The 278,877-nt window shown below is 49.5% G+C and overlaps 12 protein-coding genes across 19 annotated transcripts in view; 9 read left to right on the top strand and 3 right to left on the bottom strand.

The window, feature by feature from the left end:
• The first annotated feature begins 3,163 nt into the window (after window positions 1-3,163).
• Atp2a3 (ATPase sarcoplasmic/endoplasmic reticulum Ca2+ transporting 3) lies at window positions 3,164-33,761 on the top strand. Its single transcript, XM_021654611.2, has 21 exons — window positions 3,164-3,431; window positions 12,226-12,243; window positions 12,445-12,527; window positions 13,997-14,101; window positions 14,290-14,428; window positions 14,805-14,885; window positions 14,964-15,049; window positions 16,681-17,145; window positions 18,749-18,837; window positions 18,986-19,088; window positions 19,806-19,937; window positions 20,257-20,382; window positions 21,650-21,868; window positions 21,959-22,294; window positions 23,422-23,642; window positions 24,346-24,548; window positions 25,169-25,254; window positions 28,872-29,005; window positions 29,385-29,502; window positions 29,808-29,925; window positions 32,457-33,761. The coding sequence occupies exons 1-21, from the start codon at window positions 3,314-3,316 to the stop codon at window positions 32,474-32,476; spliced, it is 3,000 nt and encodes a 999-aa protein (XP_021510286.1). The 5' UTR covers window positions 3,164-3,313; the 3' UTR covers window positions 32,477-33,761.
• A 5,666-nt stretch (window positions 33,762-39,427) lies between these two features.
• Window positions 39,428-54,077, top strand: P2rx1 (purinergic receptor P2X 1). Of its 2 annotated transcripts, XM_021654629.2 has the most exons (12): window positions 39,428-39,808; window positions 47,247-47,394; window positions 47,622-47,693; window positions 48,066-48,135; window positions 48,309-48,405; window positions 48,693-48,773; window positions 49,012-49,153; window positions 51,364-51,491; window positions 51,816-51,906; window positions 52,269-52,334; window positions 52,707-52,808; window positions 52,952-54,077. In XM_021654629.2, exons 1-12 carry the CDS (start codon window positions 39,672-39,674, stop codon window positions 53,015-53,017), a joined length of 1,200 nt encoding a protein of 399 aa, XP_021510304.1. In that variant the 5' UTR covers window positions 39,428-39,671; the 3' UTR covers window positions 53,018-54,077. The 2 variants fall into 2 exon arrangements, with proteins under 2 accessions (XP_021510304.1, XP_060243322.1); XM_060387339.1 differs by lacking the exon at window positions 47,622-47,693 and having other exon boundaries at window positions 52,952-54,076.
• Window positions 54,078-57,741: 3,664 nt separating this feature from the next.
• Camkk1 (calcium/calmodulin dependent protein kinase kinase 1) lies at window positions 57,742-80,967 on the top strand. Of its 6 annotated transcripts, XM_021654626.2 has the most exons (18): window positions 58,101-58,237; window positions 60,602-60,771; window positions 63,840-63,946; window positions 64,036-64,436; window positions 65,054-65,101; window positions 65,513-65,566; window positions 65,927-65,978; window positions 66,178-66,311; window positions 66,637-66,673; window positions 67,525-67,546; window positions 69,596-69,684; window positions 72,628-72,827; window positions 75,123-75,176; window positions 75,806-75,879; window positions 76,146-76,233; window positions 76,432-76,560; window positions 76,979-77,082; window positions 78,672-80,967. In XM_021654626.2, the coding sequence occupies exons 4-18, from the start codon at window positions 64,077-64,079 to the stop codon at window positions 78,742-78,744; spliced, it is 1,518 nt and encodes a 505-aa protein (XP_021510301.2). In that variant the 5' UTR covers window positions 58,101-58,237; window positions 60,602-60,771; window positions 63,840-63,946; window positions 64,036-64,076; the 3' UTR covers window positions 78,745-80,967. The 6 variants fall into 6 exon arrangements, with proteins under 6 accessions (XP_021510302.2, XP_060243321.1, XP_060243318.1 ...); XM_021654627.2 differs by lacking the exons at window positions 58,101-58,237; window positions 60,602-60,771 and adding an exon at window positions 57,742-57,855; XM_060387335.1 differs by lacking the exon at window positions 60,602-60,771 and having other exon boundaries at window positions 58,099-58,237.
• Window positions 80,968-86,095: 5,128 nt separating this feature from the next.
• On the top strand, window positions 86,096-119,165 carry Ncbp3 (nuclear cap binding subunit 3). Of its 2 annotated transcripts, XM_060387334.1 has the most exons (14): window positions 86,096-86,330; window positions 88,140-88,205; window positions 91,292-91,397; window positions 95,603-95,728; window positions 96,232-96,360; window positions 96,575-96,651; window positions 97,599-97,707; window positions 99,394-99,493; window positions 100,516-100,619; window positions 102,837-103,128; window positions 105,726-105,880; window positions 108,182-108,343; window positions 109,596-109,766; window positions 110,219-110,456. In XM_060387334.1, exons 1-14 carry the CDS (start codon window positions 86,148-86,150, stop codon window positions 110,314-110,316), a joined length of 1,878 nt encoding a protein of 625 aa, XP_060243317.1. In that variant the 5' UTR covers window positions 86,096-86,147; the 3' UTR covers window positions 110,317-110,456. The 2 variants fall into 2 exon arrangements, with proteins under 2 accessions (XP_060243317.1, XP_021510297.1); XM_021654622.2 differs by having other exon boundaries at window positions 86,097-86,330; window positions 109,596-119,165.
• A 1,009-nt stretch (window positions 119,166-120,174) lies between these two features.
• On the top strand, window positions 120,175-175,959 carry Itgae (integrin subunit alpha E). The gene is made up of 31 exons (XM_060387333.1): window positions 120,175-120,287; window positions 132,475-132,598; window positions 138,014-138,111; window positions 138,778-138,845; window positions 139,158-139,275; window positions 139,489-139,635; window positions 140,297-140,412; window positions 140,903-141,057; window positions 141,922-142,075; window positions 142,536-142,686; window positions 143,069-143,136; window positions 144,015-144,150; window positions 144,787-144,926; window positions 145,220-145,360; window positions 145,827-146,051; window positions 146,829-146,959; window positions 148,564-148,694; window positions 149,606-149,763; window positions 151,650-151,778; window positions 156,055-156,128; window positions 158,621-158,753; window positions 160,067-160,165; window positions 160,875-160,954; window positions 162,192-162,266; window positions 163,207-163,270; window positions 163,342-163,449; window positions 167,437-167,493; window positions 167,740-167,835; window positions 169,291-169,386; window positions 174,637-174,747; window positions 175,682-175,959. The coding sequence occupies exons 1-31, from the start codon at window positions 120,251-120,253 to the stop codon at window positions 175,772-175,774; spliced, it is 3,513 nt and encodes a 1,170-aa protein (XP_060243316.1). The 5' UTR covers window positions 120,175-120,250; the 3' UTR covers window positions 175,775-175,959.
• Haspin (histone H3 associated protein kinase) lies at window positions 163,446-167,258 on the bottom strand. The gene has a single exon (XM_021654621.2). It carries the CDS (start codon window positions 167,246-167,248, stop codon window positions 164,978-164,980), a length of 2,271 nt encoding a protein of 756 aa, XP_021510296.1. The 5' UTR covers window positions 167,249-167,258; the 3' UTR covers window positions 163,446-164,977.
• A 12,454-nt stretch (window positions 175,960-188,413) lies between the features above and the next one.
• P2rx5 (purinergic receptor P2X 5) lies at window positions 188,414-199,653 on the top strand. The gene is made up of 13 exons (XM_021654628.2): window positions 188,414-188,846; window positions 192,115-192,265; window positions 192,763-192,834; window positions 193,521-193,596; window positions 193,682-193,778; window positions 193,910-193,990; window positions 194,235-194,373; window positions 194,746-194,879; window positions 195,039-195,132; window positions 195,242-195,307; window positions 197,350-197,432; window positions 198,123-198,290; window positions 198,823-199,653. The coding sequence occupies exons 1-13, from the start codon at window positions 188,710-188,712 to the stop codon at window positions 198,890-198,892; spliced, it is 1,368 nt and encodes a 455-aa protein (XP_021510303.1). The 5' UTR covers window positions 188,414-188,709; the 3' UTR covers window positions 198,893-199,653.
• Window positions 199,654-204,389: 4,736 nt separating this feature from the next.
• Emc6 (ER membrane protein complex subunit 6) lies at window positions 204,390-205,281 on the bottom strand. The gene is made up of 2 exons (XM_021654633.2): window positions 205,130-205,281; window positions 204,390-204,945 (listed from the first exon to the last, which is right to left on the bottom strand). The coding sequence occupies exon 2, from the start codon at window positions 204,895-204,897 to the stop codon at window positions 204,565-204,567; it is 333 nt and encodes a 110-aa protein (XP_021510308.1). The 5' UTR covers window positions 204,898-204,945; window positions 205,130-205,281; the 3' UTR covers window positions 204,390-204,564.
• A 59-nt stretch (window positions 205,282-205,340) lies between these two features.
• Window positions 205,341-210,244, top strand: Tax1bp3 (Tax1 binding protein 3). Its single transcript, XM_021654632.2, has 4 exons — window positions 205,341-205,522; window positions 208,406-208,525; window positions 208,876-208,953; window positions 209,254-210,244. The coding sequence occupies exons 1-4, from the start codon at window positions 205,484-205,486 to the stop codon at window positions 209,389-209,391; spliced, it is 375 nt and encodes a 124-aa protein (XP_021510307.1). The 5' UTR covers window positions 205,341-205,483; the 3' UTR covers window positions 209,392-210,244.
• Window positions 210,245-211,419: 1,175 nt separating this feature from the next.
• Ctns (cystinosin, lysosomal cystine transporter) lies at window positions 211,420-228,226 on the bottom strand. Its single transcript, XM_021654631.2, has 12 exons — window positions 228,026-228,226; window positions 226,388-226,467; window positions 221,732-221,810; window positions 220,307-220,391; window positions 217,064-217,167; window positions 216,806-216,937; window positions 216,135-216,234; window positions 215,925-216,044; window positions 214,709-214,879; window positions 212,990-213,107; window positions 212,673-212,787; window positions 211,420-212,324 (listed from the first exon to the last, which is right to left on the bottom strand). The coding sequence occupies exons 2-12, from the start codon at window positions 226,446-226,448 to the stop codon at window positions 212,276-212,278; spliced, it is 1,134 nt and encodes a 377-aa protein (XP_021510306.1). The 5' UTR covers window positions 226,449-226,467; window positions 228,026-228,226; the 3' UTR covers window positions 211,420-212,275.
• Window positions 228,227-228,418: 192 nt separating this feature from the next.
• Shpk (sedoheptulokinase) lies at window positions 228,419-255,019 on the top strand. Its single transcript, XM_021654623.2, has 7 exons — window positions 228,419-228,769; window positions 235,910-236,051; window positions 243,754-243,937; window positions 244,472-244,624; window positions 245,336-245,511; window positions 247,931-248,131; window positions 253,454-255,019. The coding sequence occupies exons 1-7, from the start codon at window positions 228,419-228,421 to the stop codon at window positions 253,864-253,866; spliced, it is 1,620 nt and encodes a 539-aa protein (XP_021510298.2). The 3' UTR covers window positions 253,867-255,019.
• A 10,820-nt stretch (window positions 255,020-265,839) lies between these two features.
• The window catches only part of Trpv1 (transient receptor potential cation channel subfamily V member 1), a 19,424-nt gene continuing 6,386 nt past the window's right edge, over window positions 265,840-278,877 (top strand). The window contains exons 1-11 of the mRNA XM_021654614.2: window positions 265,840-266,123; window positions 266,833-266,999; window positions 267,080-267,232; window positions 267,691-267,831; window positions 267,962-268,260; window positions 269,118-269,297; window positions 271,589-271,747; window positions 273,234-273,329; window positions 274,993-275,063; window positions 277,564-277,729; window positions 278,105-278,171. Of these exons, the coding sequence (XP_021510289.1) occupies window positions 265,840-266,123; window positions 266,833-266,999; window positions 267,080-267,232; window positions 267,691-267,831; window positions 267,962-268,260; window positions 269,118-269,297; window positions 271,589-271,747; window positions 273,234-273,329; window positions 274,993-275,063; window positions 277,564-277,729; window positions 278,105-278,171 (1,783 nt within the window). The remainder of the gene's footprint in view (window positions 266,124-266,832; window positions 267,000-267,079; window positions 267,233-267,690; window positions 267,832-267,961; window positions 268,261-269,117; window positions 269,298-271,588; window positions 271,748-273,233; window positions 273,330-274,992; window positions 275,064-277,563; window positions 277,730-278,104; window positions 278,172-278,877) is intronic.

The raw sequence follows: 278,877 nt of genomic DNA, 5'->3' as shown, positions 1-278,877 counted from the left end.
GTCTTGGGCAAGGTACCTCTGGCCTCACTTTGTTTGTTCAGAGGGTAAGCCAACTGCCAACAAAGACAACTGAAATAAACATGGCAGGGCTACAGTCTACAAACGTTTACTTCTGATGGTGTAGAGCATGCGGCCTCCTGAACACTCGGCAGTGTGTCTCAAAAACCAAACCAAACCCACCAACCAACCAACCTACCAACCAACCAACAAACCAACCAACCAACCTACCAACCAACCAACAAACCAACCAACCAACCTACCAACCAAACAACCTACCAACCAAACAACAAACCAACCAACCAACCTACCAACCAAACAACCTACCAACCAAACAACAAACCAACCAGAAAAGGACTAAAATCGCCAGAAATTTGCTCAAATAAAGGCATGTCTATGCAGGAACATTACCTCAGGCCCCACGAAAAGGGTGGAAACTCTCACCCCCACTCTCTCTCTTCTCCCCACTCTCTGTATCTGGCTCAGTTCACTACTTCTCCTGCAACTGACTTTCCCTTGATCTCCTGCTGTTCCGCCAGACACAACCCTGAGAACACTGAGTCATGCCCTGATGAACAGGGGTTTCCCTCCTGGTAGGACCTCTGGCCCAAGGTGTAAACTGTCAGGAGAGAATCTGCGTGGCTCAGTTGCCTGTTTGTACTGTTAGGTCTGGACTTCTCTGGTTCTTGGGGGGGTGGGGCATGCAGATGGCTTCTGCTGCCTCCCAGGAAGCCCTCTTCATTCCCAAATAGAGGAGTGTTCTTTAACACCTCCCCTGGAGGACAGCAGGCCCCTGGCACCCACTCGGCCTTCCAGGAATCCTTGCTCTATCACAACCTGTTGCCCTTCTCCTAGACCTGACCCCAGCCCAGCAAACTGAAGCCAGAAACTCTGGGTCAGGTATGACTCCACTTTTATTTGACTCTGTCCATCACTTCCCCATATAAGCTCAATGGAAGATTTTTCTAGAAGGCAAATCTGATTGTATCTCACACTGCTTAAATGCCTTGAGGCTAACGACCAGGGTAATCAAGGCTTGGTACCCAAGCCCAGGCCTCCGATCTATCTTCCAGACCGCCATCTCCTGCTCCCACAATGCAGCTGTGCAGGGACTGGGTCTCTGTCCCCCACAGAAGGCTTATGTTTCTCAAATTTAATTCAAACAGCTTGTGACTGCTTTCGACCAACATCTTCTTCATGTGTCCAAACCCTCCCAGGGAACACCTGTCTCCTCCTGACTGTCCTGGCTCCTCACGTGAGGCAGCCAGGCGAGATTCTGCTGGCAAATTGCCATCTGGGCCATGGGAGGGTTAGAAAGATCTGGTACTAGCTAGGCCTGGAGCTGTGAGGCCACGACAGCTGCTGGGAAGTAGGGAGAAGAGACCTCTGAACAGCCTGCTTGTCACAGTCACCCTAGCCTCGAGCTGTCTGCCCAGGTGCAGACAGGTGACACAACTGGGAACACAGGGCCCCAGGGAGTTGGAGTGTGAAACGACTGCGGAGGGCCTGGGGAAAATTTGGAGGGGTGCTCAGAAGTCCTGCTGAGGACAGCTGAGCAGGGGCATGCGACAGGTGTGCTCACCTGCCAGGTAGGAAGCACCTCTCACTCTGCCCAGGGTGAAGACAGGGTGGGGTGGGCTGGAGAATGGGTAGGGCTGTGAGAGCAAACAGTCAGGCCTCCAGGCCCTGCCTCCTAGCAAATGCCAGCTCACAGCTGTGGCTGGTGGAAGTGGGAGAGGCTAGGAGCTAATGTCCCTGAGGCTGGCAGAGGACCTATAAGCAAGGATGTGTGCTGAGTGCCTGCAGCTCCATGTCTCAGGGTCAAGGTCTCCAGGGGGGACTCTCCCCGGTGGCTCCCTCTCCAGCACAGTTCTACCAAGTTTCCTAGCGACTTACAAATGCAGAGATTGTCTTTGTATTGTACTGGTCAGAGGGATGCGGAAAGATACCTTGGGGATGCTGGAGCTGAAACTTAAAAGTGTCAGAATAGGAGGTCAAGCATAGTGGCATATGCTTGTGATCCTAACACTTGGGAAGTTGAGGCACGAGGATTGCCAAGAATTCAAAGACAGCCTGTACTACACAGCATGACCCTGCCTCAAAAAAAAAAAAAAAAAAAAAAAATCAGTCGGAAGGAGCCGCGGCCATAAAAGCAGCATCCCTTTATCTATACGCCGTCTGAGACGGTGTAGGTCACAGTCTGGACGGCCCTTCCAAAGCCACTAAAAGTCCGACCTGACCCTGTCTTCACCATTCAGTACTCGGTAAGCACAGAGAGGTGGTTGGGGAAGACGAAAAACCCTGACTCTAGTGCCCTGGTCAGGCAGGCCAGAAGGTCCGGGGTGCATGGGGGCTGTGGGCCCTAGACGCGAAGAGGCATGGGCTATCCTGGAAGCCTTGGCAATCCAGAGACCATACTGAGCTCAACAGCGCGGGAAGCTGAGGGGAGGGGAGAGCGGTTGTTCTCTTGGCCCCGCTCGTGGAAGGTGAATGGTCTCTGTCTTCCCCCACCTGCTCAGGCCTGCAAGTGCTGATATAGGGGTTCCTCTGTCCCTGTTCCTCCCTTATTCAGGGTCACTCCCGCCGAGCACCCTAAGCACCCTCTGCCTCGCTCCTCCGCCCTGGGGGGTGTCTGTGAAGCACTTGAGAGCGGTATGTAACAGCCGGGTGCTCTTCACCTTTCTTGCCCACCGGCCGTTCTTCGGGTCTTAGAGACGCGAGTGCGAGAGGAATGAGCACGCCTTGCTGGATCTTTGGGGAAGTGCGAGGCACACGAGGAGAGAAAGCGTCGGGCGGCTTCCTCAGAGAGCGGCGGGTGCTCGGCGGGGGCTCCCGCCACGCCGGGCCCGCGGCGCAGAGGTAGAGCTGGAGAGCGAGAAGCCGCCCCACCGACAGCCGCACCTCGCTCAGCTCCACAGCCGGGCGCCCAGAGGCGGCGCCGTGGCAGCGGCACGTCCTCCCCTCTGCAGCCCGGGTTCGAGGCTCTGTGGCCTCCGCTCCGGACGGGCTCGCCGGGACCGGAGGGCGGCGGACTCGGCCCCCCTCCCCAGCCCCCCGCCGCAGGCCGGGGCGGGGCGGCGAGGGCGGCCGGAAGGGGTGTGGGTGCCGGGCGGGTCCCGCGCCGCCCCGCCCAGGGGACGGAGCCCGCGGCGCAGCATCCTGGCGCGGAACCGGTCGCCGCGGCCACTGCCGTCCGGGAAGGTCCCAGGGCGGTCATGGCCTCGCGAGGCGCCCGCCCCGGCCTGCACTCGCAGCGCCCCGCGCAGTAGCCCCGAGGAGAGGCGGCCTGGACGTCGCGGACGGCCGGGCGGGCAGCATGGAGGAGGCGCACCTGCTTTCGGCTGCGGACGTTCTGCGTCGCTTCTCGGTGACAGCCGACGGCGGCTTGAGCCCGGAGCAGGTGACAGAAACGCGGGAGCGCTACGGCCCTAACGGTGAGCGCAGTCCCCCGCCCTGCGGTGGGGAGTTGCCCCCCTCCTGGCTCTCGGCCGGAAGCCGGGGCCCCGTAAGTCTCCGCAGCGGCGCGTGGGGCACCTGGCGGGGCCGCGCGGCCTCCTTCGCGGGAAGGGGCCAGGATCCGGCTCCCCACTCCCCGTCACGATGCACCCCTGCAAGCCTTAGCCCGTTCGATCCGAGGGCCTCACGGGATGCCCGCGCCCGCGCTGCTGGGCGATCGCCGGCACCCTGCAGGTGCAGGCTGAGGCCGGCTAGCCGGGGACTCCGAGGCACGGCCTATCAGCTGGCTCCCATGTCTCCCCGGAAGGTTCAACGAGAAAGTGCGGCTTGTCAGCTGTCAGCTTTGGCTCTCTTAACCCCAGTCCCAGGTCTTCCTCTTTCTGCAACCCCAAGCGGATGTGGCTGGCGGGAGTTGATGTGGGTTTGAACTACTGGGGCAAAGACCCACCTTCCTGGAGGGGCAGGTCGGAGGTCTGGGGGAGCTCCATGGGAGTTTTTCCTCGGCTGGTGCTCTAGAGTGGCTCCTGCCCCATCTCTGGGCAAGGAGGGAGGACACGCACCCTTGCAGTTTACTGAGATGTGGCTTCCTCACCTCCCTTAAAGGAGCATGGGATTCTCCTTCCTGCCAAAAGCCTTGCCAGTGCCAATAGACTGCATCCAGATGTGGCCCACACATTGCTAGGAGCCTGGAGGTGGGCACACAGAGGTTCTCTGCAGTGTCCTCGTGAGCAGGACCTGTCACTCCTGGCTCAGAGCCACAGCACCTGTAAGCCTGAGTGCTTCAGAGGGAGAGAGACAGACAGACAGACAGACAGACAGACAGACACACACACACACACACACACACACACACCACAGAGCGAGCGAGAGCGATCAAACCCACCCCAAACTTGTATCTTTTTGGAGAGCCTCACCCTTTTAGAGTTGCCAGGCACTAGAGGGAACCTTGTTCTGGCCTGGGTGTCCGACTGCTCAGGGCAGCCTGGGAAACTAGGAAGAGCTGTCAGAAAAGGTGTTTTGGGTTTGTATTGGTTTATGAAAAACCACCTCTTATGTAAATATTATCTTTCTGGAGCAGAAATCCTTTTTCAAAAAAATTAGTTGTTATATTTAGTTGAGCTGTGGGAGGAACTAGGAGATAAATATTATTTAATACCCCCATTAATGACTTGGCAGTGAGGGTGTCCTTTGCTGAAGGAAGACAGGAGTAGCGGGGTCTGCCCCGACCTTGAGGGGGTAGAAGACAGGTCTGGGGTCTGCAGCCTGTTTGGTGTTATTGTGATCCTTGGTTCTCATATGAAGATGGAGGCTCAGTCAGCCTTGGGTTCTGTCCCAGGACACACAGAGTCTGTCCCTGGAGGGCTCTGGCCTAGTTTACTCTCTTTGGCTCACGCCTTCATTGGTCCAGAAGAGATGACCAGGAGAGGGGGAGCCCTAGCCCCTTACATCATGTAATTGTGTCTGGTGAGGGAATGCCAGGATGTGCTGGTGTCTGTGATTCTGGAAGAGGACATGGTAGGAAAGGTTGGCAGAGTGTTTCAGGAGCCTCTGTGTTGGTGGTGCTAATAATAAAAGCTCCGACCTCATTGAGTTCAGTTCAAGCCAGGCACAGCTCTCAGCACTTTTAATCAATTAACTCATTTTTACCTCCAAACAACTCTGAAGTAAGGACTTTGTCGCCCCATTTCACCGAGGAGATGAATGAGACACTAGAAGCTTAAGTAACTTGCTAGGGTCACAGTTGGTGGTGGGGTTGGCACTGGGGCCTCTCTTTAGGGCTCAGTTTTGCCTGTCTGCATCAGGCGGGTACTGGTTCTGTACCCTATGCCTCCTCTGCACCCCCTGGCCGGCACCTGTGCTAGGTGTGGGGTTGTCTGAGCAGCGACTATTCCTGCTGCATTCCTCTGTCCTCTGGGTCCCTCCCAGCACTGCTTGTTCCTCAGGAAGCTGTCTGTGGCTCTGGAAGTTGTCAGGTGAGCAGAGGGGAACCAGCTGCCTCTCCCTGCCTCCTGATCTCTGCCTGGGGGTGGGGGAGGCGACCTCCAGTGTGAGTTCAGCCTCTGAGTGGAGCACGTAGGGGTGAGCACCCGACCTGTGCGCGCACTCTTCCTTGGTTTCTTTATCATGAGGCTACAGCGCAACCCATGTCAGGGTTGTTTGTGCATGCTTAGTGAGGTCACTTACATGGAGTCCTGTAGCTCAGAGGTGGGGCTGGGCTCTGGGCCGGAAGCTGGGTGCTAGGATGGGCAGGGTGTGCAGGCAAAAGGGACACCCCAGAGGCCTAGTGTTCCCCTACCCTAGGCAGCTACACACCTGCAAGGTCGTTACTGCTGGAAACCACAAGGAAGTCATTTGCTTAAGTCCTCCAAGTTTGCAAATTCTGCCTGGGGTGGAGAAATGGTGGGGCCACTGGGGAATCTCGCCCTCCCAGCTCCTCCCTCCTTCCCTGACAGAAAACCTCAGGGCTGCCTAGAAGACCGCACAGCAAATGAACAGATCAGCCGGGAGGTCCAACATGCATGAAAACACACTAGCCTCGGTCGCCTTGCTAGCCTGGCACTTGTGAGTTTCCTGCTTCAGCCTCCTTACGTGCTGGGGTATAGGCCTGTGCCACCGTGACTGATGTTTTGCTTTTGTGTTTTGGTTTTTCTAGACAGGGTTCTCTCTGTGTAGCCTTAGATGTCCTGGAACTCCCTTTGTAGACCAGGCTGGCCTCTGCCTCCCAAGTGCTGGGGTTGAAGGTGTGAGCCACGACCTCTCGGCTGTTTTGGTTTAAGTGTGCTCAGGATTGGCCCAGGGCCTTGCACATGCCAGGCAAGCTTTCTAACCACTGAGATACACTTCTAATCCTAATTTTACTTTTTTAAATGAAAAGTTATACAAAGTATAATTTTCTTTTTTAATTTATTATTTATACAACTTTCTGCCTGCATGTGCCTGTGCTAGAAGAGGACACCAGATCTCAGTATAGATGTCGTGAGCCACCGTGTGGGTGCTGGGAATTGAACTCAGGGCCTTTGGAAGAACAGCCAGTGCTCTTAACCACTGAGCCATCCCTTCAGCCCCACAAAGTATAATTTTCAAAGAGTTCAAAAAGTATACAGTGAGGTGTCCCCAGCCCCATTCCCAGCCACCACCTCCTTCACACACAGGAGTGGGGCTGGGGTTGCTTTGATCCAGTGTTCGTTTCTTACAGAGAAGGAGGCAGCCTAGAAGTTCGGGTCCTCTTGGTTAGAGCTCTCGGAGACATCCCCTAGGCAGCCTGTGAGCATCCTCATGCTTCACAGGGCCTCACCATGGTGGGCTGCATTTCTTCATCCCACTTCCCGTGGCTGTTGGGTGGTTTGTGGCGTTTGCTGTTTCACATAAGAAGCTCTCCTTCCCTACTTCATGTCACCACTGTGAGTGACATTGCAGAACAAGCTCCTAGTGGAACTGGTGAGCAAAACAGGAGTGTTTTCACTTTTGGGCACTGTGGCCCATGCCCCTGGAGTGTGCGCCGATGCCCGTGGGAGTATGGCAGTCAGCCTACCCACTTCCACCGTCTAGCCAGTGGCGTCACATCTCGTCTGACCTGGGCCAATCTGATGGGAAAGTTCCTGTTAGAGCCTTCCTTCCTTCCTTCCTTCCTTCCTTCCTTCCTTCCTTCCTTCCTTTATTTCCTTCCTTCCTTTTTTTGTTTTTCTTGTTTCCAAGTCAGATTTGACATCTTTGGATGCTAAGAAGCCATCTGAAGTCTATATGTCCCTAAACAGCATAGGCCAAGGCTGGAGGCTAGACAGTGCTAGGCCCATCCTGATACACCCACCCCTGAGGACCCTGGAGGACCAAGGATATTGGGTTGTGTGAAATCCCAGGAGGGCAAAACAGTACCTGGCTGTGACCTTGTTTCCTGTCTCCAGCTGGCACCAGAATAGGGGAAACCCATTTGCATGACCCCCAGAAACAAGACCACAAGGACAGCGCAGGCATGGCCTCATGCTCTGGCTGACCTCTGGCATACTTGCCCCTTTTGGGTCCCAGTGTTTTCAGCATAGCAGAGCTTGGACCCCACCCCCACCTCCTATGTGCTTTTAGGATCTGAAAGTGCCTCTGCTGGGTGCTGTTACCTGCAGCCATTTTGGGCTTTGCCCTAGTTGTCACAGCTCCTGGCCCCTTGCTGAGGACTGCCAAGGAACAGTGTCAGTCCTGCCCCAGTGGCACCTCTCCCGCCTGTGTGTCCTGAACAGGGTGGGGCCTGCCCTGTGATGTGGGAGGATACGTGGTGTTGACAAGCCCTTCACCGCCAACTCGGGTAGGCTGGTGTGGCCTCCATGGCACAGAAACCATCTCCCCCTGGGTCTCCCTCAGAGCCAGGCTAAGCTATCCACTCTAGGCGGACCCTGGAGACAGGGCAGAGCCAGGTGGGCTGGGCGGGCCCTGCCTGGTTAAAGCCTCTCCCTGCGTTTACAAGTGACAATTTAATTGCTCTGTAAATTTGCCTTGGAGGAAGACCTTGCTGAGCGCCCGCCTCTCCCAGCTGGAACTGACACTCAGAAGCAGAAATTCCAGTTTTCAATGTTGAGAGAAGGAAGGAGTTGGAGGGGGAAATTAGGGGAGCAGGTGGAGCCCGGGGTGGAGGTACAGCCCAGGGGTACAGTACCTGACTGGACCCTCTGGTCCACAGCGCCTGGGTTTGGGCAGTAGGCCAGTCTCTGGCCTGAGCAACTGAATAAACAGTGGCCCTGGGGGCAGGGGCTGGGTGCAGGATGACACAGCATGGTTCCAGGGACGGCTCAGGCTGCCACGGTGCTACTGTCTAGTGGCAAGGGAGCCGCACTAATTCAGAGTCGCGATGACAAGGTTGGGTGAAGGCCCGGCTTCCTGGAGTCTCCGTGAGCTGATGGGAAAGGTATATGGAGGAAAATGGAAAGTGGTGGCCCTCATGAGCCCTCCTGCTTGGCTGCAGAGAAATAAACACATAAGCTAGGGGTGACTTTGGAAGAGCAGGCTGGGAGGGCCAGGGACAGCCTCAGAGGCTGCTCTGGGCCTCTGAAGCTCTGGCAAAGGCAGGGTTCCATGTTGTGTGTCAGGCGCTGTTCCAGGTGCTAGAGACGTCGAATTGGCCAAGTCTTGCTTCGGAACTGACAGTTGGATTAGGTCAGCGTGTCGTTGCCTGGTGACTGGGCTGTGTCTGTTTCAAGAGTTTTCTGCCAACCACTCAGCCTTCATCAAGAGGCACTCCTGTCACCACAGCCTTTGTGCAGATGGGGCCTTCTGGATTTGAACTTGTGCCCTCAGGACCAGATTCCATGTCCTGAGTCTCATTTGAGACTCAGGGGTCCCATGCCTGAGTGGGGATAGAGTGCTATCAGGTCAGTGCCTTTGCCCTATGTAGCTGTCAGCACTGTGGGAGACAGGACAGGTACCCCTCAGTCCTTAGGATCAGCTGGGGACAGGTAGAGAGAGCCAGCATCTTTTTCCTCACTGGGGACTCTCCCAGAGCTCTGTTTCCTCTGTGACCCTGGGACTTATGCATGTGAAAGAGGGAATCTGGTCCTTCAGGGTCTTAGTGGAATTCGACATTTGAAGCAGACCAGGCTTGAGTAGGTAGTGGACCCCAACCCCTATCTATGAGAACAGCAGGCCCTCTAGGACCACATGGATTTGGGCTCACTACAAAGGAATGGGCATCCTGGTGAATGTGCAGGACCCCAGGGTCTTTCAGGTGGTCTTGATGGGCAGTTAAGGGACTAGGGAGAGAAAGGCAGGACTGCCTAGGAGTTAGCACAGGAGGCCCAGAGCAGAGGCTGAGGGTCAGAGGTATAGAAATGTCCCCTGATACTTTCCAGCTGTGTGGTCGTGGAGTTGTGACTTGGCCTCTCTGCGCTCAGGTGCTGTGAAGTAGGAATACCACTGCATCTCTTCAGGCGGAGACAGAGTCCTAGAGGATAGCGTGTGCAAAGGGGAAGCAGGGCAGCTTGCAGGGAGCACACCAGTCTTCCTGTTTACCCTCTGGGAAAAGTGGTAAGGCCACCTGCCTGGTCCTAGTAGGTGTGGGCTCTGCTCTTCACGATAATTGTCACAGTCGCCCCTTGAGGCACCTGTAGTCACCCCATCTTTCCAGCCCGACTCAGTTGCTTGCCAGATTAAAATCTGCCACAGGCAGGGATTGGCGTGGCCTTCCCCCTGACCACTGAGCTGGCTGAGCCTTCCTTGGCGTGGTTGGCGGGAACCTAGTTGTAAAAGTTGGGCCGAGAAGAGACCAGGCGTTGCATTAACAACTTCAAAATTTCAGTAGCTAGTCAGCCTGGAACACACAGCTGGGATCCCAGCACGGGAGACTGGTGTTGCTGGCTCCTGAGCTCCAGGTAGTCTGGGCTATACAGAAGGAGACCCTATCTCATAAACCAACCCAAACACTTCCCACTGCGGGGTGGCAGGTTGGTTATCTGAGACACAGGGTGACACAGCACACCCTGACTGATGGCCAGCCACTATAGTGAGGGTCAGTAGTGCACCCATGCTGCTCAAGGTGAAAGCCAGCTAGCTGCCTCATGTGGCTACCTTCGTTTAAATGAATTGAAGTCAATACAATTAAAAATGTCACCCTCAGCCACATTCCCATGTTCCCAGGGCTCAGTGTCCACACGTGGCTAGTGATTGCTGTGCCAGATGGACAGAGACTCTGTCCATCTTCACCGAACAGTCTGTGGGACAGTGACCCTCCAGAGAGCCTTGCACCAAAAACCTACTCAGCCATCTGGGAACTGACACACATCCTTTTTTTGGAACCTCTCATGGACTGAGAAGTGCATAGTTACAGTGTGGCCTGAAGGTGGGAGTGGGAGAAACAGATTGGGCCACTGTGGGTCAGGTAGACAAGGAGAAAGGGGGAGCTGGGGAGACACCCCAAGCGCAGACAGGATGCAGTCTGAAGACTAGAAATGGTGTGTGCGCCTGTGCCGGGTGGGGTGTCCTGCGCATGTCACAAGGAGCAAAGCATGGTGGTGGGTGGAAGGGCATACCTCACAGAGAAAGCATGAGGAACAGCAGGAGGAGGTCAGGTGAGACGGACAGCCCTTCTCTGGGCCATGAGCCTTAGCAAGGTGAGAGACTGCTGCTTGTGTGTGCTGTGGGGGTGGGCACTGCATTGTTTGATGCAGGAGCATGGCTAGGATGACCTCTGAGGAACTCTGCTCCATTGGAGAACTGGCCCAGAAACCGGGCCAGGACCTCCCCCTATCTTTCCTGTTCGCTTCAGTTAAATAGATCAGAAGGGAAAGTCTGTTTGATTTTAATCTCAATGCAGGACACTGGAGATTACATTTTCCGTGGAAAATGTCAGCCATTGCCTAAAATAGGACTTTAGAGAAAATGCTAGAAAGTGTATTTTTAGGTTATGTTTTCCTCTTGGAGCCCTGAGGGCCACTGGCTGCTTGCTGCTGTCCATGGTTCAGCTGACAGGCGTAGACCTTAAGCTTCCCTGGTGCGTGGTCTGGGGAAAGAGTTCCTATAGGAAAAACAAATGTCTGTGGGCCGAGAACATGTGGACAGATGTGAGGAACTGGACCACCTTCAGAAGTAGAGAGGGAAGGATGAGAGGCTCAAAATCTGTTTTGCAAATGGATCCAGGGTTCTGCTGAGGCATCTAGCCTTTGAGTTGCCAAGGACAGGAGGCACAATTCTGAAAGACTGGCCACATGGGGGCTTCAGTCAGCTTCAGCCGGAGAAGGGCTTTGCAAAAGAGGAGATTCTATTGGAGCCCCAACCCTGGGGTCCAGCTCCTGCCAGCTGCACAGCTCCGCACAGACACTGACCTGCTGTGGAACTTTGCTCCAGCTGTGGTCCACTCTGACCCTCTGTCCGAAATGGCTGGGAAAAGATTCAAATTCCACCAGCCAGAATTAATTCAAGAATTGTAGGTAGTAGAGAGTTTGACAGAAGGGCTGGAGAGATGGCTCAGCAGTTAAAAGCACTGGCTGCTCTTGCAGAGGGTCCAGGGTCAGCTCCCAGCACACAGCCATCTAGAACTCTAGTTTCAGAGAATCTGACGCCCTCTTCTGGCCTCCTTGGGCACTGGGCATGGATGTGGCACCCATGCAACACTCTTTCATACAGAAAATAAAAATTAAAGGTAAACTCTTTAAAGACATTTGGAAGGTAAACTGAGTCAGGTGCTTCTGGTGCTTAGAGACAGCATCCTTCGAAGTATTGTATGGGACTGGACACATGAGGGCCATCTTCCTTTGAGTTTGTTTTGGGACCCCCAAGAAGGGCCTGAACATGGCTGGTTCCTTGGTGTTTAGAAATAACTAGGAGTGTCCAGGGGAACTGAGTGGGTGGGACTCCGAGGTGGCCTGGGCATTGCAGGGGCATGTAGGTTAGAGGCGGGTAAGCGCTGAGGGCCTGTTAGGCTGCAGGAGGCTGCGGCCAGGAGTGGCAGCCACGTAAGGGAGATCCATGCTATTACAAAAACTGCAGACTCTGGCTTCAGATTCTCTCTTCTCCAGGTCTCAGTCTCACTTGTATGAACGGGGGTGGGCTGGAAGCCCCGCTCCCCCTCTAGTCTCATCCTAAGGGGAGCCAGCCCACACTGACTACTTAACAGAGTGGGGTGGGGTAAAAGGCAGCCCTTGAGCTTGAACATCAGTTCTGTGACCTCAGAGCTGGGAGGACACATGAGACTATGTGGCCTCGGTGTGCTCCAAGCGAGGATCCGGACTCCAGAAAGTCCAAATATTAACCAGTCTCTTCTCTCTTCCTGTTCCTGGGGCCACCTGGATCCTGCAGAACTGCCTACTGAGGAAGGTGAGGTGGGGTTAGGGAGGGTCTATAATGCCCCTGAGCTAGAGACCTTTAGGCTGTAACACCCCATCCCAGCTGAGCCCTTCAGGACTTTGGGCTTTCCCTCTGACTAACAGAGAGAGGCCTCTAAAAATCCCTAGTTCTGAGTGGGGAAGGTGATGGGGGGGGTGACTAGGACCTGGGCCTCACACTCTCCTGTTCCAGGGAAGTCCCTGTGGGAGCTGGTGCTGGAGCAGTTCGAGGACCTCTTGGTGCGCATCCTGCTGCTGGCAGCCCTGGTCTCCTTTGTAAGTAAGCCCTCTGCCTCCCGTGATCAGGTCCTGCCAGCTCTCAGAGCGCTAGGCTGCTCTGTTCTCCGTCATGGACACCCCTCAGGCTTCTGCTGTCCCACACTCCACCCCTGGCTCCTACCTGAATCCCTCCAATCTGTGTATGCCCTAGTGCCGATGTGTTCTCAAGCCCCAAGCCTGCCTGTCCTGTCCCTGCCCTGGCCAGGGTCTGTCGGACTCAGCACCTTTGACATCTGAGCCAGGTGGTTCTGGGTGGGGGTGGGGTGGCCTAATGCAGTGAACATCACTGGCCTCCCTGCTATGTCCCAGCCGCACCTCCCAGTGACAATCAAATGGGTCTTCAGACATTGCCAGATGTCTGTTTAGGGGCCAGACTCCCTTCAGGCCCTTGATCCCTTCTTGGATTCCTCAAACAGGCTTTAGTCTCTATCTTGGCTTTTCTTTCTCTCTGCCTTTCTCATTCTTGCTGTCTAGGCCCCTTCTGGACCGTAGTTTCTGGGTTCTGAGTGGGAGGTGGGGAGGGAGACAATGACTGTCCTTCCTGGCTGAGCAGCAGACGCAAGGTTAATGCAGGTACAATTCTTGTTCCTGGGGAGGAGACCTCATCTTGGTGACCCAGAGTGTGGAGTCCATGGGACTGGCTGGGACTGGCTGGGACTGGCTGGGACTGGCTCTTCCTGTTCAGTGGTGGTTGGTTCTTCTGGTAACTGTCCTGTGAAAATGGGAACTCTTGTTTGTTTGTTTTTGTTTTTTGAGACGGGGTTTCTCTGTGTAGCCTTGGCTGTCCTGGACTCATTCTGTAGACCAGGCTGGCCTCACAGAGCTCACAGAGATCTGCCTGCCTTTGCCTCTGAGATTAAAGGCATGCACCACTACCGCCCTGCTGAAAACTGGAACTCTTACAAAAGGAAAAAAAAAAAACCAAACCAAAACACCACATGCATGCAGAGGTCTAATGGCAAAGCTGAAGGGATGCCTCTATCCTTCAAAGAACAGATGGAAACGTTGAGGGCTTTGGAGGGAGGTGACAAAGCCTCAGTGGGGCTAAGAGGTGGATGAGGGACTTGACCTGTTAAGGCTGATACTCTGGAGTGGGATTGGTGTTCCTCTGACTGGAGGCCCTGAACACGAGCATTCACCAGAATCATGAAGGCTTGTTAACAGTTTCTGCTCAGGATGTCTGGGCTGGCCCAAGAACTTTGGGTCTAACAAGTTCCCAGGAGTGTCTGGGTTGAGGACCACAAAGAAAAGCAGGGAAGACAGGGAGGGGTCTCCAGCTGCATCTGCTCCCTCGGAGGCTGGTTTAGGTGGGATGAGGGCTGTGGCCGCCACATCCTTGGTGGGCAGCCTTTCTCCAAGGCCTCCTCCCTGAGCCCAGGAGAGCGGACAAGATTCAGAGTACAAAAGTCAAGGGGCTCATCTCAGGGGTCCCCAGGACAGTCACGCTGACCGCTCTGTCCCTGCAGGTCTTGGCCTGTTTCGAGGAGGGTGAGGAGACTACGACCGCCTTTGTGGAGCCCCTAGTCATCATGCTGATCCTCGTGGCCAATGCGATTGTGGGAGTGTGGCAGGTGGGCGGTGCCGGGGGTGGGCTGGCCAATGCGATTGTGGGAGTGTGGCAGGGGGGAGGGTCCCTGGGCTCTCCCATCTGTGAGGTGTGGTTTCTACTTTCAGGCCCGTGTTAGGCCCCCAAAGTTTTATTCTCAGGGGAGGCCTTCGGGGCAGCAGAGGGAGACCACCTGCCCCGTCTGCTTCGCAGGAACGCAATGCTGAGAGTGCCATTGAGGCCTTGAAGGAGTACGAGCCCGAGATGGGTAAGGTGATCCGCTCTGATCGCAAGGGTGTGCAGAGAATCCGAGCCCGGGACATCGTCCCTGGGGACATTGTGGAAGTGGCAGGTGGGTATGTCCAGGTCCTTTTCTTTCCACGACGGGACAACAGGGAACCTAGTTTCTCCCTTTGCTTCCATCTTGCACTATGGAGAAGTGACTGTTAGAGCCTCCCTGTTGGACAGATCCAGTCCACAGATTCTGGCCAGAGTGGCTGGGAGCTGCTTGCAGATCATATCATATCATATCATATCATATCATATCATATCATATCATATCATATCATATCATATACCATACCATACCATACCATACCATACCATACCATACCATACCATATCATCAGGCCCCACCTCTGGCCTTAGCCTTGCCTCTGGGAGCCTTTCTGGCTTTGCTGGGTCCGGGGCCCTGAACTCCTCTCAGCCATGCCGTTCTCCCTGTGCAGTGGGAGACAAGGTGCCTGCCGACCTCCGCCTTATCGAGATCAAGTCCACCACACTTCGAGTGGACCAGTCCATCCTGACAGGTGAGGCCCATGGGGAGGAGGCCAGGTGATGGGCTTGTCTCCAGGTGTGGCTTCTCAAACATCTCATCCTGTAACCAGGGGAATCCGTGTCTGTGACCAAGCACACGGATGCCATTCCAGACCCCCGAGCCGTGAACCAGGACAAGAAGAACATGCTATTTTCTGTAAGTTTTGGAATGCTCGGGGCTCAGCCTAGACGGTAATAGTAGTCCTGATGCGATGGCTCAGCCCGAGTTTGATCCCCAAGGCTCACAGGTTAAAAGAAGATAACTGATTCTCACAGGTTGTCCTCCAGCTCCACACTCACTTGATGGCATGTGCATGCTCACCCCATCCCAAACACACACACACATGCATGCACACACACACACACACACACACACACAAAGTGATACATTTTCATTCAGTGTTTTTGAGAAGGGTCTTGCTGTGTAGCTCCTTCTAGCCTGGAATTTTCTATGGAGACCAGGATGGGCTCTAACTCAGAGATCCATCTGCTTCTGCCTCCCGAGTGCTGGGATTAAAGGCGTTCACCACCATGGCTGGCACATAATTGTTTTTTCTTTTTTACATTTTCAAAGTCCTATAGGAATGGACCTCTTGGTAATCAACAATACATGCGAATGTATAGTAATCATAAGAGCTTGTGTTTACTGAGACCTGCTTGCTTGGCATTGCTCTAAGCCCTTTAAACTTGATAGCTTATTTAACCCATACAACTAGCCATTGAGATAAGGTTGTCTCTGTCTTTTATCTATATTTCCCAGCAAGGACACAGGGTGAGAGAGGGTAAGTCCAGGTTCACACTGAACAAGCAACAGCGCTGAGATGTGAGCTCAGGTACCTGGGTCTTAGGATTTCTCTTTCCGGCAAGGATGCTGTGCCTCCAGCTGTAGAGGGGCAGGATGCGCCTTAAGTCACTCAGATGTTCCAGGCAGGAGAGAGTAACAGAAGTGACAGAGCAGCTGCAAGTCAGCGGCACCATGCCCCAGCACGCCCAGGCATAGCCGCTAAAGAGCCTCCTTGGAAGAAATGGAGAGCACCATGCCTCAGAGCGCTGAGAGCCCTGCCTGAGTTCACGGGCCAGTGAGCTGCTTTGAATGGGGAGGTTGCCATGACACACATGGAGAGTGTCTCGCTGTGGGCCTTTGCTTTGGTTGTGGGCAGCTAGCAGGATAAAGCTGCATTGCTCTGCGTGAGGGAAAGGCAGGGCTGCCCGCCACTAGTACCTGTGTCCCAACATCTGCCGTTCACATCCATCCAAGGGGCACCAGGCAGCTAGCCTCTAAGGAGACTGCCCCTTGGACCTGTGTGTGGGCACCATGAAGAACAGGACACTGAGTACAAGGCTACCTGTCTTCTACACTAGGAGTTGGGGTGTTTTGTGTTTTTGTTTTGTTTTGTTTGTTTGTTGTTTTGTCCAGGGCCTTGGGGAATGGGAGTGCCAAGTCTCAGGTTTTGTGGATTCTTCAGTAAATATTTGCCAACCACTTGCCTGAGATCATTGCCAGCCCAACTCCTTCCTGTGTGGCTTGTTTCTGAGTCCTAGTTTGATAGGTTTTATGGGTTGGGCTTGAGACATGTAGCTGATGTCAGTTCTGAAGCCTTCTTTGGCCAGGCACTGTGCTGGCCACGGGACACGTGGAGACCCTCTATATCCTCGTCTTTATTATCCAATAAATACCAAACTGAAAATCTCAAAACACTGACCACACAGAGGAGCAGGCTTGGGCTTGAAGTCAGGGGTCCAGGCCCTGGCCAGAGGCTGAGCAGCACTTCCTTGTCCTCTGGTCAGGGCACCAATATTGCATCAGGGAAAGCCCTGGGTGTGGCTGTGGCCACAGGCCTGCACACAGAGCTGGGCAAGATTCGGAGCCAGATGGCAGCTGTGGAGCCTGAGCGAACGCCACTGCAGCGCAAGCTGGATGAATTTGGGAGGCAGCTGTCCCACGCCATCTCTGTGATCTGCGTGGCTGTGTGGGTCATCAACATTGGCCACTTTGCTGACCCAGCCCATGGTGGATCCTGGCTTCGTGGTGCCGTCTACTACTTCAAGATTGCCGTCGCCCTCGCTGTGGCTGCCATCCCTGAGGGCCTCCCGGCAGTCATCACGACGTGCCTGGCACTCGGCACAAGGCGTATGGCACGTAAGAATGCCATTGTACGGAGCCTGCCCTCTGTGGAGACCCTGGGCTGCACCTCCATCATCTGCTCTGACAAGACAGGGACACTCACCACCAACCAGATGTCTGTCTGCAGGGTGAGTGCCAGCTGGGACGGGAGCCACTGGTGTTAGGTGATACTGTGCGACTGGGTTGGCTCCCTGACCTTCTTGGTAAGGGATGGAAAACCTGTGCGCTGTCTCCCTGCTGGTGGTGGGGAGCAGCAGATGGGGCCTTTCACGTGTAAAACACATCCGTGTTTTTGTCTAGCTACATCCCTGGGGCCCAGGGTCACTGCAGTGTCCTCAGTAGGTTGTTTCCAGTCTATGGGCTTTAGTCTCCTCATCTGAAACCAACATAGGAGCCCAGAGAGAGTCAAGTGCAGGCCCCATGTCACTGGACCCAGGTTCTATCCTGCTCTGTGTTGCCTATTCACCTGACGCCTGTCACCAGATAGGCTGGCTCCGGTGACCTGGGAAGGGCTGGGGCAGCAATTATTCATTCCTGGCCATTTGATCCTACATCCCAAGTCCACTGTCCATGTGTTCCAGGGATTCTGGCTGGAATTCCCAGGGATAGAGGCCCCTTCTGGCTCAGCAGAGAGTGAGAGCTGGGGAGATGGTGACAGCTATGGGTTTCACAGCTTCCCAGGCACCCAGCATGCCCCTGAGGTCTCTGCCTAGTAAGCCTTAGGAACTGGTTCAGGACTCTTGAGATTGTACAGCCCCATGGAAGTTCATCGGAGAGTGATGTAAGGGAGAGGCCTGGGCAAGCTCTGCTGTCCTGAATCCACTGACTTGATGAAATCCCTCGTGGGGTTTTATCTGTTCACTGTTCCTTGACTAATATAAAGACTTGAGAAGCATGGTGTGGGCAAATGGATGTGGCTGAGCATGCTGGGTACTGGACCATGTTTGTCAGAAGACTGCCCCAAAACAGAGGACAAGAAGGACGGGGTAGGGCTGGAGACGTGGCTCAGTGGTTAGGGGCACTGGCTGCTCTTCCAGAGGATCCAGGTTCAAATCCCACACCCACCTGGCAGCTCACATCTGTCTGTAACTCCAAGATCCCACATAGACATACATGCAGGCAAAACACCAATGCACATAAAATAAAGGTAAATTAAAAAGGAAGGAATAGTGCAGAGCGCCGTTAGGGTGGTAGGCTGGCCACTGGCTTGAGAGTGAGCTCCAAGAAGTCTCTCTCAGCTGGCTCATGGACCAGGAAATGGACTGCCCTGATAGGGGAGAGTGCAGATAAGGGCTGGATGACCCAGCATGCCCAAAGACCAGAGGCTCCTTCTCTGGGGTCACCTTCGGATTGGAGGAAACTGTACCTCAGAGCAAGATACGGGTTTCCTCCTTGAAGGTAGAGAATTGATCCCTCGAAGGGAAGGTACAGCTGGCCTCTCGGCCCACTTTCTCCCTACGGGTAGAGAAAAGAGATGGACGAGGGCCAGACACCTTGCTGGACTCAGGGCGCTCCTATTGGCAGCTGTCTCAGGCACTGAAAAATGGGCCACAAAACCCTTAGGAGTCGCGAGCAAATGGCCAGTGAGAGCAGGCTGCCGCTAGGCAGGGCAGTCTCAGGTGCCCAGCCCAGACCTCCGACTCCCCTTGGTGATTCTTGGGCCAGACGATATTTAAGATGATGGCAGGGAGAGAGCCACGCGGTAGCCTGAGCCCACCTTTGTGCTCGCAGATGTTCGTGGTAGCTGAAGCAGAGGCAGGCACCTGTCGTTTGCACGAATTCACCATCTCGGGCACCACGTACACCCCAGAGGGCGAAGTGTGAGTGTGCGGGAGAAGGCCATGGTGGGATCAAGCGGGCGGAGCTACCAGAGGGGTCCTTGGAAGTGGTTTCCTAGGGGGCGGGGCCAATGTGAGACACCTCCCAGGGGTGGGGCCAGGCCCTGTGCTGACCACTCCCTCTTTGCAGGCGCCAAGGCGAGCAGCCTGTGCGCTGTGGGCAGTTTGATGGACTTGTGGAGCTGGCGACCATCTGCGCCCTTTGCAATGATTCCGCACTGCATTACAATGAGGTGGGCCCCAACTCCTTTTCATGATCTCCCTAGGTTCTGTTTTTCGGGACAGACCTTTTTCCCTTGTCCAGCGTCTCATTGTTTGGGTTGATGGCCCTTGCTGCTTCCGAGGAGCATGGCCACCCTGTACACCTTCACTTCCAACCCTCCTCCTCATTCCGCTTAGATCGTTTCTGTAACCTTGTCCACGTGGCTCTTCAGCTAGGAGCAAGAGGCTGCCCGTAAGAGGCTGGAAGGCCAGAGGTGCTTTGAGCGGAAACAGGACAAGAGCAGACATTTAAAGCATGGCACGGGAAAGGCCCTTCTGCAAAAGCTACACGGGACGCACCCTGACTGTCACCTGTGTGGCTGGAACAGGGGAATGGAGCATACAGGAGGCCACTCCTGCCTTCCAGGGACATGTAGGCAGCCAGGCCAGCTCCGTGCCAAGCCAAGGGCAAGCAGAGAGCCATACATTTTTTGGGCAGGGGACTGTTTGTAGCCACATTGCCTCTCCCAAAGATGCCCTGTATAGACAGTAGCATAGACAGATAACAACACAGGATCAAGGGAGCTCTGTGTGGTGAGGGAGCAGCGTTGAGGCTCAGCAAGGAGAATCTGGACTCCCTGTGTGCCAATGTACTCACATACGCTCAGTACTCGGGAGGCTGAGGCACGAGAGTCCATCCTGAGCAGACAGCAGGAGGCCCTCACTCCCTGTGCTCTGTGACCCTCTAGGCCAAGGGCGTGTATGAGAAGGTAGGAGAGGCCACGGAGACAGCGCTGACTTGCCTAGTAGAAAAGATGAACGTGTTTGACACGGACCTGAAAGCACTGTCCCCGGTGGAGCGTGCTGGAGCCTGCAACTCGGTGGGTAGAATTGGGCTCAGCCTGGGCTGTGTAGCCAGGGGTTCTGGGTAACTGGAGATGTGAAAGAACATAGGCCTGGGGGTCTTCAAGAAATAATGGAGGACCTTAGGCACCTTGCCTGAATCTGTGGAGCAGAGAGGGGAAAAGGCTGAATGTGGGCACAGGCTCCCAGCTGGGAAATGCACACATTTTGGGAGAGGAAGGTCAGGGGAGTCTAGATATCAGGCCACAGGGAACAAGAGTCTTCTCTTGAGTGGCAAGTGAGAAGCAAGAGTTGCCAGCTCTGTCCTTCCTGCCCTGACTTGCCTGGACCCTGCAGATCATCAAGCAACTCATGCGGAAGGAGTTCACCCTTGAGTTCTCCCGGGACCGGAAGTCCATGTCTGTGTACTGCACACCTGCCTGTCCTGACCCCAAGGCCCAGGGCAGCATGATGTTTGTGAAGGTAGGGGCCTGCCTGTGTGACCTGGGGTTGCTCCTGGGATTGGGGGGGGGTTGTAATCTGGTCTCCAGTCTCTAAAGTAGCAGAGGGAGTGTAGCTCAGTTGGTAGAGTGTTTGCCTAGAGTGCAAGAGGTCATGAGCTTGTTCCCAGAACAACACAAACCAGCTGTAGTAGCATATGCTTATAAGCTCAGCACTTGAAGTGGGTGGGTTTGAGTTCATGAGGCCTGGGCTGCATGAGACCCTGTCTCAAAAAAGAAAAGAAAGAGAGAAAAGAAGCCAAACAAATAAAGCCTCACAGACGGCTGCTGTGGGGAGGCCCAGGGAGCTGGGAGACCCATTGTCAAAGGAGTGGCTCTGGGGTTAGGGTGGTCAGCAAGCCATGGGAACTGAGAACAGCGTCCAGCGCTAAGGGACCACGCTCCTAGTTCTGGCCTGAGGGTTCCTGCTTTGCCACAGGCCTCCGGGGTCCTCAGTGTTCCTCAGGCACTCCACGGGAATGACAAAGTTGTACCAGACGCTCTCAGAAGCCCCTTTGCCTCTGATGGGTAGCGATATGGTTGGTACTCCTATTTTTGGAAGCTGATACCTGGGAAGGGAAAGGAGAACCCCTAGCCTCCTTTAACCCTGATAGAGGAGCCCATCTGTAGCTTCATCCTGAAGTGGAGGTCTTGGCACCTGGGAAATGACAGGGCTTCCACCCTGCGAACCTAGCCACCTAGAGAAGGTAACTGCTGGGCATTTAGGCTAAGGGAGAGGAAGATGCTACTGATGGGCTAGCCTCAAATCAGGCGAGGTCCAAGCTGAGACCCTGATGAAAGTGAAGAGTCAGTCACCCCACCACCAAAAGCCACCTTGCCAGGGCCACACCTGAAACACAGAATGTTTCTCTTCCTAGTGCTCGGTAGGGCTTAGCATGCCTCCCTACTGCTGTGGGGAATTCCAGTGGTACTGGGCAAGCAGGGAGAGACACCAGTTCCCATGGGAGATGCTGATCCCACCCAAACCTCCAAATGTTGCAGCATGCCTTCTTAGTTGTGGCCTGGTAGAGGCAGGGGCTACCCACTGGGTGGCTGTGACCTCATCTGACCTATCTCCTTAGGCTTTCTTGTAGCAATCCCCCTTTGAGCTTACAAAGAATGGTTCTTCCCTTCTGTGTGATCTCCTGGTTGGCCTTTTCCCATGGCGGCTTACAGTTCCCTGTATTGAGCAGCAAGAAGGGCCGGAATCCTGGCTGGTGGAATTGACTCTTCTCCCTTGCTCTCTGCAGGGAGCTCCTGAGAGCGTAATTGAGCGCTGTAGTTCAGTTAGAGTGGGGAGCAAAACAGCCCCTCTGACCACCGTCTCCAGAGAACATATCCTGGCCAAGATCCGGGATTGGGGCTCAGGCTGTGACACACTGCGATGCTTGGCACTGGCCACCAGGGACACACCCCCAAGGAAGGAGGACATGCAACTGGACGACTGTAGCCGGTTTGTGCAGTATGAGGTAGGTGCTGGGAGCCAGGCTCTTGTAGTGGCTGGGCACATGCCAAGTAAAGGATAGACTTAGGCTGTGCTTGTCTGCCCCTCCCCACAGACAGACCTGACCTTCGTGGGCTGTGTGGGCATGTTAGACCCTCCAAGACCAGAGGTTGCTGCATGTATCAAACGCTGCTCCCGGGCAGGCATTCGGGTGGTCATGATCACAGGGGACAACAAAGGCACAGCTGTGGCCATCTGCCGCCGACTTGGCATCTTTGGGGACACAGAGGATGTGCTGGGCAAGGCCTACACAGGCCGTGAATTTGATGACCTCAGCCCAGAGCAGCAGCGCCAGGCTTGCCGTACCGCCCGCTGCTTTGCCCGTGTGGAGCCCGCACACAAGTCTCGAATCGTGGAGAACCTGCAGTCCTTTAATGAGATCACTGCCATGGTGAGGCTATGGGGTAGAGCCTGGGGGCTGCTTGACTTGATTACAGCTGTAACGTAATCTTGCTGTCAACTCTGACTTCTACACTGACCTTCATCTCCAACTGTTTTTGTTAATCACGTGCTTTACCATTGAGTGAACCCCAGCCCCTTGAGCCTCTTATTGTTTACATTTAGCTTAATCCTGATATGTGTTTGAGTCTTGACCTGGTCCAGAACTGATCACAGATATTGACAATAATTCCTCTGCACTGTTCAATACTTTATACTGACTTCAGTTTTGACCTGGTATTCAATTCTGATTTCCAAATTTGACTATGATATCACATATCACAAGGACAATGACATTAGAGGACTGACCTCTAATTTGTGTTTTTTATCTTCAGCCTGAGTCCTGTCTAGATCCTGTCTTTCACCTTGACTCTAGTATGTATCTAACCCTTGGCTGGGCCACAACTGTGACCTCATCCCTGAATTGATTCAGCTTTGCCCCTAATCTCAGTTTGATGGTCTACTCTATATCCAACCTGAATTTCACGCCTGTCCTCAGTTTGATCCACCTCATCCCTATCCCTACCTTGTCATCTTTTTCTGGACCTACGCTTGATCTTGTCCAATTTTACCCTAACCCACATCCCTTGTCTTTTCTAATTTTATCTTCAAACCAATTTATAAGATCATGCTTATTTTTCCTCCCTCCCTCCCTCCCTCCCTCCCTCCCTCCCTCCCTCCCTCCCTCCCTCCCTCCTTTCTTTCTTTCTTTCTTTCTTTCTTTCTTTCTTTCTTTCTTTCTTTCTTTCTTTCTTTCTTTCTTTCTTTCTGTGCAGGAGCAGAGATGGAGCTGTTGAAGGGATAGTTCTCAGGACCCTCGCTCTATCACTCAGCCACATCCTCTGCTCTTTTTTCACTTTTATTTCATTATATGTCTCCATAAGTTACCAAGGTTGGTCTTGAACTTGTGATGCTTCTGCCTCTGTTTTATGAGTGGCTGGGACTATAGGTTCTCTAAGCTCACTCTTGAATCCACCCTTTCATCTGTCAGTCCTTGGGGACAACCCCTAACACTAGAATTGCTTGAGAAAAGAGAAGGAGGCAATGTCTCAGGTGTGTCCTACCTGACCCGGCCCACAGACAGGTGATGGGGTGAATGACGCCCCAGCCCTGAAGAAGGCAGAGATCGGCATCGCCATGGGGTCAGGCACTGCTGTGGCCAAATCAGCAGCAGAGATGGTACTGTCAGATGACAACTTTGCCTCCATTGTGGCTGCAGTAGAGGAAGGCCGGGCCATCTACAACAACATGAAGCAATTCATCCGCTACCTCATCTCCTCCAATGTTGGCGAGGTTGTCTGGTATGGCTCCATGCTCCTTCCTCCCAAGCCCCTGTTCCACTAACTCTGTGTCCCTGAGAAGGCCACCCCTGGATTGTGTGCACCCCAGCACCCTCTATGGTCTTCCCTCTTCATCACTTCTCACCTTGGGGCCCATAAGACTGGACAAGCAGCTTTGCCACAGGGCAGCAGGGTGTCTACATGTATGCATGCATTGATCTGTCTGTGTGTGTCTGTGTGTGTCTGTGTGTGCAGTGTGTTTGGGTGAGAGGTCCATGCTTAAGAATGCATGTGCACTCATAGTCTTCACTGAGTATAAATGCACACTGAGTATAAAAACAGAATGTATAACAGGGTGCTTATGTTCACATTTCTCTGTGCATGGGAGAGATGCCTGTTGGATGCTGTGAGCTTGTGTGTACTCAGTGCATGTGGATCTTGTACCTTTGCACTTTGGGGCTGCACATGGATGATTGCTGTGTTTATGTTATTGTATGACAGGTGTCAGGTGTTTGCACATGTCTGATATTTGGACAAGCGGTATGTGCACATACCCAACTGTCCTTTGTTAGGCCTAAAGGGCAAGTGTACCCAGTATTTCTCATTCATTGGGCTGCAGAGGAAGCTGTGGAAGGCCCGTCCTCCAGCCCGGGGCGGGAGCTGGCGCTGGACCCTCTGGTGCTGGCTGGCCTGCTCAGGCTAGAGCCCATGACTCTGGTTTTAGCATCTTCCTCACAGCAATTCTGGGCCTGCCCGAAGCCCTGATCCCTGTGCAGCTGCTCTGGGTGAACCTAGTGACAGATGGCCTACCTGCCACGGCACTTGGCTTCAACCCGCCAGATCTGGACATCATGGAGAAGCTGCCCCGGAACCCCCGAGAGGCTCTCATCAGTGGCTGGCTTTTTTTCCGATATTTGGCTATTGGAGGTGAGGAAGGGCGCCAGCCTGCAGGAGCATCCTAGGTTTACAGTCTGTAGACAGTGCAGCTCAAGCAGTGTTGAGGGCAGACCCTGTGGGTTCGTGTGACTGAGAGACTAGGCACAGGGCACGGCTGGATCCAGTCCGTGGCCTGCCTTATTCCCTTCGACAGCCCTCTCACTGATAGGAAGCTTGCCCTTCGGCGGCGGGTAGGCTGACTGGCCAGCGAGCTCCAGTGATCCTCCTGTCTGTGTCCCTACAAACCCATAGTCCTGGGGTTACAGGCACACGTGCCCACATCCAGCCTTTTACATGGGAACCCAAACTCGTATTTTCAGCCATGTACACTGAGTCATCTCCCCAACCCAGGGAGATTTTTTTCTTTTTATAAATGGGTTTGTTTTTTATAAATAATGGAGACCTGTTTTTATTAGTGCAAACTGGATCAGTCACTGTGCCTGAGGGTGTGGCAGATCAGGTTCATATGCAGGCCCACCGTTGGCGCGGGTGGATGTTAACTGACCATGGCCTAGGGAGGGGGAGGAAAATTCAAGGGATAGTTGAGAAGGGAGCATGGATGGCAAAGAACCTTAACCGCCAACCACAGCGTCCCCTCTTCCTGCCCACAGTGTATGTAGGCCTGGCTACTGTGGCTGCTGCCACCTGGTGGTTCCTGTATGACTCCGAGGGACCTCGAGTCACCTTCTATCAGCTGGTGAGCGGGCCAGAGAGGTGGGCCAACAGACTCTGTGGTTGAGGCAGTTCCAGAGAGAGCAACTCCATGGCTGGCCTGCAGCCGTCCTTTCCCATCCCCAGGTTGTAAATACCACCCTCCAAGGAGTCGTTGTGACTGGCCCTGGAGGCCACAGGGCCAGCACAGCCCCCAACTCAAGGAAACATTACTTAGGGGGACGCAGAACCATAGTGCCTCGAAGTATCTCACCTTTACCACTGAGCCCCTGAAACATTGAGGGCCCAACGTGTGAACCCTGAATGGTGCGACTTCAGGATGAGGGTCAAACTGAGGCGATCAAAGGGAGAGAGCAGCAGCATCCACATAGCATTTCTCAGGTGGGACCCACTGATCTCTAGAATCACGTCATTGGCAGGTACCTACAACCACACAGCACAGTGTGGAACAGCTGAGTTCAGCTCTGGAAACAAGGCACACCCCTCTATCTACCCTCTGGCCCTTCGCTTGAAGCAGACACCACAGAGCGGGGTACAGGGAGAGCGGAGGGAGGCGGGCCCTTCCTTGGAGCATGCCACCTGCATTACTGGAGAGAAGTCGGCCCTAGGGCCATGTTCTGGCACCTAGAAGTCCTCAAGCCCGGGAGACCATCCCTTCCGGTTCACCACAGCGCAGAGCCCAGCCCAGCCTTCTCTGGAAGTTGCCATCTCTCTCCTGTGGTCCTCAGCAGGGATCAGGCCATCCTTGGTCACCCCAGCACCTCTGGCCCCCATGGTAGCTTTGGACTTTGCTCCCATCTATTGCTCTGTGAATTAGACATCTTAAACCTACCAGCCACCAGTCCCCAGTCCGCCTGATGGGATGTTTTTCCTAGCAGTCCTTGGTCATTCCTCTTCTCATCCAGCCACGTGGTCATGAAGTGTCCATCAAACACTCACTGTGGCCTGGGCACAAAGTTCTGAGGCTACAGAAGTGCTGGTCAGGGGATCTCTGCAATGAGCTGTCTGGGGGTCAGGTGTTATGGAAATGGGGAGTCCTGTTCACGGTAGGAATCGCTAGAACTTTAGGTTGTAGTCATTGGTGCTCTCTGTCTCTGAGTCTGTCTCTGTCCGTGTGTCCCTCTCTATCTCTGTCTCTGTGTGTGTGTGGTATTTATTTGTTTGTACATGTGTGCAGAGGCCAGAGGCTGACATTGGGTATCTTCTTTGATTACTCTCAACCTAACTTTTTTTGAGACAAAGTCTCCCATTGAACCTGGAACTCATAGATTCATAAATCGAGCTAGTTAGCTTGCCAGTGAGCCCCAGAGATCCGCTGGTCTCTGCCATCTCTCCACCCTCAAGTTGTCAGATTTCAAGAAAGGGATCTTAGGGGACACCCGCAAAAGAGAACACTCTGATTCATGGCTTTAAAAAAAATTGTTTGTTTTAATTTCGTGTGTTGGGATGATTTGCTTGTTTGTATGTCTGAGCACCACATGTGTTCCTGATGCCTTCAAAGGTCAGAAGAGGGAGTCAGATTCCTAGAACTGTAGTTATGCTTGTGAGCTGCCGTGTGGGCGCTACCTACAGTTCTAGGGCTTCTGGGAAGGCAGCCAGTGCTCCCAAGCACTACACTCTCTTTTTAGCCTCCAGGTTCATGGCTTACTAAATTTTTTTCTATTTCAAACCTCTTCTTACCCAAGAAATTTTCTAGGACCTCAAGTATATAGATATTAAAATATATACATACAAATCAATTCTTTATTAATAGTAAACCATAAGGAAGTATATTTTAAAACAATTCTGCCCGCTGCATCCTTACTCCTAGCACCCAGAAGGCAGAAGCAAGCAGTGGATTCTGTGAGTTTGAGGCTAGTCTGGTCAACATAGCAAGTTGCCTGCCACCCTGAGATACAGAGTGATACCTTGTCTCAAATACAAACAAAAACGGGTTGGAGAGATGGCTCGGTAGTTAAGAACACTGGCTTCTCTTGCAGAGGACCTGGGTTAGATTCTCAGCACACACATAACAGCTCACAACTGTCTGTAACTCCAGTTCCAGAGGATCTAATGAGGGTATCAGGCACTCACATGGTGCACAGATATTCATGCAGGCAAAACACCCATTCACATACAACACACACACACACACACGTATCAATATCAAAACCAGAAAAAAGATGGCTCAGTGGTTAAGAGCACTGGCTGCCCTTACAGAGAACCTGGTTCAATTCCCAGCACCCACATGGCAGCTCACCATTACCTGTACCTCCAATGGTAGGAGATCTCACACCTTTCACACAGTCATGCATGTACTAATGCATATAAAAATTTAAAAACCGAATCATTAAAAAAACAACAAAATTCAGTTCTTTGGTATAGGTATAATTTCACACATTAAAGTGGAAAGTTAGATGTATACAAATGAGCTGGGCGAATGCATTCTTTCTGCTTTCATATGGTCTAGGACCCAGACTCGGGGAATGCTGCTGCCTGGCTGCAGGCTGGGGCTCTCACACTGATAAACATAATCAAGACAGTCCCCCACAAACATACCAACCTGGTCTACACATTCCCTCACGCAGACGCTCCCCAGGTGATTCGAAATTGTGTCCAGTCAACACTGAGAGGTAGCCACCACGCCCATCCTGAGACACACTCCTTAAAGGATCCAACCCCTTTTGGGAGGCTGGGCTTGGGCTGAGGGTGCAGCTCAGTTGGTAGTGTTTGCCTGACGTGCATGGCAGTCTGGGCGTGGTTCACAGCCTCTGTAAGCTGGGTGTGAGGAAGCACAGGCACGCAGTCTCAGCGTATAGGAGGGTCTCCTGCACAGAGCCAGCGGTGCTGGACTGACTGCTGCCTCAGACCAGCTGTGCCTGGACTGGTCTCTCTCGGAGGATTTGTCTCTGCAGCACAATGCCTGTTGCTAAGTCCTGGCCTTAAAGATCTTCAGGTTCAGACTTGTAAGAATGGAATATGTGCAGGAGACCCAAGAGGACTAACAGTTATGAATGGTCGCTCTCATCTCCATGGTGGGAGAGAGAACTAGTCAGATGTTCTCCCAGACAACCTTAGTTTGGCATCTTACCGCAGGAGACTGATTGAAGCCAGTGGGCAGAGAGAAAGGTCCCCGGAAATGGAGGGGCACTTCCTTTGTGGCACTGACGGCTCTTTAGTTACAGATGAAGTGTGTTAAGGCTGAGCCCTGGAAATCCATTGTCTGTGTCATAAGCAGAAAGCTGGGAGCAGAGAGTGAGGTAGGAGTGGAGCCTTGTGTAATGACACCGAAGAGGGCACACGTAGGTTTGTCCACTCCGGAGGCCCATTCTATTTAAGCACAGTTGTGTTGCTTGAAATGCTCAATTGCTTTTTGTTTTTACGAGGTATCTTGATCACCTCCCTGTCTCCTGCACTTCAGAGTCCCAGAGGTCCCAGCTTGGACCCTTCCCCAACCCCATGACCTCCGAGCGCCTTTCCTAGCCTAACAACAACTGCTCCCATGATCCGCAAATTCCCACCTAGGATAGTTACTCTTGACCTGTTCCTTGTAGTGCCCACTAGTCATCCTCAGTTGCTTCCAAAGTTGGAGGAGGCTTCCCTCTCCTCTGTGCAGCTCCTCAGTAACAGCTGTTCTCCTGGGCACTGTCACCTTGTCCTCAGAGGAACTTCCTGAAGTGCTCCGAAGAAAACCCGCTCTTCGCCGGTATTGACTGCGAGGTGTTTGAGTCCCGCTTCCCCACAACCATGGCCCTTTCTGTGCTTGTGACCATTGAAATGTGCAACGCCCTCAACAGGTAGGCTGGACAGAGGGACCCTGAGTTGGGATTAAGGGTCAGAGAAGTCCAAGAGGGATGGTGGTCTAAGGTCAAAAAGGACCAGGGTTGGGATCTGAGCAGATTGAAGATTGAGGTCTCTGGTAATGAATTCTGAGAGTCTTCAGGGCTTGAATTGAGATTCAGGAAGGAAAGGTCTGGGGTCTGATGAAGTGGAGGTCTAGGACTGAATCCTAGGGACAGAAACTGGGCCCATACCCTAAGATGGGCCTCCAGGACAAACGAGGTGTGCAGAGAAATACCCACTCTGCCTCTACAACATAGAGAGGGGTTTGCTGAGGTGGGTGTGCCCACTGTGACCTGACATGCCGTCCTGAGGGAGCCCCTTTGCCTTTGGCAGTGTCTCAGAGAACCAGTCACTGCTGCGCATGCCGCCCTGGCTGAATCCTTGGCTGCTGGGGGCTGTGGTCATGTCCATGGCCCTGCACTTTCTCATCCTCCTGGTGCCGCCTCTGCCTGTGAGTTACCCCTGTGCAGTCAGTCACCAAGCAGTCCTTGGACAGGACGGGTCCCAGCTGGGTGCTCTTAGCCTCTCTGAGAGACAGTAGGGAGGGGTGTGACTGGCCATCATCCCCAGACAGGTTCTACCTTCAGGGGACAGAAAAGGCAGAGCCATCGTGCTGAGGGGGCTGCCTGGGCCTGAGTGGAAGGGTGGGCAGGGCTAGCACTTCCTCGGGGAAACCCAGTGGGCAAGGAAAGCCCACGAAGAGCCCCACTGGAGCACATAGCCCAGTCTGTGACTGGGCCTCTCTGCCCCCACCAGCTTATTTTCCAGGTGACCCCACTGAGCGGCCGGCAGTGGGGGGTGGTGCTCCAGATGTCTCTGCCTGTCATTCTGCTCGATGAGGCCCTCAAATATCTGTCCAGGAATCACATGGATGGTAAGTGGGAGGCCCAGCCCCTTCCTCAGCTGCTGACCCCAGTCTGCTCTGCCCTCTCCACCCCCCCCCCACTGCATTGAATGCAAGGTGCCTGGTAGGAGAGCTATTTTTAGATCACAGGAGGACGTAAAGGTGTCTGCACTGTAGGAGCTTTAACTGGGCCTATTGGAAACATTGCTCAGGGCCACACTGTCTCACTCTCCTCACTTGCCATACCCTCTCCCCTACCCCCTGTGCTCCCCAGCCCCCCAGCCTGCCTTACATACTCATATGTAAATAAGATGCTGCAGTGGTCCTGGCCTTGGCCCCTGACTTCCCTGTACTGGCCTGTCTTTATCCAGGTATTCTCGGACAGTTATGCAGGCCTGGAGTAGGCAACTACTGACCATGTCCAGGACCCCATACCACACCGAGTTGGCTTCTTGGGTGTCTTCTTAATGGGTGGGAACAATGGGAAGAGCTGTCTTCACCCAGGAGCAATGGAGAGTAGCAGGGTTAGGTGCAGACAGGAAAGCTAGACTGTATGGAGAGACCTGGGTTGGGCCCAGCACCCAGGCTAGGACCTGCTTTGGGCAGCTGGGACTGGGGGGCCACTTCTAGCTGGAATGTGACCTCTGGTGCAGGAAATAGTGGAGGCTATAAATAAATCCCATGCCTGTCATTCCATAAAGGCCCCCGCACCCCCATGCTGACCAAATCTTCTGGATACTGAAAAAATTTTTCTTTTAAACAAAGGCCTCAATGAGCTTTTTCCTCTTCTCTGGAGAAGCCATCTCTCAGAGGTCTATACAGGGAATGGCTAGACCCACAGAGCCCAGGAATGGGGATGAGGGCAGCTGAACTAGGCCGTTCTGCTCCCTCCATATATGGTTCTTTTGGGCTCACTCTTGGTGGACCCTGGGAGAAGCCTGGAAGCAATGGGTATGACCCTTGAGCTTCAGAATTCCGGCACTGGCCAGACAGCACAGGGGGTCTCTGGGAAACCTCTCCCTCACACTCAGTCCACAGACAAACTCACTTGCCAAGCCTGCCCTCCAGAAGCTTCTTCCTTGAGAGATGGTTCTCATCCCTGGTATCCACAGCAGCCAATGAGTTCAGCACATTTTGTTGAGGAAGCTTAAAAACGAAAAATTTCTCCCCGTGACTAGATTTTCTCATTGCCTTGGGGAACCTCCGTGTTTTGGGATACATATCCACACTGGATTCCTGGGTCCAGCAGGCGGGGCATTCCTACATGGGGGAGATCAGAGGGCTCCCCAATTGGAGCTAAAGTAGATGGTGTGGATAGAACTGGGCAGGGTAGAGGCTGAAATGGCTGTAATGAAGCTGGTACCGAGAGTGTGCGAGGGAAGCCCAGGGGACAGTGAAAGCCCAAAATGCCAAGATAAGGTCCTGGTTATTCTTAGGGGGTGGAGACCACAAAGGGTGTGTAAGCTTTGGGGGGGGGAGGGGGTGCTATAATAACAACTGGAAAGACACTCAAGTGATACCAGAGTAGAAGCTGAAGAGATTGTGAGGCCTGAGGAAGAAACCAAATCCCAGCTCAAGGTGAATTGGCCCAAGCCACACCTTTACCAACCTGCTTGACCTGAAATGGTGACCACCATGGCCTCAGAGAAGTTTGATTTGAAAGGGAGTGGCCACAGGGACCTAGGCTGGGCACCTGGGGCTTTCCCTGGGGAGTGGTGTGCTTGCTGGAAGTCCAGACAGCTCTGCCTTGGGCCGGCAGGCGGCCGAAATCCCTTGGGCCTCCTAAAGCTGGACAGGGCGGGGGTGAGCGAGGGGACCCTTCACGTTCCCAAGCCAGCAGAGTGGCCTTTTAGGGAAGTTTTACTGAGGCTTGACGCTGTGGCTTCTCTGTGATTTATGAGGATGTGCCCTGTGGGGAATGGTGGATGTAGGGTCAGCCTTGGGACTGGGGGTCCTCTCTCCACCCTTGGCACTCTTCAGGTGTGACTGAGTGGCTGTCAGGAGGCCTGTAGGCTGGGATGGAGAAGCAGAGAGGGGCTGGGGCTGGGAGAATACAGATCCAGAATTCATCTAAGGACACTGGAACCACAGAAAGGATAATGGGGCCAGATTTGGGCAGGGGTGCCAGCAGCAGAAGGGAGGTGGTTAGGTATGATGGGCTGGAGTAAGGCCTTAGTCCTTGTATGGACTGCAAGGGACTTGCAGGAAATCCCTTTACATCAAGCTAATGTAAAGGTCAGCTTGAGTGTGTTCGGTTGAAGTCAGACCATATGTGGGATGGGGAGGAGGCAAGGAGGATTCCCTGCTTGAGGACCTAACGGGGATGTGGGTATTTCCCACTCAAAGACAAGTGAGCGTTTTCTCTGGGAGTTTTGAGGGGACGCTGAGAGAGTAGCTGGATTCTGGGGCTGTGGCTCGGGAGTGCTGTTGAGGTAGACCAGGTACGGAAGGTTCCGGGCCCTGGAAAGTGCGGGTGGGTAAGAAGCTGAAAGGAGCTGAAAGCGCAGTCTAGACTATCTCACTCTGTGTCTTAATATGAGTTCTCATTTTCCCCTCCTCAGAAAAAAAGGACCTGCAGTAACCCTGGGAGCAGAGCGGAGCCTCCAGTGTGCGCCTCAGACTGATAGTGTCCGAGCATTCATCCTCATTCCCGCCTGCCACCACACCCAGCCACCAGGCTCCTGGACCCTGCTGAACAGAGCAGCCCTGAAACAAGACCGCCACCTCCATGCCCAGTCCCAGGTTCCTGTCTCCACTCCCTTCTGCTCTGACCCAGAAGCTGAGCCCAGGATGGGCAGCTAAGAAGCCAGAGCTGACTGCAGGGCCACCCCACTTTCCCCCACAGCTCTGCAACCTTTCCCCTGCTCACTCGGCGTGCTTGGTAACTAGTACCTCTGCCCTGACGGAGGACTCCCGGGCCTTCTCACAGACTCTGACCTCTTACTTAGTTTGGATCTGCAGCCTGGTCAGCTGTGGGAAGGAGGAGGCAGGGGGGCCCAGCTGGGCCCAGCTGTGAGCATGAGGAGGGACAGCCTTCCGCTTGGCTCTGCCTCCACCAAGTCCACTCCTGAGAGCCGGAGCCTGTGTCTGTTTATACATGTGCCGGCCCCAGGGGGTTGAGGGATCACAGACAGATAGGAACATAAGAAGCAGGCGGAGGGCCTGGATGAGGACTCCCTTTCCAAGGAGGCAGCTGGTTTCCACAGCTCAGGTTGATCCGGGTGCCCTGGTGCCTGAGACTGAGGACATCCCTGGGTCCATGGCAGCTCGTTCTGCCACTAGTCTGGCATTAGGCCATGCCACTTGCTGCAGGGCTGGGGGATTGAGTCTCCTGGATCCCTGCCATTACTTCTTGCCCCGCTCTTTCCATCATACATCTTTGAGTCAAATATATGTCCCTAGGAAATGACTCCGAAAGGGACTTCCTCCCATACCTCCCCACTGAAAGAAAGTATCTCATGGGAGATTTATCAGATAAACTTGTTTTGGTGTTATTTGGGATTTTTTTTTTCCTCTTAACTCTGCTGTTGCTCCTTTGACAAAAACTAGCTAAGTAAGTAAGGATCACAGAAAACGGATCTGGGTGACCTAGCTCTTCCTTGAGTGTGTACAATGCGATTGTTTTATATGTAAATCAAGATTCACATCACTGTCCTGACCCCCAGTAAAAGCCTGCCTTGCCGACAGACAAACTCCACGGGTGACGGCCCGCTCTCCTGCACATCCTCCCTCCCCTCTGGTGGGATCTGGAGGGGCCTCAGAGAGAAACAGAGTTGGAGGGATGGTTTGGCAGGAGCAAAGCGCGAGGCCCACCTGCTGACGTGCTTTCTGGTAGAGAAATAAAGGCGTGTGTCTGGGCTATTGGAGCTGGCAGTATTTTGTCTGAACTGTGGTCTCCTATCTCTGTGGCTACCAGGGGCCCAGCCACCTGGAACCAGCAAAGCCAAAGTCTGGAATCCCACCCCAAAGTCAGAAGCCATCTCTTTCTCAAAGATGGAGCTTTGAGAGACACTAAGTTGGAATCACAAGACCAGAACCACCTCCCAATATTAGAAGTGGGGTGAGCCTGAGCCTTACCAATTTACTGCTCTCCTTCCTGGTTGGCAGTTTAAGAACTGTGCTCAACATTGTTTAATCACATATTTTATGATTACCTCAAAGAAAAAGAAGCTAGAGGTGGAGTGAGTGACCTGGGCCTGGAGCCTGCACCTCAGAAGCCCCTTGTGCCTCAGAGGGCCTGGCAAATGCCGCCCTAGCACTTCTGTAGTCCCTGTGACTCTCTGGAGTTTCTTTCATGCTGTGTTTTTACCCCCGTGGCCCCCGAAATCTATCCCATCTCTAGTCCTAAGCACACCTCAAAGGCTTCTACGTCTCCCCCAACTTCCTCAGCCCCTGCCGCCCAGGGGTGTCGCTATTTACTATGAACCAGCCAACTCAGGTGGTCCTGGGAGGAAGAGGTAAGGAGGGCCTAGCCACATCGCTGAAGAGAAGGCTCATTATGAAGGTTTTGCATCTAATCCTCTACCTAGTTGTCCTCCATAGAGGCCTGGATTCCCAGGCCTTGCAACACAGGGAAAGAGGCAGGACTGACTGTATCATTTGCAGAACTCATTGCAAAGTGAAAATCTGGAACCCCCAGATTAGTCATTGAATTGGGTGGTGCTCCAGCCAGTAAGAATAAAACAAAATAGCCCAAGGTATTACTGGGCTGGGAATAGAAATCAGTGGTAGGGTAGTTTGAAGTCCTGGGGTTGGTGGAAGGAAGAAAACCAGAATTCCAGTAGCAAGTGCAGGGCTTTTCTATGTGTGGGCCCGGTCCATTATCTAAGTTACACGTCCATGAACCTAGCTGTGACAGAGGCGATAGCTTACACCCCAAGGAATTCCCAAGGATTTATTTTTCCAGTAGAGTGGTCAGAAGTATTCTTGGCCACACAGATAGCTGTAAGGCCAACAAATATGAAACCTTGCACTCCTAGGGACTCATATGAGCCCCATGACATGGGCAGGACAAGGGCCAACAAATGCGGAACCGCTGGGCCTATCTTTCTGGCTTTCATCATGGTGACAGGGTGTGGAGATGAGATAGCCTAGGCCTAAGGGAACTTGCAGAAAAAGTTGTGTGGCTTCCAAGTCCCCAGCAATCTGGGGCTTGGTGGCCTGGTCCATTTTGCCTCCACCCCCACCAGGGCCTGCCCAAATCCATCTCTGTCCAGCACACAGCATGGAGTCTACAGCCCAAGGCAAGGCGGCCAAGGTAAACAAAGAGGTTCCCTCACCTCACCCAGGAGGGAATTCCCAGGGAAGCCCAGCATGCCTCTCTCTCTGGCTCCAAGGTAGCAGCTGCCAAGATGCCCCAGGGTCCCCTTGCTTCTCTGGAAACCAAACTTTTGTGCTCTCCAAGCCCCCTATGCAGGGGGTGGGGGCAAGTTGGGGCTGTGTTATGAAACATGGAAGAGAAAAATGAACAGCAGAACAGAGCAAGGAACACAGGCATCCAGAGACCTGAGCCCAAAGGCCAGGCACTTTGCCATTCTAGGTCTACAGTTGATGAATCACCCATGGTATGTTTCTACAATAGAAAACCTTCAGCCACAAAGAGGCACGAAGGACCAACACAAACAGCTACATAGATAGCTTGAAATCATTGTGATATGTCAGCCATGGTGGTGCACATCTAAATCCTTAGCACTGGGGTGGCTAGCTCAGGAGAATTGTACCAAAGGTCTGGGCAAGCCTGGGCTACATATGAAATCCTATCTCAAGTAAATAATCATTGTGTTGAATGAAAGAGGCCAGATACAAATAGAGCTCATCCTATATGCTTCCATCTCCATGGAGTTCTACAAAAGGCAGGACAAATATAAATGACAGCAGATCAGTGCTTGCTAGACCTAGGTGCTGGGGAAAGAGTGAATACAAAGGGGCAGGAGGCGCCGGCTGTATGGTACACATCTTTAATCCCAGCGCTGAGGAGGCAGAGGCAGGAGAATCTCTGAGTCTGAGACTAGCCAGATCTACAGAGTGAGCTCCAGGACAACCAGTGCTACACAGAGACACTGTCTTGAAAAGCTAAAGTGGGAGGGGTTAGAAGAGGTCCTCCAAGAATGATGATTCAGGGAGAGTAGCTACATGTATTTGCCAGCAGTCATCCAACTGTCAAAAGTGGAAACTTAAAAAAAAAAAGTGAACTCCACCTCAAGTTGGTTTGATTGGGGGAAAAAAGTCAGAGGTGCAGCTTACCTGGTGGGGTGCCCCCCAGCATGCATAACACCTGGGGCTTGATTTCCATCTGTGCATTAACCGCACTTGGTGCTACAAGTCCATAATCCCAGCACTTGGAAAGTGGAGGCAGGAGGATTTAAAACTCAAGGCCGCTCCCCACTACATGGCAAGTGCAAGGTCAGCCTGGAATACGTGAGAGGAGAGGCAAGTGGCCCTGTGCTGCCTACGGCTGCAGAGGACCACAGCCGTGAGAACTGATGAAGAGATGAGCCTCTTGAGCGAGTGCTTAGTGTTGGGTAGAGGGGCCTATGACAGCCAGAAGCCCCTTTACTACTTGACAGAAGGGGTCTGTGGAGAATGATCCAGAAAGAATGGAGATGGACTATAGACCATGATGCCTTGGGCACTGAGGGACAGGCGCCAGCCCAGTCATGGTTGACAGCAGGAGGGAAGAGGTCTGGAAAATCCAGACAATGGAAGAAGCCAGGCCTGGGGCCATGGCTGGTACCCAGCCTTCTCCATAGACCTCCCTTGACTGTTAGATCAAGAGCTCTGTTCTAACAATCATAGGGGGCTGTTGGGTGTTGGGGTGACCCCCCGAAGACAGCAGGATAGGCCCATATGGTATGGGAGTTAGACTGCCAGGGATAAGCTTTTGGGACCCTGAGTAGGTAAGGAGACAAATTGGAGTAAATGCTACCCACCCCTTTATGGGCTCAGGCTGCCCTCCAGGCCTGGGCAGTGGCTCCAGGATGGGCACTGACCCCCTCCATACTCACACAGCAGCTAAATTTAGCCAAGCAGGGGAGGCTGTCCTGGGACCCAGTCCTTGGCAGCAAGGCCATGTCTCCCTACAAGGCCCGGCCCAGAACTGGAGCTGGCCACCCAGCCTTTGGGCTTATAAGGCAGGCCTGGCAGATCTCAAGTGCTGGAGTCTTTGGGTGGGACCTGGGCCAAACCCTTAGACTTTGGGGAGCCTCTCTTCCAGCCACAAGCAAACTCGAGAACTACTTGTTCCATGACCTTTGACCATGTGTTCAACTTCCAGAGCCTTGGTTTCTGCATCTGTCTAATGGGCATTCTAATACCTACTTTAGAGAGCCAAAGTAAAGAAAAGGCTGATGAGCACCATTGTGTGGAATCTGACGTCTGTTCTATCCACCTGTGCTAATAAAGCCTGCAGCACAAAGATGTCTGTCCCTAAGAGTGAACCATGTGTGCGTGTGTGTGCGCGTGTGCAGGCCGCAGGTCAACATGAAATGTCTTCTTCAATGGCTCTCCACCTTATGTTTTGAAACAGGGCTTTTCATTGAACCTAGAGCTCACAGATTGGCCAATGGTAGGAATCTGCCTATCTCCACCAGTCCAGTGTTGGGGTACAGATGCATGCCGCTGAGCCTCATAAATGCTGGGGCTCCAAACTTGGGTCCTCATGCACCCACCAAGCCATCCTATAGTCTTTTGTGATTGGCTTACTTTTGCAGGGTTACTATCAAGAAGAGAAAGTTGTCTTTGGTCCCACCTTGGGTCTTCTAGTACATTCAAATGGTCCTCTCTGCCATGTTTCCTGAGTGCTAGGGCTGACGCCAGGCTGCAGAGGCAGGTCTGATGGTCTACCTAACAAGCTATAAACCTTGCTTCTTGTGGATGGGATGATAAGGAAGAGGAAGAAGGAGAATGGGAGGTGGAAGAGAGAAAGTAAGAGGGAAGAGGATGGAGAGAAAGAAGAGAAGGAGGAAGAAAGAGAAGGAAAGGGGAGGAGGTAGGGGGCCCTGGGGAAGGAAGATGAGGAGGGTGGGAGAAGGTGGCTGTGGAATGAGGCGGCATGATGGACAATGACGCCTTCTCTTCCTGTCTTCTCTCCATCCTTTCTCTTCTCTTTTATCTGGATGACTCTCAGCACCCACCTACCCCTATCACAAGCTCGCCTTCTCTGGGGCCCCTTGTTCCAACAGCTGGATATGAAATTAGTTGGGAGAGGGACAGGCCCTTTTATTTGGAGTCAAGACAAGGTGAAGGAGCAGCTCTGTCTCCTTTGGAAGAAAGTGAAGGATGTGGTTCTCACCACCCCAATATGGCATCAGGCAGTTGAATTTCTACTATAATGTCAGTGACGGTGAGTGAGTGAGTGTGTGTATGTGAATGTGTATGAGTGCGTGTGGATGCATATGTGTGAGTGTATGAAGGTGTGTGTGCATGTGTGTGAGTGTGTGTGAGTGTATGTTTTCCATCCAAGAGGGAGGGACTGGTCCTAAGTGCTGGGAGGGGACATGAGAAAGCAGATCTGCTTGCAAAGCGGTTGGTGCCCTGTCCAGGGCCCAGGGCCGTTTGCTCCTTGCTAGAAGCTCATGAGGAAGAAGACTCCTTATCAGCACTCAGGCTAGGTCAGCTTGTTCTGGGGTGCAGGGCAGTGAAGGCTACCAAGGCCTGTGCTTCAGGATGGTTCTTCCAGTAGACTCAGAGTGAGATTGCTCCCCTCTGAGCCTTGGGGTACAGTGTAAACCAACCTCAGATCTGATTCTTGGGATCCATGTGCTCAGTGTCTGGGTTACTACTGAGGAAGGCATTGAACCTGAACCCCTAACTCAACCGTGGTTTCAAGTTCTCTGTCCCTGGGGTTTCTGGCACCCATCCTCCAAGGACTTCACTCTGTCCCACTTTGCAGGAAGCAGACTTAGAGAGGCCAGGCAATGTCCCAAAGCCCTCAGCAAGTGGCAAAACTGCATAATCTTAAGCTTTCCCAGCTGGGTCTTGGGACTCCCTAGGGATATGCGACCCTAGTCTTGTCTGGGTATTTATCTCCTTGCTCCTTCCGGTGTCAGGGATGGGATGGGATGGTGTCAGGAGGTTCTGTCAAGCAGGTCAGATGGAGGGAGAGCAAGGCTGTGGATGGAGAAGCCAGCCTGACGCTTGGATTTGAAGGGACTGGTGGGCAGGAGGTGTCCGAGGGCAGCTCTAGGCTACGACTCTTGGCATCTGCTTCTGTCCATTTCCCTACAGGTCCCCAGAGTTGCCTCCTCTGAAACTGAGACTGTGAGGGTGGGATGGAGGTAGGGCTCTGAGGGGTTTCATCTCAAGCCCCGGCTAGACACCCCAGTTCTGTCCTGTCAGGTTCCTGGAAAGGGGGTAGCCAGTAGCTTTATCTCTGCCCCTGTGACTGGAGGCCATGGTGGTTTCCGGCCAGCAGCTCCTGTTTCCGGAGGCCCAGCAGAGCCCAGACGGAGCCGAGAGGAGCAGTGGGCTGGGCCTGGGTGGCCCCACTGGCTCCGCCTCTGTCTATCTTTGGGAATTTATTTCACGGGCACCACTGGCTGGGTACTCCACTGCCTGCCAGCAGCCAAAAGCTGTTCTGATCACCCAGGTTTCCCTCCCAACCCAGAGCCTCCAACTAACCCGGCCTCCTGGCCTCCAGCCCCACCTGGCCTGCTCTGCTCTTACGGGGCTTGGAAGCCTCCAGTTACTGCACTGCTACAGTTGTAGAGGTAGATGCTGGCCCACCCTTGGCCACAGAGGCCTTGCGGGGCTCATTTCTGAGCCCCTCCTGGCCCACCATGGCTCGGCGGCTGCAGGACGAGCTGTCAGCCTTCTTCTTTGAATATGATACTCCCCGGATGGTGCTGGTGCGGAACAAGAAGGTGGGAGTCATTTTCCGTCTGATCCAGTTGGTGGTTCTGGTCTACGTCATTGGGTGAGTGGAAGTCCCCTCCTCACCACCTTTGGGCTCCAATTTTCTACTTGGGTCAGTCCTCTGAGTTCTGGGGTACTGAGGAGCCCCTTGTCCCTCTGTGCTCTGGAGAGCCCTCCTAGTGAGCCTTCGTGTTATTAAGAAGGAAGAGGCCCCGTTAACCTACACTGTCAAGATGGAGACACCAAGGCAGCATGGGACACAGTGCTATGGGTGAACAAGAAAGAACACTATTGTAGGTCCTAAGGAAGTGACTTTGTGAGTCAGTGGTGCTCGCTCAAAAGTGCCTTCACCTCTGGCTTCCCACATGCAGCTACTGAGACAAAGCAACACCCCACTTTACTAGCCATAGGACAGGCTCTACTCCAGCCTCTCCAGTCTGAATGAAGGACAGCCTGGGGTATCTGGACCCTGGCAGCTGAAAGCCCTTGGGTTCTGAACACTCAGCATCTAGATGGAGGCATGAAGCAGGAAATAGTCTCCATTCCCAAGGGTGACATCTCCTTTCTCTGCACAGGTCTCCTTCAGCCAACTGGCTAGCCTGGGAACCATGCAAAGGCCATATCTTAAAGTTCAGTCTGGTTTTCCTGGAAGCTAATAGGCCAGGCAGGATCTTGCATGTGCATGTGTGTTGTGTGGGCTAACATGGTGTCATGTGAATTTACCTGTGTCCTTCCCGTGTCCTATATATGTATCTATTGCCAGATGTCCGTCTATTTGTTTGCTGGACACACAGCATATGGCTGTGTGTCTGTCTGCCCTGGGTCTGGGGTAGCTGGGTGCCTGGAGTGTCACAAGTAAGGAGCATGTTTCCTCACAGTCATGCTGAAAACAGCTCCTAGGTGCCCTGGAGTCACCAGAAGAGATGGGTTCTGATGGGAGCCAGCACTCTGGCCCAACTGTGCTGTGTGGTTCTGAAGGTACATTCTCGTTTGGGGGACTGGTCCCCTGAGATTTGGAGCTGATCAGATGCAGCCAAGGCCAGGCCCCTTGTGCAGCCTTTCAAGCTCTGTCTCCATTACTCAGAAATCAATTTGAGCTTAGGAGGAAAACTAAGACCCAGAGGGGAGCCCTGGAATTTCCGGATCACAAGGCAAATCAGCCCTATGCCTTCGCTCTGCTTCCCACCCCCAAAAGGTTTCTTCATGGGCAGCGATGGCTACATGTTGAGCACGAGGGGACCTTAAGAGCCCACTGAGGAACTACAACACAACTGAGTTGTAGTTCCTTCAGGAAAGGAGAAGTCACTACTCAGACCTAGGCTGTTTTTCACACAGGGAGGCCAAAAAGATGGTGCCTACTGTGTCTTCAGAACGATGGTTGTGAGCAGTTCCCTGTTATCACACAGTCTACCCACCCCGGCCCTACTGCAGAATGAGTCTCAACTGCCCCAGCCCTAATACATACCTCCCCTGACAGGAACCTCACCTCTTCCCGCTTTCCTTTCTTCTGGCCCAGAATAGTACATCAGTTTCAAATGCTGGTGTGAGGGTGAGGGCATCAGAGGTGAGGGATGGAACTAGTCTCACCAAAATGCCCAAATAATACAACAGAGCCAAAGGCAAGGTCTTCAGCCTTTCCTGCTCACTGGGGGCTCTCACTAGCTCAAGCTGTGGCTCCTACTGTCTCTGTCGCCCCCATCTGGTCACTGCTAAGGCTCCCAGAGCCTTGGCAAAGTTTTGCCATTGTCACACAGGACAGAGGTGGAAGAGGACTGTGAAGGGAAGGGCTTTGCTCTAAGGATCCTTCTCTTTCCTAGATAATTGTCCAGGTGTCTGGTCCTGTGGGTGCTGCAGAGAAGATGGGTGCAGGGACAAAGAAGTCAGTCTCTGGGCACCAGACACAGTGAAGCCACGTTGGAGATGGGCAACATGGAGAGGGAAATTGACAGAAAGACAAGCATCAGAATACAGTTCTGATGGAAGAGGCCTGAGATTTAGGAAGACAGACAGACAGACAGACAGACAGACAGACAGATGGACAGGAACATAAAGAAAGACAGACAGTCTTGGCTGAGATGCCAAGACCTGGAACAGCCTCAGAGGAGAGACGCTTAGGCTATGGTCTCTCTTGGTCATGTTCTTCCTGTCCGTCCAAGGCAAGTGAGGGAAGAAACTCTGAAAGGTGGAGCCTCTGCGGGCCCAGATTAAAGCGAGGCCACAGGTGGAATGCTCTTGTTGGTGGGCTGGGCCCTGAGACAGACTTGTCTAGGCCCTCCTGCTGGAAAGCAGACAGGACGTAGGGAACAAACCCTGTTGGATGAGTTTAAGTGGGCCAGACGGGCCCAGTATGGAGGTGCACGTTTAACTCCAGCACTCTGGAGGCAGAGGCAGAGGCAAGTGGATCTCTGTGAGTGTGAGGCCAGCTTGCTTTACATAATGAGTTCTAAGACTCTAAGGCAGCCAAAGCTACATGGTGGGACCCAGTCAGAAAAATAAATAAATATATATATATATATATATGATCCAGTTGAATGTTTGTTTGTTTTCGAGAAAGGGTTTCTCTGTGTACTCTTGACTGTCCTGGACTTGCTTTGTAGACCAGGCTGGCCTCGAACTCACAGAGATCCACCTGCCAGAGTGTGGAATTACAGGCGCGTTTTTTTTTTGAGATAGAATCTCACTGTGCAGCCCTGATTCTTGTAGAACTCACTCTGTAGACCAGGCTAGCCTCAGTCTCACAGACACCACCTGCCTCTGCCTCCCAAAGGCTGGGACTAAGGGTGTGTGCCATCATGCCTTGCTCCAGTCACATGTTTTGTTTGGTGCCTGGAACTTGCATGATACTGACTTCAAATACTACAATATCCTCTCTTCTAATTAACTTGTCTTTCACTTATTTGAGGATAGAGATCAGATACAGGGCCTTGAGCTTACTAAGCACACGCTCTACCACTGAGCTATTCCTTAGTCTTAGTTATTTAAAAAAAAAACAACAAATTACACACACACACACACACACACACACACACACACACACACCACAATTTACCTGTAATCCCAGCACTCAAAACCTTGAGGCAACCATATCAGGATTTCAAGGTTAGCCTGGACTACATGGTGAAATCCAAGCCAGTTTGGAGTATAGGATGATACTGTCTCAAAACAAACAAAACCTTGCAAGTCCTTTGTCCTTATTATTTACAAAATTGTATAATCGTCACTTCTAGTTACATTTCCATCACTCTTAAAAAGAAACATTGTACTGTGAGAAACATTGTCCTCACAGCTTGCTTTGCCTATTCTGGGCCTTTCCTATAAATAGAAGCACGCACCATGTGCCTTTTCCTATCTGGCTTCTTTTACTTGCCATATTGGTTGTAAAGTGTACCAGTAACCCAGTGCTTTTTATAGCTAAATAATATTCCATGTGTTGATTTATCATGTTTTGTTTATTAAGTATTAGTGGTTAGACATCTTACGTTGTTTCTTTTGGCTTCCATAAGCAACGCTGCCTTGAGTATTTGTGAAATTTGTGGTAGATTTTTTTTCTCTAAGGCATATAACTAGTACTAGGGTTGCATCAGGTGAAATGCTGTATTTAAATTTTTGAGGAACTATGGAGCTGTTTTCCAAACTGTCCTGTCACATCGGAGATACCTTCCCCAAGCATGTTACTAACCTCTCTTGTAGCTGTGACAAATTGACTGACAAAGGCAGCTGAAGGTGGAAGGGTTTGTTTTGGCTCATGCTTTGAAGATACAGTCTGCCATGATGGTGACAGCAGCTCTGGCAGCAGGAGCGTGGGGTGGCCATCTTCCTGAGACCATCAGGAAGCAGAGAGAGTGCTGACTTCCATTTGCTTTCTCCTTTGTATTCAGTTCAGCGCCCGGTGCTGTCACATTCAGGACCCGCGTCTGCGTCTCCTGCCCAGCTAAACCGTCCTTGCTGGGCAGTAGCTCAGCTGCAACAGTACTTGCATAGCATTCACAAAGCCCCAGTGCACACACGGAGCTCACCCCTGCAGTCCTAGCACTCTGCAGGTGGAGGCGGGAGTTCAAGGTCACCCTCAGCTACACAATGAGTTTGAAGTGAGCTAGGGATGTTTGAAACTTTGTCTCAAATGGATCAAACAATAGAGGCAACTTCCTCTAAAAAAAAATTAGCTTGTTGCTTTTGATTCAGCCTCATTCAAGTTCTCAGGACAGAGGCAGAACGAGGTCAGGTTCTTTGCTAGTATATAGCATGAATGACCCGGATGGCCCAGTTCTCAAAGGAGCTTTTGTTCCCTGTGAGACCTCACGATCTGAGCCTCCACTGGCTGCATTTCTCTTAGCATTCTTATTGTCTAACTTCCCACCAGAATGGCCTATTAAGCTCTGCTTGCAGCATGCAAGGACTTCTCCAGTCCACAGTTACAAACACTTCCAGAGACCAGTTTCAAAGGTCTGAGTGTATATGATCAGGCCCATCAAAGCAATGGCTCCCACCCCTCAGCACCCGGATCTGTACTAGGAGGGTCCTTCGCAGGAACTGCGCTGACAGAATGTATGTGTGGCACAGAAGAGGAGTCACTAGATTGACCATACAAAAGACATGGGCCAGGTGTCTTAACAATGGCTGCCCGAGAGGCTGCGAGCCTGGGAGCTGATAGCCCATGAAGCTGGAGGCCCCCGTATGGCACTGGAGGCCTGGAAGATTCCTGGAGAGTCATTAATTCTTGCTGCACAGTGGAAGACCAAAGAAGCTGGGCTCTGCAGTCAGTGGAGGATGCCACTGCAGCAGACACACACTCCAGGAGGAGCTGAGGGCAGGACAGCCACACTGTTTTGTTTCTGACACCAAAGGCGCTGCTCACTCTCAGTTACCTTTCCCTCTCGGTTAACCCTCTGTGGACATGTCCTGAGATGAGCCTCCTAGTGACTCTGGGTACAATTGAGCTGACAATATTAACCAGCACACAAGCAACCAGAGATGCAGACATCTGTACAGGCTCCACGAGGGCAGGCTCTTGGATTTTGCTCACTTCTGTGGTTTTAGTGTCAAGAACTATGCTCTCCCAGAACATGGGCTTGATACTTACATGTTTGTCGAACAGCTAACTCAATGTTGTAGGAGTGGGCCACAAATGTGCAGGCAGACCCCGAGACACTACTACGTGTGACAGCTCTCAGAGCCCTGCCCTGCTGACAATGGAGGCCAAGGGAGTGGAAATTTGATGATTTTCATGTGTCCACTCACAGCAGGCACTTTGCTAATTTACTAAGAGAGAGCTCATGGAGCTATCTCCAGGTGATTACCAAGATGCTGTTGTCTGTGTGCCCAGCCTGAGTGCACAGCCTCATTAAGGATTTGCTGGGCGAGCAGTTCCTTTGGGGCAGGAGCAGCCTCTGTTTTCCTGAGAGTCAGGACTCACAGACTTTAGCCTCTAGCCTGAAGCCATACATCTGGCAAAAGGCAGGTCTAGTACTTAAACATGGGCCACTTCATTGTGTGTCCTCCTCCCAGGGATTATTAGAGAAGGGAACCCCAGCGGGGGTAGAGAGACCAGCAAGGGTCATTCCTGGAAGGGAGAGAGGGGAAGATACATCAGTGTCTTTGACCTCGGACCTCTTTGATGGCATTCCCAGGGTGGTAACCATAAGGCCAGGCCAAGGCATGGCTTTGGGAAAGATGGCTGAGCAGTCAAGAGTGTGTACCACTCTTGCAGAGAATCTGAGTTCCTTTCCCAGCTCCTACACCAGGCAGGCAGCTCACACTCACCTCTAATTCTGGCTCCACAGGATTCAGTGCCTTCTCTTGGTCTTCATGGTTATCATAGTTACTGTTCAAACACACACACACAAAGAGAGAGAGAGAGAGAGAGAGACAGAGACAGAGACAGAGACAGAGACAGAGATAGAGACAGAGACGTAAAAATGAAAAAATTTAAAAAGGCATAGCTTTGGAATAGCAGAACCCAGACCTTTGTTAGGACTCACCTGTTGCTATTTTCAGCCTGCAGGGGGCAGCAGTGACCACATGTAGGCTTGGAAGAGGGCTAAATTCCAATGTAAGGTTCTAGTGCAGGCTTCTGAAGGGAGAGGATTAAAATAGCGACAAGACAGTGGTCCAGCTGCTTCCCTGAAGGCCAGGACAGGGGAATGACAATGATTCTGTAACTGAGGCTTGGAGAATCCTGTCCCCAGAGCAGATGACTCTGAGCTCTTTGTCTAGGTAAGGTAAAGGATGGAGGGAGCACAGTGCACACCTAGTCTTCTTCCTGCAGAGGGTCATGTACAATGAGCAACACACCCTGAATCTACAGTCTCTTCTAAAGGAAGTGGCTGTCCGTGGAGAGAAGTGAGATACAACACTCCCAGTGTAAGCAACAGAAACGAAATCTAAGTTAGTTCACACAACAGAAGAGACTTCATTAGCTCATATCCGGAAAGTTGTATTTTTCCAGCAACATGGTCAGGAGTCTGGTCATCTTCATTTCCTGGTTCCATCCTTGGGCTGGTGCTTGGGGATGGCAAAAATGGCTAATGGCAGTGCTGGTGTCCCAGCTGTCCTGGTTAGCCACCCAGCACAGAGAAACTTTCTTTCCTAGTATATCCCAGGGGGAGAAGAGGGGTGGGGTGGGGATCTGGCTTTGCTACTCATAACTTTTGCCAGAAGGGCGGGACATTGCTCGGCAAGGCTTTGCCGTGCTGCCATCCCTGGGAGTGAGGTCAGTCCATCTGAACCTCCTGGGTGAACCGTAAGCCACTCACACAACAGCTTGGGGGAGAAGGCTGGATGCCGCAGGCACGGTGGGGGGGGGGCAGGCAGCTTCAGAAGAACCCAGACCTTTGCTGGGTTTCACCTGCTTCTATTTGAGTCTTACAGGGGCAGCCCCATGTGCTGGCTTCCTTTCTCTTTTCCACTGTTGCCTCCCCGCTTTCTAGGGAGTAATGACAAATGATTTACAGTTTGCTAGGTGCCAGCCAGCATCCTAAGCAACTTCTCTGCATTAACTCGCTTAACATAAACAAGTACTAATGTTCTTCCTGTTTTATAGAGGAAGAATCCAGTTCAAACCTCATGGCACTGGGGAGTAGGGTGGGGTGGCAAAGCCAGTCTCCTGGGCAGTCCTCATACTTTGCTGTCGTGTGGAAAGAAACAGGATGTTGGGAGGGAGGAGTGGGGTCAGAGCTTGCTAGCTGGCCCTGGCAAGCAGCTCTTGGAGAAGGACTAGGAGGGATGACAGTCAGTAGGGGCATGGATTGTTTTCCTTCTTGGCATAGCTGGAGTGGTGGGAAATTAGGCACATGCCAGCAGGGGCAGCAGGCAAGGCTGTCATGACTCCAGCCTGGGAAACTGCTTGAGAACCAAAGAGGCTCAGAAAGTATTTGAGATGGACAAGCGGAGGTCCAGAGGATGCCAGAAAAGACAGAAGCCCTCACAGTTTGCATCATTGGATGTCCTGCCCAATGTTGCACAAGAACCCTAACTCACCCATCTCCCCTGGCCCTTGGCAGGTGGGTGTTCGTCTATGAGAAGGGATACCAGACCTCAAGCGGCCTCATCAGCAGCGTGTCAGTGAAGCTCAAGGGCCTGGCTGTGACCCAGCTTCAGGGCATGGGCCCCCAGGTCTGGGACGTGGCTGACTATGTCTTCCCAGCACAGGTGAGCTGGCTCAGGGCTTTGCCATCCTTCCTCCCATAAGCCCTGGCTCAAAGCTCCCTGGGGAAGCAGCCCAGCTTCCTGCTCTCCGGGCCCCAGTCTCCCTTACTAGTCTTCATGGGATGTAGTGTCTGCTGGGTGTCAGGTGGGTTCCAGAGCCCTGCTGGGGCAGTTTAGGTTCTTAGAGCTGCTCTACCAACTCTTGTCATCTCCCTGCCCTTCATTTCCAGGGGGACAGTTCCTTTGTAGTTATGACCAATTTCATCATGACCCCTCAGCAGGCTCAAGGCCATTGTGCAGAGGTGAGGATTCCGCCCTTCTTCTGGACCACAGGGGAGATAACATAATAGAATCCCCTTGCGCCTTGGTGGGGATGTGAAATGTTTTTATGAAGTTTTTATGCAACGTTGGACAGAGTCATACAAAATAACCTCAGCCATTGTAGTGTTATTGTTGGGTACCTCTTCAACCCAATATCCAGTCCCCTGCCAGGGGACACTGGCACTCAGCAGCTGAGCAGAAACCTAGGATAACTGTGAGAGGAGGGTGTGAACAGGACTCTCCCACAGAATATGAGGTTTTGCTCCATGTCTACACTGAGGCCCTGGGGGCAGGAAAGGGTCCTCTTAGAGCCACATCACAGGGCCTGGACCAGCAGCTCTCCTCTCCCCCAGAACCCAGAAGGTGGCATATGCCAGAATGACAATGGCTGCACTCCAGGAAAAGCAGAAAGGAAAGCCCAAGGTAAGACCAGCCCCTTCCTGTCAACTCCACAGCCACCTTGCCTGTGTCTGCCTCTCTGTACCCCACATCCCACCAAGCTGTTCTCCACCAAGACAGTTTGTTCTGGCTTTCTGTTACCATGCTACAAAAGTCCAGAGTGAGGTGGGAACGCAGAGGTCCCTCCCTTGCCACAGGTATCCGCACGGGCAACTGTGTGCCCTTCAATGGCACTGTGAAGACGTGTGAGATCTTTGGCTGGTGCCCAGTGGAGGTGGATGACAAGATCCCAAGGTAACTGATGTCCTTCCCTTCCAGGGGACTAGAGACAGGGTTCTGACCCACAGACACCCGGATCTGCCAAGATTGGGTCCTATCCCACCCCTCACCCTAGCCACATGGCCTAGGCCATAGAGTCTCCCTGGCCTAGTGCCTAGAAGCCCTGCCCCATGTGCAGCGTGGCTGCTGCAGCTCCACCACACGTCGGTGCCCTCTGTAGAAGCCCTGCGCCCCACGCCCTAACAAGCGGGGCATGGACGCACTCTCGGGGAGAGTCGCTGAGTGACTGCTGTTTCTCCCAGCCCTGCTCTGCTCCAAGAGGCTGAGAACTTCACCCTCTTCATCAAAAACAGCATCAGCTTTCCACGCTTCAAGGTCAACAGGTTCGTGGGAAAGGAGGGCAGAGGTGCAGGTGGCTTGAAGCAGCTGCCACTGTTCTCAACACATTGTCTCCCTCCAACTCCGCTGCTGCCTTCTGAGACAGCAGCCCCAGCCGACCTCCTGGAGGGCGGACTTCTCTGGAGGAGTGATATCCTAGAGTTCCTGAGGGTTGCAAGTGCTGGGAGTGGAGTGAACACCCTCCCAGCTGGCACATGGCTGCTACCCATGCCCTCCTCACAGGCGCAACCTGGTGGAGGAGGTGAACGGCACCTATATGAAGAAGTGCCTCTATGACAAGACTCTACACCCACTGTGCCCAGTCTTCAACCTTGGCTATGTGGTGCGGGAGTCAGGCCAGGACTTCCGCAGCCTGGCCGAGAAGGTATGGATGGGATGGGGTGGCGCCAGCAAGGAGGGTACAGTTGCCCCATTCTGCCTCTCAAACCTCCCTGGCGCAGGCCAAGTGTGTGTCCCCTAGTACCAGAGTCCCTGAGAGTCCTCTGCAGAGATGTGGGCAAACAGCGTCACTTGGGTGTTCAATGGTTCCTCCCCCTCCCTCCCTCCCTTCCTCCCTCCCCCCTCCTTCTCTTTACCATCTCCCTCCATCACTCTCTTGCACTTTTTTTTGTTGTTTGGAGTCAGGTCTCCCTACGTAGCTTACATTGGCCTCAAACTCCTAAGCCTCCTGTATCCATCTACATAATGAAGAGTATAGGTGTGTGTCACTACACTCCGTTTATTTTGTAATTTTTTTTTTTCTGCTAACACTGAGCTGTACTATGGCCTAAAACCAGTGTGCTGCTTTGTTTTTTCCCATGGTGAGGATGGAACCCAGGGTTTCACATGTCCCCTGGGTTCCAAGACCACAGTCCCTTTGTAAGGCAGTAAGGAGATGCAGCCTCCGTTCAGATCCCAGCCAGAGTGTGCCCCGATGGGTCTCAAGTTCAGCGTGTCTGAGAATCACCACTGAGTCACTGCTCACTATTCCTTCCCATGGGGTGCTGTGAGGACCCCGCGAGCACGCACCTGCTGGTTAGCACTTCAGCTCTGCCTGGCGAGGGTGACCCTACACCCTCCTCTTCCTGGCCTCCCTGGGCTTGCTCCTTCAGCTGCCTATGTGGGGTTGGCCAACGAGGCCCACTCATGACACCCAGGGTATGACAGAGGCCTGCAGGTATTTGCTGTCAAGAGCCACATGGAGGTAGACGCAGCCAGTGGAGAACTGTAGGTGTTCAAGCCTTGGTTTGCTTGACCCTGTAGGGCCGGCCACGACTTACAACCCACCTGTTTCTAGAACCCATGCCTGCCCTCATCCACTGAAAGTGTCTGGATCTCTGTTCCCGGCTCCCTGCTGAGCGCTCAGCCTCCCTGCCCACTTCTCGGATCACCTCTCCACTCTCAGCCTGAGCCACCCACCTACCCTGTTCCATGCCTCGCTTCACTTTCGGAGGTGTTTTCTTCCCGGACTTAACAGGCCACTCTGGCGCAAAGGCTGCTTGCTGTCTCCCTGTGACTTGAACCAGGAGCTGAGAAACAGTGATGAGAGCCAGATGGCTCTGTCAGTCTTAGAGGAAAGACGTCAATAACAATACACAGAATACACATATGAGAAGCCAGGGGTGTTCGCAGCACACAGGAGGCAGAAGCGGGAGGATCAGGAGTTCCAGGCCACCCTAGGCTACACAGTAATATCTAGTCTCACAAAACTAAGAAACTGGAGTGGTGGCTCAGCAGCTAAAAGCACTTGCTGTCCTTCCAGAGGACCCAGCTTTAGATCCCACCACCTGTATCAAGTGGTCCACAGCCACCTGTACCTCCAGCTCCAGAGGACCCAATGACTTCTTCTGAGCTTTGCAAGCACTCCTACACACGGCAGACATTCACACAGATACACGCACATGTAAACTTAAACAACACACACACAACAAAGAACAGTCAACAACCAAGCGAGTAAAACCAAAAAGTGGCAAATGGCCAAAAAGCAACCCTGGGCTTTGTTTAGAAGAGAATAATAACAAAGGACATATTTTAGACTGGGTCGGTGGTCAGGGAAGCCTTCAGGGCAAATGGCGAGTTAATGAGGAAGAGCCAGGTTTGTGAAAGAAGAGCGTGTGCCAAAGGCCTGGGGTAGGAAGAGTTTGGTATATTCTAGAAATGATCACTCAGGATTGGGAGGTGAGAGCAGAGCGGGTGACGGACCTTCAACAGGCTCCCAGCGCCCCTTCTCAAATAAAGACCATCTCCTCTCCTCGGTGGTCATGTGGGAACGAGGTAGCCAAGTTGGTGGAGGTGCTTGGTTGAAGGGCTCATAATTTGAACTTAGTTCCTGGTCCCACATGGTAGAAGGAGGGAGCCCGCTCTTGCAAATTGTCCTCTGACCTCCCCAGTTCTACTGCACACAGTATGGATCTACACAGAGAATAACGTAAAACAATTTTCAAAGTAGAGCAGCCACATCTATAAGATGGTTTTTGCTGTTGGTTGATTGTTGTTTGTTTTTTTCTCATGAAAACTCACGAAGGCATTTTGCCAGTCTAGACAGGAGTTTTAGAATCCTGAAGCCCAGATCTTATGTGCCTGTGTCTCTGGCAGGGCGGGGTGGTTGGTATCACCATCGACTGGGAGTGTGACCTGGATTGGCACGTGCGGCACTGCAAACCCATCTACCAGTTCCATGGACTGTATGGGGAGAAAAATCTGTCTCCAGGCTTCAACTTCAGGTACCTGACAGGCCCCTGCCTAGTTCTGAAATGCCATGGTTGACAAATGTTCCCAGTGGGGACCAGAGGACCTTGGATGGCCTCTATCTTGTGTGAGTTGTCAAACAGGAAGCCAGCAAGAAACAAGACTTTAAATGCCTAAGTCCCCAGCCCTGGGTCTCCTCCCCTTGGAGGTCTGCCTGGCAGGAGTCAAGAAAGGGTTAAGTTCAGCTCTCCTGGAAGGAGGCCAGCGTTCTCCCTGAGTAATGATGGAGGGCTTCTTCCTCATGCTCTGACAAACAACAAGTTTTTGTCCCCATCTCCTGCTGTCTGCCCATCCCCCAGGTTTGCCAGGCACTTTGTGCAGAACGGAACCAACCGCCGGCACCTCTTCAAGGTGTTTGGGATTCGCTTTGACATCCTTGTGGATGGCAAGGCAAGTGTCCCATGTGAAGAATGCTGCCAAGGCACCTTCCTGCTTTGCATGTCCATAGTTATGGGCGATATGAGGTGGGAAGGGATGGGTGTGTTCAGATATCTGCTTCTAATAACCATGGACATGGGTAATGACCCTGGCTAGGCTTTAAGCCACTACCATGGCTCTTCTACCATGTCCTTGGGTCTCGGGATGCAGGACTAGTGACAAGGCCCAGGTTTACTGACCAGGAGCTGGCTCTCAGGAGAGCCAGAGCCCCTGGGCCACGGGCCAGAGCCCATGGCAATAGTTTGGAGTTGAGGTAGGAGAGCTTGACCTTTTCTAACTGGCCCCCTTCTGTTGACCTTGGGCCCTGCCACCAGGCCAGGAAGTTTGACATCATCCCTACTATGACCACCATTGGCTCTGGGATTGGCATCTTCGGAGTGGTAAGTGCTGCAGACACAGGTTTGCTGTCCCGGGTTTGGCTGCTTCTCTTCTGTGTTCAGTAGCAGAACCCCCCAACATGACCACTGCTGCCTATCATGACTGAGGCAGGGCAGCAGCTGCTTTCCTCACCAGCCCAGACCCACAGTATATCTAGGAAAACGGAGGCTTAGAGCTAAGGCAGGAGAGAGGTAGGATGGGGCTAGCTTGGTCCCAGGCAGGGCTTGCAGCACCGTATTTTGTCCTCAGGAAACTGGGGTCTGGAATGGCAGGAGTCAGCGAAGATCACAGTCAGCAGGGACCACGGCGGGACATGGAAGGCCTGTATCTGGCCCACATTCCCACCCTCCATCCTCGCCTCTTTCTGTCCTCAGGCCACGGTTCTCTGTGACCTCTTATTGCTCCACATACTGCCTAAGAGGCACTACTACAAACAGAAGAAGTTCAAGTATGCGGAGGACATGGGGCCTGGGGAGGTAAGTGAACCTCTGAACTTGAACAGGACCCTTCAAAGACCTCAAGCTTGCATGTCTGTGTTGGCAGGTGCTGTCCTGCAGGGCTTGGCACAGCAGGGCAGGGTTCCTGGGGTCTGACTTGCACTCTCATGTTGTACACACAGAGAGAACATGACCCAGCGGCCACCAGCTCTACTCTGGTCCTGCAGGAGAACATGAGGACCTCCTGACCTCAGCCTTGAGCTCTGGACTTGACTCAGTGTGTGGCTTCCAGCGAGGGTTGGTGGCTTTGAGCCAGGGCCCAGGCCACTCCCAGGGCTCCCCTGCCAGGCAGACATCAAGCTGCCCCTCATTCAGAGTGGAGACAGGCAAGGCATTGCAGTTCAGAGGTCGGGGTCCAGCTCCACACTCCCCTCCTGAGGGACGGCCCCTCCAGTTTCAACCACTCTGAGTCCATGTGGCTGCGCTCCTCACACACCTATGCCCTAGCTTTGTGCTTATGGCTCAGGCTCTCACTGTCCACCCCACAGCCTCACTTGCCTAGATGTGTGCTCTTCCACACAGTAGCCACTAGCCAGATGTGACAATTTGAACTTCAACTAATTAAAATATAATGAAAAGAGGACTTGGTTGAGCTGGTTAAGGGGACACTTTGGGCCTGAAGCTGCCGTACTGGACAGCACAGGGTGCTTTCATTGTAGAAAGTTCTGAAGGAGTTCCCTGGGAAGCTCAGCAACAGTGTGGGTGCCTGGCACACACCCCACCTCCTAAACCAGAAATACAGGCCACCTTGTGCCTGAGGCTTACGAATTGCTATCCTAGAGCACCCTGACTCTTAAGCTTCAGATCAGCCTTGGGCCAGCACCAACTGGCAGGTGTAGGTACTGAACCGGGTCTCAAAACACCCACAGCAAGTGTGTAGTGTGCTCATGTGCCACATAGGGATCCATGAACCCCCATGTGCACAGCCCGTACACATGCAGGCTTCCACCCCCACTGTGGGTTGGAACAGCTTGGGTATTGCAAGCTCAGCCATCTGAACATACCTACACCCCCAGACAGGGACATGGTCTCCACAGTGTCACCCCGGGGCGATGCTCCTTCCTGAGGGAGTCAGGCCAGACCAGCCCTTCTAGCCATGGAACCTTACTCAGCTACCTCAGGTGGGGTGTAACCTGTGAATCCTGGCACTTTGCCTGTGGCCCAGTCCCAGCTTCCACAGCCTGCCCAGGTTGGTTGGAACATGAGGGCTGAGAAGGCGAGGGATGGGACACAATAAAAGAAATGAGGCCAAATGTCTGTCTTCTTTGCTTTTTTTTCAAGTCTGTCTGAAGTTCAGTGTGCTCAGCTGCCAGGGACACAGCTGAGCTGTGAAGCTGAGGTCCTGTGGGAAGGCTGGTGAGGAGCGCCCGGGCCCAGGTGGGTCAGTGAGCTCCCAGCAGTCCCTGAGCCTTGTCTCTGAATAGGATAGGAACCAGCACTCTTTCCAATGCTGAGCAAACTCTTCTCCTGGCTGTGGGGGCAGTTAAGCACACCGGAAACAGCCTTGGAAAACAGGTTTGAGGGCTTGTTGTCCCGGGGATTTAGGGGCCCTGACACAGAAGTGAGGCTTGTGGCTGGAGAGTGGAGAAGGCTCCACGTGGGCACATTCTCCACCCTGGGCTCACAAGCCAGCCAGGGGTTCTGAGGACCGCAGTCCTGCTCTGTCTAGACCAGTCTGTCCACACAGCTTCTCATAGGGATGGATCAGTACTGTCCAATGTGGTGGCCACTTGCCAAGGGTAGCCAGTGAGCACCTAGAGTCGTATCACTTTTTAATTTTAAAACAGTGCCTTACTATGTGTCCTGGTTTGAAGCTTATGATTCTTTTGCCTCAGCCTCTCAAATGCTAGGATCACAGATATTCAGCACCACACCCAGTTCTTATTTACTTTTAATTCACAGAAGTGGCTAGCAAAGTGGACAGCACGGGCCAGTTGTTCTCTCAGACCTTGGCCTTCTGCCATCTTCCCCAGCTAAGAACCTCTGACCCTCCTTTTTTCCAGCCCTAAAGCTGGAGCCTCCTGTCTTTTCCTCCTGCGGGAAAGAAAAAAGTATCCAACCAATCCGGATACCTCCAGCCAAGGCAGCTTCCTCTCGCTCGCTCGCCCTGTGTTTTCCTCTCCTGCCTTCTTCCCTGCTCATGTTCTCCTGCACAGCAGCCTACTCCCTCTTCATTGCCACTGTTCCAGAAAGACCAGTTTGCCCTTGTCTGAAACTTGCCTCCTCCACCCCAACCACTTCCAGATGCCCTTGCCAAGGTCACTAGCAGAGTCCTTGATGCAAATCCGCAGGGATACTTGGGCCTGCATCTTGCTTGGCTCCCAGTACTTAGCAGTTGTTCAGAGATTCCCCATGGCAGCATCCCAGTGCAGCCTCCCCTGACTTCCTGGCAAGCATGGAGTGGAGGGGAAGACCTCCTGCAGCTCCCACAGAGCTCACTGTGTCCCTTGGCAAGCGGCTTCTCTCCAAGGCTCCCCTGTGCGTCAGGGTTACTGGCAACCTTTGCTGGGGTTGAGTTAAGAGGATGCGGGAAGTGCCCAGGGCAATGCCTAGTCCACACTGCCACTCACTGTCTTTGGATATAATATTCTTCTTGGTGCTACAGCCCCTGCTCCTTGGCTGGGCACGTGACTGCTTACAACAGAGGCTGCATTTCCTTGTGTGCTTTGTTGTTGCTGTTGTTTTATTGAGCTTTTTTGCTTTGTTTTGTTTTGTTTTGTTTTGAGATCGGGCTTTTCTGTGTAGCCCTGGTTGTTCTGTAGACCAGGCTGGACTTGATCTTGGAGACCTGCCTGCCTCTGCCTCCTGAGCGTTGGGATTAAAGTTGTGCACCACCACTGCCCAGAGCCTTTCCACATTCCATTTCTCGTGACTGGGTCTGGTTAGTGGAATGTACAGGGAACATTCGTGTCAATCTCTGGGCACGTTCTTTAAAAGAGTTAGTGCTGGGCTGGAGAGAAGGCTCAGTGATCAAAAGCACGTGTTCTTGCAGAGGGCCCCGGCTCAGCTCCCAGTACCCACGTAACGGCTCACAACCACCCACAGGCACACACAGATGCACATACACACATGCAGGCAAAACATTCATCCAGATCAAATAAATAGCTTTTAAAAGAAAGAGTTAGTGTTGATCCTTTGTAGTTTTTCTCCATCCAAAGCCTGGAATGAATGTGAGCTAACTGGAGCTCCTCTATTCCGAACCGTGAGCACCAAGGCCACCTCCAGGGTTTCTGGTGCAGGGTGTGGAGGGAACCACTTCTGGAAGGTCTCTGTGGAGCAGAGCTACCGTGTCTGCCTGGAGCTGCTCCTCACGGCACTCGCGCACATGAGATTTCGCCGTTGCCTACAGCAGAATTCTGATCTACCTGGGCAAGGACTTTGTTCCTGGTATTGTCTCAGGTGATCTGTTTGACCCTTCCCACAGCTCTACTTACGACTGTGAGTCCTGGAGGGCTCCTGAGACTGTCTCCTTGATATTGGAGTGTATCTCAATGGTAGCACACTTGCTTAGAACGCTGGAAGCCCTGGATTCATTCTTCAAAATTGGGAAAAAAAATAAAAAAAGGCCCTTTGGCCCAGTTCTTTCCTGAACTCCTGCTCAATAGATCCAATCCTCCAATTTGCTGGATCCAATTAGTTATTCATTCAGCAAACATATGCTGGACATCCATCAGGAGTCAAGCTGTGCTGGGTGAAGCTCTTAAGAGTTCCTAGTCCAGATGGGAAAGACTCAGGTGAAGAGGTACTGAGATCTGGAAAGCGCTGAGGAAGGCCAGCTGGTCATTCTGGTATCCAGGAGGTCACAGGGAAGGCTTCCTGGAAGCAGAGGCCTTCTTGAACTGATCTCCAAATGGGTGTTAGGCAGGCTAGTGGTAAGGAGTGAGCTAAGAAGGGTTTGAGGGGACCTATTCTTAAGGTATTCGGGGAGCAGTGGAAGATCCTAGGACGTAGCTGTCTGGTGTTTCTGAAACCTGCCCTGGCTGCCCCTGAAAGGCCAGTGGGCAGTGAGACCGGATGGGGGTGAACGGCCTGGAGGCGGAGGCATGACTGTGCTGGCCGAGCTCAGGGTGTGGGGTGAGGTAAGCAGACTTTGGGGACCCTTAAGAGGCAGCATGGCAGAGCCTTGTGCTTCACTGGTTGGTCAGAAAACCTATCACACAGCTAATTCCTGGCTTTTGACTCCAGTTTGGGACAGGGACACAGGAGGAGATCAGGTTTGACTCTTCAATTTGGGTCTGGGTTTGAGGTAAGCAGTGGTGTGGGGGATCTCCAAGACGCTAGCAGGATTGAATCAAGAGTCTGTGAAGGCCAGAGTCCCCAGCACAACCACAGCCAAGGCCACTTGGTCTTGCCTGCCGGGCTCTTTTCCATTCCCTCAGCCCCAGTCGGGGGCTTGTTGCCTCCTGCGCCTCCCCAGGCCTGAGTGCCGCCCCACCCCAGCACTCTGACGAATCTCCCTCCTCCTGGCTTCCCCCCACTCCCCACCCCAAGAGAACACTCAACTGCAGGCCCTTCTCCCTCCCTCGGCCTCCGCCTAACCTCTCCTCTGCCGAGCGAGGGATGCTCCTGCCTCGACAGGCTAGGACACCGGATTGAGGACTCGGGGGTGAGGGGCGAACCGGGGGAGTACCGTACGCTTCAGGCCAGGCTGAGGGGCCCATGACGTGGCCCGAGGGATTTAGGGTTCCCCTAGCCTGCCTGTCTGCGGGCGCCGGGGGCGTGACGCGTCGGGGCCCAGCCACAGGGCCTCTCTTGAGCCGCCTCCTCCCGATCTCGCCGAGACCCGCCCCCCTCCGCCCGTGGGCGAGAGGACCGGGCTCTGATTGGACGGCGCCGCGGGGCGCTGCGCGGTGCAGCCAATGATCGCGGGCCGGCGCCGCGGCGGGCGGGGGAGCGAGCGCAGCCGGGAGCTGCGGCGCCGGCGGATTGAGCCGGGCGATCCTGGCCCGGCGAGGCGGGCAGGGCGGGGCGCGCGCGGCGGGAGCGAGCCTGGCGCCCACCACGGAGACTGTCGCCAGGTGCCGAGGTAGGGGTCGGCGGCCGGGACGCGGGCTCGGGGAACTGGCATGCGGACGGCTGAGCCGCCCTGTGCAGCGAGCGTGCAGTAGAGGGGTGGTCTGCGAGGCCACGTCTACGTGGGCAGCCGAGACCTGGCGTGCAGCGGTCCCCGCGGTGTCTGCAGGGTCGGGTACGAGGGGCTCCCCGAGCCTATACCTTTCTAAGCCAGCTATGCGGGTGCCTGGCCACCTGCGTCTCTTCCGCAGCTGCTGTCTGCGGAACTGCATAGGAGCCCCACGCGCGGCGCCTCGGGGCCCGGCTCTTGGTGGAGGCCGTATCTATTCGGAGTGGGCCTGGACGGGTGCACCCACGTGTAGATCTCCGTGGAGCGCTGTTCCCATGCCCCTCCTGTGAGTCTTCCGTGGAGAGCTGGGGGGCGGGGTGATGAATGGGACGGATGCGGTGAACGACTTCGGCTGCTGCGCAGTCGTCCCCTGGCTGAGGGTGGCGGAGGCGGCGCTGCGGTTTCTGAGGCTGGTGGGCACAGGATTGGTGCTCCGAGGGTGCACACGTGCGCGGGGAGCCGAGTGTGGTGTTTGGAGGCGGTGTGCGTGCGTCACGTGGACACGAGAGTGTGCCTGTGTATGTAGGGGGTGAGTTTCAGGATGGAGCGGTGTGTGAGCATGGGTCACGAGGACATACATCTGTCAGGGAAGGGGTGCGTGCAGAGTGAGCAGAGTTCGCTGTCACATGCCCCGGGGGTCCCAGTGAATGCCCTCTTTGCCTTGGCCAGGTTCAGGGTGTGAGAGGAGCACACAGCTTGTGTCCTTGAAAATCCCAGAAGGCTGGGCCTTCTGCACATCTCTACCTCCTCCATTGAACACTGTGGGTCAGGCTGTTCTAGACCCTACTATCTGCTCTTTGTCCTCACAGCAGGAATGGGGCTTATTTTAAACCTCATCCAATTGAATTACTTCCCTACTTAAGAGTCCTCTGGCGTTGGAGGCCTTCTGGTTTCTTCACAGAGCCCTGCCCACCCCTAAACCGAGCCGAAGTCCGTTTTGGGAGGGGATCTCTCTTAGAGTCACGGGTGAACTTCCATCTCCCTCTCTGGAATCCTGTTCAGTGGTCAGAAAAGAGCTTCAGTGTCACCTCCTCCAGGAAAACACTCCTGAGGCCAGTGTGAATGGACCTGGGCTCTCTCCAGATGTAGCCCTTCACCAAGGACCTGTCTCCTGGCGCCACATCTGCTTTCTGCTGGTCTTCACACAGAGCAAGCACCCTCCCACCTCACGGCACTTGCACCTGTAGGCCAGTCCCTCAGACTAGAGATTCTCCTCCCCAGATGTCCACCCTGCTTGCCGCTTTACTCCTTTCATAACTGCTCCGACCTCGCATTGAAAACAAGCGCTTCCTGCGCTCTATGAATAGCATCTCCAGCATTTTATTCCTGCTCTGTCTTCCCAGAGCATCCCACAGAACCTATCACATGGTCATTACTAGCATTCTTATTTGTCGCTTCCTGCCTCTACCAGAAAGCAAATGGTGAGAGCCCATTGGGACTTGCCTTTTGGGTTCCCTGGTTTATCTCCTAGTACCTGTATAGCAGATACCTGATGAATAGTTGTGGCAGGAATGATTGACTGTGGATTTGTATGCCAGGAGTCAGAGTGCCTGTATGAGGCCCCTGAAGAACTAGGGGCAGACTCCAAACATACTTATATTTTAGAAATCCTCCCACTAGCAACTGGCGTTGAGGGGGCAGTGGGCTATGAATCTGGAAGTAGGGGGACCCCAGGAAGTAGTGAAAGGACAGTGGAGATCAGAACCTATTTTAAGGGTTCAACTTAGTGAGCTCATCCAGCCAGCAGTGGGGAGATCAAAGATGCATCTCAAAGGCGGTACTGTCTGAACTGGTCTTCAGGCAGTAAAGCCAAGGGAGGTGTGTTCCTGGCAGAAGGCGCAGCTTGTGCAAAGGCCTGGTGACACAGCCTTCAAGTTTGGGAAGCTTGAAGTAGTGGGATGCAGCCAGAGTGGAGAGCGGGTGCTGCAGGAGCTGTGGGGGGTTGAGAGAGAGGGAGAAAGGGGAAACAGTCTCTCTGGCTGTTGCCCTTCTGGTCCAGGCTCTATGGGAACTGAAGAAATGGAGTTCCCAGTTTGTGATGGGGCAGAGAAGGATAAACAGTACAGAGAGGCTGCTGAGTTGGATGGGTCCCTGATGGAGCTGAGCTGCCCAGGAACAGGGAGGGAAGACGGTGGAGGCTCAGAGCCGCTGTAGGAACAGAGGCCGGTAGATGTCCGTAGGTGGGCTGAGGGACACCTTGAGGAGAGCTGCAAAGGGGGACACATGGGACCACCTGGGTGTTGGGGGATCCCCAGAGGTAGTGGGAGGGCCATTCACAGCAGGCATCCTCCAGCATGACTTGGCACCAGACTCCTGGGTCTCCCTTTAGGGGACTGAGTCATCCCAGGCAGGGGCGGGAGCTGCAGCAGGCACCACTGCCAGAGCCATTAGACCCTTGTTAGAAGTATAAACAGGCTGCAGTGAAGTGGCCCTGAGATGTCACGGCTGCCACCCCCGCCACCTCCTTGCATTTGCTCCGTGGCCAGTCACTGGCTGATCAGGGCCGCTCAGCCTTTGCCTGGGTGTAATTGGTCTTTGGCACAGCCTGGCTCTGGAACATTCTGAAGTCATTGGTCCCTGAAGTTCCCACAGATAGCACTGCTTGAGCCCGTGTGGTAACAGCAGGGTCTTCTTGCTCTTTCCTCTTCAGGCCTCTGTGGAAGGACCTAGCTGGGCAGGGCATGTCCTCGGAAGGAGGTCAGATGAAGTGGGCTTCTGAATCCAAGAGCTTGTGTATTTGGGAGTGGCAGACACTCGGAGGGTGCGGTGCAGCTTGGAGGAGAAGCCTGAGTCAGGCCAGTCTGGAGCCAGGCATCTAAAGTAGGTTGTGTTTGGTAGAATGGGGTTCACTCTGGGTTGCTTTCTGACACACACAGACCAGCCATACCACTACTTAGGCACAGACCGCGTCTGTGTCCGTAGCTTCACCCACTTCCTTGAGGGTTCCTAGAAGGAGGGGCAGTAGCTTTCTGTCTCATTCACCTATGAGAAAACTGATGTTTCAGGCTTGGTGTCCTAGTCCAGCAAAGTGTTGCATGCCTTTGTCCCAGCACTCAGCAGAGGCAGGTGGATCTCTGTGAGTTTGAGGCCAGCCTAGTCTACAGAGAGAGACAGTCAGGGCTACACAGAGAAAGCTTGTCTCCCAAACCTCCCAAAATAATAAAAATTAAACCAAAACCCTTAGTGTCCTAACCCAGGCAGCACCACTCCCATCTAAGAGGACAGGATTTGAGCTTTGCTGACGATGGAGACTGTGTGGCCAGGACTGCTCTCTAGGCCAGTGGAGGAACCCTGTGCCTGCAAGAGTCTTTGCTATGCCCTGGGACTGAGCCTGGATTTCAGCCTGTCTGTCCATCTTTCTATTTGTCCACTTCTTCTGTGTTCATCTGCTGAGTTGGCTTCTACAAAGCAATTCTCAAGGCTTTAGTTTGGGCAGGACTTTGAGAAGACCCATTGAGTGAGCTGCCAAGGAGGAGTGGACCCCCAGGCTATCCTTACAAACCACCACCAGTCAAAGGCTTGTGATCAGATCACCCTGTAGGGAAAGGCAATTTAACCTCTGGAATCTGGCTTCCCTTTCCTGGCCCATGTATATGCAGACCTAAAGAGACAGAAGTACACAAGATCAGCTGGTAAAAGGAGGGGGGTCTTGTCTGCACAGATATGCTCCTAGGTACGATACACAGCACAGGCAGGGCAGCCCCAGCCTCCTCCAGGTCTCTCCCGGGCAGACACGGGCCCTCATGCCTATAGTGCAGCCGCAGGCCAGGCACAAGGCCCTGTCTCCTGGACACTTTGGGTCTCCCCTACTGCGTCCCTCCAGCCAAGCCCTGCTTAGTCACCTGAATTTGATCCAGGCGAGAGGGAGGGATGGATGGAGAGCCTGACGTCAGCTCTCACAGCCTCCTCCCACAGCCACCCTCGCATCCATCTGGGCCCCAGCTCCTTCCATGCGGTCACAACTCACTTCTTTGGAGCTTGTTAGTAGCAAGCACTGTTCTGTGTTCCTAACAAGCATCAGCTTCTTGACACCCCAGCACCACATGGGTGTGAGACCCGCCCCATTTCACCAGTGAGGAATAGGCAGGGAGTGGGCAGCCTGCCCCCAGCCTGGGTACAAGCCAGGCAACAGTCTTTAGAACAGGGAGGCTCCAGTATTCACTTGCTGTGTGGCCCCAGACCCATTCTTACCCCCATCTGAGGAAAGAAGGAAAGGGAGCCAAAGGAAGGTGGCCTTTTAGAAGTTGTAGTCTTAGGAAAATTATATGCAAATGTTATGGGCCAGTGAAGCCTGTGGCTGCTGTCTGCTGGGGGCTCTCAGGCCCTCGGTCTCTGCCTGAGAGCAGAGAGCAGGAACTTCTGACTCTGTCCTCCATCCCCTAATGTGGTCTGCAGCCTAAGGCTGCTCGGGGTTCCTTCACTGAGGCTGCCTTCCCATCCATGTAATGGGACCAGAGCCGTAGAGATCACCATGGAGACCATTTGTATTCAGCAAATATTTACTGAGCTCTTCCGTGCCGGGCAGTGCTGAAAGACACAAGTGATTGTATGGAGACAAAGCAGACTGAAGAACTAATCTCAGCACTTTGGACCTCTGGGAAGGGCCGCCTGATGGGGAATGCAGGAGAGGTGGCAGAGGAGTCAGGCTCGGGAAGGCTCTTCTCAGTCTTGCAGCCCTCTTCACCCTTCTCACCTCTTCCAGGGTGTCCTCTCAGAGCTCTAGCCTCACAAGTCCCCAAACTCTCTTCCTTTCTCCATGCCAGCAGCAGCTCCTCTCTCTCGGCTGCCTCCTGGCTCCCAGTCATTCAGCACATGTGGTCCCAGGCAGAAGCTCTGACCTTTGCCCTATCACCTCCAAGGCTGGAGGTAGCCGGAGCAGCTAGGGACAGCACAGAGGGGGAGCCTGGCTTGCTTCAGAAGTGTGGTAGAGCGGCAGCGAGGTGGCTTCCCAACTAGTGGTGAAGGCATCTCAGGCAGCCCTACCACCCTGACGATGTTCACAGGAAAGGGTGGAGAGCCAAAGGTACGATGAGCATGGCACTCATGGGGCCTGTTTTCTCTGAGTTGCAGTCAGGATAGAGGAAGTCAGCAACAGACCGGAAGGGCAGAGGTTCAAGAGTCCACTTACTTCCTTTTCTGAGAAGATACAGAGTGAGGCTCCAGAAGGGAGGGAGCACTGGGTAGGGGTGGAGCCAGAATTTGGGCAATGGAGAAGATAGCGAGTAAGTCAGGGCTCATCTGGGGCCAGTGCATAACTATGGGTCATGGCTGAGATGAGGATTGGGCATGAGGCTGGGCACTGACTTGAGGATCAGCCAGGGCTACTGCTGGGGACCTTAGAAGGCAATAGGTGGAAGGTGTGTGCGTGAAGTCAGACCCAGGAGCACCTCAGCCTCAGCAGAGCAGCTGTAAGGGACATTTGGCCCCGTGGGCAGGCTGGAAGGAAAAACTGCACTAGTGTCTTGTGTGGCAGGCCCAGGTGGCACCCTCCCCTAGTGCACTCTCCTGGCTGGCCGCTCTACTGGGGAGGAGGTCAAGACCGGGTCTTGCAGATAGTGAGAGGAGGTGACAGAGGCCAGAGGCCTCAGGAAATGTTCTTGCAACAGTGAGAGAGAGCGGAGTGAAGGTCTGGGCCATCCGGGAGGCACTCCTGGAGGAGGAGTCTGGCTCTGCAGTTCCAATGCCCAGGCTGCTTCTATGGGGCTGTACTGGAAGGTTCTGTCAGCTAGGGTGGTGACTGCGGAGCCACTGAGTTGCCTTCATGGTTGGGGCTGGACTGAACTGGGACTGCAGGCTTGCCCGCATCTCTCTGTCCTGACTGCAGAATCAGTTTTGATGCACTTCTCTATGTAGGCATCAGAACAGAAGTGACACTACCTGTTTTACAGGCAGGAACACGGAGGGCTAGAGGACTGGCATGCAGCAGAGCCAAGTGAGCTACTGGGAATCCCTAGGTTTGGGTGCTAGCAAGCCAGGCCAAGGGAACAGCCGTGAGGTAGGTCTATAGCACCGTGGCTATAGTGGGGGAAGGACCTCGGCCCAATCCACTTGCCTAGCCAGGAGTGACACTTTGTCCTCTCTTAGGTTCCCAAAAAGGTTACTCAGGGGATCCACTGACTGAAGTGATGGAGAGCGGCCCTGCTGTCTACTGCCAGGACCCTCGGGCAGAACTGGTAGATCGGGTAGCAGCCATCAATGTGGCTCACTTGGAAGAGGCCGATGAGAGCATAGCGCCTGCCAGGAATGGTGTGGACCCTCCGCCCCGGGCCAGAGCTGCCTCTGTGATTGCTGGCAGTGCTTCAAGACCCACACCAGTGCGGCCCAGCCTCTCAGCTAGAAAGTTCTCCCTGCAGGAGCGGCCAGCTGGAAGCTGTCTGGAGGCCCAGGGTGGGCCCTACTCTACAGGACCTGGCAGTCACATCTCTCCTCGGGCCTGGCGGAGACCCACCATCGAGTCCCACCACGTGGCCATCTCAGACACGGAGGTTGGTGGGGTGGAGTGAGGGGTTGTTCGCGGACCCGTCAGGAAAGCCTGGGGTCTGCCCACAGTGCCACATACTTAGCTTTCTGGGTTTACATACCTTTGCAGCCGAGAAGCTTGCCACCTGATAGCAGGGCTTCTTCCTACCCAGGGGAGGGCTACCTGCCCTCCTCTTCCCACCCTCAGCCCAGCCGTAGGACCCTCTCTTGCTCCTAAGAAGCCTTCTTAGAGCTTTGAAGACAGATTGTGTCCGTCCCTACACCTCCATCACGCCAAGCTTGAGCCGTAATCCTGCCTCCGAGAGACTGCTCTGACTTAGAAACAGCTGTGTGCTTCCAGGTTCTGGTCTTCTGTGGGCTTGGATCTGAATGCAAGGTGGAGTGACTGAAGGGAGCACATCATGGCTAGGGCTTCACCCTTAGTATCTGCACATATTACCCCAGGATTCTTGTATCTTATTCATGGTGGCGATGGCTACCCTCCGGTCTTCCCAATCCAACCTTGAAAGGCTGCTGAGAGCCTGGGATCTGGGAAGTAGGAGCCTAAGCCCTGAGCATTCTCCCAAGACGGGAGCACTGTTGCATCTGAGTGAGCCGTCCTTGACGCTGCCCTCTCCCCCAGGACTGTGTGCAGCTGAACCAGTACAGGCTGCAGAGTGAGATCGGCAAGGTAGGACCCTGGCAGGGGCGGGGTGGAGTTCTGCAAAGCATCTTTGAGTATCTTTCTTCCTCTCTGATGGAAATGGAGGGGGAGAGGGACCAGAGCCAAGAACACCTCAGCCTGACTGGGAGACCACCAGAGGAGGGCAGAGATAATGTCTGACTTCTGACTACCAGGGTTCTTGATGGAGACTAGGGGAGACAAGAGGCTGTATGGAGCTGTGAGGTGGGCGTACGTGGGAGGGGGAGGTGGTTCCCAGGGCACAGGAGTTCTTTCCTTGTCTGTTGGAGGTGTGAGGCCAAGAAGGTAGGCGATAGGCTAAGGGTGGGATGCAGAGGACGGGCCTGTCATTTCCTGAGCCAGACCCAGAGAGAGGGAGGCTGGCTGTGTCTTGTGGGGCTGACCAGTGGCTGTCTGCAGGGTGCCTACGGTGTGGTGAGGCTGGCCTACAACGAAAGTGAAGATAGACACTATGTGAGTCTGGGGCTGGGAAGGGATGTTGCCCAGGTCAGGCCCCAGAAGCCTGGGTAGCAGGCAGAAGTGCTGGGGAAAGGGGTAAGGGCTGCCTCTTATGGGGGTGGGGGGTTCCTGTTCCTGGGTGTGCTGAGGGAATGAGCTTCCTGTTCTTTGGGGTAGTGAGCAGGGCCTGGTGTCCTCTGGTGGGAGAACGGAGGGAAGGCCTGGACTCAGCTGCTGCATAGACACACACCTGGCCACATGCTCAGTGCTGGGGGCAGCTGCCAGTATGCCTATGTACCACAGTCCCCATGTAACCGGCCTTTTCTAGCTCCTGGTGGCTGCACATACGTGATATTAATGCTCCTTTCCCCATAGGCGATGAAAGTTCTTTCCAAAAAGAAGTTGCTGAAGCAGTATGGCTTTCCTCGTATGTATACGTTGACCTTGGGAGTTCCTAGGCTGGGGGCAGAGGAGGAGGGAATAGTCCTTAACTATTTTTGTGTAGGAGTGGGCATGGAGGGGAGGGAACAGGAGCAGTGACCTGGGGATGGACTGGAGGGAGATCTCAGCCTTGTGAGGGAGGTCTTTCTCCAGTACCAGCGCCTTGACTTGCTTTTTGGTCATAGGCCGTCCTCCCCCTAGAGGGTCCCAAGCTGCCCAGGAAGGGCCAGCCAAGCAGCTGCTGCCTCTGGAGCGTGTGTACCAGGAAATTGCCATCCTAAAGAAGCTGGACCACGCGAATGTCGTCAAGCTGATTGAGGTAAGGAGTGCTGAGGCTCTGCGCTTGGTGGGTGGGAGGCTGAGTGGGTGCTCAGCCTGCCAGGGCCTAGGGATCAGCTGGGTGAGACGCTGGAGACAGAGTATCCTCCGATGGGGCTGTGGAGGTGCTGAGGCAGTCCAGTGGGGGGCTGAGGGAGAGGTCAGTGATACTGAGGCCCCTCTGTGGGTACCTGCACAGTTCCTGCTGTGTCCAGGGTGGCTGCCAGGCACAGCAGGGGTCTTGGGTTAGGAAATGATGGGCAGTCTGGGTTCCCTAACCCCATTCCTCCTCAAGCCTTGTGCCTGTGTCTGCTCCCCCTTACCAGGTCCTGGATGACCCTGCTGAGGACAATCTCTATTTGGGTGAGTCCCCCAGCTCATTCCCACAGCAGCTTGTCTAGGGAGGGTTCCAGGGTTCCCTAGACACACAGGATGTTAAGTGGCCATGATCACTTGTACTCTCACTCCTGGATTCCCTTGGGCAGCACTGAAGAGCGAGACTTAGCTTAGTCAGATTAGTCAGTAGTCAGTGACTACTCCTGGGCCGCATTCCCTGCCTCGCCATCACTCCCAGGCAGTGTGGTTCTGTGCTCAGTAAGTTCAGGAAGCTGGCTAAAACAATGAGTTTGGAGATCCTGTCTTAGTTTTTCTCTCCTATGAAAGGGATAATAGGGCTGGGAGAGTAACTCAGCGGTAGAGCACTTGCCCAGCATGCTTGGGGAACTGGGCTCAGCACCCAGCCCTTCAAAAAAGGATAGTTATAATAATAAAATAATAAAATGAGATAATGGTAGTATGTATCTCAGAGGGTTGATGTCAGGAAATGTGCACATTTGTAGTTATCCTTATTAATATGGATGTTACTATTTAACTCCTTATCCTGATTGATGCTTAGGCTTTTTCGGGAAGAAGTTTGGAGAAATGGAGGTGAAGCTCTAAAGACTGCCCAGAATGTGCAAGACCCTGGGTTTCCACTCCATCACAGGAAGTAGGCAGTGCAAAAGAGCTGGGCTAGGCATCAAAAGGCAAGGGTTTAGTCAGGAGCGTTAGTGGCCAGGAGCTCTCACTGAGCTCCTGAAGTTGGGCCAGGTGGGCTCACAGTGAGTGTACTCCCACCTGGCCCATGCCCCGGCTCCTCAGCAGAACAGGGCGGGACCTTGGCCCTGGCCTTCCTACAGCTTCACAACACCTTCCCTTCTCTTCTTTTCTTTCAGTGTTTGACCTCCTGAGAAAGGGGTGAGTTCCCCGTCCCAGTCAGGCAGGTCGTTTCTAATCCAGGCCTCCCTATCCTCCCCTTTGTCTCCCTGCCCAGGGGTCAGCTAGTGTAAGAGAAAGCAGAGCTGTGCACCTGCCCGTGAGAACTCTTGCCTCAGGGGTAAATAAGAGCCCTGGGGGTCTAGGCGAGAAGGGATGGGCTTTGAGCCAGACCTTGAGAAACTAGGAAGGTATTTGGATGGAAGTGGGTGAAGGAATGTTTTCAGGTAAAAGTGTAGACATGGGATACAGCTCACACTGTATTTATGTCACCAGTGGTTCTCTGAGCTCTACTAACAACTGGTGGTGATGGGAGGGAAAAGCCAAGGATCAGAGTAGATAAATTGCCGGCCCAAGGTGCACAGCAAGTTGTGGATGAAGCCTGCTCTTCTAGCACCGCCTGCCTTATTTGCTCTATCAGAACATTTGCAGAGCAGCTGGCATGGACTAATGGGCACAGGGGTAGTGGTGACTCGAACCTCTCACTGCCACGCCTCAAATGGAGGCTGTGAACTATCCCTCTGCTGGTGTTTTCCTGAAAGACTGTTAGACAAACAAACAAATAAAACCCTGCATTCAAAGCCAGAGGTTTTTAGAGGCTGAGCCTGTAGCGCTGTAGAGTGCTGACCTAGCACCACACCAGGAGCTCAGTCTCTAGTGCTTCGTAGGACCAAGATTGGAGCTAATACCTGAAATCAGGAGGTGGAGGCAGGAGAATTAGAACTTCAGAATTTCGGGTCATCCCAGCTGCACATTGAATTCTAGGCCAGCCTGGTCTATATGAGACCCTGTTTCAAAACAACAAAAGAAGTATGTAGTTATTTTTGTTTGTTTGTTTGGAAACAAGATCTCACTATGTAGACTTAACTGAACTTGAGCTCAAGGGTGACCCTCCCGCATCTGCCTCTGAAGTGCTGGGATTACAGGCACTTGCTGTTTTGTTGTTGTTTTGTGTTGAGATAGGGGCTCACGATATAGCCCTGGCTGTTTTGAACTTGTATAAACTAGGCTGGCCTCCAAATTGCAGAGATCCTCCTGCCTCTGCCTCCTGAATACTGGAGTTAAAAGTGTGCACCATCATACTAGGTTTAAAAAATTTGCTGTCCAGATCTGTAACTGATAAGCTGGAAATATATCTGCACATATATACATATATGTCTTTATCACATGCTACACATTCTGAAACATTTTATTTCATTAGAAAAAGAGAAACGGGCTGGAGAGATGGCTCAGTGGTTAAGAGCACTGGTACTCTTCCAGATGGGCCTGAGTTCAATTCCCAGCAACCACGTGGTGGTTCACAATCATCTACAGTGAGATCTGACTCCTTCTTCTGGCATGCAGGCAGAACAGTGTATACATATTAAGTAAATATCTTAAAAAAAGAAAAGAAAACAAGAAACAGGCCCACTTGATTGATTTCATGACTTGTGGGTGATTGATTAAATATCGGAATGAGCTAATTTGCTATCTTATATAAATGCAGATTTATTGGGAGCAGTGGGAGGGGACGTGAGAGAGAGGAAAAGTGTGCGTAGAGAAAAAGAAGGGAGAGACAGAAAAAGAGAGGGGGGGAGCAGACAGAGACAGAGGAGGGGGGGAAGGCATAGAGGAGGAGGAAAGGACAAAAAAGGCGGGAGGAACCAAAAGGTCTGTATTAGGTAGTGAAGGGCCTCTGGGAGAGGGGACGCCCCGCCCCTACCTGGAGGGTTAGAGTATGCCAGCCACACCCTGTCTCAGGCAGGGACCTAACAGGGTCTGGGCCCACAGTTTTATCGTCACTAGTTCAAAAGGTTAAACTTAATTCTGCAAGAACTGCAAGCTAGTGGAGACGGAGACAAAGCTGGCTTGAAATTATGATTGAAAGGGTATGTAGATAGGTCACAACTTTTTGGCATGTGCGAGAAGCTAGTAGCTTGAGTTCTGTGAGCCAGTGAGCACCAGACTCCCCCCAGGGTGCTTGTTCCCCAGTTGCTGCAGACAGCGGTACTCCTGATCGCACTCACGGACCCCCTCCCTCCCTCCTCACAGGCCGGTCATGGAAGTGCCCTGCGACAAGCCCTTCCCGGAGGAGCAAGCTCGCCTCTACCTGCGGGATGTCATCCTGGGCCTGGAGTACTGTGAGTTAGACTGCTGGCCCACGCTGAACAGCCTGGAGTCCTCCTGTCAGTCACCGCTGGTCTACCAATCAGCTCTAGTGGAGATGGGGGCGGGGAGGTGCGAGTGTGAGCCAGAGTGGACCTCACTGGGCATGCGTTGATTTCGCCACTTTGTGGCTCTGGGTGTTCTGTCCCGGTCTTTTCTGCTGTCAGGAGGTGTGGAATGGAAGAGATCTGTGTCCAGCTGCTTGGGGAAGAGTGTGTCCTGGCACGGAGCGCATGGCAGGGGTGGTGGCAGGGGTGGGTTTACCTGTGAGAAGCCCTAAGGCAAGAGCTCGGGGCTGCTTAGCTTCTGTGTCAGGAGTACGTTCGCTTACATTTCTCTCGCTTAAGCGCACCTACTTGGGGCACACAGATGATGACCAAGGGAGCTCTGCCCAGGAGTGGCAGATGATGCCTGCCAAGGCTGGGGAGGGAGGCGCAGGGGCCAGGTCTGCTTTCCGGAAGAGGCTGGGATCAGGTCCTGAAGCAAGAGTGGGAGTTCCCCAGCTACTTTTGAGGGCTGATGGTAGGAAGCCTGTCAGGCTGAGGCAACGCTGTAGTGTTGAAGACTGGAGTTCAGTCTGTGTGGTGAATCCAAGTAGCGTGGCCTGGTGGCCAGTGAACAGTGGTGCTGGAACACTGTCCAGGCCGCACTGTGAGGACGGGAAACGTCTGTGAGGAAGACGCTCTGACTGAATCCTGTCAGTGTTATGAGAGCTCTGAGCAGGGGCAGACCTGACAGGATTTGCTTCTTAGAAAGCTCTGCCTGGCAGCTGTGTAGTGGCTGGACAGGGTGTGAGAGGCGGCCAGCTGGCCAAGGGCAAGCTATTTCCACAGCTCAAGTGACAGATGGTGGGGTCAGGATTAGGGCAGTGGCAATGAGATGTGAAGGAGGTGGGGTGGCCAGCATGGGGTGACTGACTGTCTGGTCTAGGAAGAGGAGGGCCCTCAGAGGCCTCGGGCTCCGGCCTGGGTGGTGGAATGGGGTGCCGCCCACCTCTCTAACATCTTATCTGGGTTTGTTGTGAGTGTAGTGTCCCCTCCCTAGCTGAGGTGTGACATGGGGCATCTTTATGCTGCTGAGCCTCTATAGTGTCTTCAGATTAATGTCGTCAGTTAATCGTTGTACATGAGGGAAACTGAGGCACTTAGAGGAGAGTGTTTAATACTTAGACTCCACTAAAGGCCCATAGTGTAGAGGGGTGGGTGCGTTTGATCCTGGGTCTATTGGTCTAGTCAGCGAAGGGCAGGAGCAGCTCTTCCAGAGCTTGGCTCCACCCCTTCCTTTTCTGGCTCCTTCTCCTTTGCTGAGGGCCTGCCATCTCCTAACCCCACTTCAGAAGCATGCTAATCTACAACCTCTCAGGGTCCAGCTGATCCTAGTGAAGGGCATCTCTGGGGCGAGTGTTAGCACCAGGGAGAGGTGGATGAGGGAGTTACTTGGGCCCCAAAGACTTGTGATTCTGGTCTTGTAGAGGGACAGTAAGGGCTGGTCAGAAAGGCCCAGATGATGGAGGCCAGTGCATTAAGCTAGACATTGAGATGCACCACACACACACACACACACACACACACACACACACACGAACACACGAACACACACACACACACACGAACACACACACACACACGAACACACACACACACACACATGAACACACACACACACACACACGAACACACACACACACGAACACACACACACACACACACGAACACACAGGAGAGAGAGAGCGCGCACACACGCACGCACATACACGTGCACACACACACTCGCATGCTCTTAACTTTGGTGTTACTGTGTAGCCTAAGCTCCTCAGACCCCTTACCTGCTGCAGTCTGTTAAGTGCCCACTGAAGACAGTGTGTGACACTCTACCCAGCTTGGACTATTTTCACCTCAGGCCTCCATGGCTACTTGCTCTGAGGTGGAGTGGAGGAGGAGCTGAGGTGGTCTTGAGAATTTTTTTAAACCAGTTTTTAGGATCAGAGAACAGTAGGGAGAATTCTGGAGATTGTTTTTCCTTTTCTTTTTTCGAGACGGTATTGTTAGATAGCCGAGGCTAGTCTAAAATTTGCAATCCTCCTGTGTCATCTGAGATTACAGGCATGTATCACCCTGCCTGGCTAGCACGGGGGGGGGGGTGTTCTCTTTTGCTGGTGATGGGGGTTGTAGACAGATGTCAAATTCTGATGTTGAGATGTATATTGATACTGTTATCTTTTGGACATTTGCATGTGTACAAGGGCAAGCCTAGGGCTGAGAAAAGAATTTAAGACCATATTCCACAGTCAAGGGTGCATCATTTGGGACTTCAGGGTTCGATCTGGAGACAAAACAGGCTCTCAGTGTTCTGCGCTATTTCTGACTTTGGCTTCGTTAGACTGAAGATGTCTGGTTTTCACCCCAACCCTCTTCATGCTGGTGGTACCGAGGCCCAGTACCTTCTCTAAAACCCTGTTACTCCAGATCCTTGGAGCTGAGGCAGTTGTGTCTGTAGCACAGTGTATTCCCCACATGCAAAGCCTCAGTCTTAGGAGTGGGGATTCCCTTGACGAGGCTGGGTGTGGGGAAGAACTGGGAATAGGTTTGGATGGGGTTGGGCCTGCAGGCAGCACTGATGTGGGAAGGGCCTATGAAGAAATTCTCCCCCATATTTTCCTCTACTTCCCTCCTCAGCAAGAAATGCCCTGTTTGTTGTGAAAAGAGCACTGGACTTGGAGTCCAAATACTCCCAGGATTCCACTCACTGCCTTCACTTGCATAATGGAGCAGGTGACCCTGATGTCATCTTCTGAAGTTCTCTCATAACAAGAGTGGACATGGGCTGGGAGGCAACAGCCTGCTTCCTAAGCTTGGTGAAGGCAGGAGAGGTACCCTGGGCAGCGATCAGGCTTGCCCATCACCGGCTTCTCTCTGCAGTACACTGCCAGAAGATCGTCCACAGGGACATCAAGCCATCCAATCTACTCCTCGGGGATGATGGGCATGTGAAGATCGCCGACTTCGGGGTCAGCAACCAGTTCGAAGGGAATGATGCCCAGCTGTCTACCACTGCAGGGACACCAGCATTCATGGCCCCAGAGGCCATTTCTGTTTCTGGCCAGAGCTTCAGTGGGAAGGTGACTCCCAGGGCCTGGGCTAGGCTGAGGTTCGGGTGGAGGGGCAGAACAGCTTGCAGCGGGGGCCACTTGGGAAACTGAGGACATTTTGTAGGCTTCTTGTAGCTAGATAATGCCATGCCTGCCTCTTCTCTGGAGCCCAACATGTACTCTGTTTCCTAGCAAATGGTTGCAGTCTCACTTGAATCTGTTACTGCTGCTTGTTCTGTGTGGGGCTCTGTGCTGGGTTTTGGAATAGGAATTGTCCCATTCATATCCTTCTGCATGGTGGTGAGGGCTGAGAGTCACAGTCAGAGGAAGGTGGAGGACCCTCCTTGGGTCCTGGACATGGCAGGGTCTACATTAGGCCATGAAAAATGAAAATTTGAGCTGGAAACAGAAATGTGCAAGAGGATTGAGAGGCATAGGACTCGGTGGAGTTTAGACTATCGTGTGGCAAAAGATGAATGCAGCCCAACACCAAATTGTAAGCTTCCTTACAACACATAGGGAAAGAGGGAGCGAAGTGGTAGGGGGAGAGGGGAGAGAGTTTGTTGCTTGGTTGCACGGTTCTCCAGTGTCACCAGTGCAGAGATGCCCGGTTTAGAGGGCTAGCCATCGGCTTTGCTGAAGTGACAGGCAGGTTTCCTGAGGGTACTGCAGCAGGGTGCATGGCTTCCCTCCTGGCCTGGAGCACACTGCAGCATTATGTGCTGCCGTGCAGGGAAGGAGAGCAGTCGGGCCGCGTGGGGCTCGGAGCTCAAGCAGCGGCATAAATTATTTCAATTCCTATTCAAGGCTGGGCACACGGATTAGTAGTAGGACATTTGCTTAGCCTGTGTGTGCTGGTTCATTCACCAACGCATTCACCAACGCTGCAAAACAAAAACCACAAAGGATTTTTTTATTTTGCTGTAATTCTAATTTTATTGGAAAGTTACAAGCACAGTATAAAGGAGTACTGTGTAACATTAAAAAATCAGTATTTTATTTTATGTTGCGAGTGTTTGGCTTGCATGTATGTCAGGGCACGGACTGTGTGTCTGGGGCCAGCAGAAGCCAGAAAGGGTGTTCAGTCCCCTGGGATTGGAGTAACAGAAAGCTGTGAGCCACCATGTGGGTGCCGGGAACTGAACCTACATCCTCTGGAAGAGCAACCAGTGCTCTTAGCCCCTGAGCCATGTAACTCTTTCCCCAGGTTCACCAGCTTTGCCACATTAGCTTTTTCATTGTCTTTATGTTTCTGCGTAGCCCTGTTACAGTTTTCTGAGCCATTCAAAAGTTCACTTTGGAACAACGTGTCTGTTTGTCACATGTACTTTAGAGGCTTTGCTAAGAGCAAGGCATTCTCTTAGATAACCTCAGTACAGTGACTAAGGTCAGGAGTTTATCACTGATGAGACTGTTCTATAATGTATTACACTCATTTAAATTGTGAAATGGAATTGAAATGTCATCTTGCCTAGCGTTATTTATTTATTTGTCTGGAGATCCATAAAGGCTCCTTAGAGCCCTCTATTCTGGGGGAGTTTCTCTCTCCACCCTTCTTCTGGGGTGGTGAGGACAGGGTGTCACACATCCCATGCTGCCCTAGGACCTGCTGTGTAGCTGAGAGTGACCTTGAACTTGATTCTCCGACAGCTACCTCCCAAGTGTCGGTTTACAGACATGCTGTCCTGTGTTCTCCATGCTGTTCAGCTTCTTGACCTCTCTCTGTCATTCTGACCTTCATGTTTTGAAAAGCAACTGTGTACTGATGTCCTGCAGTACACACTAGTTTGCCCTTGTCTGGCGCTCCCTGGATAGGTGGTGATGATGGTGATGTGATGATGATTATGGTAGTGATGGGTGTTTGTGTCAGGGGCCGCACACATGAGGGCCCTACCTGGGCCCGAGAGGCATTGTAGGAGGGCATGGGGATAGGGTGGGCAGGAACAGCTGCACAGTAGCTGAAGTGAGGCTCTCTTGAGCCCAGAGCAAAGTTCAATACATAGTGCTATTTTGGGAATAGATCTGTGTCATGGAGGCAACAGATGACCCATGGATGAAATGAGGTTTGGAACCTACTGAGTTAGAAACAGTGTCTTTCAGGACCTGTCCCTAGAAATTCTACAATCCCAGGAGTGTTGCAGCCCTGTTCTGGTCCACCTTAGCACAGGGCCCAGCATAGAGCAAGCCCCAAAGAGTGCTTGCTGGTTGATGCCTGCCTGGGGAAGGAGGGTTCCTACAGAGCTCTTCCACAACCTGGTAAAGCTGGGCAGCGGGAGGGGTGGCGGTGGTGGTCATATTTACTGACATGGGCTTGTTTCTTTCCAGGCCTTGGATGTATGGGCCACTGGGGTTACACTGTATTGCTTTGTCTATGGGAAGGTGAGTCCTGAGAGCCCTGCCAAATGACTGTGTGACTGGATCCAAGGAATCAGGAGCAGGTGACAGATGCAGGACCCTCTTTTGTGTCCCTGGACAAAATGGCTTTGGAAAAAGCCCAGGAATTCCAAGGGAGGAGAGGACCCTTGTTTATCTTTCTCTGCTTGGGAGGGGTTCATGTGCAGTCCTGGGACGGCACACGTCCAAGAGGAGGTGACGGTGCTGCCTCCCCCCAGCCAGGGTGAGCTCTGCCCTTCGCTCTCCTGATGCCATTTGTTCCTTCATCCACTCAATCGTTGATTCAAATTGTTGGGGCCTTGGGACCTCTAGCACTGATGTGGTCAAGATTCCCGCCCATGGGTGCTTTGGTCCTGGTGACCACACTTAAGGAGACCAGGGGCGGGGGCGGCACTCAGTGGACACGTCCCCAAACACCAAACCCTGGGAGAGTGAAAGCTTTGCTGCAGGCTGTCCTGCTGGTGGCCCACTCACTCAGTTACATCGCTGTTCCCTTGCTATGCGCCCTGAACAAGTTAGATGGGGCCCTTCCCATCTGCTGGGATGGAGTTGGGGCATAAGCTGCCGCCCACTGCAGTGTGGATCAAGGCCTGCTTCCTGTCTGTCTTCCACAGTGCCCCTTCATTGATGAGTACATCCTGGCCCTGCACAGGAAGATCAAGAATGAAGCTGTGGTGTTCCCTGAGGAGTGAGTTGTCCGTGGAAGGGGCCGTGGAGGCTCTCGCCTACTCCTGGGGAGGGATTCTGAACCCTAGCAGAACATTTGCCTCTGAGGGTCCCATCTCAGCCTTCAGAGTTGCGGTGGGCGTACTGACCCCTGGGAGGGCCAGGGCAGATGGGTAGTTTTCTGTCCCTCTGTCTGAGGAAAGTGGTTGGGGTTACTCCTGATCCCAAGGAGGGGAGAGAGGGGCCCTCAGTGGTGGCATCCTCATTCCTTTCCTCCCCTCTGCCTAGGCCAGAGATCAGTGAGGACCTCAAAGACCTAATCCTGAAGATGCTAGACAAGAACCCTGAGACAAGAATCGGAGTGTCGGATATTAAGGTGGGAGAAGAAGAGGCCATGGCCTGAGCAGGGTCTGTGCCCTCTTCTGGAGGGACCTACACTGGGACATGTGCTTTGGTTTGAGGCTTTGGGGTTGAGGACTCCTTCAAGGTCAATGGTAGCGGCGCCTGCCACCATTGCTGGTTCATGTCTGTATGCCTGTGTCCCTGAGCCCTCCCCATCTCCTGGGCTCTGCAGTTACACCCTTGGGTGACCAAGCATGGAGAGGAACCCCTCCCTTCAGAGGAAGAGCACTGCAGTGTGGTGGAGGTGACGGAGGAGGAGGTGAAAAACTCAGTCAAGCTCATCCCCAGCTGGACCACTGTGGTAAGAGGGTGACGAGTGGGGCCTCTCCTCTTAGAAGGGTCTGGCCACTGCCTGAGACCTGCTCTGCTCTTGTTTTTTGAGGGAACAGTAGGGCATCAGGTCATTCAGCCAGGGTACAGGGGCCATGGAAGCTGCTGATCCCTTGGAGTCAATGGGGAAAGGTCGCCTTATTCAGCCGGGAGGGGAGTGGAGGGACCTGGGGTTTGGTGAGGGCCATGCAGGAAGCAGCAGGTCTTTGCTTGCATGATTTGGTGAACTGCTGCTCTTCCCGAAGCGCTACACTGGTGCCTTGGGCATGACAGTGAAAAGCTGGGAGGCGGGGCTCAAGCACCCCACACCGTGCCCCAGAAACCACCTGCTTGCCTAGGCTGGGACTGGCTGACCAGACCTGTTCCCCGTACTGGTCTGTGTTCCCTAGATCCTGGTCAAGTCCATGTTGAGAAAGCGCTCCTTTGGGAACCCATTCGAGCCCCAAGCACGCAGGGAAGAAAGGTCCATGTCTGCGCCAGGAAACTTGCTGATGTAAGTACGGTGGGCTGAGGCCTGTGGGCTGCTCCCTGGGCTCAGGTGTGGCGCTGAGGCATGTTCCCGGCTTGTACTAGTGTGGAGCTGGCCTGCGAGCCTGGGGATATAGCCGGGTCTCAGAGAAAGGCTCCATTTGTACCCTGTTCAGACCCAGGGTCCTGCACCGCCCTCCCTGGGACAGATCTTCTCTCTGGGAACCTGCTGGGTCCAGCGCAGCCCTCTGGCTTCCAATCGGCCCTTGGCAGTCGAAAGTCTGTGGACAGGCTCAGGTCTGCTCCTTTCTGAAGACTGGTGTCCCTATAGATGGGCACTCTGACCACTCCCTGGCCCCAGGCTGGGCCTCTAATGCCCTCCTGAGGGGCCCTTGTTTTCCATGGCCACCAGCAAGTCCATGTGGACAGGCTGGCTGACAGGCTGGAAGAGAGGAACCCCTGTTTGCTACTTCGAACCATACGTATAGACTCACCGCTCTGTGGGAGAGGTCAAAAATCAGTTCTCTGAACATCGATTCTGACTTCCAGTTTTTCTGCTGTAGCAAAGTTCACCTACCAATTACAGAGTTTGTGAATATACCTTCAGAGAGAACCAGAATACCATGGCCCCAGGGCATTTGGGCACCTCTCTGGGCTGTGAAGGGAGCTCTGGGGAGGACTGTACTTGCCATGTGATAAAGGGGCTTTTCCAAGAAAGTGAGCATGGACACTGTGCAGGTGCCCTTACAAGGAGAGGCCACACAGTAGAGGTGGACCTGGGAGAGCTCGTGTCTACACATTTTCTGACTTCTCTTTGAGGTAGCTGCTGGGGTTGCGCCTGATGGAGGGGAGCATATAGAATTTGACAAACTGGGACAGATCTGAGGGTGGAAGGGGAGTCTGTCAACGAGGATGTAGTAACAGTCTGAATCACAGTTGTTCAGAAAACTGGACCTGGAGAGCCCAGTGTTTGTGTCTGGTGCCCCCTGGTGGTACAGTGAAGCAGCCACCGGTTAACGACTGGTCTAACATCTAGGTTGTTTCCTGGAATTAGACAACAAAAATAAGGATAAAGTACACTTTAACCTCATCAGGAACCTTGGAGCCCTTGGTAGACCCAATTTTTTAAACATTTATTCGTGATAATTTTAGTCCAGTTCAGTAAGACTGATCCTTTGATTGGATATTTTTAAAACAAAATTTGGGTATGATCAGATTCAGGAATCTGTTGAATAATGGAATTCCAAGATAACGCTGTCCTGTGAACAAGGCAACGAAAATGGAATGGAAGCCTTTATGCCCATTGGGGGCCAGTGAAGGTCAATGTAGAAGACCTTTGACCTGGCCAGTACTCATGGGATACCAGAAAGTCATCTGGGTCAGATGGTGAGAGGCTCTTGAGAGGTTTAGGTTTCATCCAGAGCAGAGGGTAGCCACGGGAGGGTTTTGGGTTGAGGCTGTGGCCAGAGGAACTAGCAAAAAGGACTGCCCTGATGGAAGAGGTCCTAGAGAGGCCTGTGGGGTGTGGGAAGTTGTAGAATAGTCGTCCGTATGTGAATGGGAATCCCCTGCGCACACATTTTGACTCCTGGGATCCCTGATGTTTCCTAACAGGAAAGAAGGATGTGGAGAAGGGGGCAAAAGCCCAGAGCTTCCCGGAGTCCAGGAAGATGAGGCTGCATCCTGAGTCCCCGCATGTGCCCAGGGCCATCGGCAGCATGCTCATCCTGCGCCTCCAGAGGCCCACCGCCCTCATGCAGTAGTCACCCCTGCAGGCTGCGGCCCCTCTCCTGGCCCCTCACCCATTGTGCTGCATGACCTGCGCACAGACACATCCAGGAATAGGATTGGAATGTGTACATTTGGGGTCGGGGGTCCTGGTTGGTTCTCTCTATTCTGATCCATCTGTGGGGAAGCGTGGGGCCCACGGAATATTAGAGACCCTACCCAGCTGGCTGGTGAGGCCCAGGGCAGAAGGCAAGAGACCAAAATGGCAGAAGGAGGCCTGTGGGCTGCACCTCAGAGAACTCCCATAGGGCTAGGTAGCCCTTGGCTGCTGCACACAAGGAGGGGCAATCACTTGACTCTGTGGAAGGCGCTGAGTGCTGGTCTACTCAGATCTCTAGCGTGGATGCTGCAAATAATGATGTGTACTTGGGAGAGGACTGATGTTGGAGCTTTCGGGTTCCTCTCTTGTTGTCTTTAACCTGAGGGCTGAAGTGGGAGCAGCTGTTGTGGGGAACATTTCCCTCCAGCTTTGGGTAGCTCCTGGCATGGTCTGGCAGTCACATGGACCTGACATTCATGGACTATGTTTTATACTTGGCACTAGCCAGAAAAAGGGCTGAACTGAAGCCAGCTCAGAGCATAGGCCTGAGCCTAGAACAGCGTGCCTCCCTGCCTCCCTCTTTCTCTCTCTTATGGAGCTCCAGAGTGAAGGTTGCAGAAGAGACACAAGGAGAGGCACTGAGGGCTACAGACCCTCGGAACTGGGATCCAGGCTCTGGCCTTATGCTGGCTTACCCATCCCATGCCTATGATGAAGGATAAACTGCCCCGGTGGGAGGCTCCCCCAGATGAGGGACCCTACAGGACACACACCCTGTCAGGACAGTGGCCCTGCTGCCAGTTGCTTCAGTGCAGAACATCAGACACCCCACACAGGGCAGAGCTGCGCGACTGGGACGCGCATGGACAATGCCCGTGCGGGACAGATGCCAGCTCTCCAGGTTCTGTGGTCATCTGGCTATTCTAATGTTTACTGACAATGCGCATAGGGATTGGTCCCCAAAGGGAGGTCAGCAGGACTCAGGTACCCCTCTGAAAGCATTCCACAGGACACCCCAGCTGCCCACATGGGTTTTAGAATGCAGGAGTGCTAGATTAGAAAAGAGAGGCTGGGCGGGAGCACGGAGCCCCACTGCACCTCTGGGCCCACGGGTGTACATTGCTCCTTCACGCGCACATGTGTGTGCGTGCCCATCTGCTGTACACAGCACACTTGCATGTCTCGTACTGGCACATGCATCTGTAATATAGTTTCTACGTCTACTTAGGCCTAGGAGCAGAAGGTAGCCCGTTGTCAATGGGCTCCCATTTCAACCCAGCTCCTTTGCACTAAGGCAGCCAGTGTAACCCAGGGCTTGAAAACAAATCACCCAACCCTATCTCTGATAATACTTTTATAGAGTGAATGTGAAGCAAGTTCAATGCCAGTCATTAAGCAGCAAGGAGTCAGGGAGCTTTATGGATGGGGCCCACATGGGGAAAGCTTGGAGTTGGGTGGCTGGCCTCACTGTCCCCAGCAGAGCCAGGAAGGCATGCTCACTGTCACCTGTTGCTGAGAGCTTTGGTTGGCATTGGTTTTGAATGTAGCACAAGTGAACAAACTCCATAAGAGTGTTTTTAAAAATTTAACTTCTAAGGAAGTGAATTAAAAACAATAAAGCCCTTTGTTGAGTTAAAAAAAAAAAAAAAGTTTGTATGTCTTCTGTATCCAGACTTTTTTTTCCTTGTCACAGTTGACTTGGATCAAGTTTCTGGAAGGCTCTGAGGCACTGTAGGCTCCTGTAGGGAGAATTGGGGCTTAAGAACCAGAGGGGTGGCCATAGGGTACACTTCCTGTTTCACAGGGATTCGGGAAGCAAAGTTGGGGAGCCAGTATGCCCACCTCCCCATGACTTCCTATTCTCCACACTAGTACTCTAGTTGTAGGGTTCTGCAGGGTAGTACTATCACGTGTCAACCTTGAGGTTAGGATGCGTTGAGCTTCAACACAAATCTGGCCACCTACCTGATAACACATTTGGGAGGTCATTGCAGGAAACTCGGTTTCTTCATTGGGACACTGCAAATAGCAGCAGCACTTTCATGGAGTTCTGTGACAGTAAATTAAGTCCTTGTTACCAGAGCCTGGCTTGTGATTAGTGTTCAGGAAATGAACGCCTAATGGGGAATTCTGGGGGCTATTGCCCAGCAGGCCTGTGTGGCTGCTGTTTGTCCAGCTGTGATCTTGCAGCTGGATGAAGCTGGAGACTAATGAGCACTGAAGACCAAGAAGATGACCAAGGTAGAGGCTGCCACTTGGTGATTGGTTTCTCTACCTGAGCTGACCCTTAATGTTCCTGGCTGCTTCTTGGTCACCTTCTGCACCTGAAGGGACAATGGTAGCCAAACAAGAGTGTCCTGAAGGGACAATGGTAGCCAAACAAGAGTGTGTCAGTAAGTGTGTTTTGTTCCCATTCTCTCCTTATCCTCACAGCCCCTCAGTTTCAGTCCCTGCCTCTGCCCATGTCCTCACTAACCGCCCAGTAAGAACACCACTGCGGTGTCCAAGGCCTGCTGCTGGCCTCTCTGGGTGCTCTGCTGCCTTAGGCTCTACCTCCCCCACCTCATTTATTCCCTCCCTACTGTGCTGGCCCACCTATCCCTCTGGGGTGCTGCCCTCCCCATACCCCCACCTCTGTCTGTTAAAGTCCATTACCCTCTCAGTCAGGGCCTATTGGGTCCCGAGAATCACCTGAGAATTACAGGTGTTTGATGTGATTTTCCTATGAATCCAGCATGTTTAGCATGAACGTTGGTAGGACAACTGAGGCTCAGAGAAAAGTGACTTAGAAAAGTCCCAGAGCAAAGCCTACATCTTTTGCCCACTAACCCCCCACCTGGGCCTTTCCACACAAGCTCCCAAAAGAACTGTACATGCAAAGACATCTGGGAAACCCAGAGAGAGAAACTACTATACCACAGAGGAAAACTGAGCCCCAGAAACAGTGGGTCTGGTTAAGTTTGGAGGCAGTTAAGTGTCCTTTGGGGAGCCCTGGTGCCTCAGGAGATGGGGCTGTCTACAGTCTTTGAGACCCTTTCCTGGTCTCTGTTTCCTCTTCACTCTGTCCACATGGTGGCTCAGCTGGGGGCAGGGGATGGGAGCTACTGAGAGTTCCAGCTTTCCCAGGGGAGGCCTACCTCAGGCTACAGAGTGACCTTCACTATTTACAGATGAGCACACCCAAACAGCCTTTGCCTCGTCAAGTTAAATAGACACAATCTTCTATGGGAAGCCAGGGGTGGGTGGTGTCAAGTCCTGGGTGTCTACTGAAGACTGGGTCAGTACAGCAAGTAGCAGTCTGGCTGGACTAAGCCTCTGAGCTGTCACTGCTACTAAGTTCCAGGCTTAAATGGCCATCCCCTCCTCCCTACACACGCACTCGACTCTACCTGGTGGCCAAGGACATTCATTTCTCCAGCAGACATGAAAACAGGTCAAGTCTTGGGTCTCCACTGTTCTAAAAACCCAGTGTCCATCTGTTCATTCCTCCCCTGCCATGGGTAGTTTTAATGAACAGTAAGATTCGACATGGGAGGGGTGAGGCTCTTCTGTGTGCTAAACTGATCTTAAGCTTGCTGTGATCCTCTTGCCTCCACTTTTTGAGTGCTGGGATTATAGCTGTGAGCTCTTGTGCTTAGTTTATTCTGTGCTGGAGATTGAGCCAGGACTTTGTGGGTGTTGAGTAAGAGCTTGGTTAATGTGTTATACACACAGCCCATGTCTTTATTTCATATATATGACTTTATATATATATATTATATATATATATATTAACTTTAAGGATTTTTTTCTCTTACATGTTTTGTGGGGAGGGTATTGTTCTATAGCTCAGGAGTTGTAGGTGGTTGTGAACTGCCTGATGTGGGTTCTGGAAACTGAACTTGGGTCCTTTGGAAGAGCATTATGCACTCTTAGCCACTGAGCCATCTCTCCAGCCCCCTCCACTTTATTAGTTTTCTTTTTAGACACTTGGGCTTCCTGTCAAAGCGTTACACACTTTTAACCACTGAACTATCTTCCCTTTAGTTTTTGAGTCTCGGTGAACCTGGATTTCCAGATGCCCAGGCTAGGATGGCTGGCCAGTGAGCTCTGAGATCTGTCTGTCTCTGCCCTCCAGCACTGGGGTTTTACATATTCATCACTTTGCCAGGCTTTTAGATGAGTGCTGAAGAATTAGGATCAGGTCCTTGCACTGGAAGAACTTTACTATAAAACTGCAACTTTTTGAAGATTATTTTTACCACCTCCTAAATTCTCTGTGGTTTCACCTCATTGAACTGCACTGAGGCTGAAGAGGTGAGCTGGGTGATCAGGTAGAAAATGGCACAGGACTTTCCAGGGAGCAGCCTGGGAGCTTAAAGTTTACTGCCTGATGTCCTCTGCTAGCTGTGGCTGACCCACGGCTTCTTTGAACTGCAATTCTAAATCCCTCTGAATTGGATCGTCAAGCTGCAAGTCTCTTTTAGGAAGGAGAGAGGCCTGTGTAGCTGAGTAATTAACTGCCTCTGCCTCTCCTACCTCCCACTCTATAGACCTAGAGAGATAGCATAATGGTGGGGTTCATGATTGTCATCCACAGCTGGCCACCCCACACACATTTCTTTAAAATATACACTGGGGAACCAGGAATGGTGGTACATGCCTGTAATCCCATCTCGAAGGAGGTGGAGGTAGGAGGATTAGGAGGTCAAGGTCATTCTCTGCTACAAAGTGAGCAGCAGGCCAGACAGTGCTTCATAGCAAGGGCTACTTGGCAAGATCCTGTCTCAAAGCAAGAGTTGGGGTACTGCTCACTGGTAAAGGGTTTTCTTTTTTTTTTTTTTTAATTATTTCTTTTTATTTCATGTGGATTGCATGTATGTCTGTGTAAAGTTGTCAGTTCCCCTGAAACTGGAGTAACAGAGTGTTGAGCTGTCATGTGGGTGCTGGGCCCTCTGGAAATGCAGCTAATGCTCTTAACCGTTGAGCCATCTCTCCAGCCCAAGGGTTTTCTTAACACCCTCAAGTCTTTGGGTTCTATTGTCAGTACAACAAAAGAGAAAAAAGAGAAGGAATGGAAGACAAAAGGAGAAAAGAAAATACATTTCATTCTTTCAACCCAATTTTGTACTTATATTTGCATTACATTCAGTCAGTGGTACCCTTCTAAGGAATTCCATCCTGTTTATCCCATTGTGTAGGCCCATTTTAAGAAGATCTTTGATGTACTACATGAATTCTGTCAGATCTTACGACCACACATAATTAGCTCATTTAGTCCTTGTATTCTTCTCTGGAGGTAGGTGTCATTGTTCTATTTTCTGATGAAGGAACTGAGTCTTGAAGGTTAAATAGCATTCCCAAGGTCAATAAGTTAAATAGCATTCCCAAAGTAAATAAGTCTTGGAGGCTTACTGCCTCCATCTGCTAACCTAGGCCTCGTCCTGGAAACTTCCAGCTTCTATACAATTTAATTTAGGCCTAGAATGTTTTCAGCCTCTAAGACCCTTTCTAGTTCTTTCTGAACTCTGACTGGCTGATTCTATTCTGCTCTTCCGGCTCAAACTCCTCTCCAGGCTGACTGATTCAATCTGGCTTCTCTTAGCCTCTGACTGAATTGCTCTGCTTGGCCTCAAACTAATTTTGGCAATATGTTCTAATCTTCTGGGTCCTCTCATTCTCTGTCTTATTCTGTCTTCACCTGTGTCTAGCTTGTTCTCTTCAACCTCTCTCTGTAAAACTCTCTCTGTAAAAACTACCTCTGAATTCCACAAACTGAACCTCCATGAACTTAACTCCACTGCACGGCCTCTCAACTCACTGACTCAACAAAACTGACTGAATAGAACTGACTAGAACTCAGAGGTCTTCATGTCTCTGTCTTCTAAAGTAAAGGTGTGTACCACCACACCTGGACCTAAGCTTTTTTTACCTGAAAGTTGTTCTATACCAAGCTGGCCTCCAACTCAGAAATCTGCTTGCTTCTGTTTCCTAGGATTAAAGGTGTGTCTGTATGCAGCCAGATCACACAGACTTAGAAAGTCTTTAGATGTGATCTCTTGCCAGAACAGCCATGTTCTGAATTAAAATTCCTCTAGATGATTCTTGTGTTTTTCAATTTTAGAATTGTTTGTCTCTCTATGAAAAGATTTTTAGGGGCTCAGATATACTATGGTCTTGTCTATTCCTGCTTCATTGGGAGACAGGTCTAGAAAGAACCCAGAGCTAGGTAGCTCTGTGTGACGTAGACACAAAATCAGTACTCACAACAGCGAAGAGGTGCCTTCTGGAAGTGTGGATAAGCCTTTCCTCTTTCCTAGCCAGACTCTTACTAGAAACATTTTTAAGAAATCATGCTTATGCGTCTTTGATGGGTAGAGCCCCCAGAAGTGAGAATATGGGGTTAAAACTCTCCAGCTCTGCCCTTTGGGTAGGTTACTACCATCTTGGAGCCCCCCCCCCCTTAAGATAGGGTCTTCTGTCGCTTAGGCTGGCTTCAAGCTAGCAATGTATTGTAGAATAATCCTCCTGCCTCTATCTCCGAAGTGCTGGGAATACAATCGCGCACCACCTTGCCTAGTTTAAATTTAGGCAGGATCTCACCTTGGGGCCCTAGATGTAGACCAGGATGGCCCGGAACTCACAGAGATGCGCCTGCCTTTCGTTCCTGAGTGCTGGGATATAACCCTACACTGGACCCCAGGTTAAAGTTTTGACTACACAAAATGGCTCAATTACTGGGAAACTTGACAGAGACAAGGTTTACCATGCGTACAACTTTGTAAACGTTGAGCTTGCTAAGCGGTGATAGATTATAGTTCGTTTCTGGGCTCTGAAGCCTGATCGCCCAGGCTTAGATCCAGGTAATAATTTAAACAGCCTACCTTGAGAAAACTATGCCTCAGTTCTCCTATACGAAATGAAAGTAATAATAACATTTTATTCAGAAAGTTGGGCTGGTTCAAGCCTTGGAAGTATTCAGCATATAGCAACTGCTCAGTGTTTCTTAGGGTTGGTATAGCCCTCCAAGTGTAGGTATTGGAACTTCAGACGAGGCCCCACCCCGAAGCCTGTTTGGTCCCGCCCCCTCCCCCGCGAAGTCCCGCCCCAAGCCGACCCCAAGTTCCCGGGCCTCCAAGGGGGCGCCAGAGATAAGGCGGGCCCTGCGCGGGGAGCGGACGACGCTTTAGCTCACAGCGGCGCTCCTCTATGGTCAGCGGCGGCGGCGCTCTAGGCGGCAGGTGTGCGGGGCGGGCTTTCTGTGGTGCGGCCGGCTGGCAGCTATGGCGGCCGTTCGCGGCCTGCGAGTGTCTGTGAAGGCGGAGGCCCCGGCTGGGCCGGCCTTGGGGCTTCCGTCGCCCGAAGTGGACTCTGGCCTGGAGCGTGGCGAGCCGGAGCCCATGGAGGTGGAGGAAGGCGAGCTGGAGATCGTGCCGGTGCGGCGCTCGCTGAAGGAACTGCTCCCGGTAGGGGCGAGGGGCGGGGGCTGAGGGAGGTCGCCGGCCGGTGCCCCCTGCGAGGCGGGCAGGCGGCGGACCGCGGCGCCAGCGTCGGCCCCGGGGCCCGGAGGGGCGCGAGCGCCGCTCGGGGACCGCGCCTGAGCCGGGGAGAGGGGAGCGAGAGAAAGGACGCCGGGGCGCCCGGAAATGGGTGCAGAGAGCGCTGGAGGAGGCGGGAGAGCTGGGACAGAGTTGGGGACACCCCTCTCGCCGCCCCTCGGTACCGACCGGCGGCCCGGACAGAACGACTGTGTCAGGCTGGAGATAAACGGGATCCGCAGGCGGGAGCAGAGTCCGGAACGGCACTGAAAGGGAAGGTTAGGCGGTGCTGGCGTCCAGGTCTCCCGGTGGGTCCTGCCCCGACGGAGTTGGTGTCTCTTAAACATGGCATTCGCCCTTCGCTTGGGAGGGCTAGACCTGTCAAACAGCAGCCACACTCGCGTGTCGGTGTTGTGGATGAGGGGCGTCACGTCCCCGCGCACCTTCACTGCACCTACTTAGTGGTCCCAGCTTTTGACACTCAGTGATACTTGATGTTTCTGTTGCCACAGTGGGTATGAGGAGAGTTTTGCTTGTGGGTTTGCTAGTCACATGCCCCGTTCTTAAAGCTGGGCTGAGGCCTGGAGCTCGATCTTCACAACACGAACTTTTTTCTTCTTTAATTACTTGATAGCAGGTCTTGCTTTTACATTTGAAGTTAGGAGTAAAGGCTAAAGTAGTGATGGCAAATGACAGATGACTTTGGTAACCACGTAATGTCAACTTGGCCATTTTGTACATTATATCATCTAGTGCAGTGCAGTTGTGACCTAGGCGTTATCCATTCATTCACTTTAACATGTATGTAGCACACCCCCCACAACGTGCTGGCATAATCCTAGGTGCTTGATTAACATCAAACACCTTCTTGGAATTTGCCCTAGTATGGGACACAAGTAAATAATTTCTTTTTGTGTTAAGTGCTACGAAGAAAACATACCTTGTTAATAGGATAGAAAGTACAGTGACCAGGAGGGACGTGAAGCAGTCGGATGTCAGAATGCATAGGGAAGTGCACCGAGATACAGTCAGCCTTAGTCCTAAACAACAAAAAGGGGCTAACCATGGCATTTGGAAGGGAGCAGTTCCTAGCCGGGACGATAGCAAACACAAAAGTCTCAGAGATGGAAACAAGATTGTTTTGTTGGAGAAAAGTTGGGTTGTATTAAGCACAAAGGAGAGAGCAGAAGACAGAAAGACAGATAGCATAGAGGAAAGCAGGGCCCAGAGATTGATTGCAGGGGCCAGGGTATGGAATGCAGACCTGAGACTCAAGTCCTCATTCCATCCTTTTCCCTCCTTCATTGTATTAGGCTGTGTTTTTCCCAGGAATCTAGGACTTCATGCATTTTTGTGGAGGCATTTGCTCCACCTAGTGGCCTCTCATGGAAATTTATCTTGTTTGGGTTGGAGAGCTAAGTGACTATCTCATTTTTGACATTTTTCATTAAGCTTTTAGTTGTACATTTGTGTAGATACCCTCAATTGACAGAAGTAGTTAATATTTTGAAAAGGCTTTTGTCTGGGGCCTGGAAAAGACTTCTTCTTCTTTTTTTTTTTTTTTTTGGAAGAGACTTCTTGCTACTGTGGAGTCACAAGGCTAGACCTCCTAATAACAAGGATTGTTAGAATGGAGAAGGATTGCTGAAAAAGAATGACTTCAAAAAGAACCAGTTGTCAGGCTGCCTTTTATCATGTATTTTTCAGTCAGGATTTCTCATCTTTCCTCTTCTTTAGGACACAAGTAGAAGATATGAAAACAAGGCTGGAAGCTTCATCACTGGGATTGATGTTACCTCCAAGGTAAGACAGACTGATTATTTATTCAATTTGATAAGCAGGTAAAATTATTGAACTTGATCTTTAGGACTTACAGAATAGTAAATATTTTGCCTCATCTTTTTCTTTTGTTGCATATATATATCATATTATCAAATACCTATATCTATGTTGTCAAGGATGTCCTTATATGTCCTGAAGACATTCAGGCAGCATTTCTGTGTGCTTATGTCCATGAAAAGATAATCACTATATGTAAATACCTGTGCTTAACCATTTCCAAGAAGAGTTTGCACTGTGAATGCTTATTTTAATATTTATTTATCTGGGTGCAGTGGTGTATGCTTGTAATCCCTGCGCTCAGGGAGACAGAGGCTGGGGAATCCTGTGAGTTCGAGGCCAGCCTGGCCATAAGCAAGTCCAGGACAGCCAGCGTAGAGAAACCCTGTGTCAAAAAAACCTAAATATTTATTTATTACGTGTGATGTGTGTGTTTTTGTGTAAGTGTGTGCATGTTATAGCACACATGTGGAAGTCAGAAAACAGTCTCAGGTGTTGGTTCTCACCTCCTATTATATATATATATATATTTTTTTTTTTTGAGGCAAGATCTCTTCACATGGCCCTGGCTGTACTGGAACTCACTATGAAACCAGTCTGATCTTGACCTGACAGAGGTCCGCCTGCCTCTGCCTTCTAAGTCATGCGATCAAAGGCGTGTGCCACTGCACCTGGCTATTTTTTTAGTATTACCAGTAGTATTCATGTTATTTTTAGATTTATGTGTTTGAGTGATTTGCCTGCGTGTGTGCAAGTGTACCACATGCTGACCGAGTGTCTAAGGAGGTCAGGAGTGGGCTTCAGTATGTTAGAACTGGAGTTTCAGAGAGTTGTGAGCTGCCCTGTGGGAACCAAACCTGGATCTCTACAAGAAAAGCCAGTACTCTTACCTGCTGAGCTGTCTCTCCATTCCCTTTTCCCTTCTGTTTGAGGTAGCATCTCTGTCTCTGGTTATTTGACACTGTACTACATATTTTAGGCTAGCTGGCCTGCAAGATTCTGGGGATTCTCTCGTCTCTGCCTCCTGTCTCCCATTCTGCTATAAGAGTGCGGAAGTTGCAGACATGTGCCTCTGGGAATTCAAATTCAGGTTGTCAGGCTTACATGACAAACACCTTTACCCACAGTGCTGACTTGGATGTTATTTACACTCTTAGAAAAAATGTGCTTTGTTTCTACTTTTGATAAAAATGTTAAAAAGCACCTACATGTAAATAAGCCCTTAGTGTATGTCCATTTCTTATTGATTGCCAACTTAGAAAAATAGGGTTTTCTATTGTATGTATGTCTAAACTTTGAAGCCATACCAACTGAATTATTCTCAGCATCTGACAATATTGTCTTTTGTGAAGTGATTGCTGTTACCATTATATCACTTTCATTATAATACCTCAGAGTCAGGCCTCTTATTTTCCATGTGATAGTGAGTGCATTGCTTTAATTCAGTTCAGATCTTTTTTTTCCTTCCTGATTTAAATGAGTACTGTTCAGTTTGAAACAGAATTTTCAATTTCAATTATATTTTTTATTCTGTATGTGTATCAGTGTATTCTGTGCACTATGTGCATGCCCGGTGCCTGTGGAGGTCAGAAGAAGGCATCAGATCCCCTGGAACTGGACTTAACAGACTGTTGTGAGCTATACTTTGTGGGTCCTGGGAACTGAACCCAGGTCCTCTGTAAGAGCGTCTAGTGCTTTTAACTGCAGAGCCATCTCTCCAGGCCCAATTTAAAATTTAAAGTATATATCTGTATATTAGACCTTTAAAAACAAGAATAAAAATAAATATGCCATACTTCACTTTTTATAGTGTCTCTATCTCAGTTCATGTCATTACTTAAAGGTGAAAAGAAAGAACTGAGCATCTTCCAGTCGAGAAAATAGTACAAAGGGAAATAAATGTTCTTATTGTAATTAAAAAGAATGTAGCTCTTAACCTTGTATAATTTTCCAGTACATGAAACAGGTACCTGGGAAAAGGATTTGGCACCAAATTGTTACTGAAAGTTTTGGCTAGGCGATGGGTCAGTCAGTAAAGTGCTCGCCCTGGAAGCGTGAAGACTGGGTTCAGATCCCTAGCACCTATGTAAAACTATGTGTTTGCATCTGTAATTGCAGCGCTAAGGGAGACCTGCTACCCTACCCTCAATGCACACATATTCCCACCTACAAGGACACATGCTGAAGGCAGTAGACTGTTGTCTGTGCTAGGAAAACTTGAGTAAAGAAATTAGCATAACTATAGGACATAACCGGGAGCCGCTTCCTCATGCCCACAGCTTTCTTTAGTCAGACCTGCAGTCAATATATAGTTATTGTAGGGTTCTTGAGAGCCATCAGAAAATTATAGTTGGACCTGAATTTATTTTCACTCTTGGAAAAAATTTACAAAGCCAAATGTCTTTTCAGCAAAGTGCCAATGCCCTTTGTCACTTAAAAGTGAAAACAGGCAATTCCTTGCACATAAGGCTGGAATAGAGAAGACTATTTTCTGCTCTGGTGTTATTTTTGAATGGGGGTGTGGATTTTAGGGAGTAGACCATTCAGGCAGACATAATGTGGAAGAGCATAATAGGTGTGATTACCATGCCCACAGACAATGTAAAGTGATAATGGTAGTTGTTTGTTTCTTAGAAATAGCACTGGATCAGCTCTACCCTTAGCTAGTGGAGGTATTTTCTGCACACCCTCTTCTGTTTTTTGTATCTCCATTTCTGCACTAGAAAAATTGAGAAGGTGAGGTTATTTTTTTAACTTCTTGGCATGATTGCTGGTGATATATGAAGTATCAGGAAACTTTATAAGCAAGTGTTCACTGATTTCCTACTGTGTTCTTACTGTAGTCAAATGTGATAGAATGGAAATGATTCCAGCAGGGTTCCTGTAGGCTGTGCATGTCCAGTTCCCTGTAAAACACGTTCATGGCAAAGACAGGCTTCTTATTTATTTTGATTAATGTTGCATCATGCTGTTTGTGATTTAACCTTCCTCCTCCCTTTTTTTTTTTTTTTTTTTTTTTTTTTACCTCTTTGACTTTTTGTACTTTCTAGGAAGCAATTGAAAAGAAGGAACAGCGAGCCAAGCGCTTCCACTTCCGAGCAGAAGTGAATCTTGCCCAGAGAAATGTAGCCTTGGACAGAGACATGATGAAGAAAGGTACAGTGTATTGGGGGAATGTTTGCACACTGTTCCAAGAGTAAATTTTCTGACTGAATCACTTCATGTTTCTGTCCAATCCTCATCCAAATGCCTAAGAGGAAGGGATTCTGGTATCACCCATGTGAAGGTGACATGCTGTCAGGGGTTTCTCAGTTGGACCTAGAACAGTGGAACAAAAGGGATTGTCAGGGGAGGCTGTGTCAGAGATGAAACATGCATCCTCTGCCTCTGTGGACCTGTTCATCATCTGCTTTCATCACAGTGGTGTTAATTAGCTCTTCTTTGCCTTTAAGAAGAGTGGGAGTGTCCCTCTGTGAAGCAGTTGGAGCACTCTTGGAGCATGGGATTTTTATTGATGATAATACACAGGCTTCCCACTAATCATTTTCAAGGAGACACAAACCAACTGTAGCCTGTTTTATTAAGAAACTTTGCTCCCTAGAACTCATAGCAAAGCAGTTGATAGTAGGTTTTTGTTTGTTTGTGGTGCTAGGTATAACCCTGAGACTTACTCACGCTGACGAAGCAAATCACCACATTCCCAGCCTTTTTCATTTGCTTGCTTGAGGCAGCATTTCATGTAGACCAGACTGGTTTCAAACTGAAGATGATTTTGAACTCATGGTCTTCCTGCTTCTACCTCCCAAGTTCTAGAATTTCAGGGATGTACTTAGTAGTAAAGCATTTTTAAAAGGAGCCTGCATCCTTATTGTTACCCTCTCATCTAAATTCATGAATACAAAAGGCCTCTCTGTGGTGTATTATACATGTCGGTATTTCTAAGGGGTTCAGGAAGGAGCACTCTTACTGCATGTTGAAGCTCTGTAGTGCTGTGTGAATCTTTAGTCCTGCTTGGTTATGAGCGGAAGCTCATAAACTTCTGAGTGAGGGAAAGAGTGGCTACTGTTTGTTGGGACCTTGTTTTCCTTTTTTTTTTTTTTTAAAAAAAAAAGATTTATTCATTATTTATACAGCATTCTGCCTGCATGTGTGCCTACACACCAGAAGAGTACACCAGATCTCATTATAGATGGTTATGAGCCCCCATGTGGTTACTGGGAATTGAACTCAGGACCTGTGAAAGAGCAGCTCTTAACCTCTGAGCCACCTCTCCAGCCCTGGGGACCTTGTTTTCTGTGGAAGTGGGTTAAGCACATTATGTATTTGTTGCTCACAGCAACAAATGTATTACTATTTTACAAAGAAAGAAACAGGTTGTAGAAGTTGAATGAATTGCCCAGAGCTAATGAAGGAATGAGGTTTCTAACCTAGGTCTATCTAACTTTAAAGACTTATGCCTTACTTTAAAAAAAAAATCATTGTTTTATTGTGTGTCTGTGTTTGTGTCTGTGTACATACCACAGCCTCTGTGTGGAGGTCTGAGGATAACTTGAGGGAGATAGGTCTTTCCTATTCTGTGGATCCTGGGACTCAAATGCAGGTAGTCAGACTTAGCTGCATGGCTTTACTCTCTAAAGCCATCTCGCCAGCCCTGTGCCTTACTTTGAAACACTTGGGCTCTTGGCATAAAATGTGGGTGGGAACGTAAATGGCAATGGCTGTACAGAGGAAACTGCTGTGCATGTTTCTTAAAAATTGAAAAAGTAAAACTACCATAGGGCCTACTACACCACTTCTGAACATATATCCAAAGAAAATCCTTATGTGAAGAGACATCTGCACACCTGTGCATTTTGTGATTTATTATAGCACCATTCACATAGCCAAGACAGGGATCAGGTTAAATGTCCATTTGTGCTGCTAGGGATTAAAGCTGAGGCCTTACACATGCTAAGTAAGCCCTGTCTCTGAGCTCCATCTCTCCAGAAGCTGATGAATAGATTAAGAAAATGTGGTTCATACTCCCATGGAATACTTAAAAGCAAAACCTTGTCATTTGTAACATGATAGAAGTAGAGATCTTTATGATAAATGAAATAAGCCAGCCACAGATAAACAGTAGCACGTGATTCCATTTATGAATTCTGAAATAAATGAGTTCAGTAGGAGTAGAGTCAAATGTTGGTTGCCGAACTGGGAGACTAGGAAGGATGAGGAGTTGGGAAAGGTTAATCAATGGGTTGTAGTTGTAGTTTGGAGTAAGACCATCTGGTTGTGGGAATGCTGGGAGGGTGATTACAGAGAATGATTATACAATGTATATTTCAAACATCTAAAGGAAAAGACCTTGAATATTTATACCAGAAATTAGTAATAGATGTTTGCTTTACTTTTTGTTTTTGAGATAGGGTTTTACCCTGTAGGCCAGTCTTCTCTAAAACTCACTATATAGTCCAGGTTAGCTTGAATTCTTGGTGATCTTCCTGCTTCAGCCTTTTAAGTGCTAAGATTACAGGCATGAGCTAGCATGCCCTATTTTCATGTATCAGCTAAAAGAAGAATATACTTGGGAGTAATGGGAGCTGATTTCTTGTCAGACTTACTTGAGAAGAAGTGGGGAAAGGAAGTTGCAAGGCTCTAGTTTTGTGTGGGATGTTTTACTTGCAGAAGATCTTAAACATAAATTGGACTTGTCCAGATTGGTAGGGTTCTGTCATGTCTGTGTTGAGCTTTGTTCAGATGCATGCTCCAGTCCTTTCCTGCTCTACTTCTTCCCCCACTACTCCTGGTCCACAGCCCTTTTCCCTATTAGTTTCTGCTTGAGGTCTTGAGGAATCAAACAAAATCAAGTAGAAGATAAACAAGGATTTACAAATTCTTAATGGCATTTACATATTCACAATTAAAAAGGTTAGGTAAGATAATCTACTTGAAGTATTTCATGGAAACACTAAGATGAAGGTTCTTTTTGACTATGGCTGTCAACTTTTTTTTCCTCTCACCCAATGTAACAACTTTTTTCAGTGTGTTATGAATGGGACCAGGCTTTTTCCTGTAGCTATTAAGGTGTTTAATGTTACATAATGATGTATTTATTGTGGGTGTGTGCATGCTGTAGCATGCATATAGAGGTGAGAGGACAACTTTGGTGATGGTTTCTTAACCTTCCACCTTGTTGAGGCAGGGTCTCTCTTTCTGCTGTGCTGTTTTCTCCAGGCCAGCTAACCCATGAGCTCTGTCTCTGCTTCCTATTTGTAGAGGCTGGGGTTACAGTTACCACTGCCTCTGGCTTCTTAATGTGGCATCTGGGGTTGGAACTCAGCTCCTCAGACTTACGTTGCAGCCAGCACTTTAACTGTTGAGCCATCTTTCCAGCCCCAGGAATTTTTGATAACTTTTTTTTTTCATTCATTATGTTTCAGAATCTCTGGTATATAATTCTCTCTCTCTTTCTGTGTGCATGTGTGTTCTATACTATAAACCTATGAGTATAAGTTACTTAATATGGGTAAGCCGTAGCTCATTACCCTCATGGCTGCTGGATTATTGTGTAAGCTACTTTGTGAACCCACATGTGTGTTAGGGTTGAGGCTGAGGATTAATAGACTTTTAAGGTATGTGCTAGAGTACATTCTGATATCCTTTGGAGCATCCTTGTCCATGCTTCCTCTAGTATGAGGAGCAGCTCTTCCCATGTTTTGTGTTTCATGCAAAAGACAAAGTCTGCTCAGTCAAAACTGGCGTCTTTTTGGTTGGTTTTAGACAGGGTATCACTGTGTGGCCCTGGCTTGTCAGGGTCTCACATGACTGCTGGCCTACATGTCTCCTGAATGCTGGGGTTGAAGGTGTGCACCACCACACCCAGCTTGATAGTTTCTTAATATGGACTTTCCAGATTAGTAGGAAGGTCAGCCCGTTTCTTCATATTTCTAACTTGCTATTTATATTTCTGTCTGTGTAAATTGTTTTACAACTTTTGCTCATTTTGATTTTGAGTTGTTTTTTTACTGGTTTATAGGATGGCTTTTCCTTTTGTTGTGTATGTTGGGAGATTGGATGGGACAGTAGGGTTTGAGACAGGCTCTAATACTGTGAACAATCCCATGGGGCAATGTGTTTGGTCAGTGCTGTCCATTTCCTCAATCTGAGCCCTGGTTGGCTATTCTGAATCACATCATTTACTTAATGTGGTTCAGTGTAAACATTAATGCAGTTGACCTTATCCTCTTTTTGTAGTGTTCTTTCGAAATAATTATTGTTTCAGTGTTTTCCTCTTTTAGAATCATTGTCTAAACCATTATAAAGAATTGCTAGCAAGTTGTACATAGCAGGTAGAAAAATTCTATGTCCTGTTTTTCTAGCAATCCCCAAGGTGAGACTGGAGACAATCTACATTTGTGGAGTAGATGAGATGAGTACTCAGGATATCTTCTCCTATTTTAAAGAATATCCTCCAGCTCACATTGAGTGGTTGGATGATACCTCCTGTAAGTATACCCAATTTTCCGTCTTGTATGCTTTTGTTTGTGATTTTCGGGGAGTTTTTGGTATCTTTGATAGTGAATAATTATAGCCCAAACTGTCTAGGAGAAAAAGGTTAACCTAATAATACTTACATAACAGTCACTGTGTTCCAGGAGGGTTTTCTTGGGGCAGGTCTTACTCTAGCCCAGTCTGTCCTGTCCTCCTACTGGGAATTCTCTCGTCTGTGTCTGCCAGCTGCTGGGATTTTAAGTGTGTGCTGCCACATTTGGCTCCAGGCAGTTCATATGCCTAGAATAGTTATTTTGTGGAATTGGGCTTCAGGGTGTAGCTCTCTCTATAGAACATTCATCAGACATTTTACCACCACTTTTATACTTTTTTTTTTATGAGCTGGTTTTTATAATGACTATAGTCTGTAGCCAGTGAGGCTGTGGTAATGAATCTGATGCCAAATCTGCTCTCAAAAACTTACGCTTGGATGTGGGTGACACTTTGTTTATTTTAGGTAATGTGGTTTGGCTGGATGAGATGACAGCCACTCGAGCTCTCATCAATATGAGCTCTCTGCCAGCCCAGGATAAGATAAGAAACAGAGACACCAGTGAAGACAAGCCATCTGAGAAAAACAAGAAAGGTAACTACACACAGAGAGGGCTCTCGCCCGTTCTGTACACTGTTATTCTAGGCCTTTGAGTAGAACATTATGAACAATGCATCACCAGATGCTTCTGAGGTAAATTATGATGCTTGGGTTTTTCAGCCAATAGGAACAGGAAACACTGGGCTTTTTAAATTTTATGAGATGGGGTTACATTAAGGTTCCTCTTATCCCTCACACTCCATTTTAGACAAGCAGGAAGACAGTTCAGATGACGACGAGACTGAAGAAGGAGAAGTTGAAGATGAGAATTCAAGTGATGTAGAGGTTAGTAATAGGGCAAAGATATCTGTAAGGTTTTATTGAAAAAAGGTGCTTACTGTCTTTTTAAATAAGACTTAAAGACTTAGTAAGCTGTGTTCTTTGTCTAGCTTTTACCATAGAATCTTCTGAAGGTGTACCAGAATCTTAGCCTTTTCGTTTGTATGGCTGTAGCAGTTCATCTTGGAATCTTAGACTAGTGTTTATACTTATGCAGAAGAAAAAAATGGGTTTATTAAGAAATACTTTGAAGAATTACCTAACCAATAAAATATGAAAAAGCAAGTAGGGATTGTTGGAAGAAATGTTGGAATGTGTTCATTTGGAATATTTTGTGTGTGTGGTGCTGTGACAACCTAGGACCTTGGATATGCTAGGCAAGTGCTGCGCCTCTGGTTTGTGCCCTCAACTGAGTATATTCATTTCAAGTTTAAATATTTAAATGATAAGTGTTTACTATATACAAAATTCTGGAAACATACTAAAAAATTCAAAGTTTTTAAAAAAGCCTTTACCTCACTGGAGGTTACATTTTAGAGGGGAAGGCAGATACACTGTTGCCTGTTGTCAGGAGAGGAAGTTAAAGGGTATAGGGAGAGAGAATGAGGGCTGCAGGGATGGTACACATACTGTGCTTGCAGAAGACCTGAGTTGGATTTCCAGTACCAATGTGGGATGACTCACAACTGCTTGTAATACCCATACTCATGTGCACATAACCCCACACAGACACATATGTGTGCATGTAATTTTAAAAAAATATTTATAATAAAATAGATAGAAAATGATGTTAATCAGAGAAGACCTGGCTTCAGATGTCTCCTGAGGAATGAGTGTAGCAACACTGATGGGTATAAAAGGTAGAATGGGTCTTAATGGTTTACTCTACAGAAAATAAGAAAAAAAAAATGCCTGAATTTTAATATTGAAAATGTTTTCTTTTTCCTCTTAAGTTGGATACGTTGTCTCAGGTAGAAGAAGAGTCTCTGTTAAGAAATGATCTTCGTCCAGCTAACAAACTTGCTAAAGGAAATAGACTATTCATGAGATTCGCTACAAAAGGTAAATTTGGTATTGATTTTTGGTCATAATGATGAATTACTGAGTGAAACTTTCCTGTTGACTAGAAGTTAGCTCCAATAGTCCCAAAGCTCCTTTTAAACAAATACTTTTTTTAAAAAGTAGTTTACTAACTGAGAAGTAATATTCTTTTACGTACCCATTTGTTAATACATGTTTTTTTCATTGTTCCATTTGCACACATACTTGTGATGTGCTTGGGTCCCATTTTATCCTCTTTACTTCCTGTTCATACTTTCCCTCACTTTCCCTTTTTACCTTTACTGTTACTTAACTTGAAATTCCACATAGAAAAATGGACAGAGTACTTTGTGAGTCTTTTATTTGTTTGCTTATTTGTTTTTCAAAACAGAGTTTCTCTGTGTATCCCTGGCTGTCCTGGAATAGGCTTTGTAAGCCAGGCTGTCCTGGAACTCAGGACCTGTCTCTGCCTACCAAGTGTTGGGATTAAATGTGTGAGCTACTACAACTGGCTTGAGACTTGTCTTTAAGAAGGAAGTTTTATTAAAGTAGGAGATTTGTAGGAGCTATAGGTGGCTGGGCCAGAATGGCGTTGACAGTGCTCAGGTGTCCTCTAACATGCAGAACCTACCACTGAAGTGCTGCTGTGGATGAAGCAGGGGTGCAGTGATCTGAGCAGGACTTCACCCCCAAAATACCACCATGTCTGTGGCAATATTGCTGGCTTTGAGATGCATAAGATTCCTTGGGCACACACTGAGTCTGCCACTGTGTCCATCCTGGTCAGCGTAGGCAACAGAGTCATGGACAGCAGTAAAGGTGTTCTTTCAGTTCCACTGTCATCCCACTTGAACGAACCTGGAATCAATCACCGGACCAGGGATTCTCACCAAGGCCAGCATCTAGCAGGGCTGGTATAAGTCTGGTCTTGCAGAAACTCCTCCTGAGCCAAACCTATATGTGTGTCACCTTTGGCTTGGTACCTTTGGGTTGGTTTCAGGTGAGATGAAGCTGAACATCCGAGACACCTCGGTGTAATAGCCAGTGAATGCCAAGGCTCCCCTTTGTCCCACTGGGAGAGCCCATTATCTACCATGTCTCATAGTTCTTGTCATAGAGGATACTCAGCCTTCACTAGTGTAGTAATTACTAGTAAGCCAGTAATTTGTGCCTAATAACAGATGAGCCCTGCGGTGCTGTGCTTGGACTGCCACAGCTTCTAGGGAACAGGAGCACATGGTGGGAGCCCATTGGTGATAGTCGTATCAGTGTTGCCACCGTGGGTCTACCATAGTGTCTCCTGAAGGTAGCTTTGGTGTCCTGTCTCCACATGCTTTCCGTGCCCCTATATTCCAGCAGAAGAAATATGCTTGCCAGTATCTTGTCTCAGTAGAAGATGCCACTATATGTCCCAATTTGGGACAGTGCCATGAGGTTACTGCAGGGTCTTTTGGGGGTTGTTGGAATGGGTTATTGCAAGTAATGTTTTGATAACCACAGATGTGCAGATATCTCTATAGTAACTAATATTGATTCCTTGTGGTCCATATGGTCTTTTCCATATGGTCTTTTTATTGCTACATTGCAATAAGGTCAACCCTGGGCTACTTGAGAACCTGCCTCAAAAAGCAAACATCCAAAATTAAGCAGTCAATATTATCTTTACACTCACATGAAACCCTAAGTAACTGTTCTATTAACTTTCAGATGACAAAAAGGAACTTGGAGCAGCCAGAAGAAGTCAGTATTACATGAAATATGGAAATCCAAATTATGGAGGCATGAAAGGAATTCTTAGCAATTCATGGTGAGTCCAAAACCTTCAAATATGATGGCTGTTTGTCTATATTAATGTTTTTATTAGCATATAATTATTGAATGTAGTAGATTTCATTATGGCATCAGTGTATATGAATATAATGCATTTTGATAGTTTGATCTTGGCCTCTGCTATCCCCATCCACTCTTCTTCCAACTAACTCCCTTCTACTTTGATGTCTATCTTATGTGAGTGAGTGACCTATTGAGTTTCATTAGAGCTTTTTACAGCAGCATGGGTACCTTACCAGTAGTCACTGAAGAAAATATCTCTCTCTCCGCACTCAAGTACAAATTGCATTTAAATGATGGGGCCCCGTGAGTCCCTCCCCATTCCATAGCAGGAGTTGATGAGCTCAACCTTGCCTATATTTGATACCGGTAATAACCACAGCTGAGTTCAAGAGTGCTGCAATTGTGTCCTATCCAGGAAGTTGGTATTCTATCCCACTTCACCCTTCTCCAGCTTGACTTCTTTCTGGCCCTTCTTCTGCAGTATTTCTTGAGGTCTGGAAGGGGCAACACCGATGTCCCCCTTATGGTCAGGCATGTAAGAGTCTTTTATTCTCAGCACTTTGTCAGTTTCAAGTCTCTGTCTTCACTGGTGATCACTGCAAAATGTTTTGTTTTGGTTTTAGTTTTTTGAATCAGTGTCTCATGTAAACCAGGCAAGTCTCAAACTCTTACGTAGGCAGGCAGGACCTTGGATTCCTGATCCTCTTGCCTCCACCTCCCAAATGCTGGGATTACAGACATGTGCCACCAAGCATAGCTTAAAAATGCAATAATTTAAACACTATTTTAGTTGCTTTTCATCCTTCAGTTGATATTCTATGGTGGAATGTCAGAACCTCCTGTGGACTAGAGAACAGTGAGGGCAGAACTCTGGCAAATGGTAGGAAAACACTGCTTTGGCATCTACCACTATGCCATTGTGGAGCTGGAATGAAGTGAATTTCAGCATCCTTTCTATTGGTTTCTGATGGTGTGCTTATTTTGGCAATATTGCAGGAAGCGAAGATATCATTCCCGTCGCATTCAGCGGGATGTGATCAAGAAGAGAGCCCTGATTGGGGATGACGTTGGCTTGACGTCGTATAAACACCGACATTCCGGTAGTTGCCTGCTCAGCTCTTGGGTAGACAAACATGTGTTTGGCTCTCAAAATTGTAATTTTATTCTTAACACAGTCTTTTAAGGTTCCAAACTTTATTATCCTCTCTTCCTTGCTCCCACCCTCTGCAAACATAAAGGAAAGTAAGTCAAGTCATGGTTAATTTTAAATAGCCCATGCAAGAGATCACATGATTATAAAACTGTTCTAACAAAAAAGACCATATGTTACAGAAAGAAAACTAAAATAAAAATTTCTTAGGAACTTAATTTTTCTACTATTAATATCAACAACTGCACAAAAACAACTTTATCAAGTGGATTGACTTTGTTTTCCATTTTCTGATAATGTAACTAGGCTGCTGTGTTGAGTGTTTTTACACATTGGTTTTTGCATATGAATGTTGCCAAAACATGGGACATTATGACTTGAGGCTTTTTTCTTTCTCTCTTTCTTCTGTGTTTAATATAAAGGAACCATTTCATTATACTGTCTAAAAAATTGAATTTTATTTTGATATGTACAGTCTTCAACTTCATAGAACTAAGTAAGTCAGCATACAGATAAAATAGGCATGCACAGTTGTCGGTGTCATTGGGATGAGACAGGAAGAGGTGGAGTGTATACGTTTTTAGGTAATGGATGTGTATCATCTTTGAAATCTGCATATTAGTAATACACATTTTCTGTTATACTTTACCAGTTTCAGTTACTTTAAGTATATTGTCAGCTGGTTGTGTGCTGCACACCTTTAGTCCTAGCACTTGGGAGACAGAGGCCAGTGGATCTCTGAGTTCCAGGACAGCCTGGCCTACAGAGGCTACATAGAGAAACCCTCTCTTGAATAACAAACAAACAAAAGAAAAGTAAATTGCCCCTAATTCAACTATCCTAATACAGTAACTGATTTCATTTTACATATATCTCATTTGTCTACTTCATAAATTTATAATTATTGTAAATGTATACTATATATATTTTTCCCACTTACTGAAAGCATTCTTTCATATTAATAAAAATATTTCATGTTCATAAAAATATTTCATGTTCATAAAAATATTTAAAATATTTTTAAATTAGATGTGGGTGGGGGAGGTGTTGGTTTGTGTAGTGCCTGTGGAGGCCAGAAGAGGGTGTCAGATTCTTTTGGAGCTAGAGTTATAGGCCATTTTGATTCTGGTTCTCTGCAAGTGGAGTATGTACTCTTAACCACTGAGCCAACTCTCTAGCCCTGTAGCCCATAGTTTAGAATTAATGTTGATTTTCGTTATTCAGAACTATCATATGGTGTGAAATTACGCTGAACATTGAATTAGTGAATTCTGAACCATACAAAACATTTGGTTACACTATTTTCATCAAGTGATCAGTATGTAACCTTGTTGTACCCATTTTTCTGTTTAAAAGATAGCTGATTTAATATGTACTGTTAATTGATTGATCTTGAATTTCTAGCTGACAGCCTGTAACTCATGCCTGAATAAGGCTTACACTTATTTTGTATAGGTATAAAAGGATGAGGACACCACCACCTTTTCATGTCACACACTGCATTTAATGGGACCTTTTCTTTTTTTTTCTTTTTGAGACAGAGTCTTTCTCTGTAAGGCTGGTGTCCTGGAACACACCATTAGACCAGGCTTTCCTGGAACTCTCAGAGATCCACCAGCCTCTCCTTCTCAGTTTTGGGATCAAAGGCATACACCAGCACACCTAACTTAGGGACCATTTTTAAACAGTAAAATTAGCAAATGAAAGCACACACACACACACTCACACTCTCACACTCACACACACGCAAATGTGAAAACACAGCAGTTAACAGATTGAAAAGGACCTTGCTTACAGTATAAGTAAAGAGTAAGAAGGTGGGATTGCTGTGACCTTAGCCACTCAGTTTTCTGTTGTCTGTGTCTTCAAATGTTTGTGACAGTGCCTTAAGTGTTGGTTTAGGAGTTACAAGTAAATCTGACAGCTCTATAAATATAAAACTTATGAGTACGTTGTGAATAATAAAGAGCTTCTGCTGGACATGAGTTTATACTTCCGTGTTCATGCTTTGTCTAGTCTGAGAATAGGAACAGCACCCACGTGGACACTTTATAGACAGTGCAGGCTCAGAGATGGCGTTCTTTCCTTCTGTCATAAGAAGTAGAAAATTATACTTGTTAGTCTAGCTTTAAGTTTAGTACTAACCTTCGGGGTTAAATTTCTTCAGGATTAGTGAACGTTCCTGAGGAGCCCATTGAGGAAGAGGAAGAAGAGGAGGAGGAAGAGGACCAGGCCATGGATGCAGATGACAGGGTCGTGCTGGAGTACCATGAGGAGCTCCCCACTCTCAAGCAGTCCCGTGAGCGCAGCACGTCTAGGCGGTCCAGTGCAAGCAGCTCAGACTCAGATGACATGGACTATGATCTGGAATTGAAAATGATTTCCACTCCCTCCCCAAAGAAAAGCATGAAAATGACTATGTATGCAGATGAAGTGGAATCTCAGTTGAAAAGTATTAGGTAAAATACTTTTACTCTTTTTAATCAATGTTAACTTTTTTTTTTTTTTTTGGTTTTTCAAGACAGGGTTTTTCAGTGTAGCCTTGGCTATCCTGAACTTGCTTTTTAGGCTGGCCTCAAATTCACGATACACTTGCCTGCCTCTGCTTTCCTGAGAGCTGGGATTACAGGTGTGCACCACTGCATCTGGCTAAAATATCTTTCCCTCCCTTCCTGTGTATATGAGGGAGTAGGATCCCCTGGAACTGGAGTCAAGTTACAGACAGTTGTGACCCACTGAGTGGGATGCTGGGAATTGAACCCAGGTCCTCTGGTAAAGGAACCAGTGTCCTAGTGGCTGAGCCATCTGTCGAGCTGCAAAATTTATTTATTTATTATTTATACAGTATTCTAACTGCATATGTGTCTGCAGGCCAGAAGAGGGCATTATAGATGGTTATGAGCCATCATGTAGTTGCTGGGAATTGAACTCAGGACCTTTGGAAGAACAGCCAATACTCTTAACCTCTCAGCCATGCCTCTAGACCTCAGTATTAACTTTAAATTTACTTCTTTATTTATTTTGTAAATACTGAGGATTCAACTCAAGAGGACCTCTTGTGTACATACTAGGCAAGCGAGCACTCTCCCACTGAGATATATTCGTACTCTGTAATTTGATTTTCTTTTTTAAGACAGTATTTTTTTTTTGTGTAGCACTAGCTGTCCTGGAACTTGTTCTGTAGACCAGACTGGCCTCGAACTCACAGAGATCGGCCTGCCTCTGCCTCCCAGATGCTGGGATGAAAGTTCTGTACCACCGTTGCTGGCTTTGATTTTCTTTTTTTTTTCTTTCCTTTTTTTTTTTTTAATATTTCTTTTTACTTTATATGTATGAGTGTTTTGCCTGAATGAATGTCTTTGTACCATATTCATGTAGTGCCCTTAAAGGTCAGGAAAGGCCATCAGATTCCCTGGACCTGGAGTTACAGATAGTTGTAAGTTGCTGTGTGGATGCTGAGATTCAAGCTCTGGTCCTCTGGAAGAGCAGCCAGTGCTCTTAACTCCTGAGCCTGTATTCAGCCCCTGTGCTTCCATTTTTAAGTGGTAATTTCAAGTGTAATTCCTCTTCTTGTTGCAATTTTTACCCTAATTTTCATTCCTCTGTGGGTGTTTGATAGAAGTATCCAGTTTTTCTCTATATAAGCAATAGTTGTTGGATAGACAGTATAGAAAGTGAAAACTACTTGTATTTCCAGACATTTGTTATTTTTCCACCATACGTAGTGCATTGTTTGATACTGTCATCATTTACTTAACTACTTATAAAAATTCTTTAAAAATGTCACACTCAAATATGTGCCTATGTGCTCATCTGTGTGTGCCTCTGCCACAGTGCATGTGTGGAAGTCGGGATAATTTGTGGAGTTGGTTCTCTTCTTCTGCATGTTGGTTCTGAGTATTGAAAACAAGTGGTCAGGCTTGGAAGCAGGTATTCTTACCTGAAGAGCTGTCTTCCTGGCTCGTTTTTAAATTTTTATTATTATTATTTTTAATTGGGTTTCACTGCCTAGCCCAGGCTGGCTTTGTGTTTTCCTTCTTCCCCAGCCTCCCGAGTGCTGGGATGGGAGTACTCCACCACACCTAATCCCTTTTGATAGTTTCTGACATTTCTATTAGTATTGCCCTAGCTAAATAGATTTTTTTGAAGTCTGCCTTGCTATAGAAAATAATCTACGTGTTTAAAATTCTGTATGTGTTACTAGATTCTTTCGTAGGTCTTTACCCACATGAGCCTGTGACTCATACCCTCTCCAGGCTTAGATGCTACTGTTCATCTTTGTGAACAAAGAACATAGTTAATGAGCAATTTCAATAAGAATAGACTTTATTTAAAATTTTTGAAAATTGGAGACAAGGTCTCACTAAACCAGGTTAGCTAGATTTAAATGTGCTGTGTTGCATATGCAGGATGTGAGTGTCCTGCATCCTGCCTTAGTCTCCTAGGTAGCTGCAGGCCTGCTCCACCAGGCCTGGTGTCTTTCTGAAGTACTCTCCCAATAGCAAGGAAAGAGGCTTTTAGTGTCGGTCTGTGTAGCCTTGTTCACATCTTTGTGTTTAGTTTTCATAGAACTGATAGAGAATTCAGGCGGATTAATACTGTCTACTGTGGTAGGAGGGTGTGGTCTGTGTAGCCTTGTTCACATCTTTGTGTTTAGTTTTCATAGAACTGATAGAGAATTCAGGCGGATTAATACTGTCTACTGTGGTAGGAGGGTGTGGGCTGTAGCAGCGGTATCAGCTTTAAAGAAAGGGACTGTAGACGTACTGTGTCTAGGCCACATACAGGCGGCACCTAGTAAGCAGGCGTTTAGCCTCTTCACAAGTGTCTGCTTAATGTTTGTTTGCCCTTGGAGAAGGGATCACTAGTTATGTGTTCTGTGGTAAAGTGTACAGGCATCAGGTGGAAACCACCTGTGAAAGTCAGCAGCCTGTCGCCATCACCATCTCTTCCAGCGGGCTGAGCCTCTTTAAACTGAGTTTCTCTGAGGTATGTGACTTGTCTTATAGTTGAAGTTGGCTACTTGTACTCTCCCTACTTTTTGTTTCCCTTAAAGGAATTCCATGAGGGCAGATAGTATATCCACAAGCAATATAAAAAACCGAATTGGTAACAAATTGCCTCCTGAGAAATTCTCAGATGTCCGTCACCTCTTAGATGAAAAGCGGCAGCACTCCTGTTCACGGCCAGCAGTGGGCAGTACTAAACCAGGTAGGTACTGTTTTCCTTTGTGCACCTGGCTTCCTTCTTGTAAGCCCCTGGAGTGGTCAGGCCCCATCCCCAGTCTACTCTAAGGTTTCCAGACCTTGGAGATGCAAGTGGCAAGCGCTCTATACTAGAGGGGGGGAAAAAGCCTAAAATCCCTGGCCACCCTAGAAATCCCCTTCCCTGCCCACCAGCCCGTGAAAAGCTACCTAGAAACCCTGCCTTCTGCTCAGTTCTTTGCTGCTTCAAGCTCTCCCAAGCAGAGGCAGCCACCCTCCTGTGCCTTTCCCAGTGAATCTCTTGGGTAAGTTTGCCGTGCAGTGTGGCTTTTTGATACTCATTGGCTCCGGACTGCCAGGATACTCTTCCCCTCAGAGTTCTAACACTCAGACTTCTGAGGCAGGCCTTTAATCCCAGCACTCAGAGAAGCAGAGGCAGGTGAATCGCTGTGAATTCAAAGCCATCCTGGCCTACAAATTGAGCCCAGAACAGCCAGCCAAAGCTACTCTATAGAGAAAAAAACAACAAAAAACAAAAACAAACCCACTTACACTTCTGAACACCTCAGAGCTGGTAGGCTCAGGGTAGGCTCGACTGAACTGATTTAATTGTTGTTGTTGTATCTAAATTTTTAGTTAGGCATTGGAGTTCATGAGAAAATAAATAAAATCAGACTTTGGCAAAACTAGCTTTCAGTATTTTTGTTGAAATAATAATATCAAATATTAAATAATAATAAATGAATAATATTATTTCCCTAGGATATTTTATACCCCAAACCAAAAAAGTTAAGTTGGGTGGTTAGAGACATGGCTGAGTGTGAGCTAGATTGTGTGTGAGCAAACCCTGATAGAGCAGTGAGGGTGTGCTTGTGGCTAGGCCTGCATGTGCCAGTCTGTGGGAAGACTGCAGTAGCTGCCACAGATCTGCTGAGAGAATTGGGGAAGCCTTTTGGAGAAAGTAGCTTAGAGCTTAGTCTTGGGAGCACATAGAACATAGTTGGCAAACTATCTTTTGAGGTGGGAAGTAATCTGATTCTTATTTTTAAAAGATGATTTTGAAGGATTGGAATGTAGTGGGCAGAGAAAACAAAGTAACAAGTGATGAGCTTGGACAGCAAAGACAGAAGGTGAGAATGGAACCTTGGGAGGAGGAAGGACGGAAGAGCAGCCATCCTGATGGAGGCTCAGCCTGAGCTGAATGTCTACGGGCTCAAGGCTCAAGGCTGATGAACATGTGGCTCTTGCTACTGCTGTTTGTGAGTGGAGACCTCAGGCCTGGGAGCTTTGTGACAGGCTTGGAAGAGAGAAACACTTAGTTTAGGACATGGGTCCTTTATTCTTGGCCTGTTGCCAATCTCATTATTGCTTATTGGTTAAATGTAGTATGTTTATTGAAAACTATTTGTATATTTAAAAAAATGTGGCTTCTACCCTCAGCGAGCTTGTAGTAGTGTTAACTGAAAATTTTGGTATGTTATTTAGTTTTGCTTTGTTATGCCAAAAAAAGAAAATAAGGAAGAAAGAAAACTTTTGCTCAAGCAATCAGCTGAGAGTCTCTGCATCCAAATTTTCGTGTTTTTCTAAGAGAAGCAAAACCAATTATGAACAAAACAGTGTTTTAGAAGCCATCTCGTACCAGGTCCTCTTCCTTCACTATGGAGGATTTGGAATTAGAGTTCTCTAAAGGTGCTGGGGTTTGTTTGTTTTGAGACAGGGTTTCTCTGTGTAGCCCCAGCTGTCCTAGAACTCGTTCTGTAGACCAGGCTGGGCTCAAGCCCACAGAGTGCGCCTACTCTGCCTCCCAAATGCTGGGATTAGAGTCGTGTACCACCACCTTTCGATGCCTGACTGCTGTTGAGCTTTTTATCATTGTGAAACAAGCTAGAGGCATTTTGGAAGAGGGAGTCTCAACTGAGAAAATGCCCCTGCTGCATTAGCTTGTGGACAAGCCTCTGGTGCATTTTCTTGATTGATAGTTGATGTGGGAGGGCCCAGTTCACTGTGGGCAGTGCTATTACTGGGCTGGTAGTCTTGGGTGCAGTAAGAAAGCAGGCTGAGCAAGCCAATAAGCAGCATTCCTCCAGGGCCTCTGCATCAGCTCCTGTCTCCAGGTTCCTGTCCTCAATGCTTTTGATGATGAACTGTTATATAGAAGGTGAGTGAAATAAACCCTTCCTCCCCAAGTTGCTTTTGGTCATGGTATTTATCACAGCAATAGAAACTATAGCTAAGACAAAAGCTTGGGTTGTTGGTACCGATGGTAAAACATATGCTTGGTAACAGGTATACTGTTTCTTTTTTTCAGATATTCGCCAGCGGTTAGGAAAAAGACCGTATTCTCCAGAAAAGGCTTTCAGTAGTAACCAGGTGGTTCGGAGAGAGCCCTCTTCGGATGTACATAGTAGGCTAGGTGTTCCCAGGCAAGATGTCAAAGGCCTCTACTCTGATACTCGGGAAAGGAAATCAGGTGGGCAGCACTTCACATTGGTGGATGGAAAGGAGTGGTGAACAGTGGTGTAGCGTAAGAAGGAGAGTCAGAGCTTGCTCTTCAGTGGTCATAACTGCCTTCATTGGCATCACACATCACCATGCCTGCCAGAAAGGTCAGAAAGGGCTACACAGCCTTGCTTTAATTGCCACATAGTGTGTCTATGCTACCACTTTCTAAACACAGCTTCCTTTATTATTAGATTTTAATAAAAAATTCATTTTTTGAGATTTATTTTCTATTTCCTTTTGTGAGATTTATCTTATGTGTTTTGCCTGTATGTTTGTCTGGTGCCATTAGAGGCTTGGAAGAGGGCATTGGATCCCCTGGAACTGGAGTTATGGGCTGTTGTAAGGTGCCATGTGGATATTGGAAAGCTAACCAGGTTCTCTGCAAGAGCAGTGCTTTTAACCGCCAAGCCATCTCTTCAGCCCAACAAAACACTCTTTAAAAATTAATAGTCAGCTATTCCAACCAAGGACTATGCATGGAGATAACCTAAGACCCCTGCACAGATGTAGCCCATGGCAGTTCAGTATCCAAGTGGGTTCCATTGTGATAGGAACAGGGACTGTCTCTGACATGAACTGATTGGCCTGCTCTTTAGTTACCTCCCCCTGAGGGGGAAGCAGCATTACCAGGCCACAGAAGAGGACAAGGCAGCCACTCCTGATGAGACCTAATTGACTAGGATCAGAAGGAAGGAAAAGGGGTCCTCTACTATCAGTGGACTTGGGGAGGGGCATGCATGCAGAGGGTGGAGGAAGGGAGGGATTGGGACAGGAGGAGGGAGGGAACCACGGGGGTGGGGGAGGATACAAAGTGAGTAAAGTATAATTAATAAAGAAAAATAAAATTAAAAAAAATTAATAGTCAGCTGAAACACTAAGATCATTCATAGTAAAATAAACCTTTCAGCTTGAAGAATGTTAGAGCTGGCAGTTTCTTGGCAGATTGAGGTGGTACACACATTGGGCATGATGCCTCTTACCTGGGAGAGAAGCAGGTGTGGCAGGAGAATCTCCAGGTGATTACCCTATGCCAGGTGTGGGGACACCTGCTTTGAGCTGTGAGCCTCTCCATTGAGTCTCATGCTGTCTACTCAAAGACTAGTGGCAAGTGCCTCTGCTGATATTCCCTGCATGGCAGGTATTGGCCATGCAGCTCTCTCCTCAGAACTACCTGGTACTCAGCATTGACTGCCAGACTGAAGTGTCTTCTCACCCCACAGGTGGTTTATGGACTCGCTTAGGATCTACAACCAAGACCAAAGAAAAGAATACAAAGAAAGTGGATCACAGGGCATCTGGCACTGAGGAAGATGACTCGGAGCTTCAGAGGGCATGGGGTGCTCTGATTAAGGAAAAAGAACAGTCTCGCCAGAAGAAGAGCCGGCTAGATAGCTTGCCATCGCTCCAGATTGAAGTCAGCCGGGAAAGTAGCTCTGGTTCCGAGGCAGAGTCCTGATGCCCCTGGCTTTGGCAGCTGCCCTCATATCTGACATTCTTATGTAGGGTAGGGTGGACAGTAGGGGCCTCCCTCGCCGGAGCTGGTGCCCTTCCCTTGTACCTGCGCCCTGAACATTTGCTGTCCCAATAGACAGCTTCAGAGTGTGATGAGTGTTGAAGGGTGTCTCTGTCTTGTGCTGCAGAGTTTTAGTTCTGGACCCCCAAGTCTTTCTCCCACACCCTGCAAGCTTTACCCTTGGAGAAAAAGGCAACCCTCCAGATTTTGTAGACATTTTCTTAATATTTTTAACATTGTCTTTTAAAAAAAAAATGTTTTACACAGTTCATCCAAAGAGCAGAGAACTGAACTTCTCACTGTTGCCTTGGCCCTGACAGCTCTTGCCAGCACCCATTCCCAAGAAAAGTCAGTTCCCAGGTGCTTATTGGACAGTCTTTGAGGGGGAAGATGAGGGAAGCTGCCAGCTCGGCCTTCCAGGACTTTAGTGTTGGGGCTGAGTTTCACAGGCCTGGCCTGAGATGTGTCCGTCCTCTCAGGTAGATAGAACGGAGCAATCAGCAGTGGCTTCCAGTCCTCCCTAGAGGATTTCTGTTAGGTCCTCTTATTGGCTGTCAGCCTCATGTGAAGATCAAGTTCAGTGCTGTGGGACTTCTAGGGACGAACAACTGTGACTTGGATTTGGAATTGATTTCTGTGCTTAGGGGTGGGGTCTTGGGTTGATGTTGAACAATTTTTAAGTCTGTATTATGTTTAAAAACTATTAATGACTTAAAAGTTTAAATTTTTAATTTTTATATGTGGATATTCCTCCTGTTGGCTACAGGGAAAGCTCAAGTGGTGTCTTTTGTGTTGTTAAATATACATTATATACTTTGGAAGAAGGCAAAGAGAGGAGTCTGATTATTTTGAGTGATACTAATTGTATGGACTGTTGTATTTGAATTCAATTGCTTTGTGGCCAGGAAAAAAACTGCTGTCCATCTGTCATGGGCTCTTGTTCATTACTACTTTTCTAGAAGTAATACCTTGATAATTCATTCTTTCTGTCAATGACTTCTCAATGGAGACTTACTCAAAAGTAGCAAATAAGATAATAGTTTCAGAAATTTTAGTTTATTTTTAATCTCCTTTCAAATTATTTTACCATGGGAAGGCAGTAGGTTATTTGGCTTCTCATCTGACTTTTACTTTGCAATATTTAATACTGTATTTCTCTACAGGCTTAAAAGTGGTGATTCATTTGAGCACATTAGAGTCTTGGAGATAGTGCTGAGCCTCTATCCCTTTTGGAAGTCAAATTCTTCACCTGCCCTGGATTGTTCTGTACCCAGTGGATCACAGAGGACTTGACTTGTGGGGGAGTGCGTGTCTCTTGATGGCTGACTACACTGTGAATGAGCCGTGTTGCAAGTAAAGAAGCAGAAGACTTAAGAGCTGAGTTGTAGTAAAACTGTATTATATGTAGTATTTGGTTACCTGCTCCTCCAAAACGGGAGCATATAACCAAAGTGGTTTGGCTTCCAAGGCTCCTAGAAAGAGGTAGTTCTTATTTCTCTGTTAGTTCAGACCTAAGGCCTTCAAGGTTTTTAAGTTTCTCTTGCCCTGTGTAACTCACAGTCAGGTTCTTACAGGTTCAGGCTTTGGTAAAGGGCCTGAGAGCAGACCTGGATGCCAGCCAGGGCTCTGGGCAGTGCATGAGCCTTCGAGTAAATAGTCTTGTGCCGTGTCTGGCCTTTTTGGTATCTCTCGGTGGTGTTTTATTCTTGAAGCTGTGGCTGCATGTTTTCTGTTGAGGTGGCCAAAGTGTCAGGAGAGAGGGTAGCATGACTTAACCCATCCTTTTCAGGCTCTGGTTCTGCCAGTGCGTTGAAGATGAGTGTGTGGGTCCCATGTGACATGGCTTCCTCATGGTTTAGACACTCCCCTGCTTTCTTTTTGTTTTTTAGTTGCGACACTTCCCATACAGCAATTCAGGCCCATTTGCCTAGGGGCCTTTGCATATGTGTCCATCTCCTGCTAGAAATGAGAGGAGGGCTTTATGGAAGATAGGCAGTATGATTTCAAAACTAGCTCCTTGAGCTGACCGTGAAAGATGCCCACTTCAACAGCCTTGCTGTCCTTAGAGCACGGCGAGCCCAGAAAGGTATGTACTGCATAAACTGATGGTCTTCCCAGCATCTTTCTCCAGCATTCGGAGCTGCTCAGGTCTCCAATACCTTGAGCCCTGTGACAGTGACAGTGGATAGTGAGAATAGACCAGCAGGTACTGGGGCATATTTTATCCAGGGCACTTTCCATACATGTGGGGTTAGTCTTCACACGCTGCTTATAATAATGGCAGAGATTTCATCTTTGTTTCTGACTCTCCCTCTGTAGAGGGGCCAGACAGCCTCTGGCCTAACTCCATGAATCCTACCCTGCTTCTATCCCTGCTCTGTGAAGCAGACTCTTTTGAGTCTCCCTCTCGCTTACGAGATTATTTATATAGTGTGCATATCACCTGTTTAAAGTGCACACACATTTCAGTGCATTGTTGGCTGTTTACAGAGTTGTGCAGTCATTATCATATATAATCAGTTTTAGACCGTTCTTGTCACCAAAAACATCCTGTTCCCACAAGCAATCATCCTTCATTCTTACCTCTCCTAGTACCTGGCAACAACTAATATTTCTGTCCTTATGGATTTGCCTATAGTGGAAATTTCATAAATGCCGTATGCTATGTGTCTGTTTATATAAGGTTCATCCATGATATGGTAAATATCATTTCAAGTCTCGTGTGTTTGTGTGTGTGTGTGTGTTTAATCAGGTTTTCAATCTGTAGCCCTGGCTACCCTTGAGCTCCCTGTCTAGACCAGGATGGCCTTGAATTCACAGATTGTCTTTCTCTGCTTCCCAAGTGCTAGGATTAAAGATGTGTGACACTGTGTCTGCCAGTGATTTTTGTTTTGTTTCAGTTTTTTAAATTGTCTATGTATTTACTGTTCATTTCATGGGCATTCTGTGATTTCTAGTGTGAGACTATAAATATTTGTGTGCAGCTCCCCTTCCTGGACATGTATTTTCATTCTTAAATGTAAGAATGGAATATGTAGGTCGTGTGGTAGCTCTGATCTTTATTTAGTCCTTAGAGGAATTGCCAAGTTGTGTTCCCATGGAATGTATCAGGATTCTGGCTTACCACACTGTCTTCACCAATACTTATTTTCCAGTGTGAAGTGGTGTTTCATTGTGTATGTGCTGTGTTTTATTTTGTTGCAGTGCAGGGGACCAAATCCAGGACCTTGTACATGTAGGCAAGCTCTGTGCCATGGAGCTATATCCCCAGTCCCTGACTTATTCTGAGTTACAGTTTCCTAATGACTGTTGGCCATTATTTCTTCCTCCTTTGTCTTTGTCTTTATGTGTGTGTGTGTATGTGTGTGTGTGTGTGTATGTGTGTGTGTGTGTGTATGTGTGTGTGTGTGTGTGTGTGTGTGTGTGTGTGTGTGTGTGGTTTTGAGACAGGCACATAAGTGTTGGGCATTTTTTTTAAACATAGGATTTCTCTGTGTAGCCCTGGCTGTCCTGGAACTCACTCTGTAGATCAGGCTAGCTTCAGAGATCTGCCTGCCTCTGCCTCCTCAGTGCTGGTATTAAAGGCATACACTATTATGCCTGGCTATGTTGGCTATATTTTCATGTGGTTTGCTTTTTTGTTTCAAGACAGGTTTCCTCTGTTGTAGCCTTGGCTGTCCTGGATTCGCTTTATAGACAGACTGGCCTCAAACTCAGAGATCCTCCTGCCCCTTGACTCCCTGAGTGCTGGGATTATAGGTGTATGACACCACGCTGGCTATATTTTCATGTGTAACAATATCAGTCTGATCTTATTACTATGCTTAAAACCTTTGCAGAACTTTATCATCACTTTGGGAATAAAATTCCAAACTACTTTGATAGCCTATGGAGCTGGTCAGGACATAGGCTCTGGCAGTTTCTGCAGACTGTTCTCTTTTCTCCCTTGCTCTTTATCTACTAGTTCCTGTATCCCTCCTGATCTCACTGTCTTTCCAGACTTCACAGTGCATGCCTTCAGGCCCATCTCTGCCCTGCCTTCTTTATTTCTCTAATGAACAAGGTTTTAAGAGACGCTCCTCAGTACTGGATTCCTTGTGTCTATGTCTTTTTTATTGCCATAAAGGAATCTTAGCTGACTCTGGTTAGATTGTAAGTCAATGTCTGAGTTAAAAATTGAGTTATCAAAATACTTCTTGGAAATCCCAAGGCAGGTGCCTGCCCCAGTGAAGACCAACAGCATGAGGTTCTTGTGGTCAGTTCTTACCTTTTGGGGAAAGGGTCACTCTTTCTTTGTTTGGGCGCTAGGTGAAGTAGTGGGGCATGCAGGTAGGACCATGTCATGACAATGCCCTCTTATTTTGGTGTCAGAACCACTCAGTGAGGTCACTTGTAAGAAGCTTGGGAACTTGAGCCAAAGGAACAACAGCCAAAGGACAAAGGCTGTTCAGCTTGTCTGGGCTTGCTGTTGGGAGGGTGGAGCTAGTGTGGCTCCATCACCTTGCAACTGTGGGGTTTTTTTTGTTTTTCGTTTTGCTTTTCAGATAAGTGCTTCATGTTTAATCTTGTAACTCATGTAATGCAAACCACATGCCCCCAGCACACCTCATTGGACTCTCATTTCCTATTCCTGGTTGATATGTTTGCTAAGTTGTAAGCTCAAGAGAGCTTGGACCATGTTTGGCTTGTGCATTGGTCTTTTTCCATACTTATTATCATTGTGACCCAGCAGGTCCTCCGTGAACATTTGTGAGAGCATAAACCCCGGCCAGAACAGCTTTGCCCTCTGAGGCCCCGTGCCTTCTACAGGCAGGCCAGTCCTCGGTTTTCTGCCATGTATATGCAATGCCTTGTTTTCATGTTTTGTTCTTGTCCCTTCCAGCCTGTGCGCTCCTAAGGAGCAGGTGTCTTCATGTTGTTTTGTCTATAGCACTGAGCCAGGCCAGACCACTGTAAGTAGTGCTTCAGAAGTTTTGGGGAAGTGAATGAATTGTGACAACTTAGCTCGCACACCATTCTGTGCAGGCATTTTGATTGTAGCTGAGCCCACCAGATGCAAATGGGAAAGAATATTCATTGGTGTTTATCATGTATGCAGTAAGGAAAAATTCTTATTAAGTAGGTGTCAGAAAATGTCAGAATTTGATGATCTGCCATGTTTGAGCTAGAACTCATCCAGCTCTAGAAAGTTGCTAGGAAATCATTTTGTTTTTCAGGCTCAGGGGTAGTTTTATTATAAATACCAAGCAGGTTGTAAATCCTAGCAGATGGCAAGGAGAAGGAAACCAAAAAAGGTCACATTGCTTAAGTTGAGCTGACTTGGACATCAGCATGTCATGGTCAGGAGTAGGCTTTAGAGAAGGAATAAGAAAGTCCATAGTACCAGGAAGAGCATGCCTGGGTCTGACCAGTATCTGAAAGAAAAAGGATTACAGTTCCTTAACTGTGGTTTCAGAGACTTGTGAGCCAGGATCCAGCTCTAGCCTAGATCCACCACAAGAGCAGCTATTTCTCTTAGTGTCCCTGAGCCATTTCTCCTGTCCTAAAATTATATTACTCATCTGTCCTAGGGTGGCAGGATAGAGGTGTTAGATAAATAAGAGGCTCCGAAGATGGACCACTGACCCAGTGTTTAGCTCCTGGTCCTGTTGGGGTGAGTGACAGCAACCCAGAAGAAGAGGCCAGAAGTAACTAACTGCCTGCCAGCAGCTAATGTTCAGCCTGAAAATGCGTTCCTTCCTGCTCTCAGGGTACTGTCAGTGCTGCAATGCCAGTATGCGCTTCGGGTAGGCAGTGCCAAGTGTTGCTTTAATGGCCATACCAAGAAGTTTGTTTCCTAAGTCTGCTTGCAAACCTTATATAATAAGATGTAACTCAGAACCTGAGCCTTTTCCTCCCTTTTTAAATACAAGAGCTCAAAGAAGAAAATATATTTCTGGTAATTTGAGAATAGTACTTTTGCTTCAAGACAGATTGTAAACTGCATAATGTGACTACAGCAAATGCCTAGAACTTCTCCTATGTTTATATGGCAGATTTTAGCAGAAAGAGTAATAGTCCCAACTCCTCCGAAACCCTTTAAGCACTTCACAGAACTTTGATGTTTCTGGAAGCAGTCAGGGAAATGCTGCCTCAGAAGCCTGTTTCAAACGGTCTTGTTGCACAAGCTGGCTTGGCCTGGAGCCCTGACTACTCTAAAGCTCTCAGTCCTACATCGATTTCCCAAACACTGGGATTACATATTTGCCATGGCACTATAAACTTTTTCTTTAGAAATAATTTCAAAAGCCCAGGAGCATCAAGGGTAGAACAAAGACTTTTTTCTATATTTTACCATTCAGCATGCTAAAGCATGTTGTAAAGCATGGAAATGGTCTTTTCCTGTGCTGGTGATGAACTCCAGAGTGTGGATGGTACTCAGTTTACCAAAGTCACTAGCTTGCCCAGAAGTCTCTGTGTAAGCTGTCCCAGAGGCCTCTGAGTGCTCAGACTCTTTAGTAGTTGAGACTCTGTATGACCTCAGATACCTCTATCTCTGGACCAGTGAGAGCAAGAGCCTCACACGATTAACAGAAACAGCCTCGCCCTATCCTAGCGCTGGATCCAGTGACCTGTTCCTTTTCTGCTTATGTACAGAAGTTCTCCTGAGGGCCATGAGCAGTTGGCAGCAACCTCAGCTCAGGTTGAATGTCTTTTTGAGGAAAGGCAAAGAGAGTGATGGCTGGAGCAGAGGTAGGTCTTAGGACTCATTCTCACGTTCACCACTGGAAAATGGAACACATCCCTTTCTCTCTGGGCCGTAGTTCCTTTGTCCATGAAATGGAGGCCTCACAACGAGATGACAAGTGTTTTTCCTGCATACACTGAGCTGGGATGGGAGGGGCTGCTGCTGCTGTGCTCTTCAAGGAGGTGTGGTTAGCAAGAGACCTGCCTGATCCCACAGCCAGTGCAGCCTTCTCCCTCCCTACTCTGTCATGAAGGGACCAGAAGGACCAGTGAGATGGCTCAGTGGGTAAAGGCTTGCGAGCCTGAGTTTATTCCCTCGGCTCTACATGACGAAAAGGAAGACCTCTGCAGGTTAGCCGTTGACCTCCACACATGCACTGACATGCCCGTGTGTGCGTGCATGCAGGTATACACAAACATGGTTCAGTCTTTCATTTGAGAACTATTTGGGGTCGCCTAAGGCGCCAGTTTGCTTAGGCAGCCATGGCAAGATACCCAGAATGGATGGTTTGAACAACAGACATTTATTTTCTCTCAGACCTAGAAGCTACAAGTCTAAGAGGGTCCCAGCGTGGAGAGAGTCCTGTCTTTGGCTTGTTTGCATGGCCTTTTTCCTCCATGTGTACCTGTGGACCTTCTCATAGCAATAACCCTGTGCCGTTAGGTCTGGGACCTACCCTTTTGACCTCTTAAACCTAATGACTTCTTCAAAGCCAAGTTTCTAAGTCTAGTCACATTGAGGTTTGGAATTTGAATACAGGAATTTGGAGGTGAACATTGTCCAGCCGTTAGCACCTGGGAACGGACAGGTGCAGGTCTGTCTTTGTGCTTTTTAAACGCTCAAAAACTCATGATCTGAAGAGAAAAGGGTTTTAGTTCAGGGTCATGGTTCTGGAGGAGACAGTCATGTCTGCCTCTCAGTTCAGCAACTTATCCATGTGACCTTGGGCTCAGTCCTTAGCCTCCCTCTGATGTCAGCACCATTAGACATGACATGACACTGCTCTCCGATAAAGGCACTTCTAGGTGGCCTTGGCTCTGCCTGTTCCTGACTCCCTGTGGTCCTCATCTTCAGATGTACTCTTCCCAGCTTCTTGAGTAAAGGCTGGCTGTGATTGGAACCACTTCTGTCTGGAGACTTGCAGGAAAGCCCCCTCCACTGTTGTATGTGTCACGCTTCCTGCTTGCTTGCAACTCAGGACAGTACCTGGCCTCCTAGTGCACACTTCTCTCTCCCTGAATATGTATCAAACTTCCCTTTGGGGAGCGGTAGGAAGGGGAGACAGCTTGTTACACAAGCTGGCCTGGTCTAGATCCCTGACTAGTCTAGAGCTCTCAGTCCTACATCAGCCTCCCAAACACTGGGAGTAGAGGTTTGCCGTGGCTCTGTAAACTCATAGTAGCACTGAAGATAGAACAAAGAACTTTTTTCTCTCTATATTTTTTACCATTCAGTCTTTTCCCTTGCACCTTTTCCTCATCCCCAAACTACTTGAAGTATTTTGCACTGCATTCCACTTTACCATCGCCATGCTTTGTGCTGTGTCCATAAGATATTACCAACTTTAGAAATATGTAGTGTCTGGTCAGTATAATAATTGCTCATTTGTAGTTCAGGCTTCTGGCTGTTCAGTAATGCTGTTTCAAGCCTTTCTCACCACCCCCAATCCAAGATCTAATCTGGCATCAAGTAGTAACCTGCCTTTGTTCTGTACCTGGAGCGTGTCCTCAGCCTTTCTCTTGTCTTTTATGACATGGATGTTTTGGAAGGTTATGGTCTAGTCAGTGATACAAGATTGGCATTCAAGTTGACTCTTTGAAGTAAGTATTGGCCAAAATTCCAGCCTAGGGCTGGGTGCTGTGAGAGAAGAACAGAAGAGGAGACAGCGAAGCCACTAACATGGGGCCTGAAGCTCCGGTTTGTGAGAGAACATTAGTGTCGGATGGGCTAGGAGTCCCCTCTGCAAGTCATAACTTCTGGCATTGACAATCTTTGGTGGATGCAGTTGACACTAGAGTCCTATAGAGATGCAGAAAATACCCCTGCTTCCTCAGCCATCTGCTTTGCTGGCCTCCTGTGGTGCCTGGGGTTCACACTCAACAGTCTTGCTCCTACGTGAGCTGCCATCTTGGGCTCCTACCCTATCAAAGGTGTGCTTTGTGATGGCAGAGTGCCCCTTTCTTCCTGTGGGCCAGGGCTGGGAGCATCCTTGAGTGACTCTACCTTTGGATTCAGGAGCAGTAATGAGAAGATGGGCTGGCTGCTGGTGCCACTGTGGCTTGTGACAGGTCTGTCCAGCAGCCTTAGGGTGCTCTGCACTATGATGTATGTCATCAACCCTGAAACTCTGCTTTTCTAGCTGCTAATGTGTTGTGCAGAGGGAAGTGGTGAATTGTAATCTCTTTTCGAATAATTCCAGAAGATCTAGTCAAATGTCAAACCAAAGCTGACAGTGTGGAAACGTTTGAAGTGTCATTGAATCTTCACAGAATTTTGGCTAAATAAGTTTTCCCTGTGAAAAACAAAATAAAATTGATTTTCCTATAGTCATTAAGGCCATGTGGTTGTCTGCTTTATGCCATCACTGTAACACTTCAGGATGCTCTCTTACATCCATGTAAGAACAAGAGGCTTAATGCCCAGCCTTTCTGAATTAAGATGAGTAAAGTGAAATTAAGTTCCCTCCATGCACTGGCATCATTTTAACTTATTAGTCTCTTGTGGCTGGTAGCTCCAGTTGGACAGTAGGGTCCAGAGTAGCCCATCTTTGCAAAGAGGTCTTACTACATGGCCCAGGCTGGCCTGGAGCTCAGTCTTCCTGCCCTACACTCCTGAAGGCTGGGATTGTGATGGGCTTCCCTGTCCAGAGTTCTGCTGAGCTGTGCAGATGGCTCCCTTCCCTCGTTGCTGTGTGGGCCAGCTTGACCATTGAAGCAGTTGGTCTTTAGATATGACTGTCCTTGTTGGGAGTAGAGTCTCCACAACCTGGGCAGGGTCAGAGCTGTGCTTTAAGCCATGAAGTCTACCTCTTCAGTTAGGCTGGAAGCTTAGACCCCATGAAGCCATTATCAGCTTCAGATTTTGAACACAGTCAAGCCACAGCTGGATTGAAGCAATGACTTCAACTAATACTTTGGGTCTTCACGCTCACCTGGCCCTCCGCAACCCCAGGCCCAGTTTTCAGCTGTGGGGACACTTTCTTGAGGGGTGGGGACGACTCAAGATTGAGCTGGGAGTTGATCCCAGGTATCAGGCTGGGGAACATTCTGGATGGGATGGGCTGGAACCCACCTACCTGGATAACTGTTATTCCTGCACCTCCTGTCTGTCAAAGACACCCAGAACTACCACCAGCCAAATAGTAGCTCACTCTTGCATGAAATGGAAGGTCTAGTGAATGATGGAGCTGGGCTGATAATTATCTAAGTTGCCAGGATGCAGCCCACAGCTGTGGGGAAAGCCCTGCGCTGGCCTTATGTCAGCTGTGGTGGCCGTGTCTACCTGAAAGTATCTGTGGGCCTGTGGGCCCTTGTCTGCATATGCCTCTGTCCCCGCCTCCTGGTCTCGCCTGCAGAGGGGAAGCTTCTGAGGTCCTGTGCCGCCCCACTCAGCTCAGAGCTGTGTCTGCCTCAGCTATGAAGTGGCTCGTCCACGCCCTTCTCTGCATGGCCAGTAAGTCAGCTGTGTCTCCGGCCACCTCTGTCTGCTTGGGCTCAGGTGGGCAGAGGAATGTGGGGGAGGGGCTTCCTCAGGGAAGCAGGCTTGCTGGGAAGGACCTCTTCAGTGCTGGTGGGCACTGGCCTCAGGCTTTAGGGCTCTGCCATCCTCTTTTCCTCCCTATCCAGCCACCCCTCACTCTGCTCCATGCTCAGCTCTGTGTCTAGTTAGCTCCCAGGGTGTGAAAACTAATGATGTCTCATGACACCCAGAAGAGGGCCCTTAGAGCAGCAGCTTCTGCTGCTGGGAAGGCAGGAGGACTTGTGAAAATGTGGATGTTGGCAGGAGACTGGGGGTGAGACCCTACAGGGAGAATGTTGGGGGGAACTGCTTCCTGTCCTGTGGTGTGGGGGAGGGGCAGGTATTTCTGCTGCCATGGGGTCCCATTCTGTCTTTAGTTTTGGTTTTTTTGAGACACGGTTTCTCTGTGTAGTCTTGGCTGTCCTGGACTCACTTTATAGATCAGGCTGGTCTCAAACTCACAGAGATCCACTTGCCTCTGCCTCCCAGTGCTGGGATTATAGGCATGCTCCACTGTGCCTGGCTTCCCATTCTGCCTTTAATCCTGTGTGGGAGCTGCTTTTGGACAGACTGTCCTGAGGCCATCTAAAAGGTCTGAGAGACAAGAGACAAGCAGTCTCCTGCTTGGCAGGAGAATAAGGTGGGTATCAGGCACAGAAATATAAAGGCTGGGAGCTGAGTCTGTGAGAGCCAGTTGATGGCAGCCAGTGGCAGTATGAAGAAGCTGAGCTGTCATAGGAGGAGGATGCAGGATGAACACCCACTATGGAGCACCCAGGAGGCAGGCTAGATCCTGCCCCGGTCACCAGTACATGTTTGGGGATAAAGTTTTGTATTTTAGAAAGACTGAGCCAGTGAGGCTCAGCGGGTTAGGGCATTTTCTGCCAAGCCTGATGACCTGACCTTCTTCCCAGAGACCTATGTGTTAAAAGGTGAGAGCTGACTTGTCATCTGACCTCTGCATGGTGCCGCGTACACACGCTTACACAGATTTTAAGCACTTGAATAGTCACTGTGGGAAGATCAAAGTTGGCTGAACTTTCAGTTATTTTGTATCCTAGACTTGTCTTTATTTCTCTTGTCTACAGAGTGGGAAAGGGGGGGTTGGGGGAAGGTCTTAACTTTTGTGTTTTTTTTTTAAATCAGAGCTCTGATGCTCCATAATTAAGGCTATCTAGGGAAGATGCTGAGACTAGACTAGTCCACTCCAGGATAGAGGTGACTGAAGCCTACAGACAGACAGACTGAAGGGTGCAGCTGAAGAACAGTGGAGACAGAACCACAGCCGGCCCTCTGTCCTGACTCACAGCTGCAGGTTGCTCCATGACCTGGAATGATGCCCCTAGTGGTGGTGCTTGGGGCTCTTGCCCACCTGTGTGCCCCTCAGCCATGTCAGCACCTCAGTACCTCCTCCAGTGCCTTCCATTCATCAAACCCCTGAGGCCCTGGCACATCCCAAGTTGACATGCAACAAAGAACAAGATGGAGCCAAGCAATAATGTCATATGCCTTTAACCCCAGTACTTAGGAGGCAGAGACAGGCAGATCTCTGAGTTCCAAGACAGCCTGGTCTCCAGGGAAAGTTCCAGGACAAGGGCTACACAGAGACATAGAGAAACCCTGTCAAAAAAAAAAAAGAAAGAAAGAAAGAAAAGAAAGAAAGAAAGAAAGAAAGAAAGAAAGAAAGAAAGAAAGAAAGAAAGAAAGAAAAAGCAAGATGGGCAGATTCGCATTGAGTCCCTGTAGCCTGTGTGTGCCTATGCTATGGGATGGAGGGAGAGCGTGGCCTTGGTATTTGATAGGGGAAATGGGATAACACTGCTCAATACTGTGTACATGAGGTCTTGGTGATAGGCCAGGCCTCAAAACTGAGCCCTGAGGGCTTTGGGAGTTAGAAGAAGGCAAGGTGTTACCAAGGAGATTGTGAATCCAAACTGAGCACAGGCCCAAGTCCTGTGCCTGGCTGGCTTTCTTGGGTTGGGGCCAATCCACAACTGTTCCTGACCCAGTGGCTCTGCCCTTCTGCCCTCCCAAGCCACCTACTGTGGTAATGATCTTTTTCTGTTACTCATAGGAGCAGATGAACTAAAGGTTGTCTAAGGAAGGTTCAGAGAGAATGCAGGTATAGATGCATTGAAATCTAGGGCAGCCAAAGCCGCAGACGCCAGCCCCAGTACCCCCAATGCCATGTAGTCTGTCCCAGATGCATTTGGCCCTGATGCATTCTGTGGCCACAGCAAATCACTTCTGCCTGACTCTCAGAGGTCAAGCTTACTTTTCGTGTGTGAAGAGAAGCATATAGCCAATCCACAGGCTACAGGGCCTTATCCATTTTGCTATGGATCTGTGAAACCTCATGGGTTAAGAGGAAGGAACTAGGGGCGGGGTTGGGGATTTAGCTCAGTGGTAGAGTACTTGCCTAGTGCACAAGGCCCTGGGTTCCGTCCTCAGCTCTGGGAAAAATAAGACATGAAAAATAAAAAAAATAAAGAGGAAGAAACTAGAGTTCAGGGCCTGCTCTCTTCAGGATACCAAACCAGGCTGAGGCCTGTGGCCCCAATAAGGAAGTCAGGAGGTGGCTGGCCTGGTTCCACCTAGGCCTAGCCTATACTTATGTGCAGATGTGAGAGAAAAATCTTAGTGCTTAGGAGGAGAGATCTTGGTGCCTAAAATATGCCTAGGAGAATGGGAAGGGTCTCAGCAAATAGATTGATCGGGAAGAAGCTTTCAGAAGCAGCAAGGTCTGGGTATGTGAAGAAGACAGAGAAGTGTAGGCATGGGAGCAGAAAGCTATTCATTCTGATGTTGTTCTCCCCGTCCCAGACTGGGACCTGCTGCCCCCCCCCCCCCCCCGTGTGATGAGAAAGCAGGCTACACACACTAACTTCCCTAGCCCAGAGGAGGGCCCATGTGGAGGGCTCAGTGGCCAGGAAACAAAGGCAGAAAGGACAAGCCAGATGGAAGCTCACATCCCTGACCTCTGGAAAGCTGGATTGAGTGTATGCAGTATGTGTGCTATGTATAGCAAATGTGTGGGATGTGAGTGGTGCATATAGGGTATTTACGGTCTGTCTGTGCTATCATAGACCATATGAAGTACATAGGCTACGTGGTATATAAGCCATGTGGCATGTATGAGGTGTATAGATTTTATATGGGGGCTGGAGAGATGGCTCAGAGGTGAAGAACACTGGCTGCTCTTCCAGAGGTCCTGAGTTCAGTTCCCAGCACCCACATGGTGGCCACAACCATCTGTAAAGGGGTCGGATGCCCTCTTCTGCAGGTGTGCATGCAGACAGCACTCCTCCATTTAAAAATGTAAAGCCATAAGTAGATCGCATGTGGGGCTACATAGGATGTGTGGGCACCAGTGTGCACTGGGTTTGTGGGGCATGCACTGCGTACGGACATGAGGGTACGTGGAGTAGATAGGCTATCTGAGTGCATGGGGTTTATGGGGTGTGTGTGGCACACAGGTATACATGAGCTATGTGTGCCATGCACGGAGTACATAGAGTATTTGGAGTGTGCATGGGTATATGGGCATATATGGGGTATGTGGAAGACATGGCTATCTGAGGGCTCCCCAGTGGGGAGTTGAGCAGTGTGGAGGACTCAGAGGGCCAGGCTGAGAGATTTCACCGTGAGGGCTCTGGCAGGCCATGGATGGTCCTGTAGGGACGATTCTGTATAGAAGGGAGTAAGAGGAGACAGCGGTGAGGAGGCTGCAATAGTGGTCCCATCCGTGAGTGCTGAGGCGGGGATGTGGGGGGACACTGGGAAATTCACACGTGCTTAGCACAGGGCTGTGCTGGCATCCAGGAAACTGATGTCTGTTTTCGTTCTCAGGTAAGCTAGAGGTGCGGGGAGGGGAGGCGCTCTTTAGGTACCTGTGAGGTCTGGGGCTGAGGTGGCGAGGGTCTGTGAGAGAGAAGGGATGTGGTGCTGAGCCTCTCCTTCCAGATTCTCCTTCCAGAATCACAAGTGTTCTGCAGACGCTTGTGATCTGACGTTGGCCACCATCCTCCCTTGGAACCTTTCTGGGCCTCTGGACCAGGCCTCAAGATGAGGCTAGTCTCACTTCTAAAGCTAGTTTCTTATATTAATCTGGGCTTCATTTATTGGGAGCAGTGATGACTACCTTTCCGTGAAGAGACATTAAAACTCCCAGTGCAGTAGAAGCAGTGGCGGCTTGCAGGGAGAGGAGCTCTTTGAATCAGAGGCCCGTGTGACTGGAGCCAGTTTAGGGGAGCAGCCCTGTGGGTAGATGGTGACAGACACAAGTCTGGCTAGGCTCTCGTGTCTGGCTGCACGACAGATTTGGAGGAAGAGGGTGGGTGGTGAGGTTGTGAGAAAAGCAGCAGTCCTTCAGCTGTGGTCACAGAGCTTCTAACACCAGCTTCCACACTTAAGCCTCCGCTCGACAGGTCCTGAGCTAGCACAGCCTGTGTCACGTGTGAAGACCAAAGCAACGGGATAGCCCAAGTCCTTCAGTGACTCCATGGCATAGCAAGGATTTGAATTCAAGACTCTCTGCCCTTGGGGTGCACGCTGTTTTCTCTGAGTCTCCGTAGAAAATATGAAGTAAAGGGTACGTGGTGGCCCAAGCAAACGCGAAATGTAAGGCCACACAGCAGGCTCCAGGCAGTACCACACTCCTGCATGACAAACCCACCGATGCACACGCAGCTCTTATGCCACCTGTCTGTATGATCAGCTCTCAACTAGCTGGTCCCTTGGCCTAAAGCAAGGCCCCTCCCTAGCCTAGCATGCCACTAGCATAACAGGGAGCCAAGGCCACAATTGCCCTCCAGCTCCTTGGGGCCATTGGTAACTCCACTCTCTGTTCACCCCTCAGCGCTTCCAGCTTTGATAAAGGCATTGAAATCAAGCAGCCTGAAGCCGCGCAGCGCCACATGCCTGTATTCTCAGTGCTCAGGAGTCAGAGGCTGCTGAGCTCTGTGAGTTTGAGGCCAACATGGTCTACAAAGTGAGTCCAGTACAGCCAAGGCTACACAGGGAAGCCCTGTCTCAACGCCCCCCTACCAAATAAAATTTAAAAAGGAAGGAAGAAAAAAAAAAAAAAAAGAAAAAGAAATTAAGCCAGCAATATGGGCCCCAGACACAAATAACCAATTTACTGAGTTCAAGAGCAAATTGTTAGTTTCACCCGGCAGCATGGTGCTTGGAAGACAGAGGTGCCGTGAAAGGCAGCTATGGTGTTTCCTCTGCAACTTTCCTCCCCTTTCCCACACCTTTAGAGACCTATCCAGACCCCTCAACTAAACAGAGCAAACATGGGGATAGGTAGAGTGAGAAAGAGGGCTGGCTGGCCTATTATGGTATTCTCAGGGTGTCTCTTCTGAGCCTCGGCCTAAGCTGGGCTGGGCTTTGTGGTTTTGGGGGTGTCATGAATGACTCAGATCAGATGCAGGTTAGGGGAGACAGATTTAATCACCCATTAGTTTATCAAGATGGGGTTTAGTCAGAGCCAACAAACACCACAGGATGCGGAATAGGTTCAGGGGCCAGGCTGCTGGCTGGCTGAGCAGGACCATAAGGTTGGCCTGCCAGGCACATGGGGACAACTGATGAGAAAGAAGTGTGGGGTGGAGGCAGCAGCTGGGCAGGATGGGAAGGTGCCTTTGATGCCCAGAGATTTCAAATACACTCTGTAAATCAATTACAGGCAATAGAAAAGGGAGAAAGAAGGCCTCCACTTACCCAGGAACAAACTGGCCATTTCCCATTTTGTAGTTCTTTTCCTTCAATTGACTCAATTCCTATTTCCTTCCAACCTGTCTAACTGAGATACAAGGCTCATCCTGAAAGGAGCCAAAGAGGCTGAGTCCAAACCCCAAGCCATCCTTACCAAAGCTCGAATTCACAGGGAACATCACCATTCCGTTCTCAGCTTGGGGATCCTGACCGGGAAAACCTGTCTGGGGTGGCAGTAAAGTTGACACAAAGCAGATTCATAGGAGAAAACAGGGTTAGATGGACTCAAAGTCAGCCATAGGGGCAGATGGCTGCTTATCTAGGACCCTGAGCTGCAGAAAGGGAGCGGGGGCTTGAAGTGTCCTTCTGAGAGCGTGGGGAAGGATGTGGAGAAGCAGCCATTGCTGTCCAGGTAATAAACCACCTTTTTGTGAGGCTTCTCAGCTCAAGGGTGTGTCCCTTCCAAATGGGAAGTGTGTATTTTTAGCAAAAGCGCTTTTTAGAGCTCCTATGTTCCTTGGGTCTGTAGTTCCTCAGGGAAACCAGCTCACTGGCGTGGAAGGGCGTTTTGGAGAGTTACTTCTGGTCTCCTATGGTCAGACTTTGGGATGTTGTGTCCTGAGCTTCATACTACATGCAGTGCACTTTTGGGGACTAGCGAGGCTCTGATGTTTTCACTGGGCTCTCAAAGAGGTCTGTGATTTCCCAAGCACTGGGAAACTCATGTCTGGTTGTGTTTTCTGTGTTGCTTCAGAGAGGACATGAATGACAGCTCTGAGAAACTTGAACATTGTGTGTTCTCCCTAAGTCAATCCTTAAGGGAATGCATGTTGGTTTAAATACAAGCAATAGTCATGTTCCATCAAATGGGTGTTATATTTTGAAGGCAAGCCCTTCTGGGTAGCCCTGGCTGTCCTGGTACTTGCTAAGTAGACCGAGCTTGCTTCAAACTCAGTTAGCCTAACCCCACACTTGGCCAGAATAGTTTCTTTTTCCTGTTTTGTAAATAGCGTGAGTGACACTGACTGGTCTTAACTCATGGACACATGTATCCAGCTACAATATCATTAAGTACCTACTGAGCCCAGAGCTGTGTCTAGAGCCCAGTTCGGACTGGCTTAGGAAGGACAGGATTCATTACTGGACAGGCAACTTAGGGGTTGACCTCCTTCCTGCTTGAATTGGATTCCTCTCTTGAAAAAAACAAAACAATTTTCTCGTGTCCATTTCTTCCTGCTCCATAATTTAATGACTTTAGTATTATGGTCTCATGCATTTTTATGAATCAGCACCAATTATTCTAGGTAAGCAAAGGTAAATATAAAGATGATAAAGGAGTGGAATGCCTGGGGCTGGGGAGGTGTCTCCGTGGGTGAGTGTTCGCTGTGCAAGCATGAGGATGGCTTTGTTTGCTTGCTTGTTTGTTTTAGACAGGGTCTCGCTATGTAGCCCTGGCTGGACTGAAACTCACTGTGTAGACCAGGGTGGCCTGAGCCCGCAGAGATCCACCTGCCTCTGCCTCTAAGCATGAAAACTTCAGTTCAGATCCCCAGCACCCACATAAAAGCTGGGAATAGAGCCATCTTTCTGTGACTCCAGAACTGCAGTCGGAGGTTCGGTCAGATGGGGTCCTCAGAGCTCCCAGTCCAACCGGTCTAGCCAATGGATGAGCACCAGGTTCTCGAAAACAAGGTGGGGGCTGGTGGTAGAGGAAGAGACTGACGCCTGAAGTCAGTCTCGGGATTCCATACACAGTGGCACACATACCCGCGTGAGCATGCACATAGAACACACACACGCATCAGTAAAAAAAAAAAAAATGTAGATGAGGCCATGGGAGTGTTTAGGATAGGAAAAATATATGGTAAACTGAATTTTTTTGTTTGTTTGTTTATTGTTTGTTTGTTAGATCCTCCTGTCACAGGCTCAGGCAGAAGGACTGGGATTCGAACCAGTGGAAGGGTTTTCATGACAAGATTTGAAGCCTGTCTAAAGGTGCACAGGATAATGGTAGCAAGCTCCTGTGTTTATTACAAGTGTGACATAGCTGCCAGGACTCCCACACACTGGCTACATCTCTTTCATTCTCCCTCTTTACCAAAATATTTTAAATCTTCAAAATGGGGTCTGAGGACCTGGCAGCTGCAGCCACATTCATAATGTTAGGCTCTTGGGTCCTTCCCTGTCCTCTTGATTTAGAATGTGTGATTGAGGGTCCTAAGGCATGGTGGGCAAGGTAGGACAAGCTGTAACCCTGGCACTCTGGAGACAGAGGCTAGCCTGGTGCACATAGTGAGGTCCAGGACAGCTGGGACTACCTAGAGAAACCCTGTCTCAGACAGACAGACAGACAAACAAAAAACAAAAACAAAAGAAAAAAGCAAAAACCAGGACACAGACAGCTCCATGACCAAGGTATTTGCCGTGCTAGTGCGAGGCCTGGACTTCGGATCCCCAGGCCCACGTGGACTCAAGTGGGTGTGCTGGCCTCCTGTAATCTCCACTTGGGAGGCAGATAACGTGGCCCTGGGTTCACCAAGAGACCCTGCCTCAGCGTTTAAGGTGGTGAGCAATCAAGGAAGATAGACACTTGATGCTGAGTCACAAAGCAGCCTTCTACTGATGGAGACAGTTCAGGATATGTTCTGGGATTTTGAGAGAATTAAGATCAGTAACAAAGAAATAGAGAAACTCTGCTTCTTAGAACGTGAACAGTGCACTTATTTAAAAATTTCCTCTTTTTACTTTTGTAGTAAAGTACTTTCTACTTTACTTTGTACTTTTATTGCATATTAAAATAAAAATTTTAATATATAAATGGCCAAAGCACATAAACATGCAATCAACATAAAAACCAAATCATCTAATGTTAAAAACATTATCCAGTTTTAGTCACATGTTACTGAACTAATATTTCTACTTACCAACAAAATATTACATTTTACTCTGTTTTGTCAATTAATACTTTATCACTATAAAATTTTACAGTATAAATTACTCTATCTTAACCACTCCACCCAACACGCCCTCTGAGAACTGCGCTTCCAATGGAGCCTAACCTGGTTATAACCCAGAGTCAGAGGACATCACAGAGGAAATGCTGAGCTTAGCTTAGACATGGGAAATGAGGACCTGCAGGCCACCGTGGAAGCGGTGGTTACAGGGACCGAGCAGCCTTACACATGCCTTCAAAGGGGCAGGGTAGGGTAGCCCAGGCCCGTAGGCAAGATGAGGACTGGAGAGCCAGTTCAGCGCCGTTTTCAGCTACGTTAGGAGTGCAAGGGCTTCATGAAAGCCCACCTAAAACAAAAACGTGTGCTCACAGTTCCATATCCCCCACCCCCACGACAGATGTCAATTTCCAGAGAAATACGACGGAGACTCTTGGACACGCACACTTTTTTATGTGTATACGTAATTTGCCGGTTTTGCCTGCATGAATATTTGTGAACCACTTACATGCCTGGTGCCCCTGGAGGCCAAAAGGCCAAAAGTTCTCTGGAACTGAAGTTACAGATGGTCGTTAACCACCATGTGGGACCTGGGAATCGAATCGGGTCCTCTGGAAGAACAGCCAGTGCTGTTAACCACCGTGCTACCTCTCCAGCCTAGAAGGCTCTATTTCAATAAGCTAAAAGAATAGCAAATTAAACCCAAAGACAGTACAGGAAGGAATATAAATATAAGCAAATACTAATGAAGTAAGAAATGGACTTGCTATAGAGAAAATGAACAAAGCTCAAGTTTATTTTTAATAAATGATTGATAAAACCAGACCTGGTGGTGTATGACTGTGATACCAGCAACCAGAAGGTGGAGAAAATGCGTTAGGAAGTCAAAGCTGTCCTCAGCTGAGTGACTGAGTGTGAGGCCAGCCTGAGTGAGGTGAAATCTTGCAAATATAAAAATACAAAGAAAAAAAGAAAAAATATGGACACTAACTTAAAATGATTAATGAGCTGAAAACCCTATAGCCAGTCATTAGTATGAGTAAAAAGAGGGTATCATAATTGGTTCTGAGACAAATTCTTTTCTTTTTCTTTTTTTGGGGGGTGATGGGGGGAGAGGTTTCAGACAGGGTTTCTCTGGGTGGCCCTGGCTGTCCTGGGACTCTCTCTGTAGCCCAGGCTGGCCTTGGACTCAGAGAACCTCCTGCTTCTGCCTCCAGATTGCTGGGATCAAGGCATGCACCACCACTTAGCAACATCTGTAATGTTTTAAATTCAGTCAGGCTTTTGCCTTTTGGATTTTGAGGTGATATGATTGGATTCAGACATATTAAGAATTGCTGAGGCAGTCAGATCTCTGTGAGATCAGGCTAGCCTGATCTACAAAGTGAATCCAGGACAGCCAAGGCTATACAGAGAAACCTTGTCTCAAAAAAACAGAACAAAAAACAAAAATAAAAAACAAAAAAGAAAGAGAATTGCTGTATCTTCCTACTGAAGAAAAACAGAATTACATACATATATGTCTTTCCATTCCTTTTACCCAAGATAGCATAGTTTATAAATCTACCCTTGCATAATTATTTTAATTTGTTCTTAAAATCACTACTAAAATAAAAATGTATTAATTGGAAGATTATTCACCCATTAACTTTAGCATATCATTTATATTTTTATCAAATTCAGGATACCCAGGTAATTTTTTTCTGATAGCAAAATATGTTAATTAACAAAAGCCAAGTGTTTAATTTAATTTTACTTTTGTGGTGTTGGGAATTGAATTCAGGGCCTCACACATGCTAGACAAATGTTCTACCACTGAAATTCATCCCTAGTTATGGAACAGGATGATGGAATATGTTTTTCTTTTTTAAAAAAAAGATTTATTTATTTTATGTATATTAGTGCTCTATCTGCATGTGTACCTGCATGCAGAAGAGGGCATCAGATTCCAGTATAGATGGTTGTGAACCACTATGTGGTTGCTGGTAATTGAACTCAGGACCTCTGGAAGAGCAGACAGTGCTCTTACCCTCTGAGCCATATCACCAGTTCCGGCATATGTTTTTCAAACAAGACAGAAAACAGTGTGGGAAATAAATTTCTCCTGTTATTGGAGTAAGAATTAGGATGGCCTTATGGAGGAATGAGTCAATATCAACTTGTTCCTCTATCTATCTATCTGTCTGTCTGTCTGTCTGTCTGTCTGTCTGTCTTTTGAGACATGGTCTCACTAGGTAGCCCTGGCTGTCCTGGAACTCACTCTGTAGACCAAGCTGGTCTCAAATTCACAGAGCCCCTGAGTGCTAGGATTACAGAAGTGGACCACCATGTTTGGTTTGTCTTCACAAATTTTGGTGAAATTTTGAAAAATTAAGCAGGAGGCAGGTGGATTTCTGTGAGCTGGAGGCCAGCCTGGTCTATAAAGTGAGCCCAGGACAGCCACGGCTACACAGAGAAACTCTGTCTCAAAAAAAAAAAAAAAAAGAAAAAAGAAAAAAAAATTGGGCAGTTATATTTTACAGTTCTGATATTTTTCCATTTGCTTCTTTGTATGTATCTACCCATCTTAGCATGTATGAGAGACCCTGAATTCAAATTTTGTTTTTGTTTTTTTCCAGACTGGATTTCTCTGTGTAGCCCTGCCTGTCCTGGAACTTGCTCTTGCTCTGTGGACCAGGCTGGCTTTGACCTCAGATATCCAGCTGCCTCTGCCCTCGAGCACTGGGATTAAAAGTGTGCAACACTGTTCCTGGCCCTTTCTTTTTTATACAAGTCTCATTATGTAGAGCAGGCTGGCCTTGAACTCATAGCAATCCATTTGCCTCTGCCGCCCTAGTGCTTGGTTCAAGGTGTGCATCACCACACCGAGCTGTTTGTAGTTCTTTTCAGGGCTTTAGGTTTCTTTCACTGGGTGTGCTGAGTTGAGGGTCACGCTCTGGTGTTGCTGTGTGCCTCCGTTCATTCTTTTTCACACACACACACACACACACACACACACACACACACACACCCCGGTTAGTAGCATTCCAGTGTGTGAACACAGTTACTTCATCTGCTCTCCCAAGATGCCATTTGGCTTGATTCAGTTTAGGGCTGTTAAGGAGCAAAACTATCTTCTCTGGGGGCTCTGGATCTCTGTTAAGTTTGGTACAAGACACAGCCTGAGCCATGTGACTGTTGTGAGAGTGGGAGTGTAACTGGATGGGCAGTGCTCGCTCCTCAGAGGGTGGCCTCCCTGGGACTGAAGCATCATGGTTGAGGAGAGAGACCAGCAGCCCGGATCAGACACACCGCGTCCACTCCTTCTCTCGTGGGAAAGGCGTTCACGGAGGTGGGCCCTTTTCTTGTCTTTGCGGTGAGATGATGATGCGGCAGATCTGCTGGATTGATGGCAGCACAGGGCAGCCTCACCACTGCGCCTCTTTCACTGGATGTTTCTCTTTCGTCCACAGGCTTGATGCCCCTGGGAGCCTTCAATGTGGATGTGGCCTGGCCCTGGGTCACAGAGCTTAAGCCAGGTGCACCTTCTGTGCTCAGCTCCCTTCTGCATCAAGACCCCAGCACCAACCAGACCTGGTGAGTGGACGTGAGGACTAGGGTGGCCCCAAAGATGCCTGAGGTACATCCCAGAAAAGGCTGTGATATCCCACCCCATGCCCTGGGCAGCACCCACTTCACTTGATGAATGACACACAGCCAAAGAGAGAAGGGTGGTGTCTGTTCCCCAGACCAGCCTATGGAGCTCAGAGCTCCTGCCTTCTGCTCACTCAATTCCATTCATTACACTGGTGTTCAGGGAAGGGAATCTTAATCACCAAGGGGCTTTTCTGACCTAAAAGCTACATGTTCTCAACATAGGAAAGTTGGAGAGTGACAGTAAATAAATAAATACTGAAAAAGGGCTCAGCCATTGAAGTTGAGAGTGCATTGTTTTGGGGGTCATGGCTCAGAGGTACCTTGCTGTATTCACTGAGCAATCTTAATGAGGTGCTGAACCCTGAGCCTCAGTTCCTCCCCTCTGACTGATGATTTCTGGATTTCACAGGATTGCTGTGGGACTGTTTGAGGAAATGGAGCCAAAGGGTTTTCTTTACATGGGTTCTGCTCAAAATGAGCTGTGATAAGCATTGCCTTGTATCTTGAAATCGTATCTGTATTTGCTGTGGCTAAGTGAGCGCTGTCAGATCTAAGAGCACTGTGCTGGTGAGGAAGTGGTGAGACGGGCATGCATGGGAGTGTGTCAGCATCATTGCCTTGGAGAGCAGTGTGGCCATGTCTGGTGGGCCACGGACGCACAGGGGCCTTTGGCTCAGCTGCTGCACCCCGGTACCAGCTCTAGAGAGATGTGCAGGCCCATGCAAAAGAACAAACAAATGTGGTGCTTGGAATCTTACACATTCTAAACACACTCTATCCAGGGACCCCTGCTCCAGGCATATTTTGATGTGTGTGTGTGTGTGTGTGAGATGAACCCAAGGCCTTAAGAATGCTAAGCACACTCTGTTAGTGAGCTTTGTTTCTGGCCCTAATATGAAGATATTGACAGTGGCAGTGTGTGTAACATGGAAGGCCAGAAAATTGAAATAAGGTGTCATTGCATGAAATCAAAAGCAGTTCGAATCAGTGGGCGGAGTTAGCGTAGGTTCAGCCTGAAACTGGGAAATAGAATGTAAGTCATCGTTTACTCCAAGTTCTGGTGGAGCTCCTGCTGTGTGCGTGTCAGGCAATGGGAATGGAGCAGTGAGAAAAGCAGACAGAGCACCTGACCCCCCCGCCCCAAACAAACACTTTGGTTCAGGTAGTCTCCATGTTGGACAGGGCCAAAGCAGGTCGAATTTATCTTCTATAGATAAGGGGTTATGCACAGCACTGGGCCAGATCTAGACAGAGGAGAACTCGGTATGTCTGTGGCCCTTTCTGATTTCCTGTTGTCACCAGTGTGGCTTTTACAGTTGAGTTGGTTTAACCTAGGTCGTCGTCGTCTTCTTCTTCTTCTTCTTCTTCTTCTTCTTCTTCTTCTTCTTCTTCTTCTTCTTCTTTGCTTTGTCTTCTCTTTTCATGTTCTGGGGCTTGCTAAGCAAACACTCTCTCCTTAATAGTGTTGGGATAAGCTGTGTACCACCCCTCTAAATTATTTTTAAGGTATTTGCTTATTATTTATTTGCTTATTATTTATTTGCTTATAGCTATGCACTCTTAATTGAAATATCAATATTAAAATTGAAAATAGCAGGTATCTATTGACATGAATAGTTTGTAAGTCATAAAATCTCCATTGTTCATCAGTAGACTTGAGTGGTAAGGACAGATTCAATTCATTTATTCAATAAGTATTTATGGAGCATCTGTTCAATGGCAGAAAGAAATACCGGTTTAAAGCATAGAGGGAGGCCAGGGGTGGAACACACATCTTGAATCTAAGCACTCAAGAAGAAACAGGCAGAGCTCTGTGAGTTTGAGGCCAGCCTGGTCTACATAGTGCATTTCAGGCCAGCTAGGGCTACATAGTGAGACCCTGTGCTTCCCCCACCCAAATGGAATGAATATATGGCTCTTGTCCTTGAGGAGCCAATGGGCTCATGAAGGACTTGGAAAGTCTCACAGTGAAAAGAATGTTAACAGCTATGGTGGGAGCCTCTGGTACTTCCAGGAATATGAACTAAGGCCAACTTCAAGCGTCTGTGACAGGACTTGGGGTTGGGGGGCATCAAAGTTAGCATGAGGAGGGTTGAGAGAAGGGAGTCCAGGCAGAGAGAGGAGCTTGGCTAAAGCCTGGAGGCTGCCCCTATCCAGGGTGATGGCTAAGAAATGCCCACCGGCTGAGACTGAGCACCATGGAGATTAAGCTGGCAGAGGCAGGCTGCACCTTACCACCACATGGAGGCTCTGAAGAGTCAGAAGGGTTTGAAGCATGGACAGTGAGAATGTTTTGAAAAGATTTTGGCATCAGGGAGATAAATCGGAAGTTAATGTTTTAGCCAGGCATGGTGGCATATGCCTTTAATCCCAGCACTTGGGAAGTAGAGGCAGGCAGAACTCTGTGAGCACAAGGCCAGCCTGGCCTACAGAGCAAGTTCCAGGCCAGCTAGAATTGCATGATGGAATTCTGTCTCAAAAAACAAAATATTGACATTTTTTTGAGTTTTGTTTTGGTAATTTTGTACTGACATAAATCACATAAGAAAAGTGCGGCTCAATGTATGTTCATAAAACAAAGCATCTGGATAAGAACACCAGCGCAGCCGCACCTTCAACCCCAGCACTCTAGAGGCAGAGGCAGGGCACCTCTGTGAGCCTGCGGCCAGCCTGGTCTACACCGGGAGTGCCAGGACAGCCGGGACTACACAGAAGACCATGTCTCAAAAAAGCAAAACAACAAAACAAACAACAAACCAACCAACAAAAGCACCCGGAAAGTCTCCCGGGAGCCCCACGTCTGTACCTCCCCACGTCTGTACCTCCCTACTTCTGTACCTCCCCACCGAAAGTCACCTTTTGCCTGGTTTTTAACTTGATGTAAATGAGACAAACAGAGCCCACTCCATCCTGCAGCCCTCACAGCGTTAGTGTACGGTCTGAGGCTGGGGTTCTGCATGGGTGAGCAGCGCTGATGGTGAGCCTTGTGGGCCATTTCCCTGGCACATCTATTCCACAGCCAGCTGTCCTTATTTGATCAGGTCTATAAAGTGAGGTTGAGTTTGCATTTTGTTTTCCAAACTGTCTATGCCATGTAAATGACCTTTAGTCATCTGTGGCCACCTCCTGCTTCACCACCTTCGACCCCTGCTTCGCCAGTGTGTGCCTTACCAGTCCTAGGCTCACAGTGCCCCCTTTCTTAGAGACCCAAGGCCAAGGCAGATGGAGAGGGAGTATTTGTGTTTAGAGCCCTCACGAATAGAGTGCTGGGAGCCTCAGGGGCTTGTGAACACCCTGCACACCTGCTAAGGTGGAGGAGCTCAGAGGTCTGCAGAATCAGCAGGAGGACGTGGTGGAGACAGCTCTGGGTTCCGAGCCTGCGGCAGGGAGCCAGGAAACACACCCATTGGCTGGCCCAGCTCACCATAGAGAGGAACAGGTTTTTATTCATTCCCACCTCCAGGGTGAGGGTGATAGGCCCCTCTTAACTTTCATACTTTCTGAAGTATGGAGGACTGCCAGGTAGGAGAAAGCAGGAGTTAGATGAGATATCCTGCGCCCAGTCCAGGATACAAGGAACCTGGGCTGTAAGCACATTGTAGCCTCTGTCATAGCTGGCCTGTCGATCTGCGTTTAGCTGGTTTGCTAGTCAGTGAGTCAGCAAACCTGAAGGCTGTTGGCTGTAAAGGGGATGGGAGCAGCATAGACAGGCCTTAGTCCATAGAATTACAGACCTGAAATATGGGTGGCCATCTTGGATCTGCAGTGTGTGGCCTCTGTGGTGGCACACGGTGGTCTCTTGAGAACTCGTAGCCAAAGTGGGACTCATGGTTTCAGGTGGTCTGGGAAGGAGCATGGTGGTGAGCACACCGACTGTGGGGAGCAGGGTACAGGGGTGGGAATGAGCCAGTCTTAGGGAGTGTGAGGCCAGGCTTCCAGGCAGAAAGACAGCCAGCCAGAGGGCCTAACGCAGGAAAGGACCAGGACCTAAACTGTTAAAGGCTTAGAGTACACATCTGCAGGTCTTCCTCTGAGTGAGCAGTGCAGCTGTAGAGATGCAGTCAAATCCTGCCTGGCCTATGGGCTATGATGAGGGGTAAAAAAAAAAAAACAAAAAACCAAAGACCATGCCTTTAATCCCAGCACTCAGGAGGCAGAGGCAGCAGATCTGTGTGAGTCTGAGGCCAGCCTGGTCTACAGAGTGAGTTCCAGGACAGCCAAAACTGACTACACACAGAGAAACCCTTCTCAACAAAAACCAAACCAAACCAAACCAAACCAAAACAGTAACAACAAAACCAAGAGGGGTTGGGGAGGGGGTCAGTGGCAGAGCATCTGCCCAGCCTTAGGTTCAATCCTCTGCACCACCTAAAAGAAAGAAGAAAGAAAAATGTCTTGTCCTTATTCTAAACTGGGTGTGGTGAGGACCCTTTAATCCCAGCACTCAGGAGCTGGAGGCAGATGGGTCTCTGAGTTCGAGGCCAGCCTGGTCTACAGAGTTCAGGACATGCAGGGCTACACAGAGAGACCCTGACAAAAGAAAATTAGTGGTAAGAATTGAGGTGATAGAGACAGTGCCCCGTGTCTGTCCCTCCTCCTGTCTGTCCCTCTTGCTATGCTAACTTGTCCTCTAACCCCCAACAACCACATCACGACCTTTCAAAAGCACAGAACTAACCTTGTGCTTCCCCTTTACAAAGCCTCCATAGCTTCCTGTCACCACAAAGACTGTGGACTTTTATTACCAAGCCAATCTTCAGATCCTCCTCGCTACCACTCTGCTTCTCACACCAGCTAGAGGTGCTCAGCCACTCTATGCCTCAGGCCAGCCAAGCCCCAGGCCCCGAGGAGCAGTGGGAATGTTTAAGTTCACACTGTCCTCTTCACCAGTTTTCTGGACTTGGGCTGGGGACAAGAGCTTTGCAGCAAGACTGACCTCTCCTCAGGCTGTCTTCGTGAGGTTCTCCAAACCTCTAGTTCTAGGGCCAGGTGGGTCGATTGCTCCAGCCAGCTTTGCCCCTCAAGGGACCAGCGGTGTGGCTGGTGACTTCCCCGGTCCATCCCACAGGACAGGCGTCTTTGCTAAGCACCAGAGTGCTCCTAACTTCTGTAGGAGTGTGTGGGGGCAGACAGGGATTACATTTAACTGTGTCCCTGCCCGGAGCCATGGAGAAGCAGGGGCTGACTAAGTGCCTTCTCTGTAATGCTGAGTCTGCAGGCCTGGGATAGAGAGGTCTGTCTTTCCCAGGTCTGGGCTTCCTCCTCAGGCAGGGAGAGGAGGACTGGACCTGGGCAGGCAGGGAGGGGAAAGGAGCCCTCAGCCAGCTTGTCCTTGCTGTCTGCCCACCCACTCAGCCTCCTGGTAGCCAGACGCAGCTTCAACAGGAATTCAACGGCCTTGTATCGATGTGCCATGTCCACCATTCCAGATGAAATTGCTTGCCAGCCAGTAGGTAAGCCAACCCCACCTCCACGGCATGCTCCCCGGGACACCTCCCTAGGAATCTCACATAATCTCAGCCCAAGCCATTCCAATCACTGTCCTGCCTATCCACCCTGACCATCCCTCCCCCATGAGCCTTGAACCCCAATGCCCAGACTCACGCCATGCACCTAGCCCAGCCTGCTTCCCCCGATATGTCCTAACAACCAATCAATACTCACTAACATGTGCCTGACGCCGTGTTAACTAATAGATTCACATGTCTCTGTGTGTGATACATGTCGATGGGGATGCAGACGTGTGGAGGCTGGAGGCTGACATTGGGAATCTTCCTGGATCTCTGTCCCTAGATATGTGTTCAGGTCCAGCAGCCAGCCACGTGCCCCCAGCTCAGGCCTCACAGGCTCCTCCAGCCTCCTGCCCCCTCCACTCCCGCCCCTGCACGGGCCAGGTGGCAGTCATTTTTGAATTCCCGTCCCTGGTGTCAAGGCTGCATACCAGGGTTTTTGTTGAGATGGTAAATGGGGTTGGGACAAGGGCTGCATCCTGGCATTCCCCAGCTACTCAGGTCCCCCAGCTCCAGCTTCTAGAGGCTGCTGACGTCAGCAGCCCTGTGCTTCAGACCTTGGCTTGGTGGTTGCCTCCCAGAATGCCTTCCCTGCTGTAACTGTTTCAGAGAACATCTATATGCCAGAGGGCAGGCACCAGGGAGTGACAGTGGCCCGGAACCACCATGGTGTTTTGGTGAGTACACAGACAAGAGGACAGGGAGCCTTGGGGAGGCAGGTGTTGGTTGGCCCCTGTGGGTAAATGGTGATGTTGCCAATCCTATTGCTTCGCTGTCATCTCTCTATGGTCTGACCATCTACATGGATGCCAAGTCTGATCCAGCCACCCACTGACTGCACTTCTGACTCTAGCAACTGACTCCTGACCCTGAGGAGTGAGGCAGCTGTGCCTCTGTCCTCTGACTGTTTGAGCCACTGTGTTCTGGAGTGGGGGTGACAGTGGAGCTGACTCAGCCTGCCTGATCCTTCCCTTCTCTCCTCTCCCCAGGTATGCATTCAGGTACGAGCCCGGAAGCTCCGAAGCCTTAACTCAGAGCTCACAGGTGCCTGCAGCCTACTGACCCCCAACTTGGACCTCCAGGCCCGAGCCTACTTCTCTGACCTTGGTAAGGACTGGGAATTCTTTGGCCTTCGACAACCATAAAGGGATCCAAGGAGAAACGCCAGCTCACAACAGAAGCAGACAGTCACTAAGGCTCAGAATCGGACAAGGAGGCTCAGGGTCCTGTCAGGGCAAAGTTCATGATGGCTCCAGGGCAGGCAGCAGTGCGTGGAACTCTCTTAATGTCTTTTGTGTCTTCTCTGTATGTTTCTTAAAGAAGGATTCCTGGGTCCAGGTGCATGTGTGGACTCCGGCGGCTACTACAAAAGCAAAGGAGGTGGCACAAAGGAGAATAAGAAATCAGCCAGGAGACGCCGGGCAGTGGAGAAGGGAGAAGATGACAAGCAGGACGAGGAGGAAGCTGGTGAGAAGAGGCAGACCAGGGGCCTCCATAATGAACCCCCAAGATCCCAGGGGCCTCTGGGATCAAGGTGTGTTCAGATCTAGAAGGTGGGGAAGTGGCCAGGTCCTATAGGTATGGCAGGTTCCACCTCTGACTCTTCACTTTTTAAAAATATTTATCTGTTTGTATGTTTGTGTGTGGGTGTGGGTGCATGCATGTGCCAAACACATCTGTGTCACAGCACACGTGTGCAGGTTAGAGGACAGCTTGGAGGAGATAATTCTCTCCCTCTTCTATGTAAGTTTCAGGGAATCAAACTCAGGTCACCAGCGTTGGCATCATGCTCCTCTACCAGCCGAGGCTTCTCACTGGCCCAACTCATCTTAGAGGTGGGGAAACTGAGGCCCCCCAAATAGGGATGATTTCCATAGTTGTCAAAACCATGTTGTAGATCTCTCTTTGCCTTTATGGTAAGAATAACCCACCTTGAATCCCAGCACTCAGGAGGCAGAGGCAGACGGGTTAGTTCAAGGCCAGCCTAGTCTATAGAGTGTCAGGACAACCATGGCTACACAGAGAAACCCTGTCTCAGGGGGTTGGAGGCCAGGAAGGAGAGAGCTCCATTCGGGAGCTTACTCCTGCCCAGAATCTCATAGCTCACCTGCCCCTTTACCCTGACCAGGCACTGAGATCGCTATTGTCCTGGACGGCTCAGGAAGCATTGAACCCCAAGACTTCCAAAAGGCCAAAGACTTCATCTCCGACATGATAAAGAACTTCTATTTGAAGTGCTTTGAGGTGGGCCTCGTTGAGGGCTGAGTTCTCTCACCTGTCATGTATCTGTGTCTATGCAATGGCTTCAGAAGAGCCTCCCTCCCTTTATTTTCTCACAGCTCTCCAGGTAATTGAGCCGAGCTCAGCGGGTGACTCTTCTGTCATTTTGCCGAGAGCTTCCAGACAGCTCCAGGCACCTCTTGCTTTACTAGGGATGGAAGCCTGAGGTGGCGCTACTTACTCGTGGTAGCCGTTAATGCCCCAGTACATGCATTTGCTGATGTCCCCACCCAAAGAAAGCCACGTGGCCCATCCTGCAGTCCATATAGAGGGGTTGTCATGGGGACGTGGATTCAAGGAGAAATCACTCTCCTCCACCTGTGTCTGACTGGGGATTTCCCTTTGAATTAGAGTGGATGAGCGCTTTCTTCCTGAGTTTCCGGGAGCAACCCTCTCGGGGAAGGGGTGTCTATGGGGCAGTCTGACAACCCCTCAACCTCACTCTGCTCTACAGTGCAACTTCGCCCTGGTGCAGTACGGGGCTGTGATCAAGACTGAGTTCAATCTTCGAGACAGCCGTGACGACGCTTTGGCCTCCCTTGCCAAAGTTCAGAGCATCGATCAAGTGGGGAGTGTTACTAAGACTGCCTCAGCCATGAAACACGTCCTGTGAGTGGGATGCCTGCCGGAGGCCCAGTGTCTGGAGGAGCGGCTAGGCACAACTGTGGGAGGAGGGGGGTGGGGTGCTGAAGGGGCTGTGCAGGATGACAGCCCAGGACTGTCCTTCTGCTATTCTCCCAAGGACTTCCTGCCATTAGCTGTCCAGGGGTGCCTGGAGAAGGCTGCTGGGCTCAGATCCTAGCTGTTCGTGCGTGGTCTTGGGCTACTTAACCTTCTGTGCTTTGTTTCCTCACTTCTAGCATGAAGATAGCACAAATTCTTGCTTCTTAGGGTTTTGTGAGGATTAAATAGTTAATTTACAATATGTACAATATTTATAATAGTGCCTGGTGCATACGTACCATCGAAACCAGGCATGGTGACACATGTCTGTAATGACAGCACTCAGGAGGCTGCAAAGTTGTCCCTCAAAACCCCAAAAGTGAGTTTGAGGTCAGCCTGATCTATATAGCTAGTTCCAGGGTAGCCAGGGCTACAGAGAGAAGCCTTGTTTCAAAACAAACAAACAATAAACAAAAATCAAACCAAACAAAAAAACGTGAGAGTACAAATTTTTATAGAAGTAAAATAAAAAGCAGGCATCACGTGCTCTTTTGACGTAAAGGTCCATACTGTGTACCCATGAGGGTCAGACACAGTGCTCTTACTGTGGGGAGCAGGAGAGGGCGAAGCACATCTGTGTGGCTTGTGCCTTGCTGTGTGCATAAGGGCCAAGTCCACCCTCTTCTGGGCCTTTGATCCCCATCTGGAGAGCTCGTTAATACTCCAATTCAAGCAGATCAATGAATCAAAGCTTGCCCAGAGCCCAGACAGCCCTTTTGGAAGACTATCTCCATTCTCTCTCCTGTTAAGAGACAGCATCTTCACTCCAAGCGGTGGCTCCAGAGAAAAAGCGTTGAAGGTCATGGTGGTGCTCACTGATGGTGACATATTTCAGGACCCTCTCAGCCTTACAACTGTCCTCAACGACACAAAGATGCAGGGTGTGGTGCGCTTTGCCATTGGGGTAAGAGCCAAGAGCTGGGAGGTAAGCCTGACTCCGGATAGCCCTGGTGGGGGAGGAGCCAGTGGAGACTTCTGGAGGCAGCATATCTAAGCCCTTTCTGTTCACAGTCACTTCTCTTCACTTGGCACCTGGTCTTACATGCTCCGCTCTTGTTGGGTCCTACAGAAGGCTCATCCTGAGGTCGGCATAGCTCACTGGCTGAGCAGGATGGGAAAACCATACAAAGGTGCCTAGGGAGTCTGCTGTGCCAGGTCCTGGTAGCTAACATGACCAGCTGGCCCTGTGTACAGGGAAGGGCCATTGGGCTATATAGGCAGAGGGTTCAGCATGCAGGAGGATGCAACGAGAGCCAGGTGTGTCGGGAACACACTGCCAAAGGCAGAGCTTTGTTAGGGGTGAAGGACACTGAGCAGGGAAGGAGACGGTGATGGATCACTCACTGACTGGCGTCTTCATATAGGTGGGCGATGCGTTCAATAAAAGTAAGACTTACAGAGAACTGAAACTAATTGCCTCGGACCCCAAAGAGACCCACACTTTCAAGGTGAACAACTATGGAGCTCTGAATGACCTCCTGCTGGATCTGCAACAAAGCATCATCTATATGGAAGGTGAGGGCTCCCACAGGTCTTGTGAGAGCCCCTCAGCGTTCAGCAGGTGACCCTTCCCAAGGCCACTCTCCCTGACTCTGCCCACCTCCCTGAGCCACAGCTACTAATCTCTACAATGGCATTGGCACCTCAGGTCCTCCTCAGCCCCCGAATCTATGAAAATCTGCTGGACCAATGGTGCAAAAGCAAGTAAGACTAGGACAAAGTCCCAACCCTTTACAGATGAGGAGACAGAAGCCCAGTTCTTGCTTAAACTCAACCTGAATCTCCACTCTCAGCTCAATGCAGCATTTCACCAAAGATCCATCCCTTTGTCCCCTTCTGGACATACCTCACCCCTGCCTCTTGGCACAGAGTGTCTTACAGACTTCTTGGCTTCCAGGTGCAGTTGGAGATGCCCTTCAGTATCAAGTGGCACAGACTGGCTTCAGTGCCCAGATCCTGGACAAGGTTTGTGGCCCACTCAACACCAGCAGGATCCCAAGATGTGCCACCACGGGGGAGTGAGGGGCTCCTGGCTCATAGTTACCGTGTCGAAGGCTCTCCGGAGGAGCCACTTCAGAAACAAACTGTCTGCTCACTTTCCCTAGCTGGACCGCTGAGTTAGACAGAAGAATGGCGAGTTTATTCTAGGAGTCACTGTGCACACTTAAAGGACTGGGGCATTATCTTAGCTCTGAGTACAGAGAATCAGCCTTGGTGGCAAGCCCTTGAGATGTGTCAGGAAAACATGCAGTTTGGCAAAGTTCAGCTTTGCCCCGTGTGGGGAGAAGAGGAAACAGAGGAGGAAAAAGGAAAGGGTCAACAGATGGCGCCCTCACTCACTGGGGCTCTGTGCAGGTGAGAGCTGAAGTCAGTCACCCCAAAGCCTTTGTACCTCTTCCTCCCCATAGCACATGCTGCAGTCACTGCACCTTCATGCTCAGGTGGCCCAGAAGACAAATGGGAGCACCATCTAAGCCAATCGTACATTAAAAAATGCTCAATATCGCATAATAATATCGATTACAGGCATGGTGGCGATGCCTATAATCCCAGCACTCAGGGAGGCAGAGGCAGGCCAGCCTCTGTGATTGTAGGCTGCCAAGGCTACCCAGAGAAACCCTGTCTCGAACGAACAAACAAACAAACAAACAAACACAAAAACCTCACCGTCTGGGTCCCAGGGTGCCTTCTGGAACTCTGGCTGCACAGCAGACAACTGAGCAGAAAACCAGAATTCGCCATCTTCCTTCCTGACCATGGAAGGCCCTCTTTGTCTAGGAAGTCTTGCTTCTCTGGCCCTTGGGTCCCTCCGGCTCACTTGGTGCCCTCTGGGTCCTCTGCAGGGGTGGCTGCTGCTTGGCACTGTGGGGGCCTTTAACTGGTCTGGGGGCGCGCTCCTCTACGACACACAGAATGATCGGGGCTGCTTTCTAAACCAGACCAAGGAGGACTTTGGAGCTGCTCAGTACAGCTACCTCGGTAAGCGCAAGGCCTGGTGGGCTAGACGGGACTAGGGTGGGGCCTGCAGCCGGGGCCAGGTAGGTAGCTAGAAGAAAAGGGCGGGAGGGTGGGACGAGGGCGGAGCCTGGATGGAAAGGCGGAGTCCCGAGTGCAAGGAAACCTAGCAAAGGGATAGAGCGTCAGGGTGGGGCCTGGAGGTTGGGCGACGGACAAGAGTAGTACCTGTAGCCTTCGGGAGCGGCTTGGGGGCCTGGAAGTTAACCCAGGGACAATTTAGTCTGGGATACGGAGGTTACCTGCGGGTACGCACATTAGGATTCTTGGTAGAGTCGGGCTAGCGTCAGTCTCATGGGTCATCAGGCCATCAGACCTCAGTCAGTGACACAGGTTGAGAATTAGGGATGGAGACAGGGTGGCCTTGGGACTCAATAAGAGGACGTTGGGACGTCTCTGTTAATAACGCTAGTGAGTACTCCTCCCCATCTTTCGCCCTGGCCCTCCCGTAGAGTGCACCTGTGCTGAAGGGGTGGCGTGTCCCACGTGTGGGACACGCATGCAGCAGTGGGTGCAGTGTGGGAACACATGGCTGGGAAGGCGTTGCAGGGAGAGGCTGAGGTGGGAGCCGGAGTTTGCAGCCACACCACTCTCACCCAGGTTATTCACTGGCGGTGCTGCGCAAGGCCAGTAGCTTGTCCTACGTGGCGGGGGCTCCAAGGCACAAACACCGTGGGGCTGTGTTTGAGCTCCAGAAGGACAGAGAGGCCACTTTTGTGCGACAGATGGAGGGAGAGCAGGTACCCCCTGGAGAAGTCCTCTGTCTACCATGGGGGGCCCTGAGGTCCTAGGGAGAGGGGTGGGCCCGCCCTGGGCAAGGCGAAGGCCTGGGTGTAATTCATGGCTGCTCAAGGGCTCCCTCTGTGGAGACTCAGCTGTTCACCCCTAACCCCTATGACACCAGAGATCAGACTGATCTGGAACAGCCCTAGCTGGATGCTCCAGGAGGGGCACAGCTGTGGCTTTAGCTGTGGGAGGGTGGGAAGGGGCCCTCCCCCATGCTCAGGAGTGCTGAGTTCTTTCTGGGCTGTAGATGGGGTCCTACTTTGGCTCTGAACTGTGCTCTGTGGATATCAACATGGATGCGATCACAGATATTCTGCTGGTGGCGGCTCCATTTTACCACATCCGTGGAGAAGAAGGCAGAGTCTATGTGTACCACGTGCGTGAGCAGGTGAGTGTTCAGCCTCCAAACGGTGGACGGTGATTGTGGGTGTTCGGGGTGTATGGCTGTCCCCTGTCCTACCTGGGTGATTGTTGGTGCCATCTGTCACAGTTGCCCAGGAGGCAGAACACTTGCCTGGGCTCATCTGTTTCTCACGGTAACTATGGCGGTGGCTCTCGTTCTCACACGGCCAGTGAAGAGGACGGGAACAGTGAGCTTGCTCAGGCTTTCCCTGCAAGGGTGTGGGAGAGTGCCACTGGACCCTGAGCTTCTCTATTGCTAATGTATCCATGAGTGGGGACAGAGGGCAGGCTCCAGGTCCTCGACGGCAAGACAGAAAGACCCTGGCTCTCCTACAGGCTCAGAGACTCCTGCTGGAGATAGGGAACCAGTGAGGGGGCGTGCCCTCTGTGTGGTCCTGGAATAGTTGTCCTACACACTGTCTTGGGAACTGACGTGTTGGTTCACTTTGCAGGGTGCTTCCTTCCCCTTGGCATTCACTCTGAGTGGGTACCCTGGGCTCACCAGTAGCCGCTTCGGCTTTGCCATGGCAGCTGTGGGCGATATCAACCAAGATAAGTTCACAGATGTGGCCATCGGGGCCCCTCTGGAGGGCTTTGAGGCAGGCGATGGGGCCAGCTACGGCAGCGTTTACATCTACAATGGACACTCGGGTGGCCTGCGCGCTAAACCTTCCCAGGTGACTCACAGGCTCTCTCCTGCGTCTTCTCTGGGGGGGTCAAACCTCCCACAGACAGAATGAGCTAAGCCCGAAGGCAGCCTTGGTCTAAGTTCTGGGCCAGCCCCCGGTGGTGGAGAATGCCGGTGAAGGCAGGAGGCCACCAGGGTTAGGCTGACCATCGACTCACTTCAGGGCCCCTCTCTGTCTCTTTTCCTCCGGTTCTTACCTCCATCCAGCATGGTCTGGCTCCTCGTCCCCTCCACCCCCGCATCCGCTTCCTAGCACCTCCCCCAAGTGGTCACTAGGTCTCTTACACATCTTAGTCCATAGCCTGTTAGTCGCCACATCCTAATGATTTGGCTCTGTTCCCCACCCCGCCACATGTGCCACACACACACACACACACACACACACACACACACACACACACATACACACCACGGCATCCTCCCCTGGGCCCCATCTTTCACCTCCAGTCCATCTTCTCCCTGTGCCTCCAGGGATGCTTCTAAATTGTGCTCCTGATGAGGTCACTTCTTCAGAACCACATCCCACATCAAACCTCCTTTGCACTCATAGTCCCTTACCTCCTTCTACCCCACCCAACCTCAGCACCACCAAGCCTTCACTGTGTCCTCAGAGGGCTCTGCTCTTCCCCCCCGCCCCCGCCCCAGTTCCATTCCTTGCCTTCAGAGCTCCACCCGGATGTCTCTTCCTCAGAGACAGTTCACCACCAGGGTGGGGAGGTGGGTGACTGCTAAGGACTAGAAGGTGAAACTTTTATCTTCCTCCCAGCGGATCAGAGCTTCCTCTGTGGCGTTGGGACTCCACTACTTTGGCATGTCTGTGTCCGGTGGTTTAGATTTCAATGGAGATGGCCTTGCTGACATCACAGTTGGCTCTCGGGACCAGGCAGCAGTGTTCCGGTAGGGGTCTTCTCTGTCTTTTTGTGACTCAAGTCCCAGCCTCACCCCTTGTTTTACACTCAGTGAGTCCTACAGATTCCAGGCACCAAGGGAGGGAGGAAGTGTGGAGATGGGGCACAGCTTCTGGGGACTGCCTAGGTTAGTTTGCTCCTCAGCTCTCAACAGGATGGCTTTGGGTGGCTATGGAATTTAAGTCCCAACTTTCTTATCCACAATTGGGAATAATGACAGTGCCTGCCTCACAGGGGCGGGAGGATTGTGTGAGGAAGTACTCAAGGAAGGTAGCATAGTTAAGGGAGGCAGCATCCTGTGATTTTCAGAATACCTCTCCTATCATTGCTTAGTCCTATCATTGAGCCTCTCCACACAATGATAGGACTAAGCAGCCTTAATTTAGTGTATCAGGAGCCACAAAGCGGCACTGGAAATACCGAGCAGTTCTCGGTCCTGTGGCTACAGCCCCTGTGTGCCCATCCTGTGTTCCATCCTGTTGCCTGCTCACCAGCATCTCCAAATGGGGCACTTATACCTCTCCCCTTCCAACTCCAGGCTGCCCCTCCCTCAGGCTCCAGTTTCAGCAAACGGTACTCTATCACCCATTTAGAGAGTGATGATTAGAGTCAGGTCTGGCCCTGTTGGCTTGGGCCTGTGGCCTCAGCTACTCAGGAGGCAGAGGCAGGTGGATCACCAGCTCAAGGCTACAGAGGACAAAAGCTTTCTGTAGGCCTCTTCATCCTTCCTCCATCATCCTAGCTAGGTTTTGTTGTTGTTGTTGTTGGCTTTGAATTCAAAACATCTCCAAGCACAAGGAGCTGTCACGGCTTGACAGGACCACCGCGTAGACTTTCCCATGCTCTCTTGATGTGATCCCTCTACTACTGCTTAAAACCTCTCAGTGTGGCCCAGTTTGGTGACACATGCCTGTAATCCCAACACTCAGGGAGGCAGAGGCAGGCAGATTTCTGTGAGTTTGAGGCCAGCCTGGTCTACAAAGTGAGTCCAGGACATCCAAGGCTACAAAGAGAGACTCTGTCTCAGAGAAAAGCAAAAACAAAATACCCGTCAATTGTGGCTCCCACTTTGAGTAAAAATTCAGTTCTTTGTCTTGACCTACAGTGCTATCTGTGACTGGTCCTGCCCACCTCCTGTCCCCAACTCTTGTCCCCACTGTCTATTTCAGTGATTATGTTCCGGTCTCCTGACCTTTGCATTTCTCAGACAAACCAGCCTCATCCTGCCACAGTTTTTTCACTAGCTGTGTTTTTCGCCTGGGGTGCTTCCCTCAGACCTTCTCTCAGTTCCCTCAGAGCTGACCTTTTCTTGTTAATGGCTTCACTTTCAAGGCCTCCTTATCAGGAAGAACATTCTGACCACCCATCTAAGTGGCCTCCATTTCTATCACCTTATTCTGTTACATCACTAGGATCTTGTATTTCCCTATTCCTGCTTCTTTCCGGTTGTCTACTTCCCCATGGGAGCAAAGCCTCCCCTTTTCCCTCTTGCTGTGCTAATATATCCTGAGGTCTCAGTGCACCCTTGCGTGTTGGAGATGTTGACTGTGACAGAATGTGCTCACTTCTCATGGGCCTCTTTGCTGTCTTTAGCTCACGACCTGTGGTTAACCTGACTGTATCTATGACCTTTACCCCTGATGCGCTGCCCATGGTCTTCACCGGAACAATACATGTGGAACTGTGTTTTAAAGTTGACTCCTCAGGCACAGCCTCTGAGCCAGGTAAGGGCTGCCTGATGGGGCATTCTGGGGCTGTAGTCTTTCCTGATTGGCTTTAGGGATGGCAGTAGTTCCTTCCCTGGAGCCTGGCTCCTGAGTCCTTAGTTCGGTTGAATGTGGTGACTGAAACCAATGAGCTGAGTTCAGAGCCATGTTGGGAGGAGGGGTGCTTTTGAAACAATGTCCAGAAAGGCATCGGCTGCCCATCTTCTCCTGCTGTTCCCTGCCTGATCACTGCAGGGCTCCCAGAGGCACACTCCCTTTCTCCAGAAGAACCTGCTGGGGTCCTAGCTGCTCTTCCACTCAGAAGGAAGAAGGCCAGAGGGAGGAGGGCATACCTGTCACAGCCCAGTGTCCAGGGCCAAGAGCTCCCTCCCAGCAGCCTTCCAGCAAATCTCAAGGTTTAAACCTCATGAACAATCCTAGTCATGAAGTCCTCTTGGGTGAGGGTCATGACCAACCTCAAGGGTAGGAAAAAAACAAAACAGAACAGAAAATGAAACTAGGTTCCATCTTCCAGAGGACTCTAGCTTGTGTCAGGTTGGCATGAAACCAGCCAGCACACCTGCCTCGGGCCTCTTTGCCTAAGGAAGGTTGGATTCAACCCAGAGAGTGTGCTGAACACCGAGGGACCCTGGCCAGGTCTACCAGAAAACTAGAGGGGTGGGAAATCACTTTCAAAATGATGATGAATAGCCAGGCTTAATCCCAGCACTGGGGAGGCAGAGGCAGGTGGATCTCTGTGAATTCAAGGCCAGCCTGGTCTTCACAGCAAGTTCCAGGCTGGAGCTATATGGTGAAACCCTCAAAAAAATGGGGACACGTTCATCAGGGCTCACAGAACCTCGTCAGGCTGGGGCTCTCTGCCCGGGCCTTTCCCTTCCCAGCCTCATCAGTCTGGTCTTCGACCACAGGCCTTAGAGACATGTCACTCAACTTCACGGTGGAAGTGGATGTGAGCAAGCAGAGGCAGAGGCTACAATGTGCAGGCATCAGCTGTCAGAGCTGCCTCAGGAAGTGGAGCAGAGGAGCCTCTCTTTGCGAACACTTGGAGCTCATCCCCACGGAGGAGGTGAGTAGAGAGTGCAGACAGCGACCCGGAGAAGTTATCTGCCATGCTGGAGCCTCTCCACACAATGATAGGACTAGGCAGCCGTAATTTAGTGTATCAGGAGCCACAAAGCGGCACTGGAAATACAATCCTGCCAGAAGTCCACACTAAACAAGCTTGGGCTGTTGCATGGATCGTGGATACTGCACACATTGTGCGCGCTCTGCATGTGTGGGGCCCCATGTTTAGTCCACTGGGAAGGAAGGAACTAAGGAAGCAGGGAGAAAGCGGAGGAGAAAGGAAGGCATCTACCAGAATTGAGCATAGACAGCATCACTGAGCTTCCTAGAGACGGGATGAAGAGGGGAATGGCTTCAGTGTGTTATCTACTCCTAGTAACTGTAGGCTGAAGGGCCTTTCAAGAATCCACATCAGGAAAATGGACAATTAAGAGGCAGGACTTGAGGGCTGGAGAGACAGTTCAGTGGCTAAGAGTACTGATTACTCTTCCAGAGGACCCAGGTCTGACTCTCAGCACCCACATGGTGGCTCACAACCATGTGTGACCCCAGTTCCAGGGACTCCGATGTCCATGAAAACAAAATACCCATACACATAAAACAAACGAATGGACATACACACATAGCTTTAACAGGCAGAACTAGAAAGACAGTGTTATTTTTAAAGGTTATTTAAAAAGAGAAATCTTGCTGAAGCTATTGAGAGCGATGGTTTAAAAAAAAAAGTGGCCTCGTTGGAATTGAGAGTGGAACAGGTCTTAGAACTTTGGACTGCATGGACCATTTACTTCAGAAGACAAACTCACGGATTCTGCTTTGAATCCTGCTCTGTTACTTGGCTTAGGAAAGTTTCTAAAACATCTATGGCCCTCTAAAAATAACAGCAGAGAGCTAGAGAGATGGCTCAGAGGTTAGAAGTGTACATTGCTTTTGAAATTGTTTCCCAGCACCACATTAGGGGGCTTGTGACGCCAGATCCAGAGGATCCAATACATCTGGCCTCCTTAAGCACCAGCACTCTGCACAAATGCCCATCCCACATGTACGTAACTAAAATAATAAAATAAATCTCAAAAACATAAATGCCTAATTCTATTTTACCAGGCAGTCAGCTCTTTGCTCTCGTGTCCAGTGCTTTTACTATTTGTTTCTCCTGCACTCCTCAGTGTGTGTGTGGAGGGCAGACAACCTGTGGGGGTCAGCTCTCCCTATCGGGTTCTGGGGATTGATCTCAGGCTGTCAGGCTCGGGAGCCACTCCTTTACGTACTGAGCCATCTTGCCAGCCCTCAGTGCGCTTATTCTGACCAGAAGGCTCATTTTATTTTATTTATTTTTTAAGATTTATTTATTTATTTATTTATTTATGCAACATTCTGCCTGCACACTAGTTCTTACTATAGGTGGTTATGAGCCACCATGTGGTTGCTGGGAATTGAACTCAGGACCTTGGGAAGAACAGCCAGTGTTGTTAACCTCTAAGCCATCTCTCCAGCCCCAGAAGGCTCATTTTAGCAGAGTGTAGCAAATGGCCTCCTCCACCCATTTCCTATTTTCAGTTTTTACCCTTCAATTCTCCTCCACGCTGGTTGGAGATCTTAATTCACACGTGGCTACAGCTCGCCCCCCTCCCCTGATCCTGTTTGCCCTCTACATAAACTCTAAGCTAGAATCCCTTTGTGACTGGAGTGAGAACCATAAAGAGGCTTGAGACCCAAGGGTGGGGCAGATTGGAGAAACTTTGCTAAAGCTCTTGGTGGCTTGCTTGAGGGACATCTCCCCTCTGCCCAGACCTTTGGAAGATTTCTAGGTCATCACTGTCACTATTTATTTTTCCTTGGCCTCTTCTTTACACCCACCTCTGACCTTGCCTCCTGCCCCACCCACAGCTTTGTGAAGAGGACTGCTTCTCTAACATCACTGTCAAGGTCAGCTACGAGTTCCAGACTCCTGGACAAAAGAGGGATCTCCCCGACCCCATCCTCGACTATTACAAGAAATCCTCTGCCATCTTCCAGGTGACTCCACCCCCAGGAAGGACTCAAGCGTCTTGCTCCCCTAACTTCAAAGATGGCTAGAGTTGTGAGCGAGGGAATTCAGACTGTCAGTGGGGAAGTGCAGCCCCGAGGTGGCTGCTGTTCATTGCTCACTGGGGGATAGCAGGTCTCCAGATATTGCCCTGGGCTTGTTCACCAATGTGCTCCCTCCATGCTTAGTGACACACGTGGATATACTGTGCACTGGAGCTCTCACTTTGCATGGTCTCTGAGGATGGTGGTGGTGGGTCCCTTGTGGGGGCTAACTGGAGCTGTCCTTCCATGAGCTGCAGACAGGAAACCCTTGGACACGCTTGCTCAGGCTCTCCTCGGAGCCTTTATGCTGAGGTGTCTGGCTCAGCAAGCCTGCACCTCCCTCTACGCTGGCACCCATCAGTGCATCTGGGACAGGCAGGTAGTTCACAGAAACTCCTTCATGACCAAAGAAAAATAAGGGAGCTGAATTTTCTAATCCTGTCATACCTAAGGTGATCTGTCCTTCCTCAGAGTACTCATCAGTCTTCATCTACAGAGCAGAGAAAGATCACCAGGGAGAAAAAAAGCCATAACAAGACTACAAGGAAGTAGTAGTTGGGGTGGGTGTGGTTGACATTCTAATTCCAGTATTCAGGCAGCACAGACTGAAGCAGATCTTTGTGAGTTCTAAACCAGTTAAGTCTACCCAGCAAGTTCCAGGCCACACAGGGCTACACAGTGAGGCCCTGTCTAAAAACAGCAATACAAAGAATTCTCATTTGATAGTAAGTTCCAGATCTGCTACCGCTTCACCCCCATGCTCAGTGCGTACTCCCTAAAAACAAGGCCATTCTTGGCCACTGAGCGGTGGATGAAATCAGAATTACACTGATGGAATGCTGCTAGCCACTCCACAAGTTTATTCATGTTTTGCCTGATATCCCAGGAACTTGCTTTTTAGCAAAAGAAAAATAGTTCTGGAGGTGTAGCTCAGTCGATAGAGTACTTGCCTAGAACACACGGAGGCTTAAGTTCCATTCTTTACACGCAATAAAACTAGGCCTGCTGCAGCACATGACTATAATCCCAGAATTCAGGAGCTAGAGGCAGAAAAACAAATTCAACATCATCTGCATCGATGGCTGAACAGTGAGTTCAAGGCTGGCTTGAGCTATATGATACCCCTTATCAGTCAATCAATACTAAATTAAAATAAACAAATCTAGGATTTTTATTGTCATTTATCTTAGCTATTTTGAATTTAGAGTGATTGACTTATGTCTTTCCTTGTCTTCATATTTATTTATTTTAAATTTTCTTTTTTTATTTCTTTTTTAAAAATTTTATCTATTTATTTTACTTTGATTTATTTTTATTTTTATTTTTTTATTTTTTTAAGACAGGGTTTTTTCGGGCTGGAGAGATGGCTCAGAGGTTAAGAGCACTGGCTGTTCTTCCAAAGGTCCTGAGTTCAATTCCCAGCAACCACATGGTGGCTCAGAACCATCTATAGTGAGATCGGGTGCCCTCTTCTGGTGTACATGCAGGCAGAACACTGTATAAAGAATAAATAAAAATGTTTAACAAAAAAAAAAAAAAAAAAAAAAAGACAGGGTTTTTTCATGTAGCTCTGGATGTCCTAGAACTCACTCTGTAGACCAGGCCAGCCTTGAACTCACAGAGAGCTGCTGCCTCTGCCTCCAGAGTGCTGGGATTAAAGGCATGTTCCATCACCAACAGGCAAAGATGTATTTATTTATGTATATTATGCATATGAGTGCTCTGTCTTCATGCAGCCACATGCCCAGAAGAGGGCATCAGATGCCATTACAGATGGTTGTGAGCCTCCATGTGGCTGCTAGGAATTGAACTCAAAACCCTCTCTCTAGCCCCCTTTATTTTTATTTTGAGATATGGTCCAGGCTAGCCTTGAGCTCCCTATAACCAAAGATGACCTTGAACTCCTGCTTCTACTTTCCAAGCACTGAGACTAGGACTACAGGCGTTTGACACCATGCCCCACTGTTGTATGTGGTGATTAATATTTATTATTGATATATCTTCTGGTAAAGCTGCTGTTAATCCTAAACAGCTGTATAACCAAATCACCACACAGACACTGGGATTTATTTAATTAACCTAGAACACAATGCTGGGCAATAGTTACTCCATCCTAAACCTCCAAGCCTTCATAGTTTCCTAACATTTAGATTTCGTACATTATACTTGCTTTTAGTGATATATTAGGTCCAGTCCATCTCTCCCTGTTGTTCTTCCTTCCAAGATCTCCTCTCACTCTGCTCTCCTAGCTCTGCCCCTGCCCTTTTGCCTCCCACTCTTTACCTGTCCTCTGGCTCCTTCCTGTCTTCCTGCTTCCTTTCCCTTGCTCAACATTGTGGCTAGTTGCTTTATTTTGGCATGTTTACACAAAGTTGAGACAGGTGATGCTTAGAATAAATATCACAATGCAATGTCCAGATTGGAACCAGAGAGCTGGGGGCCCGGAGTGGAGAAATCAGCATTTGAATGAACAAGGGTAAAGTATATACATTTCAAAAGAACATTATACCAACACCCCACTTTTGTTTTCTTGTCTCTCAGGACCTTTACAGTTTGGAAGGACATAGGACAGTCATTTTGTAGGTTGTCCCTCAGTTGAGTTATTTCTTGTGTTTCCTCAGGGTGGGATCAGGCTGTACACCACAGAAGTAAAGCTCTGTCAAGACATCCCATGGGAGGCTCAGCGTGGGTCGTGTGCCTGCTATTCCTGCTCCCATTTCACTTTGCTTGTTTTCTGAGACAGGGTTTCTCTGTGTAGCCCTGGCTGTTCTGGAACTCACTCTGTAGAGCAGGCTGGCCTTGAACTCACAGTGATCTGCCTACCTCTGCCTCCAGAGTGCTGGGATTAAAGGCATGTGCCACCACTGCCCACCTCCCATTTTCTTTTGTAAATGAGTATTTTAGTGAGAAAGTTTAAGATGTACCTATCTGCTCAGCATCTATTTATAAGTTGTCCTTGATTATTACTGTGATGGTTTGGAAAAGAGAATTTAAAATATTTATTTTGTCAGTAAGAGCAAGGAGGGAAAAGTAGGTGCTGTGAGCACACGGATGCTGCAAGGGAAGAGTTGCAGCTGGGAGCTAAGATGGGTTAACCCTGTTGTCTTTCATCGGGTACAGAAGGAAGAAGCACTTGCAAGCCTGATGACCCGAGTGCAGGTCCCCCGTCCTTTGGTAGAGGGAGAGAACCAACTCCTGAGAGCTGACCTCCACGGGCCCTGTGGCATGCACATGTCACATTCACATACATGCACTGTATACAGGACACACTAAAAATAAACAATGCCTAAATTTAAAAATAGGGCTTGGGGCATGGGCCTTGGGGTTCACCCTAAGCACCAAAATAAACAAACAAATAGGCAGCACAAATTTGTTGATCCGATTAGATAGAGCTCCACACTATGGCTTAGCAAACTCCATCTTCATGGTCTCTTTTCAGGCTCTGGGCTCCCACACAAGCTTAGCCCTGTTGCTATTTCTTCAGAAAGCTGCTGTGATGATCTCCAGCTGCTGGGAAGCTATGGGCAAAGACTCCTAAGCTGGGGAGCTGGCAGTTACCTTTACTACAAAAAACTGGACTTGGCTTCTTTAAAACACTTGGTTCTTTTCAACTCAAACTGAGACTTTTCAGACTTGAAGAGCTTCTGAACCAAATGTGTCTTTCTTTCTCTGTTTTTGAGACAGGTCTTGCTATGTAGCCCAGTCTTCAAACTTACCATCCTATCACAGTACCCCTAGCGCTAGGGTGGCAAGCAAATGTGGCAATATGGTTTACTTGTGAGATATATGCAGAAAGGGAAGTAGTTAACTCACTCAGAAGACTGCCTTGGTGGGGGAGGGTGTTCCCAAGAATTCACAGTACCCTGCTCCTGCCCCAGCTCTTTCTGCCTATATTCCAAAACCAAGGAAGCTTTCTTTCAGAACGTTTTTCCTCGCAGACGCTGGAGATAGACAGCTGCTTGAGTGTTAGCGCTCAATGCGCACATGCAGACAGCATGCCTAACATTCCACAAAGATCACCCTCCATGGGTGCTTGGCCTAGGTCACAGTGTGCCCGTGTTGTCTGAGAATGTCACACAGCTCTCCGGCCGCGTGGGCACAGTCTCAGCTGTCGCCTCCACTCTCTTCAGTCCTGCTTCTTTCGGCAGGACATGGCGGGTGAAGCCCTCGGAGGAGGTCAGGGTTGCGGTTGCTGAGACCCCTTCTCTTTGCCTGCTTCCAGCTGCCCTATGAGAAGGACTGCAGGAACAAAGTGTTCTGCGTCGCTGAGGTCCAGCTGGCCACCGCCATGTCTCAGTGAGTCGGGTCGTGTTGTCATGAGCATCAATTCTGCAGCTGATGTCCTCCTGACGGTCACCTGGGCACGCCCCTTTTCCAGACCCATGCACACTCCTTTCCCCTCCCCCTCATGGCCCTCAATAGGACTTTGTATTTGTTATTTCAGCCACCCTGTGAGGGAGGCAAGATGAAGATTTGTCTTCCCATTGTATGGATCAGAAAACAGATCAGTAATTGGAGTCCTTGCATAGACTCCCAGTGGCCATTTGGTAAATCTGAACCCAGATCTCTTGATAACCTGGACAGTGCTGAGGGATCGATCCTCACTCCTAGAACTTCCTGGTTCACCTCTTGGCCAAATTCATAAACGAATTCTGAAGTAGTTCTATTTTGCTTGAGGGAGTTTAGATTCTGGGAACTAACTCAGCCAACAGTAAAGACAAAAATCTTTGCCCTCCTGGCACTTAAGGGGAAAGTGATAGATAAGTAAACTCTGGGTTGATGGGCTACGGCACAAAGATAAGTCAGGCATGGGGTGAGGAAGTTCGGGGAATGGGCAAGGCTTTCAATAGAGTGGTCAGGGAGGGTGACAGGAGCGGTACCATTCTTGGGGGTGTCCGAGGGTAGAGCAAATGCCTGGATACAAGCAGGCCCTGCAGGTGGAAGGTGGAGCGCAGACCCCATGCAAATGCAGAAGGCTGAGAGGGAGGAGGAGTATCCTGGGGAAAGTGCAGGAAGTCTACTCGGGTCCCCTGAGACCTTAGAGGGATCTTGACGATGAGCTTGGAGATCAGAGGAGCAAGCTGGGCTCGCATCTTAACAGCATAGCTCTTGCTAGCACAGTGTGCTGCTGCGGCCTTTACTATAACGCCTCATGTGTGTTGTGCTGACCCCAACCATAAAATCACTTTTGTTGCTACTTCATAACTGTTACGAATAATGTAAACATCTGTGTTTTGTGATGGTCTTAGGTGACTCCTGTGAAAGGGTCTTTTGACTTTCAAAGGGACAGAGACCCACAGGTTGAGAACCACTGTGCTAGACAAGGATGGATTGTAGGAAGCAGGGAGACAATTCCAACTCTGACAGATGCTGGCAAGAGGGTGGTGGCTTAGACTGCCTGGAGGCAAAGACAGTGGCCATTTTGAAGTCAGTCTTAGGATTTGCTGACAGGAGAGGTAAGGAGCAAGGAGAAGGTTCAGCCCAGTGATCTACTACTGCATCATGTGACACACTGGCCACTAGTCCCAGCCCAATAGTTAATTGTAAGGTCATTGCATTTAAATGCAATTTTAAAAATGTAACTCCAAAGCTAGAGAGATGGTTCTGTGGTTGATCTGGCCTCCCAGAGCACTGCATGCGTATGGTGCACATACATAGATGCAGGCAAAGACCACGTACATACATAATATAAAATGAAAAACAAAACCTGGTGCCATATTTCATAGTACAGAATATTGATGTGAGGTTAATGGATGAGGATAATACAGCAGGATTGACCATCTTTCCATTCGCTGCAGATGTTCACGGCTCTGAGTCCAACCAAAGTCCCTGATGGGGTTGCTGGAGCTGAGCTGAGGTCCTATTTGGTTTGAGACATGTGGCAGTCTTAAGAATGCCCTCAGAGGCTACCATGTGTGAAGTGCTGCCGATGGCCAGTTGTCTGGAGTTGGCTTCTCTGGCACAGATTCCCTGTCCTTGAGTGGACGTTCGTAAGACTTCCTTTTCAGATGGGCATGACCTGTGGGGCCATTACCAAGGAACTCCTTCAGGAAACAGCTGCTTAAACAGGGAGTGAACTGCAGCCAAGAGCCACATCCCAGCCAGTTCCTTTTGAGCAGTGAGCTTGCCCCATACCTCCCCCTTGTGTACACAGCAGGCAAATGCCTACTGAGAGTTGCTGTTGCAAATATGGATCCTCTACAGAGTCAAATGAGAACTAGCCTTCCTGCCTGGACTACAAAGTGAGACTTGTCTCCTGCAAACAAACAAACAAACAAACAAACACAGACAGGCACTGTGGTTCATAACCTGTAATCCTGGTCACAGACCTGGGAGGCTGAGGCAGAAGGCTTGCAAGACCAGCTGGGATGCATAGTGGATGCCAGAGGAACCTGAGCAACAGAATGAAACTTGTAAAATCTAGCTAGCCAACCAACCAAAATGAGCCGGGGGTACAGCTTAGTGGTAAAAGCTTCTGTCTTTTAGTTTCTGTTTTCTCTTCTGCAAAATGGGAAGTAACTATACTACTTTGTAGGGTAATTCTGAGGATTACTTGGGCACACAGGGCATGGCTTTTGGCTCATGGTGACTACTAAGTAAGTGGCTATAAGCTCAGTAACTGCTTAGTGGCTAAGCAGCTAATGTGGACATGGAGCCAGGAAGGAAAGCTGGGTCTTTTGCAGTTTTTCTTGGGGGATAGTTAGAATGTGCTTTTCTGTAGTCAGGAGGAATTCTACAGATTAAACACACTGCCAAGGATGGGCTCTTTCTCCTTTCACCTTTCACAGGCAGGAGCTTGTGGTGGGTGTCACAAAGGAGGTGACCATGAATATCAGCCTGACTAACTCCGGGGAAGATTCCTACATGACAAACATGGCTCTGAATTATCCCAGAAACTTACAGTTTAAGAGGATACAAAAGGTACCGTGACGCGGCTTGGGGAACATGCTTTTCTTTGTTTGCCCACCTGATTCTACTCCATTGTTACCAGCCTCCTGCTCCATCCAGTACAGGAATAGCAAGTAGACGAATCCTCTCCAGTTCTGTGTTCTGTGCAAACCCGCAGTGGCACCATTTTGCCTACAAATCACTCCTCCTTGCTCACAGTCTCCCTCAACCAGGATTGTGAAAGATAACTTCTAATGCTTAAGAAATGGAGGGAGTGAAACTTCATCACGCTGGGCTCACTGAAACAAGGCCAGCTGCAAAAATGAGCTTGCAAGCCTGTGGCTGCCCAATGCACTATGTTCTCATAATTCAGAGATGGTAGGAAACTCTGCTGTTAGTTCTTCTGGGGAAAAAAAAATGTTCTTGTCTGCGTAATCTCAGTCACTTCGACAGAGAAGTAGATTCAGTGTCCATCAGAGCTGCAGTGCTTCTGGACACAGTTCCGTCGTGTATCGTATGGAACCTGACTGGGATCGTGCTGCCCTGGCATCGCCTGACCTTTGCACTGTTGTGAGGCTCTCAGGACAGCTTCTTCTGCCTTTTCCTTAATTCCACCCACCCCAACTCTCTAACAATGCTGCATTCTCCTTTGTTGAGTGAAGACACCCCAAGGCAGATTTCCTCATTGCAGCAAGTCAGTAAAACCTAACTCTGTTAGGACTACAGGTTTGCCCCAGGGGATCTCAGTTTGCTTGAGATAAGTTAGCATCTCTTCTACGAAAAATTGAAATTATCTTCTACATATTTAGGGTATCTGGGGGAGAGTAGCTCTGTTTGGTGATGTAGTTGAGGAACCGTGGTTGGAAGGCTGCACAGCAGTGATTGAGCCCACACAAGCTTTCCCTCGTCTCAGTGTGGCTCTTGCCTGCCCCACAGCCCAACTTCAATGCCTTTCTCTCCAGGAGGACTCTGTATAGTCCTGTCAGCTGGAACCAGTCTTACACTACCCCGAGGCTCTGGTTTATACTCAACTCTCAGTGAGGAGGCCAGGGACCAAGTCTGACAGTCAGATCAGCGAATGGTTGTTGAATTGGGTGCTCCTTTTCCTCCCTGAGAGCGTCTCTTGGGGCTGGAGAGAGCTCTTCCAGAGGACCTGGGTTTGAATCACAGAAGCTACAAGGTGGCTCCCAACCATCTGTAATTCCAGTTCCAGGAGACTCTGACACCCTTTTCTGACCTCTGGTGGAACCAGTCATGCCTATGCATACAAAAGCACACATGCAGGCAAAACGCTCGTACACATAAAATAAATACAAATAAAGATAAAACATCTTCTATTTTAACAGCCGCCCTCTCCAGACATTCAGTGTGATGACCCCAAGTCAGTTGTTTCTGTCGTGATCATGAACTGCAAGATTGGTCACCCCATACTCAAGAAATCATCCGTGAGTGAGTCTGTCGAGATTAGGTGGCTCTTCTCACTGCTCCCGAGCACCCAGCCTGGCCTGCAACTTTCAGTTGTGGTCCCTGTGCTTCCCTTGCTGTGGTCACCATATAGCAATGTTTACAAGTCTGCCTGGAAGTGGAGAATGGAGGGGCTGTGGGGAATGGTTTTCTGATGTGTGGCCAGTGTTGGCTTCCCTGGGGAAAGCAGAGGGAAGTGGGGGCAGTGTGCAGAAACTCTGCTGTTTGGCTAACAGCATTTTCATTGTGGGGCTTACATGGAGTAGTGGCTGTGCTACAAAGACCATGGGGAATGTAAACTGGGTTTCCTAGCGCTGCTTAGCCAGTATCTTCACCATCCTTCTATTGCTGTGAAGAGACCAAGGCAAGTCTTGTAAAAGAGAGCATTTAATTGGGAGCTTACTTATGATTTCAGAAGCTTAGTCCATTTATTTCATCATGACAGGGAGCATGGTGGCAGGCAGGTATTTGCTGGAGCAGTAGCTGAGAGCTACAGACTGATCTGCAGACTGGCCTGCTGTGAGCTTTTGAAAACTTTAAGTTCACTCCCTTCCTCTAATGAGGACACCCCTTCTAATCCTTCTAATTCTGTCAGCGTTCCATTCCCTGGCATTGAAGGAGTCTGGGCAGTGAGTAGTAAGCAGTTGTCAAGTTCCCCCACTTCCTTTTTAATTTTCTCCTTTAAAATAGGTAAATGTCTCAGTAATCTGGCAGCTAGAAGAGAGCATCTTTCCAAACAGGACAGCAGACATCAGTGTGACTGTTTCCAAGTAAGTAGTGTCTGTATTAGTAAGCATGAGTTCTGGCCTTGGGGGAAAAGATCTTGTCATGTTCAGGCTGAGCTCTATGGTTCTTTTGCTGTTCTGGGAGAAATGGAATACCTCACTGAGCTCCAAAAGTTTTCTCTCATCAAAGATACTTAAGATATTTTAGTTCTTTATGGAAGAAGGGGGTATAGAAGGATACAGAGGGGACAGGAGCCCCACAAGGAGACCAACAAAGCTAAAAAATCTGAGCTCAGGTGGTCCTGCAGACTGATACTTCAACCAAGGACCATGCATGGAGACCCTCTGCTCAGATGTAGCCCATAGACAGCTCAGTCTCCATGTGGTTCTTAAGTAAGGGGAGCAGAGGCTGACCATGTCATGAACTCAGTTGCCTGCTCTTTTATCACTTGCCCCTGGCAATGCGGCCTTACCAGGCCAAAGAGGATCCAGGCAGTCCTGATGAGACTTGATAAGCTATGGGCAGATGGCTGAGAACTCCCCCTTTCAGTAGACTATAGAAAGGGGATGGGGGAAGAGGGAGAGTAGGACTGAGAGGAGTTGAGGGAGGGGGCTTCAATTGGGATATAATGAATAAATTGTTAAAAATTAAAAAAAATAAAATTAAAAGATATTTTAGTTCACACAAAGGAACACTAAGGTATATTCTGGTGGAATGAACTTTGAACCCGAGTCCTAGTTCTGGCTTTCTTAACTCTGATACAACTCTGCAAAGCCTCCATGTTTAAAGGTGGAACAGGATGTACTGTTGGGAAGGGGCTGTCAATCAAGGGCAAATCTGCTCCTGACACAATGTGTGGAGTCTTGTTTTTTTTTGGGAGGGTGGGGACGCAATTTCTCTGTGTAGCCCTGGCTGTCCTGGTACTTGCTTTGTAGACATGGCAGGCATTGAACTGAGATCCACCTGCCCCCACCTCCCAAGCATTGGGACTAAAGGTGTGTGTCACCATGCCCATCACTCTAGAGACAATTTTGATTGCCATGACTTAGGAGGTGATACTGACTTCTACTGACAGACACCGCAGGTGCCAATAACTATTGTTCAGTGTGTAAGACAAGTCCATAACAGGAAATTCTTTGGCTCAAAATGTCAAGTATGGAAGCTGAGAAATCCTTCTGAAATCAAGGGTTCTCTAGGTGTGGCCTAAATGATTCACCTTTGAGACATTTCTTAGGAAGTCAAGAAAGCAGTTGTGTGGTCAATTAACATTTTTATTCCCAGTTCCAATGAGAAGTCTTTGGCCAGAGAGACCCACAGTCTTCAATTCAGACATGCCTTCATTGCGGTTCTTTCCAGGTAAGTATTCCCAAGGGTTTGCGTGACAGCCGTGCAATGAGGACTTTTGGGGTTCTCTGTAGTGGACAGAAGTGCCCATAGGGTGGATGTGGGCTTAGTGCCCAACATTTCTAGGATACTGTCAGGACCAAGGGGCACCTACACACACACCTATGCCAGCCTCACTGGTTTGTCCAACCCAGCTCAACCTAGACTATAGGATTTCTGGTGGTTAAATCACATGTGGTACTTATCAGCTTATCAAGGTCCATGCTAGAGACAGCCTTGGCAGTTTGGAATAAACTTTTCCACCCATGGAGCAGCAGTTTTGGTTTCTTTACTGCACCACCTACATACCTCATATTGGGTTTTTGAAACACCATCATGGTCAACACCACAGTGCCAACTGGTCCTGCTACAAAAGGGAACTGACGTGATGCTGTGCAAAGAGTGGCTGTGAGGTTGGAGAAGTGCTGCGAGGTGGCTCAGTGTGTAACGTCATTGCTGGGCAAGATGAGGACCTGAGTTCAGGTTCTCAGCACCCATAAAAGGCAGTGGGGTGCCACACTCCTGTAAGGGCAGTGCTAGGGTGGGTGAGGTCAGACAGGCAGACCCTTTGGGCTGAAATGGCAAGCTCTCAGGTTCAGTGAGAGACTGTCAAAAACAAAAGTGAAGAGTAGGGGACCTGCCATTGACCTCTGGCCTGTACACGTACATCCACAGACAAGTGCACTGCCACATATGTACACAGACAGCTGGAGAAGGGAAACAAGTCCAGCTGAGTTCAAGTGCATAGCTTGCAAATATTTTGTCCCAATTGCCTTACAAGTAAAGTAAGATTTTGACTCTCAGATTTGAGGCCTCTTAAGGACCAGGCACTGTCTTAGTGTTCTGGTTGGAAACACTCAGGTTCATTCAGAACCAGGAAGGAACCTCTCTCTCACACATCCTCTCATTGCAGACCGTCAGTGATGTACGTGAACATGAGCCAGAGCCCTTCTGACCACAAGGAATTCTTCTTCAATGTAAGTACATAGTGCTCAGTGCCAACCTAAAGCTGGTAAAGCTTTGACTTTCCGCTCTTTTTATCCGGCAGGTGCATGGGGAGAATCTCTTTGGAGCTGTATTCCAGTTGCAAATTTGTGTTCCCATCAAATTACAAGATTTCCAGATTGTAAGAGTGAAGAAGCTGACGAAGACTCAGGTATTTCCATGGGATTCTTTACTATGACCACATTTCTTTCCAGAGACTACGGGTTCCCAAAGGTAGAAACATGAGCTCAGCTTTAATCAGGCCTGTATTTGCAGCTGTCTGTGAGGATGAAGCAAGGTAGTTCCTAAGTTTAAGCTGCAGCTACAGAGTAAGTTTCAAGACTAGCTTGAGCAACTTAGTGAGAGCTTGTTGTAAACTAAAGAGACGAAGCACAAGGCCCTGGATTCAAAACTTTGAAAAAACATAAAAAGAGCTCGACAATAACTCAGTTACAGCATTTGCCTTGCAAACACAAAGAGTTTGATTCCCAGAATCCATATAACATGCTGGGTATGGTGGTATGTGCTTGTAACCTCACTGCTAGGGAAGTGAAGGATCCCAGAAACCTACCTCAACTGCTGAACTCCAGGACAATGAATGGCTGTCTCAAAGGTGGATGACATTCCTGAGATGACCGCTGAGGTCCTCTGATCTCTACTTGTCTCCCTGCCCCTCAACCTGTACCAGCACACAAACTAATGTGCATTTGTTTTATTTTTTAAAACAAAAATCAACCAGGCAGTGGTGGTTCATGCCTTTAATCGCAGCATTCAGGAGGTAGAGGCAGAGGCAGTTGGATATCTGTGAGTTCCAGGATAGCCATGGCTACACAGAGAAATCCTATCTTGAAAAACCAATCAATCACACCCCCCCCCCAAAAAAAAAAAAAACAACAACAACAAAAAAAAAACAAGACTATCTGATTATGGGAAAATATTAGGAGGAGTAACAGTCAGAAGGAAAATTAGCCATTAAGATTATATAATCCCAGTGCTCAGGGAGGCAGAGGCTTGCAGATCTCTGTGAGTTTGAGGCCAGTCTGGTCTATAAAGGTAGTCCAGCACAGCTAAGGCTACACAGAGAAGCCCTATCTTGAAACAACACCCCCCCAAAGATTTTAAAGCAGAATGTTTCCCTTTTTGTTATTATGAAAATAAGCAAAAATCAAAATACTAGTGCCACAGAGACATTTATTTTCCTGATGAAAATCTGTAAATTCTGCTTCTGTTGCTGTGATTGGTAAGTGAATTTGCTAAACATTTCCCACACTTTCCCTTTGCAGGTGCATTCCTCTCTCTTGCTTTTGTTTCTCTAGTCTCGATCTTGCTCTCTGCTCTGCATCTTGGCAACAGCAGCAGAAACAGTAAGGACCACAGCAGAGGGCTGGGCTTTTCTGACTCGCTTTTGCTCATCCTGCATAAGCTACCAAGGCTCAAAAACAGCAACATCAGGTTTGTAGATTCTGCAGACAAGAGGACTCAACAATATTTGTTAAAAGCAAGTTTAATCATGTTGACAAACATTTTGGTTACCTTTTAAAAACAAAATTCTCTTTTAAAAAGCTGTGAGGGAACTCTTAAGGATGGGTATTTACCTCCATCCTGCTCTAGTGGCAGAGATTAAAAACAGTACCAGAGGCTTTAAAAATGTACTCAATGAAGCTTTGCAAGTACTCTCAAGGTGAGTACAACTACCTGGCTCATTTGAACAGACTGTGCTGGCAGAGCAGGTCAGTGGCAGATCTGAAGCTCAGTACGGTCCTGTAGAAATGAAGCAGCTTTTTCTTTACTTGCTTCATGGCTGCGCTTTGACATTTACTCTTAAAGCTCATGTGATTGAGAATCTTGTCTGTGAGGTAATGCAGCCACAGCACGTTACTGTAGGGGTGATACTCTCCCCAGTGGCCTTCGTTCTCCTTCCTCATGAGCCTGTAGACCTCAAACTGGTAGTCCCCTTCACCTGTAAACAGGTCCTCTTCCGTGGAGATGTCACAGAAAACCACAATCCCATCCCGCTCCAGTCGGGACAGGGTGTAGTCGATGATGTTGACCTGTATCCCATGGGTGGGAATGGTGCTTGTCTTCCCATTGAGGGTGTAGTGGAGCTCTTTGAGGCTGGTTTTCTTTAAGAGCACATTTCCCCAGTGTAAGTCCCGGTGCTCAAAATGCAGCGATGCTTCTGCCACTGCCAGGGACGCGGTGATCTGGTGCAGAATGCTCTTTGCAGTAGCCACAGATGACAGCTTTGATTTCATTTGCTCTAAGTCAACCCCACCAAACTCAAATTCCAGGATAATAAAGAGCTGGTCTTCCTGGAAAAAGTCAGGCCGGTCATTTTCAGATTTTTTGACTGAGTTATAGTGATCCCAGGCTTTGAGCAGCAAGGGAGGGTAAGGCCCTTGAACACAGTGTACTGAGTTCAGCCCAATAAAGCCTGCTGTGCGGTTGTACACCTCATCAGACAAGAGGCTCAGCTCTTTGGAGATGATGATCTCTGGCAGGATCTCCTCAAAGGTTTTTTGATGGGACCCATTGACTAAATCTGGTCCTTCAATAGCAATGATTTTTAGGGCTACAGGTGTCTGATCAGTAATAGTTTGGAACACTTCCCCAAACACTCCTTCCCCAATTTTCTCACAGCATTCCAGTTTTTCTGTGGAAAGGTAGTCACTAAAGGGGATAGGCCCTTCCTGATTACACTCCCCGTAAACCTTTTCAGCATAAAACGGCTTTTTGTCTGTGACATGCAGGGTCTTTAAGGGGCTTAGCAGATACATAGAGGAGGAGTGACAAGAAGAAACAGTACTGTTTGCTATGTTCGTGAGAGGAGAGGTCGAATATTCAGACAGGAGGGACCTACAGGGAGAACTGGTAATTGTATAAATACTGCATACCTCTGACACATTCGTTACAATTTTCTTCTTGTGGAAGCCGAAGGAGGCCCTGGTTTTGGCCCAAGAACAGGTCTTAAGGTTAGGATTCAAGTCCGGGAAGGGAACGGAATCTTTCCTTTTCTTCTTAGACTGGTTGTGTGGAGGGGCAGAGGTTCCCACTGCTTCCCGGGGTTTCCTCTTCTGGAGTGGCCCAGTTCCCTTAGGTCTGCTGATTTGTCCTGGTCCTGGAAGGTCTCTGTTACCACTGGCCTCCCCATCGTCCATCTGGTCGGTTTCTTGAGACACAACCTTTTGACCCCTGGCCCTTCCCTTTCCCTCGCTTGCCAGATCCGGGCCCTTTAGTCTGTTTCCCATCTGCTGTCTTTCACGACAGGATTCCTCCACAAACTCTTTATCTTCTGTGGTCTCTGAGTCCACAAGGCTAAAGGGAGCTAACCTGAAGTCGGCTCCGGCTTGGCCGGCCATCGTGGTCAACCTGCCTTGGTCTGTGGCTGCTTCCCGGGGGCTGGGCAGAGATGCTTCATCCGGGGAGGCTGCGGAGAAATGGAAGCCGCTGGGGGCCGCACAGTCTGAATCCGGAGAGGCAGGGGCTCCGGAAGAGGCCGGAGGGCTGAACAAGGAGGCACTGGTACCCAGCTCGTTGCTGACCCTGGACTGGCAGCACACGCTGAGGTCCACGCTGGGACAGCCCAGGTTGCAGCTGGAGAAGGGCGGCGGTCGCAGCCGGCCGCGCGGGGTGCTGCACTTCTGGGGGTGCCGAGGCCGCAGGCTCCGGAGCCTCTGGGTGGCCGTCAGCGTCCACTGGTCCCGGCGGCCGCGGCCTCGAGGACGCCTGCGCCGCGGGCCCGCGGGGCTGCCGGGGAAGTCGGGGTCTGCAGGGTCTTCAGCGCCGTCAGAGCTGTCGGAAGCGGCGGGCTGCGACAGGTCACTGCCGCTGCTGCTGAAGGCGCGCTTCGGGTCCGGCGGCTGGAACCACTGCACGGCCAGCCCTCCCGGCTGGCAATGCGCCCTCCGGACTCCCCTCGCCGCGTACGTTCGGAAGAGCCGGGTCCCAGGCTTCGGGAGAGACGCGGCCATGGCGGGCGCCCGCCAGTCATTTCAAACGGAAATGCCGCGAGACTTCCGCGAGGGCTCCCGCCAGCCCCTGGGTCCTAGTGCCCGCCCTCGGCCGCGCCGCAAGCCGGACCTCCCGGAAGCCGCCAGGAGTGGATGCTTGGCGCCACTTAGAGCCGCTCAAGGCGGCTCAGGAAAGGCTCTCGTTTCAGGACCACACTGAGTGCACACAGAGTCAAGAGCCGGCATGTGGAAGCGATCCTGTTCAGGTGAGTGGAGTCGCCTCAGGAGCCTGAGCGAGGGACGTGACTGCAGAAGTCAGGTCACAGGTGCTTTCTGAGACTCTCAGCCTCACTGGTTCTGTTTGCTAGAGTGACACTGCTTGGGCGAAGGGAAATTGTTCAAACTGCTCACAACGTCTTCTCTGGGACCTTGGATGCTCTATCCTAGATATTCAGATTTTCAGCCCTAATGCACTAGAAGAGTGTAAGCAGGCTCACTTTTTGCTTTTGCAGAGTGTGGAAAAATGGCATTCAGTGATCTGTGCTATCACATCTAATAAAGAAAATGTAACGGTGGCTGCAGAGATCTCCCTGGACCACGCAAAGCAGGTACCGAAATGCTGCAGATTGGGTCTTCCAGCTGTAGGGCCTCTCCTCTGGAAAGGAAAATAGCATCTGAAAGATGCCGTCCAAATAGATCACCCGATTGACCTCTGTTCCAGCCTACTCTTAGCAAGTTACTTAATAGGTGTCTTAATCCTGTTCCACACAGACATGTAGGCATTACCCATGACTCCTTTTTGCTACATTCCCATGTGTACCTAGCAACAAACCCTGCCACCCACTTTCAGAAATCACTTCTCTATGTCTTTCCTGAGGCGTAGTTACTGACATGTAATTCAGGTCACCATCTCTGGCCTGCTGCATAACCTTGGACATGCTTTCTTTGTCTTGGCTTTCCCCCTAATCTGTACACATAATTCTTCAAGTGGTGGGGGATGGATCAGCCATTCAAAGCATGTACTGTTTTTGCAGAGGATGTGGTTCGGTTCCTAGCACCCAAATTGGACAGCTCACAACAATCTGTATTCTAGCTGTAGGGGGATCTGATGCCCTCTCCTGGTCTCCATGGATACCTGTACTCATGCATACACGCACATGATTTTTTTAAAAAACTAATTAATTCTTCATTTACCATTAACCTGTGCTATCTTCCTTTAAAAATAAAAATCAGAAACTCCAAACAAACAGAAGTAATGGACTTTGAGACTTGAATATATTTAGATTAAAATCCATACTTCTTTCATGGCATGCAAAAAATTACATGGGCTGGTCTCCACTTAATTCTTCATCCAATGCTTCCTGCCCTTTCTTGATTGTCTTTTCCTTATACCCAGCTATTCTGTCATGGCTGTTTTTTTTTTAGCTTGTCACTGTTATTGTGGCCACTGGGCCTTTGTACTTCTAGTTAATTTGCATAACATTGCTCAAGTTTAATTTTCCTGGAGAGGCCTTATTATAGACTGGGAACAAGCCTTATTATAGGGTGAGACCAACGTGGTCTCAACTGAAATAGAAGAGGGAGCTGGGCAGTGGTGGCGCACCTTTAATCCTAGCACGTGGGAAGCAGAAGCAGTCAGATTTCTGAGGCCAGCCTGGTCTACAAAGCAAGTTCCAGGACGGCCAAGGCCACACAGAGAAGCCTTATCTCAAAACAAAACAAAACAAAACAAACAACCCAAAAGAAACAAACAAAGAAAGAAATAGAAGTGGGAATACAGGAAATATGTGCATGACAGAGTTTTAGAAGAATTATCCAGAACTGATTTTGGATGGGGGTTGTGGCATAGGTCAAGTCTAAGGAAAAAGAAGTTGGGGAATGACTAAGATTGTTGCTTGGATAGATAGCTGTGTGGCTTCTGGAACCATTGATGGTGGCTAAAGGAATACTGGAGAAGGAAGGAATGCGTTTGAAGGGAAAGATGGTTGGAACTTCCAGAAACAATGAGCTCATATCTAAAGTATGTTCTGTGTTCCCATACCCCACCTTTCCTTGTCTTATAGTTACTGAGAGATATAACTGAACTGCAGGTCCTTGGTGAAATATCTTTCAACAAATCTCTGTATGAGGGCCTGAATGCTGAGAACCACAGGACAAAGGTAAATCCTGACTGTTTTCTGATTAGTGTTCTGGGGAAACTGTTGTCACTTCTGACCTAGACTGTGCCACCAACCCACCTTGGGCTTCTGCCTCAGTTTTTCTTTTGTGAAATAGGATTCAACAATGGTGAGTTCTTAGTTTAAAAATTTATTGATCTTTGACATAATTTAGGAAGTAGTTAAAACACATCCTATGTGTGAAGTTATTTTTGAGTACATAAAATATCTTCCTAGTATGCAACATTAATGCCTGTAATGGTGCCATACAGGAACGTGCTCAGTGCCTAATTCTTTTGTAGGAGTTAGACCAAGCATTAGAAATGTTGGAATTCATTTTTCTAAAATGTGAACAAAACCAAACGGATGTCTGTGGTTGGGCTAAATGTTCTTGTGCATGTTGCCTTGCGTCTTTATTCTTTTTCTTTTCCTTCTTAAATTTTATATGTATGGGTGCATCTGTGTCTGGCACCACCTGTGTGCCTGGTGCCCATGGAAGACAGCAAAGGGTGTTGATGGCTGGAGAGATGGCTCACTGGTTAAGAGTGTAGGATGCTCTTGCTGAAGATTGAGGTTCAGTTCCCAGCACCTACATGGTGGCTCACATCTATAATTCCAGTTCTAGGGGATCCAGTGCTGTCTTCTGACCTCAATAGGTACCAGGCATGTACCGCGGTTCACAGACAAAACACTCATTCACATAAAATAAATAAGTAAATCTTAAAAAAAAAAAAGAGGCCATCTAATATCCTAGAACTGGAGTTTCAGTTGTGAGCTTCTATGTGTGTTCTGGGAACTGAACCCAGATCTTCTACAAGATCCCAAAGTTCTCTTAGCCACTAAGCCATCTCTTCAGCCCCTCCTGAATTATTCATTCTTTCTTTCTTTCTTTCTTTCTTTCTTTCTTTCTTTCTTTCTTTCTTTCTTTCTTTTTTCCTTCCTTCCTTCCTTCCTTCCTTCCTTCCTTCCTTTCTTCCTTTCTTCCTTCCCTTCTTCTTCTTCTGTTGTTCTTTTGTTTTGTTTTGATTGAGATAGGGTCTCTCCACATAGCCCTGACTACCCTGGAACTCAGTATTGTAGACCAGACTGACCTCAGCTCACAGAGATCTGCCTGCCTCTGTCTCCCAAATGCTGGGTTTTAAGGTGTGCACCACCATGCCTGGCTCTGCACTGTCATTCTTATTGACATTTGCCTGTCTGGATATGAGCCGTTTTCAGAGAGGGTCAGCTTGTGAGCTCTCTTGTTAGACAGGATTCCTCAATACAGGAGGTGATGGGAGCCAGGGCTGCTAAGTATAAAGACTCAATTGCTCTCTCTGGAGAAGTATCATTTTCTTCTACACTGAAGATTTGTTTGCATTTGTATTTATTTTGGGACAGGGTTCCTGAGTTCAGCACAGACTGGCCTGGAACTCTGGGTCCTCCTGTTGTCACTTCCTGGTGCTGGGATTTCAGGTGTGCACTACCACATTGTCATGGCTATACTGTCATACACATAGACAGTGTCTTTCTGCAATGTCAGAATGTATTAAATAACAGTAATCTCACAAGATGTGCTGATATTAGTAGCAACAATATGCTGTCTTCTTTGATGATCCTGGCCAATACAAGCACAGGCTGTTTCTTTCCTTTCCTTTCTTCCCTCCTTCCCCCACCCCTCTCTTTTTCTTGCATGTATTTATTTTGTTTGTAGGTCAGAGGACCTTGCAGGAGTCTGTTCTCTCCTTCTACTGAGTGGGCTCTAGGCACCAGGAGTTGTAGGTGGAAACAAGGGCCACCTCAAGGACCCTGAAATGGGTTTTTTATTGCTCGTGCATGAGTGGGTTACTGAGACCACAACCAGTTCAAGAGGTTTTGGAAGTCCTGAGAAGCAGGGAAGCTGATAGAAATATGAACAGAACCTGCATTGATGAGATAGCAGGTGCAGAGAAGCTAAGCGAGTCCGGGGTGGCTGTGAGTACAGGCATGTTGGGTCACCAGCTTGAGAACAAAGCTATAGAGTTGAGCCCCACCACCAAGGCAAGAGGGCAGAGACTGGATCCAGGAGGAACTAGAAGAGGGAGGCACAGTGTGTCCAGATGAGTGATCAGGAGGAAGGGAAAGGCCATTTAAGCAGCTCTCATCAACAGCCATGGGCTAGCCCAGTGGAACCTTAGGGGGCAGTTGAGAGTTCTCAGCAGGTTGGTCTTTGATTGCACATACCACCAAGTGGCCAGGTAAGAGGTCAGTGGGGCCTATGGACATCTCAGTGTTTGATGTTTACCTCCTGATGGGACCCTCGTGGGGAGGTACACCCCTTCCCTGGATCAGTGTGTCTGATAATTTCCCGGACCTGGTTTCCCTCATATCATTTTAATATGCCATGTGCCCCTACAGTCTCAGTTCACCCCAATAAATTTATGTCACTCTTTCTAGGAATAAGTGAGTCATTTATGAGGCCGTTCACATGTCTACCCAGGTGTTTAGTTGTCCTTCATCTTCAAGGTGGAGTCAAACACTGCTTATACAGTGGAGTTTCTCTTGAGGCCAGGCACAGCTGGAAAACAGTTTCATAGAGTGCGGAGTAACTTAGAGCAGGGTGCAGCCTGATCTCAACACACCCAGCTTGTTTCATGTATTTACTTTGTGTGTATATGTATGTGTGTAAGCATGCCTCGCTGCACATGGGTGAGAGGGCAGGAGCTGACGGTGTGACTGCAGGCGCCTTCACCTGCTGAGCCACCTCGCTGCCTTCTCAGGTATTGCTGACACAGGAAGTGAGGTTAAAGAACATAAGCTCCTCATTCTTGATCATTCTGTCTAGATTCTAAAAAAAGTAGGAGCCTATTTTCATAAAGTAACATCATCAGTCCAGGGTGGTCACCTTCAATTCCAGCATTCAGGAGACAGAGACAAGCAGCTCTTTAGCTCGAGGCCAGAAACTACAGAGTAAGTTTCAGGACAGCCAGGGCTACACAGAGAAACCCTGTCTTGAGAAAACCAAAGCCCTCCCTACCCCTATAAAAAACTACCTAACTAAATAAATTATTAATATCATTGAAATCTAGCTCTAACAGAAATGTACCAACTGAAAATGATGGTTCCTTCATGCTCCCCTTTCCCACACCCAAAGGTAGTTGCTGTTAACCATTTCTTATATGTGTGCTACTAATCTATGCTCTTATGTATAGCGTAGAATCTCTAAAATCCTTTTCTTTAAACTTAGTGTTCTGTATGAAGTGGCTCTTGTGGTAGAGGATGTACAGTGGCTCTGTGGTTCTAAATAGCTGTGTATCCAATTGCTTTTGACGGACAAATAGGGGCATCCTCAAATAGTGCACCATACAGGCACGGCTGTTTATCTAGAGAGGGAGGCAGGCCCACACCGAGCAGCCGGCCGGCTTTGATCCTTGTTTGATGTTCACACCTTGCCTTGTGGCCAGCACAGAGTTGTCAAATCTTTGAATGATCTAAATGCTGAGTATCCATCAGACTTCACTTCAGAGTTTTTCAAATTTTAGCATTTTATAGACTAGCTGAGCTTCTGTAATCTGAAAATCCAAAAGAGTTATTCCAAACTCCAAAGTATTTTGAGTACCAACATAATAGTCAAAAAGTTTTGGATTTGGGAGCCTGGAGAAATGACTCAGTGGTTAAGAGCGCTGGCTGCTCTTCCAGAGCATGCAGCACCTATGTGATCTGATGCCCTCTTGTGGTCTCTGTAGGGACCAGGCTTACAAATGTTGCACAGATCTACGTATAGGTGCACACCTGTACATATTACACTAGATTTTAAATATGATTTGGATTTTGGAGTATGATGAATTTTGGAGTTTTGGTTTAGAGATGTTCAGCTAACATTTCCATATGACAGAATACAAGGCAATGAACAAGAAGTTAGCAGGAAGCATTTTCTTCGTGTGCCCTCCATTTTCAGTGATAAGAGGCTTCCTGAAAGTGCCACGGAGATCCTCTACATGCTTTTAGTTCAGCAGCAATCTCTCAGTCACCAGCAAAGGAGGCAGCTCTGTCCTGACTGGCCTTGACCCACCGTGACTTCAGAATGGCAGCTGACAGGATGGCTACTGGACTGCCCACAGTCTGTTGTGTTCTGCTTCTCCCTTACACTCTGCTGGGGTGCCTTTGGCTACTTTGGGGAGAACCTGTGCGTTTCACAGAGGACAAAGGAAGGAGGCTTTGAGAAAGAGGGTGCTGTTTCCTCTCCAGTCTGCCGTGCTGCCCTGGCGTCTTGGGACCGCTCTCCTCCTCTTATCTGTTATTCCTCTGTTCAGATCACAGCTCTGTCCTGCTGCCCTCTGTACTGTCTGTCATTCTCGCAAGATCAGAACTTAGTCCTGTGAAGGTGAGCTTACCTGGAAGTTAAGGGTGGTTCCGAGCCCTGAGCCAGTCACGTTTTTAACTTAAGTCAGAAGAGGCCTCAAGGGTGAGTTGGGTTACTCCCACCTGTCGTGGAAATTTCTCCAAAGTATGCCTGACCTTGATGCCTATGCACTGGCCTGAAGGGAACTCAGTGTCCTATAACAGGGAGTCATGATGACCCTCTGGCTCTGTGTCCTGGCAACGTGCTCTGGCCTCTACCCAGGAAGGACAGGCCCCGTCAGGACATTGTAGAGCTTTTCCTCATGTCAGGGTGAGAGAAGACTCCTGAGCTGATGAGCGCCTTAGAAAATGACCGGGGGTGATTTCTAACGGAGGGGCCCTGCAGTGCCGTGGGTGGATCCACTTTCGCACTTCCCAGTGTCCCTGAGACTGCACTCAGCCTGCTGAAGAGCAGGGCAACCCTACCAGACATTCCTTCTAAGAAAGTATTGCCAAAGACTTTAGACATTTGTGCATGATTTAAAAACATCTGTCAGACTTGAGTTGAAAAGGACTCAGCGATCATTTAAACAAGTCATCACTTCAGGGCCAGTGACCATAGGGAGAGCAAGGACACGGAGGCTGGGGCAGTGCTGCTGTAGAATTTCTGTGGCATTCTCAGACTGGAAGACCACCTTTAAGACAAGGTCACGTCTCCTGATGACCTAGCTCGTTTGCATCAGAGATGAGAATAGTTTTCTTACAAAGTACTGTAGTCATTAGATGATTTTAGGGGCGGTAAAGTGCTGTGTCAGGGGATGGTCAGCTTTTTGCTATATGTCATCAGTCTGGATCAATATGCAGGTTTTCGTCCTTATCTTTTGTTCCCTAAAATAACATGTAGACTCTTTTCCTGGTTGTCATTTCCTGACTTATTGTACCATCTCTATCCAGATCACTGTCATCTTCCTGAGAGATGAGGAGTCCCATTCTTTGCCTCTCATCATTGGCAGCAGTATTGGAGGCCTTCTGGTCTTGGGTGTGATTATAGCCCTTTTGTTCAAGGTCAGTTCTACTTATCAGGTTTGTAAAGAGAAGGCATCGGGCTCTAGTATTGGCTTCAGTGCCTTTGGGGACAGCTAACCTCAGACCTAGTGTGCTTACCCTGGCCTTGGGGCCTCTTTTTCTTCTTGTTGAAGCTGTGTATCTTGTTTAGACAAATGAACCTGGCAGTTTCTTCCTGGGGGAAAAAAGCCTAAATGAAGCGTGTTAGCACAGAGAGAGGTTCCTAAAAGTCCTTTGTTTCCCCCTATCTCAGAGTCCAGACCCTCTTAGTGCTATTTGGGGCCATCTACATCTTAGCCTCTGTCTCTCCCACCCATAAGTTTTGCTTTTTTCTCCAGACCAGTTGAACCATTCCCTAAATAAGTTCATGACCTTCTGTTTGGGTGCACTGGAGTGCTCTTGCCAGTTTCCACCCTCTCACCTTTCACACACCCTTCTGGGAAAGCTTAACCATGCTCCTGGATGCTCTGTGCTGGCTCCTGTGCCAGGCCTGAGAGCTCCCTTCTGAAAGCCTTACAGATGGCAGACATCACACCTCAGTGTCATTTCCCTATTCCTAGATTCTGAGCTTCCAGATATAGGAGGTTGTGTGCAATCTTTACATCTTCCGTGTGGCAGGCTGTTCTGGGCACTTTCCCAGAAAGAGGATTAGCTCCAGCTCCACTGAATCCTAGCACTTTCAGTTGGTTAAGTTAAAGGTGTTTAAGTGCTCTGGCAGTTCAGAGGACCTTGGGAGGTCAGCTCTTCCTGAGGGATGAACATCAGGAAGGCAGCCCAGAAGGGACTGGGCAGGCGGGGAAAGCTCAGAGGAGGTGGGAGGGGAGGGAAGAGGAGCCTGAGGAGCAGAGGAATCTGGGGCCGTTTAGTGGCACCCAGAGACCTAAAGCACGTGGCTACCGCAGGTCTGTCACGAAGCCTTCCCTCTTCATTTCAGTGTGGCTTTTTCAAAAGAAAATATCAACAGCTGAACTTAGAGAGCACAAGGAGGACCCAGCTGAAGGCTGACAGTCTGCTTGCAGAAGATTAGCACCTCACCACTTCTACTGGGATTGAGCATGAGCCAGTGCTGAAGCCTGGGCACCCCCTGTCTGCCCCTCCTCCTCCTTAGGATGAGTGTTGTTCACAACCTCACATTATCCCCACAGTGTCTGTGAATTGTACAAAAGGGAAACTTGTGACATTTGCTATTAAATAAATTCACTTTTACAGCAATGCCTTTAATGTGTATGTACTTTCCACATGTTGCCATGCATTTTGATAGGCCAAATTTTATTCCTATTAAAATATTAATTATATTCTTTAAAAAATTTTTTTGAGACATAGCCTTTGTTTGTACACAGCCCTGGCTGTCCTGGAACTCACTATGTAGACCAGGCTGGCCTTGTGCTCACAGAGATCTGCCTGCCTCTGCCTCCCGAGTGCTGGGATTAAAGGGGGGCACTGCCATGTCCAGTTTAATTCTTTCATATTCTTTTAAACATATATTTTATTTTTAAGTAAGTATATGTGTGTATATGCATCTTTGTGTGTATGTAAATGTGTGTGTGTGTGTGTGTGTGTGTGTAGATTGGTCTTAAACTTATTGGGGTCTGGCAGAAGCCACACAAACCACTCAGAACGCCGATCTTGGTCAGATGTGAATGGTTTATAGGACACACTCCAAGACTAACCACGATCAGGGATGCAGTTCAGACTCGGAAGCTGAACTTTGACTTTGAATGTTTCCCAGAGTCACTACAGTATTTTAAGGTAGACTTTTTTTTCGGTTGGTTTCTTGGTTTCCAGGGTCCAGTAGCCCACACAGGCTGAGGGCAGAGTGACTGTCTGCGCCTAGTTTCTATCACTCACCTTTTACTGTGTTTGTTATGTGTTTTTCTATCTGTGTATCCTGTGCATTTTAATTTTTCATTCTTATTAAAAGTTGTTTGGTGTTGGGTCTTGTTTTTTTTTGTTTTGTTTTGTTTTGTTTGTCTTTTGTTTTTTGTTTCTTTGGCAAGGTCTTGTGTAGCTCAGGCTGGACCCAGTTCAGTATACAGCTGAGGACTGGTAGAGTGCCTTGGTGGTAAACAGGATTCCTGTGAGATTGCAGATGACCTGCCTCAGCCTGTGGCTCAACACAGAAAGGAATGTCTCTAGAGACAGACTCTCTCTCAAGAACTGGAGTTACAGCCAGTTGTGCACCACCATGTGGTTGCTGGGAATTGAACCTGGGACCTCTGGAAGAGCAGCTAGTACTCTTGGCGGCTGAGCCATTTTTCCAGCTCTCTTTTTGTACTTGAAATACACAAACATTTGTGAAGAGAAAAAAATATTAAAATATAATAATCAGGGGCTGGAGAGATGGCTCAACAGTTAAGAGCACAGACTGCTTTTCCGGAAAACCCAGGTTCAATTCCCAGCACCCATATGGCAGCTCACAACTGTCCGCCGTAACTCCAGTTCCAGATAGGACACCCTCACTCAGTCATACATGCAGGCAAAAAATTAACAATAAGCAAAATGCTTCTAAAATTGTATGCAAAATGATTTGTTAAGGCAGTAAAACAGCAGGTCCTGTGACTACCTTACCATCACCTCATCAAAATAATGATGAGCTTAGAGTGCATTTAGAGGGGCTGGAGAGGTGGCTCAGTGGTTAAGAGCAAGGACTGTTCTTCCAAAGGACCTGAGTTCAATTCCCAGCACCCACATGGTGGCTCACAACCGTCTGCAACTTCAGCCCTGGAGGATCTGCCACCTTCCTTTGTGGGTGCTGAATGTACATGTTACCCAGTCATACAGGCAGGCATAATATCCAATTCATGAAAATAAATATTTTTTAAGAGCTCGTTTAGGCTTATCTGTAATGGGTATACTATGAGAGAAAATTGTTATAATTTCAGTTGCTGACTTGGTTACAGGCACTACTGCCTACATCCATGCTGAAGCGTTAAATTGCAGTCAGACCACAGTGGAAAGAGATGCCTCATTGATCCAGTCTCATCGATCCCCTCTGGATGCCCGGTCCCATTTAGGAAAGTATACTCTGTGCATCTTTTATTTGTTTGCTTTTCTGAGATGGGCTCTTACTATGTAGCTCAGCCTGGCTTAGCACTGGAGACCCTCCTCCCTCAGATTCCTGAGTTCTGGCTTCCAGACTGTGGCGCCACACCAGGCCTGAAGCATGTACCTCATGTGGTCTTATTTTTGTTTTAAGGAGAAGAAAACTTTTCCAGGGACACAGTGTATTAAATGGCAGGGCCATTGTTATAGAAGGTATTTGAGCTGGGTGTGGTACGGGCCCAGCAGTAGGGGCAGAAGCAGGCAGAACACCATGAGTTCAAGGCCAGTCCACTCTACATGGTGAGTTCCAAGGCGTCGTGACACCCTGTCTCAAAACAAAAGAAAATGAAAAGTATTTAGACCCAAAGTCTGATGCCTTTCCCATACAAGCGTCGCTATGGCCTGGGTAGCCCCGGAGTGGAGTGACGCCTTTCAGTCCCGGATGGGTGGAAGCTGAGTGCGGTTGTTCAGGTCTCTCAGCTTCACCCCTCAAAGCAGATGATAGAGCTCAGCCTGGGACATGTGCGGTTTTGGCACACACTCCAGGTAATGAGGATATAGATATATTCTGGGAAGGTGCTGGTTGTGAGGTCAGAGTTTGTGCACCTCATGGAATGGTGTCAGAGAGTAGCTATGCACATTGGAGTCCTGACTACCTAGTGCTTTGGGGGGGGTCCCTGTTGGAATCCTCCGTAAGAAGGACAAAGAAATGAAGACTCACACCACACGCCCAACTAGTGACAGCAAGTTAGAAATCAGTGAATCCTAAGTTACAAAGACCCTGGCGGGGAATTTAGAGAAGGAGACATATGCCTGATGGAACTGTGATGCCATGAATGACTGAGGCTGGGTCTGTCTGGGCAGATCCCGGAATTTGGAAAATGAACAAGAGAGAGCATGGGAGTTGATTGGGCTGACGTGTGAGCCTTGGGGAATATGAGGTGACCAGGAGGTGGGGACAGAAAAACCGTGTGAAAGGGTCTGAGCACCGCAGACATCTTGGTATCTTATATGAGCATTTCACACTAATTCTGGGTTTATTACCTCTCCAGATCTGTGGACTAGGAGCAGGGATGGATGCTTCACACAGGGAGAAGTCACTGCAGGGAGAGGAATGGCAGTTTCCCTTTAAAATGTGCCGGGTTAGAGCCAGCAGTGCCTTGTGCCTTTGGCTGACTCAAGTTTAAATCTTTGTTCTTTTTACTACTCATCTGGCAGCTACATTTTTGTTTGTTTGATTGAGGCAGAGCCTTACTTTGCAGCTCTGGCTGTCCTGGAACTCATCATATAGAGCAGCTGGTCTTGAACTCAGAGATCCTCCTGCCTCCTGCGTGCCGGGATTAAAGATGTGCACCAGCACACAAGGCCAGGCATATATGCTTCTAAGTGTCTGGTACCTTTGTGCAGTTTCTCCTCAGGTCGATTACAGGAGCTAAGTAATAAACAACAACCTGCCAATTAAGATGGCTATGGTCACAGTATGCCTCCCATAGCAAAGGAGCTTCCTTTTTCTTCCCGAGTGCAATTAGCCAAATCTAAAAACAAATCTATGAGGCCTCAATGAGATGCTCAGTGGGTAAGGGTGGGTGGGGTGCGGGTTCCTGTGGGCTCTATGATTGGCAGGAAAAAGATCTAGGTGAGGTTCAGCTGACTATGTTAGCCAGTGCTGGGACAAACTTCCAGAATCTGACCCAAGGTCATTTATTTTAGCCTTATTAAGTACAGCACAATTTTGGGGAAAAAAGTTTTCTGATGACAATTAACTCAGTCCTTGTGAGTATAACAAAGTGTAAGACATGTTTACATTGAATTTTTTTTTCAGAGGCAGGGTTTCTCTGTGTAGTTCCTGGCTGTCCAGAACTCACTTTTTAGACCACACTGGCCTGGAACTCAGAGATTTGCCTGCCTCTGCCTCCTGAGTACTGGGATTAAAGGCACACACCCCACCACCAGGCTTTTTTAAAAAAAGATTTATATTTATTTATTATACATAGTGTTCAGTCTGCATGTATGCCAGAAGAGGGCACCAGATGTCATTATAGATAGCCATGAGCCATCATGTGGTTGCTGGGAATTAAACTCAGGACCTTTGGAAGAACAGCCAGGGCTCTAAATCTCTGAGCCATCTCTCCCACCCTACATTGAAATTCTTTACAAAGTACATCTGGCTTCTCTCATAAAGAAGGGCACTGTTGACTCAGAAACAGTGCTCAAGGTTTAAGGTGTGGGAGAATGACTGAAGTAAACAGTGCTGTGGGAGTCAGGATTGGCCTGGCCCTAAGAACACAGAAATCACTTAGGCTGCAGTAAGTACAAGTGACATATCTCATAAGGATGGGATTAATGGACTTGGAAGCAATGCTCAAGATTTAGGAGGAAAGGGTCTGGGATACAGGAGCAGTCTGGCTCTACAGATAGCAAACATCACCAGTTTGTAAACTACATCCTTTCCACAATTCACAAAGAACTTCCTTCCTTTAACTAGATAAGTCTGTGCTTCTCCTGGCTTCTCCTGGCTTCTCCAGTGCTTATCTGTGTTCACAAGGACCTCTTGGCCTCGTCATGGGTGCTTACTGTAGGCTTAGATTTTTCAAACACCTGCTTTACTTAAGGTTCTTAAATGCCTTTTCCTCCCTTCCAAATCCCCAACCTTAGGTAGGAGATTAGTAGGGAAAGGGCTGTCGACCTCTTTCATCTACTTCCCACTGATGAGGGTCGTTTGGGGATTACCAAACTCAGTCGTCAGGATACCAGCAGTCCAGTCAAACAGTCAGCAGCTCGGATCGGTTCAATAGAAACAGCTAGACACCACTCAAATGGCAAAAGTTGGCTGAAGCAGAAAAACTGCCAGAGCAGCGCAAGCCGTTCTCTGGAGCATTTCTCTCTGTGAAGACCCCTGAAGGATGGAACCTTGCAAAGTGTGGTAATACAAAAGCGTTTGCAGAAAGAGTCCTCTCATGGTCTGTGGGCTTCTATTTAACCCTTCTCCAAGTCCACATGAGGATGTTCTGCCCCTCACAAAAACCATGTCCCTCTCACGAGGTAGCTTTTAGCTGACAGGCATCACTCACCCTCTCTCGGGGGCATTTTCCTCAGGGAATAACTTTCCCATATCCCAAACTTGGGGCCAAAACAAAAAAACTATTCATATGACACAACTGAGGTTTTAAAGAAACCAGAAACTTCCACTTCAGCTTACTGCAAAGCTGACAATCTGAGGCAGATCCCCAAACACACATGGTTGAAAAAGAGAACACACTCCTCTAACCTCCACATGTGCACACACACAGTGTAAAAAATAATTTTAAAAACAATTAAAAGTTCTTCCATGGATCAGAAATGCCTGTTATGAAATGTGTTGGTGGTAGCAGGATGTCTCAGAGCAAAGGGAAAATTGAAGGACAGACTGACCTTGGTGAACTCTCCTTTGCGGTGCTGTTCTCACACTTGGGCCTTCCAGGGTGTCCAGGACGCTGAGGCAGGGCTAAGTCACCGGCTTCAAATCTCCTGCCCCCCAATACTCGATATCTGAGCCATGTAGATGCCTGCCTCGTTTCCAGTTTCCTTCCATTCTATGAAGAATGCTTTTTGAGATTGCATCTCTTAGGTCAGGGGGAGACTTCAGTCTACTCTCCATGATGCTGAATGAAGGAGACCATGCATCTTGGAATTTGTGGGGATGATCAAGGGACACTTCTAAGCTACTAATGGAAGCAGTGATGTCACTGGCTACTCCCCTGAAGCCACCCACCTGCAGCTGGTGTTTTCCTGCTGGACTCCTGGAGAAAGGGAGCTTTCCTTTTTGTTTTGTTTTTGGTTTTAGTACTTTTAAAAGAGATTTGTCTCACATGCACGAGTGTTTTGCCTATATGTATGTATGTGTGCTGTGTGCCCGGTGCTTGCCGAAAGTCACAAGAGGGTATATTTTAGAACTGGAGTTATGGATGGTTGTGAGCCACCATTTGGTGTGCTAGGAATCAAACCCAGGTCCCTGTAAGATCTCTCCATTCCTCAGGAGTTTTTCCTGATGGAAAGGCTTCTCTTGCCTCCCATGGCAACCTATTTGTGGGATCCTGTGTAAGAAGCTATGAGCTTCTGTGGACTATGGATGTGGCAGAATGCTCTTTCCGCATGGTAGCCCTCTGGAAAGAATTGCATAAACTATGGTAGGTGAACATACTTGAAAACAAGGGTTGAAAAGGAGGTCCTGGCATGTCCACATTACCTCTTTGGGAAAGGCAAAGGCCTGGCTCTTTCACATGACAGAACAATATTCATAAGACGTGACCTCAGCTGTATTTGCTTATGTTAACTGTAAACACCAGCTCACATATTGCTTACTTTAGTAATAAAACTTAGAAGTGTCCTGAGGGCCTCCAGCCCCCAGCTTTCCTCATTCAGATCTGCATCTCAGTCCATGCATACTTGGCCTTGCTGGCCAGGGTGGGCCAACACCACTTTCTGCTCTATGGCAGTAGAATTTGTAGTAGGGAGAGAGAATGGTGAGGAGGATGTGCTCAATCAGCTCCCAGCACCCAGTGCATTTCTTTGGGGGTGCGGGGGCTCTGTATGGTGTCATTTTTTTTTTTTTAATTATTTTTATTTATGTACGTTGGTGTTTTTCCTGCATGTGTGTCTATGTGAAGGTGTCAGATCCCCTGGGGTGGGAGTTATAGACAGTTGTGAGCTGCCTGTAGGAACTGAGAACTGAACCCTTGGAAGAGTAAGCGGCACTGCTCCTCCAAGCTCTTAACTGCTGAACAGTCTCACCAGCCCCGTTACTATGGTTTCTACTGGAGGTGGTTCCAGGACTCACAGCTGAGCAAGATGGTACCAGGAGCTGGTCCAAACCACATGGAAAATAGACTTAAAAGGTTCCAGGTCTAGGAGATGGAGATGGTAGAAAAGTCACAGGCCTGTAGGATCTGTGTCCTAACTCTCCATCACTGCACAGCGTGTCTGAGCTCATGCAACTAGATGCGCGTCTTTGAAACAGGGATGACCCGGATGACAAGCCAGTCCCTCACTTCCAGAGACTCTGCCCATTGTAAGGAGGCACAAAAGGCACTCCGTGGGAGGGAGGGAACGGTAAGAAGGAGGGAGTGGAAGGTTAGCCTCACCTGGGCCCCTGACCTCACTCCAGGAGTGACATCTAGAGGCACTTGGCAGTACTCCTGTCTGACGGAGCAGTGGGAATTGCTGCAGAAGATAGCTTGACTCCCCTCCCCCCACAAAGCACAGGGAGAGTCCTTTCTCACCGAGGACCTCTCCACAACCCAGGAGGAAGACAGTGTCTGCTGGCCCTAGTATGGTTTCCCTCCACAGTGACAAGACAGACATGGATGCTCTACGTTAAAGAGCCCCCCCCCCCCAAAAAAAGAGTGTGGGCCGAGGGCCCCAGTGAGTGGTCCAGATCTTGCTTCAGCAAGTGTGAAGTGGGTTTTTCGAGGACCTTCCTGGTGGGCTCACCGGGCCCTTGGGCAGTGCACCTGGCTCTAGTTCTGACACAGAGGGCTACAAACAGTGTGATCACGGGCACATCTAACCTCTGAGGGGAAGCAGGGTAGGGATGGTTCCGACCATGTAGGGAGGTTGTGAGGATTCACCTAGATAAGGAAGGCATTTACCAGGACTCTGCAGGTATTGAATGCTCTGAATTTCCCACTATGACAGTAGGGACAAGGATCGTGTTACACATCGCTGTGGGACTCTAAGACTCTCGACATGGGGCTAGGTAAAATAAGGGAAATTGTGTCCTCCAAGCAGGTGAGAGCTGCAGTTGGGGCTCTCACACTTTGTGAGTGTGACACAGTCTGAGTCCTAGCATTACCACAACTGCCACCAAAGAGAAAAGAAGGAGGAGGGGGAGGATGGGGGGGAGGGGGAGGACGGGGGCAGGAGGAGGGAGAAAGAATGGCAGGCAATGATTTTGGGAATGTTCTCAGACTTTTAGTAATATCAATGTGATGACTAGAACACTCCTCTCCCCTTGGACACAGAGGGCACCGAATCTGTACTTGTGGGCATGGTGGATCGGCCTCAGGATAGAGAGATGGAGTCCAAAAACACTGGGGTACAATTTAGATATATCCCTCCACACACACTGTTTTAACTAAACCACAGGAAGAAATAAGATCCACATAACTTGAAACATCAGCTTCAGGAAAGCATACCCACCTTGACTTCTTAAACACACCCTGGTGTGTTCTTTTTAAATTAAATGTTATTATTGGTTGTATGTGCTTGTACATACTTGTACTGTGGCACATCTATGGAGGTCAGAAGATGACTAGCAAGAACCGGTTCTCTCCTTCCACCATTTGGGGCCTGGGGATTTGGCCAGCATCTTATTTTTTTATTTTTATTTTTTTAGAGAAAACTTCTTTTTAAATTAATTTATTTTTAAAGTAATTACAATTTATTCACTTTGTATCCCAGCTGTAGCCTACTCTCTCATCCCCTCCCAATCTCACCCTCCCTCCCTCATCTTCTCCCAAGCCCCTTCTCCAGTCCACTGATAAGGGAGGTCCTCCTCCCCTTCCATCTGACCCTAGCCTATCAGGTCTCATCAGGACTGGCTGTATTGTCTTCTTCTGTGGCTTGGTAAGGCTGCACCCCCATCAGGGGGAGGTGATCAAAGAGCTAGCCATTGAGTTCATGTCAGAGACAGTCCCTGTTCCCCTTACTAGGGAACCCACTTGGAGACTGAGCTGCCATGGGCTACATTTGAGCAGGGGTTCTAGGTTATCTCCATGCATGGTCCTTGGTTGGAGTATCAGTCTCAGAAAAGATTCCTGTGCCCAGATTTTTTTGTTTGTTTGTTTGTTTGTTTGTTTTTTGGTTCTCCTTGTGGAGCTCCTGTCCCCTCCAGGTCTTTCTATCTCCCCTTTCTTTCATAAGATTCCCTGCAATACTACTCAGCAATTAAAAACAAGGAAATCATGAAATTTGCAGGCAAATGGAAGGAACTAGAAAAGATCATCCTGAGTGAGGTATCCCAGAAGGAGAAAGGCACATGGTGTACACTCACTTATAAGTGGATATTAGACATATAATATAGGATAATCTAAATCTAGATAAAAATAATATAGGATAATACTAAAATCTGTGCACCTAAAGAAGCTAATCAAGGAGGACCCTGGGTAAGATGAGCAATCCTCATTCAGAAAGGCAAACAGGATGGACATCAAAGAGGGAAAAAAACAGGGAACAGGACAGGAGCCTACCACACTGGGCCTTTGAAAGACTCTGAAAGACTCTACCCAGTAGGGTATTAAAGCAGATGCTGAGGCTCACAGCATCTTTACCCGCTGAGCCATCTCGCTGTCCTTTTGTGAAGACACAGTGAGTCGATGGGTATAAGAAAGAGGCAACCATTTCCTCTCTCAGTGCTCTTCCACATCAATCAAGCTTCTGGATAATTTGTCAGAAGCTGTAGCCTGCTTTCAGCCATGCATATGCAGGCGGGCCTGCCAGAGCACGGGTTCTTCCTCTAAAGTCGTAGTGGCCATTGGACAGGTCAGAGGGCAGGGACATGACATTCTGGTCTCCCCAGTGGCATTTAATAGATTACTGGAGTTGTCAGGGTCAGAGACTTGGTCCTGTTGGAGCTAGCCTTAGCCACTGCCTTCAACAAGCCTAGTAGAAAAGTCATGGTGGAAAGCAGAGGACGGCGTGCTCACTGATGATCGAGCAGAGAGATCCAGGATCTCCCAGCCTTCCTCCATTGCTCTGTACGAGGTTTGAAGAAGGTGGAGGTACGCGTGGCCCCGCCCTCCGCCAGTCTTATCTGTCTCTTTCAGCAGCCTGAGAAGTTGTCAGACTGTGTGGAATCTCTTCCTGGAAGACACCTCTAGCAGGCACTAGGCTTCCTTTCTCCCAGAGTGAGACCCTGGGACGATGCCTTGGGAACCGGGTTCAGTCGTCTGGATAGTCTAAGGGAGGGCACAAGCGTCTCTCTAGAATGCCTTCCCATCAGGACATTGACAGTAAAGGTTTGAGAAAGAATCGAAGCTGCAGGTGCAAGCGTGTGTGGCCGCGTGCCTGAAATCCTGGTGCTGGGGAAGCTGAGGCAGGAGGATCACAAGTTTGAAGCTGGCTTGGACTACGTAGTGGGCTACTGTCCTCAAATACTTCTGTTACTGAACCCAATCTAGTGGGCTCTGCTCTGTGTCTTGAGGCCTTATTACACACCAGGGTGACTCTCTCTTGTGTGTGTGTGTGTGTGTGTGTGTGTGTGTGTGTGCATGTGTACATATACATACATGCGTGTATATGCAGGTGCACTCATGTGTGTGTGTGTGTGTGTGTGTGTGTGTGCTTGGCACATGGAGGTCAGAGGTGGACATCGGCATCTTCCTTGATTGCGCTCTACTTATTTCAGTCCTTCTCAATAAACCTTGAGCTGTCTCAGCTGCCCAGTGAGCCCCCAAGATTTGTCTCTTTCTGCCCACCCCCAGCACTGGGTTGCAGAGAGAAGCCACACGCTGTCCCAAAGACCACAGCTAACACAAGAAGGAGGAAAGTCATCTCCTCAGAAAGGTTTGGTTGGTCTTTAGTCTTTTTAACCTGAGGGCAGGTGCAGTGGGGCATCACTTGACACTGACATGCTCAGAAGGCTGTATACTTTGCTGCCTCCTCAGCAACAGGAAGAAAAGCACCTATTCTTTCTCTCTGAGGATGATTTTTTAGGCGGTCACTGCCTCAGATGAAGCTTTCATCTTACAAGTTCAGGACAAGCTTTTTGGACATGAAGCCCCTGCTTCTATGACACCATCTTGACGTCTCAGGCCGATGCGCTGTGAGCTATGGGATCCTTTCTAGACAAGTATTTCTCAGGGTTAGATGTCTTGGGGATTCCCACCAGCTCTCCAGCTCTCCAGCCTTCCAGCCCAGAATGCCTACCTTCCCTCTTCACCACCTTGTGATGGAGCAGAATTTCAGGTGGTGGGCATCTTCACACCATTGTGACTGCTTCCTCCTCAGCTTTTGGCAGGCCATGTCAGGAGAGGGCTGAGGTGTAGGCTGGCAGAAGATAGGATGGCTTTAGCTTCCAGGGCCATAACAGAGCGGCAGGTCCAAATACGCTTAAAAGAAAGCAGGCCTGTTTAGAACTAGCATGTGGCAGGATGTTTGCTGCGGGACAGGGTTAGCCAAAGCAAGGCTCCCATCCTCTTAGAGACGCTGGTCTTGTTGAGAGACAAGTAAGCAAATCAGTGGGATCATCCTAGGCATTGAGGGTGCTTAGCCTGGTGGAGGGGCCTTTAGTTAGCACTCGGGAGGAGAGGCAGGAGGATCTCTGAGCATGCCAGGCCAGCCAGGGCAACCTGTCTCAAAAAACCAAAAACACACCAAAAACAAACAAAAACAAAAAAGTGCTCTGTGGGACTAAGCTGGGACCATGGGACAGAAATGATTGGAGTGGGGATGGGAATTACTTTGGATGTATGAAAAAAAAAGCCTTTTACCTGGTCAAGTTGAGCTGGAAAAGTTATAACAATGCATGGTTTCCAAATGACACTTTAAGAACAAAATGCATAGTTCTACACCCCTTCTTAAAATAAATGGGAAATCCAAAGGCAAAGCCCAGGAATTTGAAAAAAAAAAAAAATTTTTTTTTTTTTTTTTGAGACAGGGTTTCTCTATGTAGCCTTGGCTGTTCTGGACTCACTTTGTAGACCAGGCTGGCCTTGAACTCACAGAGATCCACCTGCCTCTGCCTCCCAAGTGCTGGGATCACAGGTGTGCACCCACCATCACACCCGGCTTCCTTCTTTTTTAAAAAATAGTCATTCCATCTGGTTGCAAAAACGGGGACCTTTTCCCTCGGACTTTTGTTTTTGGAGATCACACACACCTGGTGGACTTCAGGGTCCCTTCGAACTTCTAGATTCTTTAGTTTAGAGTGAGCTTCGCATGGGGCTGGGGCAGGCCAGGGCCAGGAGCAGGGGTGGCGCGCCCAGACACAGGTGCAGAAAATCAGTGTGCACAGCTCTTCCCCTCAGCCCCTGGCACACAGCCCATCAGCACGCCCGAAGCCTCAGCACGTGCACAGCCCCTCACCACGCATACCAGCCCTGTAGTGTCTCACCACACAGCCTCTCACTGCATGGAGACCCCACCCCAGGAAGCCTCCATCCTCAGCCCTTCACCAGGCTCCTGTCCCAAGCTCCTCCTCCCCACCTTGTGATTCTGCTTAAGAGGATGGCTTTGGGCTCATCTTTCTTTGGGGACTATTCTGTTTCTAGGCATATTTTAGGGTCCCAAGCCTTGGTGATTTGTCTCTTCCTACTCCACCATACCTGACTGGGACCGCTGATCCCTGACTCCAGGAACTTGTAGTAAACCCTACAAGTTTCTTGTAGTAAACCCTACAAACCTCGCTGCCAGCCATAGAAGTGGTGGAAACGTCCCGTCCGTCCCCTTGATTACAGCAGCCACAGGCGGCCACAGACCTACAAGCCTGTCTAATAGCCTGAGAAGCGAGGCCAGGGCAGTTGGAAACCAGTCCCGACTAGTAGCTGTCTCTATGTGGATCCCACCTGAACCCTGTCTCTATTTCCCCACCGGGTTCCCTTCGAGCGAGTCCCGTGGGCGGAGGTAGGGGCGGGGAAGACGCCTTGGAAAGCACCTTCCCTCCTTGCTCGCCTCCGCATTCAGTGCGCGTCCTTGCCGGCCAGTGGCTGGAGGCACAGCCAGGCGGTGTCACTGTGTCAGCGGAGGCGGCCGCGGAGCTCCCCGGCCGCTGCGCTCCCACGCGCAGTCCCGCAGTCCCGCAGTCTCGGCAGCCCGGAGCTCGCGCCCGGGTCTGCGCACCAGCTCTCTGGCTCCAGCTCTGTGGAGTCCCAGGACTGCGGCAGCGCGCTCGGAGTGGCTTTGGGAGGTGCCTGGAGGCGGTGGGGGCCGGAGAGAGCTGGCGGTATGGGCCAGACAGCCTGGAAAGGGTTCGTCCTGTCGCTGTTCGACTACAAGACAGCAAAGTTCGTTGTCGCCAAGAGCAAGAAGGTGGGGCTGCTCTACCGGGTGCTGCAGCTCACCATCCTGCTGTACTTGCTCATGTGAGTTCTTGGCCCCTGGACTTTTGAAGCCGGGGGATGGGGGCGGGGGGGAGGTGTAGACACAAGGGCCTCAGGGAGTCGGCCCTCAAGGGACCTTGGGTGTAGGGTTGGGAAACTGAAAAAGGGACCCTCTGTGCCTTGTGAAACGTGGGGCGACTGGATACCTTGGTTTGAAGCTGTCTGTAAGCAGCCCTTCTCCCAGGACCGGAGCTCCCAGTATTACAGCCATGACCAGCAGGCAAGGATGCCTGGGCACTGGGCTCCAGCTGTCCCAGAGGCCTCCCTGGCTCTGGCCTGACAGCTGGCCCAGGCACCCAGCAGGTTATTTATAAGCATTGAGCACTACTGGCTTACTCTTGGCTGGGCCAACTCATCAGACTGGCATGTTCTGGAACTCAGGGTTAGCTCACGGGGAAACACGGGCAGCCTCGCCAGTGTCCAGCTGCTCTACTGCCCTCTTGTTACCAGCTCACCTAGCAGGAGGCCGTGCGCCCACAGCCCGCGGGCGGCTTGTTTGAGGTTTAACAGCTAGGCCTTGCTCCTAGGAGAGAGGGCACAGGTGGAAGAGGCGGCCATTGTGGGCAGTGCAGCTCACCTTCTTTTCCTCCTTAAATGGAACGCAATTATTGCTCCTGGGAGGGCAGTCCTGACCTAGCCTTGCTGCCTTCTAATGGCTGCTTCCACCAACCCCACCCCCATACGTGGTTTCTCTGTGTAGCCCTGGCTGTCCTTCAACTCACTGTGTAGAGCAGGCTGGCCTCAAACTCAGAGATCCACTTGCCTGTGCCTCCAGAGTGCTGGGATTGCAGATGTGGGTAATGGCTGCATTCTTATCCTTTCCTGAATTTTAGCTTTAAGACACTCGGCAGGGTCCCACCTCAGGGCCTTTGAACTGCTGTTCCTCTGCCAGCTGCCACGGTTCCCCCTCAGCCGCCACGGTTTCTCCTTTCCTACTTGTTAGCGTCAGTCCAGGTGTGGTCTCCAGTGACTGTCTCTCCCTCACTCCCTGGATTTCCATAAGCCAATCTGATCGGCCATTTGCTCAGTGTCCTTGTCTGCAGTCTGGGGATGCCATGATAAGAGGGCCTGATGCTATTTTACTCGGAAAAAGGTATGAAAGGAATAAATGAATGTTGAATATTTGCTTACTGTTTTTAATTGGACCAGGCCTAGCATTTCTCTGCTAAAAATGGAAGGTTTGCTCAAGAATCACAACTTTTCAAGCCAGGCATGGTGGTGCATGCCTTTAATCCCAGCAATCAGGAGGCAGAGACAGGTGGATCTCTGTGAGTTTGAGGCCAGCCTGGTCTACAGAGCAAGTCTAGGACAGCCAAGGCTACAAAGAGAAACCCTGTCTCAAAACACAAACAACAACAACAACAAAAAAAAAAAAAAGAATTACAACTTCCTCAGAGTTCCTTGAAAATGTGATGGTTTATGGTCCAGGCTCTCAACTCTGCCCGCAAAGTGAGGAAATGGACACCTGTTGGTTGACACCTTCAGGCTCCCTGGAGCGCCAGCACACCTGCCACTCACTGCTTTACACGGCACTGGCTTCTTCCTCATTTCCCAGCTTCCCCAAGAGTGGTGAAGCTGGCTGATAGCTAACTAGGATCAGTTGGTGAGTTGTGTGCATGGAGCTTGGTGTTTGACATGGGCCATCGTGTTTTAAAAGTCTCTCTTTTTAGGGGCTGGAAGGATGTCTGGGTGGTTAGGAGTGCTTGCTGTTCTTTCAGAGTTCAGTTCCCAGCAGACTGGCTTACAGCCCCTGATCCTCCAGGGGACCTGAAACACACACACACACAGACACACACACACACACACACACACACACTTTAAGCATTTGTTTCCTTTTAGAAAGATGTGATGGCCAGCACACACCTATAATTCTAGCACTCTCAAGGCTGCTGAGGTAGGAGGATTGCTGTTAGTTTGAGGCCAGCTTGAGCTACACTGTCATGATAGTGTCCTAGGCAAATATTTTCAATTTAAGGAGACCAAACTTTGTTTGTTTGTTTGCTTTTGTTGGTTATGTCTTAATTTTGTTTTGTTTTTGTTTTACAAGACATGGTTTCTCTGTGTAGCCCTGACTTTCCTGGAACTTGCTCTGTTGACCAGGCTGGCCTGGAACTCACAGAGATCCGCCTGCCTCTGCCTCCCCAGTGCTGGAATTAAGGCGTGTGCTATCACTGCCTGGCACTTTTTTTTTCATTATTTTTATTTATGCGTGCGAGTCTGTGTAAGTTTTTGTGCACCGTGTTTAGGTGCTCCTGGCCAGAAGGTGTCAGACCCCTGGACCTGAGTTAGTTACGGTGGCTCCAGCAAGCTGCTGCGGATGCTGGGAACTGAACTCAGGTCCTCTCAAAGAGCAGTAAGTGCTGCTACCCGCTGGGCACTCTCTTCAGCCTTTTGGTTTTTCGTGCATCATATATGAGCATGGGTTAGCACGCACACATGTGGCAGTCTGTTCTCACCCTCCATCGTGTGGACGGGTCAGACTCATAATATCAGCTTTAGAGGCTGGTGCTCTTGTCCACCGAGCCATCTTGCTGGCCCCGCTCCGGTTTTTAGTATGAAAGAATACAAGATTTCATTTATCTTTATTTATTTTCTTGTTTCCTGCACAAAACCCAAGGCCTTATACCTGCTAGGCAACACCTCTACCCTCAGATTTCTTTTTTCCTTTCCTTTTTTATTATTTATTTATTTGTATTTTGAGACAGGATCTTGTTATGTAGCCCTGGCTGTCCTGGAACTCACTCTGTAGACCAGGCTGGCCTCAAACTCACAGAGACCCACCTGCCTCTGCCTCCCCAGTACTGGGATCAAAGGTGTGTGCCACTGCACCCAGCAATTTCTTTCTTTTTTAGGTTTACTAATTTTATTATTTTATGTGTGTGAATGTTTTGCCTGCATGTGTGTTTGTGTACCATGTGTGTGCTCTGAGGAGGTCAGAACTGGGACTAGAGTTACAGATAGTTGTGAGCTACTCTGTGGGAGCCTGGAATGGAGATGAATCTTCTGCCAGATCTATAGGTGCTCCTAACCACTAAGCCTCAGATTTTCTGTAAAACCTAGCCTCTCGCCCTGTAGCCCAGGATGGCCTTCAGCCATCCATCTTCCTGCTTTAGCGTCTTGCAAGCAGGGCGCGTGCTTGTGGGACAGGCGGACTCCTAGGTGCGTGCCCCTACCGGCCTAGCACCTAATATGGTCCTCCCTCCAGCCTGAGCTCCGTGACTGGTGCGTGCCTGTTGCGCTGTTTCTACAGATGGGTGTTTCTGATAAAGAAGAGCTATCAGGACATTGACACTTCCCTGCAGAGTGCTGTGGTCACCAAGGTCAAAGGGGTAGCCTATACCAACACCACGATGCTTGGGGAGCGGCTGTGGGACGTAGCCGACTTTGTCATCCCGTCCCAGGTCAGACTACTGCCTGTCTCTGGGGCCTGGGCTGGTGAGGGGGGTGGCTTGGGGGGTCACATGGGAAGTATCCCAGGGAATTCCTCATCTCCCTGGCTCAAGATACCGACAGCAACCCTGGCTAGGCCCTATCCCCCTTGGTGTCCCTGTCTCCTTTTCTGCACCAGGCCTGGTCTAGGTCAGTTGAGACCACGTGGGGCCTAGAGTGACCTGGCACAGAGAACCCCTCCCTCACATGGCGGTGCCTTTGGGGATAACTCCCCGGCTTGTTCACAGCTGTGGAACCAGGGCTGAGGGCTGGGATGGAAGTGCTCGGGGTAGGCAAAGCTGTGAACTGCCCATGAAAGGAAAGTGTGGGCTCATCAGACCGATGGACTGTCACCACCAGTTTTATGGCTCCTGCTGTTCCCAGCCCCGTGCAGAGGTCCACTTTCTACCAGGCGGAGTCTTCCTGAGGGGCCAGGAGGAGATTTCTCAAACTCTGTCTGCCTCCTCAGGGGGAGAACGTTTTCTTCGTGGTCACCAACCTGATCGTGACTCCTAACCAGCGGCAGGGCATCTGTGCTGAGGTTTGACTTGGCGTGTGTGCTGGGGAGGGGTGGGGCAGCCCCTGCTGTGGAGACAGTCCTCCTGAAACAGGGTTTGCTTCAAGGTTGCCAAAGCGCTGTGTAACCACTGCTTGCTACCCACGTACCCTTGGGGAGAAATGGGTTTTCATATATATTTTTTAAGTTTTACATTTGTGTGTGTATGTGCCTGTGCATGTGTGTGCATGTGTGTTCATATGCCTGTGTGTATGTGCATGTGTGTGTGGGGGGGCTCGTACCAGTGCATGTGCCTATGGCTTTCAGCGACTAAACTCAGGATGTCAAGCTTTTGGGGCAGATGTTTGCAACTACCTAGTCACTTTTCCAGCCTGAGAAACAGTTGTTTGTTTATTTATTTATTTATTTTTATTAATTACACTTTTTTCACTTTGTATTTCCCCAAGAGCCCCTCCCTCCTCCCTTCCCGATTCCACCCCCCCTTTCCATTCTTCATACATGCCCCTCCCCAAGTCCACTGATAGGGGAGGTCCTCCTCTCCTTCCTTCTGATCTTAGTCTATCAGATCTCATCAGGAGTGGCTGCATTGTCATCTTCTGAGAAACAGGTTTTGAAGGGGCCCATGGCTTCAGGCCAGGGAAGAAGCCCTCTTCTCTCTCTGAGGGGCCTGGGCTTCGGGAACCCTTGCAGACACCTTTCTCTCCTTGTAGCGTGAAGGCATCCCTGACGGTGAGTGCTCTGAGGACACTGACTGCCAAGCCGGGGAGTCTGTTGTGGCTGGACACGGTGAGGGCCTTGAGTGGCTGGGGCCGGAGCAGCAAAGGTGGGTGAACAGGAAGGTCCAGGACACTGCCCCCGTTCTTCTTTGCAGGGCTGAAGACTGGCCGGTGTCTGCGGCTGGGGAACGCTACCCGGGGCACCTGTGAGATCTTTGCCTGGTGCCCAGTAGAGACAAGGTCCATGCCAGCGTGAGTGCCTGTGGCTTGTGGTCCCAGAGGAGTTGCCTGCGCAGTCTCCTGGGCCTCCCTACTCTGCAGGTCTGAGGGAGTCATGGGGGAGGGGCAGGTCTCCTGCTCAGACTGTCTGGCCTGGCTTTCAGGGAGCCCCTCCTGAAGGACGCTGAAGGCTTCACCATCTTCATAAAGAACTACATTCGCTTCCCCAAGTTCAACTTCTCCAAGTATGTTGGGGCTTGGCTACTGGACGGGGAGCGGGGTTGAGGGCCCTCCCTGTGGCCGTCTCCGCTCAAGGTCTGCGTGGTGTGAAATAACCAAACGAGCAGAGGCGTCCTTTCCTCTGCTTGGAGGTGGTCTCTGTTCTTGAAGGGAAAAAGATACAAGCTGGGGAAAGGTCACATCTGGCAGAGGACCCATTGTCTGGGCCAGCAACCAAGTCTCTCACCTCTTGTCACGGCTTCCTCTCAGAGCCAATGTGCTAGAAACAGACAACAGAAATTTCCTGAAGACCTGTCGCTTCAGCCCCAACAACCTCTACTGTCCCATCTTCCGGCTGGGGTCCATTGTCCGCTGGGCAGGGGCTGATTTCCAAGACATAGCTCTGAAGGTGGGTAGCGTGTGCTCAGGAAGCCCTCTTGGGGACCTGGGCTCTGTAGTGAGAAGGTGAGGGTGGGGGAGGGGCAGGGCGATGCTGGTTGTCCCTGTTCTCAGCTCTCTACTGTCAGGATTGGCTGTGTCAGGCACTCAGTCGGGGTTTAGGGTGGGAGGGTGGGGCTGATTTGGCACCTGCTAGGCAGTTTTCTGACCCCAGGGCATCATCAGAAACAGTTGAAAGGAACTCCATGGGCACATGCTAATTTGTGTAAAGTGTGGTCATGCCAGACCTCTGGCCCACTTGTCTGGCTTTCAGAAAGGACCACCCTGTGATTTCTGTCCATCTACAGATAACTCTAATGTTCAGCCTGTCTCTTGTGTCAAGGGTGGTGTAATAGGAATCCATATTGAATGGGACTGTGACCTTGATAAAGCTGCCTCTAAATGCAATCCACACTATTATTTCAACCGTCTGGACAACAAACAAACAAAATCCGTCTCCTCTGGGTACAACTTCAGGTAACTACCGTGTCTGCGCTCCTGGTGACTTTGACTCTGTTCTGTACCAGTCTGGGTCCAGTGTTTGCATGGTTCAGGGGATGGCTCTAAGCATGCTGGGAAAGCCTTGTCTTTGTGCTTGCCTCAGTGAGCAGGTCTGGACACCCTCTGTCTCCCCAGGTTTGCCAGGTATTACCGTGACCCTAATGGGGTAGAGTTCCGAGACCTAATGAAAGCCTATGGCATCCGCTTTGATGTGATAGTTAATGGCAAGGTAAGTGGATCTTCTTCCCATTGCAATGCCTGGCAGTCGCTGGGTCAGGTAGGTTGGGGAGCTCCTGGGGCCCAGCTGCCTTACTCACCTGGCTGTTTCTGTCTTGCAGGCAGGGAAATTCAACATCATCCCCACAGTCATCAACATAGGTTCCGGGCTGGCACTCATGGGTGCTGTGAGTACTTCCCCTGCCTTGCTGTCTTCCTAAGGAGAGGGAGGTAATTAACCGCCTGGCAGGAGCATGCTGTGCCCAGAACACAGGAGGCCTGGGAAGTCACAGGGACAAGGGTGATTTCACACCCTGCCAGCTGCCCCAGAGGGCCTCGACTGTCCGATCTGACTTTGAGCTTGGGGGGGGGTGTGTGTGTGGCTCACAGGTGGATCATTTTCCAGTCCTGGTGTGAGCTGGGATCTTTGGGATCCTGTATCTAAAAATCTCTATCTCCAGTTCTGGTAATGGGAAACCAATTAGGCTATGCCAATTTGACCACTGTTGGCATTTGGGGCCCAGGAATGTTTTTGCTTTGGGTGTGTTTAGGAATCCCAGATCTCTATTCACTAAGTGTCAGTAGGTCGCTCCTCACCAATGTGCTGCTTAAAAGTACTCTCCAGCCAAGAACCTGCCTGTCAAAGGATGAGGAGCAAGGAAGATAGTCTTGTGATCCTATGGGTGGGTGTTTAGCTATCCACAGTGGCTTCTAAGGTAGGAAATGGCAAAAATGCAGGGAAGGGCTTCCTGCAAATGGCACTTCCTTGGTACTTTTGGGAGGAGAATAAATGTGGGAGTTGTGGGGGTCATTGTGTGTTGGGGCCTCTTGCCAGCACAGCAAATTCCCTGCCAGGGCTTCCAAAGGCCTTTTCCCTCTGCCTGGGCAGCCCAAGCAAGCACTGAAGGATTCTATCAGGATCCAGGACTGACTTTGCATTGAGATTGAGAAACCCTGTCTTAACAGAGGTAGAGTGGTCCCTAACCGGCCGTGATGGCGCATGCCTTTGATTCCAGGGCTTGGGAGCCAGAGGCAGTTGCTTTGAGGCCAGACTGGTCTACTGAGCAAGTTCCAGGACTGCACCCTGCTGTGGAATACACAATTCCAGGGATACACAGAGAAACCCAGTCTTAAGAATCAAACCAAACCAAACCAAACCAAACCAAACCAAACCAAACCAAACCAAACCAAACCAAACCAAACACCAACGAGTAGTCCCCAAGTGGAGTGTTCCTGACTGAGGCAGTTATTTTTAGGGATCCTTAGCTGTGTGTATCCACTCTTACAATGTGGATAAAGTCTAGGGATGCAGCCGTGAAATGAAGGTGATGGGTGCAATGAAAGGCGGTGGTGAAGGCTGAGGAATTGATAAATGACATTTCTGGAGTGTGAGGAAGACTTGTATGCTCCCTCTGCCTTCAGGAACACCATCGCCAGCCCTGCTGTATAGGTAGAGCTGCCCTCTGCTGGAGCAGACAGGCATTACACACAACATACTCTGATCTGAAGCCAGTCTGCTCCGACTGGGTTAGCTCAGGCTTCCTGCCTTTCCTTGACCACAGTTGTGCCCTTATTGTTGAGATTAAGATGCCTGCCAGCCCATCTTACACTGGCCGCTAGAGGGCTTGCTCCAAACCATCACAGTTGCCACTCACTTGCCTCCCCAGAAAGGACCCCCAAAGCATTCTCGGACAGCTGGTTCTCACTCCCAGAAGCACCCTTTGCTCTTTCCCCACAGGCCCTGTGGCATTTACTGGTGATGCCAGGGCTGGTTCTCCACAATTCCAGGCCTCCAATTCAACTGTCAAGACAGCCTGGTTGCTGCTCTCCAGGCTGAGTGAATGCTGTTTTCCACCTGCTCCCCATCCTGTTCCCATTCTAGGACTAGTGACTCCTTATCATAATCCACTCGTCCCCTGCAGCAGAGGGTCTCTATGCTCTACATCCTTCTGGCACTCCAGTGAAAACCTGGCAGCTGGTAGATTCTTAGCAAATGTGTCTTGAAGCTTTTAGAGCTTGTCAGGGCAGAGAGGGGAACTTCATTCATGGAACCTGGCAGTATCACCCCATCTAACCCAGACCTTCCGCAGAGTAGCTTTGTGCCCCTGGACATCACCCCTTTCTGGGCTAGTTCTTCGTGTTTTAGGTGGTTTCTCTGCTCCTGAGCTGTTGCAGCCTCCGGGCAGTATGAAGCTAGGGTTCTGAGTTAGAGCTCCCAACTCTTTTGCAGGGGGCTTTCTTCTGTGACCTGGTACTCATCTATGTCATCAGAAAGAGTGAGTTTTACCGAGACAAGAAGTTTGAGAAAGTGAGGTGAGTTAACCTTCCCCACTGTGGCCCAAGAGGGCCTCCCCAGCCCATGGCTAGAGCCTCATCTGGCTGGTTCTGGGTTGGGTGTGTACATGGCATGCTGTGAGGGTCTGCCTCACAAGACTGGGATTGGTTCAGAACACTTGGGAAAGAAGACGTCTCTCCAGGCTGCATGGCAGAAGAATTCTTTACAGGAGGGTTTTACATAAGCCCCATGCCTCCTTTGGCCTCAGTTTTTCCATCTGTGAGATGAGAATACTGGTTTATACAAATGGACTTGGGTCCAGAGGCCTGAGGTTGAAGGGAGAAATGTGTACGTGTGTGTGTGTGTGTGTGTGTGTGTGTGTGCACTTCACACTGGAACACAGAACACAGCATGGAGGGGATGCTGGGTCTGGGGTGACAAGAAAGGAAAGGAGTTCTTGCCTTGTCCTTGGAGAAGGCATTCTGGAGGAGCTGGGACCAGAATGAGGAGTTGGGTCAGACAACATGCCCTTCCTCAGCCCCAGCATCCAGTCTGTGGGTGCAGGGTGGACCTGCGCGATTTGTCTGCATTGCCCCAGAAGCAGCCTGAATCTAGCTGGCACAGCACACCTGGCCATAGGCTGCTCTGCTGGAGCAAAGAGTGTGGCGCAGCTGGGGGTGTAGTTCTCTGTCAGTACACCAAGAAGGTTGTGGCCATGTCTCACCCAGGGGTCAGAAGGAAGAGGCCAGTGTTGAGGTTGAGGCCAATGAGCTGGAGCAGGAGCCGCCAGAGGACAAGCCACTGGAGGGAGTTCAGCAGGACGGACAGCTGCCAGAGCTTGCCCAGAGTGGCAGGAAGCAGAACAGCAACTGCCAGGAGATCTTTGAGCTTGCCAGGTGAGGGTCTGTGGAACCAGTGGGGACTGGCCTCTGCAGAGAGGGTGCTTGGGATTCCCTCCAGAAGGAGTTTCCCAGTCCTAGGATGGTCCTTCTCAGCCCCATTCCCACTCCTTGCTAAGGTTGGGTACCCTCCAGCTGGCAGCTGGGGGAAAAGTTGAGATACAGCCTGGGATGGAGCTAAAGAGAGAAAGGTGGAGGCTGCGGGCAGTGAGGCCAGGCTGAGGGATCTAAGCACAGCTGTTCCGGGAGCCGTCACTGCCTGGTCCGCCGCCTAATCCCCTAACCTGCAGGTCCACCTTACTTGTCTGGCACAGCCTTACAGCTGTGGGAGGCTCTGTGCGACCCAGTCCTTAGCCTAAACCCTGGCATGCATCTCAGCTGCGGCTACGATGGTGTTCTTTCTCCCTGGCTGTGCCTGCCTGCTCATTGCCAGAGAGAGGCCATGGCTGCTATGTACTCTCAGAAAGGCCATGCCTGTGAGAGTTCCTGACTGCCTTCTCTCTGCCTCTCTGTGCACCCCTCCCCCAAGGTCTGGCCTCCAGGAGAACACCATCCTGTACTCAAAGCAGCCACAGATCTTGCAAACAGTGAGGACGTAGCCAGAGCTCTTGGCAGACAACAGATTCAAAGATGATGGGGCCAGGACAGGCCGCAGCTCTGAACTGGGAAGAAGCATCTTGGCGCTTGCTCAGGATAGGGCTTCTGGGAACAGCCCCCTCAACCCCACCCAGCTTGGGTGGGATCCTTCTGCAGCTTTTTGTTGTGTGGAGGGCTCCAGGTGGCCAGAGTGGCTTAGATACAGAAAGGAGGCACACGGGCAGGATGGGGGCTTCAGTGGTACGAGACTGTTTACCTGAACCAGCTGGACATGCATTTATTCATACAGGCAGTACACATGTACCGGTGCATGCTGAACTTTAATCCCATCTGAGAGGCTTAAACGAGACGCTGACCTGGCCCTAGGGTGGGGCACATACATGTCACTCTCACCAGAGACATCACAGCCAGCCCAGCCAGTCTGGCCTTCCTTCAGCCTCTAGCCAAGACTTTGACAAGTCCCTGCAGAGAATGATGGTTATTCAGAAAAAAACAAAACTGTTGGATGACATCCAGGGGACATTTAAGCTCTACCCCCATATGTAAAAATTTAAAGGTAGCCAAGGCGGCACCTGGAAACTCCTGGAGCTCCTAGGTGACCCGGGGGAGGGAAGGCAGGTAAGCCACTAGCTCGTTCTCTGAGAAACAGACTTGCCTGTGTGATTCGGCTCTTGCTGCTTGGTGGGTCCCTGACTGACTTCTTTCTGCTTTCGGAAGCTCAGCCTGGATGCGCTAAGGTGATAAAGGGTAACTTTCACTGCAAGGTCATCCCGGACCTGTGTCCCATGCCTTCCCCATTGCATTTCATTTCATGGAACTCAGAGTGGGGTCCATGGACCAGCATTCATTCTCCAGAGAGCCTGACAAAAATGCAGAAGAGGTGGCAGGCCTCTCCCTAATGCTACCCACATGAGTTTCCCTGAGATCCCAAAGTGATTTGTAAGCACATGTTGTTAATGCAGCTTGGGTGACTTACACATGCTGCCCAGAGACCAAGCTGTCCCTCTCCCATACCCTGTTTTGAGGCAGGGTCTCTATGTGGTTGTGGCTATCCTGGAACTCTCTATGTAGACCAGGCTAGCCTCACAGACACCTGCCTGCCTGCTGAGTGCTGGAACTGAAGGTGAGTGTCTCTACACTGGCCTTCCCTCTTCACTCACTGGCTTTCCCTCTTCACTCAGGAGACAGCAGTCACTCAGTTTATTTCAATCCAAACATTTTGTTGAGGTGATACCCAATCTAATTCAAAGTTTAAAGGTTCACAAGCATAGAAGTAGCCAGGCATGGTGGTGAACACCTTTAATTCCAGCACTTGGGAGGCAGAGGCAGGTGGATCTCTGGGCTTGAGGCCAGCCCAGTCGATGTAGCTAGTTCTGTGCTGTTTTTGTTTGTTTTTGTTTTTAAGACATCCCTTTCTTTCATCTTTTTTTTTTTTTTTTTTTTTTTCCCCTGAGGCTCCATCTGGCTACTTTGCCACTCCTTCAGGAAAAACTCTGTTCTTATAGGAACAAATTAGGAGTCAGGAACAGACTTGGGAGCCATTTAAATAGAGGGCTGGGGAGCTAGCAGGCATGTCCTCCCTTATCCCATGGAGGGTCTCTGCAAGAATCCAAGGCGAGAAACCCAGAGCTCAGCATCTGTAGACCAAGTTGTCAACTGTCAAGTTCTACCTTGAAGTTGAGTCCCAGGTGATGTCTGGGTGCTTCTCTAGACACCAGGGACCTCCTCTCTGGGGGGCCCCCACTCCACATGCAGCCTTGCAGGTGGTAATCAGAAGAGGCCTGGCAGCTGGGTGAGCAACACACACCTGTAGACCTAGCATGTGGGGGTGCAGTGGGTCACCCGAGCTCAGGAATGCCAACCTGGGCAACAGAGTGAGGGAGGTCCCCTTCCAAAAAAGAAAAAAGGCTGGAGGGCTGAAGCGTGGCTGTTCTTTCAGAAAACCCAGGTTCAATTCCCAGCACTCATATGATGGCTCACAACCTCCTGTAACTTTAGTTTAAGGGAATCAGATGCCTTGTTCTGGCCTCTGTGGGCACCAGGCACAGAGTGGTGCACAGACATACATGCAGGCAAAACACACATACATGTGGAAATAATTAAAAAAATGTTCTTAGCTTGCTGTGGTGGTACATGACTTTAATTCCAGCATTGGGTGACAGAGCAAGTGAATCTCTGAGTTGAGGCCAGTCTGGTCAACAGAGCAGGTTCCAGGATAACCAGAGTTATGTAGTGTCTGGAAAAACAAAAAAATAAATAAATCAATAGTGAGGACTGTTGCCACTGGGGCAGGGCAGTGGTGTTCACAGCAGGACCTCTTCCAAGGCAAGCAGCACCCTCGACTGTGTCTGGAGATGTCACCAAGCCATTCCTTCTAAAAGTGAGAGCCTGGACAATCCACTTTGGCAGCTGACTTCCTTGTTACTCAGCATGTCAGTTCTGTTCAGGAGCAACAAGAGGGCCACAGGTCATGGCTGTGCAGAGCTTGGCTCCTCCTGCTATTACTTTGAAGTGGCTTAGGGACAGTCCACTCTTTTTTTTTTTTTTTAATCGGAATGAAAATGCCTTTTCCTGGCTATTGTCAGCAAATACTGAGTTCTCGAGACGTGTCCTGTCCTTGCAGGTGTTGCACTAAGTTCTGACACTGGGCAATACAGCTGTCCCTTACGTGTGTCCAGTCTAGCAGGTCAATCCCCATCCCACCCTCCCACCAGGGTTTCTCTCTGCAGCCCTGGCCTTGTTCTGCAGACCAGGCTGGCCTCGACTCAGTGCTCTGCCTGCCTCTTTGTCCTGAATGCTGGGATTAGAGGCATTCGCCACCACTGCCTAGCCTGTGAGGTCAAGCACTTCACTCCTGACAAGTGTGTTAGCTTGTTCCTTCTGGGCCAGCAAAATTATCTAGGTCGACTCTTGGATGCATGTTAGGGGGCCCAAGCTTAGAAAGGCCCCCTTAGATCTTATTACAGCAGCTCACAGGGCTGCCTACCTTGCCAAGGTTGCCTGTGGCAGCCCTTTCTCCCCCACACTTCTTGCCTTCTGCATAACCTTGATATAAGTCAGCTCATCCATCTATGGAAACCAGCAGCTTAGAGGAAAAACCAAAAACCCAGGGGTCTCCTCCGTAGTCCAGGCTTGCCTCAAACTCCTGATCCCCATCATAGCCTCTATGGGTGGAACCAGGCTTTTAAATCAGGAACTGGAATTCCTAAGCTTGAAGAAACACTTTATTCCCTTTTGGGCACTGCTTGGCTTACTGGCTACAGTCCTAGCCCAAGAGCTCCTTCCTATTCTTATCTTCCAGGATCTGAAGAATTCCTTGTGTCAATCCCTAGCCCAAACTAGGCCATCTAGTATTGTCCTAACAGTTATTTCAAGCCTTTGGAAGCATCACCATGTGGCCAACACGAAACTGATACACTGGGTGCTATCAGTGTGACATGGTAATCAGCCATGAAAGCGAATGGGTCATAGCTCTCTCATTTCCATCAGCTGTCCTCAGTGGGGAGCCCACCATGAAGGTGGAACATAACTTGTTCAGGTGTCTGAGTCCCCAGCCACAGCATCTTTCAGCTGAATGGGGCTCCACTTAGCCACACACCCCCCTCTGCCAGCTGGTCTTCCTTCAGCCAGCATAAAGTGAAATGGACCAAGATGGCAGGCACTTTCTGGGACCTGTCTGACATAAGTGTTTTTGGACACTTATTTGGCTTTAAAATAATAAAAGGCACCAATTTTAAATGTCTTTTTTTTTTCCTTTTAAGCTTTACCCCACATAGAGGGAAACTGTAAGGTTAGATATAAAAAGGTACACACAAGAAACAATAACATATTATTACTTTCCTTGTTACCATGCAAAGACAGTCAAGTCAAAGTATGGGGATTCTTTATAGTTTGTGTGTGTGTGTATGTGCCTCAGTGTGCTTGTAACGGTCAAAGTTGGGTTTTCATTTTGACAATGTGGGTACTGGAGACTGAACCCAGGTCATCAGGCTTGGTAGCAGACACTCTTACTGGCTGAGCCATCTTGCCAGCCCTAAGTAGACTCTTGAAAAGATGCTAAAAGACAAGGAAGGAGATGGCTCAGTGGTTAAGAGCATTTGCTGTTCTTCCATCAGACCTGAGTTCTGTTCCTAGCACAACCGTAACTCCAGCTTCAGGGAGCTGATAGCTCAGGCCCATGAACATACAGACATACATAATCTACATAGAATTAAGAAAAACCGATAAAGCTAGTACTTCTACTGGATAAATGCTGTCAAGTACCTGAAATTAATTTACCCTCTGCTCAAAACTGATAGGGATATAAAATCAGTCACCACATATTTTAAAGCCACAAACATTTGCAACAAATTTACTGTTCAACTACAGGATTGAGCCCTTCCCACCTAAGAGAAATCCCTGAAGAGGTGGGAGCTATATAATCCATGCATGTAAGGGTTTTCAGCAGTGGGTACTTTGGGACGGGAGGTACTGTGACCTCAGCTCCCTGGCATGACATGCAAGCATGTGGCCCAGAACCTCAAACAGGATTCAGGTCTGAGTATCCAGGGATTACGGGGATTACACCAATTCATGTAATTCCTACAATTTTTAAAGACTTCCACTAATGTCTTGATTCATGGACTCAAGGCCTTCTACGACTCGTCAGGATTACCGTCATGGTCTAGTAAAAGGCTACCATCCTCCTGCCTTGTGGGTCTTCATGCTCTTTTCTCAAAGTAGCCTCTTCTCCTTATTTTATTTGGTTGATATTTAAGCTTTTAGTCTCAGATATAATGCTGTTTCTTCAAGCCTTCCTCGACTCCATTCCCAAACCTAGTTCAGACTTGGTACTTCTGTGTATTCTTTTGTGGCATCTGTAAAATCAGGCAACCCTAGTCTCCCCAGTTAGACTATAAATTCCATGTGCAACGTGTTTATCACAAGTCTAACACAATTATTTATTTTCAGTTAAACTTTCCTTGCAAGGAAGGGTTACAAATGAACATATAGTCAGAGGCATTACACTCAACAAACTCATGTGATTAAATGGCCAAATAACCTATTTAATTGCCACAGGACACATTTTAGAAAAATAGCTTGCATTTCTTCTTATAGGAAAGGCAGCTAGCTGAGACCAGGCAACTGGAACTTGGCTGATTTCATCCACACCTGAAAGCAGTGGTTATTGGGAGGGGATGATGGAAACCTCTCTGTGCCTCAGGTTCTTCAGAGGAGGTTAACAGTAGCATAGAGTTATTGCTAGAATGAAAACATGACCGATGTAAAAAGTATGAGGCACAGTGCCCGCACATAGAGAACACTTAGTAACAAGAGCTGTTACCAGTTCTTACCATGTTAACGTTAATGTTCTCTCATGTAAGCCCTATAGGTCCCTCTGGACATACTAGGTGTAAATCCAAGACAATTACTGGCTATGTGGCCTAGTGCCTGCTCTCCAGGGAGCCAATCTTGGCGACTTCAACGCGTGGCTAAACATTAAGGCAGGAAAGAACTCGACAAGGTTCACACTTCATTTAATCTGAAGAATATTACAGGCTCTCTGTCTTCAGACATAAATTATAACAGTACAGAACAAGCAGCGAATTCGAACAATTTAAAAACTAAGTAAGTCTACACGGTTAATTTCTGCAGGAGTCTTGCCAATGTTCTTTTAAGTCACCCCGCCCTCATTTCAGTAGACGTGCACCATGCCATAGAGGAAGGTCCAAAAGAGGACGTAGGTGAAGAGGCCTCCGATGAGGCCTCCCGTAAAGAGAGGTCTTCGTGACTTAAAATATTTGTTCCACCTCCTTCCCGCTTTGAGAATCAGGAGCAGGGAGAGCAGGACGGAGGCAAGCAGGTAGAAGACGAAGCCGCAGAGGCCGGTGAGGCCGAGGATGCCGGCTGTGGCCCCCGACAGCGCTGACACTGAGGTCCGGCAGTAATCCAGGACGGCGGCGTTGCCTCGCACAGCCGCCTCGCTGATGAACGGCGGCCCTTCCCGCTTGGCCACCACCGCGGCCATCGCACCCGCCGCGGCTCGGCTTCTGCCTTCTCGCGGACTCACGCCGAACTGCGGAGAAAGCCAAGTTACAAGCGGCGCCCGAAGCCCGGCGAGTGGAGCGCACGGCGCCTCCTCCCCCTGAGGCTTCCGCGCCTCCGCCCCGTGCCTCGGGCCTCTGACCTCCACGGGCCGCCGGAGCTGAGGCTCGAGCCGGCCTGGGACAGCGGCACGTCCGCCGGGCTCGCTGAGTTACCTGGAACACAGCCGCACACAGTCCCTCGTGCTTCCTCAGACAGGAAAAACTGGAGAGTCCCCCGCCGCCATCTTGCGCTGGAGACTGCTGGGAGGACTGAGGTTGCGCAGGCGCACAAACTCCGCCCGCGCCTCCACGCTTGCGCCTGGGGCACGCTCCTCCTCCCGCCCACAAGTCCCGGGACTCCCGAAAGCCGAACAGCGCTCTGGCTGCTGATTGGCCGGAGCCTTCTTAAGTATTCATGAGGGGGCGGGCCGAGCAGGGCTGCCCTTTGTTAACCAGGGAGGGCGCGGCCGCGGGCATTCTAGCTGCTGGTCTCACCGGGTGCAGTCGGCTTGTCAGTTTTGGGTCGAAATGTCCTACGTCCCGGGCCAGCCTGTCACCGCCGTAGTGGTGAGTGCGCTCGCGTGGGCTCCTTCTCCTCTTGGCTAACCCCCATTTCGCAGAGTGGCAAACTGACATCCTAGACAGGCTGAGAAAATATAGGAGCCAGGCGCCCGCGTGCACTGCGGTGAGCAGAGCCCCAGTTTGTGCTTAGTGCTGCAGCCGTGCCTGCCCGGAGGAGTGGCTGGGACCTAAGAGCCTCCTCGGAGCTTGGGCAGAGGCCAGATCCCGTGCCCCGCCGCCGCCCGGTGGATACCTTTCAGGAGGCGCGGAACGGGAGGACGCAGGAGAAAGGGCGGTCCGTGGGAGCGTTAGAAAACTCCCCTGCCCTGGGCCTCCGTGTCCCCAGCTGGGCGGCCGTGGGGGGCGGGCGCCGACGTGAGTCGCAGCCTCTGGAATGAGGAAGCGTTTCCTCTGCTCCAGCCGGCACAGTGCTGCCGCCGCCTAGCAGGAGATTTAGGGGGTGGGGCTGGCCAGAGTTTGTCCTAGCAGCCCCTTCCCCCTTCTCATCCGGCCTCGCTCTGGGGACCGACCCCTCGAGGGCTAAGGCTTGGTCTCTTGAACTTTTCAGGATACTCAGCCCTTGGTGCATGACAGTTAACCTTCTAGCCTTTTACCGGCTCGCCTGCTGGGTTTGTCTTGTGTATCAGGCGCAACAGGAGGGAGGGCGTAGATCTGAACACCAAGGTCACCGTCTGATGGAGCCTGCCGAGGCAGACGTGGTTATGCTTCCCAGAGAGACGCTTCAGTGCTCAGCCATGAAGGAAGATTTCTGGAAGGCGCCAGATCTCTCCCCAGGCAGGGCCTTACTCTTAACTCTAAACTGGCCTTGAACTTCTGGCAGCCCTCCCGCCCTGGCCTTCTAAGTGTTGGAGTCACAGGTGTGAGTCAACAAGCTCCACAGTCCTAACTTTGGATCTGTAGGGATGGGCCATATTAGACTAGAGTGCTGAAGAGCTCCCAGAGTCAAGAGGGTGGGGACGAAGCCTCTGATAAAGGTGGCAATGGAAGGGTGAGCTGAGCCTCAGCGCCGGCCTGGGATAGAGGGAACTATTTCTGGGCCAGTGGACAGCTTCCTGGTTTTCACTCCGCTTGTACAAGCCTGGTTTTTCTAGGATTCTTCCCTAGTTGCTCCAGAAAGGAGTCCAGGCTTGACTCTATCTGGAAAAAAAGGGGGTAAGGACCTAGGAGAGCCATTTTGCTGCCTGACTTTTCCCTGAAACCAGTGACCGGGCTATCCTGTTTTGGACCTTGTGAAGGGAGGTGTAAGATACACCGGGAGGCACTTACACTTTTGGGCAGGAAGCCCCAGGCAAATGGGCCTTAGATCATGTTTCCTCCTCTTCCCTCTTGGCAGGGCAGGCGGTCTTAAGGCTGTAGGCACAGTCCTCCAATCCTAACGGCAGGTGCATGCCTGAGCACAAGAAGGCAGATCTGGCCTTTCTAAGTCTTGATTGCTCACGGGGTGGAGATGCTTCCGCCCAGTCTCACCCTCTCAAGTAGAGTGAACATCTTGATTTGGTTGCAGCCACATTACGGCCTTTCCCCTGCACTCTAGCCCCAGAGATCTGCCTCCTGGACCTGTGCAGAAGGCTCCTGACACTGCACTCTACCTGGGTTCCCACAGTGATAGTTATGTTCATCTAGACTGGTTCTCAAACTTCCAAATGCTGTGTCCCTTTAATACAGTTCATGTTGTGATACCCTCCCTCACCAAATTACTTTTGTTGCTACTGCCTATTGTTTTACTACTGTTATGAATAGCAATGTAAATGTTTTCTGATGGTCTTAGGTGACCCCTGTGAAAGGGTCATTCAACCCTGTACCCCAGGGTCATTACCCACAGATTGAAAAACACTAATCTAGACATGATAGGGTGCCCTGCTTCAGTTCCTCGTGGTCAGTTCTTGTTTGTGGATCACCACTTATAAGCAGCGCATGCTCTCAGGCCTCCATTTCCTACCCATGAACCCATTCCCCTACTGATAACTCCAGAGGCCATCCTAGCATCAATGCCTTATCCTACTCCTGCCTTCTTTTTGAGTACCAGTAGGTTAAAGATTGTGGTCCGGTGGTGACACTATCATTTCTCAAAGCTGGGTACAAATGATCCTACCTTTGCTGAAGCCTTTTGAAGTCCAGAAAGCTACTGCTACTGCTCTCTGTTAAAATTCTCAACTTTGGAGGAAACCTCTAGTGGCTGCAGGATGCTTTCTGAGGCTTCTCAAAGGCCTCAGTTGGAGACCTCAACCCCAGAGAATGCCTGAGAGCCCTGGAATATTGTTACACTGCATGCACACACAGGACCTGAGGATTGGGGAGATTATATGACTAGCCTACACCCCACAGTCTCATCTTTCAGCCCCATCTCTCTTGGTCCTGTGCCTGTGCTTGACACACTTGTCTCCTTGACCAGGAAGCACTTCTCTACTTATCCCATGTACTTCCTGGCTTGCATGATCTCTGGTATGGCTTGTTCAGCAATCTGAGCTGCCTCAGCAAGTGTCTGCACTTTCTCAGGGCTTGATCTCCTGTTCTGGGTGCTTCCCTCTGCCCCCAAAAGATGGGCGTCTTTTCTGTAGTAGTCACAGTACTCTCTGCCTCTTAGAAGAGAGCAGGCCCAGAATACATATTGATCAAGGATGCAAAATGGGTGGGAAAAGTTGCAGGCAAAGGGTATATGTGTGTGTGTGGGTCCATGTGGCTGTGTTGAGACCCAACTGCCAACCTCCCAGACAGCTGATCAGTTGGATTTCTGCAGAGGGCCCTGAGCCCCAACCTCTTGGCATAGTTCTAAGCTGGCCAAGCAATGTGAAGTTGCTGCTGGGCACAGAGATTAATCTCTCTCCACTTACCTACCCATTACCCTCAACTTGTCTTTTCTTTCACCAGCAAAGAGTTGAAATTCATAAATTGCGTCAAGGTGAGAACTTAATCCTGGGCTTCAGTATTGGAGGTGGAATTGACCAGGACCCTTCCCAGAATCCCTTCTCTGAAGATAAAACAGACAAGGTGAGTAAGCAGCACTATGGTCCCAGACCTCCCCACGCAGCACAGAAGCCTGAGGTGGCAGCTTTTTTCTTCCTGGGCCTGTGTGGAAAGAACAGACTCCCCCCCCCCCTTAGACAATCTTAAATGATCTAGTGGGATTAGGTAGAAGGCGTGCTGAGACAGCGTGGAAGAGCAGAGGTGCCATCATCAGTACTGGCCCCTGGCTGTCACAGCACAGTCCATGTGGTTTATGTGTTGGTAGGAAAGGTGGGGACAGGGACAAAGGAGTATGAGAATATGTCATGATGGGCTCTGTGGGTGGAGAGCCAATGTAGTGCCCACAGGACTTTACCTGCATTGCCTCTTTCCAGGGTATTTACGTCACACGAGTGTCTGAGGGAGGTCCTGCTGAAATTGCCGGGCTGCAGATTGGAGACAAGATCATGCAGGTACAGTTGTCCCAAGGGAGGAAAACAAGGTCTGGATGAGAGGGCCTGAAGCACTTGGGTTTAGGGCTGACCTCAGCTTCATAGAGAGGAGCAACTCATTGAAATGGGTTTTAGAAGCTATGCTGATTTTGCCCCTAAGGAAGCTGGTTGTCCTGTGTGCCTCTGCTAGAATGCTGGGCATCTCAGCTTTAGGGGATATTAGCCTGGGGGCCTGCTTGGGTAGCCTGGGGTCCTCAAAACCCTGTTTCCAGATTCTAGAGGGTGAAGAGCTGAGGAGCCTGTGTTTTCTCCTTGGACCAGGTGAATGGCTGGGATATGACCATGGTCACTCATGACCAAGCTCGGAAGCGGCTCACCAAGCGCTCGGAGGAGGTGGTTCGTCTTCTAGTGACTCGGCAGTCTCTGCAGAAGGCTGTACAGCAGTCTATGCTGTCTTAGCAGTCGGCCAGTCTTGACGTGTGCCTGCCAACCTTTTTGTACAGTGACAACGCATCCACGCTCTGTTGTGTTTCTTTCTGGCTTCTGCTGTGTGCTGGGTCCCAGCTCTGAGGGTTAATGGCTGATCCCAAAGGTCCAAGCCAACTTCTCTGCCCCTCACCCCCCAGTCGGAGGCCCTGGGACCAGTGCTCTCTCTTGGATGCTGAGGATTGGAAGTAAGGGCCTAGAGTAGGATCCAGTCTTCAGTAACCAGTCTCCATCTGAGACCAGCTGCTTGACCACAGCAGGCTGAGCAGTCGGGAAACACCTCTGAGAGCTGCCAAAGCTTGGAAATGCCAGGCTGGGCCATCTCCCCTATTTGCTCTGGTTGATGGGCTTGGCCCTGCCCTGTGTCATCTCCATCTCCTCAGTGCCTCTCCCCATAATTCCCCTATCATGGTGCCCAGCCTGGGGCTGGACCCACACATGCCAGAGACAGCATGAAGGCCACCTGGATGGAAGAGGCTCCCACTACCTTCATCCCCTAATGGGTGCTGGCCTCCCCAGGGTCTACCTGCTTACATGATTTATAAAGTTTCCAGACTGACATTTCAGGGCAGCTCTCAGAATTGCCACTTTTCTCTACCCTGTGGATTTAGCTTTTGTATTTTTTAAGTCTCAACTTTGATACAAAGTGTTTTTATCTTACTGTTTGGAAAAGTCAATTCTCCTTTTGAATTTAGCTTACTAATTCACACATCTGGAAGCAGCAACTTGTAGCATGTGACCAAGCCAGTTGGTTACTATGGAAATGGGACAGTATGATGCTATCCCATGCTCAACACTTGTACCCAATAAACAAAGCTGGAATTCACCAGGGGTTTCTGCTGAGATGCTGGGAAGGTGTCTCGGAGGGTGGTTTGGTTTTAAGGATGTCTAGCCTATCACCTTCTGTTCTGGGGCAAAGCCCAACTCCTAGGCCTATTTGTTTCTGCTGGTACCTTAGAAACCTCACTGGGAATACACTATGCCTTTGTAGAGATGCTTGTGGAAATGTCTGCAAGCGCCTTTACTGCAGTTACGGGAATTCTGGAGTGTGTTTGTCACAGTGAAACACTCATGTGCCTCTCGTGTAGCATAGCTTCAGTTCCCACTTGAGAGGAACCTCACAGGCACATGGGTTTATGAGAGAACCCAGATGTTTGCAGGGGCTGGGAATTCTAGGCAGATGTCACTCAGGGGCTTGCCTATCACTGCCAAATCAGAAAGTGTAAAGGGAAGCCCAGAAGGCTGGAGGTGCGAGTCAGTGATAGAGTATGTGTCTAGCATGCTCAGTGTCTAGTTTTAGCCATAGCACCCTCTCCTAAAGAAAGTCTGGAATTTAAAATCTGTTTTTAAAGGGTAGCACTTTTTATTTCTCTCTCTTTTTTTTCTGGTGCTGTTGAACCACGGGCCTCAAGCCTGCACTCTAGGCAAGCATTCTGCCAGTAAGCCACATTCCTAACTTACCCTTTTTGAGACAGTCTTGCTACATTGTTCAAGCTGGCCTTGAAATGTGGCCTCCTGCCTCAGCCTCCTCCGTACCTGACATTATACTACTGTGTCCAGCCCAGTAACACATTAAAAAAAAAATCACTGAGAGAGCTATGGGCTTGAACAGGCTGTATTCTTGACTCTAGGAAACAAGACTTTAAATTAGAGATGTTTCAGTGTATGGAATAAGATCTTCACCACCCCTGCTTCATGCCCCACCCTGAACCTTCCAAGCCCTGCTCACATCCATAGGCTGAACATGCTTATGGCACCTTGACACTGTCAGGTAAGGCACTGGGAAATAAACCTACCTGGCTCTGGCTGGGTAGGCATTCTGAACCCATGAGGTCTTTTCTGGTCCAGTGTGGGTCAACTTGCAGCCACCTCAAATCAAATGTACTCCACAGCCCTGTGTACTTCACATAGGTAAGCAAGGTCCTCCAAGCCCCAAGGACTTGGTTCTGAAGGCCAACACAAACTGCCTTCAGCATCTAGTAAATGTTCAGAGTGTACAAATAGGAAACAAGCCACCTTTTAATTAAGGACACATACTTCACCAAAATGAAACAAGAAAATGCAAAAGAAAGAAACACAAAGGCCCCCCCAATATTAGTCTTATAAAAAAAACAAAAAGAACATATTGATAAACTTAAGGCACACCCTGGTTCCTTCCCAACTGACAGGAAGGACAACTTGGGATGAGAAGGAAGGAGGTTTGGGATCGGTGTGGGACCAAAAGCAATATAGGAGGTGAGCTCCTATTCTTCTGAGGCTCCTTAACAGCTAAGAAATTGGAGTCTCGGTTTGGGCTGGGGAAGGAGGCCTGCCTACATCTAGAGGAGCTACTCTTACTGCTGCTGGGCCTCTAAGGCACAGGCTGGTACTGAGTGCTGCTCTCTAGGCATAAGTGAGGTAGGGAAGAGGGTAAAAGAAAACAAGCCATTTCAAAATATCCCTTGGGGGTTAAAAAAAATAAAAAAGAGGTACTGTGATATCCGTCTTTGCGTGTAAAGATCCAGAGGGTAGTAGGTGTGGGTCCATTTGAGACCGATCTGGCAAGCACCTCAGGAATCAGAAATACACTTTATCAGGCATTGGCCTGGGCCACAAATTCTGCAGTTACTGGAGCAGAGTTATATAGAATGAGTATCAGAAATGTGGCCTCCAGAGAAAGCCCAAAGCCTAACCCCAGTCCTCACCCTTCCACCACCAGCATCAGCACCTTCAAGTCCATTGGCCACAGTACTGGTCCCTGTGAACACTGCGGTAGAACAAAGCACCTTTGGCTCTCCCAGCTGCAAGGTTAGCCCTTGAAGCTGCTCCCAGAAACACTGGTGGTTTGGGGCAGGGCCATCTGCTGCAAACTTGGTGCCTAGTTCTGGCTGGGATGGCTGTCGGGACCTGTGTGTGCTGCCTGAACCCTTAAAGAAAAGAGAGATGGCATATCAAGATGCAGGAGGACTGGGTGCCTCCCAGGAGAGGGCTACAACTTTAGTTGGGAGAGACTGGCTTTCAGTCTTGGAGCAGAGTCAGGTGTCTGTCCCAGGGAGGGAGTCCTTTATGGCTCAGGAGGGGCCTGGGCGGAGGCAGGCAGGCTGGCTGAATTTAAGGCATTTGGCCCCCGAAGAAGAGTGCTTCTCTGTTGGCACACTATTCCAGCCTATACACCAGCTGCTTCTTGGGCCTTTGCTGGACACAATCTTTCCTAACAGGGCCCAGGCCCTGGCTGTTTATAGTGGGCCTCTGGGATCTAGTTCAGTTGGTCGTACCCCAGTTTCTTTTTGTACAAACAGAAGTGCTGGGTGAGGAAGACAACATCAAAGAAGACGGTGAAGACGCCAAGTCCGAACTTGGTTGGGTCTCCGAAGATCAACATCCACTGGTCTGTCAATAGCCAGAGGGGATAGAATCTGTTTTTAGGCTAGTAGCTCCTTAGGCTGGATGTGGCAGGGTGGGGATGGGAGATGTGAGGACCCCCCCCCCCCCCGCCCATTTGCCCAGGAAACAGCACAACCTAGGGGTTCCCAGGAAGGCCCTCCCTCCTGTGCTTTCACTCGCTGGGTAGAAGTGGCTTTGACAGACTTACCATTATTGTAAGACTGCAGGAACATCTGGAGGAGGCTAAAGCTGCCCCCTGTGAAGTCCAGAAGCACACCGCCAATGCTCCAGCCCTCAGTGCTTTTGTAGTAAAAGTTCATGTAGGCCTGGAGATAGACAGATGGAAGGCTGTGGGAGGCCAGACATAGCACACATGCCTTGTGGCTGCTACTCTAAAGGAGATCTGCTGATTCTTCCCACTCATGCACTAGCTCTGAGCTCCAAAGAACACCATGCTCTCCGGGCTTTGAGCGGCAGCTGGGGACACGGTGTACATGCAGGGCAGGTGAAGCACCCCTTCCCCTCTCCCCTTCTCCGCTGCTGGACTCCAGTGGCGTGAGGCTGGGGCAGTGCTGCCTCTTAAGAGTAGATGCAGCCCTCTCTGATAGTTTTTGTTGTTGTTGTTTACTTTTTAAACTGGCATCTATATAACCCAGGCTTGAACTCAAGCTCCTTCTGCCTCAGCTTCCCAGGGACTCCAAGTATTAGGATTATAGGTGTGCCACTGTGTCTCACTGGGATTCTGATTCTTCACAGCTCCAGTGATTCTGTCCCTGATCTCAGCCTGGACTCCATAAACTTGTGGAATGTGGCTGGAAGCTAGACTTTGGTGTGGAATCAGCTCTGGCACTGGGGCTACTGTGGAAAAGCTACTGAGTCCTTTAGTTCTGCCACCTGTAAAGTGGCCCAGCTGCCACCTCTGACCTGCCATGCTACCTAGTCTCCTAGACATTCCCCTCTTCTTGCTGCTCCAGCCTTAAATTCTTCCTCCAAACCCACAGTGCCATCTGAGCATCTCTGGCTGGTACTATCTCCTTTCCTACTATCCAGCAGAGATCTTGGCCTTTTTGGTGGTTTTCTGGTTCCACTCCTGACCTTTCTCATTCTATCCCATACTTGCTGTTCCCTCTCTAGTACCAGGTAATTCCAAATGTCTCCCATGGATGTTCCTGTATCAGTTTCCCAGACTTAAGCCTTACTACATGTGGGGTGCCCAGAGCCTGGGCTCTCTATGCAAATTCCCTGGGACCTGGGCCTAGCTCCATAGTTTCTACATTTTCCACATTGCTCAGCAGCCAGGTCTCCTCTGCAGGCTGCCAGGACCTGACAGCACTCTCTACTGTCTCCAAAATTCAGGCTCTACTTCTGCCTCCAGCCAATGCTGAAGCTCTAGCTCAAGGGACATACGACTTTTAACATTGAAACTTCTCATTTGGGGAAGAGTTCAAGGTGGCCTAGAATTCATGTAGGGATGCCATTTCTTTATACCAGGCTCTAGCTTGAGGCCATTATGCTTGCCAAGGAGGAAATGTATGAGTCTAGGCCCCAGGACCAAGACTGGACTATAAAGACTGGGCAAGGGAGTATGTTGAGGGACCTCCTGGGAGAACATCACTACAAAGGAGAAGGCCACAGCAGTCAGCTCCCTTCTCTGTCTGGTCTGTTCTGATTCCCCTGCCACTGGTCCTTAGGGATGGCTATTGTGGTCGGCGGGCAAGAGAGAAATCCAATGTTATCAGGAAAGACATGTAAGTCTGGCTGCAGGAAGGAGCAGACAGTGGTTCCTATTGGCTTCCTGTCACTCTGGGCTCACCAGCTTCTACTATAGCTTTCTACCCTGTCTCCTTAGCTTGGTAAAAGCTGTTCTGTGGGGGCAGGGCCTCTCACATTACCAGCCATATGGAAATACAGGAAGGCTCTGGAGTACCTGTGGAAAATACTTGATCAGCGTGATGATGAGCTTGATGTAGGAGAAGCAGAAGAGGAACTGCAGCCATGTGGTGACACCGACTGCAGCCATGATCATGGTGACTAAGACAAAGAGCCATGCAAGGACCAGGAATCCAACAGAGGGCCATGACACGTGCTGGTTGCCTCGCTGAGGATGAGATGGGTGAAGTTTGTAGATTGCTTCAGGGTTTCAGGAAGGGATGGCTTTGGACAGGGGTACAGGATGGGTGGGAGGGGAGGGCTGGAGGCAGAAGCCTGGTCTTAGTATAACCTGTGTAAAGAAGGGGCCAAGAACACTAGAGTATGTCTGCACAAGGCCAAGGTAGAAGACCAAATCTAGAGATCACTGGGCCTATGTGGGTAGTGAGTAAATCAAACCAGGGCTGGGATAAGGTGTGGAGTCCCTAACACCAGCCCCATCCTTTTACAGTCAAGTTCTCCTGCTCCATCCATGTTGACTTCTCCACCCACTGCTGACCAAGTTCCAGCTTCCCAGAGCTGGATACCTCAGAGCTCATTTGGAGGGAGCAAGCAGTGCAGGGGTTGGAGGCCCAATACCTCACCTAGCCCTGCTGCCAGCTCATTCCATTACCTGTGAAACCTGAGGACCCTAGAATCTCTCCTCACCCCAGCTTTTCTCTAGACATGGTCCCAAAGTGAGGCCCCTTCAGTGTCACAGTAAAGGTGTAAGAAAACCAAGCTTCATGAGAGTCCCACAGCCCCCACTCGTCTTAGGGCGTTAGGGTGGTGGTGAAACACTGGGGTATGCCTATGAAACACTGGGACTTCTAAAAGGCGCCCTCGTGCCATGCTGCGACCACAGAGGGCTTTTTAGTGAATCTGATTTCAGCTGAATCCAGGTTCCCCCTGACCTCCCAGGAGTTGACTCCCCACTGGTACCCCTAACCCAGGCCATTCCCATCTGCTCATATTTTCCCTCACTCCATGCTTAATGACCTTCCCTTCCCCTAAAAGAAACCTCACCCACCCTTGGCCCATAAACACCATTTTCTTGACACATTCCCTCAGTTAAGCAAGGCACAGGACAGGAAAGTCCCCCCCCCCCAAATCTACTCAGCTAGAGAAAGCTGGGGCAGCACATCACCTCCCTTCAAGACATGTGGGTAAAGTTGGTGGTGGAGGTTGGCTTAGAACACTAATGGCAAGCCAGGTCAGCAGGCCTCATTGCTTACCTCATACAGGCAGCACTGCAGGATGAGAATCAGGGTGAGGGCGACTGCATGTAAGCTGAAGAAGACGTCATTACTGTTGACAGGGTTCACGCCGTTGGGGTGCTTGAGGAGAAACTGCTCCTGTTGGGACATGAGGAGAAGCTGAGAGGTGAAGAGAAGCGGAGTCATCCAGGGGCTAGGGTGGGCTGTAGGGAGTGGGCAGCGCTGTACCTGGATATAGGGCACCCATAAAAGGCCGATGTTGAAAACACTGTAGGCCACGAAGCCTGTCAAGTTCAGAGCTAAGAAGTCAAAGCTGAGACCAACAACACTGCAGAGGGGCAGAGGGGAACAAAGTAGGGCAGGGTGAGGCAGGGAAGCCCTGGGATGGGAGGGGCATAGCTCCTAGCACATGGGAATGGAGGCCCAAGCATCATCCTTCCAGGTCTCTCCATTTCCATAGCAGGTATCATTCAACTGGCTCTTCTCCCCTCCCATACTCCAGAGGCTTCTCCTGGAGGCCTCTAGGGGAGAGACAGCACCCATTTCCCTGGCTCACTGCTTAGCAGTCTCCTCTGAGAACTGAGACCTAGGTGAGCTATGTTCCTGGCCCCAGGTCTACTTTTACTTGGTCAAGTCACAGCAAAAGTGCTTAGTCTCTGGGGCTGAAAGACGCATGACATGATGTCCAGCCTTTCAGGGCCAAAGAGCTTCAGGGCAGACTTTCCCTTACTCAGCTTAGCTGAGAAGCTCTTATGTCATTGTTCCCATAAGGAAGGGCTGAACGAAATGAACCAAATACCTAGCACGGGAAATCTAACCCTACTGCAGACAGAAGTATAGAGGGGTGTCTTCCCGCAGCCCCACATAGGCGCAGGGACAGCTCTAAGCTGGGCAGTTACCTTTTCCGCCTCCAGTTCTGGATCACCTGTGGGTAGAAGGAGATGGACCAGGCCATGAAGTAGATCCAGCCAATCACCTGGTTTATGATGCTAATGATTCTGCTGTGTATCACCAGGAACCGAATCCTGGGGCTAGAGAGGAGTTTGGGGTCAGGATGCATTTGGTGAAGGTTTTGGAGGAAGCCCTCTTGCACATCTGTGCATGGCTACCCTTCCCGCTATATAAGGCCAAATGGGTGGGGGTGGATGCCAGCCTACCAGGTCTGGTTGGAATTATTTCTGTGCAGATAAACAGTCACTTGTCCAACATTTTGAGAAGTCACTTCGAAAGAGGCATTTTTCTCTCCACGAGGCACTATAACCTGTTAGGAAGACTGAATTTGATCTGTGGCCATATACAATTAATTATAGGGTTTGGCTCTAGGCTGGGAACTAGGAAAAGGGGAGGGACACATCATTCTTTTTTTTTTAATGTTTGTCATTTATTTATTTATTTATTTATTTATTTATTTAATTTATTACAATTTATTCACTTTGTATCCCAGCTGTAGCCCCTCCTCCATCCCCTCCCAATCCTACTCTCCCTCCCTCTTCTTCTCCTATGCCCCTTCCCCAGTCCAATGATAGGGGAGGTCCTGCTTCTCTTCTATCTGACCATAGTCTATCTCATCAGATAGACTAATTCTCATCAGGACTGGTTTCTTTGTCTTCCTCTGTGGACTGGAAAGGCTGTTCCCCCCTCAGATATAGGTGACCCAAGAGCCAGCCCATCAGTTCATGTCAGCGATGGTCCCTGGTCCTATTATTGGGGAACCCACTTGGATACTGAATTGCCTTGGGCTACTTCTGTGCAGGGGTTCTAGGTTATATCCATGCATGGTCCTTAGTTGGGGTATCAGTCTCAGAAAAGACTCCTGTGCCCAGATTTTTTGGTTCTGTTGCTCTCCTTATGGAACTCCTGTCCTCTCCAGGTCTTTCTGTCTCCCCTCTTCTTTCATAAGATTCCCTGCACTCTGCCCAAAGTTTGGCTATAAGTCTCGGCATATGTTTTGACACCGTGCTGGGTGGAGTCTTTCAGAGGCCCTCTGTGGTAGGCTCCTGTCCTGTTCCCTGTTTTCTCCCTCTTCTGGTGAGACACATCATTCCTGGTTCTGCTTTCTGAGAACTTACTAACCATGTACAAGAAGCACTGCCAGCCAGCCTAAGCCCCACTCTGCCACGTTTCCACCTAGCTTCCTGGCACAACAGCAGGCTGTTCCTTGGCTCTCCCTCGATAACTACCAAAGGAGTGTAGGAAAGCTTTTTTCCCTTCATTAGCCATGCTACCTCACTATACTCATCTGTACATGGGGATCACACCAGTGCCTACCTCATAGGGCTGCTCTGAATGATGTGATGTCCCCAACGCTTACAGTACAGAGATGGGCACATGGTGGGCCTGGGAGCTATCATGATGGAACTATGAGAGCAGTATTATTGCTGTTTCCGTTATGGTGGTGCTCGGTGAGACTTATAAATGGATGTCTCCTTACGCTCTGCCTCAACTGCCTAACGACAAAGCAGAAGAGGTGCGAACACAAGATGCTCTTGTGGTTATTCCTGCTTGATATTTATCAAAAGCCCTGTTCCTGGGATTTGGGCTTGGAGCCTGCTTGTGCTATTTGATTTTTTCTGTCATCTTCCTGCCACACTGAAATCCCCTCAGAGAATCAGGGAGGTGGACGGCATCTTTATGGAACCAAACTGTCCCACTTTCCTCATGACACTAGGTCCTACCTTAAACCTATGCTCTAAGTGCCAAATGGGTGTGGCTCATTAAAAAATAGTGGTTTCTTTCTCTAGCCCCCTCTCTAATTTTCTAAGACAAAGTCTTGCTATGCAGCTCTGGTTGGCCTGCAACTTTGTAGCCCCAGCTGACCTCAGACTCACAGAAATCCCCTTGCCTCAGTCTCCTGAGTGTTGGAATTTATAGGCACAAGCTGCCACATCTGGACGCTCCACCCCACTGTTGCCTTCTATGACCCCTCCCCCCCACCCCACTAGACTTTGAGATCATCCTGCTTTCAGCTACCAAGGGATGGAGTGTCAGACTAGCAAGGCATCTTACTGAAGACTTCGGAGGCCCTGCCAGGTCAATGGGAACCACTGTATACTTGCTGCTATTGCTTTCAAACCCCAGAGTATGGTCCAGGAGATGTGATGAACCCTGTGCCTACAAATGAAGAGAACACTGGCTGACCCAAGGCTTCTATGATGAACTCCTAGACCACATGGCTCCTAGGTTCTAACCACTGGCTTCTTATATCACAGGTACAGGACAAGAATGGTTAGCTCTGGACAGGGAAGGGTCAGTCAAACAGGAGCCTGAGAAGGTGAGTTCAGGTGTTCATCATAAGATGATATGATGTTCAACATAAAGATCATGTTCCACAAATATTTTGGCTTTGACTCCCACTGCTAATTAAATAGAAAGCTTGCCCTATAGTATATATTCAGAGAAGAACACAGCTCACAGCTGGATGAAGTGTCTACAGACTATACACATCAACCTCCATTCTGCTCCCCTCCAGTCTCTGGACCCTGAGGATAACCACTGGCCTGACAGCAGTTTTTGTATATTTAAGGAACCTTATAGCCCATTTTTTTGTGTTGTGCTTCTTTTGCCTGATGTTTTTGACTTTTGTTTATTTTTACAAGTGGAGACCTTTACTTAGACATCCACACCTAAACTAGTTTAACTGATGTCTGTTCCTTTGAGGGTCTACACGTGGTCTTCATATCAAGCAAAGCTTAGAGGCCTTGCGCCGACCTGCTGTTAGGCCAGTGTCTTTCACTGTACTACATGATGGCCTCAGCCCTCAAGCCCGGGGTATGTGCGTGTTGCGAGTGCACATGCTGGTGCCAGGGACTGAACCTAAAGCTTCTTGTATGCTAGGTGAACACTTTACACTGAGAACCCCCTCATTTCCTACAATGTTCTCTCTCTCTCCCTGGTTTATTCGAGACAGGGTTTTTCTGTGTTGTCCCGGAACTCTCTTTGTAGACCAAGCTGGCCTTGAACTCACAAAAATTTGCCTGCCCCTGTTAACCAGGATTAAAGGAGTGTGCCAGCACACCTGGCTTCCTAAAATGTTTTAAAGCAAGGCTGATCCTTTCTATCCATGGATGTTCAGGGCCTTGAAATATCTTTAGAACTTCTCCACTCTCAGAACCACCTTTGCTGCAGGCTTCTTTTTTGCACCCAACTATACACCACACCTTATTGTTATTAATCATGGTTAGGCCGTAGGACTGACCCCTGAAGCCATTCATCTGATTGGATGAAAGCTTCCAAACTACACCACAGAAAATGCTCATCCTCAGAGACAGCAACAAAGCCCAAGCCACTTTCCAGGATGATGGTATGGGGCAGCCTAGGTGACTTGTTTCCATAAGCTCTAAAATAAAGTGTGTTCTGTCGTCTAGCATCATCTTAAGCGTTTGTAAAGGTCTGTTACTCACTTCATCAGGAAGTTCCAGAATAGTAAGATTTTTTGAACGAAATGTGATTTCAAAAGTGATCACCAAGGTTGCATTTAATGGATGCCTGTGGAGGATAAGAGCCTGGTTACTGTTGGGAAGTTGGACCCTGTAAGACATCAAACAAGCCTCTGGATTTCACCCCAGGCCTTCATTTCTCTAGAAATCAGGACTAGGAAGAGCAATGTGCTCAGACTACACACATCCAACCTCCAGGTCAAGAAACGAGCATTTCCAACACCCCAGAAGCCCTGTTCTGCTCCTCTCGTCTCCTGACCCTGAGGATAACCACTGGCCAGGCAGCATGGAGTCGCTGTTTTTATATTTTATACAAAAATGATCTGACAGCACAGAGTTTTTCTGTGTTGGGATTCTTTTCAATGGTATTATGCTTTACTTCCATTTAGTTCTGTAAGAGAATATCTTTACCTAGATATCTGCCCTTAAACTGGAGTGGTAAGAGGTGAAGTCCTGTTCCTGCTCTATCAGGAGTCTAGATGTCCTTCTGGGCAGGGTGAGGACCCACGAAGGTGGAATTCTGGCTGTGAATAATGGGGCAAGCAGAGGGAACAGGCCTATGGCTCTCTGCCTCAGTGGGAAAGGCTCCTTTTAAGGTCAGGTGTGAGCAGCATGTCGTGCAAAGGTCAGCAGGGAAGGAATGAGATGAGGCTCTTTGGGAGCAACCATGGGAGCCTCAAATGTAGGAAGCCATTTAAGGATTGCAGAGAGGAGAGAAGAAGAGTAGGCCTATAACCTGGATAGTTTACATGATGTAGATGTGCAAGGTATAAAGGATAGAGCCAGAGGCCTGGGGACCAAAGCTTGGGTTTGAGCTCAGGCTTTACAGGACAGGTGAGGAGTAAAGGACACCACGTCAGCTGGGAGCTGGAGGCATGGTGGGGCAGTGAAGGTCATGGTAATAGAGGAGAACCTTCTGGTAGAGGGTGAACCCCTAAACCAGCAGGTGTCAGTAAGTAAGACTCTTGGACAAAGGCCAAGTGTGGGCAGGGACATGTGGGACGGCCACTTTTGCTTTGGCAAGTGACCTCGGCAGTGCTGTGCTGGTTGGCATCTCAGCTCCTTGCCCTCTCCTCTTTAGGACTCTGTTCAAATGTTTATTCCTGGGAAGGGTTTTGAAGTCTGGCATCATCTGTGACCACCTGAGGACTCTTCTCAATAGAGGAAACAGCTCATATTTCTAGGAAAAAGTGTCTTCCTCCCAGTGGAAACAAGGACTCTGAGTGTGTGTTTGACTCTGGGTCTCTGCTCTGCACTCATGGGCTTAAACTACTCTTTTTTTATGTTCCACACCAAAGAGGCAAGAGCATCACACTTGAAGTGCATGTAGATTGAGCCAGAGGTCAGTCCTAAGTGGGGCTGAGGACAGAATTGGGTCTGAGAACTTACCCCAGGGTGATGCTGACATTGGCTGAGCTGCCATTTTCCAGCTTCACCGTGGAAGGAACGGTGAGACTAACAGTTGACTCTGGAAAGAACCAAGTTAATGATATGAGACACCAGGTCAGAGAGCTCAGCTCACAAGGAGACGTGGACAGCAGGGCCTGCCATGTGAACCCATGAGCCCCTGACTCACTGACAGCACTGCTTCCTAGGTCTACTTCCAGACTTACATCATGCCTGCCCGTTTGTGCATCAGGGCCAGACTGCCACAGGCTAGAGCAGGAAGTGCTGACCTTCCCCCTTCTTCTGCTTCGTGGACAATCTGAGCTCCCCAGAAATAGTTTGGAAACTACGCAGCCCAAAAGTTATATATATATATATGAAATTCAAAGCAACATCTGTGATTGTAAAGGGGAGAGTCATTACCTACCTCTGCAGATGAGCAGCAAAGTATTACCTCTGAAGAACTGATCTGGTATCATTCTTACATTCAGAGATGGGCACATAGCCTGGCCAACATGTTTCTAAAGAACCCTCTGGGCTTTCCTGCAGACTCAGCTCAACCCATGCATGGTCCTTTCCTGAGACTATCTATCTGCTGGGTCTCGAGGATAGTGGCGAGGGCCATATACTTCTCATTATCAGGGCTTGCTTCTTGGCATTAAGGTGCTAACTCAGGGGAAGGGGGACAAACAGGCCACCAGGATGAGGGAGGAAGCAGGTTTGGGTCTTAGAAAACCATTTTAGGGTGAGAGGTAGATTAGGAGTGCAGCTGAGAGGTAGAGCACACAAGCAGCAGGCACAAGGCCCTCAATCCAATCTCCAGCATCGAAAAAAGAGGAAGATCGGTTCGGGAGATCAAATACCCCAGCACACTGTGGTCACAGGGCACAGCTGGCTAGCTTCCTGAGTAATTCCTGTATTCTCTGGGCACCTCCCTTGTCACTATGCCATCCCCAAATGTCTTCAAAGCTTTAGGCGTGTCTGCCCATCTCATCTCCCCTATGTCACAGACTTCAAGGATATGCACATCCTAGAAGTCACAATCAGGGATCCAGACTAGGAGCGGGAAGATGGCTCTCATAGGGGTAGAAGCTTCACACCTCTACCCAGAGCCCTCCACAGCAAGGATGAAGAACTGGATTGGAAGAAACTTCTGTGCCTCCTCCAACCTCAACTGCTTTCTCTCCCCGGTATTTCTACCTGTAGTTTTTATTCTTCTGCCTTGACACTTCCTGCGAGAGTCACCTCATCTCCCAAGGTGCTCACTAGCTTGAAGCTCACAGTTCTAGGCCAACCTCTCCCACATCTGAGCTGCTTTATCCAGCTTAGGCCCCTTGTGTAAATGCAGATGTTGGCTGTCCCCAAGGTCCACATCTTTCAGATGTGACTCTTCATAATACACAGTCTCTTATCCCCTCACCTGGACGGATTCCTCAGCGTATCCTGATTGGTCCCTGTAGCCTCACGGTCTGGAGGCTGCTATGCCAACTCAGTCCTGCCTGCTATCCTAACTCTGTCCTTCCACTCTGCCCATTATGCGATCAATCTGAGGCTTTGTTCTGGGCTTGCCCAGCTAGGGGAGTACAGGGCTTTCTATTCCTGTCTATTAAATTTTATTTATAGCTCAGGACTACATCAGATAAGTTAAGTCCCAGAGCAAGCTACTGCTTAGAGCACACACACACACACACACACACACACACACACACACACTCACACAGACACACACACAGGTGTGTGTGTGTGTGTGTGTGTGAGACACTTAAAGGGATGTCAGGAAGTTATACTTTCCAGTCTTCATATATTAAAGTGGGAAGGTGGGAGCTTTCAAAGAACCAGATCAGAGAGTATTTAAATCCTCCACTCAGTACTGCAGAAAACACTAGTGCTCCAGGAAATGAGATCATAGTTTCTGAAGTCACAGTTCCTTACTGGCTTTGACACTTCTTAGCTTTGTAAACCCACAGGAAGGTATTTTAGGGATAAGCCTACACCTGTACGACCTGTTAAATGGATGGAATAGGACCTATCTCAAAGATAAAATGCAGAATGGTTAGCAGCATGCTTTCTATTGTTTACCTGGCCTCACTGCTAAATAGTTCTACTACTGTTATTACTTTACAGCTAATTGCAGGGTATTTTTAGCCTGAGATAGGAGGCAGCTGGGAAGCTGTATCAGATCCTGGGAAAGTGTATTTTTAAGTGTTGAGTAGGAGCTTCTATATGTCATATCAGAATTTCCAGATGAGCTGTGGCAAGATCACCTTGTTTAGCATAGAGCAAGTTATCAATCTCCTCTCAGTCTTGTCCTTTTTTTCTTTTCTTTCGAGACAGGGTTTCTCTATGTAGCCTTGGCTGTTCTGGAACTCGTAGACCAGGCTGGCCTCCTGGTCTACAGAGATCTGCCTGCCTCTTCCTCCCAAGTGCTGAGATTAAAGGCATGCACCACCACTGCCTGGCCCATCTCATTCTTTCATCCAGACTAGAGACTGAATGCAGGTCCTCGTACAAGTGATCTACACTGGCCAGAATGATGGAGCCACTGCTTTTAATATTTTATACACAAATGATCTGACAGCACAGAGGCTTTTTTTTTTTTTGCAATGATATTATGCTTAACTTTCATTTATTTCTATAAGAGAATACCTTTACTCCATCTTTATCCCTTCTTATGCTTTTACTTGGTCTCATTAAGTTGTTCAAGCAGCTTTCAATCTATTTTGTCCCATAGGCCTTTACTTGTAATCCTCCTGCCTCAGTCTCCCAAGTAGCCAGGATTACAGATCTAAGCCACTGCTGCTGGCTGGTACCACTTGGCACCCTATCTTCTCCCAGCCATTGTTGCTGGCACTTCTTTTTTTCTTCTCTTTCTTTTCTTCTTTTTTTTCTTCTCTTTCTTTTCTTCTTCTGCTTTTTTTTCAGTTTTTTTTTTTTCTGCTTTTTTGTCAACTCTGCCTGGAATACATGCCACTACTAATCTTCCTCTCTCAGCTTCCAGAGTGCTAGTACTACAGGTATACCACCATTTCTGGTACTCTCTTACTTAACCCTTCACTTTATTATCACAATAGGCAATGGGCATTTTCAGTCTTATTTTAAGTCAAGGACACTCCCTCCGAGAGGAAAGGAGCCTTGTCCACATAGCCAGAAATAACTGAACAAGGACTCAAAGCTGTGCTCATGGGTTCAAAGCCCAGGCTGTTACCATTAGGCTGCACTGTCACGGACTCCACTCAGAGTCAGAAATTACAAACTCTGGAGGCCTTCTGTTCACCTGTTGTCCTTGATGCTGATGCCCTAACAGAGGAGAAAAGTCTGGCAGAGTGAGGCTGCTCCAACTCCAGGTTCTCAATTTTACAGCAGCTTCCATTGCTGCCTTCACAGATACGGTCAGAAGAAGAGGCAAATTGGAGCAGGCCCTCTTCCAGTCCTAGCTTTATCTGTGAAGCTCTCTACCTGGCCCGAGTCTCAGTTTACCCTCTGTGTAACTGGAATACTAGCAGGATTTGCCATTATCTGCTGTGTAGAATCCTGTGCCCATGCACACAGGCGCACACACTCACTTCCTAGACTGACCCGGTAGGTCTGATGTGTGGCATGACATCCCTCTGGAGAGAGGTGGCGTGACCAGGCCGCATGGTCTGAGGCCTTTCTTCCTTCCTTCCTTTCTCTTTCTTTCAGAGATTACTTCTCCATTAGGTGTGACTGCGAAGGAACATGACTGATACTTACCAAAACGGGGTAAGCGGGTCAGAGGACCAGTTCCCTGGCCATCAGGAGGGGAGACAACCACAGTGGTGAGGCAGTGTGTGCAGGGAACACGTGTAGGATTTCTAGTGTTTGCCCTCGTTGCTGGAAATTGTTAGTCATTTGCTTTGGGCCTGGGCACTGTGAATACTAAACAAAGCTATTCACAGAAGAAACTCCACAAATGTGTTGGGTATTGCAAGGATTGCTAGGATGACAACAGCATTTGAAGGGGTCCTCTGACAAGGATGTGTAAACTCCACTAGTGTGCATTCTGTGTGGCTTGGGATGCTGTAACCAGTTCCAATCTTCTTCAAGCAAAAGTCAGGGCCAGGGAGACTTCCCTTATGCCTGTGCCCAGAGAACTAGGTACTGGCCTCCCTAGTGGCTCTTCGGACCACACCCTCTCTGCAAGTTCAGAGTGTAGAAGCACAAACTGTTTCTGTTTTTTTAAACAGATACTATCTTAGCTCGGTGAGGCTTGAGACCAGTCATCCAGTCTGATAAAAAAAAAAAACAAAAAACAAAAAAAAACAAACCACTGTTATCTCTACTAATACAGAGAAGGCAAGAGGGACTCCAGGGTAAAAGGCCAATCATGTTTGGGACCATCTGGTTCTTTGTAAGGTGGCCTGGACAGCACCAAATTTTTGGTGACAAAGAGGTTACTCCTTGAAGTCTGGTTCTTGAAAATAAAAAACAAAACAAAACAAAACAAAACAAAGCATTTTTACATTAACTAAATAGCACAAGAAGAAAATTACTTCCCTAACAAAATTAAAACCCACCACAATATGCCTAGATATGAAAAGCTCAGTGAGACAACATATTTAATAAAGGCATTAAATAAAAAAGGTTACTCTTTCCACTGTTTCCCTTTTCACAAAGCTGAGAAGCCACTTTCAAACTCACCACATTTCTCTATGAACTTCAAGAGGAAAAGGGTCAAAATAAGCAGCCAGTTCCTCATCATGTTCTTTGACTTCTCAGAACTAGGAGGAAAAAACATCAATTGAGAGGCATGTCAGCGTTGGATTAGCTCAGCTCTTGGTGGACAACATGCTACCTGAGCCATGCAGTGGGACAGTTCATAAAGGGCTTCTCCTTCACCCCTCTGACCTCACAACCTTGGCACCACACCTCTGGGAAGGAGACCCAGAGAGGACTTCTCTTTGTTTCATGGGCAAAGCCTCTCAGAGCGGCTAAGTGGGCTGTGTAAAGTCCTACTCTGAGGAAGTGAGCACACACCTGTACTTTTCCCTCAACTGCTCTCTGCAACTCAGTTAACAGGAAAAAAAAATGGAGTTTCACTGGCAGACTGTTCTCTAGTTACAGTGAAACAGATATAAACTGTGAAATTCAAACACCATGTTAGCAAAAAAATCCCCAGTGCCAAAGGCCAAGACATCTTGAAGGAGAAGCCCAGAACAGATGAAAAAGGAGTTGACAAGGTGACCACAATGCTAAAAAGATAAGAGTGGTTAACCACACAACTAGGCCTGTAAAAAGTTACAAGACAGAAGTTACAAAGCACGTGCCATGCCCATCTTCTGTGGTGGGGGTATTGTGTGTGTGTGTATGTTTGTGTATTCTAACCATCTTCCGGGCCTCACTTTCAAGATGCCTCTATCATCTCTACTCCAGAGCAACCTGGAATCAGAGATTTCCTGTGGCAGCTTCCCTTTGTCAGGTGTCAGAGGTAGCTTTGTCCTTGTTCAATAACCTGGTACTTCCTCAAGGGATAGCACAGATTGGACAAGCAATATGTCCCCCAGACATGGGCTGTTCAGGTCCCAGGCTTCCCATTTATTTGTTGTATGATTTTGGAATACTTCTTAACTTATGCTCCCAATGGAGAAACAAGGATAGTGGTTACTACACCACAGAATTAAAGTGAGATGAAATGTGGGGCATGCATTCTCAAAAGGGGCTAAAATAGGCTCTTGGGACCTGAAAAACATCTGTAATAACTGTTTGTGGCTCTCCCAAAGGCCATAATACAAAAAATAGATCTTATCAGCTGCATTAAAATTTTAAGGAGGTGGACGGATAAGATAACAAAGTTGAGAAACAATGATGTAATGTTATTACTACTACCAGCCAGGGCTCCCAGCAAGCTCTCACAAAGCATGGCTATTTGCCCCAATACAATTGAAAAGGCAGGATCCAAGTGTCCTTTGGGGGAATCAACAGGAGCTTCTGGAACGGTCCTATATTAGCATCTAGCTCCCCCAGCCCCAAAGCTACCTGCACATTCCCAAATCAGATTCAGGCGGCACCAAAGGAGGCAAGCACGGGGTTCCAACTGCTCTGGAACAGTGCCGCCAACACCGGTTGGCAGCCAGTACCAGTGCTTTTGCTCACCCACACCCTGGCCCTTCAACCTCGGTAGTGCTGGCCAGGGTCGGGGCCAGAGGCTAGAGACCCAGGCGCTGGTGAAGGAGGCTAGGTTCGCGGTAAGCTGCCCTCTGAGGTGCCGGGCTAGTCTCTGCTGGGGTGGGTGCTGTCCTACAGGTTTTGGGGAGGCTGCCTCATCGCGATGGTTCTCACCTGACAGCCTCTCGGGCTTGGAGGGCCGACTTCACCGAAAGCTGCACTCTCCCGCCAGACGCCACTTAGGAATGTAGAGGACCTTTCGGGCTCCGCTGACTATGTGTGAGGGCGGGGCCAGTTGTCACCTGACCTGAGCCACCGGGAGCTCCGCGCAGGGAGCTCTGGAAGTCGTAGTTTTCACAAGCCGACAACGCTGGGTGGGCTTGAGGAAAGGGCGGAAGGGCGCAGGAGCCTTGGCGTGGAAGGGCTCGGATGGGAGGGGAGGTGGCGTCACTTGTAGGGGCAGCAGGGCTCTCGGGCCTCTGTCGTCGCTGAAGCTCCGAGCTCCTTGGTGAAGATCCCGGGACACGCGGCGCTGTCCCGGAACCTCAGCCCAACAGGTCCCGCCTCATGTCACCCCTCCACCTATCGCCGGAGGCCGCCGCAAGGCGTGCGCGGGATCTGCCTTCCCCGGCCAATGGGGAGGAGAGGCCACCGCGCAGTGCGCGGCGCAAAGCTGTCGGAAGGCCGCCCTCGCCGGCCTGGGCGTGGAGACTTCCCCGGCGCGCGGTCCCGGCCGCCCCAGCTGTCAGCGCTGCCATGGCTGCGCGGCCCGTCACTCTCGGCATCGACCTGGGCACCACGTCCGTGAAGGCCGCCCTGTTGGAGGCTGCACCCGGCCACCCATCCGGGTTCGTGGTGCTGGCGAGCTGCGCGCGGGCTGCGAGGGCGGAGACCGCGAGCGTGGCGGCCGGGCCGCAGGTGAGGCAGCCCTGGCGTCGCCGCCCCGCGAAGAAGTAGCCCCGACTGTCCAGTCTGCTGCCCTTTCCTCCGGCTTCCCGCCTGTGCAGCGCAGGCTAAGCCGTTAGATTTTTGCTCAAGGAGCTTTCCCGCGTGCTGGCACCGATCTTCCCATTCTCAGGCTTCCCTGGGGCCCCTGCCCAGGGCGCTGGATCCATCTCCTCTCTGCTTATCACTCTCTGTACTTTGACCTGAGAGGACTCGCTATCGCGCTTGCTGCTTGTGGCTCACCTTTGCCCTGTGTCCTCAAGTTCAGGCATCATTCCCCGCGGCCTCTCCTCCTCCCCCGTTAGGCAGCTTGTGCTCTGAAATCAGATATAGGATTAGGTTTAAAGTGAACTGAAAAAATTCACCTAGTTACTCACAGAGGTCCAGCCCCAACCGAGAGCCTCTGTAGGAAAGTTGTCAGAGCAGGGGGAAAGGCACTGAGATAAGTTGATTAAAAATTTAAAAAGAGCCCGGGGTGGGTGGGGAGTGGCGGCACACGCCTGTAATCCCGCACTCAGGGAGGCAGAGGCAGGCAGACCTCTGTGAGTTCAAGGCTAGCCTGGTCTTCAAAGCAAGTACAGGACAGCCAAGGCTACACAGAGAAACCCTGTCTCGAAAAAAACAAAACAAACCCAAAAAGAATCATATGGATAATTATACACTACAACCACTGGCCTTTGAAAACCATAACACAGAAAAATAGACATTCAGGATCGCTCAGTTGGTAAAAGGAATTGCTGAGCAAGCCTGGTGACCTGAATTCTCTCTTCAAAACCCACTGACCTCTGAAAAGCTGCCCCTTGATTGCCACATGTGCCTCCACTACAAGTGTCTTCGAAGGCGCTTGCACATACATGTATATGCACATATGTATATATGTACACACATACATACATACATTTATACACATATACATACACTTTGTACACACACACGTCTTTAAAAATATCCTATGAATTACAGACCGTGGATTCTGTTGGGAAATGATGTAAATAGGCTCAGAATAAACATCAAGCCTCAGATTCTGCTCCTGTTAGTTTCCTGAAAAGGGCCAGTGTATAATCAGTGAACTTACAGAAATTAATGTCAAGCCAACAGTCCACCCCTCACATTTTTTCTTGGCCTCAACTTGTTCCCTGACTGGAACTGGGTGGCCTCTAAGGCTTCCTCTAGAAACTTGGATTGCGTGCAGCACCTGGTACTCGAACTTCGGGTCTCAAACACACTTGCCACGGTCTGTATTCAGTTCTTGGTGGTTCAGAACCCACTTTGCTGGGACATGTTTAAGAAGATGAAGATTGCAGGAGCACTTCTAATTTTCCTAGAGGCCTTCGTATTTAATTTGGTTGGGGCCTCGGGACATTTTAGAGTAATTATTTGACTTCATGGATTATGACCTGGAGAAATTCCCTCTCATCGTAGGGGATTGAGGAGCCAGGATTATAGTACTGTGGGTTCAGGCACTGCCCTTTTTTTGTGAAATTGAACACCCTCCCCTGTTATGAGATAGCGTCTTGCTGGCCTCAAACTGGGATCTTCCTGACTTAGCCTCCAGGTGCTGAGACTGCAGGTGTGTTCTACCCCATGCAGCTAAATTCCAGGGTTTTCAGGGAAACTCTGCCTCAGTCTCCTTATTTGAGGGGGGATGAGTGAGGGTCTGAATGAGTTGCTCAGAACCTTTTTCAAGTCTGAAGTTCCAGGGCTTGATCTGGGTGTAGACCCACTGATGTTTTGAACCAAGAGAGAGTAGCAACAATGGCTTTTCTGTTACAGTATGGGTGTGCCCATTGTCCCACAACTGCCCCCATCACACTCAACCCTAAAATGAACTGCTGAACACAGCCTGCTTGTCTTTACTCCCAGCTGGCTCATTTTCCTCCTCCGCCGTCTCCACCCAAACAACTCACTCACCCTGGACCCATTTTAAACAGAGGCCTCTCTGTCCTGAGATGTACCATCTGATGGCTATTTGGGGACTTTAACATTTATTTATTTATTTTTAATTCTTTTATTTTATTCATTTTATAGCCTGATCATAGCCCCTCCCTCCTCTCCCCACAGCCCCATCCTGACACTCCTTCCCCATTCCTCCATCCCCTTATTTTCAGAGAAGGGGAAGCCCTCCAGTGGGTACCAACTCACTCTGGTATATCAAGTCTCAGCAGGACTAAGGGCCAGGCCAGGCAGCCCAGCTATGTGAAGGGATCCAAAGGCAGGCGTCAGGGACAGCCTGCATTCTAATTTTGGGGGACCCAGGGGAAGGTCAAGCTGCACATCTGCTACATTGTATAGGGGTCTAGGTCCAGCCTTTTGGTTGGTGGGTCAGTTTCTGTGAGCCCCCATGGGCCCAGATTAGTTGACTCTGTAGGGCTTCTTGTGGTGGCCTGATCTCTCTGGCTTCCTCAATCTTTCCCCCAACTTTTTCACAAGACTCCCTGAGCTCTGCCTGTTGTTTGGCTGTGGGTCTCTGCATCAGTTTCCACCAGCTGCTGGATGAAGCCTCTCAGAAGACAGTTATGCTGGGATCCTGTCTGCAAGCATAGCAGAGTATCACTAATAGTGTGAGGGGTTGGCTCTCTCCCATGGGGTGGGTCTCTAGTTGGACCAGTCATTGGTTAGCCCTTTTCTCCATCTCTGTTCCATCTTTATCCCTGCACATCTTGTAGGCAGGACAAATTTTGGGTTGAAGGTTTTGTGGGTGGGTTGGTGTACCCCCTTCCACTGGAAGTCCCACCTGGCTTCAGGAGGTGGCCTATTCAGGCGTCATCTGCTGGTAGAAGGCTCAGCTAGGGTCACCCATATTTGGGGACTTGGAAACTACCACTGTCTTAAATGAAAGACAGAAATGTGGACTACACATGTAGTTTTCATTTTTTGAGTAGCTATTTAAAAGAAGTAAAGGAATTGGTGAAACTGACTTAAATAAAATCTTATTTATTTATTTATTTATTTATTATTTTTGAGGCAGAGTCCCACTGTGTAGACCTGGCTGCTTAGGAACTTGCTGTGTAACAAAAAATTACATGCTTCCACCATCTGAGTGCTGGGATAAAATTAATTTTCATTCTGTATTATAATTAACCTAATGTATGTAAAATATCATTTTAACATGCAATAATAGAGGTGTATTAACGAGACATTCATATTAACTCTGAACCAGTGTGTGTGCATACGGAGTCTAGAGGCCACTCTTGCACTGTGATCCTCAGCCCTCAGGGTTTATTCCTGCCCCACCCCCACACCTTTTTAAAGTTTCTCTTGCTGGCCTGCAGCTTGACAAACAGGCTGGCTGGTCCACAAGCCCCAGGTATCTGCCTATTTCTGCCTTCCTAATGCTAGGATTAAAGTACGTGTCACAGCACCAGATTTTTTAAAGACAAGGCTTCCAGGGTTAGACTCAGGTCTGCATGCTTGTAAGGCAAGCCCTTGACTGACTGGTCTGGCTCCCCATCCTCAGATGTTACATACAAATGAAACATTTCAATTCAGACTGGACAATTCAGACTGCTTAATGGTTGCTACTTGGACTGTGTCCTAAGTAAACACCCCCTCTACTTTCTGGTTTTATCTTTGCCCCTGTCTTTCTTTGTCTGTGGAGATCCTCACAGCCATGCACCTCCTCAGTCTTTTTCGCTGCTGTTCTTTGGCTGGCACACTGACAGGTTCCTTGTTGGGTTCGGGGCTGCCTGCTCAGCTCAGCTCTGCTCTGTGCTCTATCCGCTCCTTTACCAGCTCGCCCTCACCTGGCTCCCTTCTTTGCTCTTCCTTTGTGTTGACTTTTTAGGCCAAGCACTGTCTCAGCCAAGGTTCAGTTTGTTCTCAGGACGGTAGGTGCACTCCCTGGAGGAAGCCCAAAGACGCAGCCTCCCTGTTTCCTCCAGCTTGTAAGCTTTGCATGGCACAGAGAATGGCGTTCATTTTTGAGTTACGCTTTCCTTTCTCTTCTCTGAACTTTCCATGCACCTTCCTAGTTGTTGATGGCTTCTTTATTTTGTATTTGATGGGATTTCTGTGTGCCCAAATACTTTATTTTAGATGAGATCAAAATACATTCTCAATTTATGAAACTTAGAACCTTAGCTCTTGTTTATTTGTTTTGTTTGAGATACGGTTTCTTTGTGTAGTTCTGGCTGTCCTGGGCTTTGTAGACCAGGCTGGCCTTGATCAGAACCCTAGTTCTTAAAAAAGGATTTATTTCATCGTGTGTGTTTGTGTTTGTAGTGTCTGAAAAGGACGGGAGAGGGTATTGGATACTGTGGACTTGGAGATAGTGGCAGTTGTGAGCCACTAGATGAGAGTGTTGGGAACTGAACTGGGTTCTCTGGTAAAGCAGCAAGTCCTCTTAATTGCTGAATTTGTCTCTAGTCCACAATCTGAGCTCATAAATTTTTTTTTTTTTTGGAGACAGGGTTTCTGTGTGTAGCCCTGGCTGTCCTGGTACTCAATCTGTAGACCATGGTGACCATGAACTCAGAGATCGCCTGCCTCTGCCTCCTGAGTGCTGGGATTACAGGTCTGCACCACCACTGCCCAGCTGTTTTCATGATTTTCATCAGGTTTGACCAAAATATTTCCAGACTAATTTAATTTTTGACTTTTTGGTAGTTATTGTGCTGGGAATCTAGAGCCTTGAGCATGCTGGGTAAGCACTCTCCTGGCCCCAGAGGAATTATTATTTCTCCTTCTTTTTTAGACTTTTAAAAAACATTTATTTATTTATTTTTACTTTATGTATATTGGTGTTTTGCCTGCACATATGTCAGTGTGAGGGTGTCTGGATCCTGGAGTTACAGACAGCTGTGAGGAGGAGAGGTAGTTGTGACCCCCGATGTGGGGGTACTGCCCAATGTGGATGCTGAGAATTCAACTAGATCTTCTGCAAGCGCTGTGCATGCTTTTAATGGTTATAGTGTGTGTGTGTGTGTGTGTGTGTGTATGTGTGTGTGTGTGTGTGTGTGTATGTGTGTGTGTGTGTATGTGTGTGTGTGTATGTGTGTGTGTATGTGTGTGTGTGTGTATGTGTGTGTGTATGTGTGTGTGTGTGTATGTGTGTGTGTGTGTATGTGTGTGTGTATGTGTGTGTGTGTGTGTATGTGTGTGTGTGTATATGTGTGTGTGTATGTGTGTGTGTATGTGTGTGTGTGTGTGTATGTGTGTGTGTATGTGTGTGTGTGTGTGTGTGTATGTGTGTGTGTGTGTATGTGTGTGTGTGTATGTGTGTGTGTGTATGTGTGTGTGTGTGTGTGTATGTGTGTGTGTGTGTGTGTGTGTATGTGTGTGTGTATGTGTGTGTGTGTGTATGTGTGTGTGTGTATATGTGTGTGTGTATGTGTGTGTGTATGTGTGTGTGTGTGTATGTGTGTGTGTGTATGTGTGTGTGTGTGTGTGTGTATGTGTGTGTGTGTGTGTGTATGTGTGTGTGTGTATGTGTGTGTGTATGTGTGTGTGTGTATGTGTGTGTGTGTATGTGTGTGTGTGTGTGTGTATGTGTGTGTGTGTGTGTGTGTGTGTGTGGTAGATGTGCACGTGGAGGCCACAGGTGAATTTGTCCACTTAACTTTTTGAGATAAGTTTTTTCACTGAGCCTAGAGATTGCCAGGCAGCCTCAGAGATTCTGTTGTCCTTGCTTCATCAGCACTAGGATTACAGGTATATGCTGCTGTGCTCAGCTTTTCTATGAGGGTGCTTGGGTTCAAAATCAAGTCCTCATGTAGCTTGACAGTCACTTTATTGACTGAGTTATCTCTCTAGCCTCAAAATTTGCTTTATTTTTATTTATTATTTACTCATCTTTTTTTTTTTTTTTAAATGAAATCTCACTATGAGACTATGGCCTACTCTCAGGCTAGTTCCAAACTCTAGGGCTCAAGCATTCTTCCTGCTAGGGCTTATCTGAGAGTACTTTATTCCTTTGGAGTTTTATTATGTTTTGTTTTTGAGACAGGGCCTCACTGTGTAGTCCTAGTTGCTCTGGAACTCTCTATGTAGACAGATCAGGATAATCTTGAACTCACAGAGGTCTGCCTGCCTCTGCCTCCCAAGTTCTGGGATTGAAGGAAGCTCCCTGCTCCTCTCTATCCAGTCTCTCTTCACCCAGACACATGGCTGTCTCCATTTTTCTTAGATGTGTCAACACTGGGCTGGATGTGAGCCTCACCTTCCAGCTTTGGGCTGCTGAGCCTGGAAGGTGTATCACTGCTCGGGAGTTGAGAGCCAGCCCTGGCAACAGACAAGATCGCTTCCCGACTCCCCGCCATGTCCTCCCCCAACCAGCCTACAAAGGCATGAGACCTGCCTTCCGTCCCAGCTGAAATCTCACTTCGGGCTCAGGAAGACTGCAGAATATATAGATTTCTCTTCCTGCATGGGCTTCCCTTCCTTGGTGATTCATTTCCATCCTTCGAATTCATTTGAGTTTCAGAGAGACTCATCTTAGCAGCTAATTTCTGCTTCTCCTCTTATCACCTTTTCTCCACATTCCCTAGCCTGCCTTCCTTCCTTCCTTCCTTCCTTCCTTCCTTCCTTCCTTCCTTCCTTCCTTCCTTCCTTCCTTCCTTCCTTCCTCCTTCCTTCCTTCCTTCCTTCCTTCCTTCCTTCCTTCCTTCCTTCCTGTGAATGAGTGTTAATGTAAAACTTCAGTGGGTCTTCATTGTCTGTGATTTTTTTTTTTTTTGTCGTCTTGCTTGTTAATAAATCTATTTGCTTTGTCTCCTGCTGAATCCGTCTGTAGTCATTCTTTGCAGCCAACCTGGAGCGGAGGGGAGAGGCGTGAACTCCATCTGCGGCTGCACTGCCTGACTCCTCCCTCTGCCTCCAGCCCCCCTTTCCACATTGCTTGTGAAGGAGACCCTCTCCGTATTGCTCCTATTGATGGGGAACAGGCTTGGCTCAGCAGAGCCTGGTCTGTCCGCTGAACTGTCTGCAGCTGAGGGTGGGGACTGGGCCTTTGCATGACAGTCTTAGGCCAGGCTCAGCTGGAGCTAACCAGCTCCTTCAGTTCCATATCTTGGCAGTGACCCTTGGAGAACGAGTCCTCTCTAGGAGATCCATGGAGACCTTCCCGTTTTGGTCTGTTTGTCTGCCCGTGTCCACCCTGTCCTGTTCTGTTTCCAGGGGCAGGAGCAGGATGTGAGCACAATCATCCAAGCCCTAAATGAGTGCCTTGATGCCCTTCCCCGGCAGCAGCTGCAGAGAGTTGGGGGCATTGGAGTGTCGGGACAGATGCATGGCGTCCTATTTTGGAAAGCAGGCCAAGGTATGCTGGGTATGGGTTATGACCTCATGCTGTGGTCACTTAACAGACCAAGAACAGGGCTCTTAGACCAGGGTCAGGTTGTCCTGATGTGGGCATAGTACCTTGCTCCTCAGAACAAAATATTGTAGGCCATCATCTGTGTTTTGTGCAATTTTGTCTGAGTCAGATGTGTGATTAAGACTCAACTGTCTGCTTGTATATCCATGTGCATTACTGTGGACAGCCAGAGGAGAAAGTGAGTGATTCTTTTCTGGGGTTCAGTAGAGAGGATTTCCTACATCTTTCTTCTTATTGTGCCAGCAGCAACAGGGTTATCTCTAACTAAACAAGATATCAAGCCATGGAAACTGAAATTTAAATGTTTTAAAAGTAAATAAATTTTAATCTGTTATGCTTTGTGTGTGTGCGCGCGCGCGCGTGTGTGTGTGTGTGTGTGTGTGTGTATGTGTTTTCCCTTCTTCCACTGCGTGTCTGGGGATGGAACTTTGTGTAGTAAGCGCTTTTACTTGTTGCCTTTTCTTTTTGAGTTGTGGTCTCATGTAGCTCAGGCTGGCCTTACATAGTAGCTAGGCTAATCTTGAGCTGCTGACCCTCCTGCCTCCACTTCCAGGTTTTCTTTTTCTTTTGTGGTTCTAGGGATTCAACCTAGGGCCTCACATGTGCTAGGCAAGTATTCTATCACTGAGCTATTGGTCTTTTTTTTTTCTTCTTCTTCTTCTTTTTATTTTGAGATAATGACTTAATAAATTGCCCAGGCTGGCCTTGAACTCACAATAGCTCAAGCAGGCTGCAAAAAAGACTTATGATCCTCCTGTCTCACACCCCTCAGTAGCTGGAATTACAAGTCTGTAATTTGGTCCTGGGGATGGGACCCAGGGTCTCATGCATGCTGAGTATGTGCATGCAGAGCATTGCTTCTCTGTCATCTGATGCAGATTTACTGCGCTGCAAAGGCAGTGTTAACATGCTTTGTGTGGCCCTTAGGAGGAGACTGTGCCAGGAAAGCAACAATGAGCACTTCAGGTGCCAGGCGTCAGGCTAAGGATGCTACCTGCATGACCTCACCCGTCTTTTCCAACAGCTTTATGATGCGTGACTGTCAGCACTGTAGATGAGGAGCAGGAAGGTCAGAGAGGTTAGAATAACATGCTCTGGGCCACACACCAGCAATCCCTGTCTATCCCATTTCTGACAGGAAGCCTCTTAGAAGACCAGTGCCGCAGAAGAGGAGTGGGTTAGGAAAGGGAGGGACTTCCCAACACAATGTCCACAGAAGGAATAGGCTTTACAGGAAGTCACAGACTCCCTGATTTGGTTGGCATTACTTCTTTTTAAATGATAGAAAATGCCATATAGACATAAACCAGAAAGGATAGTATTATATAACAAAACTCAGAAATAGTGTCATTTAGGCACAGATGGGTGTTATTTGTTTTTTGAGATGGCGTCTTGCACCTCGCAGACAGACACATGGTACTACCCCTGGCTGAGTGCAGACACTTTAAGCAGAGGAGAAGTGGCTACTTGGAACTGATGGGTGATGTGGTTAAGAGGATCAGATGCTGGTTTCCCTCCTTCCTGTCTGGAGAGCCAGCAGCTCAGGTTCCCTGGGCTGTGTGGGGATGACTGGCCCTGTCTAGTGCGATGTCCTCTGAGTCTTGCCCCCACAGGACTGGGTGTCTGTTGTCAGGTCCAGGCAGACAAGCTTGGCTACAAGCAGCAGCAGGGCGATAAGGGCGCCAGAGCTGACCTCTTCCAGAGAGTCTAGGTTGTAAAAGCTTTTTAAATGCTCTAATTCTTTATTAACATGAATAAATGTCCTTTTAATACTTCAACCCTTCCTAAAGGGGAGAGCACAGATCTAATGATTGCGGTCTGGTCATCTTCCTTCCTCTCTTCGTGTCTCCTGGACTCTGTACCAACCACACAACCATCAGCCACATCTGTAGAAGAGCTGCTTAAAATTTCACAGAGCCAGCCTGCTGTCTTCTCATTTTGCTTTCTGCTTCTGGGAAGGAGGAAGTGTGTTTTCTGCTGCTGATTCCTCATGATGGAGTCCAGCAAAGTCAGGTTTGGGATTGAGTGGTGCCTCTTTTAATGGTGTCCATAATTCAGGCTGATTTTAGTGCCTACAACACGGAGGCCATGTACCAGTCCTCTTGGGAGAGATAGAATTCAAGTGTAGAAGCCTATCCCTTCCAGAACAGAGCCAGAGTGGTCAGGCACCAGTGAACAGAGGGCTAAGTGCTTCTGTGAGGGCACAGGGAAGCAAGCGGGAGTACTGGGAGTGATGGGCATTTTCTGAGAGGCCTGTGGTTAGGCCTATTCTCAGAGTCCACTTTCAGGCTCAATAAAAGAGGGAGAGAAAAGGGCCTATAAAGCAAAGCCAAAAGGCAAGCTGCAGATGGGACAAAAACATTTGCCAATGTAGAGCAGGTGAAGGACAGACATCAGGCAAAGAGAAGGCAGACAGACCAAGGGTCCTGGACAAACAGTTCCTGGAAGAGGAAATGCTGAGGAGAGGATGCTCACTGTCATCCACAATTGGGAGACGGCAGATACCAACAACCATGAGACATCATTTTCCACCCACTGGACAGAAAGAAACCAAACAACCTGGGCTATCAAGTATTGTCAAAGGGTAGAGAACTGGCTTATTATAGATGCTGCAGCTGGTATGTGACTGGTGGAAATGATCAGAGCTGTTCTGGAGGGCAGCTTCACAAGGCCTCCAAAAAAGGTGGCTGCTGTGTCTCAGAAATGCTATTACTTGGAACTAGTCCAGGAGAAGTATTTGAGGAGGCATTGTCACCGTCCTTCACTGCATCTTTGTTTATTTTGGTAAAAACGTGGTATTTGCCGTAGGGACTCATTACATACACGCAGTCAGGCCACGGCATGGGACAACAGCTAAGAAGAACAAGGGCCATTCAAGCATATTGACACACAGAGAACTCAAACATGTTGCTCGGCAGCAATAGACACAGTGAGGAGTTATCGTTTAAACAAACACACCCAGGTCAACTTCCTAAAGCAAAACCTGTTGTGTGAGTGTCTACAATACACAGTGACTGGTAAGAATGCACAGTGACAAGAAGGGCGCAATGAAGTGGGCAGCGGGCAAGCAGAACCTTTGCCCATCTATAATATTTGAAGATTCTTTGAAGTTGAAAATTCACTCACTTATTGTTGTGTCATTAAAGCTTCAAATTATAGCATCTTTTTACCAAAGGGAAGGAAGAGGAGGCAACGTTGGGAGGAGGAGGCACACACTGGGCAAGATTCCGGAACAGATTTCCTAGATTCACACGCTGACCCTGCCATGCTGTCTGTTAGGTCTGTGAAGCTGGGCAGATTTTAAAAGCACTCTGCTTCGGTTTTTCTTATGTGGGGTAACAATCATGAAATCAAGTCTCAGCACCCAGCTCACACCACGCTGTAATACCAGTTCTAGTGGAATTAGTGCCCTCTTGTGGCCGCCCCTGGTACTGCATGCACGTGGTGCACAGACATACATGTAGACAAAACATGATACATTAAACAAACAAAAATTACCACAGCGTAAATGAATTACTATTTTAAAGTGTGTTAAATAATATATGGCACATTATAAATATATATAATAAAATTATAATTCAAACAATATAAAAATGGGCTCAAAAGATGAGGTGAGGGGGAGAGCTGGTGCTTCAGGTCGCAGCTTTGAGACTGAGGTGAGAAGCCCACGGGTGGATTCAGGCGGCTGTGCAGCTTTTGGGGCGTCTGTCATAGGAGGAAGTACCCATTACTATCCCCGCCTCCTGGGATCACACAACACCAGGCTGGCACTTCTTCTGCTGTGCCTACGCCAGGAATACTGACAGGCCGTCTGACAAGGCCCCTTTAGAGTCGTTAGCATTGTTTGGTCTGTAACGTGTCCCCAGATATTTTGTAAAGAATTATTTGTGTATCTTATGTATGTGAGTTGCTTTGTCTGCGTGTACACCTGCACGCCAGAAGAGGGCATCATATCCATTATAGATGGTGGTGAGCCACCGTGTGGTTGCTGGGAACTGGACTCTTGACCTCTGGGAGAGCAGCCAGTGCTCTTGACTACCGAGCCGTCTCTCCACTCTGTCTCACCCCCTTACTCCATTTGTGTGTTTCACTTGTCACTTAAAAGAGGACTTCCTGGACCACCTCAAATAACCTACCACTTTCTTTCCTCTTCCCCATTTGCACATTTTTTTTTTTTTTTTTTTTTTTTTTTTGCAGCAACTAAAAGTACCTGGTATTCTATCTTTGCTTGTTTGTACTCTGTCTCCACATTAGCATATGAGCTTCCTGGAGGCAGTGGCTCTCCCTTGATCATTACTGCCTCCTCAGAGACTGGACTAGAACCAGTGTCTGATGCTCAGTGGACCGTCAGTCGATATGTCATTCAGTCACCAAGCGTGAGTGAATGAATGGATGCGTCACAGTGTAGGACTAAGTGGAGAGGGGCAGGTAACTCCCATTCTTTGGTTTCCTATGAATAAACTTATAGAAAAACATAGTGACCTTGGATCTCAAATCTGAGGTCTGGGATCAGACACAGCCATGAAACTTCTACCCTGCTGGCAGACACCATTTTGCTGTCAGGGACAGAGGTTCTTATCTGTGTACTAAGTCTTGCTGTGAGCTGTTCTGGACCCACGTATTGCGTCAGCATTCTTTTCCAGCTGCTGCGGTGGTTGTAATTAAATTGCGTGGTGGTGTGAGAAAGAGCCATATCTGAGGAGAAGATGTGTAGGGGAGGTACGCTGTCTTTTTCAAAGGCTGCCAGAAACATCCTGAGGCTAAGGGCAGGGTTAGCCAGGCTAGCTCTCCGTTGCTTATGGAGAGGAAAGGTTCATTTCCGCTCACGGCTTCGGAGGTTTCAGTGAAATGCTTTGGACAGATCATGGTGGAAACAAGTGGGAGGGATAAACTTTTCTCCTTATGGTTAGGAAGGAGACAGGAGAGACAGAAAATAAACTTGTGTCCCACAATCTCTCTCTTTAAAATTTTATGAGATTTTATTTATCTTTATTATTTGTGTATGAGTGCATGCCTGAATGTCAGTGTACCATGTGTATGCAATTCCTGATGAGGCCAGAATTGGGCCTCATCACCTGGGCCTGGATACAGACTGTTCTTAGCCACCAGGTGGATCCTGGGAATTGAAATGGGGTCTTCTGGAAGAGCAGCCATGCTCTTAACTGGCAAGCCATCTCTCCAGACCCCCACTCCCCAACAATCTCTTTTGAGAGCACGTCCTCAAAGACCTAAGGATCTCTCACTGAGTTCCACCTCTTAAAGTTTCTACCCCCTCTCTACAGCATGAGATGGGACCAAGCCTTTAATATGCAGACCCTGGACGGCAGTTCAGTGTGAAGCATCACGGAGTGAAGGCTCCTCTGCAGCCCGCCTTCTCTAGTGCTCACCGAGTGTTCTCTCTGTGCCGCCAGCGTTCCCCGTGCTCTCCACCTTACCTCATTTAACATAGGCAACGCCACAGACTACACACAGGACTCTAACAGAATCTTAACTTCAACCCTTGTTCTTGCTAGAACCTGAGGTAAAAATGTCAGAAACACTAGGATCCAGGGGTCCAGAGTTCCAAGTGCTTTCTGGTTCTGAACTTCCAGATGGCTGTCACCACGATACTGAGCTAACATGACCTTTGTTTCAGGTTTCAGGGGAACCATAAGAGGGAAAACACACACATACACACACACACACACACACACACACACAGAGAGAGAGAGAGAGAGGAGAGAGAGAGAGAGAATGAGAGAACACTGTGAGAACACTGGGGGTTTGGGGGACTCATTTGTGGTTGTTACTGGTGTGTGTATGTGTGCGCATGTGTGGTAGTTTGGGCCGGGTAACAGACAGCCATTCCCCAGGGGAATTCTGGCTTCCCCAGCCCACTACAGGAACATGGGTGTCTTCAGGGATGAAGTGAAGACATTAGAGAAAAGAAGGTGGCCCCATCCAGCTCCAGAGTTGGTGACTTATAACCTAAGACTTCGTGTAACATCATTTGTTCTTGGGGCTCATATGGGAAGCCTTGGCATGAGGAGATTATTTGTGGGCCGGGGTGGATTACCGGGATCTATCCAGAAACTGTGCATCCTTCCTCCAGACTTTAGGATTACCTGGCCCACCGATGTCCCAGCGGGGTAGTCAGTGCTGCTGGGGAAACGAGCTCAGAGGCTAGGGTAACAGACACTGAAGAACAGTTCTGCACCTCAAGGAAAGTATTGTCTTGTGCTCATTTTTATATATCTTTGTGTGTGAGCTCAAGTGTGCACAGGCATGAGTGTGTCTGCATGCCAGTGGGTGTGAAAATCACTGGACAGCTTGCTGGTTCTCTCCTCTGCTGTGTGGGGATTGAACTCAGGTGGTCAGGCTTGGCAGCAGAAGCCTGATGCACTGCGCCATCTAACCTGCCCCAAGACAGACCTCAGTCTCATCATTCAGCATGGTATCTGTTCTGAAATTTCATTCAGTTCTATTATTCTATTAGTTTTATTATTAATTTCACACATTACAGTCTTTCAACTGTTATGCTTTTCTACCTAATTTTCCTGATTATTTTCTTTATTTCTATTTTATTTACTTTACTATTTTGTTTTGTTTTTTGAGGCACCAGTTAAGTGCATAACTAAAGGAATAAGATTTAGATACCTCTGCTTCATAGGAGATACAACAAAGGATTTGTGTGGATCTACCATAGATTATGTTTTAACACACTGAAGGAAAGGAACTTTGAACCTAGACTGCTCTAATGGATCAACTTTGAGAGCATGAAGAGCATTCTGAGGCACAGAGGCATGCAGATGCAGAAAGATGTGCTGCAAGCAGTTTTAGATAAAGTATTTAAGTCAGAGCACAGGGAATTTCACAAGATGTTAGAAGAGACAGATGCAATAAGCTTGGCCAGACCTCTTAGTGAAGCTTAGTGTCTTTAAAAACAATCAATGAATTTGGGTTTGGGACTGTAGCTCAGGGGTAGAAATGTGCTCAGTGCATTTGAGAAGCCCTGGGTGCCATCTCTAGTATGACAAGCAAATGGTGAGTTGGCTCAGAACAAAATAAAAGAGAAATCATCTTGGTGATCAACCCGATGTCAAACCTAGAAAATGTTGTCGTGATGAAGGTTGGAAGGACACAGAGCAGGAGACTTTGAGAGTTTGTTAAACATCTCCTCTTATGGAAAAGGGGACACAGTATCAGTGTCAAGCTAGAAACAAATTCACACACCAAACCAACCAAGTCATAAAATAGTCTGGGTATGGCTATACTGTGGCACGCAGGAAACTGAGGCAGGAGGATCACAAACTTGAGACCAATTCTGGCTATGAGCTATATAGCAAGACCCTGTCTCAAAAAATCCAATCCAACCCAATCCTTCCCCACCTACCGAGTCCACCCTCAGTCAAGAAGAATGAAAGAGAGAGAGAGAGAGAAAGAGAGAGCGAGAGAGCGAGAGAGCAGAACAGAGAGGCTTGACACATGGAGGACGTGAGTGGCTTGCCCAGGGTCACTCAGCCACTCTGATATCAGAACCATGTATGAAGCACTGTCTCCAAGTGGAAATGTCTGTGCTATAAACTAGCTGGCAGAGAATGTTCAGGGCATGCCCGTATGCATCTCAGTGCTGTTTCCTCCATTTTTGCCATCTCCTTTGTTGCAGGCTGTGAGTGGACAGAAGGAGGGCCTGGCCTTGTATTTGAGCCCAGAGCTGTGAGCCACTTGATTACATGGCAGGATGGCCGTTGTAACAGTGGTTTCCTGGCTTCTCTGCCCAAGCCTGCATCCCATCTCAGTGTGGCCACAGGGTTTGGCTGTGCAACCATCTTCTGGCTTTTGAAAAACAGGTATGATAACTGCCTTTGAACCAGCACATGATTTCTGGGGGGAGAACAGGCAAGGACTGCATCTCTAGCTAGTCACCATCTCTCTGCCTGCTGCCCTATGTCTTGAGTGTGGCCTGGCACAAGTTGGGGTTACAAGGGCCAGATTTGGTCTGGAATGGTTCATTTGTGGAAGATCACCGTTGGTTATCTGCTTCTAACCTAGGATGGGGGTTGAGGTTCGGGGTGGGGAAGGAGACAGACAGAGACAGGGAGGGCAAGAAGTGCCTTGCCACCGTGAGTTCACAGTGGGGTGAGGGCCAGGGCCTTCTTTCCTGGTCACAGTGTGTCTTCCCCCTGGGGCTGGCTTGAGATAGCTTTTTCTCCAGTGGCTGGGACAGTCTTTCCCATGGATTCAGTGTCTTGAGCCTCAGTGTGTGGGGTTATGGCTGTGCCCCAGTGGTTCCATGTCTAGTCCCCTCTGCTCACAGCTAGGCACAGCATGAGCTTCCACATCCTCATTAGATTGTACTGAACTGTTTTTGGTGTGACAAACAGCCCGGAGTTCCTGAAGTCCTACGATGCAGCTGGCACCATTCAGGACTATGTGGTTGCCATGCTGTGCGGCTTGCCAAGACCCCTGATGTCTGACCAGAATGCTGCTAGCTGGGGCTATTTTAACACCCAGAGCCAGAGCTGGAACTTGGAGATGTAAGTATGACGTCGTGGATCCAGGGGAAGAGGGAGAGCTTCAGTGTGGTTTGGGAGTACCCGTGCTTCACTGTGTTTTAAAGTATGGGTAGATGAAAAGACACCTGCTGGAGGGATGCCTTCAGGTTCATTCTGCACAAACGTTTGCCTTTGCAGGGACAAAACTCCAGGGCCCTGTAATGTCTCTTCCTGCAGGGCCTCAATTTTGAGCCCTGAGATACAGTTAGAAGTACATGGTAGTTCAGGTAAAGAGCTTCCTGGTATGTTTCATGCAGCCTTCACTAACCACGAGCAATGGATGTACTGGGTGTTCATGAGGATGCTGGCTGGGCCTGGTTTGGTTTGGAATGTGCTAACCAACTCTAACAGTACTGGGGCCCTGGTGTCCCCTTTTGCAGAGGGTTTGTGTCCCTTCGAACACAGGTATTGGAATGCCTTGAAGTCTGGCTCCTGTCTAACCCTCTCCCACCCTCCTCTGTTTGTGGCTGCTGTTGAGACAGGTTGTCCCCCAGCTCACTCCACAGTGAATCTTGTTCACTGTTTACAAAACCCAAGCTCATGACTTAAGAAACGCCAGAGCCATTTTGTGGTGACGTTGCACTCTGCCCTCCCTTCTGCTGTGTGTAAGCTGCGGCACTGCTTTTCCAGGGACAGAAAAGGCCACATGGCTGAACACCACATGAACCTCCAGGGCTCACTTTTGTCTTTCAGCCTGGAAGTGGCAGGCTTCCCTGTCCACCTGCTCCCCGACATTGCAGAGCCAGGCAGCATGGCAGGCAGAACCTTTCACACATGGTTTGAGATCCCGAAGGGAACACAGGTGGGCGTGGCCCTGGGTGACTTGCAAGCCTCTGTGTATTCCTGCATGGGTCAAAGGACTGACGCAGGTAAACCTCCTTTCATGCCCCTCTTAGAATCACGCTGATGTCTCCTCAGTACCAGCTCTGACCCGGGGTCCGAGACTTACAGTGTAGCTACAAGCTCAGCATCCTGGGGTTCTGGGAAGAGGAAAACACTTTCTTCCCTGCAGGGGAATTCCTCTGTGTGGGAAGCTGACAGACCTCAGGGTTCTCTCCCCTGTGCTGACCACCTGGGCTTTATCCCTGATAGGGCGAGGAGAAGGAGAAGGCTCTTTCTCTTTCTATGTATTCCATGAGCAACAAAATGGAGCTAAGCTGGGGCCATAGCTCAGTGGCTGAATACTTGCCCAGCGTGCACAAGGCCCTGGGCTCTGTTCTCAGAATGAGGGGTGAGTCAGGAGGAAACTAGAGCTGTATTGATTGTGCGCTTGTCAAAGGAAGGCACATTAGATGCATGCTAAGTACAGAACCCTTCCTGTCAGAACGGTCTCCATTTGGTTTCTTTTCCAGAGTCTGTGTCACCTGAGAACTTGGGGTTGTGAAGTGGTGTAGGCCCTTTGGAAAAAGTGTACAGATCCTCACAGCTTAAATGTGGAGTTACCATAGGGCCTGACCATTCCACTGCTAGAGACAGCAAAAGAACTAGAAACACGTGTCCGAACAAACACTCCCACCCCATGGTTTACTCCAGTCTTGTTCAATACAGCCCCAAGCAGAAACAGCCTGAATGGAGTGTGAGAAATGTGGGCTGTATATACAGTTAACAGGGATTGTAGCACTGAACACTACCATGTAAAGAGTGAAAGACAGACACAAAGCCATAGTCAATTAGTAGACAGTATCATAACGCCATGGCATGCCCATGTAGAGAGAAAGATGATCGGCTGCTGGAGGCCACGGTGAGTGCTTCTTAAAGGGGACATTTTCTTTTTAGAGTGATAGAAATGTCTTAGAGTTGGTTAGAGGTAAAGGCTGCTCCCAGGAAATGGAGGAAGGACACCTTTTTCCTATCGTAGGGTCATAACACAGATCACTTGTGACACCGGATGCCTCGCGTTTCCGCACAGACCAGCAAACAATGAGCTGGGAGACAGCAGCCAGAAGTCCTGCAGTTCAATTCAGCCCTGAGGAGATCCCACAGGAACTCCCCCCCCTCACATGTCAGCGTAAGGCGTTTGTTCTGGCCTCTGAGCAGCTGTGTGGAAGACAAGGTGCCCATTCTATCTCTGTCTGTGTGCTTTGGAGAGATATGTCGGCTGGTTTATTTTAAAGCATATAGCAAAGGATACAGTTGAAGAGACAGATGTGGAGGGCAAGGCATCGGAGCCAGCATGTGCGTTTCTATACCGTCTCGTCCATGCCTCCCTCCAAAAGCCTCATGTCCTAGTCACAGGAACCTTTATTCTCTCCTTCAAGCCCCAGGTCCTCTGGATGAGTAGCCAGTGTTCTTAAGTACAGAGCCATCTCTTCTGCTCCTAGCATTTTTTTTTTGACAGTCTTATGCAGCTCAGGCTGGCCTTGAACTCTTTATTCTCCTGTCTGTACTTCCCCTGCTTCCTGAGTTCCTAGATGCAAGTGTGTAACACTATGACTAGCTCCCTTCCCCCCTAAAAACCATGGTCTTGAAAATGCTGGTATAACTGCTACAGCTGAATGCCACGAGTAGAAATTGATAAAGAAAAAGGTTTATTCAGCTTATGGCTCTAGAGGTTTGGCCATAAAACTTTGAGAGGCCACATCTAGTCTTGGGCCTTCTTTCTAGATCATAGCAGGCCAAAGGACATTGCACAGGAAGACAGAAAACTAGTCTGTGTGAGCTAGTTTTTCTACAAAGCTGCTCTCACCGTAACCCACAAATCTACTAATCAATGAGCCATCTGACTCAACTTGGAAAGCTCCTGCTCATAACGGATTGAATTCCATGATGAGTTTACACGAGGACTTTCTAGTCAGAGCAAGGCCCCCTTCCCGGGGTGGCTGGATTCTCTGCTTCCCTGGGCAGGGTTGGTGAGGTGCCTTCCCTGGCCCTGACCCTGTGCTGAGGCAGGTGGGGCACTGTGGCTGCTGGCTCCCAGCCTTGCTGGAGGGTTTGCTGTGCACAGCGTGAAGGGCCTTTGTTCCCTTTGAGGCTATTTTTGTTTTTGTAGCTTTTCATCCCCCAACAGATGAGGAAGTTGGACACCGGCGTCAGTTTGGCCTCCAAACCTGCCAGCTCAGGAAGTAATGCACCATTACTCTTGCTTTACGTTATTTACTAGACACGAGCTGCTGCGTCCAGGGCACACTCAGTGGGCACAATTGACTATGCCTCTTAAAAGAACACACTATTCAAGAACACACATATTTTGAACAGGATCACACTTTGCACCTGCCAGCTTTGCTATGACCTTATGATACGTGACCTTGAGTTAGCCACACAGGCCTGAGCTTTGCCATCTCTCTGCAGTTCTCAACATCAGCACCTCGGTCCAGCTGGCTGCCTCCATGCCTGTGGGATTCCAGCCTCCGCAGACTCTGGATCCGGCAGCCCCCGTCGCCTTCTTCCCTTACTTTGACAGGACCTACCTAGGGGTGGCAGCATCCCTCAATGGAGGCAATGTGCTGGCCACGTTTGTCCACATGCTTGTTCAGTGGATGGCGGATCTAGGTAAGCTGTAGCCCTCAGAGTCAGTGTTTTCGGCTTGCTGCTCTTGTCGCTTACTGTGTACTGTCTGGACCCAGTCTCCCACTCTCAGCCTGCCTGCCCCAGGACTCCTGAGCTTTCAGCTTCCTTTCCTCCACTTTGTCTCTGAAATGTCACATATACTTTTTTTTTTTTTTTTTTTTTAATTTTTGGTGGCAGGAGGCTAGGCACCTTCCCCTGACCTTGACTGTGAATTATTGCAACAGTTTCCTAGCAGCCCCCAGGTCTTCTGGCTCCTTACACTTAAGGCCTTCCTTCCAGACACACATGAACAAAAAAGACCCCGATGTTTGACAATATTATAAAATCCCGATAGCACTTACTCTGCTCTGCAGTTCCTGCCTTGATTTCTTAGAAGGCTCCTGGGGAATTATTAAACCCTTCCTTCCGCCTTCTTTTATTTCCGAAGGAAACCTGCCAGGTTTCCTCTGCTCTGTGTGTAAGGCGGCACCTGTAGCTGTCTTCTAACAGTGGTCTGTTCTGTATGTCCCAAAGGTAGACATTTCCGGTCAGCCATCAGGTTTAGGGAGACTGTGGCCCTCAGGTGCAGTGATCACCAGAACATGTCAAAGTCAGTTAACTGGAAATGTGGAATATGGGATCAGGGTTAGCCACAGGAAGAAGGCACTAGGCAGGCTTCTGCTTGCTGAGCGCACAGCTGGCAGGCTGCGGTTGGCAAATCGTGGGGCAAATTCTACCTTCTTGCCTGGGATCCTCTTAGTAGGAAGAACCAGGAGACCCTCCAGGCAAACTCATAATCACATACTGCTGTAACTGGATTGGGTTGACCAGCTATTCTCTGAGCTGTTTTTCTTTCCTGTAAAAGAGGCGGTGCTCTAGTTGGCCGGGGAACCTGGGAGAATGGATTCTAAAAATGAGGTAGATTAAAGTCTCATGCAATAGCCAACTTCATTCAGAGCATTAGACAATTTATACTCTGAGGGTTAAGAGGTCACATGAATAAAGTACACAGTCACAAGGGCAAGCCCATGGCGGTGGGCAAGCTGAAAGCAGCGTGCTTTGCCAGAGAGGCAGACAAACAAACACCAATAGCTACTTGTAATGACTAATGTAAGCAGGCTCACTCTTATTTTTTACATTTGGGAAGAACATGAAAGCACATTCCAAGAACAATTCCATGTTTTGAAGAAACTGGCCATAGGACTCTTGTTTTCTTGCACTTTCCTCACTGCTCAGAATTCTGCTCCTACAACTTCATTCTTGGTCCGCGTTCAGCCACTATTCCATGTATCTCTCTGTATCTCTCAGTCTTCTTCTTCTTCTTCTTCTTCTTTTTTTTTTTTTTTGGTGAGGCAGGGAGTGCTTTCAAGATTAGTGATTTTATGTACTTTAACCTTTTATGAAATTCCACTGTTATGTACATTCCTGTTTGATTGATCAGCTCCCGCAAGGTCTTACACATTTATATGCTGTGTGATCTTAAGAACGTGAGTTTTCAAAAAGCTTTTCTGTGTTGGGGATTGTGTTGTAAATATAAATATTAGAAGTGTTGGGCTATAATACGTTTACTATTAGCCCTAAGATTATCATGGCGGTATTAGTTAACTTGCTACCACAAATAGTAAGACTTGGACACCTGTTAGATCTATAATTGCCTTATTTACCTTGGACGGGGCAGATATTTTCCTTATACTGTCCCAGTATCCCCACCATCCATTTTCCACCCCATCAATGCCATCCACCTTAATCCTCCTTATCTGGTCTACCTTCCACCCACAGTACCATAGTATTTGCTTGTATTCTTCATCTGGGCTTTTTTTTCTTATGCCATTATTGGAGTCTCCAGACCCACATGAGTTCTTCTCTAGGCTAACTCATCTTGGAGTCTCCTTCCTCTCCTCCTGTCTGTCTATCTCCAGTGGTTCTCCTCAAAAGCCGGGGAACCTAGCCATGCCTACCCCATTCTGCCCTGCCCAGGTATAGGCTGTTTAATCAACCAATCAGGTTGATTTAGGCAGGTTTACACAACAAGGATGGCTGTATCTGGCAAGCAGTAACCAGGTCTTCAGGGCCAGTAATCAGCATTAAACCAACCTCCAACAATTGTCCTTTTCTGTCTAAATAAAAAGGCCACTTTTTATACAGTAAGAATAATTATGAAACAATTATAAAAACCAACAGCTAAGGCATATATATATATTGTCTACTGTAAATGTTTTTGACAATCTTGAAGAAAATATTTTATCTGTGAGGGTCTAAGGTTATTTTAAGTGTGTATTTTCTTGAAGAAAATATTTTATCTGTGAGGGTCTAAGTTATTTTACAGTGTGTATCTATCAACCTAAAAACAACCTAAAAACCTATCTAGACCTGAAACATACTTTAAATTCCTAGGCAATTAATTGTAATTCCTAAGCAAGCTAATTGTAATAATATGACTATTTGGTCTTCAACTACATCAGAGCCTTGAGAAGGAATAAAATTAATTACTTGAGTAAATAGGAAGCACATGCTAGCAGCTTCCAAAAAAAAAAAAGAAAGAAAGAAAGAAAGAAATGATAGAGACAGTTCACTGCCTGAACAGCTGCCCAAGACTCTCTATAATGTTGGAACATCAGGAATTGACCCAACTCCTTAAACACAGTAGGCAAATATTCTCTGCTTAACCTAAGGACAGAGTTTAAAGACACCTAACCATAGGTGAAGATCTACACATAGACAGACCCACCATTTCCCCCAGGTCCTACTCTTGACAGGTAGACACTCTAAATCCTTACAGTTTCTCTATATGCTTTTATATACCCCAGTTTATTTTGGTATGAGAACTAGAGAGATTTTTTTTCTCCTTTATTTTTATTTTATGTGTGTGTATGTTCTTGACTGCATTTATGCCTGTATCACAGGCCTGAAATGCCCTGAGAGGCCAGAAGAGGGAACCACATCCCCTGGGCCTGGGGTTACAGACCGTGTGAGTGCTGGGAATTGAGACCACATCCTCTGGAAGAGCAGATGTGGGCTGGAGAAGAATTTTCTGGTGGGAAGGCCTCCAGACAGAGCTTGCTTGGCTTCACTGGCCACTTGGGTGCAAAAGTGTCTAGGTTTTGGCTGCAGCTCTGGCGTGTTCCTGCCTACGGAAACTTCTTATCCTCCCAGGCTTGAGCCCCTGTGGGAGAGGCAGCGGCTGGCTTTTGTGCCTTGGCATCTTCCTCCACAGAGTCACAGATGGCAGGTTCTGGGCTTCAGCGAAAACCCAGTTTTCGGCCTGTACCACTGGCCCTCCAAATGTGGGTCAAAACCTCTTACTCTGTGATGTTTCCTCTTCCATGCTTTTGTTCCTGATTTTCTCATTTAAAAAAGGAAGTTGGAAGCTGGGTGTGGTGGCACATGCCTTTAAGGTGACGCAGGTGGATTTTTATGACTTTGAAGTCAACCTGCCAATTCCAGGCCAGCCCAGGCTGCATAGTGAGAACTTGGGGTTGGGGGAGAGGAAGAAACTCAGGACTGGGGATGTAGCTTAGAGGCAGAGTACAAGCTTAGTATATGCCAGGACCTGGATTTGATCCCCAATACCTAAACACAAACACGAAAACAAATAGCTGCTATTTTAGTGACGTTCTTAGAGGGATCAGGCTATGACTGGCTCCATACAGTGTTGAAGAGTGCACGTAATTGAATTTGTGTGCTGGAGGCTCTGATGGTGTGACTCACCATGGCTCTCTAGGTTACTGAATCTCACAGATGCTAGGCAAGTGCCCTCCCACCGAGTCACAGCCAAACCCCATTGAGGGCTGGGAACATATCTTAGTTGGTAAAGTGAAAGTATGAGGACCTGAGTTTGAAATGCTAGAATCCACATAAATGCTGGGCCTTGGGAAGCTGGGATAGATGGGCTATTTACAGAGCTCATTGCCAGCCAGCATAGCTAAAGACTAATTGACCTCCATTTTAGTGAGAGACCTTGTCTCAAAAAGAGTGTGGATCAGACACCTGATGTCAACTTTTGGTCTCTACATGGCCATACACACATGTGCACTCCACCCACATACATGTACCCACCTGAACACGTACATACAGCACACATGTGTATACACACATACAAGGCTCCTCCAAGGCCCAGGGTTGACCTCCCCATGCTCAGAAATGCCGACTTAGCCTGGGGACGGGGTGTGGCTAAGCACGGAATTTTACAGATGCCCTTCAGGTGATTCTGATGTCAGTGCATTTGCACTGCTAGTGTGACCAGCAATGCTCTGCCTCTGGGTTCTTCTCATAAACACAGACTATCAAGGTCTGCTCAGACCCCCTGAATCAGAAGCTGGGTTTGTATTTCATAGTGATATTTCAGAAGCACCTGCAGCTTCACGCTGGTGGCTCTCCAACCTGGCTGCATCACAGACTCTACAGCCTAGACCGGTTCCAACAGAGGGTCTGGGAGTGGGTTCCACAGTCCCTTCAGAGCAACTCATGCTATTACAGCTAACAACACTTAGCAAAGAGCCCCTGGGATGGGAAACTAGTCCCCGTCAAAGCTGGGCTCATTCTCCCTCAGCTAAAGGAAGGTTAGAGATCAGAGTGGGTTGTTTTCTTTTTATGGCTCTTGCTATTAAACCCAGGGCTCAAATCATGCTAGGATGATGGTTAGGCCTACTGTTAGGCCTCACCCCAGCTGCCAAGGTGATTCTAACTTGAAAATGTATTGAAGTAAAAACCAACAAAACCTATTCCTTATTATTTATACTTTTAATTCTTTTTTGAAATGAGAGCCTCACTCTATGGACCAGGTTGGCTTCTAACTTGTGATCCTTCTGCAGAGCTAACATAGAATAGGGGACTGAAATTGACTGGGATGCTGGCCTGACATCAATCAGCTGCAGATAGCAAACATAGCACTTCTTCCTGGGCCCCAGCTATCTCATGCATATAAGAATGGCTTAAGCTACATTACATGTAGCAAGGATAGTTTAGTGTGGGATCCATGGGTTGCAGTGAGACTGCTAATGGCTCAAATAGCAGTTCAGACGATGCTTGCTAATGGGTTTACATTTGTTTCCTTAGGATCCCATAGCTGTGTTATAGTTATGATCTCAGTTTAGGGTTAGGACTCACAGTAATACAGATGAACTGTCTTCCAGCTGCAGCTGCAAGGAGACAAATGACTGGCATCTAGAGCAGAGTCGGCCAGCCAGACTGAAGCTCTGAGCTTGAAGCTTCCAGCAGTGTGAGAAGTGGCAGATAGACCTGTCCCTTCATCCTGGGGATTCTAAAACAGACTCTGCCTGCCACCATGGGCTGCATGGTCTCACACAGATCTTCTGTTTCTGACAGGCCTGGAGGTTGAAGAATCCGCTGTCTATTCACGCATGATCCAGGCAGCTGCACAGCAGAAAGATACCCATCTCACCATCACCCCAACAGTGTTGGGGGAGAGGCACCTGCCGGACCAGCTGGCCTCTGTGACTAGAATCTCCTCCTCTGACCTTTCCCTGGGGCATGTGACCCGGGCCCTGTGCAGAGGCATTGTTCAGAACCTGCACTCCATGCTTCCTTTCCAACAGCTCAAAGAGTGGGGCGTGGAGCGGGTGATGGGGAGTGGGAGTGCGCTGTCCAGGAATGAGGTGCTGAAGCAGGAGGTCCAGAGGGCCTTCCCTTTGCCCGTGTGCTTTGGGCAGGGTGTAGATGCAGCCTTTGGGGCAGCTTTGGTTATGCTCCAAAGAGATCTTAGCCAGAAGGTGCTTTAGTTCAGGAAGCTCTTTGGCTAAAGGAATGCTGGGAATTTTATCTAATTGACAATGCCAACATAATCTCTGGGTTGTCCTTTTCCTGGACGGTTCTGTGAGCAGACTGTAAGTTATATTTGATCTTAAGGTACAATCTAGATTGATCAAGATCTTACCTTGAGGGTATATGATAATCATGCACCCAGGAATCATTAACCAGGCCCCAAATTAATGTTTTCCAGAACAGGATCTTCTGAGAGCTGATTGCAAATGAAAATGTGGGTGGTCGAGAAAAATGGGAGAGAGGGAGGAAAATGGGAAGAGGGAGAGAGAGAAAGAGAGAAACACAAACTGTTTCCTGGTTACTGGGCTTGTCTGTGATTCACTTGTAGACAGAGAAGAAAGATGACTTAAGAACCAACAGTCTGGTAGCCATGGCTCCAACTAAGCAAAGAAGACCTGCTTTAACTTATGTCCAACTTTCAGATTGGTCTGTACATGTGGTCCAACTTTGAGTCAAGTGCATTATTGGAAAAATCCCTCCTGCTGGTTTGTTCCAGAGACCTAAGGACATGGAGGCAGGGTGGAGGAGGAGGCTTCCTGCCGTGTGGATCTGTTTCTGGGAAAGTGTTGCACTAGGGCTACCCTGGGTCCTCTCAACACAACTGGCTTGGAGGCACATTCCAGAGAAGAAAGGGGACCACGGAGCACTGTGATGAACACCATCTGACAGGCTGTTTTCAAGACGGCAGCAAGGCACCAGCCCTTTTCTATGACTGCGCACAGCCATACGTCCCTCTAAGTCCGGCCACAGATAGTAGGCAGTTTCATGACTTCTCCCTTTCTCCAGAGTCCCACCCCTTCCTCTGTGGTGAAGGTCTTGCTGGCCTCTGCTGGTTCTGGCTCAGTAGAAGTGTCCTGTTAGGTGGGCATGCGCATAGGGGTCAGAGAACCACCTGTCTCCCCATGTGGCAGTACCTTCCAGGAGAGGGTCACCATCACTGTGTCTACTTCCGGCCTCCTACAGGGCCCAAGGCTCAGGCCACTGTGACTTTGGGGGGAGCTCCTGTTGTCTCTTTGTATGAGTCGTTTTACAAGCTATGATTATGGGAACCCCTTTGCCTCCCACTGCTGGCTATAATTCAGAAAATTGAATAAAGTTCATTTTTTCAGAGTCTTGTCTCGCTGACAAACACCCACCCTCCCCCCATTTGGAGGCAGTTGTCATGATTGACATGGCTGCAGGAACCCTCATGACTAGGTATGGTGGTGCATGCTTTTAGTCCCAGCCCTCGGGAGGCAGAAACAGGTGAATCCCAGTGGGTTCCAGGTCTCCGTAGTGAGCGCCAAGAGAGGCTCAGCTAGGAAAACACTGCTACACAAAAACGCCTTGCCCATGTTCACCAGGGCGAGGATGCTCGTCTTATGCAAGCCAACCGGGTTTCCCTTAGCCACACGAGCCAGGGCAGTCATGTTGCAGTCCTTGGGGAAGGCCTTGTGAGAGAGGAGGACAGGCTGAGGGCTTCTTGGTAACCCTGTCAGATGAAGAAGCAGTGTCTAGAACCCCTTCGCTCCCTAAGGTGCAGCTGGCCTGGCATGTTCAGAGAGCTGTGGGTGATGTGTAAATAAAGATTAAGATCTTGAGCTGGCAAGGTGGCTCAGTGGGTAAACAGACTTGCTGCCAAGCCCAGTGACCTGAGTCCTATCCCAAGGAGCCACATGTCCTCTGACCTCCCTACCTGTGTCACTGTGGCACATGCATGACCTGCTCCACATAGATAAGTAAATGTAATAAAAAAGATGAAGGTCTGGATGGGTGTTCTTGAAGCCATGGGGCAGGACGGCCCTAGAACTCTGTGGCTTCTTTTGGCCACATGTCTGCTCTGCTCTTGAGGCCTGAGCCTTGGGATCCAAGCTTGTTAGCTAAATGTCCTGCTGTTGCCTTCCTTGCACGTGACCTACATCTCCTGAGGAGGTGGGGTTGAACAGATGTCAGGGCCTCTTTTCTCTGGCCTGAAGTTACAACCCACTCACTGCTTCAGCCCTCATTGCTACAAGGTGCCAGAGATGTTGGAGGCCAGCTGATTCCTTGGCTGATGAATTAGGCTTCTGCTAGCATCAGGCTGGAACCAGCGCTCTAGTCTTAGAAGCACTTAAAATTTTTCTTCTCTGAGTCACTTTGGCTGTAAAATGTAAACAGAAGTGTGCCACTCTTGAGCAGATGTCTTTGCCATACTCTCTTCCCTTTGCCCATGTGATTGGTGGTGCTCCCGAGAGTGTGTACTTTGTCTTCCTGGGTCCCTGACCGAGGGCAATGTGGCACCAAGTCTTTTCCCGTCAGTGGAGAACACAACTGTGAGTGAGAAAGAAGCCTTTGCCGTCTGGAGCCTTTGAGCTTTGGGGACGTTTCATCGTCACAGCAGACCTCAATTCATCCTGACCGCGCAGCCACAATAGCCTGGTGTCTGCCAGGTTTCCACTGTGCCGGGCGCAGGCCAGACTAGTCTCACTCCTGGAGCAGCAGGGGACTGGAAGCCTGTCAGGTGGATGTGTTGATGAACTATCGCCAGAAGACAGAGTAAGGTGACAGTAGTCTCCGTGCCCAGAAGGGGCAGTCATTTATTCTCCATGCAAGGGACATCCAGCTAAATCTTAAGCTTCAGTAACATGATATGATGCCCGCTGTGCAGTGAGAACTGACTTAAGTTCTGCTTATTTTAACCTATTTTACCTTTGTAATCTAGGAGGTGAGTACTGTTTCTCCCATTTCACAGATGGAGAAACAGACACACTAGAAAGCTAAGTAACTTAGTGAAAGCCCAGATGAGAGTCCCACCCCAGAGCCCACTCTTTATTTCATGTATTTATTCATTTTTGAACATATTTCTCATGATTGCATTTATTACTATATTTAAATTTTATCCACTGTTGTTTTATATTCTTTTACTTCCCTCAACTTCTTCTAGATCCTCCCCACACTTGATGTTTTTTCTCCCTCTTGCTCTCTGGCCCCAATCCCCCAAAGACAAAAGAACCAAACCATAAGCAGCAACAAACAAGCATGCGCACACACCAAACCCATCAAGTCTGTTTCGTGTTCAACAACTCCTGAGCACAAGGCCTCCCTTGGAGTGTGGTTGATATACCCAGTGTCACTCCCCCGAGAGAAGGGATTTTTCCCTCTCCTAGCAGGTATCAATTGCGGTATCAGCACCAATAACTTTTTGATGAGGGGTGGCGCTCTGTGCCCACCCTCCCTCCTCTGTGCTAGGATTTTGTCTGGCTTGAATTTGTTCCGGTCTTGGGCATGCTTCTCCATCTTTGTGAGTTCATACACTGTTTCCTTAGAGCCTTCCACTACTTCTATCTTACAACCGTTCTGCCCCCTCTTTCCCATAGATCCCTGAGTCTCCAAGGGAGGTTTGATGAAAACATCCCATTCAGGGCTGAGTGCTCCAAGGTCTCTCACTGTCTGCACAGCCAGTTGTGGGTCTCTGTGTTGATCACCATCTACCACAAGAAGAAGCTTCTCTGACGAGAGCTGAGTGAGCCCTGGTCTGGGTTCCAGCTGCGTGTAGTGGCTGTGTGGTCCTTGGGAGAGAGCGGTTTTGCACGTTGGTGGGATGTCATGAAGGAGTGGAGGCCGGCTAAGAGGAGTGGCTAGCAGCAGGGAAGAAGTAGGGGGACCCTAGGTCTGCATGGGGGTCCTGGGTCTTTGTGAAGGTGGGCTGGGAAGACAGAGCCCACTCTCTCTGGAACTCCAGGGAGAAGGGTTAGGGCAGGCACATGCATTCACAGTATAGAGCTGACATGTCTAGGATGTGGCGCTTTGTCTGAGGACAAATGAAAAGATGTGAGGATGTGTCCAGGACATGTGCCCAGAGGTGGTGGGACATGCTGGCCAACCTGTGAAAAGTGAAGTCAGCGGAGCTTAGAGGGCGGGGCTTCCTGGGCTGGAGGAGTATAGTCCATGGTGTTGAGGGTGTGAACACTGGAGGGGAGGGTGGCGTCTGCAGAAGGCAGCATCCTCAGGAGAGCTGTGAAACGGCCTGGAGAGAGTTGGTAGCTTGGTCCCACACAAGACGGAGGTGTGACCTCCAGCCCGCCTTCTCCTGCAGCACACCACTCTTAGCCTGTGACTTCAGCTCCATCTTCTCTGTTTTTCCTTTCCCGAGTAGAACAGAAACTCCTGAAGACAGGTCCCTGTGATCTGCTCTCTTTCACCTTAATTTGCCCATTGTCCATATTTGGACTGGTCTAGCAAAGCAGAGTGCTACCTGTGGCCCTGCCTGACGGCCATGTGCCTGCTGCATGCTGCAGGGAGTCTTCCTGGTGGCACATCCGCCAGGGGATCCCCTGCAGCAGCAGGGGTACCTCCCCGCAGTCAGTGCTGTGGGCCCTGCCCCACGCGGGCAAGTCTGTGTTCCCAGCGGGCACAAGAACCCTTTGTTTGTTCTATTTACTGCCGTCAGATCCTCAAAGCTTGTGGTGAGGGTCCCACTTGACCTTTGTCATGGCAATTGGACAGATCGAGTCATCTTGTTTTTGTTTGTTTGTTTTAATTCTAAGAGGCAAAGTCTAGCTGGGTCCATTATACAGCCAGGTGGAGTACATCACAGTCATTTCACACGAGGTCTTTTTGTTGTTGTTGTTTATTGACACAGGAAGATGTGCTAATAAAAATATCTATCTTAAAAAAATAACTTCAACTCACCGTACTTCTTAATTTCTAAGAAACTAGCAATTGAAGGAGGCTTAATAAAATGTTTTAGGAATAAATAATCTCTAGCACATTAAAATGTATAATCTATTCCAACCTAGGAAAAATCAGAAGTCTCTGTCAGCAAGACAGTCTCATTACAGAGGTGCTTGCTGAGCTGACTCATGAAACATTAAGCAAATCTTTTTTTTTTTTTTCCTTATAAGGCAATTAGTCACAACTTCAGGCTAATGGCCGGACGTAGCTCAGCAATCAGCAACTGTGGTTCTGAGAACATTAATTCTTCTGGCCTGCCTTGGCTCCTGGAGCTCATTTACTGCCAGCTCATCAGTCCCCAGCATGAAGATAAAGCCACACAGGTACAGCCACCAGCTCAAGTTCCTGCAGCTGGTGTGAGCACAGATGAGGCTTCTTCGTCCACTTTGTGGCCCCACACAACTCTCTGGTGCCTTTGTCCCTGCCTTTCACTGCCCTGGGGCAGCCCTGGAGAGCTGGGTGTGTGGGGGCTTCATTTCTCCAGCAGCTCAGATGGATGCCAACCCCTCTCTCTCCTCCAGATCTGTCCTTTTAGACTCACATGGACACCCAGCGACACAGGCAGAATGCAGAAGGGAAAGTATTCCTGTCTATGCTTGTTTGTCACCTGGATCAGGGAGGAACCCCTTGAAGCCATTTAAAATATGGGGAGGGAAAAGTCTGAAAGTTGAGTGTATGTGGCTCAAGCTAAGTCACACAGCACCTGCCCTGCTTTCTGGGGTTGAGATTGGCACCATTCACCCCTACCTGACTCCTCTGGAGGTGCCAGGGAGATGGCTTTTGATTTTGCTAATCAGTCCTTTAAAGGAAGGCCTTTAAACTTTCCTGCCTTTGATCTCTTTCCACCCGAGAAAAATTTACCTGACTTAATGTACATAGGTATATAGCTTAGATGTTTGTCAAAAATATAAAGAAATTTATTTTAGAGTCAGTGTGGTGGGGCACACCTTTAGTCCTAGCAGTTGGGAGGCAGAGGCAGGTGGATCTCTGTGAGTTTGAGGCCAGTCTGGTCTACAGAGTGAGTTCCAGGACAGCCAGGCTATTTAGAGAGACTCTGTCTCAAAAGAATCAAACAAGAAGTTTCTATGAAAACATTTGTTTTTATATAAATAAAAATATAAAAATACTACATAAAATATAAAAAATATATAAAATATTTGTTATATATACACATAATTTTACCCTTTATTAAATAAAAACTGAATACTAATGAGGGGGATGAGTTTGTTTGTCTAACAGAATCCACCCAAACATTTAATACATGGTAAAAAAAAGTCAGGAAAATATTAAAGGTCTTTGTTTTCTATAATTCTACCATTATATTTTTATGTGCAGACAACTTGTATGTACATCCAAAACACTGCAGTTCATAACATACAGATCTGAGCCTTGGAATTTCAGGCTTTGATCACTGGCTTTGTGAGCCATGGAGGTCCACAAAGGTCAAAGTGCACCTGGCTTGTGTTCAGAACCAAGGCTGCAGTGAAGTCATGCAATGTGCCGCTTGCCGGCAAGTGTTGCCAGAAACACCTCAGATACATTATGTGCTTGAGGTTAAGTTTTGAGCCTTCAGAAACCTGTTACTGTTGCATTTATTTATTTGCTATCCCCCAGTTTAATACTGTGACCACACGCAAAGTCTGCAACCCACAGCATAGGAAGCATCACTCTAAAGAGCATGAGGGTGCTTGGGTTCCCGGCTGTGTCAGGCTACCTCATACCTCAGAGGAAGAGCCTGGTGTGGTAGCTCATTTCTGGAATCCCAGTGCTTTGGGTGCAGAAGCATGGAGGTTGATGCAAGTTTGAGGCTAGCCTGGTCTACACGGCATGTTCCAGGTCAGCCGGGGCTACACAGCTACAAAACATCTCAAAAAACAACAAACAAAAATCCTAGAGAAACTCAGAGAGAAACAATTTAGTTCCTATGGCCAGGATCGAGAGTTCCTCTTTAGTCAACATGGCCCCTGGTGACAGCACTCACAAACGGGGCCCGGGATGAGCTCCTTGGCTTTTGGCGTCTTTCATGCCTGGTTTTGCCCAGTCACTTGCTAGCGTGTCTAAATGTTCTCCAGTGCTGCCTCTTTCCCTATCGGCCAGAGCTGACTAAAACACCTGTCCCTAGGAGTCATCATGAAAACATGCTTGACTTTCAAGGATTTTAATGGGCACCTAGTCACACAGATCCAAGAAGCTGGAGTCCAAGAAGGACTGGACTGGCACCAAGGAACCCGATGACCCGGACCAGCAGGGAGCAGCTGAGAAAGAACTATGCCCCTTTTGTACTAACCCTTTGTTGGGGTGTTGGAAGGGACTGGGGTGGAGTAGGGAGAGAAAGATACAAGAAACATAAAAACTAATGCCAGCACCAACCTGGAACATTCCATGCTTCTAATAAGCACCCTGACCATCGCTGCTGTGCTGCCACTGGGCCATAGGGCCACCTGTCACAGGAGTAGGCGGAGTTTTCTGTAGGAGTTGGCAGTGGTCAGTTTAGGCTGGGAAAGGACAGGAAAGGACCTGTGGAGGTAAGGGAGGATGTTGAAACAACAAGGTTACATCCCCCTAGTTGCCTGGAGGCAGCTGCTTGGATGGCTTCTGCAGGAGTTTGGGGTGCAGCCTGCATGCCCTGCTGTGTGTGGTGGATGAATCTGCCCTCCTGGCAGTTAGGATGGCACTAGGGGAAGTGAGAAATTGATGCACAAATTTTTGTGTTCTGTTGTTCACTAAGGAACCCCAGTCAAATAAGAATGGGTCCTGGAAGACCTAGAGACCCCTGAACCTAACCTCTACTCTGGGTTTGAGTACACAGGAACCCAGCCCAAAGGAAGCAGGGCCTTCAGACAAGACAGGCGATTCAGGGTCCCACGCCTTTTCTCTTTGAAAATGTAGCAGCTTTAGGACACTGGGCTTTGCCTGTCTGGCTGCGACAACTATTTGGGGGAGCTGCTCCCAGATCGTGACATACAGGAGAGATGGTTTGGAAATTTAAGGCCCTCCTGTCCTGAGAGCATGGCTCAGGCTGGACCAGGCTGCAGACCACTAAGTGCACCTCGTCCCTGGCATGGCTGGAGGCGGGGCAGTGGCTGTGGTTTCTGAAAAAGGGCAAAAATGATGGGAAAAGCTTTGGGATCCTCTGGGAATCGGAGCCATGCAACAGCAGCTGCTGCCATTGCTGGAAATGTTTCCTTGAGTGCTAGACTATGCCCAGAGCCCACCCCTGCCGTGGACCCAGGGAGGGGCGAAGACCCTCACAGAGGCAGGAAGGCAACGCTTACCGCACACCAGCCGGGCTCTCCGCAAAGAACAGCTCCAAGGCACTTGCTCCATTCGGGGAGTGCCGGCACCTAGCTGGTAAGTTCCTCTCTTCATCTGATGGCCTGTCCCTGTCCAGCTGTTGTGGTTCTGCTGGGCTCTGAGGGCCTCAGTTACCCCATCTGAAAGCTGGGTTGTACAGTGGCTGCCTGGGGTTCCTGGGAGGCTGAAGTGACAGTGCCTACACACTTGGCTGAGCAGGCAGTGGGTTTCTGAAGGAGGTGGCTGTTAGTGTCGGCCACCTTATGTTGGCTCCTGCATCAGGGGTGAGGGGCCTCTAGCTGCTATAGAGGCCGGCAGTCTGTGCACAGCTGGAGGCTTTCAGTGAGCTGGCCTCTCTTTGCAGAGAGGGGCAGGGGCTGGGTGGGACAGCTGGGTTCTTGTTCTGGCTCCCCTCTGTTCTTAGCAGAGCCCCTCTGTCCTTCATTTCCTGATGCAGGAATCCTCCGCTCAGTTTTCCGTCTTTCCCGAGTGATGCTTGGGTCTGGTAGAAATGGGTGTGATATGGCTGACTATGCTTTCCCAGCTTCTCAAAGTCACAGGCAGCCAGAAGGAGATGCTCTCAAGGTCCGAATGGGAGGGGAGGTTTTGGACACAGAGGCAAGTAGGAGAAGTACTCTACGGAAGTTGCCATGGTTTGGAGAGAAAGAGATACCCTCCCCTGCAAAGCCAGGTTGAGTAGCACCCGCTGACAAAGGCAGACCCAGGCCTAACGTGGGTCTTGGTGATCAGGTTTTCAAGGTAGCTCCTGGGTGCATAGAGGTTCATAGCCCTGGCATAAACCAGAACTCCCAACTCCGTCAGAAAACCAACAGGTGCTTGCCTAAAACATTGTCTGGATCACTGTTAACACCTACTTCTGTGACAGGAGCATCGTGTTGGCCTCATGTCCATGGCATACTTCAGGCAGGGCTATGACAGACTATCTTGCCCCTGCTTCCTTTCATCCAAGGCAACCTGGCACCAACCCCCGGCCCCATGCTGCTGCAGAAATCATCTCACCCTTAAACTGGGAGAAGTGTGGATGTAGAATGTGGGCCTCTTCTGGGTTTCCTGGTTTAGTTAGGTTTGGATCAGCCCAAGGAAGAAGCAGAGGCCCAACCAATGCTGTTGCTGCAAAGTTCGTGGGGAAGCCTGCTGGTCACTTGTATCTTTCTGCGAAGAGCAGCTCACCAGGGTTCCTTTATTCTTGGATTTGCAGCCGGCATTATCCGAGGGGCAACCAGGAACATCCGGAGAATGGACATGTGCCTTGTCTGCACTTGTTTGGGGTTCGGGAAACCTTAGGCTGATGCTTACTTCATCAGGAGGTGGTTTCGGTCCTAGGGCTGAGAATGCCTGGCCTGACCAGCTGCCAGGCCTTCCTGTGGGGTTCAGGACCATGTTTACACGTGTGCAGTAGCCCTGAGCCTTGTAAGGACATGGCAACATGGTAGAGATGCTCTCCATCTAACCTAGGTTCCTGCTGATCACTGTGTGACAGCTAGGAAATAGTGTAACCTCTCTGGGCTTCAGCTTCCACATCTGCGAAAGATTTACCTCTTAGAGATGGGAGTGTAAGGGAAGGTTTGGGTTGTACGTAGCCTGTGCTCAAACATGCTGGCCACTCTCATTTTCATTTGCCTCCTGTGTCTACCATTTAGTTCTTTTTAATTGATTTTTATCGTGCTTGGAATGAAACCCGGCCTCCATGTGCACTCGTGTGTTTGACCATTGAGTCACACCCCCAGTCCTGCTGAGCTTTTAAAATCATAGCGGTCTCCCCAGACGGTGAGCAGTCCTGGGCAGGAAGCTGTCTTCTGAAAGCCTCCCCCAGCGCCAGCCAGTCTCCTTGCCTTTGAAGGGCTTCCTGTCGTTTGCCTAATCCTATTCCCATTCTGTTTCTTGGCTTTCAAGGCCAACAGCACAGTAGATGGAGCTGAGCGATGGCTGAGCGAATGAGGAGTGGTTGGAAGGGGGCTTTCTGAGAGTGCTCTGCTGCGGTGGCCCAGTATCCAACAGCCTCAGGCACTCCTGAGGGCCGACCGACAGGAGAAGCAGCTATGCTCCGCCAGGCACAGGCTGGGTGGGATAGGGCAGGCCTCCTCATTTTGTTTTTTTGTGGTTGAGAACATTAGTCCACAGCAGATTCATGAGCCTGGCCATGTGCTCAGGATTTGTGCTCCCTGAACTTTCCCTTGGAAACGTAGGACTCGAGAGACCTCTCCAGCCTCTGTCAGTAGCTGCTTTCCAGAATGCAGCTGCAGCTGGAATGTTCATTTCTCTAACCAACTGTGAACTGAGAAGGAAGAGAGCCAAAGTCTGATCGCTCTTATTTCTCTCAGAGTCCAACACAACCTTCCCTTTTCTAAAAATGTTTTAAAATTTATTCTTTGAGAACATCATACATGAATACAATGTATTTTGGTCATATCCACCCTGTAGCCTCACTCTATTCCCCCGTGTCACCCTCTCAACTTCATGTTGTCCTCCTCGGCCTCCTTGGCCTCCTCCTCTGAAATGAGTGTGGACCTAAAGTGCACTGGGAACAGGCAACCTGCCAGGGGCCACACTCCTGAAGAAAATTGACTCCCCTCCCACCCGCCCGCAGCCAGCAGTCACCAATATTTAATAGGCAGGGATGGGGCCTCCTGAGGCTCCCTATTCACTGAAGTGTGGGTTGGATTGATCTTGTAGAGGAAGCTACAGCTGCTGCGAGTCCTCCAGCACAGCAGTCCTGTCACATGCACAAGACCTTGTTTCCTAGCCATCCTCCTGGACCCCTGGCCTCCTACAAGATCTCTGTCTCTCCTTCCACGATGTTTCCCAAGCCTTGGTAGGAAGGGACACAGCATGGCTTTTTAAGGCCAAGTTTCTGCAGGGCAGAGGTCACAGGGCATGGGAAGAAGCAAACAGGTAGGCAGAGATAGTTGGTCTGCAAGGCAGACTGTGCTGTTAGGATGGATAGGCAGGAGCCTGGCTACTCTGAAGGTTCAGGGACGAGGGGGCCTGGCTGAGGTAGCCATACCGGTGTTGGATCCTGAGAGGCGGGAGCATTTGAGAGGCGGGAAAATTTGGGAAGGGAAGAGGAGGAGAAAGCACCCTAAGTGGAAGCAGCATGGAAACAAAAGGCCCTGATCCAGGAGAGACCTGGGCACCAAGGGGCAGGATGGCCAGCGGGTGGAGGGGAGCGGGAGAAGGGTGGGAAGAAGCTTCCGCTCCCTCGTATGTGCACCCACCTGAGGAGCCGGCTTATCTCTACAGATTCGGGTCTAGAACACCTGTCAGCAAACCATGCTGCAAAATCTAGGTGGGGAGGCTTGAAGTACACTCATTTCACAGAACGACCCAAGGCACGCACGTATGCTGCATGTGTGCTCCTCCCCCCGCCCCGGACACAGTGGTGTGGGCAAAGGTGGGTGGGACCCGTGGCTGATGGCATCTGGAGCAGGAGCTGATGCAGCACACACGGGGACAGCAGCCTCTCCTGTGGACAGCATCCTCTTCTGATGGCCTGGCTCTGTGGGGCTTGGTCATCCTCATCGGCCTTACTCCTGAGTTCCTCCGTGCTGCTTCTCTGCTCTGACATGGGAAGGCAGAGAGGGCAGACCAGGCGGCCGGGGCCCAGAGACTCTCAGGGGTGGGAGGCTTCTGACCTCGGCCCCAGAGCTTGCCAGCTCCGAGGTGGGGAGCTTGGTCACTGTGGCCACACTGCCCACTGAGCACCGCAGTCCTGTTTTCTTGGGGCTGCTGAAGTGGGAGGCGAGGTCCTGAAAGCTTTAATTCACAGGGAGGCACTAATTGGATTTTGCGGTGTCCTGCTTCACAGGGGCCTTGACCAGGAGGGAGGGGAGGAGATGAAAGCTTGTGGTCCCCAAGATGGGCACAGACCTCATTTCTGTGGCTTCCCACAGGTTGCACAGTGGGCCACAGAGGATCTGGAAAGGATGAAGAAATGGGATAGCTCAGAGTTGGGGGGATCTGACCACCCACCCCAAGAGAACCCCTGCCTGGATCCTCCAGACAGAGACCCTAACTCCAAGCAACCTACAGCCAAACCCCACATTTTCCCCAGCAAAAGCCGCACCCGGCTCTTTGGGAAGGGTGACTCAGAGGAGGCCTCCCCGATGGATTGCCCTTATGAAGAAGGCGGGCTGGCCTCCTGCCCTATAATCACTGTCAGCTCTGTTGTCACCATCCAGAGGCCTGGGGACGGACCTGCCTGTGCCAGGTAAGTCTGGGAGCCCTTCCCTCCCAAGACCCATGTGGTCCTGCCGGTGGCAGCACCATCCATGGAGTACACACATCCAGAAGCACCACAATGTGCTCCTGCTCCTGGGTTCAATGTCACAAGGCTGGGGAGCTGGGAGCCTTCAGAGATGGTCTGGCCCACAGCCTTGCTGCCTCACTGGACACACAGCTTACAGATGCTGGAGTTTATATGCGGATCCGCAGCTTCCAGCATGTGTTCCAAACCCAGGCCCTGAGAGCTCACTAGCCCCACATACTTAGACTTCACGTTCAAGGTTAGGCTCTGTGGACTAAGAAGGCAAACAGCTCGGGTGAGGAGCCTACCAGCCTTCCTACCTCCTCTGAGGATGACAGGGAGTCATTCAGAGTGGCTTCTGGGTAGCATGAAGATGTTTTCATTTAGCAGGGGCCAAGCCAACCCTGCCCACCTCCTCCAGGCTCCTGTCTCCTGAGCCTCAGAAGGAAGTTGGGCTGGATAGAAAAAGAGGTGACAGTTGCCAAGACTTTTTCCATGCTATCTGCAAACAGGTCAGGGCTAGGGTAGAGACATATGTATCCCAGGATCCCATTACAGTTACATTTGTTTCTTAAACCGGCTGGTTTGCCTTGGGGCTTAGTTAGTCCTTGACAGGCCCCAGAGGCTGAAGGGGAGAGCTGGGCCTGAGATGAGGGTGTGTTTTATTTCCCAGGCAGTTGTCCCAGGACTCTGTCTCCAGCAGTGTTGAGAAGCTCCCCAGGCTCTATGATCGCAGGAGCATCTTCGATGCTGTGGCTCAGAGTAACTGCCAGGAGCTAGAGAGCCTGCTGCCCTTTCTGCAGAAGAGCAAGAAGCGCCTGACTGACAGCGAGTTCAAAGGTGGCCCTGTGCGGTCTGGCTTCCTAGGGAGGGGCCTTTTTCAGTCTTGACCTAGTTTTGACCCTCTCTCTGCCCCTCAGACCCAGAGACAGGAAAGACCTGTCTGCTAAAAGCCATGCTCAATCTGCACAATGGACAGAATGACACCATCGCTTTGCTCCTGGACATCGCCCGGCAGACCGACAGCCTGAAGCAGTTCGTCAATGCCAGCTACACAGACAGCTACTACAAGGGTGAGGAGGGAGGTAGCCAAGCCCAGCTTCGATGTATCTACACCCTGGGGGAGTTGCCCCAATCCCTGTCCCTGTGCCTTTTCCTGGCTCTGTCCCCTGCCCTTCCTCATCTGCAGTCTCCTCCTGTGTGCTGGGGTCTCTGCTGCCCTCCTGACTTGGTGGTCCCTGCCCCTTGCTGTCACATCTCTACCTTCCTTCTTCCTTCTCTCCTCCAGCCTCCCTCCTCCCGCCTCCTCTCCTTTGCAGCTTGGTATTTTCTGTTTTGTTTCATTCCTGCCTCAGAACTTTCCTGGCCTCGTTTGTGGGTCCTGTCCTCCTACAGCGAGAGGTTGTGCAGGCGTTTTTGGCGTGCTTCTTCCAGCAGCTGTTGCTGCCTGTCCAGGACCTTCCCTGGGCGTGTCTCTCTGGGTCCCCACAGGACTGTAATTGCAAAGGCAACAGTGTGCATCCCTCTGTAGGTCAGACAGCACTGCACATTGCCATCGAAAGGCGGAACATGGCACTGGTGACCCTCCTGGTGGAGAACGGCGCAGATGTCCAGGCTGCGGCTAATGGCGACTTTTTCAAGAAAACCAAAGGGAGGCCTGGCTTCTACTTTGGTAGGGAGGCCTGGCTTCTGCTTTGGTAGGGAGGCCATGTGGCAGACATGAGGGAGCTGGAGGCTCAGCCACCCTGGGACTAGCTAGTCTCATTCCTGGGGCTCCACTGGGGATCCTGTGTTGGCTGCAGGTGAGCTGCCTTTGTCCCTGGCTGCATGCACCAACCAGCTGGCCATTGTGAAGTTCCTGCTGCAGAACTCATGGCAGCCGGCGGACATCAGTGCCCGGGATTCGGTGGGCAACACCGTGCTGCACGCCCTGGTGGAGGTGGCAGATAACACGGCTGACAACACCAAGTTCGTGACAAACATGTACAACGAGATCCTGATCCTGGGGGCCAAACTCCACCCCACGCTGAAGCTGGAAGAACTCACCAACAAGAAGGGGCTCACCCCGCTGGCTCTGGCTGCTAGCACTGGGAAGATTGGGGTAGGGGGGGGCTCTGGCCCGGAGCTGCTGTTACCATACAGGGAGGGTGGCTAGAGAGAGGACTGCGGGTACAGGATTCTAATTCTGCCAGATAATAGGGGTGTTAATGTGACCCAAAGGAGCTGTGAGCAGAAACCGTGAAGGTCAACATGACGGTTTTTAATTTCCAACTTTGTCACAGAGAAGGTGTGTGTGTGTGCAGCTGAGGTTGAGAGAAACAGAGGCTGTTGATGTTAAACCAGGGTGAGCAGGAGTTTTGGAACGACAAGGAGGGTTCTAAGGGGGAAGGGTGGAGTACACCAGGCCCCAGTCAAACCAGGGCCTGTGGGTGATGTCAGGTCATGTTGATGATGTGTTTGGGCTGCTTGAACTGGAAGAGGGGGCTTTCTCAAGAGCAGGGCTCCTGGGAAGCTGGCCCTGCCCACTTAAGCTCTGTAGGAGTATCCTATGGCTTTCATTGGCTTTCACGCCCCTTTTCCCTGTGTGTGTGTGTGTGTGTGTGTGTGTGTGTGTGTGTGTGATTCTGTAGCCTAGGCTGGTCTCAGAGTTGCAGTGCTGGGCTTAGAGGGAGGAATCATCCTGATTGTTTTATTCTTTAGATTTTGATCATTTCTTTCTGGTTTGACGTGTTCTAGAAGGGGTCACCATTGTCCGTCACAGAAGGACATTGACCTTGGGGCCCTGGTGCAATGCACCTGCTGTGGCTGCTGCTGAGGTCAGAGGCAGCTGGCCAGTGGATCTCAATAGTTGCTGGCGCTTGGGCTGAGTGTCGTCTGAACTGGGAAGCTGAGTGCACTTAGCAGAGGGGCTCAGAGTCCATGGCCTGGGCTGGCCTGATGGCTTCCTACCTGCTCTAGGTCTTGGCCTACATTCTCCAGAGGGAGATCCAGGAGCCCGAGTGCCGGCACCTGTCCAGGAAGTTCACGGAATGGGCATATGGGCCTGTGCACTCCTCTCTTTACGACCTGTCCTGCATTGACACCTGCGAGAAGAACTCGGTTCTGGAGGTGATCGCCTACAGCAGCAGCGAGACCCCTGTGAGTAGCCAGAACAAGGTGTACCCAGCCCCAAGCTGCCCTTGCTCAAGCCCATGTGGCCTCTCACAGGAAAGACTGCTGCCAGGAGCCTGCTGCCCTGTTCCTCCTCTTTTCCACTGTGTTTTCCTTCCCCAATGAAGGCAGCTGTTAGCTCATAAAATGAGAACATTTCAGAAGTACAGAAAGATAAAGACAGCTCTTTTATACCATGTAAAAAGCTTCATGGAAGGCTTTTTTTTAATTATTTGTGTAAACATGATCATGCTATACATACTGTAGGACAAACAGTTGTTTCCTCTCATTGGTGTGTGTTGTAGTTAGCTTTCTTTGGCACACAGATGTCTGTCTCATTAAAAGCTGTGGCCCAGCATTCAAGCCCACATGATAGTCAATATATCTGCAGTTTCTCACACACTGCAGGACATGAGCCTGAGGATTTTTCAGTGAAAGATACATGAACTTGGTATCTACAAATCAAAACATATGCCCACCATATTTCTCCTTGTTTTTTTTGAGACAAGAGCTTGCTAGGCAGCCCAGGCTGGCTTTGGACTCCTGACCCTCTTTCCAAAGTGTAGGGCTATAAGTCACCACAGCCTGCGGTGAGGAGGAGACTTTGGTGGCCTTTTGCAGGTCTCCAAAGGTTTGCAGGACTGCCTGCTGCCTTCTGGTTTAGAAACACTATTGACTTCTTTTTCAATTGCGCATGCGTTTTTTCCTCTTGTCTGTCTTTTGCCTTTCAATTTCACATACTTTACTTATAAAGGTTTTCATTCTGACGAGGTCAAGCTGCTTGGTCTTCTTTTCTTTCATGGCTTCTGGGTTGTGTGCTGTGCTCTGAAGCCTGTTCATCACAGAGTTACCCAGCGGCGCTCCTCATTTGTTCGCCTTTCATTTTGGCTACTTTATCTAGAGCTTGCTTTTGTGTGCCAAGGGCCGCATTTTACCTTATAGTTATGGCACTGAGTGAGGGCTCAGTGACACTTATTGAGCAGTCTGTCCTGCCTTCACTGGACGAAGGGCCACCTCACCTGTCATTTCTTCCTAAAGTGATACTCCAAGCTCCGGAAGTGGACTTGGGAGCTGAAGGCTCTGCTGGAGGCAGTGAGAGGCTATGGATGTGCCCCATGGATGAAGTTGTAGTTACAGCACCAGAGTCCAGAAGGAGAGGCCTGGCCTATTTTGCCCTGTCAGTCCCTCCTGGGCGGCCATGTTGAATCTGGCTTCTGAATTCTTAAATGGGTGGTGTCACTAGGGAACAGCCTCACCACAGGCTGAGGAATTTAACCTGGAGGAGGGAAAGCGCTGGGGTGGCCACCAACAATTCATGTTCCCAGGGCTTTCTGGGGGTTGGAGTGTGGGCTTGTTTGGTACACTGGTGGAAGGCCAGCTTTACTCCAAATAATCGGTGGTCCCTGCAGCTAACCTCTCCTTACAGGCTTCTGACCACACAATAGGGTCTCTGGTGGAGTGCAAGCGTGGGCTGGGTTTGGACTCCAGCACCGGAGAGAGGCTAGGACAAGCTGCCAGGGCCTCATCTGGCACATTAGGCCACAGGAGCCTTCAAGCCCTTGGATGTGAGACTTTTGCCTAAAGCAAACTTCAAATGACTGTAGTGGGCACCGTGCCCCTGTGGACCCCTCACATATTGTGCATAGGCAGTTGCTGCCTGACCCAGGGCTGCAAACACGAGAAGTGAAAAATGTAGAAGCGACCTCAGCTTCCCCAGAACGATCTCGCTGTCTGGGAGTGAAGAGAACCAGTAGTTGGAGATGATGGAATTAGAATACTGGGAAGCACTTAAGTCCTTAAGTCAGCACACATTAAGGTAGTGGTTCTCAACCTTCCTAATGCTGCAATCCTTTAATACCTCCTCATGCTGGGGTCACCACAACCATAAATTATTTTTATTGCTACCTCATAACTATAATTTTGCTGCTGTTATGTATTGTAATATAAATCGCTGCATTTTCTGATGGTTTAGGTGACCCCTGTGAAAGGGTTGCTCGACACCCAGGTTGAGAACCGCTGATTTAGGGCGTATCCAGTTTTCTCACCAGTCACTGTGCTCACGGGGACACTGAAGCTCAGAGGGTAGATCACTCAGGGAACTACAGCAGAGCTGGGACCAACCTAACACCCTGGCTGTCCAATGGTTCAGACCTCTGGCGACTCTTGGTTGCTTGGCAGGCTGTGTGGGCTGCATAGGTGTGAGGCATGCCATAGGCTGCTGTGGCTATCCTGATAGTTGTTGGTACAGGAGTGAGACTTGCTTCTCTCTACTCCCATAGAACCGCCATGACATGCTTCTGGTGGAACCTTTGAACCGACTCCTACAGGACAAGTGGGACAGATTTGTCAAGCGCATCTTCTACTTCAACTTCTTCGTCTACTGCTTTTACATGATCATCTTCACCACGGCTGCCTACTATCGGCCTGTGGAAGGCTTGGTGCGGCCAGGGGCATGGGACATGTTTGGGGGGTTGGGATGAGGCGCTCCCTTAAGATGCTATAGGCTCCAGACCCTGAAAAGAAAAAGGATATATACATTTTGTTAGAGAGAGAGAGAGAGAGAGAGAGAGAGAGAGAGAGAGAGAACTATGCTAATAAGCAAGATAAGTGAGTAAGCTAGTGTTTGCAAAACGCCACTGGTAATGTCCAGAAAATGCCGGCTAAACACGAGGACTGTCCACATGGGTGTATGGAGGACAGTCCCCTTGCCACATCCATGGGGAACTCTGGCCGTATCTCCTGGCAGAGCATCTGGCCACCATGGGCTGTGGGAAGAGTGGGGTCCCCAATGCCGCAGGTCTCCAAGGGCACCTCCACCCATCCTGTCACCTGCTCCCTCGCAGTCAGAGCCCTGGGGACACTGCCTGGGAGACCACGCAGCAGCGACTCGGGGAAGCTGGACTGGCAGGGGCACCTTCCTGCACATGTCCCTCGATAACTCACTGTCTCTGTGCTTCTCTCTTTACAATCGTTGTTGTTGTTGTATAGTGTATGATGAGTGTGTGTGTGCGCAAGCTCACACATGCATGCACATGTGTCATAGTGCACGTGTGGAGACTGGAATTAGAAAAAACAGCTACCGGGAGTCAGCTCTGTCCATTCACTATGGGTTCTGGGGTCTCTTCTCAGACTTGTGTGGAACATGCTTCTGCCTGTGGAGTCAACTTGCCAGGCCTCTGTTTCTATCTTTTAGTGGAGGCTTGACTCCTAGGCAGGAGCCACATCTTTTTTTTAATTAATTAATTTATTTTTATTAGTTACAGTTTATTCACTATATATCCCAACTGTAGCCCCCTCCCTTGTCCCCTCCCAACCCCACCCTCCCTCCATCTTCTCCACCCATGCCCCTCCCCTAGTCCTCTGATAGGGGATATCCTCCTCCCCTTCTTTCTGACCTTAGCCTATCTGGTCTCATCAGGACAGGCTGCATTGTCCTCCTCTGTGGCCTGGTAAGGCTGTTCCCCCCTCAGGGGGAGGTGATCAAAGAGCCAGCCACTGAGTTCATGTCAGAGACAGTCCCAGTTTCCATTACTAGGGAATCCACTCGGATACTGAGCTGCCTTGAGATACATCTGTGCAGGGGTTCTAGGTTATCTCCATGAATAGTCCTGGTTTGGAGTATCAGTCTCAGAAGAGACCCCTGTGCCCACATTTTTTTTTCTCTCCTTGTGGAGCTCCTGTCCCCTCCAGGTCCTTCTATCTCCCCCTTCTTTCATGAGAGTCTCTGCACTCTGTCCAAAGTTTGTCTGTGAGTCTCAGCCTCTGCTTTGATACCCTGCAGGGTAGGGTCTTTCAGAGGCCCTCTGTGGTAGGAGGAGCCACATCTTAATTGTGAGGTGCGGTACCTGGTAGCACCTGGTGAATGTTTGTTGAATGAATGAGTGAGTGAGTGAATGGAGTCGCCAGCTTCTTTGTGCCTCACAGCCCCCCTATAAGCTGAGGAACACCGTTGGAGACTATTTCCGAGTCACTGGAGAGATCCTGTCTGTGTCAGGAGGAGTCTACTTCTTCTTCAGAGGGGTAAGCATCCCTTTACTATTGTCAGTTTCTACTGTCACTGACAAAAGCCGAGAGAGCTGTGAGCTGAGTGGGCGAAGGTGAGACTCCTTCGGTGTTCATGGCTGGGTTGCATGGGCCACCAGTGTGTTCCTAAGGGCACACGGTGACCCTGCAACACAGAACAGGTCTGGGCCGCTAAGCCTCAGGGCTGTTCTTGTGGGAGGGTCTTTCCTTTGCCTGGCCAACAAGCTCCGGGCTCCTTCTACCCAGCACCCACCTACCCAGCACTCTTCTAACAGATATGTAATGCTGCTGCCCCTGGATTTTATTCATGAGTGCTGATCTTCTCACCCTGCAAGCGCTTTCCTGGCTGTGGCAACTCCTCAGGCCCTGGGATCTTTTCTTTGAACATGGGGCCGCCTTTTAGAATTTTATGTCAATTTCTCTGCAAAAACTAGAGCTTAGGGAACATCTGGTTTATGTTGGTTAGTTTCACTTTCCTTGAGTAAAGCTGGAGAGGGGTAAGAACTCAGGTGCATGGATCTGAATGCAGAATTTGAAACTTTTTTCTTTGACACAAGGTTCCTGTATGGACTCTTTGCAAATGTTGGGATGGCAGGTGTGCACGGCTCACCTGGTGGGATCACTGCGATTTTAACCTCTGCGCCTGTGCTGTAAGCCGCTGCTGTCTTTACAGCGACTCACCGTCTCTGTTGGTTACTTTCCCATTGCTGCAATGAGACACCACAGCAAAGGGACTTACAGAAAAAAGAGGCTTTTGCCTTGTTGTTTGAGAGGGTTAGAATCCATGATGGAGGCATGGAGGTGGCAGGCATTGGGCAGCTGGAGCAGCAGTTGAGAACCCACATTTTGAACAGCAGACAAAGAGTGAGTGAGGGAGGGAGAGAGAGAGAGAGAAGAAGAAGGCTGGGGATGGTGGGAGGAGTTTTTGAGACCCCAAATCCTATTCCCTGTGACACCCCTCCTCCAGTAGGGCCACACCTCCCAATCCTTCCCAAACAGTTCCACCCCTGGGGATGAAGTGTTCAAACAGACAAGTCTGTGGGCGGCCATTCTCATTCAACCACCACATTTGCTTTTATGGACTTTTATAAATTACTGAAGTTTGTCTGCATGGAAGCACTGTTTTTTCACAGTTGTAACTTATCTAAGAAAGAATAAAGCTCCAGCAGCAAATGGACACCTCCCAGCAAACAGTTAAACTGGGGGCAGGTGTGTGTGTGGGTATTTTGAGAGGATTCCTCAGCCACCAGAGGTTGATCTGGTGAGTTAGTTTGGTTGTGGCTGCATAAAGGGATTTTTACTATGATGTCATGCTCATTTATAGAAAAGGAGGGTGGCGGTGGGCACACCAATTAGAAGAAAAGTCTCTCGGCCCTCTCATGGCATCACAGCAGCGGGTAGAATCTTGGTGGTCTCTCTCTCTCTCTCTCTCTCTCTCTCTCTCTGAATTGCCTTCTAGGCACACTTGTGATTGCAGGCTATGTTTCTAAAGCTTCCTGTGAGTCACTTTAGTCACCTGCCTCATTAGGCCAGACCACTGCTGCCCCGTTCTTCCTGTTCTCTGCTGGAGCCCACTCCCCTGTTCCAGGCGTGGCAGGAGCTCCCCCATTCAGCCTAATCCAGCACTTCCCAGAAACTCACACTGTCTGTTTACTCGCAGATTCAGTATTTCCTGCAGAGGCGGCCGTCCCTCAAGAGTTTGTTTGTGGACAGCTACAGCGAGATTCTTTTGTAAGTGACGTTTTGTGCTCTGTCTGTCTGACTTTCGGAGGTGACTGAAGTTAGTTCTCATCTTCTCACCTGTGCTCGAATAGGCGCGTAGTAGGGCCTCAGGAAGTATGTTGAAGGGAAGGTGGGAGGGACTCAACCAGTATTCATCAGATGAATGTCAGCTGCTGTTTACTTTGCCAGATAAGTGTCGGGTGCTGGGTGATGGACTGTGTCACAGGTCACATGATTTACAGTTGGAGTTAGGTGTTCCTTTCTCTCCTTTGCCCCCAGTGTGTGCATCTCTCTGCCATTGGCTGGGTCAACACTGGGACATGGGGGCTCTTACCTTCTAGAATCTCTAGTCCTTAAGGCAGGTTTTTATTTTTGTTGTTGTTGTTTTTTCATTCGAGCTGAGTGGACATCTCGGACTAGATAACTCACAGTTGGTGGGAAAGGAGTTATCTGTGCACTGAGTATTTAGCAGCACCCCAGGCCTCTCCCCAGTAGCTTCTCCCCAGCTTCCAGTCTTGACTACTTAAAACGCCTGCAGATAGACACAGACAAAGGTGTGAGTGGCCGAGGCAGGGGTGGTGTGTGCTCCTGGCTGAGAGCCACTGCTTTTAGCCACTGCAAAGGCACAGATGTTGCGGAGAGCCTCTGCTCAGAAGAAACTGGAACCTCACACCTCCTGCACAGAGGCTTCCCACCACGGCTCTCCTGGGACCCTGACTTGACCTCTCTTCTGATGTCCACGTTTCTCTCAATCCTGGGGCTTCTCTTTTCATTTCTGGTGTGATTAAGCGGTTGATTTCTAGTGATACTGTGACTAGTTTGTTTCTAGGATTCACAAGCCTCACGTTACCACTGTAATCTTCAGGTGCTTTTGTTGTAGCCCAAAAGGGCTAGTTCAAGCTGCAGGGTCATAGCAACTGGTTATCACAATACTGATTTGCCTAAGAGAAGAAATTCTCCCCTACCTAGCATTGTGCCAGTAGACTCAAGATTCCATTTCTAGAAGGTAGAGCCACATTGTAGTTATGTTAACACACGCACACACACACACACATGCATGTGCACACACAAATGCACACACACACATATATACTTGTGCACACACACAGTGCTTTTATTTTATCAAAACTACTATGGATATATAGTGCATTTACTACTCATACATGTTAATATAAATCACAAAAGTGCAAAAGTGCTTATATCTCAAACTAATTTCTTGCCCCAACCATTTTCTATTTTCTGAAATCCTCTTTCCTTGGGCTCTTCTGACACTCCTGCTGCCAAAGATAAGGATTTATTATCCTCTTCCCCATCTGCTTCCCCTCCTTCATCATTCCAATGTGATTATATAATATCTAGTAGTCAGCATTTGCATTCTTATGCCTTTGTAAATATTTCCATAAGTTTGTAAGTAAGTAAATTGGAAAAATATTGTAAATAAGTGTTGAATAGCATCACAATAGTCCTATTACATTTTCTGTTTCTTTTGAAGCTAATTCCCTTAAATTTCACTTGCTTAGTTTTCATTGTACACAATGTTAATTCTTCTCACACATGTAAAAGCAGGTGCAGTTTTCCTCAAACTCAAGCCATAAATTATAACACATGGCCAAATCACTTTTTTTCCCATTGAGGGCTATTTACTTATTTATTTGATCACTTTACAGCCTGATTCCAGCCACCTCCCCGCTTCCCCCCAGTCCCACCCTCATGCCCCCTTCTTCCCTTCCCCACTCTTCTCAGAGAAGGGGTGGCCTCCAAGGGTACCAACCCACTGTGGCACCTCACATCACAGCAGGAGAAAGCACACCCACTGAGGCCAGACCAGGCAGCCTAGCTGGGGGAAGAGGTCCAAAGGCAACAGCCAAGTCAGAGACAGGCTTTACTGAGAGATTTCTTTCTAAAGTTTTCCTCTCTTTTGTTCATGTGAGACAGGGTCTCACTATATAGCCCAGGCTGGCCCCAGTTCCAACTCTCAGCAAACCTCCTGCCTTTCCATCCAGAGTGCATACCCTGTTTCCTCTTTCTTATTGGGTGGTCTTTCCAGCTTGTCCCTCATCTCATCCTGACACTTCTCTCTGCTGTCAGCTTTGGAACTCTCCCATCTTCCTCTTTCCCGGCCAATTCTTGTTTCCCCACTCAGCTTTCAGTGTTTTCAGTGGGGTAGCCCTGCGGGGGAGCTGCTGACCCTGTCGAGTGCTTGTGATTGGTAGGTTGCGGTGTTCAGTACATTGCTCACTTATATTTTTGATGTATGATGGATTGTGCAGGGTTTAACCATCACAAGTCAAGGACCATCTGTACTATATTTACATTGTGCTTCTGAGAATAGATTTTTGCCTCCCAACCTGTCATGCATTTCCCTCCTTGTACCTGCTGAGAGTGTGTGGGCTGAAAGAAGCAGGGCAGCCCACAGCCAGCCCCTGAATGGGCACATTCCCACTTGTGCAGCCCAAGGCCTTTCGTTTCTGGCTTCCCCTAACCTGAACAGCTTTGCCTCTGCCCTTAGCTTCGTGCAGTCACTGTTCATGCTGGTGTCTGTGGTACTGTACTTCAGCCAACGCAAGGAGTATGTAGCTTCCATGGTGTTCTCTCTGGCCATGGGCTGGACCAACATGCTCTACTATACCCGAGGGTTCCAGCAGATGGGCATCTACGCTGTCATGATTGAGAAGGTGGGTACCCCACGTGTTTCCATAGATGTGAGGTACTGTCCCATACCCTCTGTTCAGCCTCTGTGTCCTCCAGGGAGCCATTGATTTAGCTCTTAGCTTATTTAATCCCCAAGAATCAAGCAACCTGGCACTGACCCTGGCATGGAGGTCTCTTCAAACTTGTTGCCCTTGCATCCTGAACTGCCATCTCTCAATCTGAGCAAAAGATGTGGGAGGGAGAGGTGTGAGTGATTCCTTCAGGATGTCTGAGCTGAAGACCATGGAGCCCGGCCCTCTGCAGGATTCTCTGCCTGCTCCAGGCTGCTGCAGCCCTGGCCACTCCTGTGTCCCTCCCAGCGCTGGGCTTGTCTCTCATGAGGGTGCTTTTCCCTGCAGATGATCCTCCGAGACCTGTGCCGATTTATGTTCGTCTACCTCGTGTTCTTGTTTGGATTTTCCACAGGTAACAGGCTGAGTCAAGTCCGGTGGGTGGGCAGGTGTGTTGCTCATCTGACCTCCCCAGGCTCTGCAGGGACATGGGAGAAACCAGGTGGGGGAGACAGCTGGGGAAGACAGGTGCATACTTGCAGGTGGCAGAGTGGGTGGACAGAACACACATCAGCACGAGTCTGGGAACGTGGAAGTGTCATTTATGAGAGATGTCCTCAGTCGTTTTAGAGATGCTGTGCTTGCCATAGAAGCTACATTTTTACCTAGTTTTCATACATCTTATCCCAACACTATTTCAGACTCACTGGGAAGTTTTAAGAGTTGTAAGAACTTCTTGCTTCTTTTTACCCAGATTCTCAAATTTTACCATATAAAAAATCTGCCTCTTTGTCTCTCTCTTCCTTTTCTTCCCTACTCCTCTCCCCCTTCATGCTGGAGATGGAACTCAGGGTCTAATACATGCCAGGCGAGTGCCCACTTACCTTCATGCAATTCCCCAGCCCCACCATTTCTTGCACCATTAGTCCCTGGCATTTTATCATAAGGAAGAGCTTTTCTCCTTCTCTGCAGTTGTATTTTTCAGCATGAGAATGGATAGCCTGCGGGTTCTTTTTATTCTGTGTGGATTCTTGCTGTTACATGAATCATAATCCTTACTATCATTAATTATTCTGAAGCTGAGATCCAGCCCTTGGGAGCTCCTTAAAGCTGGATCCTCG

Source organism: Meriones unguiculatus, chromosome 7 (genome assembly GCF_030254825.1).
Source record: "Meriones unguiculatus strain TT.TT164.6M chromosome 7, Bangor_MerUng_6.1, whole genome shotgun sequence".
Lineage (NCBI taxonomy): Eukaryota > Metazoa > Chordata > Mammalia > Rodentia > Muridae > Meriones > Meriones unguiculatus.
The sequence above is the reverse complement of the archived record's forward strand: the minus strand, read 5'-3'. Positions and strand labels throughout refer to the sequence as shown.

Bases quoted from the DNA above. Each gene is read 5' to 3' on its own strand.
- Atp2a3 (XM_021654611.2), top strand. From the start codon at position 3,314: ATGGAGGAGGCGCACCTGCTTTCGGCTGCGGACGTTCTGCGTCGCTTC. The intron at 14,886-14,963 runs GTGAGGCCCATG...TCCTGTAACCAG, and splicing joins GGACCAGTCCATCCTGACAG to GGGAATCCGTGTCTGTGACC. The intron at 22,295-23,421 runs GTGAGGCTATGG...CCCGGCCCACAG, and splicing joins TTAATGAGATCACTGCCATG to ACAGGTGATGGGGTGAATGA.
- P2rx1 (XM_021654629.2), top strand. From the start codon at position 39,672: ATGGCTCGGCGGCTGCAGGACGAGCTGTCAGCCTTCTTCTTTGAATAT. The intron at 47,694-48,065 runs GTGAGGATTCCG...CCTCTCCCCCAG, and splicing joins CTCAAGGCCATTGTGCAGAG to AACCCAGAAGGTGGCATATG. The intron at 48,406-48,692 runs GTAACTGATGTC...TGTTTCTCCCAG, and splicing joins GTGGATGACAAGATCCCAAG to CCCTGCTCTGCTCCAAGAGG.
- Camkk1 (XM_021654627.2), top strand. From the start codon at position 64,077: ATGGAGAGCGGCCCTGCTGTCTACTGCCAGGACCCTCGGGCAGAACTG. The intron at 69,685-72,627 runs GTGAGTTAGACT...TTCTCTCTGCAG, and splicing joins CATCCTGGGCCTGGAGTACT to TACACTGCCAGAAGATCGTC. The intron at 75,880-76,145 runs GTGAGTTGTCCG...CCCTCTGCCTAG, and splicing joins GCTGTGGTGTTCCCTGAGGA to GCCAGAGATCAGTGAGGACC.
- Ncbp3 (XM_060387334.1), top strand. From the start codon at position 86,148: ATGGCGGCCGTTCGCGGCCTGCGAGTGTCTGTGAAGGCGGAGGCCCCG. The intron at 95,729-96,231 runs GTAAGTATACCC...TGTTTATTTTAG, and splicing joins GTGGTTGGATGATACCTCCT to GTAATGTGGTTTGGCTGGAT. The intron at 105,881-108,181 runs GTAGGTACTGTT...TCTTTTTTTCAG, and splicing joins AGTGGGCAGTACTAAACCAG to ATATTCGCCAGCGGTTAGGA.
- Itgae (XM_060387333.1), top strand. From the start codon at position 120,251: ATGAAGTGGCTCGTCCACGCCCTTCTCTGCATGGCCA. The intron at 138,112-138,777 runs GTAAGCCAACCC...TAACTGTTTCAG, and splicing joins AATTGCTTGCCAGCCAGTAG to AGAACATCTATATGCCAGAG. The intron at 162,267-163,206 runs GTAAGTATTCCC...CTCTCATTGCAG, and splicing joins TTCATTGCGGTTCTTTCCAG to ACCGTCAGTGATGTACGTGA.
- Haspin (XM_021654621.2), bottom strand. From the start codon at position 167,248: ATGGCCGCGTCTCTCCCGAAGCCTGGGACCCGGCTCTTCCGAACGTAC.
- P2rx5 (XM_021654628.2), top strand. From the start codon at position 188,710: ATGGGCCAGACAGCCTGGAAAGGGTTCGTCCTGTCGCTGTTCGACTAC. The intron at 192,835-193,520 runs GTTTGACTTGGC...CTCTCCTTGTAG, and splicing joins GGCAGGGCATCTGTGCTGAG to CGTGAAGGCATCCCTGACGG. The intron at 195,133-195,241 runs GTAAGTGGATCT...TCTGTCTTGCAG, and splicing joins ATGTGATAGTTAATGGCAAG to GCAGGGAAATTCAACATCAT.
- Emc6 (XM_021654633.2), bottom strand. From the start codon at position 204,897: ATGGCCGCGGTGGTGGCCAAGCGGGAAGGGCCGCCGTTCATCAGCGAG.
- Tax1bp3 (XM_021654632.2), top strand. From the start codon at position 205,484: ATGTCCTACGTCCCGGGCCAGCCTGTCACCGCCGTAGTG. The intron at 208,526-208,875 runs GTGAGTAAGCAG...GCCTCTTTCCAG, and splicing joins CTGAAGATAAAACAGACAAG to GGTATTTACGTCACACGAGT. The intron at 208,954-209,253 runs GTACAGTTGTCC...TCCTTGGACCAG, and splicing joins TTGGAGACAAGATCATGCAG to GTGAATGGCTGGGATATGAC.
- Ctns (XM_021654631.2), bottom strand. From the start codon at position 226,448: ATGATGAGGAACTGGCTGCTTATTTTGACCCTTTTCCTCTTGAAGTTC. The intron at 216,235-216,805 runs GTAACTGCCCAG...GCCCCTCTGCAG, and splicing joins CAGAACTGGAGGCGGAAAAG to TGTTGTTGGTCTCAGCTTTG. The intron at 212,325-212,672 runs GTACGACCAACT...CTTTTCTTTAAG, and splicing joins TTGTACAAAAAGAAACTGGG to GGTTCAGGCAGCACACACAG.
- Shpk (XM_021654623.2), top strand. From the start codon at position 228,419: ATGTCACCCCTCCACCTATCGCCGGAGGCCGCCGCAAGGCGTGCGCGG. The intron at 228,770-235,909 runs GTGAGGCAGCCC...TTCTGTTTCCAG, and splicing joins GCGTGGCGGCCGGGCCGCAG to GGGCAGGAGCAGGATGTGAG. The intron at 236,052-243,753 runs GTATGCTGGGTA...CCTTTGTTGCAG, and splicing joins ATTTTGGAAAGCAGGCCAAG to GCTGTGAGTGGACAGAAGGA.